Source organism: Dryobates pubescens, chromosome 21 (genome assembly GCF_014839835.1).
Source record: "Dryobates pubescens isolate bDryPub1 chromosome 21, bDryPub1.pri, whole genome shotgun sequence".
In the NCBI taxonomy this organism is placed as follows: Eukaryota; Metazoa; Chordata; class Aves; order Piciformes; family Picidae; genus Dryobates; species Dryobates pubescens.
Genome location: NC_071632.1, coordinates 831,617 through 1,113,880, shown reverse-complemented (window position 1 = coordinate 1,113,880; position 282,264 = coordinate 831,617). Strand labels below are relative to the sequence as shown.

At 53.7% G+C, this 282,264-nt stretch overlaps 4 protein-coding genes across 4 annotated transcripts in view; 1 reads left to right on the top strand and 3 right to left on the bottom strand.

Annotated features, from left to right (window-relative positions):
* Positions 1-61,415: 61,415 nt before the first annotated feature.
* Positions 61,416-73,445, top strand: PTER (phosphotriesterase related). The gene is made up of 4 exons (XM_009906259.2): positions 61,416-61,875; positions 64,304-64,569; positions 69,358-69,498; positions 72,746-73,445. The coding sequence occupies exons 1-4, from the start codon at positions 61,444-61,446 to the stop codon at positions 72,954-72,956; spliced, it is 1,050 nt and encodes a 349-aa protein (XP_009904561.2). The 5' UTR covers positions 61,416-61,443; the 3' UTR covers positions 72,957-73,445.
* A 151-nt stretch (positions 73,446-73,596) lies between these two features.
* C1QL3 (complement C1q like 3) lies at positions 73,597-81,208 on the bottom strand. Its single transcript, XM_054171371.1, has 2 exons — positions 80,619-81,208; positions 73,597-76,234 (listed from the first exon to the last, which is right to left on the bottom strand). The coding sequence occupies exons 1-2, from the start codon at positions 81,204-81,206 to the stop codon at positions 76,055-76,057; spliced, it is 768 nt and encodes a 255-aa protein (XP_054027346.1). The 5' UTR covers positions 81,207-81,208; the 3' UTR covers positions 73,597-76,054.
* A 29,760-nt stretch (positions 81,209-110,968) lies between these two features.
* On the bottom strand, positions 110,969-255,163 carry RSU1 (Ras suppressor protein 1). The gene is made up of 9 exons (XM_054171273.1): positions 255,118-255,163; positions 254,788-254,899; positions 245,965-246,015; positions 223,819-223,939; positions 218,729-218,847; positions 216,287-216,369; positions 215,903-216,017; positions 194,903-195,035; positions 110,969-111,276 (listed from the first exon to the last, which is right to left on the bottom strand). Exons 2-9 carry the CDS (start codon positions 254,894-254,896, stop codon positions 111,174-111,176), a joined length of 834 nt encoding a protein of 277 aa, XP_054027248.1. The 5' UTR covers positions 254,897-254,899; positions 255,118-255,163; the 3' UTR covers positions 110,969-111,173.
* A 7,961-nt stretch (positions 255,164-263,124) lies between these two features.
* CUBN (cubilin) overlaps positions 263,125-282,264 on the bottom strand; it is a 173,561-nt gene continuing 154,421 nt past the window's right edge. Inside the window, exons 60-67 of the mRNA XM_054171388.1 lie at positions 272,283-272,488; positions 271,356-271,518; positions 269,812-270,020; positions 269,035-269,182; positions 268,744-268,925; positions 267,602-267,767; positions 264,087-264,322; positions 263,125-263,232 (exon numbers count right to left, since the gene is read on the bottom strand). Of these exons, the coding sequence (XP_054027363.1) occupies positions 263,125-263,232; positions 264,087-264,322; positions 267,602-267,767; positions 268,744-268,925; positions 269,035-269,182; positions 269,812-270,020; positions 271,356-271,518; positions 272,283-272,488 (1,418 nt within the window). The remainder of the gene's footprint in view (positions 263,233-264,086; positions 264,323-267,601; positions 267,768-268,743; positions 268,926-269,034; positions 269,183-269,811; positions 270,021-271,355; positions 271,519-272,282; positions 272,489-282,264) is intronic.

The following is a 282,264-nucleotide window of genomic DNA, read 5'->3' as shown; positions in this document are numbered from 1 at the left end:
TGGAATGTTGTGCCCAGGGCAGTGCTGGAGTCCCCATCCCTGGAGGTGTTGAAGCAGTGTGTGGAGCTGGTGCTTAGGGCCATGGTTTGGTGCTGAGCTTGCAGTGCTGGGTGGGGGTTGGACTGGCTGAGCCTGGAGGTCTCTTCCAACCAGATGTGTTCTGTGAGGCTGTGATTGCCTTAAAAGTCTATAATTATTAACAGAGTTAGTGACATGCAGGACAAGAGGGAAGCCTTGCAGTACATGGAGGTTGAGGGAACCTTCTCTAGGATTAGGCACAAGAGGGTCCAAAGGGCAAGGGAGGATTTTGCCTCCTTCATCCTTTCTCCATCTGCCAGAGTGAGGCTGTAATTTTGGTTTCTTATTTTTGAACTGCTAAGATGGTTTTGGAAGGCCTCCTTCTTCCCTCTGCTACAGTTGTCTGCAAGGATGAACGACTGAATACAGTTGCTAATTATTGTTGCCTGTAACCACCACTTCAGAGACTAACTGCTCCTATTCCTCCACAATTAAATTTAGCCTCAAAAGCAAGAGGCTGATGATACATGAGCAGCACTTAAACACCAATTTTAAGCCCCTCTGTCTGGAGTTTTTTCCAGCTCTACTTGTGGGCAATCTCAAGCAGCATCAACACACACCCTGCTGATTCCTTGAGAATGGAATGGAATGGAATGGAATGGAATGGAATGGAATGGAATGGAACGGAATGGAATGGAATGGAATGGAATGGAATGGAATAGAATGGAATGGAATAGAATGGAATGGAATAGAATAGACCAGGTTGGAAGAGACCTTCAAGATCATCAAGTCCAACCTATCATCCAACACCACCTAATCAACTCAACCATGCAACCAAGCACCTCTTCAAGTCTCCTCCTGAACACCTCCAGTGATGGTGACCCCACCACCTCCCCGGGCAGTCCATCCCAAAGGGCAATCACTCTCTCTGTGTACAACTTCTTCCTAACATCCAGCCTAAGCCTCCCCTGGTGCAGCCTGAGGCTGTGTCCTCTTGTTCTGGTGCTGGTTGCCTGGGAGAAGAGACCAACCTCTGCCTGTCTACAACCTCTCTTCAGGTAGCTGTAGAGAGCAATAAGGTCACCCCTGAGTCTCCTCTTCTCCAGGCTAAGCAACCCCAGCTCCCTCAGTCACTATGCTGTCAGCACTAAGGTGTCATGGCTTAGGTCCAAGCTGCAGCTGAGTCTCATGCAGCTGCTCACACAGCTGCCACCTCACACCCTATCCCCTTGTTAGGATGAGAAGGAGAAATTGGGAGCAAAGTGCAAAACCCTGCAGGCTGAGATAAAGAGGATTTAGTAGGACAATGCAAAGAGCAAAGAAACAAGGGATAATAATAACAATTATAACAACAACTATTATCATTATTAAGCAATATGAATATGAAATGAACAACAATAATCATTTGTGTGTCATCATACATTATATATTTTTTAAATTATTATTATTACCACTAAATCAACTATAAATGGAGTGCTACAAAAAGCAAACATTGCTGCTGCTGCTGCTGCCACTTCCCCCTGCCAAAGCAAACCACCATGCCAGAAACCCTTGCCTGCCTGTGCCAGCCCTCCCCTTATCTAGCAGGCATGAGGCACCTGATATGCAATACTGCACTGGCTGGCCCAGGTGAGCATCCTGGCTGTGGTCTCTCCCAGCTTCTTATGATGAAGATTAACCCTGTCCTAGCTGACCCCAGGAGAAGGTCACAAGGAGAAGGCAAAAGTGCAGTCTGAGCTGTGCTCTCATTTGTAAGATTGGTAGAGTGGCTTGGCCCATCTGCCCCAGGGCAGTGACACCTGCTGGGCTGAAAACAAACACGGGGCCAGGTAAAACTGACCAGATGATAAACTGGCTGCGGAAGAAGGCTGCCTTGGGAAGGCTGCGAAAGCCCTTTCTCGGCCAAAGGGCACACAAAGCACAACAACCCAGGGCAGCAGCTAAAGGAAAGAGCCTGGCCCCACATCCCTGGGTTCTGTGGGAGTGTTGCAAGGAGACTGTCAGAATGGAAGAGAGAATCCGGAGCTACCACTTCTCTGCAGGAACAGAAATACTCACTCGTGAGCCAGAGCCATTTCTCTGTCAAGTAACACACAAAGCACAACAACCCAGGGCAGCAGCTGAAGGAAAGAGCCTGGCCCCACATCCCTGGGTTCTGTGGGAGTGTTGCAAGGAGACTGTCAGAATGGAAGAGAGAATCCGGAGCTACCACTTCTCTGCAGGAACAGAAATACTCACTCGTGAGCCAGAGCCTTTTCTCTGTCAAGTAACACACAAAGCACAACAACCCAGGGCAGCAGCTGAAGGAAAGAGCCTGGCCCCACATCCCTGGGTTCTGTGGGTGAGCTGCAAGGAGACTGTCAGAATGGAACAGAGAATTCAAGAGTACCACTCTTGCTGCAGGAGCTGGAGCAAGGCATATGCACTTTTGAACATATGTTGCACCGAATATATCCATCCAGAAGAAACAGAGGAATTAGGCACTGAAGTGAAAGTGATATTTATTTTTATCCTGCTGATAAGCACAGATTTTAACAGATACCAAATACTGGCAACAGCCAAAGCAGTTGGCTTGACTCTTGAGAAGAGGCCATGCTCTGCTCTTCTGCCTAGTGGGGAATGCTGGGCAGAGCCTGCAGGCCAGTGCTGCACGGGGGAGTGCCATGAAATACCACATGCTAAAAATCACAGCCCCGAAGATGAGTGCAGAATCTTCATCCCATGGCTGCAGTGCTGTGTATGCAGTGCTCTCTCACACCAAAATTAGCAGTGCAGTTGTGTGTGCCTTTTGTATCTTACTCCTAAAGGCAGCTCAGCCTAGCCTGAGGCTAAGCTTTTCTGAAGAGTATAATCACTTCCCATTAAAGAGATGCATCCTCATCTGTGATTAAGTGGGAGAGCAACAAGCAAACGAGAATCTGAAGTAAATACAAACATACTGATTGCAAAATACTCCAAAAGGATCTTAAGAACTTATTTGGGGGATGGGGGGGATGGGGGGGATGGGGGGGGGTGGGGTGGTTTCATTCTCTGAGTACCTCAGGTGCTCAAGTTTCAGGGAAATTGTACCCAGCTGCTGAATTTTCTGTAAGTGAAGCGCAGGGGAGAGAGATGCAGGCTGCAAAAGCAGGGCACCAGCAGCACTTGGAAAGGTTTCTTAGATGTTACTCAGGGTGTGCTCAACACCTGCTGTCACACCCCAGGAGCGTCACCTGCCCTGTGAGGGTGAAGCGAGTGTCAGGGCACTGCACATGAAGGACAGAACCGGTCTCTGCCTGCAGCCACAGCCCTGCTGCCTGCTGCTCTCAGCCCTGTCCTCTTCCTGGTGGCCAGGAACAGTATCACAGTATCACAGAATCACCAAGGCTGGAAGAGACCTCAAAGATCATCGAGTCCAAGCTGTCACCACAGACCTCATGACTAAACCACGGCACCAAGTGCCACATCCAATCCCCTCTTGAACACCTCCAGGGATGGGGACTCCACCACCTCCCTGGGCAGCACATCCCAATGACGAACGACTCGCTCGGTGAAGAACTTTCTCCTCACCTCCAGCCTGAACTTCCCCTGGCACAGCTTGAGACTGTGTCCTCTTGTTCTGGTGCTGGTTGCTTGAGAGAAGAGACAAACTCCCTCCTGGCTACAAACACCCTTTAGGTAGTTGTAGAGAGCAATGAGGTTTCCCCTGAGCCTCCTCCTCTCCAGGAACCTCAAGCACTTAAACCTGGACATTCAGCCTCTCAGCTGCTCCCCTCCAGCCTGAAGCCTCTTCTGCTCATCACACAGGGAGGCCTCAAGACATCCAGGCCAACATCAGAGGTCACTGCAGGGCCTGGTCCTGCAATGCTTTCCTTTGGGACTCCCCTTGGAATTTTCTTTATCCTAGAGGCTAAACCTCCGCCCTTTGCCTCAGACCAAACACCAAAAGCAGAGCCTAGCACAAACCACCCATTTCATTCTTCAGCAGGTGCAGAAAATGGCACAGATTTCTCAGACAAAGCTGGAGAAAAGCTTTGAGATGTTAAAATAATTAAAATGGTCTGGCATGCAAATGTCAGAATGGAAGAAATGTAGCAGCAAATGGAGGAGAAATGGCCATATCTTCCTATTATCACTTGCTGTACATCTCAAAAGACAGCTGATTCCCAGCTCTGTATGTGTTCCAGCATTCAGTGATTTATTGGCTAATCCAGCATTTGCCAGTATGTCTTCTGCTAATTAAATGCATCGCACTCTATTCAGAAATGTCACAATTGATTTGTCTTCTGCAGGCACTGACTTTATTTCAATCTTGGAAAAAAAGATTTTATGAGCCCCTGATAACTTTTCCTGGCACATTCATCTCCCAGGGCAGCTTCTGCATCCCAGGGCAGGATGGGGAGAAACCAACAGTGAGCATCCGGTACACACATCCTCCTTTGGGCAGCTTATTTACCTGCTCTGTGCTGTCTGTCCCAGAGCAGGCAACCTGTATGGGGAGCCTACAGCCTGCTCCATTCATGGACAAACCCCCTCCAACCTGACAGAAGTTAATATACAATCTTGGCAGATTTTATTGGTTGCCAGACTGAGCCAGAGCCCCACAGACTGGGAATGCTGGAATCTGTACCAAGGTATTTATTTACAAGGGCTTTTGTGGCTGAATTCAGCTATTAACTGACTTCCATCGTGATGAGATGAGTATAAAATAGCTCACTCTAAAGACAAGATGCCAAAGCATGCTCAGTCTAACATCCAGAGTCTGAGAAGTCAGCGCTGCCCTCCCTCCCATGCTATGCATCACAGAATGCCGAGGGTGAGCTGCAGCATTTTGCTACTCAGTGATGGAGACTACAGCCCCAGTGTACAGTAGACAACTGATTTGTTCTGAGGAAGTGCAATCCCTGACACAAAACTGTGGCTGAAGCTTAATTAGAACAGCAAATCTGTGATGCAGGATGTGCAAGAGTGCTTTTCATGTGACAGGGGAAGAAAGCAACTGACTGCTGTAAGCAGGGAGTGGTTGTTCAGAGAGGCAGCAGCAGGGTCCACACCACAAATGCTTTTAGCATCCTGCTATCAACCAGAAAATTTCTGTTACTTCTGTCCCAGACCCTTTGCAGCTCAGACAACTCTGCCACAGGAATTGTTGCAGGAAGGCAGCTTGGTGTCTCGATGAGCAACTTTGCTCTCAGCTTGGATCAGCTGAGCAGAGCTTGGATTTGTCATTTGCCAGATTAGCAGCTGAGTGTTGCATTCAGAGCAGTTTGGTGTGGAGAGCAGGGGGAGGACCCTGTGCCTATTTTTGCTGCACAGGCTGCTGCTGCTGGGCCCCAACCAAGGCTCCCTCCTCTAAGTGGCTGTGTGAGATGCTGCAGCGACGGTGACATTTCACTGGAAGACAGTGACTCACACACTTTACTCGCTGGTGTCAGACAGTGACTCCTTGTAGGCTGGCTGAAGGGATACCAGTGTGCTGCCCATGAACGTGGGCACCTGCCCATGGCCTTCCAGCTTGCCAAAACACAGGGGAGTGCTGGGAAATGGACTTCTGGTCTCAGGTTCCCGTCCATTCGTATTGGTTGTCTCCTCTCCAATGGCTGGGATGGCAAAGTGAGGAAGCAGAGTATAGGAACTGGAACAAGAAGGAAAGTCGTGGGTCCTGTGCTCTGCAGCTCCAGCCATGCTATCTCATCTCACATAAGGCTGTTCCAGGATCTCACCGACTATTAGAAGTGTTTTCCTGCCAATTTCCATCTCAAAATACACATTTATCTGTTCTGTGATTCTTCCACTTAAACAGCTCTTCTGGAGTCTGTCTGCATTTGTCCTTCGGGCATGTATAGAGCACAATCCCACCCAGCCAGCCTGCTCAGCCCTAACAACCACAGCTCTACCATCTCTATTCTTCTGGTCACCCTCACTCTGGTTCCAACCCTAATTCATCTTCCCAGCACACAGACAGCCAGAGCCATTTCCAATAATCTATACTGGACAACGACTCAATGACCTTAGAGGTCTCTTCCAACCCAAACAGCTCCATGATCCTCTGATTCTCTGACTTTTCTACTTCCCTCTTTCTTTCTGAAGATGCTTTGTGAGCTTCCTGAGGAACAAACTGGAGTTTCTCACCAATGCATGCTGAGGATTGCTTACAACCCCTCTGTCACTGACTACCAGCCCAGATTTGGCCTTTCCCATTTCAAACCAGAGAACCCCCAGGTCACCTGCAGAGATGGTGTTACCCTCCCTTAGGTGCACTGATTTCTTTTACTGTCTGTGGTTTAAGGAGTGAGACAGATGCTCTTCAGCCCTTCCCAAAGGAGTCAAGAAAATGCTCCACACAGGACTGGGAAGAATGGACGTTTCAGTGGAAGCACTGCCCATGACCACATGCAGCAGTACAAGAGCAGATAAAATACACAAATCCATAGTCCACCTAGGCCACAGCTCTCCAAGAAAAGCTCCTTAGGCCAAAGCTTCACACAACCTCCAAACCAGGACAAAACCCCAGGCCTCAAATGCTCCCCTCCATGCCTCTATACCCATGGACACCTGTCTCCTGTTGGAGGGACGTCATGTTGCTGCAGGGAAGGACTCTAAGGAGTTTTTCTTCCTGAGGAGGAAAGATCAACAGAGACAACATGGAACAGTCTGGGACTGACCACAGCCCCCACTCCCTGTCTGCCTCCTGCCTGGTGAGGTAGCTGGGCCCAGGAGGAAGGCAGAGGTGGGGGGAAGGTGTTTTTGAGATCCAGTTGTATTTATCGCTGTCCTGCTCTGATTCAGCTGGTAAATTGGCGGTGGTTTGGTTCGAATTAAATTGATTTTGCTTCCCCAAGTTGAGTTTGTCTTTGGCCTGTGACCATGGCTGGTGTCTGTGCCCTCCCTGCCTTGGTCTTGAGCCCCCAGACTCTTGTTGTATTTCCTCCTCCAAGTCCCAGCAGAGGAGGGCAGGAGCCAGGGAGCATCTGTGTGGGGTTCAGTGCCAGCTGGGTGGGTTTAAACCATGACACTGATCTGTTTTCAGCCCTTTGATTGCCTCCTCCTTCATGACACTCTGATTTGTTGCTGTACACTATTTGCTGGTGCAACAATGAGCTCACTCTTTAGGATGGTGTCCTGCATAAGGTGAAAAGCTACAACCTGGGATATTGCCTACTTACTAACATGAAGCCACTTGTTAGCAGGTGGGGCCAAAGGATGTCTTTCCCTGTATTTCATATGAAACCCACAAATAGGTCACTTATATACAAGGGGGAAGTTACAAACCAGAAAATACCTTTGCTGCAACCATATTTTAGTCTTGCTTTATTTTTCCCCAGTGCTGGTAGAGAAGGGTCTCATGGGAGGAGCTGACCATTTACTGCTAAGGGAGCATTTGCTTCTGCAATTAAGGGTAAACAAAAATGAGCCATGAAAATCATCAGGGGCTGGAGCAGCTCTGCTATGAGCACAGGCTGAGGGAGCTGGGGGTGTGCAGCCTGGAGAAGAGGAGGCTCCAGGGACACCTTAGAGCAGCCTGCCAGTACCTGAAGATAGCCTACAGGAAGGATGGAGAGAAACTGTTAGCAAAAGCCTGCAGGGACAGGACCAGGGGCAATGGCTTCAAACTAGAGCAGAGCAGATTGAGATTGGATGTGAGGAACAAGTTCTGCACCAGGAGGGTGGTGGAACACTGGCACAGGTTGCCCAGGGAGGGAGTCGGGGCTCCATGCCTGGAGCTATTCCAGGTGAGGCTGGACAGGGCTCTGGGCAACCTGATCTGGTGGAGGATGTCCCTGCTGAGTGCAGAGGGGTTGGACTGGGGGAGCTCTGGAGGTCCCTTCCAGCCCAGAGCATTCTGTGATTCTATGATTTGTATCCAGAAGCATTTTGGGACATGATCACTGCAAAAGGCTGAAAACTGCTCACAGAAAGGCAAGATTTTCCAAGCCATTGTTTTTCCTAACTGGCTGTTGGAAAGTAAGAGTTAGCAGTTTGGCAGAGCCTTAAGAGCTGGTATTTTAGAGAACTGAGAAGAAGGAACAAATCTGGGTAATGAAGAGAGTCACATCACAGATGGAAACTTAGATGATTAGCAGAGTCCTGGAATGTGCTTTGATGTGCTCAGGAGAGCTGTCTGTCAGTTACAGGTTATGTTGATGTAGAGAGCTCAAACCTAACACAGCGCCTGCTGTTCTGGTAAGTTTTGCTTTCAGCTGCAACTGCCAAGCCACTCTTTTAAGTGACTAGCTTTAGGCCACACAGGGAATCAGCCCTCCAGGCTAACCTCAGGAGCAGTAGCTGCTCTTTTGCCACCCTGAGAAGCCCTGGACTATTTCCACTGGCACAACTGTATCTTTCAACACAAAGTTTTACCACCAGGGATGACGTTTGCAGAAGGGGCCTCCAAATTAGCAACCTGAGTCTAGTGTCCTACCTGTGGTGTTTGGTAAGTCTTCCAATTTCCCCTTTAAAGTGGGTCATGGCAAACACATGGTTGAGTGAGATGGCTGAGGGTTGATGCCACTCCCCTAGCTGTATGTGCAGCAGTGAAGGCCACATTAGAACGTGATCTCCCTGTCTGTCTTGATGGAAACACTGACAAATGTCACTTCTGGGTCTGCTGATGGCACAATGGTTAGAGAGTCTTAAGCTTCTTAATGGGGCAGGATGTGTGAATTCCAGTGCCATGGGTTCAGGCAATATGGCTAACCATAGAGCAGGCTCCCCCAGGGAAGGTTAGAGAGTCCCAGGGCTGGACCCAGGATATGACTAATTTTTGTTTATAGCATCCCACAATTCTGTTGTCTGACTCTATTCAAGCTGGCAGCAAGGCCAGCTCTGGCTCCTTCTTCCCTCTCTCCTCAGGGGAAAGCACCTCTCTTATCACAGAATCACAGGTTGGGAAAGGCCCTCAGTCCAACCACCGATCCTACTCTACAAGTTCACCCCTAAGCCATAGCCCCAAGCACCACATCCAAACCACCTTTAAACACCTCCAGGCCTGGGGACTCCATCACCTCCCTGGGCAGCCTCTGCCAATCTCTGACCACTCTTGCTGGGAACAAATGTTTCCTACTGTCCAGTCTAACCCTGCCCTGCTGCAGCTTGAGGCCATTCCCTCTTGTGCTGTCACTAATTACCTGGGAGAAGAGACCAGCACCAAGCTCTCCACAACCTCCTTTCAGGGAGCTGTAGACAGCCAGCAGGTCTCCCCTCAGCCAAACTAACCATCCCCAGCTCCTTCAGTCTCTCCTCACAAGATTTATTCTCCAGGCCCTTCCCAGCTTCCTTGCCCTCCTCTGCCCTGGCTCCAGCACCTCCAGACCTCTCTTGCATTGAGGTGCCCCAAACTGGACACTTGCAGCAGTGGGACTGCTGGCATCTCAATCAGCCTCCTAAGGAAGAACCTGCTCACACACCCTGCCTTAGGAGACCTCATTTATTTTGAACTTCTTGCTTGAGGCTATGACATTGCATACAGGGTGGGTGGAAGGGGGAAATGAGGCTTAGTCCAATTAAATGTGCTAATCAGAAGCTGCAGGAGAATTCTACAGTTAATGCCTGGAATATAGAGGCAATGAATCTCCATTTCCCTGACACTTTCTAATGGGACACTTGCTAATGCAGCTGCTTGTTCTTCTGTGAATGTAAAACTGATGCAGCTCTTTACAAACATTTCCCATTCTCTTCCCTGCCAGCTCCTCCCTCTTGGTGTCATTGGCACACCTCACACAGGCAGCATGACCACTCCTGCACCTGAGGGTTTGCCTTTCTTTTCAGGGGATATTTGACTAAGTGTCCTTGTACCTGCACATTTGTTCTGCTTACTTGCAGGGCTTCCCTTCGTGGCACTGTCACAAGTGGGGGTGGTCATTTCACAGAGGTGAGCAAAACCTTGCCTCTGAGTCTTTCCAGGTGGTAAGCCCAGAGGAGGAGATAGCTAGACAGGTGATGGTGTGTGCACCAACTGGTGTGTAGATTAAAACTGTGCAGAAAGATCTTGATAGGGAGGAAACCCTGGCTGCTGACTTGCAAAGCCTCTTCTCAGACCCCTAGGATGGAGGTGCACCTCAGAGAAGGTGTCTATTAGAGCACTCCAGAGGCTCCAGCAGTGCTGGCACAAGTCCTGGCAGAAGTCAGTCCTTCCTTCCTGGCTATGGCATTGCTCCCCTCTGGCTTCCTCTGGCTATCAGGGGTCATAAGATGCTGTTATGAGCAGTGCAGGCATGTATGTTTCTCTTCTCTGCCTTCCCACATTGCTGACCCTTCTCAGCCAGGAAACAAATGGAGCATCCTCTCTGCACTTCTGCATGTTTGCTTTGTGTTCCCTCTGCCTTTGCCATGTCCTAGAAGCTCCAGTCCTGAGTGCAAGAACAAGAATCATGGATTATAGGGGTTGGAAGGGACCTCTGGAGATCACCTAGTCCAACCTCCCTGCCAGAGCAGGTTCACCAAGAGCAGGCTGCAGTGTGGTATTCTGAGCAGGCTTCTTTCCAAGAGTGTGACTTTTCACTGGGTGAGAGACAAACTTTGAAGGCAGAGAAGGGCTGTGTGTAATGCAGGACTGTTCTGCCCTCATTTTCACTTGGACCTCTGTCAAAGCAAAGCAGGCACTTGCTGTCTGAGCTGGATCCTCTCACTATGGCAACAAAGGCAGAGTTTCGAGAGCTGGGCACCTGGAAAGGAAAAATGGGCGATGAGGACATCATGGATTCAGGACAGAGACCCTGAGCCCACACTGAGAGCACTGCTTGAGGCCCCCAGCTCAGAGGAGCTGCTGCAGGACCCCACGCAGCTCTCCCCAGCCTCCTCTCCATGCACCCACGCAGCCGCAGTGCCCAGCCAGGCAGCCTCCCACGCTGGCTGAGTCAGGGCCCACCGCCCCACAGCAGCCCCTCTGCCACAGCCACCCAGCTCCTCCCTGCTGCTGATCGGCCCCAGGGCTTCTGAGGAGAAAGGCGAAGGAGCCCTCTCCCCTCAGCCATCCGTGGCGGGCAGGCATGTGTCCCAGGGCAGCATGAAGACTGTGTTTCTTCCATTTGCAACAAAGACACAGCTCTCGAGCACCACAATGTAATGGAGCAGTTAAATAGGCAATAGATCATCAAAAGCATTGCCTGTTTCTTGAGAGAAAGCTGCTAAACACTGCCTGGGCTGCTCTCGCTCCCCAGTCTGTCAGAATCCAGGCGGCCTCTGGGTGCAGGGTTCAGATGAAAAATGCACACAGCAAACCACTTCCTGCCAGCAGAGAGACAGGATTCGTGCAGGAGAGACTCTAGAATAGATATTACTCAGGAGCTGCAGCTGCTGGAAGTCTAGATCAGCCCCTGGAACCTGCCACCTCACCTTCAAGCCACAAGCTGAACCTACAGGTTTCATAAGGACCACAACTTCCTATCTGCTGTGAGGGTAAAGGTGACCACAGGTGCTCAGGGCAGCTGAGACAGTAGTTTGCAGCTGTGACACAGGAGAAATCTTAGCCCCACTGCCAGGAAAAGAGAATGGTTTGCACTGCTGGTGCATGGTTTGCAGTGCTGGTGCATGGACACCAGCAACAGAATGGTTTGCAGTGCCAGTGCAGGATGACCTTCTTCCCTGAGGTTGTTTAGACTGGCTGTGCCCTGCACTGGGCCCCATCTGGCTTCCTGATCCATTTGCAGCCTGAGGAGTGACACACAAAAGCTGCAAGCAGAGAGCATGTCCTGGGCAGGGGCAAGCTGTGAAAGTAGACACAAAGGCACTGAGGAAATTTGGTGCTTCCCTGATGCCAACCTGTGTTTCCCCACCCAGTTCTCCCTCTCTCTGCCATTCCTTTGCTGGTGGAAATGCTCCATATTGAATTTCTGCATCTGTTGGTCTCATGCACAAGAAATTCCTTCCTGCGGTGTGAACGAGACTGTTCATGGCCCTGGGAGTCTGCAGAGTCTCAACCCACTGCAAGTGATGGATGAGGTGATTACCACCAGAAGCACCACCACAAGGATGGGGGAAAAGTAGCTGAGTGCTGATGCCACGCTGCAGTCAGGTGGCAGCCCAGTCACAGCCTATCAGTCTTACCTGCTAATTGCTGTGATTTGGCTCTGAGACAGCCAGAGGTGGCAGGAAAGCAATTTGCTTTGTCTGGTGGAAAGCCAAAGAGTTTCTGGAGTGGAATCCAGAAAATTCTTTTGAGTACCCACCTGGGCAAGGGCAGGCAATGCATTGCTTCATTTGGAAAAGAGCTTTAATGAAGGAGGCTGTGGGGAGTCTGAAGAAATCCCTCTTTAGGACTACCTGAGACTGAAGTTTGGATTTGAATTAATCCTTCCAGTCTGGACAGCAGACAGTGGAGAATGCCCTGGCCAGAGGGAGATTTGTTTCTCTCTGTCTTCCTGTGTGGACTCTGGCAGGAAGGCTGGCAACAAGCAGAAAGCACAGAGAAGATGACCAGAAATTGCACAGAAACAAAGCCAAAATGCAAGAAGCAGAGAGAAATGAGTCAAACAGAGGAAGATTCAGAAAACAGATCACACACAAACAACAACAACAACAAAAATCAAAGCTGCTGATGCTTAAAAAGGAAGAGGGAGAAAACCAACAGGGAGGAAAAGGACCTGAAAATTTCCTGTGGCCCAAGAGAAGAAATGGCTGCTGTTAGAAACTGATCACTCAGACTGTCCATAGGTAAAGGCAGCTGCAGCACAGGGCTCTTGCTGCATCCTCAGGAGATCAGTATGTGTCAAGTGAAGTGGCCCCAGTGGACTTTCTGGCCCAAAGATCTCTGATGGTGTGATCAGCTGGCTGTCAATAGCAGGAGTGTAACTCAAGGGAGGTCCTTTCCAGAAGGGAGCTGAGAGAGTGTCATCAAAAGCAAATCACAATGAAAACCAAGGAGTGAAGCAGTCACCCACATTGACTCAGTGACTTCTGTGGGGTCCATCCCACACCTGGAGTCCTCTCTTTCAAATTGGGAATAAAAACATTTACACCCATGGAAGGAGCTGCCCAAAGAGCTTTATCTGTCTCATCACTGTCGTCAGCAATCGGGACCCCACACCCCAAAACCTGGACTGATGCTCAGGCTAACCTCTTAGCATGTGTTTGCAGGGGCCTGCTCCATGGTAAGCTCCTGATGAAGTTACTGAGCCTGCACAGTGGAATGTGGTCTCCATGGCCATGCAGCTGCAGGTCCCGAGGGAAGAGGCTACCTGGTACCGAGAGTCCGTTAATGTCACAGTATCACAGAATCACAGTCTCACAGTCTCACCAAGGCTGGAAGAGACCTCAAAGATCATCGAGTCCAACCTGTCACCACAGACCTCATGACTAGACCATGGCACCAAGTGCCACATCCAATCTCCTCTTGAACCCCTCCAGGGATGGGGACTCCACCACCTCCCTGGGCAGCACATTCCAATGGTGAATGACTCTCTCACTGAAGAACTTTCTCCTCACCTCCAGCCTAAACCTCCCCTGGAGCAGCTTGAGACTGTGTCCCCTTGTTCTGGTGCTGGTTGTCTGGGAGAAGAGACCAACCCCCACCTGGCTACAACCTCCCTTCAGGGAGTTGGAGAGAGCAATGAGGTCTCCCCTGAGCCTCCTCCTCTCCATGCTAAACAGCCCCAGCTCCCTCAGCCTCTCCTCACAGGGCTGTGCTGAAGGCCCCTCACCACCTTGTCAGGCAAGATGGATGGTTCCACTGTCCCCTTTGGAACAAAGAACCATAACTGCTGCCCAAAGGCAGTGGGGCCCTGGTGCTGCTAAGGGAACCGTGAGCCCTGGGTGAGCTTTGCTCCTTCTCATGTTGTTATAACACACAACCACAGCTCCTGGGGAGAGCTGCCCACCTCCAAGGCAGACCACACCTTGGGCACACCTCCTTGGGCCCAGACCACCCCTTGGACACTGCTCCTTGGGCATGCATGGAAGCCTTTCTCATGGAGGGCACGAGGGGCAGAGAGAGGCAGAGTTTGGACACAGGCAGGTGTGAGGTTCATTACAAAAGAGTCCTCTCTAGCAACAAGACCCTGACAAGCTTTCCCCACCGGGATCAAGGAAGGAGCAGAAGGCCCAGCAGGACAGAACCCAGGACCAGACAGACATCTTTGGACCCTGGCATTGGTGGCAGCCATCAACTTCTTTCTCTTTCCTCTTTTCACTTTACTTATTTTACCTTTCCCCTTTCTCCTCTTCCTCTTGCTCCCCATTGCACACCACCTTATGGGCAAACAATAAACTTCTGTGTTGATTGGAGCAAAGCCTCTGGCATGGTCACTCTGAGTTTTTGCACCTTGAGATCACAGTAATGAACCCTCACAGCCCACTGCATGGACCCTGGCAACCCAGAACCTGGGAGGCCTCACAGCCTTGGGTGTGAGCGACGTCTGCATGAAGCTGGGCCAGCTGATCACACCCCACATGAATGGGGAGGCTGCAGTGGCAGAGTCACATCAGCAAAGTCCCTCTTTAGTGGTACAGACTGCTATCACTGAGCATGAGGAAATGCCTTTCAGCAGTTACACTGCAGCTTGGCGTCTGAAATGGAAGAAGGGAATGAAGATGGCACATGGGAGGTGGGGCAGTACATCCAGCAAAGGAAATCTGCTCGTCTTGGAGAGCAAATCGCTAAACAGAACAAGAAGGCAAAGAGCTGGAGCAGGGAAAGTGAAGGCTGACCAAACACACTGACTGGGGACTCTCAGAAACAACCCTGGCTACCATAGCAAGCTCCCATAAAGAGTCAGCCAGAGTTAGGTCATTAAATGGGAAGAACGGGCACTAAGTACCTGTCCCCAGGCAATTTCGTGCCTTTGTCTTTCCCCACTCAAGCCTCCGCTGATGGAGGTGGGGGAAGGGGGTTTGGAGCACAGCCTAACAACTGCAAAGTGTAATTTCTGTTCGTTCACTCCCATCAAGCTTGCATCTAGCCTTTATAAGGGAGCAGCACAAGCTGCCTCTGCCCCTTTTCCCTCCCTCTCTCTCCTTCCTGCTGCTGCTCCCTTCTCCTTGCAATGTGGGGGAGGGAGGCCAAGAGCAGCCTTGACAGGGACCTGGAGCCACCGAGTCAAATTTTAGCTGCATCACATGGCTCTGGTAATGGGGGGATGGGGTAGGGGTGGGAATCTGAGGCCTGGAGGTTTGGCCTAATTGGGGGAGGTCTTGAAAGGGTTTTTTTGGCTTAAAGAGGTTATCACAGTCTCACAGTATCACCAAGGTTGGAAGAGACCTCAAAGATCATCAAGTACAACCTGTCACCACAGACCTCATGACTAGACCATGGCACCAAGTGCCACATCCAATCCCCTCTTGAACACTTTTAGGGGTGGTGACTCCACCACCTCCCTGGGCAGCACATCCCAATGGCCAACAACTCTCTCTGGGAAGAACTTTCTCCTCACCTCCAGTCTAAACCTCCCCTGGCACAGCTTGAGACTGTGTCCTCTTGTTCTGCTGCTGGGTGCCTGGGAGAAGAGACCAACCCCCACCTGGCTACAACCTCCCTTCAGGGAGTTGTAGAATGCAATAAGCTCATCCCTGAGCCTCCTCTTCTCCAGGCTAAGCAACCCCAGCTCCCTCATCCTCTCCTCACAGGGCTGTGCTCAAGGCCTCTCCCCAGCCTTGTTGCCCTTCTCTGGACACCTTCAAGTCTCTCAATGTCCTTCCTAAACTGAGGGGCCCAGAACTGGACACAGGACTCAAGGTGCAGCCTAACCAGTGCTGAGCACAGGGCACAATGACTTCCCTGCTCCTGCTGGCCACACTATTCCTAATGCAGGCCAGGATGCCATTGGCCTTCTTGGCCCCCTGGGCACACTGCTGGCTCATGTTTAGGCAGGTGTCAATCAGCACCCCCAGGTCCCTCTCTGGCAGCTCTCAGCCACTCTGACCCCAGCCTGTAGCTCTTCCTGGGGTTGCTGTGGCCAAAGTGCAGCCCCTGGCACTTGGCCTTGTTGAATGCCATCCTGTTGGCCTCTGCCCAGCTGTCCAGTGGGTCGAGGTCCCTCTGCAGAGGCCTTCTGCTCTCTAACTGACCAACATCTGCCCCCAGCTTGGTGTCATCTGCAAACTTGCTGATGACTGCTCAACCCCCTCATCCAGATCATCAATGAAGATGTTAAAGAGGATGGGGCCCAGCACTGATCCCTGGGGCACACCACTGGTGCCTGGCTGCCAGCTGGCTGTGGCACCATTCACCACCACTCTCTGGGCTCAGCCTCCAGCCAGTTCCTAACCCAGCTCAGAGAGCTGCTGTCCAAGCCACGAGCTGACAGCTTAGAAAACAGTTTACAGTGTCAAAGGCCTTGCTGCAGTCCAGGCAGACCACATCCACAGCCTGCCCCACATCCACCAGACGGGTCACCTGATCATAGAAGGAGATCAGGTTGGAGAGGCAGGACCTGCCCTTCCTAAATCCATGCTGGCTGGACCTGAGCCCTTGGCCATCCTTCAGGTGCAGTTATTGCCCCCAGGATAATCTGCTCCATCACTTTCCCTGGCACTGAGGTCAGGCTGCCAGGCCTGGAGTTTCCAGGTTCCTCCATCCAACCCTTCTTGTGGATGGGGACCACACTGGCCAGTTTCAGTCATCTGGGACCTCTCCAGTGAGCCAGGACTGGAGGACAATGATGGAGAGCGGCTTGGCAGCTCATCTGCCAGCTCTCTTAGCACCCTAGGATGGATCCCATCCGGTCCCATGGACTTGTGAGTGTCCAAGGGGCTCAGCAGGTCCCCAACTAATTCCTCATGGATTTCCAGGGCATCACACTGCTCCCTGACCCTATTGCCCAGCTCAGGAGGCCACTGGTGCTGAGCTCCTGCCTTGATGTTGAACATTGAGGCAAAGAAGGTGTTCAGGCCTCAGCCTTTGCCTTGTCTTCAGTCAGTGTTCCCCTCCAGGTCCAGTAAGGAGTGCAGGTTCCTCTTGCCCTTCTTTTTAGTGTTAATGTATTTGTAACAATGCTTTTTGTTGTCTTTCACAGAGGTGTTCAGCTTCAGTTGTTGCAAGCCCAGGTCAAGGGCTGAGGCTGAATGTGTAATTCCTGTGTGTCGCTGTGACCAGCACGTCCATCCTAACCCCAGCTCTCTCCAGTCCTGTGTGAGAGAATCTTTGCTTCACTTCCTTTGGGGGGTAAAATGTTATTTCTGTCCACTCCTAAAACAAAGACACCACTCCTTCAAACTCTCTTGCTTTAGAGTATTTTCAGTAGTTTCAGACCAGATGGAGTCATCCATTGACAGGAAATACTGCATAACAAGTGCCCAATAATTGATAATTAACTTGGCATTTCATAATTTGTTATAAAAATCATCATGGACTAATTTACTGCACTTGGGAATCCAACAGGCAATTCCAGCTGCCTGCTATAGCTTGGCTTCAGTTCATATTCTTAATGTACTTAAGGAACAGCATTTGCTTCTCAAAAGAGAACTCAGGCAAAACTTTACACCCAAAACACACCCAAAAACCACATCAGTTCTCCTCCCCTCACTCAGATGTATCACACCCCCAGGTCTCCTCCCCACACTCAGATGCATCACACCCCCAGGTCTCCTCCCCTCACTCAGATGTATCACACCCCCAGGTCTCCTCCCCACATTCAGATGTATCACACCCCCAGGTCTCCTCCCCACACTCAGATGTATCACACCCCCAGGTCTCCTCCCCACACTCAGATGTGCTACAGCTTTGCTGTGTCAGCAAAGACAGCAGGAGTCTGGTGAAAAGCAGCTGAAGTTTCCTGCCTTTCTGATGGACACTTTGCCTCTGCTAGGGCCAGGAAAACATCTCTGTGCAGCAGCAGTAGGCTCATGTTCAGCTATCTTCAAGATAAACCAGGAGTGCAGCATGGTACCACTTCATAGGCTATCTTGCAATCAAAACATGAGCCCACCAGGCTCACGACCCCTCTTGAGACTAGAAGTAGGACTAGAGCATGATTACAAAGGTAGTAAGGACATTTCTGCAGGCAAAGTGTCCAGGGCCTCCTTCCCTTAGAATCACAGAGCCATATAATGGGCTGGGCTGGAAGGGAGCTCCATAGTGCATCCAGTCCAACCCCTCTGCACTCAGCAGGGACATCCTCCACTGGATCAGGTTGCCCACAGCCCTGTCCAGCCTCACCTGGAATATCTCCAGCCATGGAGCCTCAACCACCTCCCTGGGCAACCTGTGCCAGTGTTCCACCACCTTCCTGGTGCAGAACTTGTTCCTCACATCCAGTCTCAATCTGCTCTGCTCTAGTTTGAAGCCATTGCCCCTGGTCCTGTCACAGGGGCATAACCAAGGGAGTCTCTGAGAGTTCCAAATGCCCCTGACCACAGCTCCCACACAAGGACACAACACACTAGTGCTGGGTTTAATCCCTGGTGTGATCCTATCGAAGTGGTTTTGCATCAGGCTAATTCAGAGCATGGGACAAGTACCCAGAGACAAAGACCTTATTCACCTACATATGCTTGTGGTTGTCACTAGCCTGGGGTAACTTCAGTTAGGCTTATGATCTAACAGTATCTACCAGTACAGCAAAGTGACTGAGACATTTTGAGGCATGAAGGAAAGCAAGAGCTAAAATTATGCTTACAGTTTTCCCCAACAGATTTTTGCATGTTTCAGATATGTCTGTGTGCACTAATTGGATATAGCTAACTATGCAGCTAATGAAGACCCTGCTGATGCAGGGTCTAATTGCACAAGTCTCCAGAATAGCTCTGACAGCACAGGGCAGATTTGATTTAGGGCATCAGGACTAGGGCCTTCCCCTTTCTAGATGGATTCTGCCATATCTCCAGTGCAGGCTTCCCTGCAGCACAAAGAGTGAAGACCCACAGAATACATCCAGTTGGAAGAGACCTGGGGACTCCAGCACTGCCCTGGGCAGAACATTCCAATGCCTGAGAACCCTTCCAGGCAAGAAGCTGTTCCTAACATCCAGCCTGAACCTCCATGAATGAGTGTCCACACCACATCTAATAGAGTTTTGCTGCTGAGGCCTTTGCAGTGTGTGATGGTTTAGCTCCATCTCCTTCAGTTCAATAGTTTCATCCAGAACACACTGATGTTGGATACGATGATCTTTGAGGGTCATCAGACTGGGGGATTGAGCACATCTCTCTTTCTCTGCAACATCTCTAACCTTAAGGGGAGATGCTGAGAAACCCCTGTGAACAGGATCCAGGTGCTGACAAAGTCTGAGAACCTAAACCTCAAGCTATATGACTTCTCTCAAAACCCAACCCAGGAAGGGAGGACTCCACTCCCAAGACAGTGGAGGAACCCTTCCCATTCCAAGGGGAGTGGATAGCCCTGGGACTGCACAGCAAAGCTCCACACTGCAGAGCAAATCTTTCACTTACTCAGGCACTGTGGGCAGGAGCAGCCATCCCAGCAGCTCCCTGGCTGCTCCCACTCCTGCTTTGATGCTTTTAGTAGAAGGAGCTCCCTGAGACAGAAATGTCTCAGGTTTTGTGTGTGGTGTTTGTAGCTGTGGAAAAGCCTTTTTGAATCAGCCCCCTTTCAGTGTATTCTGCCAGTTCAGACAAGCTCTGCAGACTTTGGATTCCAGCTTTTTCTTAGCCTACAGGCAAATTAGAAATACAGGCACATTTTAGAAGCCTGGAAATCTCAGAGGGACAACTAAAGGGAGCTGAAATGCATTCACAGCTAAGTCACACCAAGGGATGCTACCTTTATTCAAATAACCTTTACACAAGTGATCATTTGTACAGCTTGTGAGATGCCAAGCCATCCAGGCAATCATCCAAATGTCAGTCCTGCTGCTTTACTGTGCTCCAGGCCCCAGGAGAATACTCAGCCCCTCTGGGGACAGAGGCATCATGCTGCAGGAGTCAGAAGTGAAGGTGGCTAGCAATGGCCCTAGAAAGGCATCTACAGTGAGCTCCAGGCTACTCCCTTGCATATTTCTCTCAGGGGGATTAGATGTAGAACAGGCTCCCTGAAGACCACTTACAGGCAGTCTGTGACTTGAAGCACTTCAGGGCTTCCTGCTCAGGTTGTCACCAAAGACTAACAACCAACAGTTGCCCTTTTGCTTCAGGTTGCTTTGTGTCTGCTAACCAAACTGGCATCTCAATCACGGCAGATTAATGTCACTTTGCTATACCCTGAGGAAAAGGAGGGAGGAAAAGTGTTTAAATTCGCTCACAAAGGCCACCAGACAAGCAGTGACCACCATGGAGCTGCTCTACCTGCCTGTCCCTCTGCTCTGTCAGTCAGGGGCTGTGTTTCCTTCCCCTTTAGCAAGGGACACTGTGTCCTGTGCCGTGAAAGGCACGGGGTAACAAAGCTGTAAGCACCAGCAAGGCCAGCAGAGAGGCAGCAAGTGATCAGTAATTCACTTTTATCACAACTACCCAGTCTCATCACAAGCTCAACAGCTGCATGGCCTTCTAGCCACAGTCCTGCCAGAGATGGCAGTGAATCCTTTCAGAAGGCTGCTGGTTGGATATACTGACCTGCTGCACAGGCATTGACTCACAGAATAGTGTGGCCAGCAGGAGCAGGGAGGTCATTCTGCCCCTGTACTCTGCATTGGTTAGGCCACACCTTGAGTACTGTGTCCAGGTCTGGGCCCCTCAGGTTAGGAAGGACATTGAGACACTTGAAGGTGTCCAGAGAAGGGCTGGGGAGAGGCCTTGAGCACAGCCCTGTGAGGAGAGGATGAGGGAGCTGGGGTTCTTTAGCCTGGAGAAGAGGAGGCTCAGAGAGACCTCATTGCTCTCTACAACTACCTGAAGGGAGGCTGTAGCCAGGAAGGGGTTGGTCTCTTCTCCCAGGCAACCAGCACCAGAACAAGAGGACACAGTCTGAAGCTGTGCCAGGGGAAGTTTAGGCTGGAGGTGAGGAAAAAGTTCTTCACTGAGCGAGTCGTTCGTCATTGGAATGTGCTGCCCAGGGAGGTGGTGGAGTCACCGTCCCTGGAGGTGTTCAAGAGGGGATTGGATGTGGCACTTGGTGCCATGGTCTGGTCATGAGGTCTGTGGTGACAGGTTGGACTCAACGATCTTTGAGGTCTCTTCCAACCTTGGTGATACTGTGAGACTGTGATCACAGGGTCAGAGAATCACAGAACCCATCCTGCTGGAGGAGACCTCAAAGGTCACCCAGCCCAACCCTTGACCCAGCTTTGAAGGGTCACTACTCTCTGCCTTCCATCCTGAAAGGTGACGAGGCTATTATGGAGAGGCTTGAAAACACAAAATGGAAACCACTTCAGTTTGAGTTTTGGAGAAGATTTTGTCATAAATCAACGACAAAGTGTCCATGGAGGCTGTTTTTATCCTCACCTTATTTCCAACCCCACTGCAGGGCTTAGTATCCTTTGTGTGATCAGAGACACAAGGAGCTGCTCTGGCTGTCTCCCATGTCCCTGCTGGTGGCTGCGTGGCCACAAAGGGCAGCGGCTAAGGGAGGGGGAGGGTGCCTGCCATCGGCCCTGCAGCGTGGTTCAGAGGTGACAGCCAAACGGCTGCCTGTGACAAACCCAACAGAAAACAACTGCTGAGCACCTCAGACCTGCCAAAGACCCAGGGCAAGCAGATGGTGCACCCAAACTTCCCCCTGGGCCAAAGACCCAGGGCAAGCAGATGGTGCACCCAAACTTCCCCCTGGGCCAAAGACCCAGGGCAAGCAGATGGTGCACCCAAACTTCCCCCTGGGCCAAAGACCCAGGGCAAGCAGATGGTGCACCCAAACTTCCCCCTGGGCCAAAGACCCAGGGCAAGCAGATGGTGCACCCAAACTTCCCCCTGGGCTTTTGTGACCCAACACACCGGCAGCAGCGCGGGAACCTCTCCCATGCCTTCTTTTCTTCCAAAAGCTGGAGAGGACTCTTTTTTTGCATGTTGATTCTCAACTTGGTTCCAGGAAAGAAACAGCTTGAGGAAGCACATGCCTCCCATGAAATACCCACAGCTCCCAACCACTTCTTGCTGTCTGTTCTGTTCCTGGCCTTCTGATCTATGCTAATTACTAAACTTTGAGTACGCACTTGAAATTTTCTGTGGGCAATGTGACTCTCTTCAAATAAAAATAGGTGCCAGAAATTCTTTTCTAACTCAGATACAGAGAATGACATTTAATGTAAGTGTTTAATCATTATTAATTGCTTTGGTATTCATTGAAGCCCTGATGGGTTCATGGGAATGTGCAGCACCGTTCCTGAGAACGCTCTGTAGCAAGGAGATGAACCAGATCAGAGTCAAACAGCCGAGTGAAGCCTTCTAGGAATGGCATTTCATCCACTGAGGTGCACGTTGGAGCTCAGTCAGAATTCCATTGCTCACCTTTAAAAAAACAACTCCATCACCCTGCAAATAGTTCTGCTGAAACTCTGAAGCCTAAAATCTTTCCAAAGAATTCCATTTCTCCTAAGATGCCTTTAATAAACGACTCCAACAGCCTACAGACACTGCTGCTGAAAAGCTGAAGCCTGCAAAGCTTTCAAAGAAAAATTAGCAAAACCATTTATGTTTTTAAATCCACTTTTTAGTTTTTAAACAAACTGTTCCTAACAGCCTGTGTGATCCAGCCATGCCTGGTGTTGTACTGATTCACTGATTGCATTGGGCTGGAAGGGACAGAATCATAGAAGGGTCTGGCCGGAAGGGACCTCCAAAGCTCACCCAGTCCAACCTCTCTGCACTCAGCAGGGACATCCCCAGCTAGATCAGGTTGCCCAGAGCCCTGTCCAGCCTCACCTGGACTATCTCCAGGGATGGAGCCTCAACCACCTCCCTGGGCAACCTGTGCCAGTGTTCCACCACCCTCCTGGTGCAGAACTTGTTCCTCACATCCAATCTCAATCTGCTCTGCTCTAGTCTGAAGCCATTGCCCCTGGTCCTGTCCCTGCAGGCCTTTGCAAACAGTCTCTCTGCAGCCTTCTTGTAGCCCCTTCAGGTCCTGGCAGGCTGCTCTGTGGTCTCCCTGGAGCCTTCTCTTCTCCAGGCTGCACACCCCCAGCTCCCTCAGTTTGTCCTCCTAGCAGAGCTGCTCCAACCCCCTGAGCATTTCTGTGGCCTCCTCTGGACCCTCTCCATCAGGTCCAGGTCCTTCCTGCATTGAGTGCCCGAGAGCTGGACACAGCCCTGCAGGTGAGGTCTCCCCAGAGCAGAGCAGAGGGTCAGGATCCTCTGTCTCCATCTCTGGCCACACTGCTTTGGATGCAGCCCAGGCTGCCCTTGGCCTCCTGTGCTGCAGTCTCACACTGCCTGCTGCTGTGCAGCTTCTCAAGTCCTTTTCCTCAGGGCTGCTATCACCCCATCTGCAAACCTGCTGATGGTGACCTCGATCCCACGGTCTGATGACCCTCAAAGGTCATCTTATCCAACTCCCCTGAGGGCAGCAGGGACACCTGGAGAAAAAAAAGGCAAGCACCCAGCTCTAGCCCAGGCAGACAGACACCAGCTTGTAGATTAGAAATGACCTGTGAGGGAATAGGATGTCCCACAGCCTTGCCACAAAGGTCACTACAGGAACTCAAACCCCTGAGTCCAGTCTGACCACCAGGGTGCCATCGGGGGTTGGGTTCCACCTTGGTTTGTATCTCTTAGTATCTATTTCTGTTTCTTGTTATCATTTTCGTTACATTTTCCTGATTTTCCTTCCCACCCCATCAGCCTCTCTCCCTTGTTCCCTTTCTGTCCCCTTTGGGAAGGCAGAGGGGTCCACACAGAGCCTCTGGCTCTCAGTTAGTGGCCAGCCCAGCCCTGACCCTTGAGGCTATGGTACTTAATCCCATATAAAGATTATTTTGAAGTGGGCAGAAGGATTCAAATAGCAAAGTTGATATGTTCTGTTACAAAATACAGGGCTGTTTTGCTCTGCTGGCTCGGAGCAGCTGAAGGAACAAGCATAATGACATTTTGAAGCAGAAAGAAATCTGGCTTATTTGTAGAAGCAAGGCAAAAGGCAATGGGGGATGTGAATTCTCCTCCTCAAATTAGAGAAACATTTGAAAATATCTGCCCTAAACTCTCTGCTTCTGCATTTGCTGATGGAATTCCTGAGAGGACTGGACTCCTGCTCATCCCTTCCACAAGCTCAGGACTGGAGCTGGTAGGGGTTTTGCTGGTGAAACAGCTTTCTGTCACAAATATGCCAACTGCTCCCAACCAAAGGTCTATGCAAACTCAAGAAAAGCAAACAGATGTGCTTCACTAGAGATGGCTCTGCTATGGGGGGAGACAAACCAAACCCACACCAAAACCCACAGCCCCCAAGCCCCCAGCCATTCAGAGCTGGTATTTCACAGTCTCACAGTATAACTAAGGTTGGAAGAGACCTCGAGGATCATCAAGTCCAACCTGTCACCACAGACCTCACGACTAGACCATGGCACCAAGTGCCACATCCAATCCCCTCTTGAACACCTCCAGGGATGGGGACTCCACCACCTCCCTGGGCAGCACATTCCAATGACTAATGACTCTCTCTGTGAAGAACTTTTCCTCACCTCCAGCCTAAACTTCCCCTGGCACAGCTTCAGACTCTGTCCTCTTGTTCTGGTGCTGGTTGCCTGGGAGAAGAGACCAACCCCCACCTGGCTACAACCTCCCTTCAGGTAGTTGTAGAGGGCAATGAGGTCTCCCCTGAGCCTCCTCCTCTCCAGGCTAAGCAACCCCAGCTCCCTCAGCCTCTCCTCACAGGGCTGTGCTCAAGGCCTCTCCCCAGCCTTGTTGCCCTTCTCTGGACACCTTCAAGTGTCTCGATGTCCTTCCTAACCTGAGGGGCCCAGAACTGGACACAGGACTCAAGGTGCAGCCTAACCAATGCAGAGTACAGGGTCCTTTCCCCCTCGGAGCAGTGGCCAAGATACTGAGTTTCCAGGCTTCCTGAGGTGAGCAAAACCAGAACCAGAACTCCAAGGGAAGGACAGGCTGTGCCCCCCTGCTGCTGTGTGCTGTGACAGGGGAACATGCTTGGCTTCATCCCTAGGTGGAACAGTGTGGTGGTTTAGGCTGGGTGCTGGCCCAGATGCCACTGTGCAGGCCACACCTGGGAGGTCCCAAGGGGTGTGCCCAGCCCAGGGGGTGGTCACAGGGACCAGGTATTCCATTCCCATAATGCCCTGCTCCCCTGTAAAAAGTCCATGCAGGGTCTTCACTTCCTCTTTCGTCCCCTGCTGCTGCCTAGGTACAATGGCTGAGCTGCCTCCCTTGGGCCTGCCCAGGCACAAGGCTGGGTTGGGGGGAGGAGGAAAGAGCCCTGGGGGGGGTTTGGGTGTACCCCCAGGTGGGGATGGGATGTTCTTGGGTATGTTCTGGGATCTCTCTCTTTGTCATGGTGCTTGTGGGTCTCTGTAAAACTTTCATTGTTGTTTGTTATTGTTTTTCCTATTTAAACTTTCCATCACTTTTGCAATCCGTTTGCCTGAGTCGTTATTTCTGCCTGTGGTGGGGAGGGGATCTGCCCCAACCCATTACAAACAGGCAACCAAGAAAACTTTTCCAGGGAGGCTGAAAAACATTTCCTGTTTGGACTTGCTGGAGAGCAGCTCCACGAAGGAGGATCTTGGAGTCCTGGTTAATAATAAGTTCTCCATGGGACAACAATGTGCCCTAGTAGCCAAGAAGGTTATTGGTAACCAGGGGTGCATTAAGAAGAATGTGGCCAGCAGGTTGAGGGAGGTTCTCTTTCCCCTCTAACTTGCCCTGCTGAGACCACTTTTAGAATATTGTGTCCAGTTCTGGGTTCCCCAGACCAAGAGGGACAGGGAATGACTGGAGGAGAAAGTTCTTCCCAGAGAGAGTTGTTAGCCATTGGGATGTGCTGCCCAGGGAGGTGGTGGAGTCACCATCCCTGGAGGTGTTCAAGAGGGGATTGGATGTGGCACTTGGTGCCATGGTCTAGTCATGAGGTCTGTGGTGACAGCTTGGACTCGATGATCCTGGAGGTCTCTTCCAACCTTGGTGATACTGTGTGATTCTGTGAGAGAGTCCAACAGAAGCTAGGAGGGTGATGAGGGGACTGAAACATCCATGTGATGAGGAAAGACTGAGAGCCCTGGGCATGTTTAGCCTGGAGAAGAGAAGGCTGAGAGGGGATCTGATCAATGTCTATCAATAAATATCTGAGGGGTGGATGTCAGAAGGATGGAGCCAGGCTCTGCTTAGTGATACCCAGTAACTGAACTCAATCACAGGAAGTTCCACCTCAACATGAGGAAGAACTTCACTGAGAGGGTGACAGAGCCCTGGGGCAGTCTTCCCAGGGAGGTTGTGGAATCTCCTTCTCTGAAGATCTTCAAAACCTGCCTGGATGTGTTCCTGTGTGACCTGCCCTGGGTGACCCTGCTCTGGCAGGGAGTTGATCTGGATGATCTCTGGGGGGCTCTTCCAACCCCTACCATTCTATGATTCTCTGATTCTCTGACTTATGAAATATTTCTGGTGGCTGAAGAGCATTTTCAGAGTCTCCAAAAGGTGTTTTTAAATAATGTCCTTTCCCAGCTCAGTGAGGAAAAGCTGGACAACAGACAGCTACCTCTGCAAGTAAAACCACCAGCAAAACCCCAGCTACAAGTGTTTCCAATGCAGTTCTCTCAGATGTTAAACTGCAAGCTCGAGAAATCCTTTTGCAATAGGCAATGGCTTGCTAGCTGCACACCTCCTGGCACACCGACACAGACAGAGTGAAAACAAAGCACTTTGAAGGATTTTGTGCTGGGTTTTGAAAGTCCCCAATGAAACAGTAGCCATATGGTCTTCACAGACATCACCAACGTGAGCAGCTACCAGTGAGAGAATTGCTCAAAGTGCAATAGTAAACCAACAGACATCTTGGAGGCCTTTTAATGCAGCTACATGTGACACTGGGAAGCAGATTTCAAGGTGTTCAAGATGGAGATACAAGTTGGATGCTGGGACAGCAATGTGCCTTTGGGGCCAAGAAGGTCAATGGCTTCCTGGGGTGCATTCAGAAGAATGTGGCCAGCAGGGCTGGGGAGGTTCTCCTCCCCCTCTGCCCTGCCCTGCTGAGACCACAGCCGCAATCCTGTGTCCAGTTCTGGGCTCCCCAGTTCAAGAGAGACAGAGACCTGCTGGAGAGCTACAAGGGTGATGAAGGGCCTGGAATATCTCTGCTGTGAAGAAAGGCTGAGAGCCCTGGGACTGTTTAGTCTGGAGAAGAGAAGGCTGAGAGGGATCTGACCAATGTCTATCAGTAGCTGAGGGCTGGGCGTCAAGATGAAGGGGCCAGGCTCTGCTCAGTGGTTCCCTGTGATGGAACAGGGAACAACAGGGATAAGCTGAAACTCAGGGGGTTACACCTCAGCATGAGGAGAAACTTCTTTGGTGTGAGGGTGCTGGAGGCCTGGAGCAGGCTGCCCAGAGAGGTTGTGGAGTCTCCTGCTCTGGAGACTTTCAAAACCCACCTGGATGTGTTCCTGTGTGCCCTGCCTTGGGTGATGCTGCTCTGGAAGGGGGCTGGACTCAGTGATCTCTGGACGTCTCTTCCAACCCCTAATACTCTGTGATTTAGCACAGAAATTAAGGGACAGGAAAATGTGGCTCTGTTTGAATGTCAGTGTTTCTTACAGAGAAGAAGGAGATGTGATGAGAGCCATCACATTAAACACAGAGGAGGTAGAACATCCTCAGCAAGATTCCTCATTTTACAATTAGCCTTTAACATAGGCTTGAGCTATATTATTTTTAAAGCAAATATGCCCTGTTCAGCAGGACTAAGAGGATCTGTAATTGTTCATCAGGCTGCTGTCAGAGGCTCTGGGCTTTCAAAGAGAAGCAATAGAGACAGAAACTGGGGAGGTATTGAAGAGGACAGGATAAAAAGAAGCAAGCAGGGGGCTGTGTGTACAGAACTGCAGATGAATGCAAAGCACAAACCTGCTGAAACTCGGGATTGAGGTAAGAAAATGTGTACAGGCTTGGACTGAGGGAAGATATGCAGAAATGTAAACACTTTGGGTTTGATGGTCAGAAACATGACCATCTGCAGGCTTTTTTTGATGTCTAAATATGAAACTCTGCTATTAGAGAAACAAACAAAAGTTTGTAAATTTTTGCAATGGTTTTGATTGTTTCCTGTATCCCAGGAGGTTACAGCAGGGGTTGGAAGGGACCTCTGGAGAGCTTCCAGTCCAACCCCCTGCATAGAATCCAGCACAGGGCACACAGGAACACATCCAGACAGGGCTGCAAAGGCTCCAGAGAAGGAGGCTCCACAGCCTCTCTGGGCAGCCTGCTCCAGGGCTCTGGGACCCTCACAGTCAAGAAGTTCTTCCTCATGCTGAGGTGGAACCTCCTGTGCCGCAGTTTCCATCCATTGCTCCTTGTCTTTCCCCAGGGCACAGTGAGAAGAGGCTGTCCCTGTCCCCTCCTTCCTGACCCCCAGCCCTCAGATACTGATAGACATTGATAAGATCCCCTCTCAGTCTTCTCCCCAGACCAAACAGCCCCAGGGCTCTCAGCCTCATAAGCACATACTCTAGTCATCAAAGCTGAGGCTCCAACTGAGGGGGGTGAAAGGTGATGGGAGCAGAAGAGAAGGTACAAAAAGCTCTAACAGCTTAGCTCACTACACACAGACTGTGGGTTTCCAGAGCTCTGCTCTAGTATCCAGCACTGGATGCACTGCCACCAAACAGAGATCCACTGCCTCTCTGATGTATTGAAGAGCTGTTAGCAGAAAGCACCAGACAAGTGCAGTGTTGGCACTCACTGCAGCAGAGCAAGGGAATGCAATTAGCAGACTCCAGGAGCAGGAGCCTTATGGAGCACAGAATTTTGTCTCAACATTTCAACATCACCAGTTTGGGTTGAAGGCCTGTGAATCATGTATAAATGCAGCCTTTGACTTCAAACCATGATGAGGATATTTTGCTCTCTCCTTTAATAAATTGTTCCAGTCATTAATGACTCTTGCTTGATGAAGGTTAGAGTATTATCTCTAAGCTGAGTTTGTCTGTGTCAGGTTAAGTGCTTTTACCTTTTCAGATGAAGAGCTGTACACAACCAGCTACCAAGAGGTGAATGGGTAAGCATCCTGCTTTTTGATCATCTGACCAAGAGCAAGGTCCTGCAGCTGGCTCAGGGCAATCCCAAGCACTGATACAGCCTGGGCAGGGACTGGCTGGAGAGCAGCCCTGAAGAAAAGGCCTTGGGGGTGCTGGGGGAGGAGAAGCTCAACAGGAGCCAGCAGTGAGCACTTGCAGCCCAGAGAGCCAAGCAGAGCCTGGGCTGCAGCAAGAGAAGTGTGGCCAGCAGGGCCAGGGAGGGGATTCTGCCCCTCTGTTCCACTCTGCTGAGACCACAGCTGGAGCTCTGGGGCCAGCTCTGGAGCCTCTGTGCCAGGAAGGCTCTGGAGGGGCTGGAAGGTGTCCAGAGCAGGGCCACGAGGAGGAGCAGAGGGCTGGAGCTGCTCTGCTCTGGAGACAGCCTGAGAGAGTTGGGGCTGTGCAGGCTGGGGAGAAGAAGGCTCCCAGGAGACCTTCTGGTGGCCTTCTGAAGGGGGCTCCAAGAAAGCTGGGGAGGGACTTTTGGAAGTGTCAGGGAGGGATAGGACTGGGGGGGGTGGAGCAAAGCTAGAAGTGGGGAGATTCAGGTTGGATGTTATGAAGAAGTTCTTCCCCATATGTCATTTACCCCACTGGGATTTTTCTCTCTCTACATTTTAACAGTGATTCAAAAATAATTAGCCAGAGGAGTGAACAGCAACAAGTGAAGAGCAGAGATCTTGTTCCTGTAGTAGCCAGAATCTAGGTAACACAGGCACCGTGGAGCTCACCTTCTGCAGGTTGCTATGCGGGTTTGTTGTCAGCTGTAAATGCGGGCATTCTTATGTCATTTGTGAAAAGGAAAGAATGCTTTCACAATAAATCAATAAATACATGAATACCTAAATAGGTGGATGTAGGAAAAAACCAATATCCCCCAAAACTCCTGCAGCTCTCCAAGCCATTTGCTGGATTCAAGGCCACTCCCTTTTGAAAACAAATGTAATTGCAGAATAGTTGCCTTCTTTTCTACATGTTCAGCTTATTCAAGGACTACAGCTACTGAGCAAAAGCTCAGTGTCTAAACTAACAAAGTCTGCGTGTCTGTGGCCTAAACAGCCTCATGTTAATGTGTACATAGCATTATTTCAGCATGCAATTACCACTAATTATTTCATATGCCCTCATTACCAGATGCACTTGGAAGCATGATGACTAAGTGTGCTGGGTTACACCCATCCTCCGTGGAGGGCTGCAAGAGCCCTGTGTCCCCTAGGGGACAACAGAAACCTGATCCAGGTGAACAGAGAGGGACTTAGTTTCCCTTTCCCAGCAGGAGGGGTCCCCTGGGTCAAAGGGGGTCTGTTCCCCTCCCCCTTCCTGTCCAGCAAGCCTATAAACAGGAGAACACTGCTGCCATTTGCCCTCTTTCTTCTGCCCCTCCTGCTCGAGAGGACAGCAGCTGCAGCCAGGCTCCTGGCTCTGCCTCGTGGCCAGGCCTGGCCTCTCCCTGCTGCATCCACACTTCTCTAAGGGACTGAGATCCACACATCCAGGTTGGTGCAAGGCCATCCAGGCTTGGGGTTGTGTATTTTCCAATTCATCCTTATCCCTTACCCTTGTAACCCCTCTTTGCTGCTATATATATATTGTGTTTAAAAAATTACTTCTCCTACTTCCAAACCACCTCCAGGTTATTTTGGGTAGATTTACCTCCTTCTCTTTTTTTCCCCCTACCCTTTTCTTTTCTCTCTTTCTCTCCCTTTTTCCTATGGGGGTAAAGGAAGGGAGGGCAGGGGAGGAATTCTTGATTTGCTACCATCTGAGCTCTTACACTCCACTTGGGGCTCAAACCACTACAATATTTTGGCGCCCAACATGGGACTTCAAAAAATTAATCTTTTGTTTGAAAAGTAATACTTTGTTTGGTAAGAAAGGACTGGAAGCAGAGATGGTAATTTTGAAGACTCTCATGTTCCAAGCTTTTGCATGGGTTTCTGGCTGGATCTTTTGGACCCACATCTATAACTAATAACTTCTCATGTGATTTGGTTAATGATAGAGATGCTGATGGAGTGGCTAAAAACTTGCCCAATGCAGGTGGGCATGTCCCTCTTGAATCCCATGAATTTCACTGGCAGTGATAACTTCTCTGACATAGTGAATTTTTCTGAAGCAGGCTATGAAACTAACCATGTAGATAAAAATGTCTTTGAGGGGAAATTGCATTATATAACAATATGTTCTATATGTTAAAATGTAATCCTTATAGTTGCATTTCCCTGGCCATATGGGAAGGGAAAGGTGCGTTAGCATTAAGAACTCTCTGCAGAGGGACAATGGGCACGATGCAGTCCTTTGTGAGTTCTGATGGCCAAGGGCTGGGGTGCTGTGAACACTGTAAGCACTGTGTAAACAGGGACACAAAGAGGGAGGGGTCCCAGGCAACCAGCACCAGAACAAGGGGACACAGTCTCAAGCTGTGCCAGGGGAAGTCTAGGCTGGAGGTGAGGAGAAAGTTCTTCACTGAGAGAGTCATTCGCCATTGGGATGTGCTGCCCAGGGAGGTGGTGGAGTCCCCATCCCTGGAGGTGTTCAAGAGGGGATTGGATGTGGCACTTGGTGCCATGGTCTAGTCATGAGGTCTGTGGTGACAGGTTGGACTTGGTGATCTTTGAGGTCTCTTCCAACCTTAGTGATACTGTGATACTGTGTTGGGTTGTAGTAAGTGCTGCCCATTGAAAAGGGCTGCCTGCTCTCAGCCTCAGCCCCAGACACAAGGATTTGTCCCCCCATCAGCAGTTCCCTGCTTAACCCCTGATGCTCCTGTCCATGCAGTTGCTCTAGCACCTGTCAGCATGCACCGGAAAAGGATGCAAAAATCATCTCTAAGCATGGATGGTGAGGAAAGCAGGACCCAGCACATCACAGAACCCACTGGTGGATGAGGATGACTCAGATCAGAAAATAATAACTATTACATCTCTACCTAGAAAGAAATTAAGACAAACTCGTCTGGATTACACATGGAAAGAGGGTGCTGACTTGGGAATGCCACCAGAGCAGACAGTGACCCGTGCTGAGGAGGCTCCCCCATACAGTGATCTCCCTGACAATGAGAAGGGCTATGCTCTATTTATAGATGGGTCCTGCTGGCTTGTAGGAAGCAAGTGGAGATGGAAGACAGCTGTCTGGAGCCCGACAAGGCAAGTGGCAGAAGCAAGGGATGGAGAAGGCAAATCCAGTCAGTACGCAGAGGGAAAAGCTGTCCAGCTGGCCCTGGATATAGCAGAACGAGAGAACTGGCCAGTGCTGTACCTCTACACTGACTCCTGGATGGCAGCTAATGCCTTGTGGGGGTGGCTGAAGGAATGGAGGAGGAATGGGTGGCAGAGAAAAGGGAAGCCTCTTTGGGCCACTGACCTGTGGCAAGACATCGCTGCCCGCCTGGACAGGCTGCCAACCAGGGTACGGCACATGGATGCACACACCCCCAAGAGCAGAGCCACAGAGGAGCACAAGCACAGCCACCAAGCAGATCTGGCTGCTAAGATCTCCCAAACACACTAGGGCTGGGAACACAAGGGTGAGCTGTTCTTAGCTTGCTGGGCCCAGGACACTTCTGGCCACCAAGGGAGAGATGCCACATACCGGTGGGCTCGGGACAGATCCATGGACATCTCTCTGGAGGCCATCTCACAGGTCACCCATGAGTGTGACATCTGTGCTGCCAGCAAGCAGGCCAAGCGTATGAAGCCTCTGTGGGATGGGGGGAGATGGTCGACATATCAGTACGGAGAGGCCTGGCAGATCGACTCCATCACCCTGCCTCGGTCTCACAGCGGCAAGCAGTAGAATAGAATAGAATAGAATAGAATAGAATAGAATAGAATAGAATAGAATAGAATAGAATAGAATAGAATAGAATAGAATAGAATAGAATAGAATTAACCAGGTTGGAAGAGACCTTCGAGATCATCATGTCCAACCTATCATCCAACACTACCCAATCAACTAAACCATACAACCAAGCATCCTGTCAAGCCTCGCCCTGAACACCCCCAGCGACGGCGACCCCACCACCTGCTCAGGCAGCCCATTCCAATGGGCAATCACTCTCTCTGTGTAAACTTCCTCCTAACCTCCAGCCTAAACCTCCCCTGATGCAGCCTGAGACTGTGTCCTCTTGTTCTGGTACTGGTTGCCTGGGAGAAGAGACCAACCTCCACCTCACTACAACCCCCCTTCAGGTAGTTGTAGAGAGCAATAAGGTCACCCCTGAGTCTCCTCTTCTCCAGACTAAGCAATGTACTGACCATGGTGGAAGCAAGTACAGGGTGGCTGGAAACGTACCCAGTGCCTCATGCCACTGCTTGCAACACCATCCTGGGCCTAGAGAGACATGTCCTGTGGAGACACGGCACCCCCAGGAGGATTGAATCAGACAAGGGAACCCACTTCAAGAACCATCTCCTAAGGGACTGGGCAAAGGAACATGGCATTGAGTGGATTTACCACACCCCATACCCTGCAACAGCTGTGGGGAAGGTCGAGCTCTACAATGGCTTGCTAAAGACCACCCTAAAAGCCATGGGGAGTGGGACCTTCAGGAACTGGGAAAGACACCCAGCTCAAGCCACTTGGGTAGTGACCAGCAGAGGATCTGTGAACCGAGCAGGTCCTGCCCAGTCCGACCTGCTGCCAACAGGGGATGGAGATGGAGTTCCTGTGATTGCTGAGAAGAACCTGCTGGGGAAGTCGGTGTGGGTTTTCCCTGCTGCTGGTGGGGGCAAACCAACCCCAGGGGTGGTCTCTGCTGAGGGAGCTGGTCACACATACTGGGTCATGTTAGAAACTGGGGACATTCAGTTCATCCCACAGCAGAACGTGACTCTGGCTGAGAGGGGATGGACTCGGAGGGGTAGTGCAGATCAGTGTAATCTAGTCAGTGTGTAATAGTTCTAAGTTGTTCTAAGTTTTCCCCTCCTAGTTTAATAACAACCTGGCCTCCAGGATTCAACATGAACACACCGCACACAAGCACCAAGCCAGAGGACTTCCGCATCATCCCACCTGCACCTGCTCCTGATGCCCCACAGCAAAGGCTTCAGAAAGAGAAACCAATCCTGTACACTGCATGCTACATATAAGATGAATTTCTGAAGCTTTCTTGTGTCATGTGATAAAAGATCTGGCTTGTTCTGTGGGGATTTTTCCTGCTTAAACACCTTTAAAGGGGAGAATATGTGAAGGAAAAAATTGTACCCAAGGATAGGAGAGTTAGAAAAGGTAAACACTGTGCTGTCCATTATGAGGGTGAGAACTAAATCTTCAGTCTAAGGTATGTAGGAAATCCTCTTTGTCAGCATCCACTGATGCTCAGCCATCTGAAATGCAGACATCCTAATACCAAGAGACTGTTCTGAGGGGATGAGGAAACAGACTTGTCAGGAAAAACCACAATACAATGAGCTGGATCAAACCCAAAATGCCAATTTGTCTGGGGGAGAGGAAGTTTCCTGAAGTATTTCATATTTTAGCTGCTGTTAGTCAACTGTGTTTACATTTTTGTACTACCAAAGAGACCATTTGCTTGTGTTTGCTCCCTCAGCTAACAGGAACCATCCCTGGTTTAACAGTCTGCCATAGAAAGACACAAGGGGAACAGGTTTAACCCAAATGAGACACCTTTCCTACCCCGAGCTGCCAAGGTGATTTACTTGCTCTTGCTTCACGTGCCTCATGGTGCAGTGCAGACAGCTCTCACTTGAAATCCAAGAGCTGTGTAACAGAGCACATGGAGGGTACACCACACTCCAAGCCATCAGTTTAGAATGTTTCACCCACATCCAGTACCAGGAATCTTTGGGCAGCATTTTGACATGTTTTATAGCATATGCTTACACCCTCAGAACTGTGGGACTATTAGCAGCCCAGATCCAAAACCTTGTCTTTAAGTTAGCCTCACCAAAGCTAGCTCCCATCAACATATTCAACTGCACCAATTACTTTATGCTGCTTTAATGCACATCTGACAGGTTTTGTGAGTTTCATAGAGTCAGAGAATGGTTAAGGCTGGAAGGGACCTTAAATATCATCCAGTTCTAACCCCCTGCCATGGTCAGGGACACCTCCCACCAGCCCAGGTTGCTCAAGGCCTCATTCAACCTGGCCTTCAACACCTCCAGGGAGGAAGGAGCCACAGCCTCCCTGGGCAACCACTACCAGCAACTCACCACCCTCAGTAGAAAGAAATTCCTTCTAATCTCCAGTCTAAATCTGCCTTCCTCAAGCTTCAATCTATTCCCTCTTATCCTATCACTACAAGTTCAAAAGTCCTCCTCAGCTTTCTTGCATCAGTCCCATTTCCTAGTGAGGGCAGGCACCATCCGTGGTGCTTCAGTACACCAAGACTCAATGCTAACAGACTGACAGCCTGAGAAAAGCGATGCCACGCTTACGTACTGAAAGGTTCAACAGCAGAGCTCTGAGCTGTGCTGTCCTGTTCTTGACCCGTGTGTTCAGTGGCAGAGGAGTCAGCAGTGCCTGCACTGCCACTTCTGAGGCAAAATCTCTGTAAGTCTCATCTGGCTCTTATTAGTATGGAGGCAAATCATATCACTGGGCTGAGAATCTAACTCTCAAATCCTGAGAAAAACCCTTTGTGAGTCTACTGCTAATGTCAGGATGTCACTGCTCCTTCTGGAGCATCCCACCAAAGCCACAGCTTCTTAAAAATGCTTCTGCTGATGTTTTAAACAAAAGCCAGAAGACTCATCCTGCTGCCCCTCTTCCAGCCCCTACTGCATATATTAATAACTCCAACACCCAAAGCCCTGAAGTTTTAATTAAGAAACAAAATTTGAGGGCTTTCAGTTGTACTGCAAACTAGTTTCCCTTCTGTCCCTGCAAAATCAAACACAGGGGCATGTGGGAGTATTTGTACTGCTGATTGCTTGACAGGCATCTTCAAAGAAATTGCTCATGGCCCAGGGACTCAGGTGTAAAGTTTATACAACTGGATCCATAGTGCAGCCTGACAGCTGCTCTAGCGTGGGTTTACAAGCACATCTCCTCAAACCCGAAGCCCTGTCTGCACCTTTGCTTGTCAGTCAGGATGCCAGCTCCTAAGTCACACATGAAAATATGTACAGGATCACAGGCCCACAGGATGTTAGGGGTTGGAATGGACCTCTGGACATCATCCAGTCCAACCCCCTGCCAGAGCAGGAGCATAGAATCTAGCACAGGTCACACAGGAACACATCCAGACAGGGCTGCAAAGGCTCCAGAGCAGGAGACTCCACAACCTCTCTGGGTGGCCTGCTCCAGGCCTCTGGGACCTTCATGGTAAAGAAGTTCCTCCTCATCTTGAGGTGGAACCTCCTGTGCTGTAGGTGCTCTTTGTCCTATCCCAGGGCACAAGTGAGCAGAGGCTGTCCCTGTTCCTTTCTTCCCAATCCCCAGCCCTCAGCTATTGATAGACATTGATCAGATCCCTCTCAGCCTTCTCCTCTCCAGACTGAACAGCCCCAGGGCTCTCAGCCTCTCTTCACCAGGCAGTGCTCCAGTCAGTTCAGCATCCTTGTAGCTTTCCATTGGACTCTCTCCAGCAGATTTCTGTCCCTCCTGAACTGGGCAGCCCAGAACTGGATGCAATATTCCAGGTGAGGTCTCACTAGGGCAGAGTAGAGGGGGAGGAGAACCTCCCTGGATCTGCTGGACACACTCTTCCTAATGCACCCCAGGATCCCATTGGCCTTCTTGGCCACAAGGGCACATTGCATCATTGTACCTTCAGAGGTCTGTATGTGCATAAACCAGAAGCTGTGTTCTGGGCATCAGCACCCAACATCTGTCAATGTTAACCAGAAGTGATTATCAGCAGAGACCTTTTGGTAAAATAAGTACAACAGCTCTTAAGAATTTGAGATCAACAGAGTATCTGAGCAATGCTTAAGTTAGATGGGTAGCCCATTGCCTTCTGCAGGACCCTGCTGACTGCTTTTTGAACTCGTAACTACACAGCCATCAGTGAATAGCACTTTTAACCAGACCCTGCAAAACATTTTCCCATAGCAAGCAACAGACCTGGCAAGACTGTCAGGCAAAGGCAGTGACGTGTTCTGAAGGAAGATGTGTGTGGTGGTTTAGGCTGGGTGCTGGCCTGGATGCCACTGCACAGACCACACCTGGGAGGTCCCAAAAGGGTCCAGCCCGCTGGGTGGTCACAGCAAACCAGGTATTTCACCTACAATTCTCTGCTCCTCTATAAAACATCCACGAGGGGTCTTCAGTTCCTCTTTCGCCCCCCGCTGCTGCCTAGGTACAATGGCTGAGCTGCCTCCCCTGGGCCTGCCCAGGCCCAAGACTGGGCTGGGGGGGCAGAAAGAGCCCTGGGGGGCATGGGGGGTGTACCCCCAGTGGGGGATGGGACGTTCTTGGGTATGTTCTGGGATCTCTCTCTCTTTTGTCACGGTGCCTGTGGCTCTCTGTAAAACTTTCATTGGTGGTGTTTACTGTTTTGCCATTTTAACTTTCCACCATTCTTTGCAATCCGTTTGTCTGAGTCGTTATTTTTGCCCCTGGTGGGAGAATTGGTCTCCCAAACCACGACAATGTGGCAGACAAGAGGTGTCATTTTGGCTCTGAGTGCCACACAGCACTCGCATACCTCCCTTTGAGGCAGTGTGAGCAGGACAGGCAGAGAGACAGCCTGCAGGAGTCTGCACTGCCTATGGTTGAGGTTGTGAACTCAACGTTGCATTGCTGGGGCAGTGTAGATGGTTCCAAGCTGCCCCAGGGGAGGTTCAGGCTGGATGCTAGGAAATCTTTCTTGCCTGGAAGGGTTCTGAGGCCTTGGAATGTTGTGCCCAGGGCAGTACTGGAGTCCCCATCCCTGGAGGTGTTGAAGCAGTGTGTGGAGCTGGTGCTTAGGGCCATGGTTTGGTGCTGAACCTGCAGTGCTGGGTGGGGGTTGGACTGGCTGAGCCTGGAGGTCTCTTCCAGCCAGATGTGTTCTGTGAGGCTGTGAATTCTCATAGCTGATATTTGAAAGGAATATCTCTAGGGCTGTTGATTTGGCACCTCTCATGAACACTACATTGACAAAAGAAAAAACAAAGAGGGGCAAGCTCCCCAGTTTAGAAGGTCACAAGCTGTTTTGAGTTGAGCAAGCCACTGACAAGGTGCAGTGACTATTCTCAAAGCAGCTGCAGTGGTACTCCTCGAATGCAGCACCAAGCCCAGCTAATCCATTCTGTAGAGCCTTCAGGCTGCCAAATGCACTTTGGGAAGATCCCCATTTCAAATGCATCCCCATGGCAGAGGGTACCAGTGTTATCCAACTGGACAACAGAGCAGGCTGCTGGCTCCCCTTTGAGCAAGAGCACTGCAAGAAAAGAGCATCTGTGTTTCAGCACAGGAGCAAAGCTGTAGGTGACAACTGCATTTTCCTACCAGTTTCAGCCCTAATAGGTCAGCACAACCACTATCACACTAAACTTCAGCTTGCTGTATCAAAAAGATTAGAACAGACAGGCAGCACTTCGAGGCCATGGGTACAATTTACTTTGACTTAATAGGGCTGTACTGTGGGAGGATGGCTAAGAGTACAAACAGCCCTACAGACCTAGGACTGTTTAGCCTGGAAAAGACTGAGAGGGTGTTTATTAAATGTTTATAAATATCTGAGGTCTGAGTGTCAAGAGGGAGGGGACAGGCTCTGCCCAGTTGCACCTGGGATAGGGCAAGGGGCAATGGATATAAACTCCAGCACAGGAGGTTCCACCTCAGTATGAGGAGGAACTTCTTCACTCAGGGTTGCAGAGCACTGGAACAGGCTGCCCAGAGAGGTTGTGGAGTCTCCTGCTCTGGAGCCTTTGCAGCCCTGTCTGGATGTGTTCCTGTGTGACCTGTGCTGGATTCTATGGTCCTGCTCTGGCAGGGGGGTTGGATTGCAGGATCTCTGGGGTTGCCTTACAACCCCTAACACCCTGTGAGCTGTGATCCTTTTACACCTTGCCTCGGTGCTTCAGAATATTGGCTGCTTTCATGATGGTTATCACAGAGATAGGGAGCATCCTCACAGCAGTTGCTTAGTCTTTTTTGACTGCAACCCCCAGACTTCACTCTATTCAATATTAGCAGGTTTTTTTAAACATCTACCAGCTTCAGCTACAAGCAAAGAAAAGGTTTTGCCCAGGGTTTTCACAGCTGTTTGTTCTCCATTCTATTGCATGTGCAGACAGGTTTTGGAGCTGACCTGCCTGTGCACTTTCCTCTGCACTCTCAACTGCCAGGAGACAGAGCTCTCCTGGCCATACAGAAGTACCTCCACAATACCTCCTTCTCCAGGCAGAGTAGCTATTTAAGGCAGCTTAGACAAAATAGCAGCAAAAGCTCTGTCCCTTTATAAAACATCAGCATCTTCCAGAAATGTAATGGGCATTACAATATCAGTGTAAAGGTGTCCTTGCTAAAAGCAGGCATGCACTTCTCAGGGCCCCTGGGGTAGGTGATCCCTTGCAGGGAGGTGACTTGAGAGCAGCCCTGAAGAAAAGGCCTTGGGGGTGCTGGGGAGGAGAAGCTCAACAGGAGCCAGCAGTGAGACCTTGCAGCCCAGAGAGCCAAGCAGAGCCTGGGCTGCAGCAAGAGAAGTGTGGCCAGCAGGGCCAGGGAGGGGATTCTGCCCCTCTGCTCCACTCTGCTGAGACCACAGCTGGAGCTCTGGGGCCAGTTCTGGAGCCTCTGTGCCAGGAAGACTCTGGAGGTGCTGGAAGGTGTTCAGAGAAGGGCCACGAGGATGAGCAGAGGGCTGGAGCACCTCTCCTGTGAGGACAGACTGAAGGAGTTGGGGCTGTTCGGTCTGGAGAAGAGAAGGCTCCCAGGTGACCTCATTGTGGCCTTCCAGGATCTGAAGGGGGCTCTAAGAAAGCTGGGGAGGGACTTTTGAGGGTGTCAGGGAGTGATAGGACTGGGAGGGATGGAGCAAAACTAGAAGTGGGGAGATTCAGCTTGGCTGTGAGGACGAAGTTGTTGCCCATGACGGTGGTGAGACACTGGCACAAATTGCCCCGGGGGGGTGGAGGAAGCCTCCTCCTTGGAGGGTTTGAAGGCCAGGCTGGAGGTGGCTGTGAGCAACCTGCTGTGGTGTGAGGTGTCCCTGCCTGTGGCAGGGGGTTTGGAACTGGATGATCTTTGAGGTCCTTTCTGACCCTGATCCTCATCCTCCAGACACTGTTCTGAGAGCCACTGCTTGGAAAATTGTTATACTGAGCACTGAGTCTGGCTGAGTCCAAAGCTCTGGCATGTAAGATCATTCCCTAATTTAATAGAGGAAGCCACCATTTGACAGAACACAAGTAGCTGGCTCTGGCTCTACATATTTCCAGCAAACTGTCCCCAGTGTTACAGACAATTATATTAAATATTCATACCCTGTTAATGTTTCTGAATTGATAGCTTTTCAAACAAAAATATACCCCCAATTGGTAAAATGTGCCTATTCTCTCTCATTAATTGTCCCATCTGTTTGGCTCAGAAAATGATCTCTCTGCAAAGATGGGCTTCCATGTCTGACTGTTGTCTCTGGTAGACACAAGAGGAGGAATTTCAGTGAAGTGGAATTGTCACAGCCCTTTGCTCAGGACTCACTGAGTATGCAGTCTGTGTGACAATACAGTGCTGTGGGTTAAGGAAGAGCTCTCTAACCAGAGAGAGGTCCCCCTGGGGCACTGGACCGTCCCCCAGGGGATGGCACTGGAAATTATGTTATTCTATCCCATAATACTAGAATAACAGAATTGTCAGGGTTGGAAGGGAACTCAAGGACCAGCCAGTTCCAACCCCCTGCCACAGGCAGGGACACCTTACACTAGATCAGGCTGCTCACAGCCACATCCAGCCTGGCTGCAAAAATCTCTTTCTTGTAGCCCCCTGCAGATCCTGGAAGGCCACAAGAAGGTCTCCTGGGAGCCTTCTCCTCTCCAGCCTGCACAACCCCAACTCTCTCAGTCTGTCCTCAGAGCAGAGCAGCTCCAGCCCTCTGCTCCTCCTCATGGCCCTTCTCTGGACACCTTCCAGCACCTCCAGATCCTTCCTGGAACAGAGGCTCCAGAACAGGCCCCAGAGCTCCAGGTGCATCCTTTTCTTCTATATAAACAAGATGCAGAATCAGTTTCTTCCCTTTTCCACCCCTCTCTCTCTCTCTTCTCCCAGCACGCTGAGCAGGTATTTCTGAGGGAGTCGAGGCTTTCAGCCTGCAGCAGCCTAGCTCAGCCTGGAGCTGGCAACTGAATTTTCACCTGTGTCCTTTGGGCTCGGTATGGAGGGGTAGAGAGACATGAGGTTGGGGGGGAGGTATCTGGGGCCTGGTTTGGCCTGGCTGGGGGGCAGGTTTGGTAAGCCCAGACTGGGCTGAGGTTGACTATGAGTTTGTGTATTTTATCTGCTTTTGCACTGTTGTATATAGGTTGTGAATAGTACTTCCATTTAAACCTCCAATTCTTTCCAATCCTGTGTGGAGCATTTGTCTTTTACTCCTTAGGGGAGGGGTGAAAGCCCTTCTGTCCACTCTGAAAAACCAAGGCATACAGGAACTCAGATTTACAGCTCCTGCCAGGCAATTAACCAGGCAGCTACAGTGTCCTAAATGCAGGCTCTGCAATAATTAATAGAATCTTCAGAATAGCAAACTAGCTTTGTCTCCTGAAATTAAAACTCCTCTGATTTATCTATCACTGAGAGAGAAGAAAGCAACCAAACCACTCCTGTTCATAACAGGAATATTGTGACATGACACTGGGTGTATGTTGTCCAACAGAAGCAAGGCAATAAATCAAAGAACACAGCAGCCAAGTTTTGGAGGAAAGAACATTTTCAGCTGAAAGAGAGCTGTCCTTGACTTTCTTCATCTGGATGTAAAAAGTAAGATTCAGCTGCAAATATGAATAGACACCAACATTTACATATAAAGTAACTGCAGCTCTGTCCTCAGAAATCAAAACATGGGGAAAATGAGAACTCTCTCCCTGTGAGATGCTGTAATTGATGAATGTTGTTCCAAGATACAGGGGGCTATTGCCAGCTCATAATTCAGACACCACAGAAATTAAGCAGAAGGGTTTCTTTGGATGCCTGCTCCTGTCTTCATGCATGTGCATGTGCATGAGGCTGGATGTGCAGCTTCTAGTGCTTTACTACACTTTATCTTCTCTGTTGGTTTTATTTTTGCCTCGAAGATCAACACAGCCGAGGGAAGAGTGACTAATGCACCTCATGCTGAAAGACTCTCTCCAGGGGGAAATGCCTTTGCCCACACAGCACACTATTAAAACTGGTGTGGCTCCACATGGGAGCACAGGGCTTCCCACATCCAGCAGTCTGCAGGATCAGGGGAATTAACAATGCAAAATGCTGTCCAAAGCAGGCAGTTGATGGAAGAGGAAAAAAACACAGATCTGAAAACTCAGGGAGCTCCTTGTAACAGCAAAATGGAAATCTTTTTCTCTCTGTCCTGCCCTTCCCTCACAAACATTCAACATGAGGAAATCTTTTCTATTCCTTTGCCATATCTCCAGTTGGTTATTCCTGAAGAGCTGTCAGTTTTCCCCTTTCCCCACAGCTACGTCAATCCCTGCGTGGTGTGCACAATGCAGAAAGGAAACATTCTTACTTTCAGAGCTGGATTCTTGTCCCTGTTAAAAGCTTTGCAACAGTGGAACTACACAGGAAAGCAGGTAAATCCAGGTCACCCTCACTCCAGCAGCCCCTGAGAGTGACAGCAGTCAGCCTGGAAGCTCCTAGGGCTGTGTAACATGGCTGGGAGCAGGGTCAGCTGGTAGGTATCACACGAGTTAATACAGTGTCAAACGTGCTCCTTTGCTGCTCACCCCAGCAGCTCGCTCTTTCCCTTTCAGAAGAGTAGCTGTGCTGATCAATAACTAGAAAAGCTGTTGGAACCAGAGAAAATTGTTTGCCTTATGAAAACTGGTTCTGCCCTGTAAACATTTGCTTTCAAACAGCATGGGCTGCAGCTGCATCCTAGATGGAGCAAGGCAGAAGAAATTGCTCACCCCAGAGTGACTTGCAAGGGGCAGTCATTTCTGTTTCTATCAATCAGTCTCTAAGTTGACCTCTCTCCCACCCAGCTTATGGTCAGTGCCAAGGGACTGCAGGATCAGGATCATTAAACAGTGCTGAATGGACAAGTCCTAAAGCGAAGCAGAGGGACAGTCAATTGTGGGCGGAATGCAGCAGATTTATATCCACTAGGTGAAAGAAAAATGACCCCTAAATGGGCTGGAGCAGCTGTGAAACTAGCCTGCCACAAGAAAGGATGAAGCATGGGAACCACAGAGAACTGAGTCTCTTTGCTATCCAGCTCTAAAGGCAACTACCATCGAGAGAAACACGTTCCTGGCAGGGCAGGCAAACCGACAGGGCTCAATCCTTGATTAGCAATCTGATCCCTGAGGAGCTTCCTGGTCACTTACAGACCTCCCTTCACAGCAGCCTTGACCGAGAGTAGGAGAGACTGCCCCTCCAAATACATTGATGTTGTCCACAAAGGGAGGAATTACAGAGAATTCCACATGGCAATGGCTGTTCTCAACACAGGTGGTAGGGGAGAGCAACAAGAAGGAGCTTCAGCTTTATCAATGGGAAGCAAAACTCTCAGGCATTTACACTTTCAATGGAGTGCTCTCTTCCCAGGCTGAGTCTGATGAAGATGAGTGGTTGGTAATCAATTTCACAGATCAGAACAATTGTTGCATAATCTCCCAAACACAGTTCTCTAAGGCCTGCAGATGAATTAGGTTTTGGCTGCCAACACAGAGTATTTTATTCTTTTTTACTGAAAGAGGAAATAATGCACTACACTGTGTGAGGAGGAATCTGTTTGGCCTGGCCTTGGCTTCTATCAAAATGAAAAAACAAATCAGAGAAAAGATTGAGGCTAAAGTGAGGAGTTAGAAGAAGGCTGGAGGAAAATGCAATCTCTTTCATTTCTCTAGAAGAAAGTTTTGCACTGGATGTCTGCTGAGCCGTGACAGAGAGCAAAACCTGAGAAGATAGAGCAGAGCAAGAAGCTGGACACTGAAGCATGGAAAGATGTATGCCCAGTATTACTTAGAGAGACAGGTGAAAACTATGGGTAGAGAACTGGAGATGAAGAAGCTGTGGTTAAAGCTGTAAGTAGCAGATGGCCATGCTGCAAGGAGGGGAAAAACACAGACTTGGGAAAAAACACAGAGCAGGAATAGAAGTCCTGAAAAAAAGGAGCCATCACAAATAAAACTTTCAGGATGGAGATTGTCCTTCACTTTGGCCACAACAACCCCAGGCAGTGCTACAGACTGGGGATGAGAGGCTAGAGAGCAGCCAGGCAGAGAGGAACCTGGCAGTGCTGGGTGACAGCAGGTGAACATGAGCAAGCAGTGTGCCCAGGGGCACAGAAGGCCAAGGGCATCCTGGCTTGTGTCAGGAACAGTGTGGCAGCAGCACCAGGGATGGAATTCTGCCCTGTGCTGGGCACTGGTGAAGCCTCACCTGGAGCTCTGTGTGCAGCTCTGGGCCCTCACTGCAAGAAAGATCTTGAGGTGCTGCAGCAGGTCCAGAGGAGAGCAACCAGCCTGGGGAAGGGACTGGAGGGAAAGGCTGAGGAGGAGAGGCTGAAGGAGCTGGGGGTGTGCAGCCTGGAGGAGAGGAGGCTCAAGAGGGACCTTACCACACTCTACAACTACCTGAAGGGAAGCTGCAGTCAGGTGGGGGTCAGGCTCTGCTCCCAGGCACCTGGTGACAAGAGCAGAGGGCATGGCCTGGAGCTGTGCCAGGGGAGGGTTAGGTTGGATGCTAGGAAGCACTTCCTCAGGGACAGGGAATCAGACACTGGCATGGGCTGCCCAGGGAGGTAGTGGAGTTACTGTCCCTGGAGGTGTTTAAGGAGAGGTTGGATGTGGCACTCAGTGCCATGGGCTGGTTGGTGGGGTAGTGTTAGGTCAGAAGCTGGGCTGGATGATCTCAGATTCTGTGATTCTGTGGATGGCTGGCACAAGACAAAACTATCAAGGTTTTTCTCACCAGGGAAATGGTTAAAGACCTTGTGGGATAACTCCTTTGCTGTCTGCACAGCTCTTTGGATCAGGCTAGCTCAGTGCAAAGTACAGAGAAGCTGAGGCATGCTTGGGTGTGTCGTGATCACTAGGGGTAACCTAGATAGCATTAATAAGTACAAATACTTGAGCTTCCCTTGATCTAGCATTAACCAGTTTCAGGTCCATCTGTTCCATTTTGGATAGCAGCCTGGATGCTTCATCTTAGCTTCATATGTTCTTGAATTGCCATCAGTTGTATTCTCCATTAAACAATGTTCATAATGCAACAATTGTCTGGACAGAACAAGGGCTGTGCTCTCCTGATTAAATTCAGATACACTGCTTAGAGGATGGGGCACAGAAGATCTGATCTCATGATCCTAAATTCACTCCTAGATTCGAAGAACACTGCATAGAACATCTTTCTGTGCCCAAATTAGGAGAGAAATGCATTTGGAGAAAATGGAAATTGCTTTAAGCAAACAAGCAAAAGGTTTGCAAGCCAAATTATAGATTTTCTTAAATGGATACTTAAATATAATTTATAAGCAATTTAAATTGCTTATCCAATTTCATGACCTCCAAAGGCCTTTTCCTAAGCAATGGAGATCACAGAATCACAGAATACATCAGGTTGGAAGAGACCTCCAGGCTCACCCAGTCCAACCTCCACCCAGCACTGCAGGCTCAACACCAAACCATGGCCCTAAGCACCAGCTCCACACACTGCTTCAACACCTCCAGGGATGGGGACTCCAGCACTGCCCTGGGCACAACATTCCAAGGCCTCAGAACCCTTCCAGGCAAGAAAGATTTCCTAGCATCCAGCCTGAACCTCCCCTGGGGCAGCTTGCAACCATTGCCTCTGCTCCTGGTCCCTTGCCACCAAGGAGAAGAGGCTGTCCCCTCCTCACTGCAACCTCCCCCCAGGGAGCTGTAGAGAGCAAGGAGGTTTCCCCTCAGCCTCCTTTTCTCCAGCCTGGACACCCCAGCTATAAAGAACAAATCTTGTTTACAATAAAGAAATGGGAGGTATGAAACTGATTTAAGGACATAGGATTTGATCCAGTGAGTGAGTGCAAAAATAAAAGTCTAGCCTCCCTTTACGTGTCAGCTGGAGCCTGTAGAGCCATCTCCATTTCAATTCCCCTCATTAAGGAATTTTCTCATTCTCAGTTTCTCTCATTAAAGACATGAAGTTGAAAAGGTGGAAGAAACTGTGTTTGTACAGTGAATTGAAGTCTAGCAGCCTCAAGTTTTGCCCTCAATTACATCCACAGAAACATATTGATAGCCTTGGTACTAATTACAAGTACAGATAGCATCAAAGTAATCCAGCTGCAGCTCTGGGGAGTTATCCACAAATGAAGGTAAAGTGGCAGGCTGAAGGGACCACTCTTGGTTTATTCATGTTACGTTATCACTGATCCCTGGCAGAAGTAAGGCTGGAATTTTGTGCTGCTGAATGAAGTCATCCTAGCACTGAGCTAGACACAAAGCAGCACAATTGCCCCACACAGCACAAATGATGCTGAAGTCAGTAACAGTGCATAGTAAAAGCAATGCTCCTATCTTTTTCTTGTATCTGTAAATAAATAAAGAAAAATTGTTATTTCTTGAAAAGAGAAGGTAAATGTTTATCTGGAACCTTTTGCTCTCACCCAGTAGCCCAGCAGCCCATCTTCCACTCTGGCTGTGCAACCAGAGGCTTCATTGCTCGCTTTCTTCTGCTGCGCAGTCGTCAGCAGCGAGGCACCTGCAGCTCAGGGTGGTGTGGGACTGCTAAACTGGGCACTGTCTGAAAAGAATAGCTCCATCCAAACTTCTCAGCTTGGTGGAGCACATTTACAGGGGTGTCTTTGTGAAAGCTCCTTCACTCAGCAAGTACACTTGCTGAAAACACCTCCCAGTCTTACAGACTCCCAGGAATACCTGTCTGCACATTCCTTTCTGGGGAGGGAAAAAACCTAAACACCACCACCACCACAACAACAGAAAAATAACAAAAGGAAAGAAAAGATGCTTTCCACATCAAACAACAGCTTGAAAATGCTTATCCTCCTAAAATATTCATCAACAAGGTAACTGAGAGTTACCACCATGCAACTCACTTAGAGTTTCCAGCCTAGTCATACAAAGGAAAAACAGATGAAGGTGCAGAGGGAATTAGAGAGTTGTGCTCAATGTTAGAGAGTTATGTTCAAGCCCTGGCTTATTCCAGAGTTGCTTGGTGCTCCAACCTCTCTCACTCATAACAAATAACTCATTATTTCCATGTATTTAGAGCAGGCATTCAGTCTAAATATATGGAGAGAATACCATTAGAGCTGAATGCAGCAAACTTTCCTAACAGTCAGCCTGCCTTGGCTGTTTCTAAATACTCTCTCCTAACTCACATAATAACAGGCAGTGTAAGATTAAGTAAGTCTAGTCAAAGTCAACGTTGTTCTGCCTCTTGCCTCCAGAAAACTCTACCTTAATACTCTTCAGAGACATATTTACTTTTGCTGTTAATGAATAGCTTAGTTTTATTTCCAGTTCACTATTAAGTATTGCCTGCCTCTTCCAATTTTTATTTGCTCCTTGGAGCACCTCCAGGTTCCCACTCAGGCTGCTACCTACATCTGCTGCACATCAGAATTGTTCAAGAACAGCCATTGTCACCTTTGAATAACACTGCTAACCAAAAGAAGCCAGCAACACTTCCTAACCAAAAAAGACACACCTGAAGCCGCTTCCCAAGAGCCATGGATGAATTTAAACCCCTGTTTACCATATAGTTAATCTCCTGCATGAGCTGGAGGACTCACAGAACAACAGAATGGTCTGGGGTGGAAGGGACCTCCAAAGGTCATCCAGTCCAATCCCCTCTGCAGTCAGCAGGGACATCTCCAGCTCTGATCATCCTCATGGCCCTTGTCTGGACGTGTTCCAGCATGTCCAGATCCTGCTTGTAATAGGGGTTATAGAATTGGACATGGTACTCCAGGTGGGGTCTCAGCAGAGCAGAATAGAGGGGCTTGCCCAGAGCCCTGTCCAGCCTCACCTTGAGTATCTCCAGGGATGGGACCCCAACCACCTCCCTGGGCAGCCTGTTCTGGTGTTTCACCACCCTCGAGGTAAAGAACTCCTGTCTGTTGTTCTGCCATTTAAAAGCAACAGGCAGACAGATACCAGACTGAGAAGAAAACTGTTCTTTCTAACCCTCTAAATTTATAGAATCACTCTGGAGAGGTTGGGGGGGAGAGGGAAGCCTTTTTATCATGATCAATAAAAGGGTTTCCCTGAAGGTGTACATTTTGCATAGTATACCCTTGTTGGATGAACCTGAGGTGGCTGCCCCTGCTTTAGCAGAGGGGTTGGACTGAATGATCTCCAGAAGTCCCTTCCAACCCCTGCCACACTGCGATTCCACGATTCTCTATGGCAACATAGCCCAGGGGGCTTGGGAGGGGGTTACTTCCCCCAGTTTCATGAGCCATTTAGCGTGGTAAGAGACTCAATATTTCTAGGAAGCCCACAGCCTGGTTTTCAGACTCGGGATCCAAATGCCAGCTGCATTACATAAGGCTGTACATCATCTAAATTGTGAGTACAGTGTCATATGTATAGACTCTGCCAGCTGCTGGCTTGTTTTCACTGTTCACTACACATTTGGTCTGAACGAGACAGTCTCATTACTTGGTGTTTACAAGCCTCTGGTTTGCAGCAGGCTGAAGTCAAGGACATGAAAAAATAAGAATACAGCACCTTGCTTTGATTTGGACATCCTGAAGACTGCTTTAAAGAGCAGCTCATTTGGTGTGTGCAAAAATGCAGATTGAACAGGGTTTTACATTGTACCTACCCGAGTTTTAATGCTGCTTTTGTATTTTAAAGCACAAAAGAGATGCAGAAGTGCAGGCCTAATGCAAAATTCATCACAAATTTTCCAACCAGGTTTGATATGGCCAGTGACAAATGATGTCCCAGAAAGCACTGCATGACTACTTTTTAAAAAGCTCTCATACATAATTTCTCCTGCATTGATTGCCCAGAAATATGAAGACATTGAAATACAAAGCATTATAAATGACAGGCTTTCATATTTCCACTTAATCTTTGCAGGACCCACACTCCACATGAGAAGCAAACAAAAAAACAACTGGAGCTGGGAACTGGAGCTCTCCCAGCAGCTTACTTCCAGCCACCCACCTGTATTAAGCACTGCTGCATATCCGTGGTGGCTGGCTGCTACTTCCAAAGATCCCAAGCATTTCACTTGCTTCACCTTCATCCTTACTTGGCTGAGATCCTAAAGGTCCAGCACTCCCCCCACCAATATCACCAGTGGACTCTCTCAGGTGTGGTAGTCTCACCATGCTATCTTTCTTTTCTTTCTTTCTTTTTTTTTTTTTTTTAAGAACAAAAATTCCATTTCTCCATCACTTTTACAAAAGCACAACTTTCTCTCACCTCCTACCTCTCTGAGGTTGTTTACTTCTGCACTCTCCTCATTTTTCATCCACTACCTCCACTTTTTGTCCTTCGCGGTAAGATACATGATGAAAGGCCCAGGCACCAGCACGCCTTAGCTTTCACTCCCCGATTAGCCCACTCACTTTCCACACCACAGGATTGTCTGGGATCTAAACAAAGGAGGATGCAGCTGCCCAGGCAGCGAGAAGCCGTGCCCAGGCAGACACACAACATCCACCCGCAGGCACTGCACCGCAGCACCCAGGGCACAGCGCGGGGTAGGACCGCTCCTGGCCTTAACACGGTACCAAGGGGGTCAGGTAAAGAGTACAAGCAGAATGTACGGCAGTGAGCACCGCGGGTACTTCTCCCGGAGAAGTTTGCGGCGTTTCCTCTTCCCGGTTCAGGTGCGGGCTCTGCACAGCGCCCAGGCTGCCTCTGCCGCAGGGCTGCCTGCCTGCGAGGGCTGCAGAAGTTCCGCGCCCTTGGTGCCTTTGCCATTCGTGTGCCAGAAGCTGTTTACCCTTCCACAGAATTGAATGGCACCGCACGGGATGCCGTGAGCCTCGGGAAATAAGCCGCTCCGGGGGGAGCAAGTGTAAGATTTTGGCGTCAGCTTGCTCGCGTTTCATACTTGGCCACCTGCGCTCTTGCCCAGAGTCACCGTCATTCCCATCTCGTGTGTGGGTACTGGGAAGCGCCTCTTCAACCTTCCCAGTTATTTGCATTACAAGGGCATTAAAGGGCAGATCCGATCAGCGCGATCTTCCCAGCCCCTAAATGACTCAGTGGCTGCGAGCTGCCTCCCTGCTGTGCAAGCGGGGGCAGGAGCAAAGGCAGGCAGGACGCTGGCATCCAGCAGCGCCCGCTGTGCTCGGAGCTGGCACAGGGCCTGCTGCGCCTCACGCCGAGAAGCAGTGGCGGGTGCGGGGCAGTCCCGGGGTGGCGGGCAGCGGCCCGAGCGCGGACACCGAGCCGCGGGTCCGGCCCGGAGCCGCGGGGCAGCGCCCTCTCCACAGCAGCCTGCCCGCCCCGCCGGGGCTGCCCCAGCCCCCCGCTCTCGCGCCGGAGCCGAGCGGTTTCCCCGCCCGGGGCCGGGCAGTGGCCGGGAAGTCCCGCCCCGAGCGGGGCGGGAGGGGGAGGGGGAGAGCTGCCAGTTGTAGGCCCGGGTACGGCCGAAAGGCTTCCAGCGCTGCCGCGGAGGGGCTGCCCACCGGGTGAGCGAGCGGGCCGGGCCCGGGCGCGTCTCCTCAGCCCGCCGAGCCGCGTCGCGGCCTCCCGCGGCCCAGGCCCGCCCCGGGCTGGCCCGCAGTCCCACAAGCGTCTGGGCCGGTAAACTTCGCCGGAGCTGAGCGGACAGCGCTGCTTCCCCGGTTCCGCGGCCGGCCCGGGGTGGCTGACGGCTGCCTGCGGCGGGGCAGCTCTGGGTGGTTGGCAGCGCAGGGCTGGGTGCCGGGGCTCCGGAGGCCGCCGCTCCAGCGGACGGGGCGCTGAGGCGAAGCGCGGCCCAGCCGAGGGCAGTCCCGGCGGAGGATACCGCTGGCGTGAGGCGGGGAGCAGCGGCGGAACGAGGCCGCGCCCCGAGGGCGGCGCTAGGGAAGGAAGGCGCCCGCGGGGAGAGCCGCGGCGGGTCCGGAGCTTGGGCAGGTGAACACCTCGGCCTGCCTGGAACAGCCTTTGGTGGTTGCCAGCAGAGTAACCTCCGAGCTCAGGCAGCCTCGCTGTGAGTGCCGCTGGGCTGCTATTATTAGTGCTGGTATTTAGTATTTGCACAGTCACAAGTTAAATATTGGAGCTGTGTGCTCTCTGCTATTCCTCTCCCGTCAGGCCCTGAGGGTGGCTCCATGAAGGAACAAATGCCTCAATCCAAAACTGAGACGTTCCAAGACTGCCTTCAGCTGCCTCTCCATCTGGAAGCATCCGCAGCCTTCTTCAAGATGCTTCCAGAATTGCTTAAGCTTGACAAGGCTGAGCAGCAAAGCTTCAGGCTGGCCTGTGAGCGCCGCTGGGATCCATTCCCCAGCAGTGCCTCTCTGGCCTGAGTTGTGCTGCCCTTCACAACACCGAGTCGAGGCAGCTGCTCTGCTGCCTCCTCTCCTGGCGCCAGCCCGGGCAGCTGCCGGGCGCAGCGCTGGTTCTGGGCGAGGGTCTCCCTGCCAGGTGCGCTTCAGCGCTGTTGCCGTCAGTACCCAACAGCGTCTTGGGGCATTTGCAGCCCCTCTCCAGCCCGTCTGGTCTTGTGGTGAACTTGGTCCCAAGTTGAAGCATACAAGGCACGTTGCTGAGGAGCTCAGGCAAGCACCTTTTGGCTTAGCGAGTATTTGAACACCTGTATGACCTCTAAGAAACTTGTAGGTACAATAATTCTCTTTTTTGTTAGGTGTTTCTTGTGTTAAGGATGGTGTCTTCCGTATGCCAGAGGCTCACGACAGTCGAACAGATTTTCAGCTGGAGGTCGCTTGCTTCCAGAAAATGGTGTTTTGCTTGTCAGGAATTCCCCTGTGCTCTATCCTGGATGTGTTACTGAGTCCTCTGTCATAATCTGTCGTGTAGTGCTCAAAGGTTGTTGCCTTCTTTCTGCCGGGGGCTGTGTTTCAGCGATGGGTGAAGCCGTGCTTCTAATAGGTGGTTTTGCATCATGTTGTCAGGTGCTTGGGGATGCTGCATGGAAGGCTTTGTAAGTGTCATTTATTATTATGAATGCCTCTCATGTTTCACAATTTAACAGACAGAATATTTGCGTCATGCCACCCTCGTCACATTCATCGTTGTAGTTATAATCAAAGCTGGCAACAGTGGCATTCAGATGCTTAATTACATTTCATATAGGTGACCAGTGCTAACTTATTAAATTAATGCCTGGTGGAGCTGGAACAAGAGTCACTGCTTCCCTCTCTGGAGCCATCAGCATGCTCCTCACATAGGAAAATCAGTATATAATGAAATATATGGCACCAACAAGCTCTGTTTATTAGAAGAGTATTTCTCTGAGCGTCCTGTGGATTTTCCTCTGTTATTTTACTTAATCTAAAATATTTTTCCATCCTTTAAAATTTGAAATCCTGAACAAGGTTCTTTTTTTTCTCCTTCTTCTTCAGTAAGCTGAAGCTGTAATTATCACATGAGGTTTCATGAAAACAGAAGAACGAGACTCCTACTTGTATCAGACTGGCCACCTGTCTGGTACGGAGAGGATCAGACATACATCTAGGCTGTGGAAAGCCGAGGTTTAAGTCCTTGGTTAGATTCAGAGCAGTTTTGAATTTAAGCCTAATGTGTTTCTGGAGAATCTGCAAGTCATTGCATTGTCAGCTGTGCTGGAAGGGAAAGGGAGTGTCTCATCCCCCAAGTTCTACAAAGAAATGTAACCTTTTTCTCAAACCTGCTAGGGTAAGTTTTCTGTTCAACATCATTTTCTGGTCACAGAATCTGCCTCAGAATTTTCTAAGCAGTGGCCATGCCTTTGGTCTGACAGTAATGGGTGTGTGGGTAATAATCCAAGAAAAGTGTTTTATCCTAGGAGGAAAGGCTGGGATATGTTTCAGAACAATTAACTACTTGGATAAGAAAAAATACCATCACCATTATCTCCTATTTGATACTTCTAAGTAAATCACAATTTTTCAGCTGAATCTCAGGAGCAAAGATACTCTGAAACCTTAGTTTTGCATGAAGCCAAACCCTCAGGGTTCTTCTCCTGGAGGACCAAAAAAAGAATGGTGTGTTACCTGCTGAGGTATTCTCTCTGCTCTTGCAGGATCTTGCCTCTTACCTGACAGTGTAAAAGGAGAATTGTTTTATCCCACAGTTACCTTTGTCTTGTCCTAGTGAGGACCAGTTGCCACATTAAAAGAATTTAACTCTTTCTTGCCTGTCATTTGCTTCTGACAGATGAGTTATTTTCAGGTGGTTCTGGGAATATTCTGGTCTTACTGCTTGAGCTTCTGTGGGTTGCAAACATTGTTGCAGGACTTGGTTCTTTGTTACTGCTTTTAGACTGTGTAAAGAGGATTTAAAGCAAAGAAACAAACCAAAAAAACCCAACCCAAATAATCAGTAATTTCCAGGAGCAAATACTACGGTTGTGTTTCCTTTGATACCACATTCTGTGATGCAAAAAGAGCAGTGGCAGAGTTCTGTGTCTGCTTCTCGTGATGACTGAAGGTTCAGTCATCACAAGAAGAAAGCAGAAGGATAGGCAGGAGCCCCAGCAGTCCTGTCAGCTTGTGTGTGTTGGTTGGGGTGGCCCTTCCACTTCTGTGTCCGGCTGAGGTAAGAACTTAAAGCATCAGGAGCTGTGCAGACCATTGACTCTGAGCACTGACAAAGCGTGCAGGCTCCACAAAGGCAGTCTCTAAGTTAAAAGATACTCTGTAAGCTGCACTCAGCAGCTCACACTTTTCTTCTGTGGGCTTCTTTCCTGTTAGAGCAGAAGTGAACCTTGAGGAGGGCATACAGCTTCCATTTCCCAGCACAGCTATCGAGAACAGCCACAGTGGAAACCATGAAGGCTTTTCTCAAGGTATTTTTTTTCCAGTGTGCCTTCAGATTGGTTTTATGCTTTGGGATACAGTTGTTTGCAGTAGTGGGAAACTGCTTGTGTGTCAGGGTCATAGCTCTCTTCAGTAAAGCAAGTGGTTTTCTGACAGTCCCAGCTTATGCCAGTTGCTGCACTCTGCTGTCCTGAACGAGGCACCGAGCATGCTCATCTCCATGCACGCTGCATGGCTTCACAGGTCTCACTGTGTCCGTGACTGGTACCCTCTGCCACGGACCTGGCTTGGGCTTCATTCAACTGGGTTTTTCTGGCTGGGAATGTCCACTGTTGCTCAAGAAGTTGTAATGAACATCCCTCTCCCATTGCTTAGATCTGTGTGGTGAGAAGGATGATGCCTGTTCTTTGGTGTCTTTGCCCTCCATCCCTTTTGTCCAAAGATTGTGGTTCTTGGTGCTGCCGAGCAAGACAGAATGCTCCATCCAATGTGCTTAATGATATGTTTAAGTTGTGTGCAAATGTGACCTTAAGTAGAGAGAAACCAAGTAAAGTCAATGAGAATAACAGTTAGGGTAGAGTTAGATGTAGGCTTGTTTCAGATTTGAAATTGAGAGGGAATGCAGGCTGGACAAGCACTCATGAGAAGCACAGACTTTTCCCTTTATCTTGTTGTCCTAGCAAGAGAGAGAGTATGTGCTTGTGGCCTGGCACCCATGAGAGCACAATTTAGTTGCTAGGTTCAAGAATGCAAATCTATGCATCAACATGCAGGGCTCAGCCTGTATCTGCATATAGCATAACAAGGCTTCGGTTTTCATCTTTTGGCCTAAAAACTGTGGATGTGCATGTAAAATGTCATTAATGTAATGTGGGACCCTAGAGGAGAATTTTTATCTGACCTTTTATCAGGAGTAATTTTGGAAGCTGCCCAGAATGAAAAATCCCCTGAAGTTCTTCCTAAAGGAGATGCTGATGAAAAACCTCTTCTGGGGAGGTTGGTCTCACTTTTCTCTGAGGAAAAGAAACTTCACTGTGGCTTTGCTTGGAGAAGCCTGGATTTTGAGACTGTTATCTTTACAGAAATAAGGTAAAATAAAAGTCTTACTGTTCTGTCCACTGCAGCTGACCTTTAACCAAATTCCCAAAGTGTGCAAACCCTCAAGGCAGGGGGCTTGGAACTTGGCGATCCTTGGGGTCCCTTCCGACCCTGACAATTCTATGATTCTGTGTGACCTACTGAGTGGCTTAGGCTCTGCCTCTGCAGCATGATCCTGTGTGTGCATGGTCATGTGTGGATCACATCTGCCTGCTTCAATCCCAAAGGTATGGCCATACAGTGACATCAGTATACAAGGCTGCACTTTGTTCTGGTGTCGCTGCTCAGCTGCAAGAAAGGAATCTGTTTTCTGTGTGTCTGGCTCAAAGCCTAGTGAGAGCAAGAATGTGAGCCTCAAACCATGTGAAGCTGGTCTTTCTGCCACGAGCTGAACAGCAGAGGGAATCCACAGTGAGAGTTCACACTTACTCTTTCAGGGGAACTTTTACAAGCTTTGCTTCTTATTTACCCAACTCCTCACCCTCAGAGGTTCTTTGGGCAGAGAATCACAGAAGCATTCAGGCTGGAAAAGACCCTCATCATCACCAAGTCCAACGCAGAACCCTGTTCTACAAAGTTCACCCCTAAACCATATCCCCAAGCACCACATCCAAACAACCTTTAAACACATCCAGGATTGGGGACTCCATCACCTCCCTGGGCAGCCTGTGCCAATGTCTGACCCCTCTTGTGGGGAAAAAGTGCTGCTTAATATCCAGTCTAAATTTACCCAGTTGTAGCTTGAGGCCATTCCCTCTTGTTCTGTCACTAATTACTTGTGAGAATAGACCAGCACCAACCCCTTTGCAAGGTCCTTTCAGGTAGTTGTAGGCAGCAATGAGGTCACCACAAGAAAGACACTGAGATGCTGGAGTGAGTCCAGAGAAGGACAACAAAGCTGGTGAATGCTCTGGAGAAGAGGACTTGTGAGGAGTGGTTGAGGGACTGGGGTTATTTAGTTTTAAATAAAGCAGGCTCAGGGGAGGCTTCATTGCTCGCTGCAGCTCCATGAAAGGAGCTTGGAGCCAGGTTGGGGCTGGTCTCTTCTCTGTAGTAACAAATGATGGAGAATATGAGGAAAGAGCCTCGAGTTGCATCAGGAGATGTTTAGGTTGGATTTTAGAAGAAACTTCTTCCCTGAAAGGGTTCTCAACCTCTGGAATAGGCTTCTTATGGAGACTGCTAAATCCCTATCCCTGGAGGTGTTTCAGAGAGGCAGAGATGTGGTGCTGAGGCACGTGGTTTAGCAGCAGATTTGGTAGTTAGATAGTGGTTGGGTGTGATGTTCTTTAAGGTCTTTTCCAACTGAAATGATTCTCCAATTCCATGTTGCATTTCCTGGCCTGCATGGCTATGAAGGGGAGACCCAATTCCAGTGCTCTTGGGCAGCCAGGGCAGCCCTTGTTCCTAAACGCAGTTGTGTTTCTCTGAGTATCATCAGCCCCTCCTGAGACATTGTTTTGGTGAATGGTGTGTCACAGCAGCCTGGATCTATGGTGGCTGTACTCTCCCATTGCAACATAATGGCAGTAAAGCCATACCCGTACAAGTCCAGAGAGAATGAGTGCTAATTCCATTACAGTCTGCTTACCCAGGCAAAACAAATGCGGCGTTAGCATATGGAAACTGTGTTTATGAGATTAGACTGCTTCAGCAATATGAGATTACTGCAGAAGCAGCTAATCCAAACCTAGGGGGACCTCCCAGTGCAAGGCTGTTAAAATGGCACGAGGTCTGAAGTGCAGCTCTGGTACGGGAAACGTGGAAAGGCAAATCCTGCCATCGGTATTCAGGCAAAACGCCGACTGAACTCAGTGGGACTTTTACCAGAGCCAGGAATGCAGGACCATGACCTTTTCAACAGCAAGTAACTTTTCTCTTAACAATACCTCTAGGAAAAATATTTAATAGTTGGCTAATGGTGAGAGTTGTATTTCATGCACCATACAATTGGTGCTCGTAAAGATTTGTTCAGAGCTTCGTACAGCAGTGCTGGGTTCTTGTTCCAAGGCTGCTATGAAATAATGCAAGCTTTGGATATATCTTAAAGCAGTTCTCATTTTCTTTATTTCTTAACATGCAAATTCCAGGAAGTACCCTTTCCTTCTCTGTTTGTGCAGCACCTGGAGCAGAGAAGCCTTGGTCTATACAGGGCCACCTCAGTGATACTGTCACATAAATTAGCTTCCAAACCCAAAACACTTGTTACTGCCAGAGCAGAGCCTACCTGTTGATCTTCCACCATAGGAATTAGCACCTCTCCTCCTCAGACACTGGGATAAGATTCAGGAAATGTAATTCACACATCTTGCATAGAACCATCTAAAATGTACTTGTCTTGTTCGGGATTGTTTCTTGGCTCCCTCCTTAGTCCATGGATACTACAGAAAGTGACTTGTTCTGTCCTGTTGCAAACGTCCAGAACAGGCTGGGTGGGTTGCCTATGGATGTGTCTTTCCATCTCCACTAGGACAATGATCTAGGGGATTGTTCTGTAGAAGACATACACCATTCTAGATGGCTAAATGAGGTGATGGGAATTCAGTCCTTGTTGCCTGAAAGAAGAAACTTTCTTGGAAGAAAGATGTGTGTCAGCTGTGGTGTGCAAGTCATTAGGAAAGCACAAGAGCATCGGTTTCTGTAGTAACATACATACACTGGAACTAAGCAGCACTCCTTAATGCATTTAAAAGCTTTTTGCACCTAAAACCAGTTTTAAAGACATTAATTAAATTCTAGTTCCATCAGCTGAATCTATTAGGAATAATGTATCATTGTAGCATAACCAGGCCAGGCTGTCTGCCAATGACAGTAGGGAAGAGTCCAGGACAGTGGGTTTAAAAATAATTCCAGTCACAGGTTTTGGGCTGTCTAACTTTACTTAATGTCTTTACTAAAAGTGGTGGGCTTCTAGAACTGTGCTGGTAAGAAGGCACAGACATTAATCTTAATCCTCTCTTTCATGCAGAGAAGACACAGCATACCTTAAATGCTGTTCGTGTCAGGCCCCACTTCTGTGGCGCTGCCTCGGCCTTAGGCAAAGGTTCAGCAGTAACCACTGGCTCTGCAAACTCTGTATCTGTAATGTGAAATTTGGAGGCTAAAAGTCAACAGATTGGTGTCTGCTAGAAGAGAGTCCTGGAACTGGCAATTTTAGATACTTCCTGCTGTTCTAAATCAGAAGACAGCAGCCTGAGGCTAGAAGAAGAGCTCACAGGCCACCACAGGCCTACGCACAGGCCAGGTTAATTGAGGGTAATTAAATTAACTGTGTGGGAGAGGAATTAGTAGGAACAAATTCTAGAAGTCAGCTTTTGAGCAAAGTAATGATCTGGAAGGGAACAAAAATTCACATCCAGTTGGAGTGGCCTTCTTGGGTGACCACTCAAATAACTAAGAAAGTGAAGTGGAAACTTGTTAAGGAAGTGGACGGTGATCCATTTCCATCACGTTTTAGCAATGCTTGTATATTCCAGCAAAATATGTATGTAGGCTTGTTTTCATAATAAATGGATTTGAAACTTGCCAGTGAAATGGGGGGAGAAAAATACATCTCCAGTGGAGAGTAGTTACCAGTCTTGATGATTGTTACAGTTTAAGGCTATGCTTAGTTTGTAAATAAGGCTTTCCTTTAGAGGCTGGACACAGAAGAATGCAAGATCAGTTCATCTCATCCCACTGAACTGCTGGGTAGCTTGTATTTTGCAGCACTGGCTTGTTTCTCTCTCTTGGCTGCCTCCTGCTTTCCTTCTGGCCGCTCTGTCTCTGCCTTCTGACCTTGCATGTTGGCTAACTTGTCTTCTGTTTTGGCTTGTGAGGTACAGGGGCTGGGGGTAGTGACAGCAGGCTGGCTGTAAACACCCTCTGGGTCCTTTGTCCAGAGGGGTGGCTTCGTGCTGCGGGAGGAACAACAGCAGGCACCAGGACAGGTTAGGGGTTACCCTGCTGGAAAGCAGCTCCATGGAGAAAGACCTTGGAGTGCTAGTGAGCAGCAAGTTCTGCATGGGACAGCAATGTGCCCTGGGGGCCAAGAGAGCCAATGGCATCCTGGGCTGCAGCAGGAAAAGTGTGGCCAGCAGGGCTGGGGAGGTTCTGCTGCCCCTCTGCTCTGCCCTGCTGAGACCACAGCTGCAATCCTGTGTCCAGCTCTGGGCTCCCCAGTTCCAGAGAGACAGAGACCTGCTGGAGAGAGTCCAAGGGAGAGCCAGGAGGATGCTTAGGGGACTTGAGCATCTCCCCTGTGAAGAGATACTGAGAGCCCTGGGGCTGTTTAGGCTGGAGAGGAGAAGACTGAGAGGGATCTGATCAATGTCTATCAATAGCTGAGGGCTGGGGCAGCAAGTGGAGGGGGCCAAGCTCTATGGGTGGTGCACAGCAATAAGCCAAGGAACAATGGGGACAAACTGGAACAGAGAAGGTTTCACCTCAACATGAGGAGAAACTTCTTTACAGTGAGGGTGCTGGAGGCCTGGAGCAGGCTGCCCAGAGAGGTTGTGGAGTCTTCTGCTCTGGAGCCTTTCCAACCCCACCTGGCTGCATTCCTGTGCAGACTGCCCTGGGTGATGCTGCTCTGGCAGGGAGCTTGGACTGGATGATGTCTGGAAGTCCCTTGCAACCTGTAATACACTGTGATATTTTGTCCATGTTTAGTATCTTTTATATGTTTATATTTAGTCTACTTTTGTAATCATCATTTTCTTTTACTTCCACATTCTTAGTAAATGTGGAAAATTTACTCGGGGGGGAGGGGTAGATTTCCAGTTTGTCGGTTGGCAAACCCAAAGCACACTAATGTTGTCAAGGGTTTACTGAATGCCAGAATGGAGACACTTAATGTAAAAAAAAATAATAAATAAAATAACCCAGGAAAAGTAATGCAATTATTTAGAAAATTCTCTTAGCATTCTCTTGGTCTCTTTGCTGTGCATATCAAAATCACTCAGATCATTGAGCTTTCTCCCCAGTAGTGGGTGGCTCTGTGGCTTCCTTCACAGGGATGGAATTAATGGCTGGGTTGGACAACATAATTGAATTGCAACTAGCAGCAGGTTCTGACTGAGACAGGTATTTTGCTTGTAATTATTTGCTCAAGAATAATACTTTCTGAAATCATGCACTTCTTAATTTATTTAGGAAACAAAAATAAATCATTCTATTAATCAGCCAGCAGGCTGTTCTATGGGAGTAATCATTCTCTGCCTTCTCAGACAAGGCAGCACACTAGTCTAGAAATGAAATTGGTAAAGGAACAGCTCTTCCTCAGCCTGCCCTTACAGAGGCAGGCAGGCAGCCAGGCAGGCAGCCTTTCCTGGGTGCAGGTGAGGTGTCAGTGCTGCAGGAGCAGCCACACCGCAGGCTGGGCCAGGCAGCTGCTGCTGCCCTGTGCAGGGGACATCGGCACTCAGGCAGTGACTGCTTCTCCTCACATGAAAGTATGCCCACAGAGACCTCATTGCTCTTGTGCCCTTTGGTATGTAGAGTTCAGTGCCCTTCAGATTTCAGGGGTTTTGTCATCCTGGTAGATTAACTTGAGCAGTTAAAAGGAAAATGTCCTCTGGGGGCTTCGCCGATATCAAACCCATGTTTATGATATTATTCACTAAAAGGGAGGCAGGAATGGGAAAGACCTCTCTGTTTAATCAATAATGCATGCTCTAGTTAGTCCTGTCCTCTGGACATGATTAAACATGTATTTTGTTTCGTGACTGATGATTTTGGTCGAGTAGGGATTAAAACTCTATATCCTCAAGCCTTCGCAGCTGGCAGGGGGAAGATCGAACATGAGCTGGCCAGTCAGCTGTGTTTAATGTTAGTGTGGCACAGAAACCAGAATGACTGCTCTCCCCCAAAGGGAAACACAGCCCCAGTCCCAGTGGGGAGGGCTGCAGCTGATCCCACCCTGCAGGGAGTCAGGCCACATCTGCACAGGGCAGGTACCATCACCATGAGCCAGCTGCATGCTTGTGTCTGTTAGCATTCCTTTGGAATCTGAGAAATCACAGAGTTTTGCTCAGCCTAAGAGGAAGGAAAAGGACTCTGGGGGGCTGGGCCATGTACACTGTTAGGTTAAGGTCTGATCTTAACTAGTACTTGGCCAATGGACCAATCCATGGCAGTGGTTAGGGACCAGGCTGTACCCTTAGTGCCGGTTGCCAGCAGCACAGGTGGCTGGGGAGCAGAAGTGCTTTGGGGTTCATCTTGACTCCTCTGCTGGCACCAGCATTGGAAAAGATTCTAACACACACACCAGGTGTGAGAAAAAGGGTGTCAGAGTCTGTGTGAAAAAGGTTTGCTCTTTCTGATATGTTTTTATTTCCTTTTTTTTTAGACTCTGAATATTTTTTCCCCTTGTGAGGCAGAAGGATGACTTCTTTGAGGGGAAAAGCACAGACAGTCTTGGGCCCCGTGGAGCCAGATTGCCTTGGCTATACATTGACCCATGAACACTTGACTATGAACTACAGCAGCTGCTTTTGTCCACCTTCTCCAGGCCAAGAGGCTCTGTCTGATGGGCCCTTTGAGATGAAGAACTTGTATTGGATTAAGCAAAACCCCTACAGCCATAAAGAAAACCTTCTTTTGTGTGAGGAAACAGATGCTGTGAAGGAGGAGCTGTTGCATTTCAAAGCAGCAGGCGGTGGGACGATCGTGGAGAACACCACCACAGGAATCGCTCGGGACGTGAAGACTTTGAAGAAACTTGCTGAAGAAACTGGAGTCCACATTATTGCTGGGGCTGGGTTTTATGTGGATTCCACTCACTCTCCTCAAACACAGGCCATGACAGTGGAGCAGGTAAGCCTTAACCAGTGCTTCAGTAACTCTCTCCTGTGAATTATCCTCGGATGAGTCAAAATTGGAGAGGTGTTCCATCAAAATAGATGAAACTCAAAAGCTCTCACTGTGAGAAGCCTGGGCACAGCATTACTGCTTGTGTGGTATATTTGGAGCAGCATTACTTGCATGTGCTGGGGTTATCAGTCAGCATTTCCAATGCTTAAGCTCCATTTTCTCTCAGGGATTTGTTATAATGCAACAGTAAAAGGAAAATAAAGTACCTCATGCGTGGGCATCTGTTACAACACCAATTACCTTGCTCTTTTTACAGTTCTTGAGGAAGGAGTACGTCCCTCCTTCCTGCTTTTTCTGGCTAATTGCTTCCCAACAAGCTCAGCCATTGTTCTTACACAAAGCATAAATGATTGCAGTGTTTGCAGGAGAGATGTAAATCCTTGCTCGGCCCAGGCCGTGTGTTAGAGCTCTCTCCTCTGCCGTTTGTCCAGCTCTTCCAGGGTAGAGTCCACATCAGGTTGTTTGTATAGTGCCTGAGACAGTCATGACTGAGCTCCCCAGATACTCCAGTAATAATAAATATTCAATCATCTTTTCTTAAGAAAATGTGATGATGGGGAGAAGAGGAAAGGGACCTCTCCAAGGCAGGAGGCTGTGAATGCTGATGAACAGAGCTGAGAAAATGGTTTTCAATTGGCCAGAGCTTACAAATGAGTCAAATTCATTTTAAAAACCAATGACCCAAGTTTGAGCAGTGCTGCCAGCTGCCCTGAACCTGATTTGGCCCAAGCTGTATGGAACAGTGCTGCCCACTAAATACTGACATGACTTGAAATTTGTTCCAAAGAGGCAAAGGTTTCCCTTCTCTGTTTGCTGGAGACCCACAGATATCCTGTGCTCAGCAGGTAATCAATACTTGGTCCAGTACAGAAGAAAGGGCTATCCAGTGGTTGATGGTGATAACCAGTGGATCCTCAGTTGCTACTGAATTTCATAGATTCATAGACTCAGAGAATGGTCTAAGTTGGAAAGGACCTTGAAGACCACGTAGCTTCAGCCCCACTGCTGCGGGCAGGCACAACTCCCACCAGCCCAGGGTGCTCAAGGCCTTACTTATCCAACCTGGCCTTGAGCACCTCCAGGGAGGAGGCATCCATGACCTCCCTGGGCAACCTGTTCCAGTGTCTCACCACCCTCACTAGAAAGAATTTCTTCCTAATCTCCAGTCTCAATCTCCCTTCCTCAAGCTTCAAGTCCATTCCCTCTCATCCTGTCACTCCCACCCTTTGTCCAAGGTCCCTCCCCAGCTCTCCTGTGGCCCTTTCAGGTACTGGAAGGCTGCTCTGGGGTCTGGCTGGGGTTTGACATGCTGATGTGTTTTCTGAGTAGACAAAGGCAATTCAAATATTTTGAGAGATGTTCTTCAGAAGAGGAGTTAAACCTGCATCTGGCTGTCTGCAGCAGCAGACTGGTTACATGTGAAGCAGAAGGGCTGTGATCATAGCATGAAGTGTTGGGCAGAAGCCTGCCCTAAGCTGTGACAGCTTCGGCTGACTTCTGTCTGTAGCTTGAGGATTTACCAAGGTGTTGAGGACACAAGGTGTGGAGTAGAGATACTTTACAGATTTATTAGCACATTGGTTTGGGGGTTTCTGTTTCCTGGATTTGCTTCAAAACCTTCCTTCTTCCCTTTGCTCCACTGACTCTTCCTTAAAACCATCTAGGGCCAAAGAATTAGAAGGTCATCATCAGTGCTGGTTTGTGCTCTCACTTCTGCGTGGGCTGTAAGACACATTGGCCTCTTCTGGAAAAGGGAAACTAAAGCTTTTGTAGCAAACTGCTTTTATGAGGGAATTCTGATGTCTGTTTTGCCAATAAGTATTTTAAAAGCAAGCTAATGTTGACCCTGTACCTTTGTCAGCTGAGCTTTGCTCCTGTAGTCTTGAAGTCAGGAGATCTCCCGTGGGTTTATGGTGGCATTCTCATGAGCAGGCTTTGCCCCTTCTCTACCTGAATTACATGAATTCTTTATTCTCCAGCCCCTTGTTTTGCAGGAAATTATACTGCACTGCTTCTAGAGCCAGCTCAGGAGGATGAGGGGCAGGCTCCACAGTAAACAATAAATAGTCTCGGTGTAAATCGGTGTTCAAATGATCTGCAGAGCAGCTTCCCTGGCAAACCTGGGCAGCTGTGTGAGCAGACACTGTTACACTGATTGGCTTCTGTGTTTATTTTGGTCGTTGGTGGATGGCCAGCATAACATTATTTGACAGAAACCAGATTTGAGCTGCAGTGTTTTCACACGCCCAACTGTTAATTAAGCGCAGGAAGCCCTCGGGAGCCTACCTGGCACAGAGTCCGTAAGCCCAATCTGATGCTGCCCAACACCAGCGGTATCCGTGACCCCAAGTGTCCTTTTGCTGTGCTGCAGCTGACAGGCATCATCGTGGACGAGATCCTCAGCGGAGCAGACGGGACGGACATCAGGTGCGGCGTGGTGGGGGAAATAGGCTGCTCCTGGCCCCTGACGGCGAGCGAGCGCAGGGTGCTGCAGGCCGCGGCGCAGGCGCAGGCGCAGCTGGGCTGCCCGGTCATCGTCCACCCCGGCAGGAGCAGCCAGGCCCCCGGCCGCATCGTCCGCCTGCTGCAGGAGGCTGGGGCCAAGGCTGCAAAGACAGTCATGTCTCACCTTGACAGGTAAGCAGGCTGCTCTGCTGGCCCTCCGGGGGCGCTGCCGCGGCGCTCCGGGCTTTGGGGAGCTGCTCTGCACGCAGCCAGGGCTCTCTTGGGCACTGGGATCACGGTGTGAGAATTCTCTGCTAGGTTACTGACTTCAGAGTAACTGCTTAAGCAGAGGCAGGAGCAGCTCTGGGATCCACCTTCACAGAGAAATGCTGGCAGTTGAAATGCTGTCTTTGAAGGGCTGGCAGCAGGACTACAAATAACCACAGCTGTAATTTCTTAGAAAATGGGAATGCCATTAGTCCTCTCCCTGCAGAAACCCCTGGGCTCACAAAGCACTGCCCATTGAGCAGCTTTCACCAGACTGGGTGGGAAGCTGCTAGGCTTCCAGCCTTTTGGAATACTGGGCCACTGCTCTTAAGGGGCTTAACAAACCTCACCAAAGCTAATGGAGAACTCATTGATTTGTCTGGATTCTGGATCTGAGCAGAAGGCAGAACTTTCATGTTCACAGAACCATAGACTGGTTTGAGTTGGAAGGGACCTTAAGGATCATCCAGTTCCAGCCCTCTGCCATTGCCAGGGATACCTCCTACCAGCCCAGGCTGCTCAAGGTCTCACTTATCCAACCTGGCCTCGAGCACCTCCAGGGAGGAGGCATCCACAGCCTCCCTGGGCAACCTGTTCCAGTGTCTCACCACCAGCACTCTAAAGAATTTCTTCCTAATCTCCAGTCTCAATCTCCTCTTCTCAAGTTTCAATCCATTCCCTCTCATCCTGTCACTCCCACCCCTTGTCCAAGGTCCCTCCCCAGCTCTCCCCTTCAGGTACTGGAAGGCTGCTCTGGGGTCTGGCTGGGGTTTGACATGCTGATGTGTTTTCTGAGTAGACAAAGGCAATTCAAATATTTTGAGAGATGTTCTTCAGAAGAGGAGTTAAACCTGCATCTGGCTGTCTGCAGCAGCAGACTGGTTACATGTGAAGCAGAAGGGCTGTGATCATAGCATGAAGTGTTGGGCAGAAACCTGCCCTAAACTGTGACAGCTTTGGCTGACTTCTGTCTGTAGCTTGAGGATTTACCAATACAGCTCTCCTGGAGGGGACTGGAAGGCTGCTCTCAGGTCTCCCCAGAGCCTTCGCTTCTCCAGGCTGAACAAGCCCAACTCTCTCAGCCTGTCCCCATAGGGGAACTTCTCCAGTCCTCTGATCATCTCCATGGCCTTCTCTGGACCCTCTCCCTTCACCCTGACCCCCACCCCTCAGCTACTGATAGACATTGATCAGATCCCCTCTCAGCCTTCTCTTCTCCAGACTAAGCAGCCCCAGGGCTCTCAGTCTCTCTTCACAGCAGAGATGTTCCTGTCCCTTCATTATCCTCATGGCTCTCCCTTGGACTCTCTCCAGCAGGTCTCTTTATCTTGAACTGGGGAGCCCCAAACTGGACACAGGATTGCAGCTGTGGTCTCAGCAGGGAAGAGGCAGGGGACAACCTCCCTAGCCCTGCTGGCCACACTTCTCAATGCACCCCAGGAGGTTGTTTCCCTTCTTGGGCACTGGTGCCCTGCTGTTGGCCTGGGACCAGATATAAGAAATATTGCTTAAAAAGAAAATTAATTGGATTTTTAAATTATTTAGGGTTTGGTTAGTTCTCATCAAAGACCAGAGAGCTACCTTTTAGTTTCCTTGAGATCAAACATCAGAAGCCCCACATCAGACCTGGAGAGGAATTGGGGTGCTTCCCTCTCTCCAGTGTAGAAACAGCCTCTCTTCCAAGCCAGTTTTGTGTGACTTTGTGTTGCTGATGGTGAGCTGGAAAATGTCCAAGCATTGATGAGTTGAGCCTGTGTGTGGTCAGATGATTCTCAGCAGCTGCACTGCTTGCCCTCAGTGTGAGTGTAATGCAGGCAGGAGCCCTGTGCTCCAGATCTCTAACCCCACAGGCTCCAGGAGCTGGCTCCTGCAGCTCCAGGTGCTGTGCAGTCACACACAGCTCAGTGTGATACCTGGGGATGTTAGGAGCACAGAATTGAGAGCCATGACATTTCATTTGTGTTGGATTGGATGTCAATGCCAGGGCCTTCCCTTCTCTGGCTGCCTGCAGTGTGTCCTGTCTCCAGCTATGTTTTTATCTCCTTTTTAAAGAAAAATGCATTACTTAAATCTTTTTATGGAAGAGCACTGAGCAAGCTGCAGGTGTCAGTACTTACACAGGCATTTTGACACAGCATAAACACCCAGTTCTGGGGGGGTTGCCTTTACACACTGTTGTAAATTGTTGGCTTCAGTGAGTTATTGGTGGAAGATAAGCACTATGAGTAAGAAAACAAGCAAGGCAGAGGTGCAGTTTCACTAGCAGCTGCTGGATGCACAATGTGACATTTCCTTGTGCTCCTGCTATCATTACTTTCACACATTCAGTTGGCACTTGCTGTAGCATAGATTCTAAACTACTGTGAAGTTTGGCTTTGCAATGTGCACTTAACATTTTCAGTCTCCTCCGGTGAGAAGAATCCACGTGGGAGCATCCCAGCCCTTTAAATGTGAGAGGAATTTGTACATAGCTCCATATTTCATGTCTGCTGTTGACACAGACAGAATCCAGGTGGATTTGCAAGGAGATAAAAGTGAAAAGCTGGCTTCCAGGTTGGGCAGCGTGGCACCCCAGAAGAGAGGGCTGCAAGTGTCCACAGCAAAGCTGAAGTGTAGGTGAGGGCTGGGAAGCTTTGACCATTTATTAGGGGTTAAGAGTATAAAGGCATCTTGGTGGAGATCAGCACTCATCCCCTGGAGTGGCTTTGGCTAGCAGGCTCATAGCAACCATGAGTAGTGCCTGGTTGGTGCTGGCTTGGTGGCTGTCCCTGCCCTGGTTTATGGATGAGGTCCAAACAACAGGAAGCTCCTGTGTGCCATCTCCTTTCCCTTGGGTGCAGGGCTGCTCAGGAACACACCCAAGCAGTACTGAGCTGGGCAGTGTGAGCCAGGTGCTGCTGCAGCACTCCTGTGTTTTACAGAGGGACCCAGTGCTGGTGAAACTGGGCTCTCCTGCTCTTCACTGGGGTGGAGCTCCCAAAGACACAACACTGACACTGCTCTTGAGAAGAGGTTGTTCTGGGGTCTGGAAATAGATCCTCCTGCACAGGATCCAGGACTCCTGGCTCCTGCCTGCCCACGAACTGAGCAGGGCTGGGGCTCAAGGAACCCCTTCTCTTGCTCTGCACCTTGAAAACTCACTTGGGGAGAAATGTTCAATCTCTGTAAACTGTAACATTTATTTTAAAATACCATTTTGTATTAATTACAGTTGGCAAGTCTCAGGCTCCTGCTGATGGCAGGCTGCTATGAGCAAGGGGGTTCTCTCTCTCAACCCATCTGTTCCTCCTATCTTGTCCCCTTGTTAAGTCATAACATTGAAATGGTGCCATCAGTGATTCCCATGGCAACAGACTGTGATGTCATTCTGTGGGGTAAAATTACTCTCTGACATCAGTATCTGCAATTAACAAAGAGTGAAACTGCTGCCCTTTTGGTTAACTCTGCTGTGCTGGTGGAAACTTGGGTTTTCCTCAGATAAAAATGTGCTGTGGTTATAAAGATGAGAGCCTGAGAGTGTTTTTCTTGTCCTGTGGCCAGCCCAGACTCTGCAAAAACATTTCAAAGGGAAAAAAGACTCCAGAGGGCTGATGTTTCAGCTGCCATTCTTTTCCAGATCAGTGAGGGGATTGAGCAGCTTTGCTCCTTCCTTTGCAGCATGCCTGCTGCAAAGCCTGTGACCCAGGGCCTCCCTTGGCACACCTGCAGAGCCTGTGACCCAGGGCCTCCCTTGGCACACCTGCAGAGCCTGTGACCCAGGGCCTCCCTTGGCACACCTGCAGAGCCTGTGACCCAGGGCCTCCCTTGGCACACCTGCAGAGCCTGTGACCCAGGGCCTCCCTTGGCACACCTGCAGAGCCTGTGACCCAGGGCCTCCCTTGGCACACCTGCAGAGCCTGTGACCCAGGGCCTCCCTTGGCACACCTGCAGAGCCTGTGACCCAGGGCCTCCCTTGGCACACCTGCAGAGCCTGTGACCCAGGGCCTCCCTTGGCACACCTGCAGAGCCTTGACCCAGGGCCTCCCTTGGCACACCTGCAGAGCCTGTGACCCAGGGCCTCCCTTGGCACACCTGCAGAGCCTGTGACCCAGGTTCTCCCAGTGCCATTGTGGCTGTTGGTTGGTGCTCTGGCCAGGTTCCAGCACCAGCAATGATCTGTTGCCCTTCCAATGCCAATCCAGCAAGATCCCTGTAGAGAATGGAGACGAAAGCCCAAGCTGTGTCTTGCTGCTGTGTGATGGATGAAACAAGCCCTGGCTGTAGCTGTCTCCTGTAACTCTTTTGCAAGAGTAAATCTGTCTTGTGTGAGTAATCCATTGTATTGCTTTTGAATGTCACTATGAATTAACCTCCTCCTCAAATGTCCTTCTTTGTTAGGCTCTCTGTGGCGAGGCTTAGTGGTACCTCAGGTAAGGAACTTTCCTCTTTCGAGATGATCATTTCTGTTTTCTTTCATTCTTTCACGGGGGCAGAGTTAGGTTGGGGTTTTTCAGTGCATGAAGTCCCAGATGGATGTCACAAAGACAATGCTGGGTATCAGCTCAGGCTGCATGTGTCAGCCAGGAGTCTTGTGTCAAAGAAGGGTGAGTTAACCCGTAGATGACTGGGTCTGCTCCTTGCAAGCAGGAACTTGAACAGCAGCTGTCCTCGTACCACCAAGTGGTTTTGTCCTTCCTGTTACCGTGCTGACGTTGTATTCCCTGTGTTCTGCAGGACTATCTTTGACACAGAGGAGCTTCTGGAATTTGCTGAGCTTGGCTGCTATCTAGAGTACGACCTGTTTGGTACCGAGTTCCTTCACTACCAGTTCCAGCCGGAGGTCGACATGCCGAGCGACAGCCAGCGGATCGCCAGGTGCCTGCCTGCCCGCGGCTGCCAGGCGCCGCTCGGGCGTAGTGGGGCCTCTTGGAATGCATCACACAGCTTGCTCTGCAAAGTTGGCTTTCCCCTGCTAAGTTAATGACTTTTTCTTTAGAGCAGCATCTGTAACCTTCTGTCTGCAAAGGAAGCTGTGGAATCAGTTTTGTAGAGGGTAACTTGAGCAGCAGATCAAGGCCTCTGTGTTCTCCATCCTCATTCCAGGCTTATCTGGCTGAAGTTGATGGTTTACTGCATTTATGTAGGCTGTAAGAAGGAAAAGGGTGGGGATGCTGGGTTTGTGTTTGTAGTGCTAGAAGCCTAAGCATTGTGTGAGCCGCCTCACAAATGTGCTGACTCAGCAAAACTCAGTGGTTGTCTTGGATCGATTAGATCCTCTACCTCTGTCCTCTTTTTTCCTTCCAAGCACTTTATCACCTCTCCTTTCTGTCTTCTTCTGCCCTTTCTCTCTTTGAGAGAATGAGATTCCTGTCTCCTCAGAGCTCCTCACCCTCACAGTGTGAAAATCCTGGCCCTGCTTCTCCTCAGCCTGGGCTCAGTGCTGGTGGTGCCCTGTGCTGTGCTGCCAAGAGGTATTGCCCTCCTCACAGAAACTGGGGCAGGTAGGAGCAGCTGGGGATGGACATCTCACTCCTTCCACCCTGCCACACTGTGTGTGTGTTTTATGCACTGTGCAGTTTATCCACAGTGCTCAGGTGCAGTGAAGTGGCAGGTTCCTGAGGGGGTCCTGCCTGTGTCTTTTGCCCTCCCAGAATTACAAACAGTTCTTCTGTTCCTCTTGATCAGAAGGATTTTGTGATTCCTGATTACTAATGAAGTAACTTTCTAGCTTTCTCTTTCCCCCTCACTGTCAGGTTAAACTCAAAACACCTCTCCTCTTTTCAGCCTGTTCTCTCCTACAGAAGGTGCTGTGGTTCCTACTCCACTCCCTGCCCAGCCTTTGCTGCTGCTTTTCACACCAGAAATCATCTCAACAGGGCACTCAGCATTTTGAACTGTTGCAATGAATCCATAGTTTTCACATTTAGAAAGGGTAGAGTTGCTGCCCTCCCCTCTGCTGTGTCTCAGAAGGGCCAGGAGGCATAAACATGTGCAGGGCCAGAGGCCATGCCTTGGCTAGCCAGTGCTTGCTCACCCATAGCCAAGTGCTCATTCCATCCATGAGCTCTGCTCAGCCACCAGTGTCCCTCCTTAGCCTCTGTGCATCTTGAGAGACTATTCCTTGCAGCTGGCTGTTTTTAGGAAGAAATTACAGAAAGTTTGTCTCCCCACTGCATGGTAGGAATTCACCTTTGAGTCAGAGGTGCCATTGACTGGATTGTGTTGGGGTTTTGATGGATCCACACTGGGCACAGGATGGCAGCAGCAATCTCTTTAGGCTTGTTTCTGTTGTGGGGTGGCACCAGAGAGGTGAGAACCAAACTGAGCTTTAAATATGGTGAGGAAAAAACTAAATGGAAAATACATTACATGGTCTGTCCACCATGCAAACTTGCCCTGGCTGCACAAACACAGCTTAGCCCCAGGTGTGTGCTTAGCCATTTCTGCAGCAATCTTCTGCCAGTGCAAGTGAAAAAATGAACTTTTTTCAGGGGCAGTTTGAGTCAGAAGCAGGAACCTAGCTTACAGAAGTGAGCAAATGCAGCAAATGAGCATGGACTGTAAATGCCTTCTCACCCATAGAATTAGTGGAAACAGGAAAAGGGATGAGTCTCAAATGTCTGCTCAGCAGAGAACTCAGCCCCTCCAGTGTCCTTGCCCTCACTCTCTCCTTAGCTTGTGGTCTCCCTGTGTTTCAGGATGGCAAAGCTACTTGTGGTGCAAGGCTGCAGGGTACAGAGTGCTGGGCTCTGTGTGGCACTGGCTGTGGTGAGGGCTTTGAAAGAAGCTAATATTTTACCAAGTGCTGTCTTGCTTGCCTCCTTCCTGCTGCCCCTATGGATTCAATCCTGCTGGGTGTATCTCCTTCCAGTGAGGGGTTTCAGATCTCTGAGGGTGTGGTTACTGATACAAGTAGTATCTGCTTTCCTGCTGATCAATGCACAGTCAAGAGGGTAAGAATTAGACTTGCACAGTGCTGGCAGATGATGGAATTAGGTGGCTTCTTGAGCACTTTCCAGGGCTGGTCTATCTGTCACTGCCACTGTAATGCTGCAGTCTCCTGCCAAACTGAACTGGAGCTTAGTGGGAGACTTAGCAGTCACTAGTGCAGCAGGTTGGACACTCACCAGATAAACTCTGAACAGTGAGCTAAGCAAGGGATTAAGGTGAGCAGAGGAAAGTGTGGAACAGCAGGACTTGTAGAAGCAGACTTGCTGCAAGGGAACAGAAGCATTGCTGCTTTTTCCAAGCTGACTTCTTGTTTGCCAGGGCTGTTAGCTGCCCCGTTCACTCCTCTGGTTTCCTGGCATGTGCTAGCACTCTGCATTGCCTGTCCTGCCTAGCTTCTTTCACTAACATCTTTGAAATGGGGTTGGATGAGAACTGCCTATATGGAGTATGATGATGACAGCTTCCAATTTTTATTGACCTGGTTTGCTTACTGAGAATTAACTGAAGATGTGGGAGGACTGCAACAGGTTGCCCAGGGAGGTGGTTGGGGCCCCATCCCTGGAGATATTCAAGGTGAGGTTGGACAGGGCTCTGGGCAACCTGATCTAGTGGAGGATGTCCCTGCTGACTGCAGAAGGGTTGGACTGGATGAGCTTTGGAGGTCCCTTCCAAGCCAGACCATTCTGTGGTTAAGTACTTACATAAGTGAGCCAGGCCTCTTCAAGGCCATGTCTCACACACAGCCTGGCGCTGAGCACGTGTCACAGGACCAGGGACCAGCTTGGTGTCTGCAGCAGCAAGCAGGCTGCTGACACAGGGCTCATGTAGGGAGCTGTGACTTACTCATGCAGATACAACCTGTGAGGGATGCTTGGTGACACTGACACTCTTGAATCCCCCTGAGGATTTAATGGGACTGGGAATGCAGTTTTCCTGCTGCGCTCTGAAGTGTGTGAGGGTGTGTTTGAGAGGAGGATTCTTTTCATGCGGTAACAGACATGGTTTAGTTGCAGTTAAGTACAAGGAATGCCTTGTGAGTAACTGCAAATAAGTCTCCTCAGCTGTGGTGCAGCCCTGCAGTACAGCAGTGTGTAAAATGCCAATCCTGCTCCATTTCTGTGCTGTTGCAGAGAGGACCTTTCCCTGACAGGTTTGCTTTTGGCCTCTGCAGGATTCGTTTGCTGATCGATGAAGGCTATGAGGACAGAATTCTGATGGCTCACGACGTGCACACCAAGAACAGGCTGCTGAAATATGGAGGCCATGGCTATTCACATATCCTTAAAAATATAGTTCCTAAAATGCTCATCAGGGGCATATCCCAAGATAAAATTGACAAAATCCTCATAGCAAATCCTAAGAGGTGGCTGACTTTTGAGTAGGAATAAGGAATAGGGAAGCTTGGTAAAATCCAGCTCTGCCTCAGGAGAGCAACCATCCCAAACCCTGCTGCTTTCCAGGGAAAATGGAAGTTGCTCATTAGATGTGGAGAAACTGATTATGACTTCTCTTTTTAATTAGAACAATGAAATTAGGTATTCTAGCTGCATTTTCTCCCTTCTAAATGTCTTCTCGTGGATGACTTACTGGATCTGAGCCTGCCTGCAAGATCTTCTCAACTGAGATTTAAAAATAATTGTTTCTAGAGAGAAATCTGAATACTGTGAGCCAAAAGCATTTCTGAAGATGCTTCACCTGGACTTGGAAGGAAATGAGGGTTTGAAGTTGCATTCCCACTCTCCAGGGGATGAATTTAGCCTTTGCAGTGTTGCCAATCTTCATAATCTTTAAGTAACCCTTGGTAAAAGGTCTGGGGCTTTCACATAGCTTCCACAGACAACTCAAGGCAAAAGGAATCTCAAATCACTGCAAAAGGATATTTTTCCTAGTTTAGCAATTTGTTTGTAACTGAAAGTGTACAAATTTGGAATAAAGCAATGTGCTGAGCTCCTCAGCTGTGCCCAGGATCGTTCCAGGTGTCGTTTTTAAACCCCACCCATCTCTTATGCCGAGAAGCCCCACGCAGACCAGCCTCAATTGCAAGGATGCACCACCAAAAGTCAACATGTATTACATAATACAGTTTTAATGAGTTGTAGTAGTTATAACAAAGGCTGTGAGAGAAGTCTTTACAAATCAGTATATCAAGATATGATGAAAAAAGAAGAAATGTTTGCCTCAGATGTGTTTTCAACATGAAGTGTGTGCTCAGCTCTTGTCTAACTTCAGCTAGGGCAGGCAATCTCTCCAAAAGATGGTCTTACCCAGTTTCAGTGGTACCCTGATTTCAAAAGCTTTTTCAAGTTTGACCATATACCTCTGGCAGCATTGAGCTTTTCCAGTGAAGACCTCTGTGGCTGTGCACTGGTAGCTGTAAATGAGCTCTCGCTGCTTGATACTCCACAGAGAGGCTCTAGAGCTACGCTGCCGCCGTGAGTGCCGTCGCCAGTCAAAGCAGCAGTGAACAGACACCAAGGCAGTGACACATCTGTTATTGACATACAGACCTAGTAGAAAAAAAAACACAAACAAACCCTAAACAGTAGTGCTCACTGAAATGTCAGATATGGGCTGGCACTTTGTCAGCAAGTAAAAGCAGCAATGGGAAGAGGAAGGTGCTCTGTTCAAGAAAAGCTTCACTCACTCAAACACAGGATTGCTGGAGAGATTGGCAAAACCTTCATCAGGCTGCACTGAGCAGCCAGCACTGGAGAGCTTTTTGTCACAGTGGCAGACACTTCTGATGTGTTAGTGCAGACAACTCTCAGCTCTCAGTGCATTAGACAAGGTTGCTTGTGGCAAAGTGCACGAAACAGAAATGCCAGGGGCAGCCTCTCGCTCCTCAGCAAGGTACAGACATTGCCTTGGCTTGGCGAAGATGCTGACAATAAAGAACATAACCAACTCTGCTAAGGAGCTAATTATCCTGCTGAAATGTTGTCTTGGAATGAAATCTGCAAGTTTTAACCTGAGAGAAACAGCCAGCCCCCCAAAACAAAACAAACAACAAACCCACCTGCTGAAGGAAAATATTCTGTGGACCTTACGGGGATGAGTGATTTTAAAGCATTTGTATAGCTATGTGCCTTATAGTACCTGTGCCTAGTTTAATTCTCTGAGCCATTCATCCTCTATCTGGATTAAACTTCTTAGAGCCTTTATATATCTCTATCTCTATATGAATGAGAAAAATAGGTTTCATACACACTTTTTTTTGTGCAGGTAAACATCTGCTTCTTCCTTTGCATATGTGTTCTCTTTTTTGGTAATATGCTTGTCTGTGTCCATCTCAGAGGCAGCCTTCCTGCAGCCTGGGAATTGGCTGCCATGGAGAAGGTCCCTGTGACATCTTCTGCCGTGTCAGACCTCCCACTCTTGCTCCATGGGAACGATCCCACTGACTCCAGTGAGGCAAGAAACCTAAGACAGATAAGGGTTCGACCCATTCTATTCCTGTGAAATTCCAGCTGAACTTGTGCAGTATGTTAGGTCATAACTAGTTCATTAAAAAGAGTACCCAAGTACAGACTAAGTGCTAATGAAGACTAATTGCTGCAAAGAAAACACTACCTTAGTCTGAGGAAGCCAGGCTTGCTAAATATTTACAGGGCTAACCCTCAGGCCTGGGCCTGGAATCATGGCCTAAAATAGATATTTACATCTTTACAAACTAAAAGCCAAATCCTTTTCCCACTAAGCTCAGTGGGAGTTCTGCCATGGGCTCTGGTGGAATGGGGGATTTGGTCCAATAGGAGAGTTTGTCAACACAGATTTTTTTTCAGGGGTGAAATGAAAGTGCTTCTGCCGTCCTCCCTTTTCATTTAGAGCACAGCTGAGGGGGAGACAATGTCAACAACTCCACTGGATTGATTTTCACGTCAAAAGCCTAATGTAAACCTACAAAGCAGGAATATTGAGTTAAGGCTTGAAACTGATTAGTTTCTAGTTTTAAGTAGAAGGGTAAGGAAAGTACAAGGCAAACAATTCCTCTGGAGAGAGAAAGTATATTTTGATTACCTCTTCCTTTTATTGTAAAATCATTCCTCACCACACTATGAGTGGACTCCAAGCATCATTGTTAGCAAGTAAGTCACAAGAACCAAAGCTGAAGTATGGATAAAGCAGCAAGATCATAACACAGCAAAGTCTCAAATACACTGAAGAGAGAAGGCAGGTCCTGGGGCGGAGTGCTCCGGTCAGCACTCACTCACGTGGGACTTCATTCACATGGACACAGGATGAGGAGTTTGCTTTGGCGGTAGTGGATCACACATCTGTGTAACTTGGGCTGCTGTAAGGTTTCTCTGTGCTGTACAGATGTGAACCAGGTAGCATTTGACTTTATTCTCCCCCCTGCTGAGGTGCTGGGTGGTGGCGCTCTGCTGGGGTGCTTTTCTCACTGACTTTTGCCACGCAAATCCATTGCTTAAAGAAGAAGCTTCATTTTTGGCCTGGTTTGGTGGGTCTTTCACATTGGCTATCAGTCAGCATAAATAATAAATCCAGAAAAGGTGCTGTATTTGTTGTTGTTTCCTCCGTGGGCTTTGCCTCCATCTAGTTTAATGTAGACTTCATCCCCGGGCTCCAGGTGAAGCACCACGCTGTTGCTGGCGTAGTCGTAGTTCTGATCGGCGTCCTGAGCGATGGCACTAGCTCGGACCTGCACCAAACACAGGCAGTGGTTAAGAGACCTGGGCTCATTTGCCCTGCCTGGTGAATTTAAACAACTTGCAGCCTGCCACTCTGTTCAGCACAGAGCAGTTCCCACTTGTCTAGCAACACCCAGCGCTGTTTTTCCCCGTGGTTATTGCTTACTTTCTCTCACAACACCTGACCCAGCAGCACTGAGCTGCTTCTTCCCCCACCGCCTGCTGAACACTCTGGGGGTGCTCAGAGCCTTCTTAAAGGGGTGGGCAATAAGAACTGGAGATCAGAGACCTGAATCAGCTCCTGTGCCACATTTACAAAGGTGTAGCTTTTCCTCCAGCAGGACAAGTGAGTGACATGGGTGAGGATCCACAGTGAGCCCCCAGTGATACCAGGATGGACCTTCCCGGAGGTGATTTATTGTCACACTGCTAATGGGATCACGCTGCAAAAAGAATAGAGGAAGTGCCCACCCGTGGCCACCCTCCCACTGCCGTGCACACAGGCAGGAAAGGAGCCTGACTGGGGTTTGGGAACCTTGGTACTGCCACACCAGTAAGCAAACATTTAATTTCTGTCTGTGGCAAGAGATACACAGTTGAAAAATCACAGAGGAGTTGCTGTTTGCTCTCCGAGATTTTGGAATTCACAAGTTATTGAGGACTTCTCATTTACAGCTTAAACACAGGATCCACCTCCTTCATCCCCCATTTGTTCCTTGCTGTTCCATTACTGATTAAATTTGCCACTGCTAGCAAGCAGAGAGGACTCTGTTAATTTCAAGGTGTATGTTGTTGGTTTCCAGCAATGAACAGCAGCCTGTGCTGCTGTAAGTCTCCAAATCGTTTCTCCATCACATATATCTGACCCTGTTTGGTGAAATATTTAAACCTGGTTGTGATTTATTTCCCTGGACCACATCCTCTCCTTGCTTGTCTTTGTTCTAGCACAGTTACAGAGCGGTAACTGATTTAGTGGTGCTGCAAACCTGAGCAAAGTAATAATGCATGACTTGGCACGCTGCATCTGGGGTTTGAGCTGCTCTGAATTGAAAAAATAGGCTTGGAGTCACAAATTTCCCTTCCTATCAACTTTCCAAATCAAAATTTCATGTGATACAATCCCACCTTAATACCCAAATGTTAAGAAGGGGGCGGGGGGGGGAGGTCTTTACCATGTAGCTTAAAAATGCCAGCGGGTGGAAATTCTTTATACAGCCTGTAGGAAGAGAAAGGCTGTAGGGTGGTGTGGCACATGGCATGGTGATAAACCACAGCTGTTTTGGGACCAAACTGGGATTTGCTGAGCTGCCTGGTGGTGTTGGCAGAGGTGATCTGTTTTGCTGGTGTTGGAGCAGAGGGGCTTTCCTCTGGCAGGTGAAGTTGAAGGCTCTGGGCCATTCAACCTGGAAATAGCCTCCAAAGGAAATAACAGGCTGGGACTGCTGCTGGCAGTGCAAATGGGAAGGAATAAAAAGGGTTATAGATTAAAAAAACGTTATAGATGAGGTTAGAAAAACTTTCACAGAGAAGTAGTTTCCTGCATACTGGAAAGGGAAAAAAGGTGTAAATTATATGCTACTGAAACCCCACTTTTTGGGTTCTTCTAAAATGTGTTTTTCTGGAGAACAGGAAAGGAAGATTTGAATTTTATTAGTGACAATCCAAAAGCAGTCAGCATCTGGACACTGACTGCCACAGCAACGCTGTGGCATTTTTAAAGGTTCTAGACAGGGCACACTGGCTGAAAGAAAAAAGATGCTGGGGGTTGAAAGTCTGGAAACCAAAGTGTATTCAGTATCACCAAGGTTGGAAGAGACCTCAAAGATCATCGAGTCCAACCTGTCACCACAGACCCCATGACTAGAGTAGGGAGGACAATAGTGCCCACTGCAGGCTTGAACTCACAAGCTTCCCATTAAGGGTCTTATGTGCTACCAACTGAGCCACACCACAGGCCAGGTGTAGACCTGACTGCCCCATGCACAAAGGTCCTGTAAACCCCTGCGTGCCAGCCACCCCCTGTTCACTCAGCAAGGGCAATTTCTCTGCACCGGCTGGGAGCACACTCTCCCATGGTTTGTCAGTGTACTGCTGCAGGAGGGTAAATGTGTCTCTAAATGAAACCATTTCTGGACTACACACTTCCCAGCTGCACAGCTGCTCACCTCACCCTTCGTGGCTCTGCTCTCAGGCTGGACTCCCACACACGAAGTGATCTCAGCACAGCTCAAGCTTTGTAACCATTTAAGAAACCTAAGTGTTAAGAGTGGAAAACCTTGAGGTTCCTCCTGTGCATGGCTGGGGAATGAGTGTTTCTGTAAGGCATGCAGTGTCCAGTGCTTCAAGGGTTATCTTAACACTGAATTTATCAGGTTATCTTTGCAGGATTCATTTAACAACTTACAAAAATCGCTGAGCTTTCCTGCAAATAATGCACAAAGTTAACTGCCATCACATCAGCCTTCCATGCTCAAAGTATCAATCATAATCAGGAGGAGACACTATTGCATTAAAACTGTCGATTTTCAACAGTCTGTATGCAGGTAATTTGCACAGATAGATACAAATACAGGCCAGGTTCTTTCGGTTCAATCACTGCCTCATGTCTGTTACTGGCAGCAGTTCTATTTGGGAGCTGTTGAGACTCCACGCTCAATTTGCTATCTATAATTGCTTACTTTTTTTTAACGTACCAGCACGTGTTTATTTTCCATGGTTAGGGAAAATAAACACGGCAGAACATTATAAATGAGGGTCAACAATAGAGGAACGTTTTCATTGCAAGTGAAGCGGCGTTCTCACGGGGGACGGCACTGTGTGAGGGGCTCCAAGCGCACAGACGACGATGTGCTTTGTTTTACTACCCCTGGTTTATCTGCTGGGCGACCGTTTATAGGGGACATTGCCCAATTTAATTAACTGCTGCGGCTGCCCTCGTTATTCCGTTGTCACCGCATTCCTAAGGAGCCATGAACCAAAGGTTAAGTGGCACATCAGATTACCGAGAGCCCGCCGCGGAGCTGCTCCGGACCCCGAGCCCGCGATGCTGCCCCGGCCGCGGGGTCGCGCAAACGAACGAGCCCCTCCGCGGCCTTCGAGGCGCAGCTGGGACACCGATTCCGATTTCCAGTGCTCACGGACACCTCGCAGCGCCGATCAGCTCGCCCGGGGCACCCCGCCGCCGGTACACGGCCCGGCAGAGCAGCAGTGCTGGTGCGGCTGCGGCTCGACCTGCAGCCCCCAGCGCGCCGGGACAGCCCAGGCTGGTCCCTCGCCCTTCTGCCGCACCGGAGACCGGCGGGAGCAGGGCGCTGCGCCGAAGGCACGGAGATCCTGGGCACACCGCGCTGCCTCAGAGCAGCAGCAATGCGGGCTGCGTGGCGGTGCCGCCGCCGTACCCCGAGACCGCCGGTCCCTGCCCCTTTCACTGCCTACGGAGCAGGTCCCCGGGGGCAATGTTCCAAGCACAGCCTCTGCAAGAGCGGCGGCAACGTTTATCCTAATCGAAACGAGCGAGACCTCCGTCTTTCAGACGGTAGCATCGCAAGATCTGTCATTGTTCGGAGCGCTTCGCGCCCGCCGCGGGGGTGCCGGCAGAGCCCGGGCCGTGCGGTGTTCGCCGGCCGCCCCCTGTGCCCCCGCGGCACGGCCTTGCCGGCCAGAGGTAACCGCGCTTCTGCCGCCGGCTAAGCCTTCGAAACCGGCGCCACGCGGGAGCCCCGTTCCGCTGCTGCTGTGCACCCGCACGCCTCAGCCACTCTCCACACAGCAACCCTCCGCTAAGCTCACCTGCCGCCCCGCTACCCTTCTTTCCCGGGGAGCTTCACCGCCCGGGGGGAAGCCCCGGCCCCGGCCCGGCGTGACCCTCGGGGAAAGGAGCGGTGGAGCCCGCGTTCAGCCGGCCCCCGAGGCGCGCCGCGCTCTGCGCGTAATCCTCGCCCCGTCCCGAGTCCTCGGGCCCCGAGGCGGAGCAGGGCGGCGCCCCGAATCCCGCCCCGGCGCTGCCTGCACGGTTCCCCCAGCTTCCCTAAGCTTCCTCCGGGTCGCCCAGCCCGCCCGGACCCAGACCCCAACGACACCCGCCCGGCACCCGCACCGCCTCCAGCGCCCGCCCGGTTCCCCCTCGCCGCCCACTTCCCGCCCTTCCCGCGCCGTTCCGCTCCGCCCGCTCCCCCCGGCGAGCCGGGCCCCGCCCGGCCACCCGTTGTCCTCACGGCACCTGCTCCTCTGGCCCGCGTTTCACCCCGACCATCGACTCCCTTCAAGGCGCCGGCTCCCCTCAGGACACCGGCTCCCCTCGGGCGCCCGCTGCCCGCACAGTCCTCGCTCCCCTGGAGCCGCCCGGCTGCCCCGAGCGCCGCCGCCCTCTCGGCCCCGGCTGCCCCCGGCACCCACCTGGTTGTTCTTGCAGAGGTCGGCCCACATGCTGGTGCCGTCGCCGCCCCGCATGAGCACATGGTAGGTGAAGAAGTAGATGCCGGGGATGGAGCAGGTGAACTTGCCGGTGGTGGGATCGTAGTGGTTGCCCAAGTTGGTGACCACGTCGTCGAACTTGAGCACCTCGTAGCCCTCGTGCTGCCGCTTCAGACCGGCGTAGAAGGCGATTTTGGGGACGGTGCTGTAGGTGGCGGCGCTGATGGCCCCCGCCGCGTTTAGCCCCGGCGCCCCGGGGGGTCCCGGTAGGCCCTGCCGCCCCGGTTCGCCCTTCTCACCCGGCGGCCCCACCGGGCCGGGCGGCCCCGGCTCCCCCGGGGGGCCGCGGGGCCCCGCTTTGCCCGGCCGGCCGGCCTCCCCCTTTGGCCCCTGGATGAAGGTGGGCAGGGACTGCATGAGGCCGCGGTCGGGCGTGGCCGCCGTGCTGGGCGCCTTGGTGCCGCCGTAGGGGTCGCAGACCATGCGGCAGGTGCCCAGCATCTCGTAGTGCGCCGAGGTGCCGGCCGAGCTGACCAGCACCGGGATCAGGATGACCAGCAGCAGCACCATCACCACCCCCAGCGCGCCGGCGGCGATCAGCCGCCGCCTGCTGCCCACCAGCCGGCTCAGCGCAGGGCGATCCTCTTGCCTGCTTTTGGACAAAATCTTGCTGGTTGGCCGGGGACCTCCTCAGAGCCGAAAATCCGCCGAGCCCGGGGGAGCTCGGCTGCACCGGGACTTGGCCGCCGGGCAGCGGGGGGCTGCGGCGGGTCGCGCCGCTCCGCTGCGGCCGCGGCAGCCGGCGGGCGGGCGGCAGAGGGGAGCGGAGCAGAGGGAGCAGCGGAGAGCAGAGGGAGAGCTGCCGCCGCGCCCCGGCCGCCCGCACTTTTATGCTCCCGCTGGCGATCGACTTTTTTTTTTTGCAGGCTGTGCCAGTCCGAGTCAACTTTCCCTGGAACTTGCCTTTCCTCTCGCGATCCCCGCTCGCCTCGGCGCTCTCCCGCTCTGGTTTTTTTTTTTCGCAGAGACGGCAGTCAGCGCTCAGCGGGGACGCGCCCCGGTGCCCGTCGCCGAGAGCCCGCACCGAAGCCGGAGCCGGAGCCGAGGGAGAGCAGGATCCTGCCCGGGTGCCACCTGCCAGGGAAGGAGGAGGCTGACGAGCGCGCTGGAGCAATTTATAGGCACCCAAAAGCGCAGGGGAAAGGGGAGCTGCTTTGGCATCTCATTCCAGCATCTGCTCTGCGCTTCCCACTCACAGAGAGTTTGGCATTACTCTGGCAGTGTGGGAAATACATTTTTTTCCCTCTCCCTCCCCCACCCCTCCCGCAAACGGATGAACAGTGAAATCGTGAGCCTCACTCACTAGCTGCATCTTGCGATGACAGCTCTTTCTGGAGCAGACCGCAGGCAGGAGATGTGCTTAGCAGCCTCTGGGTACCCTTTAGGTCACCGCTCAAGAATTAAAAGGTCAATCCAGCTCCTGCTTAACGCTTCCCCGAGGCTGCCCTGCCGTGTTGGTGCTTTCTGGGAAAGGCTGCTGTAAATGCAGGGATGCTTTACAGTTACCAGTTGTCCAAGTGGAAGTGATTTGAAAACAGATCTCCCTCCCCACACAGCGATAGAGATCAGCATCTCTCACCCTTTCGGGTCTCCCTCTTCCCCTCTCCCAGACTACAGCCATACAGACAGAGGAGACAATTCTTCCCGTGCATTCCATCTGCCGTGCTCATCCCTGGCTGCAGTGTGTGCTGCTGGGTGCAGCCAGCCACTGCCTTGCTAGCAAGCTGGCGCTGAGGGAGAGTTCCCTTTTGTTTGGAAGCCACAGGAAGGTGTGGGGCATAACAGATCAACAGATGGCCTGAGGAGGTCTCTCTGGCTTAACTCGGGGGTAGCAAAATGTTTTCTTAAGTCTTTGGGTTTTCTCCCAATCTTTAATTTTGGGGGGGGGGGGGGGGACAGGGGGGTGTTTAAGGTTTCTCTTCCCCCACAGGCTGGTGGGCACCTCTGTGGCTGAGTGGGAAGGTGAATGTGCAATATTAGTGGCATTTCTCCCGAGAGAACGTTGAAGGAAGTTGTCCTGCTCACAGATATACAAGCTACACAAAGAGCTGTTTAAATAGACAAACATAATTGATTCCTAAATCATAGTTCTGTATTCAGGAGCAATGGATGTCAGTCAAACGTGGGTGACATTTGCCTGTCAATACTGGGATGAAGGGTGGAAAGACTGTGACTTATTACAGCAAGGCAAGAATCAGGAATGAGCAGCAGTGGCAAGCAGGACAACAACCCCGTAACAGCATCTCCAGCCATGATCAGAGGGCTGTGATCTTCACTGGGATTTTATTAGCATGAATCCCCTCTCCCCTCACCCCTTCTCTTCTCTTCCTTTTCTGTTCCACAACACAATAAGGTCAAACAAGCAGGCAGTGGGAAACAAAGATTAATTGATTCTTCCTTTTAAGCAGAAATGTCAGCAGCTCCTTTTGCTCTTTCCTGAGAGACTCAAAGGCAGCAAGTGGGCCCACGGTGTGTAGAGATGGCCCAGCCCAGCTCCTTATCTCCCCAGAAAGCTCCCCAGAAAGCTTCCATTTACCACTCTTGTAAATAGCCCTCCCTCTCCTTTTTTCTTTTTTCTGTATTAAAAAATTCCTTATCTGGCAGCACCACCAGCCAGCCAGCTCCCTCAGCTGAGGCTTTCCCTGCAGACCCAGGGAGGCAGCTGAACACACTTGGAGGTTTGTGCTCCTATCTCATCGCTCTCCTCACACCGCGGGAAAGGGCTTTCAGCTCTGCTCTTTAGTCTGGGCAGGAAGAAAAGAAAAGTTGTGCCCAGAGTGGCAGGAGGGTCTCAGCCTGTAGCCAGGCCTCAGAGGCACTGCAGTGGGTCACGGCTGCCTCAGGGGGCTGCTGTGACGTGGGGACGCGCACAGAGCCCCCTTGCAGTGGCTGTGTCACGCGCTGGGGAAGCAGCAAATCTGCTGCCTTCGGTGGACCCGACCCTGGTGTGGTGCTGGGTGAGTTGCTGGTGTCTGGCATACTCACAGCTCCTCAGCCCAGCTGTGGTAAGCCTGACTGTGACCATGCCAACCTCATTTCCCTTCTTAATGGACGGTTCTATCCCCACCTGTGCTGCTCACTCTCTCTAAACTCTTGCAGACCTTCTCCCAAAGAAAATGACCCCAAAATGAGTGCCTCAGTAAACAGAAGAGAGAGACCAGGGCTGGTGCTGCTGCTGGGCTGCCAGTGGAGCTTCTTTATTGGCCAGGAACATCACCTGGGGCCTTGAATGCCAGACCTGTGTTTTAGTTGCCAAATTATCCTCGGCTCCCAAGGAGAAAACTTTTTCCAAGGAAACTAAGAATGGGAAAACCATTCTCAGACAGGATGCGCTGGAGGTCTCCATAGTCTAGAGCAAAGCTAAAAGAAACATAGAAACCTCTTTTTGCCACGGGACTTTCGTTTCCCCGCAGTGCTCTGTCCAAGCATTGACTCAGCCTCACTGTAATTAAGGCTTGAGTAGCATTTCTGTTCTAGTAGTCTCTGCTCCATGCCCGAGGCTAACAGCTGAGACTGATAGCACATTCCTAGCACAACCTCTGCACCCATGGGAGCTGCTGCCAGTCTGAACGTCTTCAAGGACTCTGTATTTTCAAAGCTGTCCCCCAGCTTGCTCCAGCCTTGCAGCCTCTTTGCTGTGCCCCTGCTCTCTTTGGGCCTCTACACATGGAGCCCCACAGCTGGTGCTGGAGCTCCGTCCCCTGCAGCTTCTGCTGGTTCATGCAGCCTGTCCCCAGCTCTGTTGCAGAGCCTCAGGGACGTGCAGCATAACACAGGTGCCTGTTTCACCTGGGTGCTGTTGCCTCGGCTAGGATGAGGCAACGCCAAATAAGGAGGTGTCCACTGGCACCCAGGGACAGGCACAGAAAGGCCTCTCTCTCCTGCAGTGCTGAAGCTGAAGGGTTAGCCCAGCAAGAACACCGTGGAGGAAGGGCAACCCTTTCCCAGCCGCAGCAAGCAGGAGTAACGTGGGGAAAGGCATCTGCTGAGCACAGGCATGTTCCTATGCCGTGCCAAGTCCCAGGCTGCCTCTGCTCATTCCTACCTGCATCTGTTTTGCCTTTGCTTGTGTCTTAGCTCTTTTTTTAAGTTATTATTTCAGAGAAGTGTTTTGAATTGCACTCAGAAATGAAGGCTCTGCTGCCCTGCACCGTTACAAGCAGTGGTTTAGCTGCTCGTTGGAGTATGTATTAGTTTTTGTTCAGCCCTTTAACAGGGGCCTCTTTGACTTGTTTTCTTCAGCTGTATCCATATGGATGTGTGTGGGGATCGTTCACCTTTTCTTACAGTTCTATTTCAGACTGGAGATGAGGAAGAAATTCTTTCCAGTGAGGGTGGGGAGACACTGGTACAGGTTGCCCAGGGAGGCTGTGGATGCCCCCTCCCTGGAGGTGTTCAAGGCCAGGTTGGATGAGGCCTTGAGCAACCTGGGCTGGTGGGAGGTGTCCCTGGCAAGGGCACAGTGGTTGGAACTGGATGATCTTCAAGGTCCCTTCCAACCCAAGCCATTCCATGATTCTGTGTAAGGACTAACATCTCACCTGGGTCCCCATGGTAATGCCAGGTACCAACATGCACTCACTGCAAGAGGAAAGTGAGTTCCATGCTACAAAATAAAACATAATGTTGGGGGGAAAATGTTAATATCAGTATAGATGACTCAAGGGGACCGTGGTTGCACGGTGCTGACACCTTTGCTGCTGTCCTAAACCATTCCTGGTATCCTATCAAAGTTCTGTTTGCCCAGTTTGCTGAAATCTCAGGGCTGGCATGTGTCATGCAGTAGGTCCTGGAGAGGACCACAACCTGCCCCAGTTCTGGCAGCAGCTCCTACACCCTTGTGTTAACTAAGCTCTCCCAGAAACTTGTTTTGGTCAGCAGGACTGAAGCCCATCTGTGTTTACAGGGATGTAATTGCCCACTGGGGTCTGTCATAAAGCAGAGGTTTGCATGCCCATGGCAGAGAAAAAAGCTTTGGTGTACAAGAGGGAAAACAAATCCTTTTAGTGATGGTTTGCAAAGTTCTACCTGCCCTCTGGAAGGCAGCAAGTCCTGCTGCAGGTTTTCTCTGCTCCTCAGGGCTTGGGGCCACCTTTGTGTGCGTGCCACTGGAAATGTTCTAGCTGGAGCTTTAGCACAATTAATAATGGCCTTTGGAGATCAGCCTCTGAATGTGCAGGCAAACAGGATCCCAACAAAATGTGGGCAGCCCTGAAAGGGTTACTGCCACTTTTCCTTCCCAAAGGAGCAGGGAGTGCAGGGAGGGCTCTCACTAAGGTGGCAGGGCTCAACAAGGAGAATTTGCAGATAAATTCCACCTATCTCTTGCTTTTTCAGTTTTTAATCTGGGAAGATCAGTCAGACTGGTTACTGGGTGGGAGGGGAATTGAAATGGAAAGCTCTGTGCCCAAGAGCTGTATAATCATGTTTTGACTGGTGAATTGCCACAGATACGAAAATGTAACTGTGTGTGTGTGAAGCAGTCTGAGACAGGAGGGAGCTGGAGATACAACTGACCACGTTTGAGGCTGTAACAGGATGGTAGCTGACACTTTGTAATCGCCAGCATGAACACAGTGACCTACAGAGGATACTCACCATTGCAAAGGGCCTTGTTTGTTCCAATGACTCAACCACCAGTTGCCACCATAGGAGATTGTTCATGCAGGTTTCTCCTCTCCTTTCCCATGTGCCTGCAAGCCTGCTGCTATCTTTGTCTCCTCTCCCTCCCCTCCCCACGTTCTAAGGTGGCAAGCACAGAACTGTTCAGGCAGCCTCCGGAGTGTTTCCTGCTGGTGCTGCTGACACTTTGCCATCCCCACTGGTGCCTGCCTGGCTGATTGCTCTTGCACTGGTGATGCTCTGGAGCTGCAACAGCTGTACCTGGTGCCAGCTTCGTGGTCCCTGTGTAAAGCTGCAGTTGCTGAGACCCTTTTTCTGACCAGTGCTTTCCTTGGCAGGGGAGCTGTGACCTGGGCAGTTCCCGGCAAGGCCGTGAAGGGCACTGTGGAGGTGCTGTTTAGCAAGGCTTGCTCCAGCTGGTGGATGCTTCCTCCTCAAATGGCCTCAGTTTGCTAATAAGTGAACTGCTGGGCCTCAGACAATGACATTTTGTGCCCAGCACTTCCTCCAGCTTTCTCCACAGCCTTTGGGACATGCAGTGCCCCTGAAGCCCGTGACAGCGCTTGCTTGCAGTCTGGGTTAGCTATGCTTTCTGAAAACACCCCTTTTCTCTGCACACCCTACCCCTGCCTGCCTGTAGGATGGACATTTTAACTCACCACCCCCTTTTGATGCAGAAGTCTTCGCTTCTTCAGCTCCCTATGTAACCACTGGCTGGGATGGTTTTGGTGTTGGCTTTCTGCTTGGCACCCCCTCCTCTCCCCCACCCCCTGCCTTCTGATCCAAATCCACAGCAGATCACTTGTGGTAAGCAAGCAGAAGAGCTTGCAGTGCTCATCAATACCCCCCCGATGCAGAGACGTTCATAAGTGCTATTAAAGCCAGGAGCACTGCTAATGGCGGTGGCCACAGCGGCGGCATTCCTATGAAGCTGTAAATAGTAAATACAAAGGGCTGGAAGATAAATGCCTCTAACAGGGGAGTAAGATTAAACAACCACCTTGTCCCTGCTTAAAACTACACCAATAAGCAAAGGCATAAATCACCTTGTACTTCTATTAAAAATGATGTCAGTTGTTAGAGCCAGTCAGGAGATTTCCAGGTGATTTGCCCAGGAGTTGGATTTTGGTTACCAGTAGGATTTTGGTTACCTTTGGAATGGTTATTAAGTTGCTGTTAAAAAGAGATGTTAGGAGGGAAAGCCAGAGCAGAGACAAGCTTTGCTGAACTGTCATCTGCAGTTTACCCTACCTACTCCAGGCCTGAAAGATTCCCTTCCCATTGTACTACCAGCCCAGCAATCTTCCACTGTCTCATACCAGAGTCCTTTATATTCATCAGGAGGGTGATGGATGGGCAGTAAGAATGGATAGCTGGGAGTGGAAAACTCAAAATTAAAATCCCCAGAGTGGCAAGCTGCCAAGGAGATTTATTTTTTCTTCTGTCACCCCCCCCCCAACTGATTTTCTTTTTGTACCTGATTATTGATTTCTGGAGTTGCTAATGGTGTAATTTACTTTGCAAATTGCAATTATTTCTGATCATTCATTTTTCTTCCTATCTGCTTCATTAGTTAAAGCAGGGCAGCCTTTGATGCCAAACAATCTTCTTTACAAGTAAATGGCACGCAGTGGACTTCGGTGTGATCCTGCAAGACGTGTGTGCCTTTGCTTATTATGGTAGGCAGCTGTGAAATCTGGCCTTGTGCTGCTGCAGTATTGATCTGTGGGCCTGATCTGTCACAAATTAGGAATAGCTCCACTGACCTAAGTTGTGAACTGTTAACTAATGCATGTCCTTACACTCAGAGAGCTGCAAGCTACAGGGAGATACAGTGAGTGCTCTTGGCCCCAGAAGGGACTGATTATGCCTGCCAAATGAGGAAGGGACCAGGAGGTTTCCTCATGGCCTGGTAGACACAAGCCATGCAGAAGAGCCGCTGTGTCTGTTTGGCAGCACCATGCCCTGCCAGCACCGCTCCTGCCGGGCTGCCCTGCGCTGCCGCGGAGCGCGACTTGGCTGCTGGGAATTTGACTTCCACTTGTGCATTCAGCAGTAGCAGCAACAGCAGCACACAGTTAGGATGGAACAACTGAAGGATTCACCACTTTCTGAGCTGTGCCTCTGGTCTTATGCAACACAAACATTTTCAGCTGGTCCTGGTACTCCTCCTGCACAGCTACAAAGCTCAGGTCCAGAAGCACCAGGTGAAAAGGGGGATGCTGCTGGCTAGGGAGCGTGTCTGCCGGCTGGGGACCGCGATTTTCTGCTCTCCAGAAAGGTAAAACCTCAGATGGAATTCTCCTTTCATGCAGTGAGACTCTCTAGGAGTGTTTGTGATACGCAGGCACACCACCCCCCCCACCCCCCCCACCCCCATGGCCTCGGGTGCACACCAGTGTAAGGCAGCAATGGAACCAGAGCACTAGAACCTGTGGGAATCAGCCTTCAGCACCTCGTTGTTTTGTGTTCCCCTGTTCAGCTGTGATCCGGCAGAGCAGGATGATACAGACAAGCCTCCATGCTCCCAGGAGCCGGCTCTGCTGAGCCGACAGAGGGCCGAGCGCCGCTCGCCTGCCCGCAGCACAGCAGCGGCTCCGGCGGCCTCCGGTGCAGCTCTGCGGGGAGCTCTCTGGGCTGACACCAGAGCTCCACCGCGAGAGCGGAACTCAGCCTGGCACCTCCTGTTCGCTTCACTTGAAATCACGAGCATCGAGCACCTTAACGAGGCGAGAACCTTTTGCTGAGTTTGATGCTTGGGAAGAATCTGCGCTGAGTGTCCCAGCCAAGGCCACCTCTGCAGCACTGGGGGCAAGCAGAACAGGACGGCCGAGCATAGGGCAGTGCCTCTGAGCAGTGTAAAGAGACTCCTGTGGACCTGGGTTACAAAGCAACACTTCCAGCCATGATGTTGTGGCAGAACTCTGCTGAGCTGAAGGTACTGAGGTGTTACTCCAAACATTCAGTGTGAAGCAGGCACAACTTGGGGCAGAGCCTGCTTGCAGCATGGGGCAGCTCTCCAGAGCAGCTGTACAGCAGCAGCAGCTTCAAATCAGCTTTGACCAAATTCTTCCTCCATACAGCTTGTCTGGGAACTGCTCCTCCAACATTTGTCTCCCACCAGGCAGAGATTCTAATGGCTTCAAATGCAAACTAATTTGCTGCCAGATTTTTCACTCAGGTTGCTTTCTTCAGGAAGCATGGCAAGCAGAGAGCAGTGTGCCGCTGCGCTGCCAAGCAGGGATGCTGCAGGATCCAGCCAGCAGGCAGCCCAAGTCTAAAGGCTCAGAGTCAGGGTTCCCACTCTCTGTATTTAATCACCTCTTTAGGGATTCTCTATCAGATATTCAGTATTTTGCAATGTGGCATTTAATACACAGCCTTTAATATGTTCCTGTTCTTGATTGTGTCCTTATCACACCTCCTCACTCAATCTATGACACCTTTCACCCTTTCAGTGCCAGTAAGTAGCTGGTCTGAAGCTAGGAAGCAGGTATCTGGGTACAGCACCACATCTGGGCTTCCCTTCCTCCTCCTGTGCTCAGCAGATAGGTAAAAGTGCAGCTGGAGCCTTTGTGCTTCCCAGTGCAAACAAATGGGCTCAGCTCTGCCACCTCAGGCTGCGTCTCTGCATCTGCCCAGCTGCCTTCACCCATGGAGGTTCAGAGGAGTGGTGCAAGGCATAGACAGAGCTGGCCCCTTGGCAGGGTTCCCCCTGTGCACAGAGGAGGGATCTCAGTGCAGAAGGCTCTGCTGCCACAGGACTGCAAGGGATGGAAATGCCAAACCGTCCCACACGGCAGTCCCCTGGAGGACAGGCAGTGACAGCTGTCCTGCTCCCACTGGCACAGGTGCCTCTGCCAGGTGCCAGCCTCCTCACCAGAGCACTCTGAACATCTGTGAGCCCACAGACACTGTCCTGCAGCCCTTTGTTCCCTACACATTTGTTCTCCTTGTGCTGGGTTGTCTTCAGACAGATCAGAATGCAGATGGGCTGAGTTCCTAGAACCATAGAATGCACTGGGTTGGAAGGGACCTTTGAAAGTCATCCAGTCCAAGGCCCCTGCAGGGACATCCCCCACTAGATCAGGTTGCTCAGAGCCCCACCAAGCCTGACCTGCAATGTTCCCAGGCATGGGCTCTCCCACCACCTCCTTGGGCAGCCTGTTCCAGTGTTCCACTACTCTCACAGTAAAGAGCTTCCTAATGTCTGAAATAAGTCTGTCCCAGTCTAGCTTAAAGCCTTCTCCTAAACCCCCATGCCCTTCTAAGCACTCCCTCCCCAGCTTTCTCATCCCTGCCCCCTCTCCAGCAGGTCCACATCTCTCCTGTGTTGAGTACCCCAGAGCTGGCCCCAGCCCTGCAGGTGAGGTCTCAGCAGAACAGAGGGGCAGGATCCTCTCTCTCCAGCTCTGGCCAAGCTGCTTTGGATGCAGCCCAGGCTGCCCTTGGCCTCCTGTGCTGCCAGTGCCCACTGCTGGCTCCTGTCCAGCTGCTCCCCCACCAGCACCCCCAAGGCCTTCTCTGCAGGGCTGCTCTCAATCTCATCACCCCCAGCCTGCACTGATAAGGAGGATTGTCCCCACCCAGGGGCAGGACCTTGCACTTGGCCTTGTTGTACCTCATGAATTTCACCTCAGCTCACCTCCAGCCTGTCCAGGTCCCTCTGGGTGACATCTCCTGCCTCTGGCATATCAGCTGCACCACTCAGCTTGGTGCCATCTGCAGACCTGCTGAGGCTGTCCTGGTCCCAGTGTCTGCAGCACTGATGAGGATGCTGAACAGCCCTGGTCCCAGTGCAGACCCCTGAGGGACACCACTTGTCACCATCTGCACATGGAGCCATGGGGCACTGCCCTCTGGGTGAGACCATCCAGGCAGGCCCTTACCCACCAAGCATCCACACATCACATCCACAGCTCTGCAGCCTCGAAGGGTGCTGGGGACTGTGTCAAAGGCCTTGCAGAAGTCCAGCCAGGTGACACCCATGGCCCTTCCCTTGCCCCCTGATGCAGTCACTCCCTTGTAGGAAGCCACCAGGTTCTCAGGCAGGACTTGCCCTTGGTGAAGCCCTGCTGGCTGTCTCCAGTCACCTCCCTGTCCTCCATGGCCTGAGCAGAGCTCCTAGGAGGATCTGTTCCACGCTCTGCCCAGGCACGGAGCTGATGCTGGCAGGTTGGCAGTTCCCAGGGTTCTCCTCTCCACCTTTCTCACCATGGGTGGATCTTTCCCTTCTCCCAGTGCCCAGGGACTGCACCTGGCTGCCAGGACTGTTCCAGTGTCATGGGGAGAGGCTTGGCAACTCCATCAGCCAATTCCCTGGGGACTCTGGGGTGCATCTCATCAGCTCCCACAGACTCGTGTCTGCTCAGGCTCCTCAGGAGCTCATAAACTTTGTCTTCACTTACAGCAGGAGGGACTTTGTCCCCCTGGTGCCCCTCTTGTGGTCCTTCCCCTGGGAGGTTGTGAGGAGAGAGGCTGCTTTGTGAAGACCAAGGCAAAACCCTTGTGGAGAACCTCAGCCTTCTCCCCTTCTGCTGCTGCCAGCTCTCCATTCCTGCTCACCAGGGAGGCTTTGTGCAACCTTCCTCTGGTGGTTGATGGACCTGTAGCACCCTTCTTGTTATTCTTCATGTCGCTTGCCAGGTTCAGCTGCAGCCATGCCCTGGTCTTCCTGACCTCATCCCTACACAACCAGGCAGCATCCCTGTGTTCTTCCCAAGATCCCTGTCCCTGCTTCCACTGCCTGTGCAGTTTCCCCCTGCTCTTTACTCCCACCAGCAGGTCCCACCTCAGCCATGTCAGCCTCTTCCCTTCCGTGCCTGATTGCTTCCACCTGGGCATGGAGAGCTCTGGCACTCTATGGAAAGTGTCCTTAAAGATCTGCCAGCTGTCTTCTGCTCCCCTGTTCCTGAGGACCATTTCCCAGAGGTCCTACTCCTTGAAGATCTGCAAGTTTGCTTCAGGGTCCTGGCTCTGCTCCTCATCTGACTCACATCCCTTAGGCCTGAGAGCTCCAGCAGTGCCTGACTGCTGCAACCCAGGCTGCTCCAGTCCTGACATCCCTGATGGGCTCACCTGCAGTGGTGAGCACCAGGTCCAGCATCACATCCCCTGGGCAGGGCTCAAGAAGTTATCATGGAGGCTCTTCAGGAGTCTCCTTAATGGCTTACAGCTCCTTCAGAGACCTTTCCATCAGCTGTCAGGGTGGCTGAAAGCCCCCAGCAGGACAGGATCCTGTGAGCATGATGCCTCCTGTAGCCACCTTGATGTCTGCCTGTAGCAGACACCAAACAAAGGTCCCCTTGTCACCTCAGGCTCTAATTCCTCCCCACTTGGCTGTCCTTCAGGGACATCTCCTCACACTCTGTGCATTTCTTAATCTGCAGGGCAACACCTTCCCCCCTCCCCCCACTCTTCTGGGCCCCAGGGAGAGAGCAGACTTGCTGAGGAGGGTCTGCCTGGCACATTGGACCCTCTGTTCCCCTCAGCAGGGAGTCTCCTACAACTATCATCCTTCTCTTCTTCCTTGTGGGTCAGAGTTGGGCAGTGGCCTTCCTGCCTGTGAGGATGTAGTGGTTTGAGCCTTGACTGGGAGTTAAGAGCTCAGATGGGGGCAAGGCTGAGAATCTCTCCCCCGCTCCCCCCTCCTCCCTCCCAACAGAGAGGGAAAACAAAGGGAAGGAGCAAATCCACCATGCAATAATTTGGAGTTGGCCTGGAAGCAGAGAGGTAAAGAGTTGTCTTTAACCAATATATATATAACAACAACAGGTAAGGCTCACAAGGGCAAGGAACAAGGATGGATGGGGTGGAGGGGGGGAAAGGAATACAAACCCAGTCTCTCTCTGAAGAGGCACAGAGGCAGCAGGGAGAAGGATCAGGCCTGGCCACATGGCAGAGGAGCAGGAAGGCAGACACAGCAGCTCTCATCCAGGAAGGCAGGAGCCAAAGGGAGCTAATGGCTGCAGTGTCCTCCCTTTTATACCCTAGCTGGGCAGGGAGCGGGGAGTGGAACAGACTCAGTTTCCCAGGGGGCAAATGCCCTGCAGGGAGGGCAGAGCACTCACAAGCCCTCCCCTCCCTGTTTTCAGGATGGGCATTAACCCACCACAGAGGTGTAGATTGTCTCCAACCCACCCTCCTGTGCCTGTCTTTCAACCACAGCCTCATACCTGTTGGTCAGAGGTACCTGGAGGGGCAGGGTGGGCCAGGGGGCAGTTTGCCTGCTGCCCTGACCATGAACCAGCCTCACTCTTTTCATTGAGGCTTCTGCCTTTGGCCTGGCAGGGGCAAGGTACAGGAACCCTTGATCCTGGGCACTTTCTGACAGGTGGGAGCCTGTCTGGAGGAGGGCAGAGCCTGGCTCCACCAGCCTGCAGCTCCGTCTCCCTGATGCTCCTTAGCCTTCCCACCTCCTCTGCCAGCTGTGCCCCCAGACTGAGCAGCCCTTTCCCCTGGTCTCACCACACAGGTGCTGTCCCTGCTGCCCTCTGGTATCAGTGCCAGGCTCAGGCCAGACAGGCTGCAGGGCAGTGAAGACCACAGGGACAAAGTGACCTTCATCACCTTGCAGGTGAGGCTGTTGGTGTCCCCATGGCCTCTCCCACCAGACACCTGCTCAGGGCGGTGCACTCGCACCAGATGCTCTGCAGGGGCACCTGCGGTGCCAGCAGTGCCAGGGGAAGAAGGAAAAGGACAGGGAGAGGACACTTGCCACCAGGTGATGGCAATTGTCAGGTGAGAGATGCTGCAGCTGAGGCCCTTGACTCTGCGAGAGGCCATGTGTTTGCCCAGCTCCACATGAGAGCTGTGGGAAATGGAAGAGAGAGCAAAAGTCTGTGGCTGATCTCGCTGAATGGGACAGATGGCAGCCCTGGCCCAAAATAGCTTTGCTAGAAGTAGAACACAGGGGAAATTGCATTAATTTTAATAATTGCTTTCTATGCTTTGATAAAAACTGGCAGAGACCTCAAGGATCCTCTACCCAAGGTAATTAGCACAGCTCTCCTTGGCTGCTCCTCTTTAAAGAGATTGCTGCTCCCAGGCTCCCGCGGCTCACGGAGCTGAGCAGGGGGCTGCCCGCTTGCGCCGGGAAGCAGAGCGCGGGCGGGGGTGGGAGCCGCAGAGCCGGCGGCCCGGCTGCCCCTGCGGCCGGGAGGCAGCAGTTCGCTCTGCGAGGGACACGCTTGCCTGCAGCCTGGCAGCGCCGGCGGCTGCCTGCCCAGGGGATCTTGCAGAGCCGCGCTCCGCGGGCGGGCAGAGCTGAAGGCTTAAAAAAGCCCTCAGCCGGAGCCCTTCTCCAAAAGGAAAGGCATATTTTAAGCTTTTCCCCCAGCAGATACACAATTTCCTAGATGCTGCTAAGGAAAGGCAGCAGGCAGCTCCTCTGCCCACTGCAAAGGGGCTTTCTGCTTACCACGGTGCCAGTGCCACCTGTCTCCTTGCCATGTGCAAAGGGCTAGGGGAGGGTATGCCCAAGCTCGGCACCGTGGCTGGGAACACCTTGCTGTGCCCTCACTGCTGCTTCTTACAGCCACCTCTGCCCACAGCAAGGGTGCCTGAGCTGGAGAGCAGTCATCATGCCCCCAGCAACGGTGCCAGGCAGCACCAGCACCTCGTGTGCAGCAGGCATCATCTCACTGCCCAAGTGAGCCGTTTTAGCCTTCTGCCCAGCTAAATCCAAGCATAGCACTGGGGCTGCTGGCAGGGCTGTGCCAGGGGCACAGGACAGGTTTCTAACTGGCTGTTAATTCAAGACAGGTCCAAAGTGCTGTTTAGCTGTGGGGGGCTCTGGGGGAGCTGGCAGTGCCTGCACTGCTCTCCAGTTCTGGGCAGTGTACGAGAGGCTCCTGCTCACGGCACTGCATGGCTTGGGTGTGAGGGACATATATCCCATGGCACAGCTAGCAGTGTGCCTGTCAGCCCAGATCAGAGTCACCCTGGACACAGCCACAGACCTGTCAGAGCCAGGTGGGCAAAAGGCTGCTGGCCAGGGAGGGGTTTTTATCCCTGGCAGGTCAGGGAGACTCAGTGGGACTGCAGGGTTGCACCCAAGCGAGTGCTGTCTGACTGCAGCTGAGCAGGGCTGACTCTCACCTTCCTGCCAGGCAAGCAGGCAGGATTTGTGCCACCTATCAGCTTCCTGGGCATCTCTGAGTGTGTGACAGAAAGGTAGAAATACAGAAATACAGCCTGGAAAAGGCCACCTGAGCCAAACCCTGCTGATCGTTTTGCAGGTGTGGCTTGGGTGCACTAAATGCTGATTGTTCAAAGTGCCTGGGCAGGGAGCTGGAAACAAATCCTGCTAGTTCAGGTCTTTTCCAGCCATAGGGATTACAGAAGTGAGCAAACTTCCCTGTATGCAGGGCCTGCTCCTCTCCAGTGTGGTGCAGTTTGGTTTTCCCTCCCCAAGCCAGAACTGAAGCACACAGGCAGGAGCTCAGCAGGGCCAGGGGGATGCCTTTGCCCAGGGAGGGGGCAGTCAGTGCTGTGGTGTCAGAGCAGGGCTGGCACTACCAGCCTGAGTTTCTGTGCCCCAAAGTTCCTCCCCCCTGGCCCTGCCCTCACCTGGCACCCCAAGGATCTGGTCCTTGTGTGGATGTGTGGCTTCTGCTGCTGCTGCTATTGGCATTCAGCAGCTTTTCAAAGCTCAGTGGTGTAGACTGACAAATGTATTCTGATTCCCTACTATGTTTTCCTCACATCTTTGTTGTGTTTTCCAGTAAGAATTATTCTGTTCAGCAGCTCAGAAGAAAACAGTCAACAGCTGGAAGGTACATCCCACTCCAGCCCAGAATCACAATGCCTGTTCTTTGGGGGTTTTCTCCCCTGAAACATGTACCTGGGTCTGTGTTTCCCCCCCCCAGGCACTGTCCTGTGGCTCTGTGTTGAATGTGATATTCCTGCACCCTCCGTGGCTCTGTTGCTGTCTTTCCAGGAGGTGCTCCGGGTCAGCCTGCCACGCTGGCGCTTGTGCTCCCACCTCTTCCCTACAGCTGTGCTCTTGTTTAACAGCCTCTCCACAGAGCACCTCAAAGGCTCTTGATGTTTGTACTGCTGCAAGTGCCAGTAAAGCCCTCTTTAAACACAGCCCTTGGCCGAGGAGCACCACAAGAGGAGAGAAGAGCTAGGGAGGAGTGGACATACTTGAGCAAACACCGCAAGAGGCATGAGATACCCTGGAGCTTCTGGGGAGAAGCATTTGACTGCATCACAGGCAGCAGAGCTCCAGGGTAGAAACATTTGACTGCATCACAGGCAGCAGATGAGGACCAATGTTTGACTTCTCTGCAAATCTGTGGGTTTTAACTGTAGCTGCAGATGAATGTCTGTGTCAGGAGATGAGAATCCTAGGAACACCAAAAGGATACCAGAAACACTGCAAGGAAAGGGAGCTGGTTCTCTCTCTTGCCTTGCTGAATAATGAGAGTTGCTTTTGCTGGCTGTGCCACTTTGCTCCTGGAAATTAGAACTTGTGCTTGAACTGCTGTGAGGATGCCAAAACTCTGCAGGCAGTGGGATGGCAAACAGCGTTTTGGGAGCGGCTGAGGGTGCTGAGACTGCTCTGGTGAGCAGCCAGCCTGTGCTCATCGGCCTCATCACTGCAGAAACCCAGCTAGGCTGTGGTGGGGGTTCTGCAAAGCAGGAGGGTGGAACTGCAGCCACACTGGTTGTGATGAGCAGCTGTGTGTGGTGGCAGTCAAGTCACTGTGCAGAGGGTAGTTGAAAGGATTAGACACTGGTATAGAAAGGGACTGTATGAGGAGGAAGCTTTGCTCTCTGGGAGCTATTTTCAGCAGGGTGGATACAAAGTTGTTTGAGCATGCTAGGCAGAAAATTTCCTCTTTAATCCATCACTGGCAAGTTTTTGTCTTAATACAAGGAAGAGGTTAGATTATTTCTGGAGATGGTGTCTGCTGGAATCCCAGAAAAGGAAGCTTTAAATAAAAGCTGAGATAAATACCTGTCTGGGATAATTTAACTGCATTTGACCTGGCATCTTAGGACCAAAACAACCCCAAGCACTTGGGTCACCACAACCCCAAGCAATGCTATAGGCTTGGGGCAGTGTGGCTGAAAGCTGTCTGGCAGCAAGGGACCTGGGGGTGCTGATGGACAAGCAGCTGTATAGGAGCCAGCAGTGTGCCCAGGTGGGCAAGAGAGCCAAAGGCATCCTGGCTGGGATCAGCAATGCTGTGTCCAGCAGGAGCAGGGAGGGGATTGTCCCCTGGGACTCAGCTCTGGGGAGGCCACACCCGGAGTATTGTGGCCAGTGTTGGGCACCTCAATACAAGAGCGAGGTGGAGGTGCTGGAGCCAGGGCACAGGAGGGCAAGGAAGCTGGGAAGGGCAGGAGTGGTCAGGCATTGGTACAAGCTGCTCAGGGAGGTGGTGGAGTCACCAGCTCTGGAGTTGTTTAAAGGTGGTTTGGATGTGGTGCTTGGGGCTATGGTTTAGGGGTGACCCTTGTAGAGTAGGGTGCTGGGTTGGACTTGGTGATCCTGAGGGTCTGTTCCAGCCTGAATGTTTCTGTGACTCTGTGATGCTGTGATGCTGTGTGAGTAGAGCCACCTTAAAGATTTCTAAGAGAGGGGCTAATGTCTTGCTCCAAGAGCATCAAGAAATGAAGTTCAACCTTCTTCAGACTAGCCCCTTCCCCAGTAAACCTGTCTTGAGGAGAACTAATTAATGCACTGCAAAGGGAATGAACAAACAGTGTAATGGGACAGGCAGCACTTCAATGACCAACTGTGCCTAAGAGAAGAGAAGCAGGAGGAGCTGCTGGACTCTGCAGGGGGGGCAGATTTCTCCTGCAAGCTCAGGGTGGATGTTGGCTTCCTGTTGAGGAGAGGAGATCCTGAAATGGAGCACTGCTTCAGCCTGACCCCTGCCTGAAGGCTCACGTCCTGTGATCTGAGTCTTGTGGTCAGCTGCAGGGGTGAGGAAGGGGAAGAACAGGCACCGAGATGTGCCCTGCAGAAAGCTCTCTGCTCAGCACGGGGCTTGGCTGCCGAAGGGAAGCTCACTCAGTGCTCAGTGGCCATGAGAGCACAGGATGCTCTCTGTGCAGTAAGTCACAAAGCATTTGTCCATTCCCCCTCCCATTTTATAGAACAATCAGGCTGTAGAGAATGAAACAAACCCAGATCCTCGACTCAAGCACTCTTAGCTGCTCTGCTCTGCCCTGCCCTTGGCTTCTGTGCTGATCTCTGTGCCAGATCTGCTCTGCAGAACTGTTGGTGCTCTTCCCGAGCTGCACCCAGCCCATTGCCTGTCTGCACCTGAACAGCAGCCCTGAAAAGTAAGGGCAGGTCCTGTCTGTGGTTGCTTACAGCAGCTCTGCAGCTGCTGTAGCCCCCTGTGCATGCAGAGAGGGACATGGAATGGCAACAGGAGCAGAGGAGGCGTGCCAGGGCACTCGGTGCCAGAGGAAAGCACTTCACAGTGCTCAGGAGCAGGGCAGCAGGCTTTGCTCAGGAGGGAAGTTCACAGAACCCCCCAGCACTCTGCTGAACCTCTCTTATCTGGCATCTGAGGAGCAGGTGCTGTGAGATAGGGGCAGAGGATGCCCAGTGTGGTGCCACTAGCCCACCCCAGATGCCCGTGGAAGAGGCCTGGCTTTCACAACGGTGGGATGCTGCCTTTTGATGGGGTTCTTCAGGGTCACATCCACTCAAGCAAGCTGAAGTACAGCAAAACCTTGGAGACAGGAGCTGTGAGCCCTGTGGAAGTGTTCATAATTTGGGCCAAACAGCCTTTGCCTGCCTGGTAGGAAATGTCTGCCCTGGCACCTGCCACCAGGAGGGCGGGCCTGAGCGACAGAGGCCATTCACTGTCTTCTTTGAAAGAGTGAATAAAAGGAGAAAGACATTAAGTAAAGACAAGGTGGGGAAAGGGCTGCTTGGAGGAGCACAATAGATGTGCTCTCTTCTTAATAATCCCTCAGGAACTGATTATCTCAGTTTACAACTGGCTGAGGGCAATCCTCGGCAGTGACAGGGCAGCAGTCAAAGCATCACTTAGGAGAGGATTATTCATAGGATCTGATAGGGAGCAGTGAATTGCTAAAAAGCCTTCTTCAAGTCTGCCTTGCTGCAATTATTCCCAATTACTGTCACTCACCCCCGGAGGGGCTCTGGTGCCGCTCTTTGCTCTGGCAGCCTGTCTCTGCAGGGCCACGGCCGGTGCCCGGGCGGCGCTGCCAGCCCCAGCGCGCCGCTCCCTGGGCTGCCTGCGCCGGGGCAGGGCCTCGGCAGGCTGCTGGGCAGGCTGTGCACAGAGGGGCTGCTCCTGGCGCCCCTCATGGCTGCCACTTGCCCCTTCGTCTGCCCTGCCCCCGATGCCAGCTGTGTCCTTCTGCAGGGCAGGGCCAAGCGCAGGGAGCAGCCCTCCGGCTGCGCCTCCGTGCGGGGTGCCCTTGCTTCATCTTGGCCAGACGCGGGCTGGCTGCCCCGGGCAAGCCTCTGGGTTCCTCAGGAGGTGCCAGCTCTGTAGCAGCTCCCTTGGCCTGGGCTGGGCTCCCCGCTCCCCCAGTCTGCTCATGGCCTCTTCTGGTCTGTTCCCTCCCCTGCCCCCGCTGCTGCTGTTAACCCAGCTGACTTCAGGAGCATCTAAACTCTCGACACTCACCCTGCTACTCACCCTGCTACTCACCCTGCTGGGTCTCTTCCAGCCCAGGAGAGGGGAAAGCAGCTGCTGGAGGACCCAGGCCAGCTTTCTTCTGTGATCCTTCCAACTCCCCTCCCTGAAGCCCGGAGCTCACAGGGGCCTGAAGCCTTTTCTGTCTTGCAGCATGCCTTGAATGGCTCCTGCTGCTGTGTCCTGCCCACTGAGCCCAGCCCAGCCAGCCCTGCCCTGGTGACGGCAGCAGCCTGGGCTGCCCACCAGCCTCTGCTGTTCTCGGGCTGCAGCAGAGGCTCTCCTGCTCCCCAAGAGTTGCATTCAACAGCTCAGTGTCCAGATGCAGAGCAGTGACTCTGAAGGGATCCTTCTGAAGGGACCCTGACAGGCTGGAGAGCTGAGCCCAAGCCATCCAAGCCAGGTGAAAGGTCCTGCACCTGGCCAGGGCAATCCCAAGCAGAAATCCAGCCTAGGTGAGGAGTGGATTGAAAGCAGCCCTGTAGAGAAGGGCCTGGTGGTGCTGGTTGATGAGGTGCTTGACATGAGCCAGGAATGTGTGCTAGCTGAGAGGATCCCTTCCAGCTCCAGCCATTCTGTGACCCCATCCCTGTTCCCATCTGTACCCTATGGCAAAGTGGCTCTTGTTGGAAAAGCTCTCTAAGGCCAGAGTCCAGTCAGTGCCCAGCACCACCATGGGCACTAAGCCCTGTCCCCAGGTGCCAGGTCCCCAGGTTCTAGAACACCTCCAGGGATGGGGACTCCACCACCCCCCTGGGCAGCCTGTGCCAGTCCCTGACCACTGTGGCAGTGAAGAAATTTTTCCTAGTCTCCAGCCTAACCCTCCCCTGGTGCAGGATCTGCTGCATCATGACTGCAAACACATCCAGGCTTTTGGGAAGGAAACAACATTCACTCTGCTCTTTATTTTTGGTCTTTTTCTGTGAAACCCCAGGTCCCCATTCCCTGGATATCCTCCTTTGGTTTTGGAAAGAGCTGGGCACTGATGGGCCAGAAGCAGCCTGGCTCAGCTCTCCTTCCCAAATGCAGACTTTTAACAACCATAGAACAGCCTGGGCTGGAACCAACCCTAGAGCTCATCTGCTGCCAAGGGCAGGGACACCTCTCAACCAGCTCAGGTTACTCAAGGCCCCATCCAGCCTGGCCTTGAACACCCTCAACCTCTTTGGACAACCCATTCCAGAGTCTTGCCACCCTTGTAGTGAAGAGCTCCTTGCTAAGACCCAATCTAAAGCTATTCTCCTTCAATTTCAATCCGTTTCCCCTTGTCCCATGGGTGGGCACCCTTGTAAAAAGTCCCTCTGCAGCCTTCCTGCAGGATCCCTTCAGGTACTGGCAGGCAGCTCTAAGGTCCCCCTGGAGCCTTCTCCTCTCCAGGCTGAACAGCCCCAGCTCCCTCAGCCTGTGCTCCCAGCATGGCCTCCTCTGGACTCGTTCCAACAAGACTCTCCTGCTAACAGTAAGCCACCAAACCCCAAGCACTGCCCATTATGGGGGATTTGGTGGCACTTCCTATGGTGGCTGCTGTGGTGAGGGTTGCTGCTATGAAATCTGTGGTACTGAGGTGTCTTACCCAGATGTTCCTGCTGCTGGGGACAGAGTTTTGTACACTCAGATGCTGGAGCCCATTTTTGTGGTTTGTCCAGGGACAGAGAGCAGGAGGAAGCCCTCTGGTTCAGTGAGTTTTGGTCTGCAGCTTACACAGCAAGTGCAGCTCACTGTGCTGCCACCAGACTTGGCCAGTCTTCTCTGAGGCAATGCCAGAGATGGCTGCTTGGCCACACGGGGTCGAGTTAGAGTCAGAGTCTGCCACAGAGCCAAGTTTGACTGCCTGTGGGCAGCCACTGACCTGTCCTCAGGGCCTGGGAGTGGTACCTGCTGCTGGTACATTGATAATTCCATGCTGAGATGCTATCCCCTGCCAGTGAAACCCCTGCTCAGGCCAGGTGGGCTCATGCTGACCTCACAAACGTCAGCTCAAGGAGTATGAAATCCTATTGGATCCTGGATGAAGCCTGGATGATCCTTGAACTGGAATCAAATCTGCTGTGACCCCTGGTGGGGAGCTGAGCCTGGCCAGCCCCCAGGGCCTGTGTGCATGGCATCCAGCCCTCCTGCCCCCGGGGCTGAGCATCAGCTCTCAGCAGCACCACTCACTGGGTCTCCTTACCTGTGTCTTGTGCTAGTCCCCTCTGGTTTGCACCACTGAAGTCCCAGAGGAAGCACCAAGGCTCAGCTCAGCTTCTGGTTTGGGCCTGTCTGGCTCGATGCAGGGGGTGGCTGGGGGGCAATGCAGCATGGTCCCCTCCCCCCCAGGCCCCTGGTGCACACATAGCCAACGGTCACATGTGGCACACCAGAGCTCTCCCTGTGGAGTGCTCACCTCCTGGGGCACGTTTGTGCAGGATTTGTGGTTTACCTCTCATTTCCCTTGTGAGCTTCAGAGCACCCAGTGAGCCTGGGGGCATTGCTCTCCCTCCAGCCCCTACTCAAAACGAAATCTTTCTCCCTCTACCCCGAGAAGCTTTTCCCTACCTCTATCACCTACGCTTGCAGTGCCATCACCCCTTCTTTTCCTCAGGGTCTCTTGGCCACCTGTCTGCCTTGCAAGCTCTCAGGCTGTCCTGTGAAGACGGGAGAGGCAGGCTGGGGCTTTTGGAGGTCCTTCTGCGACCCCTCCTTGCTGGTGAGCTTTGCCTGGGGCCATCTGCATAAGGGACTGCCCGTCAGAGCCGGGAGACAAACGGCGACAGCTCGGCTGTGGCAGCACAGCCTCTGAGCAGCTGAGAGGCCTGAATTCATGAACCACTTTTAACAAGAGGCACTTAAATATTAGCTGCTGCTTGTAAATAATACTGGGCCCTTAAACACACACACACACATTGCCAGTTTTATAAACCCAGCCACCCCTGCCTTCAGATGGAAATCACAAAGCAGAGATCAATGAGCTGATATCCAGCCTCTGTTACAGTCCTTGAAGAGCCAACTGACTCCATGCAAATGACTGTTTTCTAATGAAGATATCATTAATTGGATTGAGTTGGCAAAGTTTGTGTGCCCTGGAATATTTTGATTGCTAGGCAGTGCTAGAGGTTATGGATTTTATAGACTGGCCTGTAGATAAATGCAATGATTAATTTCATCTGGTTCAGAAAAGCAGAGAACTTCTGTGCAGAGATGGATGCTCTCTCTTGTTTTGCACAAGCTCACAGGAGGGTAGGTCTGGCTGGGAAGCTCTGCCAGGAGGCCTGGCCTTCTCTGCTTTGATTTGCTTGAAAGAAATTCCCTTTTCCTCCCAAAGAGGATCACAGAATTGTCAGGGCTGGAAGGGACCGCAAGGCTCAGCCAGTCCCAACCCCCTGCCATGGGCAGGGACACCTCACACCACAGCAGGTTGCTCACAGCCACCTCCAGCCTGGCTGCAAACACCTCCAGGCAGGAGGCTTCCACCACCTCCCTGGGCAACCTGTGCCAGGCTCTCACCACCCTCCTGGGGAACAACTTCTTCCTCACATCCAATCTCAATCTCCCCACTTCTAGTTTTGCTCCATCCCCCCCAGTCCTATCACTCCCTGACACCCTCAAAAGTCCCTCCCCAGCTTTCTTGGAGCCCCCTTCAGATCCTGGAAGGCCACAATTAGGTCTCCTGGGAGCCTTCTCCTCCCCAGCCTGCACAACCCCAACTCTCTCAAGCTGTCCTCATAGCAGAGCAGCTCCAGCCCTCTGCTCATTCTTGTGGCCCTTCTCTGAACACCTTCCAGCACCTCCAGACCTTTCTTGTAATGGTGGCATGGGTGACCCATGGGTGTCCATCCCTGTTCCTCTTATTTGAAGGGTTTTGGAGAGATTTTCAGTCTTTTTCTCTTGTGCAGAGTGGGGTGGGGGTTTCTCTGTTCTTGCTGCAAAAAGGAATGGTTGTTAGGTTTCATTCCATTACTCTCTATGTAAGAAGATGTCAGCTGCAGGCTTGATACCCAGGCCCAGCCTATGGATGTACTTCTAGGTCAATGCTTGCTTCAGGGATGGAGAATGCGGCTCCAGTCCCCCAGTGCAGAGCCCTGTGTGTCCTGGGGACCCTGTGCCCCTCCCTGCTCTGCCTCAACATCCCCAGCCCTGAGGCAGCTGGGGGGCAATCCCCAAGGGGGATGCAGAGGGACATTGCTGCCAGGGCTTGCCCGCACTGCCAGAGCCTGCCCACACTGCCATGGTCAGGTCCTGCCCACACTGCCATGCTGAGGGCCCACCCTGGTTGCCAGGTCTTGCCCTCACCTTCCCCAGGTGTCCAGATGCAGCCCTGGGGGTCTGGCCAGGCTGGTTGCTGAGGATCTGGGTGCCCTGAAATGGGGCTGAGGTTCTCCTCACACCCTCTCCAATGTGGCTCTGCTCGGTGCCGAGCCCAGGAGCTGCTTTTCCCGAGACTTTGGTGCTATTTTTAGCCCTCGCCACAGCACTTGGTGCTGCATGGCTGCCCCTGAATTAGTTGGTTTCTTAATTGGAGGAGTTGATGTAAAAGCGAAGTGAGGGGACAAGAAATACCAGCAGCCTCCCTGGGGACAACCCTGCCAAGCCTGGGAGCTCGCTGTGCTCGCTGTGAACTGCCCTGGCATGTTTTCATCCCAGCCAGAGGAGGAATTAAAAGGATTCCAGGCGCTAAGGCTGGCTGCGCCCGGGGGTTTCCTTGCCTCGCTGCTCTCACTGTGTTACTGCGCCCACTGCTGGCAGCGCCCACGCACTGCACTGCCGGCGGCGGCCGGACGCAGCGCAGGCAGCCAAGCCGCGCGGCCGGCTCCGCACCAAACCCCGCGGCCGGCTCCGCACCAAACCCCGCGGCCAGCTCCGCTCCTAGCCCCGCGGCCGGTCCCGCTCCTAGCCCCGCGGCCGGCCCCGCTCCATGCCCCGCAGCGGCCGGCCCCGCTCCTAGCCCCGCGGCCGGCCCCGCTCCTAGCCCCGCGGCCAGCCCCGCTCCTAGCCCCGCGGCCGGCTCCGCACCAAACCCCGCGGCCAGCCCCGCTCCTAGCCCCGCGGCCGGCTCCCCTCCCAGCCCCGCGGCCGGCCCCGCTCCTAGCCCTGCGGCCGGCTCCGCACCAAACCCCGCGGCCAGCTCCGCTCCTAGCCCCGCGGCCAGCCCCGCTCCTAGCCCCGCGGCCAGCCCCGCTCCTAGCCCCGCGGCCGGCCCCGCTCCTAGCCCTGCGGCCGGCTCCGCACCAAACCCCGCGGCCAGCTCCGCTCCTAGCCCCGCGGCCAGCTCCGCTCCTAGCCCCGCGGCCGGCCCCGCTCCTAGCCCTGCGGCCGGCTCCGCACCAAACCCCGCGGCCAGCTCCGCTCCTAGCCCCGCGGCCAGCTCCGCTCCTAGCCCCGCGGCCGGCTCCGCTCCTAGCCCCGCGGCCAGCCCCGCTCCTAGCCCCGCGGCCAGCTCCGCTCCTAGCCCCGCGGCCAGCCCCGCGGCCGGCCCCGCTCTTAGCCCCGCGGCCGGCCCCGCTCCTAGCCCCGCGGCCGGCCCCGCTCCTAGCCCCGCAGCGGCCGGCTCCGCTCCTAGCCCCGCGGCCGGCCCCGCTCCTAGCCCCGCAGCGGCCGGCTCCGCTCCTAGCCCTGCGGCCGGCCCCGCTCCTAGCCCCGCAGCGGCCGGCCCCGCTCCTAGCCCCGCGGCCGGCCCCGCTCCTAGCCCCGCAGCGGCCGGCTCCGCTCCTAGCCCCGCGGCCGGCTCCGCTCCTAGCCCTGCACATTCCCTGAACTACAATCAAAGTTTTGATCTTCCGGCTTGCCCTCAGAACGCATCGGTCTTGAATGCCTGATCTCCAAGGTGTCCCTGCGTATCCCCGGCAGGGCAGAACTCTCGGAGGAGCCCACCTCTGAGGGGGCAGCGGGGGGCAGTGACGGATCACCAGCTCTGCACAGCAACGCTGTTGGGTCACATCCTGAGCCACAGGGGTGAAGGGAAACACCCAGTAGTAAGCTCAAATCCACTCTCCCGCCGAGAGCCTGAGCCACACACACCCCAGTTCATCTCTTGTTCTTCACAGTATCACAGTGCATCAGAAGTAGGAAGGGTGATCATCCAGAGACCATCCAGTCCAACCCCCCTGCCAGAGCAGGGTCACCCAGGGCAGGTCACACAGGAACACATCCAGGTGGGTTTGGAATGTGTCCAGAGAAGGAGACTCCACAGCCTCTCTGGGCAGCCTTCGTGGCACTGCCCTTGCTGCGGTGAGCCCTTTGGCTCTGCTCCCCCTGGCTGCTCCGGGGCAAGACGAGCCCATATCCCTTCCTCAGTAGCGGGGACGTCAGGCAAGCTGTGCCGTGGTGCTCGGCCTGGGGCTCAGCACCGCTCGGCTGGGCACCAGCTGCGTGCCCGGGGCTGCTGGCAGCGCTGGAGCAGGCAGAGCGGGCAGAGAAGCTCTCGCCAGCAGCAAGAGAGCTGAGGTGAGGAGCCAAGGCTGGCAAAGCCCCTCCCGGTGCTTTGCCCTTGCCGGCATCCTGTCACTAAAGCTGCCTTTGAACACGTCTATCAAGTGCTTACTGTGCTTACTGTGCTCCTCGATCTAAAAATACGGCTCAAATGTTGCTATTGAGCTACATTGCAAGAATGCCAATTTTAAGGGCTTTTTCCCCAATAAGGAAACTGTTCCTGGCAAGCCCTGGTTCAGTTCCTGCTCCAGGAGAGACGAGGGGCAGTAGTGCTTGTGCGCAGCACTCACAGGTGAGCTGGAAGGGGAGGCAGAGCTCAGCTGTGCCGAAGGCAGCAGCTTTGCTGGCAGTGCTGGAAGGAAACCAACCACAGATATTTATAATTCACTGCTTTACAGGCAGATTACTTCAGATCAGGGGAAACAAAGCACCCAGGAGGGGAAGAAGATCTAACTCTTGGGAGGTGATCATGGTTTCATCCCAAAACATCTGCCAGCCCCTGTGTCAGCACCAGGCAACGACCACAGGGCAGGGATCTGGGAGTATGGGAGATGTGTCACTGCAGAAAAGGGGTAGGAGGCAAAGAAAGCAAGCTGACAGCTCACATCCTGTGCCATAATCCTAGAAATTGTTAATATTTACAAAATTAACAACTAATATAACCGATGACAACCTCACTCCTCCCGCTTGTCAGGAGGATATTAACAGCTACCACCCGCTCCAAACTGGCACCAGTGCCTGTCTGCGGCGCTCCTGCTGCTCAGCTCTCACCCTCCCAGCACCCAGCCATCAGCCAGCATGGAGCACCCAAGCTCCCAGGAGGGAGCAGGGAGTCTGGCAGAGCAGGAGGAAAGCTTCTGCTTCTTCCTGTGCCCTCCAGGAGCCCAGCACCCAACTCTGTGCACTGGAGCGTGGCAGGGAGAGCTCAGACAAGGAGGATGGGGAGGATACAGAGTGCTGGAGGAAGGAGAGGTGAGGGCCATGCTAGCTCAGACTGTACCTCCAAAGGAGCTGCCGTTTCAGGAGACATGCCCATGCTGCTGGTGTGATTTGCCAGCTATGAGGCTGGCAGCTGATGGATGAGCAGATGCCACAGTGCTGTTTCTTTAACGGGAAAGACCTGGCTGAAACCAAACTGAAGATGCCTGAACACCAGGGACTCCGTGGGAAACCTATTGCTAGAGTAACCCTCAGGAAAAGGTGCCGCTTCAGAATCAGTGTTGTGGCCCACATCTTCCCAAAACAAAGGATTAACAACAGCCCCCAGCTTCTCAGAGCTGAGCTTTGGTTGGTTGTGTTGGTTGGGTTTTGAAGCGTTACCAGGAGGGCTGCAGGAGGCAACACAGGGTTAACAGACACTGTAAGCACAAGCAAGCTGTGGATGATGCCTGCACACGTGGGATTTCTGGCTTCATTTTGCCCTATCTTTAGCAAGGAGCATCAATTCCCCAGGCCACTCTGCACAGGCACAGCACAGCAGCCTCACAGTCATTTTAAAGTTCTGCCAGGGTGCACTGTATGCAGAAAAATTCCCAAACTTCTTCCAGTTCACCATATGCAAAACCCAAACAATTACCTGCACTGCAAAGAGCTCCCAGGTGCTGTGGAGCTGTAACAGGCTAATTCCCTTCTCACAGGAATCATTTTTCCCCTTGAAGTGGCATGTTGCTGGCTGCGTCAGAGGCTGCCCCGGAGAGGCAACGTGAACCAAGGGATGGCTGAAAAAGTCCTGCCCTAGGACAGGGATCCATTGCCAGCCAGACCAGTGAAACACCGACTGGGGGAGCTGCCTCGCTCCAGGTGGCACAGCACGGTTGCTCACCTTGGGGCAGCACCCAAGGGCTCACTGGGAGGGGCCTGAGTTTGATGGATGCTCTGGAGAAGCGACCGCAGGGAGCATCAGAGGGACCACCACAAGCTCCTGCTGGTCGTCACTCACCAGCTCGCTGACTGGGTCCCCGCAGGGGGACACAAGGGGTCCTCTCCCTGAAGCACAGTGGGGTCACACAAGTGTGAGCCACCAAAATGGACCAGGCTGGGTTTAAATATTAAAAAAGCAGTGACTCTAGAGAGCTGACACCTAAAATCATCCAACATGAAAGGTGCTGTGCAGTACCTCTTTAAAAACACTACACCATTGGCTCCTTGCCTCCCCTTGGTTTGCTTTCTTCCTGCTGCCTTTCATCCTGCCCTGAGCCCCTCAAGAGCACTCCTTCCCCCCCCGCCCCAGTTCCTTTTCTGTTTGTAAAGCTTTAGACATTGGAGTTTTTCATCTTCTCAGATGACTATCTTGGGTTTTTTCATCTTTCTTTTCAAGACACTTCCTTTCCCCCATCTTCAGTATCATACTTCTACCTCTAGGATTTCTTTTATCCTTCTCATCTTCATGCCTTTCACTCAGTCTTCCCCAGACCCCTCACTCTTGCTCTTGCTTGTCAAAACCATGCTTTGTCCTCCTTCATGGGGGAAGAGGTGGGCAGGTGGGGTGGATGTTTTTGCTGTGAGCACCCAGGAATGCTCCAATCGGTAGCCTGAGAGGCTGCAGAGGACAGCTTGCATGAGTCTCCCAGCACTCTCAGAATATGCAACAGCAGTTAATGGGAGTCTGACTAATGCCTGAAAATCAGCAGCTTATTTTAAAGCGGTGCTGTAGCTTCCCACCAATAACATCACTGGGCCTGCCTCAAGCAGCTTTCATCTGCACAGGAGAGACTGCTCCATGCTGTGAGCCCCTTGTAGTCCTGGAGCAACTGCTCCCTTCCTAAACTCCAAGACACAGAGCAGGTGACAGATACAGTCACGGACGCCGGATGGATGCCCGTAGCTCTGGCTGCATTTCTGTTCAAGGCTACCTTGCTCCCAGAAGACCATGCCCAGCCCTACCCAGGGAGGCTTCAGAAGAGTGGCAAAGCCAAGGCAGCTTAGCTGGAAGTGAACATTCCTAGAACAGGAGGGGCTGCAGACACCTGCCAGGAGAGCAGCAGCTCAGCCCTGCGGGCGCTGCCGCCCCCGAGGGCTGGGATAGCGTTCAGTGGCAGGGAAGGATACCAGGGCAAGGATCTGGAGCCCCTTCACTCCTTCCTGGTAGCTGTGCCCTTGCTATTTATCTTGCTCCAAAAGGAATTTGCAGTAGTAGTTTGGGGATCTCCTGACATTTCAGTGACATTTCTTCTGGGCTGGCTGTCAGCAGGAGGGTTGCTGTCTCTGGGTACCTTCACGTGGTAGTGCCAACACCTCGGGGGCCAGTTCCTGCTGTGAAGCACACACCCAACCTAGAGCCTGCACGGGCCACTTTCAGTTGGACCTCTTCCCCTTAGACTTCAGAGGCCTGGAAAGTCCTCTGCAGAGCTTGCAGCAGACAGAATTAACTGTTCCTGACAAGTCTACCATTTTTACTGTTTTCCATCTGCCTGCCACAACTGCCTCATTCCACTGAAGCACCCAGGACCACTGAGAATGTGTCTGAAGCTTGATGCCAGCTTCCTCACCCTGTGCTTGCCAATTCCCAAATCTGTTGCAAAATACAATGTCAATACATTTATTCCCAGACTATGGCAACCAAGCAGTGCCTGAATGCTGGGATGACGCTGCCTGCAGTCGAGAGGCTGCCGCTGATAACGGAGTCTCCAGACACAAAATGGCTTTGGTAGAAAATATTGTTTCTAGTGTGAGATACTGAATCCTCTTTCTTTCCTCACTGAGAGGAGAACAGAGCTGCTCTGGCAGGCTGGGCTGGCTTCCTGGCTGGGTGGTAGCTGAACCTCAGGAATGGTGTGAAATGCTGAGGTATGGAACTCGTGGCATCAGAAATCCTTGGGTTTCCTGGTGAGCCTTTGCTCTGCTAAGACTAAAAGCTGTTTGGCAATCACTGTCTGTAGATGTTAGCTTTTGCTTCCCCACTGCTAAGACCTGAAGCTGTTGGAGCTGTTAAACTATCTGCACTTTGTGAGCTCGGTTGCAGTGCTGGCTTTCTACAGATAAATATAGAACCTGTGGCATTTTCAAAAGCCATTTGCAAGCACTTTCAGCAGAGATTAAATAGATTATTTGGGGTTTCTGCCTAGAACAACCCCACAAACAGCCACTTACCAAATTGGCAGGAATGTAGTTTTCTTCAAACAAGGAAGTTCTCTTTCCCTGAATTGAGGTAGGCAATTGGCAGCTCTTTACAAAGCTTTTTTTCCCCTTTCCTCCCTCTCTCCCCTCCCCTACTCCTGCATTTCAAAATAACATCGGAGGCAAGAAAGCAGCACCTAAGGATGTAAACATGAAATAGAAACTGGGCTTGCTTTTTCACTCCCTGACTGGAATGCTTTGCACTTTGCCTGACTTGTACCAGCTGAACCGCTGCCACATCCCTGCACCAGGAATGAACACACTGCAGGCAGGTGGTCACAAACATCCCTCCAGCCACTTGCCCTTCAGCAGGCCTGCTGAGGAAAGGGAAACACCACACTAAGAAAGGGTTTTTATTAAAAGCACTTGGAATATTGTATAACAAAGGTCCAAAGTCCCTGACGTCAGCAGGACACTGACAGCCCCAGAGGTGAGGAGAGGAGGTTAATGCACACATAAGCAGACAGGAGACAGCGTGTGGCGGGGATGTGTTCCGTGGCCATTACAGGGCCCACAAGCAGGGCAGCGTGCGGTGAGGCACTCCGTGAGCAGGCTCCTTGGAAGCAGCACACACAGTCAGCTGCTTTAGCCCTGCTGTCTGCTTTCTCATGAGCAACAGGAGGTGCACAGGAACGTTACGGGCACGTGCGAGAGCAATGCAAAAGGTAGGAAAGCAGAGGCAGGAGCCAGGCACTCATTTGTTCTTGGCTGCCAGCGGCTTGCGGCTGATCTTCTTGGACTTGTCGTTGTTCTTCTTCGGCGGCTCGGGGTTGGCCTGCATGTGTCTGCCGTAGAGACTGCAAGGGAAGGAGAGGGTCTGTCAGACAAGCCCTGAGCATGGCTGCTGCCCTGCAGCCCCCTGAGCAATGCACAGACAGGAAGGTCACTGTGTCTAGTTTGTCTCCACACCGATTCTTCCATCGGATCCCAGGCTGCGGTCCCTAGCAGCAGCTCTGCCGTGGCTCCCCAGGACAGCGGCGCTGGGCAGAGCAGCGCTTGGGGAAGCACAGGAGCAATCGGCTCTGCCTTCAGAAACTGGCAACCTTTACTCTGCACTGATGGCATTAAGGCTTGGGAGGCTGCAGGCATGTGTATTGCAGCTGACAGTGACAAAAATTGGGCTGAACTGCAGAGATAGAGTGCCCACTTAGAGCAACGTGAGCCGCGGCTGGAGGCAGAAAACCCAAGGGCTTGGTAATGTGACAGAGAGCAATGGTGTCACAGCCACCTCTGCTGCTCACACCTGATTGATGGTCCTGGGACAGCTACCAACACATCAATGCCACATTAGTAAGTACCACTGATTAAATGTTGACAAAGTACCCTACAATTAAGATGGGTAGTGTTCACAGCACAGCTAAACAGACTACATGGCTGAGAGGATCTTGCTAAATATCACACAGTAATTAATAGATAATTTATGAGTAATCCTGATTGAACTAAATTAAAAACCTACCAAAAATAAACAGAGCTCAAACTCAAATTCCCTTACTGACAGCAAATGCTGCTGGAGATGTACTCTGCGGGGGTGGCACTCTACCTAGAAGGGAACAGCTCATTCAGCTCTATAAACACTGTCAGTGTTGACACCAACACTGAAATCCCCCTGAAGGCTCTGGCCCTGCTAAGGCTTCAGCACAGTGCTGCCCAGTGTCCACCCTGATCCCATACCAGGCTGTTGCCATCAAGCTGGATACTAACTTCCACCACTTGATAGGAATTCTGCTGCTGAAGAAGGCAATGGCACCAGCTCCCACAGCAGCCTCCACATCTTGGTGGGCTTTGTCCCCAGCAGGGCTCAGGGTTGAGAATCTCTGAGTATTCCTGAGCTGCCTTTTGATGTGTCAGAATCTGGATGGGTAGCTGCCAGCACTGCTGCCAGAGAAGCCAAGTTCCACATTCCTGTGTCTGGGTCCTCACCCCCCTCACAGAGACTCTGCCCCACATGTGGCCTGCATGTCTGTCCTGCCCAGCTGCAAACAAGGAGCAGGCAGAGCTGTGGAGCAGGCTGCTCAAGTGGTGGAGTCATCATCTCTGGAGGTGTTCAAGAGACATGTGGACATGGAACTTTGGGACATGGTTTAATGGCCATGGTGGTGCTGGGTTGATGAACTCAATGATCTTAGAGGGCTTCTCCTACCTTGCTGATTCTATGATGCCTTAGTCATGTTGGGGCAGACTTAGTTACTGATGGAATGTTGTGCTTATCAGGAAGCATGTCCTGAGACAGTTCCAGAAAGCATGGCCTGGGACACAGTTCTGCAGTGGATAGCACCCTCAGCAGGTACTGTGGAGATGAGGTGACTCTTTAGTCACCCTTCTCTTTGCAGGCTGAAGCTCATTTCAGCTGGGGATGGGTCCTCCTTCCTCTGCAGGGGCTGCTGGACTGTGCAGTTAACTGCAGGCAAGAGACAGAGCAAGGATCCAAACACAGCTCCTCTTGAGTCACTGTGAGGCAAGGCATGGCCATGAGGGTGATTGGTGTCACATCATCCTCTACAGCTTCCAGAGCAGGAGGGGAGAGGGAGGTGCTGATCGCTTTTCCATGGGATCCAGGGGTAGGACACCTGGACATAGTTCACAGCTGTGCCAGGAGAAGTTTAGAGTGGACACCAGGAAGCATTTCTTTACCAAGACAATGGCCAAAGGCCAGAACAGGCTTCCTGGAGGGGCAGAAGATGCCCCAAGCCTGTCAGTGTTTCAGAGGCATTTGGACAATGCCCTTAACAACACGCTTCACCTTGCTCAGCTCTGCACTGGCCGGGCAGTGGGACCGGATGAAAGCTGCAGGTCCCTGCCAGCTGGAACCATTCCATTCTACTGTCAGGAGGCAAAAATTACCACCCACTCCAAGCTTGGCTTTGCTGTCTCTAGAAAATACTTTGAGGCTGAGGGTCCTGGATTTCAGGGTGGGATCAGAGGTTCTAGCAGGGTGGGGTGGAGCAGCAGCACCTCTGCAGCAGCTGTGGGTTTACATCATGCTGCTAAGCAGGCTGCTGCCAAGGTGCAGGGTACCTGCCTGGCCTTGCTCAAGGAAACACAACTGTAGACTAGGACACTGCTTCCCCTTGCTGCAATTTGATGTGGCCATCAAGAGGGGATGGGAAGCCCTTTGCTACTGCACACAGACAGCCCTGACCCTCCACAAGGACTGCATGGTTACGAGGGGATACAGCACACAGGGACCTCTCTTTATCAGAGATGCAGCCCAGCAGCACAGGCTGTGTCTTAGCCTGGGACCAATGCAGCATCCACCCTGAGCACCTGGCCTCTTCTGGAAGGTGTTCACAGAACCACAGAATCAACCAGGTGGGAAGAGACCTCCAAGGTCATCAAGTTCAACTGATCACCCAACCCTAACTAATCAACCAGACCATGGCACTGAGTGCCTCACCCAATCTCTTCTTAAAAACCTTCAGGGATGTTGACCCCACCACCCCCCTGGGCCACTCCAATGGCCAATCTCTCTGTCTGTGAAGAACTTCTTTCCAAGGTCAAGCCTCAACTCCCCCCTGCACAGCTTGAGACTGTGTCCTCTCTTTCTGGTGCTGGGTGCCTGGGAGAAGAGACCAACCCCTTCCTGGCTACAACCTCCCTGCAGGGAGTTGGAGAGAGCAAGAAGGTCTCCCCTGAGCCTCCTCTTCTCCAGGCTAAGCAACCCCAGCTCCCTCAGCCTCTCCTCACAGGGCTGTGCTCCAGACCCCTCCCCAGCTTTGTTGCCCTTCTCTGGACACCTTCCAGCAGCTCAACATCTTTCCTAACCTGAGGAGCCCAGAACTGGACACAGGACTCCAGGTGTGGCCTCAGCAGTGCTGAGCACAGGGCACAATGACTTCCCTGCTCCTGCTGGCCACACTGTTCCTGATGCAGGCCAGGATGCCCTTGGCCTTCTTGGCCCCCTGGGCACACTACTGGCTCATGTTCAGCTGCTCACCACCACTGCCCCCAGTCTGGGGAGTCCAAGGAGGGAGGATATGGAAGGAGGCCTTTTGGTGCCAGGGCACACAGGAGCACAGGAGTGTCACTGCAGGAGGCTGTCCCATCAGAAACCAATCCAGAGCAGAAACAGGCAGGAAAGCAGCAGCACCTTGCTCTCAGCAGCATGCAGCAGAGCAGCTGACCCCTGGCAGCCATCATTTTGCAACCAAGAGAAGTTTGCCAACAGAGCAGTGGAAATGCTGCTGGGCTCTGGGCACCGGCAGCCAGACACTGAATTGCTGCTCGAGCTGGGCTATGGCTGTAGAAAGAGTATTACATCCACAGCAGGATGTGAGGGGGTTCTCACACAGTAAGAAAGTTCCCACCTGGGACTTTAAGCACTGAATTAACAGAGAATCCTCTAAGTCACACTGTCTGAGCACAGAACTGCTTGGCAGATGGGAACAGAAGTCCCCTGCCACTGTCCTGTCTACCCCTGCTGCTACCCCACAGCTCCCTTGCCCTGTTAGTGCCAACCCAGAGCGGACTGCAAGAGCTTTAGTGGTTTTCAGGTGCTACATTCCCTGTTTTGCTCAGGCTGTCCAGGCTCCACTTTTCTGCTTTGGAAACTCCAGATGCATTTCCTTCTCAGGTGACCCTTCTGGCATTCATTCTGCCTCTCATTTCCTGCTTTCTCAGTGCCACTGCTCAAGATTGTGGACTGGAAGGACTCAAATGTGTGAATTTATTCTCAATAAGGGTCTCCAATGGAAATTCTGACTGGATGCTTCTGAAGCACAGAAACCAGATACTGACCATTTTGAATGAACCTCAGAGTTGTGGTTACTTGGGCAAAGACTTTTGTCTGCAGGATGAGGTCCAGCTGCCATGGCATTGTCAGGCAGTAAAAGTCCCAACTGCCCTGTACACACCCACAGAACCACAGACTGCTCTGGCTTGGAAGGGACCTCCACAGCTCATCCAGTCCAACCCCCCAGCACTCAGCAGGGACATCCTCAGCTAGATCAGGTTGCCCAGAGCCCTGTCCAGCCTCACCTGGAATATCTCCAGCCATGGAGCCTCAGCCACCTCCCTGGGCAACCTGTGCCAGTGTTCCAGCACCCTCCTGGTGCAGAACTTGTTCCTCACATCCAATCTCAATCTGCTCTGCTCTAGTCTGAAGCCATTGCCCCTGGTCCTGTCCCTGCAGGCCTTTGCAAAGTCTCTCTGCAGCCTTCTTGTAGCCCCTTCAGGTACTGGAAGGTTGCTATTAGGTCTCCCTGGAGCCTTCTCTTCTCCAGGCTGAACACCCCCAGCTCCCTCAGCCTGTCCTCATAGCTGAGCTGCTCCAACCCCCTGAGCATTTTCTGGACCAGCTCCATCAGGTCCAGGTCCTTCCTGTGTGGAGGGCTCCAGAGCTGGCCCCAGCACTGCAGGTGAGGTCTCCCCAGAGCAGAGCAGAGCAGAGGGGCAGGATCCTCTCTCTCCATCTCTGACCACACTGCTTTGGATGCAGCCCAGGCTGCCCTTGGCCTCATCTTTAGCAGCATTCTTTGGCATTTGCTCCTCACCATACCCAGTGCTAGTGGCACTCCAGCAGCTCCCTCCACCCCACACAAATACCGGCAGCAGCAGCAGAGGTGCCTGAGCTGCAGACACCTGCAGCACTTCCATGTCCCTTTCACTTGTTCCCATGCCCACCCACTCCTGTGTGCACTGGAGCTTCACCCGGGGAAGGGGGGGCTGGGTTTGCAGCAGGCAAATCAAAGACACCTACTTAGGTTTCTCTGGCAACATTTCAAGGAAGTTTCAGCTGCACACTGCTATCTGAGCTGCAGAGGAATGCTTCACAAGCTATCACAGGAGCCTGCCACACAAAGAGCAGGGATCAGACATATTTAGATTGCAGAAGCCTTCACAGGCAGGGACTCTCTCTTGTGTTTGCACACATCAAATATGAGGAGACATATGGTGTCACAACAACATTTAAATACAATAATGACTGTGATAATGCCTCTGGGACAGGATTTGCCTGCTGTTACACTCGGGAGAAGAGAATTCCCCATTTCCAGTGAACTTGGGGCACAAAGCCAGGCACCACTTTACAGCTCTCATGGGAAACAAAAAGACCCAAAGGGGAAAAAAGCAACCAAGCAACCAACAAACCCCCAAAGCAAGCAGGCAAGCCATGCCTGGTGGAGCCGACTCCCACCCAGCAGAAACTACGAGTGACAGCAGCACCTGTGTAAGCCCTGGGCTGCAGCGTGGCTGGAGGTGACAGGGGCAGTCCTTCAGGGTTTGGCTAGCTCCTGGCAGGATGCAGCCCCTGGCAGGATGCAGCCCCTGGCAGGATGCAGCCCCTGGCAGCCATCTGCCAGCTGAGCCGCGGCGAGCGGCTGTGGGCACGCTCTGCAAGCCCCACACGGCCGGCGGGCACACAGAGCCCCACGCCGGCCTCAGCAGCAGAGCTCAGCTCAGGACAGGCACCAGGCACTTCCTGGGGCTGAGCTGAGGAGATGCCACCTTGACACAGCTCCTTGCATCAGCAGCCCCTTCGTGAAGGCAGGTGGTCTCCACAGACAGACAGAGCGGCCCTCAGGCAGGTCCTGGCTGCTGTCTCAAGGCAGGTTTGTGAGGTGAATGCCCAGAAGGGATTCGTGGCAGCACCTTCTCACTTGGGGTCTTGCAATGCCACATGCTCATGGGGCTGGTACAGCTCTGAGCAGCACACTACACACAGCTCACAGGCCAAACCTCAGCTCAGACAGAAAGCCTGGAGTGCAGACATTTCACAGGCCCACAGGGTGTTAGGGGTGGGAAGGGACCTCTGGGGATCTTCCAGTCCAACCCCCTGCCAGAGCAGGAGCATAGAATCCAGCACAGGTCACACAGGGACACATCCAGACAGGGCTGCAAAGGCTCCAGAGAAGGAGACTCCACAACCTCTCTGGGCAGCCTGCTCCAGGCCTCTGGGACCCTCACAGTCAAGAAGTTCTTCCTCATGTTGAGGTGGAACCTCCTGTGCTGGAGTTTATATCCACTGCCCCTTGTCCTATCCCAGGGCACAGTGAGCAGAGGCTGTCCCTGTGCCTTCCTTCCTGACCCCCAGCCCTCAGCTATTGATAGACATTGATCAGATCCCTCTCAGCCTTCTCCTCTCCAGACTGAACAGCCCCAGGGCTCTCAGCCTCTCCTCCCCAGGCAGTGCTGCAGTCCCTGCAGCATCCTTGCAGCCCTCCCTTGGACTCTCTCCAGCAGATCCCTGTCCCTCCTGAGCTGGGGAGCCCAGAGCTGGATGCAATATTGCAGGTGAGGCCTCTCTGAGGCAGAGCAGAGGGGGAGGAGATGTCTGTGGTGTGCAGCAAGTCAGAACCACAGCTCACAGACTGCTGAGGCTTTGCAGACAGCAGCTGCAGTATGACTGGAGGCCTCCTCATCATGGTAAAGTGAAAGGTTAAATGCAAGAGTGAAGAGGCAGAATGCCCTCTGACAGAGATTTCCTTTTGCAGGTTCTTTACAGCAAGCAGCTCTCAGGAACAGAAATGCTTCTTTGTGTGCAGACATCAGCACAAACAAACCCTGCCTGCAGCCCCTGCCTGCCCCCCTGCAAGTAACAAATGAGAGCACCACAGCTGCTGCAGCAAAACTAACAGCATCAAGTGAGAAGGATGCTCATTAAACTTCATCATTGTCTCCTTTAATGAAGCTTTTACTTAATAAAGATCCCCTGAGAAAATTGCCAGGATATTAGGCAAGGCCTTTGGTTATGTATCAGGGGCCTAAGCTGTCACGAGCAGGCATGCAGTGCAGGAGCAGCATTCCCAAGGGGAGAGTGAATCCAGCTCTCTTGTAATAAATTCAGAGGGAATCAATAACTGCAGCCTGCCACATTAGTTAAGCACTTAGGAAAGTAGGTGATCCTTCTAAATTAAACTACAAATTGCTAAATGTTGCAGGTTACAGCCTAAGATCAGGCATGGAGCCCTGAGAGCACACAGCCCTGCTACCAACATCTCTGCATTAAACCAAACCCAAACCAACAAACCCCCATGGTGAAAATCCATCAGCTTCAAAGGACCATGAGCCAGCAGTGTGCTCTGGTGGCCACCATGGCCAGTGGGACCCTGGGGTGCATTAGAAGGGCTGTGGTCAGGAGGGCAAGACAGGTTCTCCTGCCCCTCTACTCTGCCCTGCTGAGGCCACATCTGCAGAGCTGTGTCCAGTTCTGGGCCCCTCAGCTCAAGAGGGACAGGATGCTACTAGAGAGAGTCCAGCACTGAGCCACAAAAATGATGAAGGCAGTGGAACATCCTCCTCAGGAGGAGAGCCTGAGGGAGCTGAGGAGCTTGGAGAGGAGGAGCCTGAGGGTGACCTCCTTGCTATTGATAAGGATGTGCAGGGGGAGTGCCCAGAGGCTGGAGCCAGGCTCTGCTGGGTGCTGCCCAATGCCAGCACAAGGGGCAGTGGTGGAAGCTGAGGCAGAGGAAGTGCCAAGGAAACAGGAGGAAGAATTCTGTCACTGTGAGGGTGACAGAGCCCTGGAACAAGCTGCCCAGGGGGGTTGTGGAGTCTCCTTCTCTGGAGCCTTTGCAGCCCTATCTGGATGTGTTCCTGTGTGAGCTGCCCTGGGTGCTCCAGCTCTGGCAGGGGGTTGGGCTGGAAGAGCTTTTGAGGTCCCTTCCAGCCCCTAGCACTGTGTCTGTGATTCTGTGAAAGAGCCACTTCCAAAGGCCACCTTCAGCACAACTGCCTGGAGCGTTCCTCTCTTGCACAACAGCACAGCTGAAGCTGCACAGCCTCTGATGCACACAGCAGCTCCAGTTCTGCAGCTCAAGTGCTCAGAAAGAGCTTTCAGCTGGTGCCTGCAATAGACCTCCAGGGTGAGTGCAGACAGAAAAGGATGGGCACATGTCACTGTGATCCTGGTGAGCTGCCACCCCCCGGTGTGCTCTGCAACCTGAGAGACAAAGGGGAAGCATTCCAGTGCTGCTCACTGTGCCCAAGCCCAGGTGGTATCAGTGCCCAGCTGCAGCTTCAAAGGGAGGTGTTCAGAGGCACCTCAATGGGATGGTCTCCAGCCCCAGCTGCTAAAGCAGGACAGGGGAAAAGCTGCTGGAGACCCAGAGCTGAAAGAGGTGCTTGCAAGACTGACAGACAGTAGCTAGCCTGGGTGACAGTTCCCAAGCACTTACTGCAAGCTGCCTTTGCCCTGGCAGTCTCTGCAGAGGTTATTGCTGCTCCTGGCGTCCTCTGAGCCTGGGCCTGGCCTGTTTCCCTCTGGGAGCTGCTAATGTGGCACCTGCTCGAAGCACAGCTCCCCCCAGGAAGGGCACAGGTACAGGGGTTTATCTTGTGAGCAGTGTGCTGTGGTGGAAAACACTGGGGGTTAGAATTACTGTGCAAGAATCATCTCATTGGGGAGTTTGCCAATGACTTGAACCTCAGCAAGAGCAAGCTGGACAGCAGCAGGCAGTGTGAGACTGCAGCACAGGAGGCCAAGGGCAGCCTGGGCTGCATTCAAAGCAGTGTGGCCAGAGATGGAGAGAGAGGATCCTGCCCCTCAGCTCTGCTCTGGGGAGACCTCAGCTGCAGTGCTGGGGTCAGCTCTGGAGCCCTCAGCTCAGGAAGGACCTGGACCTGATGGAGAGGGTCCAGAGGAGGCCACAAGAATGCTCAGGGGCTTGAAGCAGCTCTGGTATGAGGACAGGCTGAGGGAGCTGGGGTTGTGCAGCCTGGAGGAGAGAAGGCTCCAGGGAGACCATAGAGCAGCCTGCCAGTACCTGAAGGGGCTACAAGAAGGCTGCAGAGAGACTGTTTGCAAAGGCTTGCAGGGGCAGGACCAGGGGCAATGGCTTCAAACTAGAGCAGAGCAGACTGAGATTGGATGTGAGAAACAAGTTCTGCACCAGGAGGCTGCTGGAACACTGGCACAGGTTGCCCAGGGAGGTGGCTGAGGCTCCATGCCTGGAGATATTCCAGGTGAGGCTGGACAGGGCTGTGGGCAGCCTGATCTAGCTGAGGATGTCCCTGCTGAGTGCAGAGGGGTTGGACTTTCATAGGTCTCCTCTAACCCAAAGCCTTCTATGACTCTATGAATTCATCCTTCTTGCCTGTGGCCTAAGTCAGATGGTTCACATTAAGAGGGATGTGGCATGGGTAAAATGCAGACCTGGTTCCATGCACACCCAGGTGGCAAGCTGGAGCTCCAGGATTGTTAATAAAGAGAACCAGGCAAGAGTGACTCGTGTTATTCAGCTATTTTTTTGCCCCTTGTTTGCAAGTGCTCTGAGAGCAGATGGCAGCAGTGTCAGAGATGTTCATCACCTGAAGCATTCTGCAAGTTCCTTCCAGCCCTGGGCTCTCACCTGTGTGCAGCAGCTCTGTGCTCATGCTGTGGGCCAGGGCAGCCCTGGCTGGTGAGAGGCACTGCAGAGCCTCTGGGCTGCTCAGCCTGCTCCAGTGTTTCCAGGTCTGGGACACTTTGCCCTCCTTTCTTGCCCCTCACACTCTGCTGTGCCTGACTGCCTGCAGCCCCCACAGCCCAGAGCCCAGCCCCAGTGTAAAGTCTGGGCTGTGTTGCCATGCCAGTCCCCTGCCCAGTCATCTTCATAACCCGGAGCTCCTGCAGCCACCCTCCCTAATCCAGCCAAGTCCTGTCTTCACCTTTCAAAGAGAGTTGCTGCATCACCTGAAATCCCTAAACCCCTCAAGTGCCTTCTGGGGTCTTAGCCCCCACAGGTGAGCTGATGACCACCCCTCCCCACTTGGTTTAGCTCATTTTGTATCTAGTTCCATGGTCTGGCATTAGATGCAGCATGGGTAGAGAGCTGTGTATCCAGTGTGGCCACAGTGGAAACCTGCCTGAGGAAGCCAGCTCTGCAGAGAGCTTTCTGGGTGTCTGCTGGGAGCTGCTCAGCTCAGCTAAGAGTGGGCAGCTGGTGCCATGCAGGCACTCACAGGGAGGCATCTTAAAATGCCAGATGAAAGCATCCACAGCAGCCAGTGCCACTCCATGCCCTCCCTGCACACCGACAGGCTGCCTCACATCACAGACTGCTGAGTCACACAGCCCAGTGCTGACTCACTGCAACTCCCTGCCTAAGGCCACTCCACATCCCAGCAAGCAAAGCACTCTGCCGATCCATCCTGGAGCTCCTGTGCACCCCACCCAAGCCCACCCAGCCCACGCGTCTCCCACAGGGCTCCCTTGTGCTGCATCCCTCAGCCCCAGGCTCTGCTGCACACGGAGAAAGCCTCAACCCCTCCGTGCCACGTTTCACACTCTCACCCCACAGGCTGCTGTCCCAGATGGACTCTGGCCTGCACTCAGGAGCTCCCTGAGCTCCTCCTCTCGGGAGCATCACCAGCCCTGCTGTGCCGACTGCGGAGCCCCGGGGCAGCGGCCGTAAGGGGACTGTCCATGGGGAGGTGCCAGGAGCGCCTGCGGGGCGCCGAGCCGAGGCAGCTGCGGTTCACAAGCACTGCCCTCCTGCAGGGCCGGCAGCTGCTGGGGCCGACACATGCCGACCCTGGGCAAGCCGAGCCCTGCTCCCCGGCACGCTGGGGAGCAGCACCGCTTGCAGTCCAGGCAGAATCCCACGCACTTGCTCGGCGGGTCGTAACTCAGGTGCAAGCCCTCTCCTCAGGCTGCCCGAGGCCAGCAGCCTCTGGAGGCAAGGGCTTTCAAAGGCAGGCAGGGCTGAGCACAGCTGGGGGCTCACAGAAGCCTGGCCAAAAGACAACCCACCCCAAAAAGGTCTTTTCTACGGGAAAATGGCCGGGGCAGGGTTTGCAGACCTGGCCAATGGCTCTGCATACCCAGCCTGACAGGTGACAAAAGCCATGGCTCTGCATACCCAGCCTGACAGGTGACAAAAGCCATGGCTCTGCATACCCAGCATGACAGGTGACAAAAGCCATGGCTCTGCATACCCAGCCTGAGAGAGGTGACAAAAGCCATGGCTCTGCATACCCAGCCTGAGAGAGGTGACAAAAGCCATGGCTCTGCATACCCAGCCTGAGAGAGGTGACAAAAGCCATGGCTCTGGGCAGAGGAGGTGTGGAGGCACAGGGAACACCAGCACCTGCTGTCTGAAAGCCAGACCAACACCCAGCACAGCTCTGAAGTCTCAGTCATGGCACAAAGAGGGCTCTCCATGCACCTGTCACCGAGATGGAAAGGGCAGGCCATGCTCAGCTGATTCCCTTAACAGCAGACAAACATGAACTGGACTTCACCTCTGAAGCCACCCTGCAGCTAAAAGCAGCCCCAGTTAGCCCAGTCCAACGGCACAGCAGCCTGAGAGCGTCTGGAAGAGAACAGGTCCTGTCAGGCCATGGCAGTGGTGAGGAACTCCTCACCTGGGACTGCACCTTCCAGCACACCTGGCAGGTTGGCTTGGCCTGGAGAAACTTCCCAGGTCAGAACATGAGGTCGCCAGGGCTGAGAACTGCCACAGCCTTCCACAGAGGACTCGAGTGCTTCCCTTCCCACAGGACAAACTGCTTCCCCACTCATGTACAGGCAGTGCCAGGCACAAGCAGCAGCTGAGGCAGCCAGCAGAACAAGAGACACCCTCCAGCCAACCCATCAGAAGGAATGAGGAGCCACAGAAGCTGCACAAGCAGGCTCTGTTCCTTGGGCACAAGCCTGCACAGGTGGGTGCAGGGGAAAATGCACCAGCAGGAAGCACACAGAGCACTGAAGTGAGCAGGAACCATGCTCTGCTTCCTGAGCTCCTCTGCATCCCCACAACCCTTGGCCGTACGTACCGGTGGCTCCACAAGCATGCAGGAGATGTGTCAGCACTTTGCTCCACTTCTCCACACCATGCTGCTGGGACCTCTCTCAGGGCCCTCTGCCTGCTCTCAGACTAACCCTGGCCAGGGAGTCAACACAGGGAACAAACCACACTGCTGTGCTGCAGCCACCCCCCAACAGCCACTCTCCTGCAGCCAGCCTCCTGCAGCCTCTCTCCTGCAGCCAGCCTCCTGCAGCCAGGCCCAGCCAGCCTCCTGCAGCCAGCCTCCTGCAGCCAGCCCCAGCCAGCCTCCTGCAGCCAGCCTCCTGCAGCCAGCCTCCTGCAGCCAGCCTCCTGCAGCCACCCTCCTGGAGCCCCCCTCCTGCAGCCAGCCTCCTGCAGCCAGCCTCCTGCAGCCACCCTCCTGCAGCCACTCTCCTGCAGCCAGCCCCAGCCACTCTCCTGCAGCCACTCTCCTGCAGCCAGCCCCAGCCACTCTCCTGCAGCCACTCTCCTGCAGCCACTCTCTTGCAGCCAGCCCCAGCCACTCTCCTGCAGCCACTCTCCTGCAGCCAGCCCCAGCCACTCTCCTGCAGCCACTCTCCTGCAGCCAGCCCCAGCCACTCTCCTGCAGCCACTCTCCTGCAGCCACTCTCTTGCAGCCAGCCCCAGCCACTCTCCTGCAGCCACTCTCCTGCAGCCAGCCCCAGCCACTCTCCTGCAGCCACTCTCCTGCAGCCACTCTCCTGCAGCCACCCTCCTGCAGCCACTCTCCTGCAGCCAGCCCCAGCCACTCTCCTGCAGCCACTCTCCTGCAGCCACTCTCCTGCAGCCAGCCTCCTGCAGCCAGCCCCAGCCAGCCTTCTCCACCCTGATGTTATTTCCGTGCTGCTGGCCACAGGCAGCCCTTTGGGCCTAAGCAAGCCAGGGCTCATTCCCTTCTGGAATGCTCGAGGAGGAGGCTGCTGCTCAGATGAATCCCTTACATAATCTTTATTATTGATTTACTACATGCAGCTTGCTGTGAACCTAATTAACATTAAAAAGAGAGGCAAGCAGAGGGTAAAAATAGCAAAGTGCAAGGCAAGGAACTTTCCCTGAGTGGCTGTGTGCCTGGCTGGGACATTTCTTTTCCAGTAATTAGACAAAAGTGTACCAATAAAAGGTGCAGAGGGGGTCTGGGGGGATGCTGCTGTGAAGAGCTCTGCTTTGCTCTTTGTTTTGCTTTTCCTAAGCAAAGCTGAAGTGTCAGAGCCCTTCCGAGCCTGCCCTGCACACCGAGCACGGCCAGCCCCGGCAGCAGGGGCAGGCTGGGGGCTCCCCAGGGGCAGGGTGTATCAGTCTCACAGTCTCACAGTCTCACAGTATCACCAAGGCTGGAAGAGACCTCAAAGATCATCAAGTCCAACCTGTCACCACAGACCTCATGACTAGACCATGGCACCAAGTGCCACATCCAATCCCCTCTTGAACACCTCCAGGGATGGGGACTCCACCACCTCCCTGGGCAGCACATTCCAATGGCCAACAACTCTCTCTGGGAAGAACTTTCTCCTCACCTCCAGCCTAAACCTCCCCTGGCACAGCTGGAGACTGTGTCCTCTTGTTCTGGTGCTGGGTGCCTGGGAGAAGAGACCAACCCCCTCCTGTCTACAACCTCCCTTCAGGCAGTTGGAGAGAGCAAGAAGGTCTCCCCTGAGCCTCCTCCAGGCTAAGCAACCTCAGCTCCCTCAGCCTCTCCTCACAGGGCTGTGCTCCAGACCCCTCCCCAGCCTTGTTGCCCTTCTCTGGACACCTTCAAGTCTCTCAATGTCCTTCTGAAACTGAGGAGCCCAGAACTGGACACAGGACTCAAGGTGTGGCCTAACCAATGCAGAGCACAGGGCACAATGAGCTCCCTGCTCCTGCTGGCCACACTCTTCCTGATGCAGGCCAGGATGCCATTGGCCTTCTTGGCCACCTGGGCACACTGCTGGCTCATGTTTAGGTGGCTGTCAATCAGCACCCCCAGGTCCCTCTCTGTTTGGCAGCTCTCAGCCACTCTGACCCCAGCCTGTAGCTCTGCCTGGGGTTGCTGTGGCCAAAGTGCAGCCCCTGGCACTTGGACTTGTTGAATGCCATCCTGCTGGTCTCTGCCCAGCTGTCCAGTGGGTCAAGGTCCCTCTGCAGAGCCCTTCTGCCCTCTAACTGACCAACATCTGCTCCCAGCTTGGTGTCATCTGCACATTTACTGCTGATGGACTCAATCCCCTCATCCAGATCATCAATGAAGATGTTAAAGAGGATGGGGCCCAGCACTGATCCCTGGGGCACAGCACTGGTGCCTGGCTGCCAGCTGGCTGTGGCACCATTCACCACCACTCTCTGGGCTCAGCCTCCAGCCAGTTCCTAACCCAGCAGGGAGTGTTGCTGTCCAAGCCAGGAGCTGACAGCTTGGCCAGGAGTTTGCTGTGGGGAACAGTGTCTCCAGCCATGCTCTCTGCCGGGCTGCCTCCCATGCCTGCCCCTGGCTGGCTACTTCTGCCCCCCCTGCTGCCTGGGGCTCCCCACAGGGACACAAGGACCAAACAGCCATGAGGAAAGCGGTGAGGCAGCAGGGAGCTCCACACCTGCCCCCTGCACGGCCACTCCTGAGCCCCTCACACGTCCCACGTGTGGGACTCAACAGAGACCTGCTTCTGGAGGGCTGGGCAAGCTCTGGGGCCCAGCAGTGTCTGTGGGGATGCCTGGGGGAAGCCTTGGGATTGAGCAGAAGGACTTCAGGAACAGAGAGGATTCCTGTGACATTCAGGGGAAGGGCAGGGAGGGGGGAAGGGAGGGATCGAGGTGGACAGCAGAGAACAAGTGCAGGGAGGTGGAGAGGCTCAGCTGAGGAAGAGAGGAGGCCAAGGGTGCAGGCAGGAGGCTGGGCAGCACACTCCCTAAGCTCTTACCAGCTCCTCTCTGTTTTGCCCTGCCCAGCCCCTGGGCCTGCCTGCCCCCTCTGTGTGCTCCCTGCCTGACACATGCATGAGCCACCAGCAAAGCCCAAGGTGCCTGCAATGGCCTGAGCCCCTGACACCAGAGAAACCAAGGGGCTGGGACCAGCTCCCAGGGAGGCTGAGAGGCAGTAAGCCTGGGTCTGGGGGCTGATACTTGAAACATCAAGCCAGGTACCAAAGGGAATCCTGACAAAGGGCTTTTCCCTGAGCATTGCTCCCCAGAAACGCAGCCAGGCTGGTTGTCCTCTCTGTGTTCCTGTGGCCCTCTGGCCCCCTCCTGCTGCCCTGCTGCCGGCTGTCCATCTGCACACACGTGTTCTGGGGAGCCTTGCTCCTGGCAGGAAGGAAAGAGGGACCTGGAGCCAGCGGTGGAGGAACCCCCAGTGGCTCCAAAGCACTACCAGGAGAAAGGGGAAGTGCTCCACACCCCAGAGACTGCTCTGTCACCCAGCCAAGGGAGCTCTGCCTGACCCGTGCTGGGCAGACGTCCCAGAGAGGCTGCTCCGGGGGAAGCTCCTTGGACTGCACTGCTGAAGGTGCAGAACAGGTCAATGCAGGCACTGAAGTGTGCCATCTCCTCAGGACAGCCCTTTCCAGGGCTGCACTTAGGAACTAAAGACAGATTATGCCCTGGCCAGCGCTGGCACACGCATGCCAACGACTCCGGTCTTACAAGCGCTCGGAGTCGTGCCCAAGGAGGGCCACATCCATGCAGAGGAGCAAGGGGATCCAAAGCCAGTCTCAAAGTCATGGCCACCACTCATGTCAAATGATGGAAGGCCGAATCACTTGATCCTGGAAGCAAACATCATCGGTGCAAGGGTTCTGCAGCTACATACAGCTGCTGTGGAAGCCTTAAGGTGGTCACTCAGGCGCCACGGCACGAAGTGGCACCGACCCTGCATCCCACCTGCCAGGCAGCTCTGGCCAAAGCCTGCCTGCAGCAGCCCCTGGCAGACAATCACTGCCTGTGAAGCCAACCCTGGGCACTCCTCCATGGCTTTTACTGCTCCAACAGAGCAGCTCCAGCAGCTTTTCAGGAGGGAGCTCTCTGGGGTGGCAGCCAGTAGTCTTTATGGTAACAGCGCAATGAAAGTGTCGCTTACCGTAATGAGCACAGACCGTAAGGTAGGCCCCCAGCTACCTTTCTGTTATTGTTCATGATGGTCTTTCTGGGTTTGTTATGCTTCAGGAGTACTCAGGGAATTTCAGGGAGCCAGGCTCACTAGTCAGCTCTTCATTACTCAGACCACACTGAAAGTGAGCAATCAGCAAGCTGCGGCAGCTCCTGAGGTACCACCGGGCACTTGCTGGAGCGTTCACCAGCTCTTTTTCAGCTTTGTGCTCTTTCCTCCAGCCCTGCTCTCTGAGGCAAACTTGCCTGCTGCTGGAGGTGGTTCTGGCAGGACAACCACCTAACATTTTTTCATGCCACTTACACCTGGAGCAAAGGGTTGGGCTCCCTTCTGCCTACCCCAAACTAACAGCCATTTACTGGAGCTTTCCTGACAGCAGCCTTTTCCCTGGCTGTGTTTGGATAGTGCTGGCTGAGATGAGCACTCTCAGTGGCTGTGTGAATCCTTGTCCCTGCTCCACAGTGGATTTTCACCCTGGCTTCCTCCCCTCCTGCACAGCAATAGGCTGACCATCCTTTGGAAAAGAGCAGTCACGCTGACATCAGGAGGTTCTGATGGCTTCTGCCCCACATGGCTTCCCAAGCTGCTTTCAGTGTCTTTCAAGGCCCACACTGCAGAGCACACAGAGCCTTCTGAGAGGCTCTCTTCTGCCCTGAGGATGACATGGAAACACAGCATCACCCTGGCTTGGATCTCAACAACATCAACACAAGCACTGCTTTGGATTTCAGTGGAGGCAAGGTTTGGCCATGGAGTCTGTTCCTGCTGCTGACATCCACTAGTGCAGTGTGCAGCATGGGCCAGCCTGTGAGCCAGCTCTCCCCATTCTTCTTTGAGACCACCTCCTCCCCTTGGCTTAGCTCCCTCCTGAGCAGAGCAGCTTGGGAAGTGCAAAGACCTCCACCTCACTGAAGAACTGCAACAGAGGGCTCATGGCAATCGGTGTCGTCATCGGGGTTAGCAGGTCCATGCCAAACACAGCTTCACAATGCCAACCAATGGCATCTTTTTGGTCACTGACATCACCTGCACAAGGCCACCCTCATCCAGGCAAGCAAGCAGCTGCAGTGCAGCTGCAGTGCAGCTGGCAAGGCCCAAGCTGCACAGCACCATGTGAACAGCTCCTGGCTGGCACGGGCACTGGAGGGGAGGCTGCACCTTCTTGGCAAGTGCTGGTAATAGCTAGGGCCAGTGAGTCACTCTGTGCACTTCTAATGCATGCAGCAACCAAAATAGTTCCTCTCCCAAGCTGGGAGGGACCGTGCATGCTGACAGGATCTGCCTGTGCTCAACATCCCTCTGTAGGTAGGCAGCACTCACCCTCAGCCGCTCCAGCTGAGAGCAGCAGGCAGGCAACTGCTGCTGACAAGGACAAGAACTGCTTTACTCAGGCTTCAGACATTTGCAGGAGGCTCCCACAGGAGCCCTCAAGAGTGATGCAAAAAACCCCAACAACCCAACAACCCAGCACTTCCACCTGCTTCTGGGCAAGAGGAAAAGGAACATGAAACCACTTGCACTGCATGGCCCCAGGGCAAGGGCAGCAATGAAGGCAGCAGGAGTGCACCAACAGGGTGCCAAGCCCTGAGCTGCAGTCTTGGTAGATCAGCTGCAGATATCTACTCTGAGGGAGCTGGGGGTGTTGAGGCTGGAGAAGAGGAGGCTGAGGGAGACCTCCTTGCTCTCTGCAGCTCCCTGCAGGGAGGTTGCAGTGAGGAGGGGACAGCCTCTGCTCCTTGGTGTCAGGGGCCAGGAGCAGAGGCAATGGTTGCAAGCTGCCCCAGGGGAGGTTCAGGCTGGATGTTAGGAGTCAGAGCCAGCAGTGTGCCCAGGGGGCCAAGAAGGCCAATGGCATCCTGGCCTGCATCAGGAAGAGTGTGGCCAGCAGGAGCAGGGAAGTCATTGTGCCCTGTGCTCAGCACTGCTTAGGCCACACCTTGAGTCCTGTGTCCAGTTCTGGGCTCCTCAGTTTCAGAAGGACATTGAGAGACTTGAAGGTGTCCAGAGAAGGGCAACAAGGCTGGGGAGGGGTCTGGAGCACAGCCCTGTGAGGAGAGGCTGAGGGAGCTGGGGTTGCTTAGCCTGGAGAAGAGGAGGCTCAGGGGAGACCTCATTGCTCTCTGCAACTCCCTGAAGGGAGGTTGTAGCCAGGTGGGGGTTGGTCTCTTCTCCCAGGCACCCAGCAGCAGAACAAGAGGATACAGTCTCCAGCTGTGCCAGGGGAGGTTTAGGCTGGAGGTGAGGAGGAAGTTCTTCACAGAGAGAGTTGTTGGCCACTGGAATGTGCTGCCAGGGAGGTGGTGGAGTCACTGAGGTCTTGGGTGAGAGGTTGGACTTGACCTTTGAGGCCTTTTCCAACATTATTGATTCTGTGATTCTATGGTTTGGTGCTGAGCCTGCAGTGCTGGGTGGAGGTTGGACTGGGTGAGCCTGCAGTCTCTTCCAACCAGATGTGTTCTGTGATCCTGTGACTCTTAGAACATGGTGGAGAACACACTGCAGGGAGGACAAGGAACCACATGGACTCAGTCTGTGGACTACTGTCCTGGTTTTCTGTTTCCTCACACAGAGGCTACTCCAGGAGGGCTTCTGTGAGAAACGCAGGAGTGGGAAAAGCAAAGTGGCAAAAGATTTGTCAACAGCTCTGTGTGACAGAGGAAGCACTTCACCAGCCTGTCAATTGCACAGTATCCAGGAGATACATGTATTGACAACTCCCTGCCAATTGATCCCACGTCTATATAAAGCTCTTCTTATGCAATGAGCTTGCTGACTCACATGATCATGAGATCTATAGTGCACTAATAGCTGCACCAAGCCCCAAACTGCTCTAATTTCTAAATGAAATGAAACCACAAGGGATCAAATTCTACCATCAGCTGAGCAGCTAGCCCACATTCACTGCTTGCAGCACAAGATTCTACAGGGAGATCCATCTTCATGCACTGCATGGGGGGCAGAAACTCAGGAGGCATGGGAAACAGGAAACTGCCTTTTCCACTTCCATGGCCATTTGTGCTCATGTGATTGGAATGGAATGGAATGGGATGGAATGGAATGGAATGGAATGGAATAAACCAGGTTGGAAAGGACCTTTGAGATCATCAAGTCCAACCTATCACCCAGCACCATCAAATCAACTCAACCATGGCACCAAGTGCCTCAGCCAGGCTCTTCCTGAACACCTCCAGATATGGTGACTCCACCACCTCCCTGGGCAGCACATCCCAATGGCCAATCTCTCTTGCTGGGAAGAACTTTCTCCTCACCTCCAGCCTAAACCTCCCCTGGCACAGCTAGAGACTGTGTCCTCTTGTTCTGGTGCTGGGTGCCTGGGAGAAGAGACCAGCCCCCATCTGGCTACAACCTCCCTTCAGGGAGTTGTAGACAGCAGTAAGGTCTCCCCTGAGCCTCCTCTTCTCCAGGCTAAGCAACCCCAGCTCCCTCAGCCTCTCCTCACAGGGCTGTGCTCCAGATCCCTCCCCAGCCTTGTTGCCCCTCTCTGGACACCTTCCAGTGACACACAGGAGCCTGCAAGTTCTGTGTCCTCAGTTCAGCCTGGAAGCACCCAGTGATGTTCAGCTCTGCACACCAATGAGCTGCTCCTGCAGGCAGCCCCCCAGGCCTCTCATCAAGCAAGGATGCTGCTGCCAATGGGCAATTGATCCTGCAGGGCCTGAACAGCCACTGCACACAGCTCCTGCGGTGCATGGCTCCTGACCCTCGCTTGCTTTGCTCTGTGCTCCCTGCTTTATCACTTCATCAGAAGCTAGCATCAAAGACAGCAGCAGCAACCTCTGCTGGCACCTCCATCTGGCACTATATATCAGACCTGTGCTGCCCTGGTGGATTAGTTTCAGATCCCTGTTGGCAGATCAAAAGCAGCAATAATAACCACAAATCAATCCCCCTTTGAGGCCTAAAACATCTCCCTCACATAGGATGCCTCATTTATTCACCACCCCAGAGCCCTGGTAAACACCAGCTTTGCCTAGACTCAACAGTTGCATGCAGACACTCAGGCCCTGGAGAGTTTGGAGCTGTGTTTTCAGCTGCTTTCTCCTGTTTGCTGCCAAACAGAATGAGCAGCATCAGTGGAGGGGCTCACAGAGACTAAGCATTTGAGCCCCTGAAAGCCAGGGAGCTGCTTGGTGCCAAAGTGAGGGCATACCAAGCTGGCTTGCTTCCCTCAGCTCATCTCAGCTTATCTGCTTGCCAGCACCCATGGCTGAGGCAGAGCTGCATGTCCACAGAAGCACCCAGCTGCCACCAGTGCTCCACGCTGACCCAGGCAGCTCTTCAGCGCACCTCCTGAGCTATGGATAGAAGCATCCCTGGCTGAGCAACTGCACTGTGGGTAGGCTGCTTTCCAACAACATTTCCAGACACCTTCCCCAACTTGATTAGTAACAGCCTAGAAAACAGGACTCAGAAAGGGGATTCACAAGGTTCAAGACCCATGCAGCTCCTCCAGCACAGGGGGAACAGCTGGTCCCTTCTGCCACCACCCTGCTTGCACTCCCAAAAGCCCTGCTTCTCACCTGCCAGCTCTTGGCTAAAGGCAATGGGAGCTAACTCAGAGGCTGGGTATCAGCTCCCTGCCTTGCTGTGCTTCACTGTCAAAATGAGACTGGTACTGCAGCTGGGAGCTTTTGTTTGCTCCCTCTCTGCAACACCTTCACAGTGACAAAACTGCATTTACCATGGTGTGCCTAAGCACTGCTCTAGGACTCAACTTACCCAGAGAGGCTGCTGCAAAACAGAAATAGATCTGTGCCTTGGATCTTACTGGAGAGCAGCTATTATTGTGTAAGAAATACACCTGCACAGGCAGGGAAGACATAAACTCTTCCTCCTGCCTTCAGGCCTCGCAGTCCTGTAAGCTGCAGTTTGAACTATGCCTCCAAAGAGACTGCAACATCAGCTACAATAACAACAGCTCAACATTCCTGCATTCTTCTCAGGATGAAACCCACAGACAGTGAAAATGATAGCTGCTAAAAGAGCTTCTGAGATCCTTCAGAACATAAATGCAGCTATTAAACCAGCCACAGGTCCTCTGGTGCCAATACTGCACACCAGTACTGTCTGCCCGTGCCAGCAGGACCTGCTGTTTCTGGGCAAGCACATAAGGGTCCAAAGAGTATGTTGTGTTGAAGTCCTTGTCAATGCAAAGATCCTGATTTTCATTCCTTCAGTATTCACAGCCTCACAGAACACATCTTTAGTTGGAAGAGACCTGCAGGCTCAGCCAGTCCAACCCCCACCCAGCACTGCAGGCTCAGCACCAAACCATGGCCCTAAGCACCAGCTCCACACACTGCTTCAACACCTCCAGGGATGGGGACTCCAGCACTGCCCTGGGCACAACATTCCAAGGCCTCAGAACCCTTCCAGGCAAGAAAGATTTCCTAGCAGCCAGCCTGAACCTCCCCTGGGGCAGCTTGCAACCATTGCCTCTGCTCCTGGCCCCTGCCACCAAGGAGCAGAGGCTGTCCCCTCCTCACTGCAACCTCCCTGCAGGGAGCTGCAGAGAGCAAGGAGGTCTCCCTCAGCCTCCTCTTCTCCAGCCTCAACACCCCCAGCTCCCTCAGCCCCTCCTCTAGCCCAGGGGCTCCAGGCCCTTCTCCAGCCTGCCTGCCCTGCTCTGCACAGGCTCCAGCCCCTCAGTGTCCTTCCTGCAGGGAGGGCCCAGAGCTGAACACAGCCCTCCAGGGGTGGCCTCCCCAGTGCTGAGCACAGGGGGATGATCCCCTCCCTGGCCCTGCTGCCCACCCTGCTTCTGACCCAGGCCAGGATGCCTTTGGCTTTCTTGGCCCCCTGGGCACTGCTGCCTCATGCTCAGTGACTGCCACCCAACACCCCCAGGTCCCTCTCCCAGCTGCAGCTTTCCAGCCACACATCCCCAGGTCTGGAGCTCCCCATGGGGTTGCTGTGAGCCAGGTGCAGGACCTGGCCCTTGGCCTTCAGTACAGTTCCACTGACTGAGTGTTTACCACTGATCATTTTTTACTACACACATAAAGCAAGGACATTAGCTACCATATGGCAAGTGTGGCTGGTACATGTTGCTCATAGCTGCACATCACTTGCAGCAGAGCTGTAAGTGTACTATTTCTAGGCAGTTTTTAAGCTATGACAAAGATGCCTGCTATTGAAGAAAAATGGCAAGTCTATAAAAACCTCCCTGGGTTTGAGTCAATCAGGTATAAAGAGTAGCTTTTATTTTTTATAGCATGACTCTTTTACATGCCAGTGTGAGCAGCAAGTCAGGAAGATTAACCAAAGAGCAGAGAAAAAAGACCATCCTCTGCCATCTTCCTCCCCACTCCCATTACTGAGCTGACAAAAATATCCTAAAAAGCAAATGAAAATGACACTGGCAGGCAGCTTCTGAGGAAGTTTAATAAACCCTGGGGAAGGCCTCAGCGTGGAGCTGGCCTGCCTGGCAGCAGCTAAAGCACTGCCACTAAAGCAATACAATAAAGTTTATGAACTTGTCTCTGCTGCTGCCTGATTTATGCTTGAGGGATGGTGCTGTGGTGAACAGCTGCTGCCTGGGAAGGTCTTTGGGGCTTTGGTGGGCTGCAGTTTTTATCACAGCAAGCAAACTGGATCAAGATTGAACTCCAAACTGAAATATATAGACCATATTTTTGCATTCATGAGAAAGACTTAATTCAAAAGTTAAACACCACTATCACCAGGCCTCCTCCCATCCCCTACATCAGCTTCCCAATGAAGTGCTGCACAGTCACAGCATCACAGTACCAGAGCACATTAGAGGCTGGAAGGGACCTCCAGAGATCATCCAGTCCAACCCCCCTGCCAGAGCAGCATCACCCAGGGCAGGGCACACAGAACACAGCCAGGTGGGGTTGGAAAGGCTCCAGAGCAGGAGACTCCACAACCTCTCTGGGCAGCCTGCTCCAGGCTCCAGCAGCCTCACACCAAAGAAGTTTCTCCTCATCTTGAGGTGGAACCTTCTCTGTTCCAGTTTGTATCCATTGTTCCTTGGCTTATTACTGCACACCACCCCAAAGAGCTTGGCCCCCTCCACTTGACCTCCCAGCCCTCAGCTATTGATAGGCATTGATCAGAGCCCTCTCAGCCTTCTCCTCTCCAGACTGAACAGCCCCAGGGCTCTCAGCCTCTCAAAAGAAACAAACTCCAGAACCACTCACATTTCTTCCTGGTCAAGAAACTTTCTCTTTTTGTTTTGGTTTTGTTTCCTGCCCAGGGAGGAACAAATCTTTTCCCTCATGAAACCTAACAACCAAACCTGACAACACCAGACTGCAAATTCAAGATAAACTTAACCAAAGGCCCACTGGCTTCACTTCTCCTGTTCTAGTGCTCCTGGTAGAGCTTGCTCAGCACTGTGTTTACACTGCTCCAGAACAGGTTGGTTTTGGGGGTGTACACCTTCCATCAGGTCAGCAAGTTAACAAACTCCTTAGCTGCTTGGCTGCCAGATTGAATGTGATGGAAAGCAGCCAGAGGAAGAAGGTGAAGGTAAGAACACAGATGAGTCCAGCTGGTTGTGACTCAGACCTCACCAGCCCATGCACAGCTGACACAAGAGTGCTGAGGAAGCAGCATGCACAGAAGGAGGGGCAGCCAGGACCTCCTGCCAAGGCTGGGTTAGGTCAGCCTGCAGAGCAGCTCTGGAAGTAAGCTGGCACACTGACACCACAGCCTGGAAGAAACAACTGCATGGGTGGGGTGAGCACCTAAGTGTGCCCTGGGGGAGCTTTTGCCCCAGCTGTCAGGGATGGCAGCCCAGCAGCAATCTCCCTGTGTTTGCCTGCAGCCAGGTCATTTCAGGGTGCTGGGCTCTCTGCTGAGTCCCAAGCTGCAGGGCAGGCTCTAGGTAATGGGCAATGCCATATGGGTTTTGGTGAGAGCAAGAAAAGCTAAGGGGAGAGCAGTACACAGCACAGAGGGCTTGAGGCCCCTTGCAGCTGGGTAGCAGCTGCAGCTGTTCCAGCAATGGCCTAATGTGGACAACTGCTCTCTTTGCCAGCATTAAGGATCTCCCCTTCCCTCTCCTGTCCTTGCTCCCAGTACAGTTTAGAAATGCTGACAACCAGAACCTGTTTGCCTTAGGGGCAGGAAGAAAGTGAGAGCTAGGGAAAGGATGGAAGAGAGGCAGGAAGAGCTCTGAGGACAGAGGCACACAAAGCTTCATTTATGGAAAGGCAGCTGACCCTGGCATGGGAAGAAGGGATGAGAGCAGTACATTGCAGGAAACACACAGGCAGCTTGCCCTGTGGTGAAGAAGGGAGCATGGAGGTGAGTGCTCAAAGCATGTGAATTCAGGGAGCCCTCAGAGTACAGACCAGAAGCACATGGGGGGCCCCCAAACGCTCTGCAAGGTCTCCTGAGTCTGCTTTCCAGAACCATGAGCTGCAGGCTGAGCACACTGAGCACAGGCACAGACTGCAGCAGGCCCTTCCCCACTGCAACAGGCATGGTGCCTGTCACTCCTGCACATCCATCTCTGGCTCACATTAGCTCTCTTAATGAAAAAATAAATGTTGCAGAAGGGAAGGATAAAGATAGCCAATACCAAGGCCATAAATTTTAAACATGCTATTTACTTGATACCAGAGTGGTCATATATCTTGATCCTGAGTAGTCCTCAGCCTTGTTCAGACTCTGATTCCATGTCATGGAGGCAAACTCTCTCCTGACTCTCCTTCCTGCCTGTGATTCATTTGCTCCACATCCTCAGTACTGTGCCCACTTGATGGGCTTCAAATATTTAGTGAAAGACAGTAACTCTCATTTAAGCAAGAGAGTTTGGAATGCAAACCCTGAGCAGTGACTTACTGTGAAGTACAGACAGAACACAGCTCAAACTCTCTGCCTCAGGAGTTGGTCTCATGCTGCAGCTCCAGGAAGAGTGCCTGGGTCCCCAGCCTTGAGGGATAAGCAGCAGGTTCAGTGAGCTGCCCACAAGCCTCACTCAGCACCTGGCTGAGTGTTATGCCCCTTTGGGGCAGAGGCAGGACCCTAGAAGAGACTCATGGAGGTAACTCACCTTCCTGATCTGCTCCCCTAACACAGCCACAGATGCCAACTGCATTGTCCTTCAATCAAGAGAACAATACTCCAGCAAAAGCTAACCTCCTGCTGAAGCACAAGGGGAAGGTCAGCCCCTGGCTACACTTCAGAGGCTTTTTGATGTGCCAAGAGAACCAGGAGGCCAGTGCAGAGAGCCTGGCCTCTGGGACTGGTGGTGTGCTCAAGGCAGAGAGGACCTGGAATCGCCTCCAGAGTGGTGACTGCTGAACAGGAGAGCAGTTACCCTGCATGTGCCAGCATCAGACAGCTTGGGAATAGGCTGCACAGGCAAACAGGAGAGCTGACTCCCACCCCCTCCCCCTCCCCCCCAGCCAGGCCTTTGGTCACTGCTGGGCACCCTTGGTGCTCTCTGCCCACCTGCCCAGCAGGGCCCTGCCAGGCATACACACTGCTGGTGGCACTGCTGCAGCCTCAGCTGATGTGCCCTTCACAGCTGCCCTGTTGCCCCTTTCTTGGTCACTGTGCCAAAGCCCAGCACCCTGCAAACAGCTCTGCACCCACTGAAGCTGCTCTGCCAGATGCCTCCTCTCCCTCTGCATCATTTATGAGCCCCACATTTTACTCCATGCTGAGGTCCCCACAACTCACACAGTTCCATACCTTGTGTGCAAACCTGGGGCTGCCCCAAAGGAGGTCCCCTCTGGACTAGGCTCCTTCACAGGAGCTTAAATGAAACCACAGATCCCATGGTGTGAGTGTCTGTAAGAAGACTGGAGGCAGAGCAGGGACCTTCTCTGAAAGGTTATCCTGCTGGGGTTTAAAACCAAAGCAGGGGGAGGGCTTGGAGTACTTTGCCCTCCCTGCAGGGTGTTTGCCCCTGGGAAGCTGAGTCTGTTCCACTCCCCACTCCCTGCCCAGCTAGGCTATAAAAAGCAGGGCATTGTAGCTGTTGGGTCTCCTTTTGGCTCCTGCCTCTCCTGGATGAGAGCTGCTGCAGCTGCCCTCCTGCTCCTCAGCCATGTGGCCGGACCTGATCCTTCTCCCTGCTGCCTCTGCACCTCCTCAGAGAGAGACTGGTTTTGTATTATTCTTTCTTGTCCCCCTCCCATCCATCCTTGTTCCTTGCCCTTGTGAACCTTTCCTGTTATTGTTATATATACATGTTATTTAAAGAAGATTCTTCACCTCTCTACTTCCAAGCTGACTCCTGATTGTTTAGTCGATTTGCTGCTTACCCTTTTTTCCCCTCTCTGTTTGGGGGGAGGAGGGAGGAGTGGGGGAGAGATTCTCAGCCTTTCCCCCATCTGGGCTTTTAACTCCCAGTTAAGGCTCAAACCACTACACCTGCACACCAGCCAAACACACAACATGAACACTCAAGCTCCTTATTGGCTTTCCAGTATCTTCCCTCTCTTGCCCTTTTACACCTGAGGATTGCTGGAGCTCCCAGCATGGCCCATGCCTGGGAGCTTGGGACAGCAGCAAACACTGGCTGAGGGTTTCCAACCTTCCCACTACCAGGCCCCCAGGTCTCACCAGAATGAAAAAGGGAGGGGAATGGATTGAAGCTTGAGGAGGGCAGATAGAGACTGGGGATGAGGAAGAAATTCTTTCCAGTGAGGCTGCCCAGGGAGGCTGTAGATACCTCCTGCCTGGAGGTGTTGAGGGCCAGGCTGGATGAGGCCTTGAGCAGCCTGTGCTGGTGGGAGGTGTCCCTGCCCAGGGCAGGGGGTTGGGAGTGGATGATCTCTCAGGTGCCTTCCAACCCAACCCATTCTGTGAGTCTATAAAAATCCTGGCTCCTGGCAGCAAGGCTCCCTTTTAAAAGCTGCAGACAGCCAAAACAAAGAGAGTGAGGCAAGGACACCCCAGCAGGGCTTTCCTTGGCTCTGCTTTTCGTTCCAGCTCACATCTTCCTTCCTTGCTGCTTAGTGTAATTGGGCTGGGGCTGTGTTATTATTCTTCACCTTCCATCCACGCTGTGGGGACATTAATCCTGGCCTGGGAGAAACAACAATATTTCACTGAACTTGAGGCTTTTCTTGCTGATTTTTGCCCCCCCATACTCTGGAAATATTATTTCAGTGCTGGCACCTTGAGAGCAGATACTCTCCCAGCTGCTCTGACTGGGGGGTTGTGTTTAATTTGGCAGCTATTTTTAGCCAGGAGGGGAATACACTGGGGGTGTGTTTTTAATTCTGCCAGAACAATGAAGAACAGGCTGGTGGGTCACAGCTTCCAGAGACAATAATCAGCACATATAAATAATAAGCAGTCTGAAGGAGGAAAGAGACTTTTTGGAAGGAGTTTTCCATCGTTTTCCCCTGGCACTGCTGTTCAGGTGCATGGGACAAAACCTGCACAGGCTACCAGGGGAGACCTGCAGCTCCTTTCAATACAGGGGAGCAAACAACCTGTTCTTTCAGAAGGGAAAAAGTCACTTTGGTAGAGGCAGTATATAATTTTCCACACACAAATGTGTTCATCCAAACCCAGCCTACAGATCTCTGTACCTTATGCTCACATTTTCTCTCACTGCATTCAATACATTAAGTGCTGCCTAACTCCTACCTTCTGAGTTCAGAAAAAAATAATAATGAAAAAAGGCCTCCAGAACTCATCTTCCCCTTCCAGCCCGCCCTGCAAACAGAAAGGGTTGCTATTGTTACAGCAGACAAGTCAAAGGCTGAAAGCAGCCATTAGTTAGCAACCTGCCCATTACCATGTGCAGTGTTAACCACACACTGACCACTGCAGAAAGGAAATTGCCCAGAGAAAAGGGCAGGGAACACTCCCTGCTCCCTCCTCTGGAGAACAGAACCGTGCACAAAGCCTTGCTCTTTCATCCTCTCATGCTGGCCAGCCCTTGCCAGCCAGCAAATAGATGGCCACAGCATGCCCAAGGGCCAGAACTTGTTTGAACCTGCACAGACTCATGCATGTAGGGCAGCACCTAGAGCCTGGAAGCTCTGTTCCTCTTCTGGACTCCCCTCTCCAGCCTGTGAAGAGGAGATGCTTGAGGTGACACAGCAGCATACTTGGCATGCCGAGTGCTGCACACCCCTCCCATGGCTGAGTTATCAAGGTCTGCTGGTAACTGTACTAGAAACTGAGACTTGCACTTTTCTGGAGCACAGAAGAGACAACCCCAACCTGCTCAGCACCAGTTCAGAGTCTGTTAGCTCAAGCTCTGATCCCGAAATAGTCTGACTGAAATAACTCACAGCAGTCACTGCTCAGCAGCAGCAAGGGAAGCCTGGCCTGCACGAAGTCAGCATGGGGAACCAAAAGCACACAGAGGAGACCCCGAGCTCAGATGTGCACAAGCAAGCAAACACAAGTTGGCTGTGCCCTTGGCATTTGTCTGTCATCCCTACCTCCCACCTATTAACAGGAGGAACTGGCAGCCAATATCCTTCCCTGTCCTACCCCTTGATTATTTGGTGTCCTTGATTTCTGCTTTCACTAAAATCTCAATTTTCCTGCTCCTGCTGCACTTCCTTCCCATCTCCTCCCTTTGCCTCATCAGCTGATTCTCCTCATTTATCTTCCCTGTCCAGAAGCTTGGCTCTTCCCCTTTCCCTTCCCTTCCAGCTCAGCAGCCTTTTCCTTCTACTGGTCTTCCCCCTGCACCACTTCAATGCTTTCTTCCTTCCTTTCCCTGTTTCTCACTTCATCACTTCTCTCCTTTTTGTGTGTGTAGGATACTCATCCCTCCATCTGTGCTCTCTTTTTGCCTCTCAGGTGGTGGGATCCAAATGGGACTGACTGCTTTGAGACATTCAAGTAGGAAGCTGAATGCCCCTGAGTATTTGCCTCAGAGATGGCCACGGAGGAGATCTGCTAGGATGTGTTTTAACACACTACCTGGATCCCATATCATCATCACCATCACTCCCAAAATGTTTTACAGGTACTTAGGAAGGATTCCATATGAAACAGTTCATATAAATCTCGATGGGAATTGCAGTCAGTTCCTTTTCCCCCCCCCTAAAAAGCAGGCATGAAATAAAAGTTATTACTGACATCTGTCATATTTTAAATTCCTTTATGAAATTTAGTAGTGGCAGCAACAGATGTGGCATAAAACCCTGTGAAATGAGAGCCTTAATAGAGCATTCTTTAAGGAAAGCAGCTTCATCACTGACAGTCGTTTAGGAGCACAGAAGGCAGCTTCCCAGAAGATATTTGCTGCTGTTCTATTAGAGGTAATTAAACTATGAGATGATTTATTTCCTTGCAGCCATGTAACTGAACTTTCTAAAGCCATTAATGATGCCTTATGAAAGCATCAGCAGATCCAGAACATTATTATCCCCAGTAAAACCCTGTTTACAACACAGAGCCATGAAAAAAAAAGGCTACAAAATGCCATTTGTGGGCAAAACACCAAGAAATTAAGCCACAAAGGAGAGAGCAGCGAGGGCAGGGATGCTGTCACCAAACATACAGCTCTCCCTTTCCTCTGACTGACAGTGATTCTCTGAGAGCAGACATCTCCGGGCGACAAAAGCTGTGTACATTAGAATCAGTTTTGTGTTAGTCCTATTGCAGCATTATTGATTACTAAAGGAAGCTTAAGGCAATCAAAAATAGGTATTTGGGGGGGGGGGGGGGGGGGGGGGGGAAGTGTATTTAAGCATGGCAAAAGTTCCCTGTGCACAGGAATTCCAAGGGGGTCAATGCCTCACACATTTCCCACCCCCACATGAATGTGCCCAGCACAGAAGATCCTTGGAGTGTCATTTGCTGATGGATGAACACCGAGAGCTGGGACCCGAGCACAGGATTTTATTGCTGAAGACATTTTCATCTGCAGCCAAATCACCAGGGAAACACTTTGTCAAACAACTTCGCTCTGCAGGGAGGCTTTGTGACAATATTGGCAACCTGAGGCTTTGTTGTGGTTTTTCCAATGCCATCTACCTGTCCGCGCTGGGGAACGTGCCCGGCGGCAGCGCAACGCCTGCGGACCTGCAGCCCCAGGCGCCAGGGGGGCACATTTCATGGCCACAACAGGTGAACAACTGATGCTCACAAGCTCTGTTGGGTTTTAATATCTCTCTTTTTATCTCTACAGAAAATTCAATGTATTTTGGCAGGGTTTCATAGCAAACCCCTCTACTTCCATCGTGACAGCTGATCTCACATGAAGCAGCTGCAGGGCTGCAAACTGTGACACGTTTTCAGGAGCTCAGGCACCTCTTCTACCCTTACCTTTTGGGCTGTAACTGGAGGGACTGATTCTAACAACATGTTGCTTGCTTTCATACCCTCAGGTTAGGCAAGATGTGCAGTAGGACACCAAGGCTTAACATATTCACACTCTTATCCTCTTGCTGCTCCTGAAATTGCTGACGACTCCGAGTCCTGCTGACTGCCTTGAAGCTTCTAATTATTGTCTGTGTTGAATGGAATTCCCAGGCTTCACAATTCTGTACTGTGATGGCAGCAAAAGTGACCTACTCTGAAATGTTCTCAGCTGAGCAGCAGCCACTCAGTGTTCTCACTGTACTCCATGGGTGAAAGCCAATAACCCCAGGCAGGACGTGGGTACAGAACTGCAGCTGCAGTGCACAGGAGAGGGTGAGGGCTGCCCGGCACCATGCAGCAAGGGGAGCAGAGCAAGGCTGCTTCTCTGCAGAAAGAGGGTGAGAGCTTCTCCTTGGCATTCTGGGGCTAAGTCCTGTAAGCCTCATTGGTAACTCTGTGTCTGTAAGGGAGGTTAAGCTGAGCAATGGTAACTGTGCCCTAGGCACGGGGGTGCCGCTGCGCCCGGGCCGTCTGCCGGCGGCAATGTTCCCCTGGCTACGTTAAAGGCTCAGGGATCAAGTGTTTAACACCAGCTTCCAGTCGGCTTGCAATGCAAAGGGCTTTCACCCAGCACTGAGCATCCATTTCCACCACTGCTGTCACCACAGGATCCACTCAAGCTGCTGCTGCTGCTTGCCTTCCCCATGCTGCCCTTTGGAATCCTGCTTTAAACCCCGCTCCCTGCCACGGCCACATGCAGGCAGGTGCTCTGGGCAGGTTACCAGCCGCTGCATTACCTTTGCAGATGCAAACACATTTTGCAACCTGTTTCTCTGTTTCACCTACTCTCACATGAAATCCTCAGAGGTCCAGCCCCTACCTCAGGCAAATCACAGCCTCTGTTTCTAGATGAATTCTAGCAGGGGTGGAGGCTGAAGGCTCTGGGGTGAGCTGTGCAAGCTGCAGCTCCCCAGAGCTGCTGTGTCATTTGCTCTTTTTCCACAAAAGCTGAATAAAAAATACCCCCAAGCCATCCTTTCCTACACTGTGCAGAGCTTTGTGCAAACCAGTGGGTGGGTTTTGACTGGCTGGATTACACTGTGAGTACAGCCACCTGCCCAGCTCAGCTGAGAACATCTACACCTCTCTGGATGACAGCTGTGCTCTCCTTACAAGGGACAAGGCCCCAGCATGGAGCCACTGTGCAGTGCCTGCTGAGGGGAGTGTCCAGAGCCCTGTCCCCTTGCCCTGGGTGGGAAAGGTGGAAATGACTCCTCTGGCAGGTGCCCTTGGTCTGGCACTGCTGAATTTCCCTAGCACATCACTTGTAAACATTTTTTCTTGCCTGGCTCTCTGCTTTGTGATCTTTGGCTGGTTGCTACGGCTTGAAAGTTCAAATGCCATGAAAATAAACATAATTCAGATGGCAGTGTAGCTCTCACACTCCATCAAACCCAGCTTGAGGGCAGGCTCACCACAGAGCTTGTGTAGCTGAAGGGGAAGTGCTTCTCCCTTTCCTCCAGAGCAGATGAACACAGCCTGCTCCAGGCGCTGCTGGGACAAGTCCGCAGTGCCTTGGCTTGCTCAGCAGCAATGGCATCTCAGCCTGCCCAGCGGACCCACACAGGGCTGTCCTCAGGACCCACTGGCTGGAACACTGATCAGGAGGGACTGTGACACTGCAAAACAGCATCCAGCCCAGCCAGCTCCCCCAGGAATGCTGTGGTGGCAGACATGAGGCTCTCTGCAGAGTCCTTTGGTTCAGTGGCTGGAAGGATGCAGCCTGACCCTTCAAAGACCACACTGCAGCAGCCTTTCCTTGTGTTCCCTACAGTCAGGGAGCATTCTGACAGCAGACAAAGGCCTATGCACAGGGAGTTAGTTTCTTATCTCTTGGCAAGAAGCCCAGAAGCAGATCCAGCCGAGAGGGACAGCGAAGGAAGGAAGACTGAGAAAGTTCCAGCCGCGCTGGGACTAACCTCACCTCCCACCTCAACTTGGCCAATGAAATTCGTTTAGAATACCAAAATATTTTATAACCATTTAGCCAGTGTGCCCCTTCCTTAAAGGCACAGCCTCAAACGGTCACATCCAGTGATCCGAGTTTGCTGCCAGTCCTTTCCCACCACTGGGTGGTAATCTTTGGCAGATGTCTCACCCCATCTGCTCTTTGCCACTGGCAAACAGGAGACAGTGGGAGGCAGCTAAGGCATTGTCCTGACCACGCTCTGGCGCATGCACACGGCAGGAAAGCCTGAGTCTCTCCTTACCAGCCAAGCTGCTCTCTCTCCTGAACAGAAGCACAGCTACACGTGGCTGGATGAAGAGGACACGCTATGAACCCAGGAATGAACCAAAGCACTCACGAAATGACAGCTACTGCTGTTGGGTGACAAAGAGTTTCTTAGAGAGCCTGGGGAGCAAAGGTTTTATGTGAGAGTAAGAAGTGTTCTGTTGGACACAAAGGGGTTGAGCTCTCTTTTTGTTGTTTTTAAACCACTTCAGCCTGTCAGTCTAAGCTGGTGAAACTAAATTGCAGTAATAATAGCCAGGGCTTTTTTCTTTCCTATTTGAGCCACTCAGGTTCAATCCTCTTACTCAAGAGTAATAGCAGTGAATTAGTCCAAAGGGATTTCTTCGTAGCTCATTAACAGCTACCTGAACCACAGGTGCAGGCTATATAAATAAACAAAAAACCCCCAACCCAAACCATTTCTTATTTGGAAATTATTATTTTCTGGACAGTGGAAAGTTTATCCTACAGCTTGGGAGTTGTTCTTCAAGGAACTTTCACAGCTCAGCACCACTCACCTGCAAACACCTTCTCCCTGCCAAATCACAGCACTCTGACACTGCACACCTGAGTCCCCAGTGCGGCTGCACCAAAGTGGCAAACCTGCCTTCTCTAAGAGGGAAGGCATTGCCACCTTCCCAAACCCTGCTCAGGAAGCTGAACCTCAGCATCTCAAAGAGATGTCAGAAGACTGCTGCTGACAGGTAACAAGTCTGCTGGTTTCACCTCAGCTGCATCAGATGAGTCATCAGACAGGGCAGTGCTACAGTGCCTCCACAGGAACCAACGGCACCGTTCACACAGCCTCTTCAGACCCTTTGTCCTACTGATCCCTTCTAAAAGAAAGCAAAAGCCACAGAGTGCCACGATGGAAGGAGCAGCCAGCATCAGGAGGAAATGAAGAGAGGCAGCGTGGTCTCCCTGCCCAGCTCCCATCGCTGGGGCAGCTCCACAGCTGAGGCCATAGCTGAGCAACTGCAATCGGTGTGTTCCCCTTCCTTCAGAAGCGCTACTGAATGCCTAACACACTGCTGTCTCCCTCTGAACACCAGCACCAGGACATTAGGACTTGGCACTTACTCGTGAGAGCAAACCTTCTGCTCAGCACTAGGGGCTTGACTCTCCTTGGCTCACACACAGGAGTGGTCCTGCTGAGGTCAGTGCCAGTGCAGGAAGGGGACAGTCGCTCCCTAACTGCAGGTTTGTCCTGGCAGGGCAGGGGTGACTCCCAGCCAAGGCAGCACAGCCAACAGCAAGCAGTGAGGAAGCAGAGCTGTGAGTTCAGCTGCACAAGACCTCTGGGCCTTATGTTGTACCTTTACTCTTGTTCTTACCCATCAAAGGCAGCTCAGATAGGCTCTGGCATGCTGAGGAGCAGACTCTGCTCTGAAGAGCAGGCAAAGGCAAAGTGTGAAGTGTGCTCTGCCGACACGCATGGGGCTCAGCCTTGCTAGGTTCCAGCTGGAGCAGCACCATGGAGCTTTGACCTGTGTGTGTAACTTGAGAGACAGGCAATGTACAGCAGGTGTGCCTCTACACTTTGATCTTTTCTGACACTCCAGGGCCTTTGCCACAGCTGCCAAGACTACTCTCAGGAGCTCATGGGTGGCCTGGCTGCAGCGATAACCCAGCCCAGAGGTGATCTGGAAACATTGCCCACAGAATCACATCATGTTGGCAGCACACACGCTGCACAGCCACCACAGAGCAGATCACAACCCTCTGAAATGACTGCAAGGAGGCTTACATTTAATGAACAGGATACCAGAGTGAGAGAGACAGACATGAATTCATCCAGAGCAGACAAAATGAAACAAACCCCTGAAGGCTGCTTCTTGCCACCACAGGGAAGAGCTGAGAAACCCCAAAGCCATGGATGTGCCACAGGTAGCAGCATCATAATGGCTTCTGTGCTCCTCCCGTCCTGACAGTGACAACTTCTTTGACAGACAAGAATGTTCCTTAACTCCATAAGGTACCCACTTGAGCTGTCTCCATGGAAGGCTCAAACACCAGTGAGTGCCACAGAGCCCAGGGAGTGCCTTGAGCACAAGCCCTATGAGGAGAGGCTGAGGGAGCTGGGATTGTTTAGCCTGGAGAAGAGAAGGATCAGAGGCGACCTCATTGCCCTCTACAACTACCTGAAGGGTGGTTGTAGCCAGGTGGGGGTTGGTCTCTTCTCCCAGGCAACCAGCACCAGAACAAGGGGACACAGTCTCAAGTTGTGTCAGGGGAGGTTTAGACTTGAGGTGAGGAAAAAGTTCTTCACTGAGCGAGTCATTCGTCATTGGAATGGGCTGCCCAGGGAGGTGGTGGAGTCGCCGTCCCTGGAGGTGTTCAAGGGGAGATTGGACGTGGCACTTGGTGCTATGATCTAGTTGTGAGGTCTGTTGGGACAGGTTGGACTTGATGATCCTTGGGGTCTCTTCCAACCTTAGTTACTGTGATACTGTGATACTGTGATACTGTGAAACCTGAAACCTCCCCTGTCAAAACCTTGGCAGCGAGCACCGGAGCCTCACAGCCCCTGGCACTCACCCAGGCAGACAGCTGAAGGAATCACTGTGTTGGCAGGAAATGGTACCCAGGAGGACAAAGACAGCCTGCTGGGACAAGGAATCCTGCCAGCCCAGCACCTCAGGTGAGCAGAGTGCCAGGGCAGGCAGGGCACGCTGAGCAGCACAGCAAACGCCTAAGGGCCAGCACCACCGCTGGGGAGCCACAGGTGAAACAAGCCATAGGCATCACCTCCTGCTCATGCCTGCTCTCACTCTCCTGCAATGGCTCATTTTTGACCTGATGAGGTGTGAGCAAATGCCACCAGAGCAGAAGGAGTTTTGCAGAGCTCAAAGGCCGTTCCAGCTCCAAGGAAGGGAAGGCATGAGGAGGCCTGGCTGACACCATGGACAATAAGGGAGAACTCAGATTTTCCAGCCTCTTCTTAGGAGGATCAGCAGTGCCTCTGTCCTATGGCCAAACAGGTTCTGACCCTGGAGGACATGGCTGCCCTTGAGTGTTAGATCTGTCACTAAGACAAGGTGATGCAGCTAGGCAAGTCCTTGGAATCAGCCCTGGAACACACTCACCTACCACAGGCTGGACAAAAGTAGCATATAGAAGGCCACATGGGGCCAGAGCATTCACCACTGGTAAAACAACCCCTTGGGACCAGGTCTAGGCAGTAGGAAGTATGCTGGAGCACAACACATCTGCTGGATTGAGGTGGCCTGAGATTGCTGGGGAGCATGAAGGGAGGTTGTCCTCCACGTCTGAACTGCTGGGGCTTCAAAACAACATCCCCCCTCTGCCTGCTTGGCCAGCCCACCCCCCTGCACTCCACTGGAGCACCTTTCCCCTTCCCTGGGTGCCCAGAATGTGCTCTTGGAATTGACTTGGGGACCTTATGTCCAGGGCTTCCCATCACTCCTTAAGTTCTCACCTGCTCTGATCCTGCAAGCCTACAGCAGTATGTGAAAGGCCTTCAGAGGCTAAAAATGCAGCATCTGGATCACAGCTTTGCTGCTTGAAAATCAGCCTCTTTTCTTCCTTAAGAAGGACTTCTAACCTTTGCTTGGCTGCTACCAGCATGTAATAACCATCAGAGAGCTGCTGGGGAAACCAGCAACTGCCCCTCAGTCACTGCTCTTCGTGCAGAGCTGGCTCCTGAGGCTGCTTCTGGCACACTCTTCCCCAGCAGGCAATGCAGGAACTTTCCTACATCAGGATCTCATCTGTTCCTCTGACATTCCCCAATCAGTACTTAAGAATGAGGGAATCTTTTAATCAAAAGCCTATTCTGTGAGCTGTCTGCCCTCAGGTCCATCTCATTCATCTCTCTGGACGTGGGTTTCAGTTTTCTCCTCCAAAGAGGTTAACAGATTGCTATAATTGGATGGCTCCAAGAAAAGTGCTTCGAGTAGCAGGGCAGCCAGAAACAGAGCCCAGCCCACGCCCTGAGCAATTAAAGACTTCCCCTCATTAAATGTTGCTAACAATGTATTTGAAGCACTTCAGGGAAAAGCATGATCCAGAGAATTCATTCACTCCTGTCTTGCTGGGAGGGGGTCTTCCCTGGCACTCAGGCTACAATTGTCCACCAACTAAACCAAACCAAAGCAGTGATGAGTGAATCCGCCTTGGAACCACCTGCAGAGTGTTATGATCCTGGGGAGAATCACACAGACTGCTCTGGGCTGGAAGGGACCTCCACAGCTCATTCAGTCCAACCCCTCTGCACTCTCCAGGCATGGAGCCTCAACCACCTCCCTGGGCAACCTGTGCCAGTGTTCCACCACCCTCCTGGTGCAGAACTTGTTCCTCACATCCAATCTCAATCTGCTCTGCTCTAGTTTGAAGCCATTGCCCCTGGTCCTGTCCCTGCAGGCCTTTGGGAACAGTCTCTCTGCAGCCTCCTTGTAACCCCTTCAGGTACTGGCAGGCTGCCGTTAGGTCTCCCTGGAGCCTTCTCTTCTCCAGGCTGCACAACCCCGGCTCCCTCTGCCTGGCCTCACAGCAGAGCTGCTCCAACCCCCTGAGCATTTTTGTGTCCCTCCTCTGGACCCTCTCCATCAGGTCCAGGTCCTTCCTGTGCTGAGGGCTCCAGAGCTGGACACAGCCCTGCAGGTGAGGTCTCCCCAGGGCAGAGCAGAGGGGCAGGATCCTCTCTCTCCATCTCTGGCCACACTGCTTTGGATGCAGCCCAGGCTGCCCTTGGCCTCCTGTGCTGCAGTCTCACACTGCCTGCTCCTGCCCAGCTTCTCCCCCACCAGCACCCCCAAGGCCTTCTCCTCAGGGCTGCTTTCTAGCACTCCTCCCCCAGTCTGCACTGACAGTGAGGATTGTTCCAGCCCAGGTGCAGAGCCCTGCCCTTGCTCTCGTTGAACCTCATGAGGTTCACTTCTCCAAGCCTGTCCAGGTCCCTCTGGCATATCAAGAGTGTCTTCATTCTGTGCCTAATTCCTCCCCTTACAGCATGACCAGCACCAGCTGCCCCAGCAGCACAGCTCCTCCTGTGTGCTTTATTTCCCAGCCCAGCTCCTCGCTTAGTTTCTAACCTGACCTGAGCCAAACACAAGCAGGAAGAGATGTCTGACCCCTGCCCTCCTGAACCCTCTGCTGTATTTCTCATCATAGGAGAGCACACCTGGGGCTACACTCTGTGTTTGGCTTGGGGCATTGTCAGGGGGTTTGTAACAAGATCACAAAGTATCTGACTGTCACTGGGAGAAGCAGAAAGCAGAACAACCTCCAGCTAACCCTTCTTGGCGGGTTAAAAGGGAGCTGTCGGAAGGACTGATTCAGTCTTTAATAGTCTGGAGCTCCTCTGAGATCTGAAGTGCTAAGTGCATCCATTTCACATTTGCCAGGAGCCTTGGGGGCTGTCACTTTTGACCTGTTCTGATCTCTTCTGGTTTTGTAAACTGATGCTCTGCTCAGCTGCACCCTGGGATAGGACAAGGAGCAATGGATGGAAACTGCAGCACAGGAGGTTCCACCTCAACATGAGGAGGAACTTCTTGACTGTGAGGGTCCCAGAGGCCTGGAGCAGGCTGCCCAGAGAGGTTGTGGAGTCTCCTGCTCTGGAGCCTTTGCAGCCCTGTCTGGATGTGTTCCTGTGTGACCTGTGCTGGATTCTCTGCTCCTGCTCTGGCAGGGGGTTGGACTGGAAGCTCTCCAGAGGTCCCTTCCAACCCCTGACATCCTGTGAGCTGTGAAAGCTTTGACTCTCTCCAACTTTTGCAGAAAGGGAACCTAATGTCCACAACATTTTGTGCTTTCTGTTCAGTTCATGGGGAAATGGCTAACATGCTCTCTATAGCTCCCTGAAAGGAGGCTGCAGGGAGGTGGGGGGCAGCCTCTTCTCCCTAGAGAAGAGACAAAACAAGAGGAAATGGCCTGAAATGGTGCCAGGGGAGGGTTAGGTTGGAGAGGAGGTACAATTTCTTTGCTGCCAGAGTGGTCAGGGATTGGCAGAGGCTGCCCAGGGAGGTGGTGGAGTCCCCATGCCTGGAGGTGCTCAAGGCCATGGCACTTGGGAACATGGTTTGGTGGCCATGGTGGGGCTGGGCTGAAGCTTGGACTGGATGTTTCTGCAAGTGGAAAGCTCCTCTGGTGTTAAATGCTCTGTCACAATCAAGCCTTCCTGAAGTTTCAATCTGACTATGCCTTATGCTTTTTAGGTCTCAAAAGGGCTTAAATATCCCACACTGGCGGGAGGTTCTTGAGAGCACAGCACTCCCCAACCAAGCCTGGAGCAGGCTGCAGAGCCTCCCTCTCTGGAGATACTCAAAACCCACCTGGATGTGTTCCTGTGTGACCTGCCCTGGGTGACCCTGCCCTGGTGGGGGGTTGGACTGGATGGTCTCTGGAGGTCCCCTCCAGTCCCTGGCATTCTGTGACTATGAAGGGTGCAGTGCTCAGTGATGCTGTGAGAGGAGCTGTGTGAAACCCCCTCCCTACCAAACCAGATCACACTTTGCAGCATTGTAAGCTAAACTGAAGCCTTCTCCCCGTTAACAAAACTGAAGATACAAACTCTGCCCTGACAAAGCCTCCCTTGTTATCTGCTGATGCCAGTGGCAGACAAGCAGGGTCCCAGGGCTGGCAGGGCAAGGGGAGGATACATCTGGACAATGCCAGAGCAGCCCACAGACAGGCTGGTCAGTGGGGAGAGAGAGAGATAGCATCTCTCATTGCATTGGGATGTGCAGTGATGGATACCCTAGGGAATGATGGATAGGCTTCAGTCAGAGGGAGAATTTCTGCCAGACACCAGGGTATCAGAGGGAGATCTGCAAAAGTACTTACAGCCTTCAGCTGGAACACAAATATCATACCAAAGGCATTTGCTGCACCACTTGAGCCAGGCAGGTATACACCCACTTCTGAGGTGCCAGCTTTCAGAAGTGTGCCTTCCAGAAGAATCCAGCGACCCAAAAGAGCCTCCTGCTCTCTCCTGATTCTAGAATTCTGAGGCAGTACATCAGGTAAAATTGTTTCAGAGAAGCAGAGGCTTCTTTCTCCTCTGTGTTTGGAGGGGAGGGCCAGAGCAGTGAGGTTAGGATGTTAGGAACAAGTTCTTTGGATGTTGAGAAGAGGTTCTGCACCAGGAGGGTGGTGGAACACTGAACAGGCTGCCCAGGGAGGTGGCTGAGGCTCCATCCCTGGAGATACTCAAGGTGAGGCTGGGCAGGGCTCTGGGCAACCTGATCTAGTGGAGGATGTCCCTGCTGAGTGCAGGGGGTTGGACTGGATGAGCTTTGGAGCTCCCTTCCAGCCCAACCCAGTCTGTGATGCTGTGTGAGGTCAAAAGACAAGAGGCTCACCCATGAACTCATCCACACACATCCTCTTACATGTGGACTGCCAGGAAACTAAACACCCAGAGTGAATAAAAGCTGTGATGATATTGAGAGCTCCTGCTTTAAAGGCACCAGAATTACCTGTCACACCACAGCACTGTCCTGCAGGTCTGAAGGACAATTGGAAAGGCATTTGTCACTGAAGCAGAGCTTCTGACTCAGCTCACAGAGGAGGCTCATTTAACCTGGCAGTGCTGACCACCCAGCTGGACTGGAAGGAGGCAGTCTGTGCTCCACCTTTGAAGTGTATACAACATGGGGACAGAAGATGGCAAAAAAGCCTTCTGAAAAATATGAGAGCAATCAGCTAGCAGTGCTAGATCAAGCCCAAGGAGAGCTCTCTGGGAGCAGGAGCACCAGTAAAGCATCCCCCCAGCCCTGCTCCCAGTGACACTGCTGGGTGCTGTTATTCTTGCAGTGTGCCCAGCTGAGGCTGCTGGTGGGGAGGAGAGGCTTCATGACAAATGTTGCTTCAGACAGAACACATCCTCCTTACAAGCACCCTCTTTAAATCCAGCTACAGAGCTGATGTATTTACAAGGAGCTGCACTTGAAACCCTGTGATTCCCCAAAGCCTTGCCTGATGATTGCTCCTCTTCTCACACAACCTTTCCCAGTGTGCTTGAAAGTGGCCTGGTGGCTTCCCACAGAAAGACTGCACATCTCCCAGCATGTTACAACATCCAGCCTATGGGTAACATCACCTGCTCTGGCACTGACCAACACTCCTGGAGGAGCTACAGCTCTGGGAAGCCCAAGTAAGAGCTGGGGCCAGGAGGTTTGTTAGAAGGAAACTATCCCCCAGCACTGCAGAGCTGCTCTGAAGCTGCTCTAGGTGGGACTGGCACAAGGAAAGCACTGCTCCAGCTCTAGGTGTCTCAAAGCTTCCCTCAAAAGCCAGGGGTGAAAATGCCAGGGATGATGCCCCCTAGGTTACCTAAGGTGCAGGCCACAGCTGCAGCAGCTGTGCAGTTTGGGGAAGCAGCCACTGCTGGCATGCTGGGCTGGGGATTCACAGCTGCCAAACTGCTCCTGCAGCAGCTGCCTGCATACATCCTGCAGCCACACAGCCCCTGCCAGGTGAGCTCCACCAGGGGGGCAAAGCACCTTTGCCTCAGGAGCAGCTGGTGCACTGCAGGGTGCTGTGACCATCCTCCTCACTCTTGCTCTGAGCATCTGCACTTTGAAAAGGGCAGGGAAGGACACTTCTAGCAGCTGAGGTCTTAAAAATAGCTTCCAGTCCAAAAAGCTGGCCTGGTCCTGAATGACTCACAGCCTCTCAGGCAATGCAGAAGTTAGAGACACTCTGTGTAGACCATGGGTCAGCAGCCTTGCACATCTGGCTTGTCAGCTTCATCCCAAAGCAGCAGAAACCCAGCAAGCCCCACAAGATGCTCAGAAGGAAACAGGGCTCTGCTCCTGCCCTCTGCAGAGGAACCAGCTCCTCAGAGATGGAACTTGGTGGGAAGCAAGTGCCAGAGATGCTGCTCTGGGACACATCTCAGCACATCACAGCCACTAGCTCCTCTAAATGCCACTTGAGGCACGTGGCCCTGGCTGCAGTATGCTCTTACAGAGACCATGGCAAAGAGACAGCCAACACAAGATGAACTGCAGGGCCAGAGGAGAGAGACCCACACGAGGGGCATGCTCAGCCCCAAGTCTCGACGCAGCTCCTCTCTGGTCCAGGTCACCCCTTGTCCTGTCACCTCTGGGTGACTTCTGCACAGCCTTCCTAGTCACATCTTCTGTCCACCACCGAGTAACAACAGTTTCCTGCCCACACAGCTTTAGGGGGCTCTGTCTCCAGCCACCAGACCATGCTGAGCTCTGGCTGCGCACGAGGAGTGTCCAGGAGACCGGAATGCAGCTGCACTCCAAAGGCAAAGACTGCACCTGGGGGGTAACAGCACAGCCAGGTGAAGCAGCTGGATCTGGAGATGGCACAGTATGGACCCTGCTCCCACAGCCACGGCAGCTCTGCAGACAGCAGCTCTGCAGGCAGCAGCTCTGCAGGCAGCAGCACTGCAGACAGCAGCTCTGCAGGCAGCAGCTCTGCAGGCAGCAGCTCTGCAGGCAGCAGCACTGCAGGCAGCAGCTCTGCAGGCAGCAGCTCTGCAGGCAGCAGCACCGCAGGCAGCAGCTCTGCAGGCAGCAGCTCTGCAGATAGCAGCTCTGCAGGCAGCAGCTCTGCAGATAGCAGCACTGCAGGCAGCAGCTCTGCAGACAGCAGCTCTGCAGGCAGCAGCTCTGCAGATAGCAGCTCTGCAGGCAGCAGCACTGCAGGCAGCAGCTCTGCAGATAGCAGCACTGCAGGCAGCAGCTCTGCAGACAGCAGCACTGCAGGCAGCAGCTCTGCAGACAGCAGCTCTGCAGATAGCAGCACTGCAGGCAGCAGCTCTGCAGGCAGCAGCTCTGCAGACAGCAGCTCTGCAGGCAGCAGCTCTGCAGATAGCAGCACTGCAGGCAGCAGCTCTGCAGATAGCAGCACTGCAGGCAGCAGCTCTGCAGATAGCAGCTCTGCAGGCAGCAGATCTGCAGATAGCAGCACTGCAGATAGCAGCTCTGCAGGCAGCAGCTCTGCAGACAGCAGCTCTGCAGGCAGCAGCTCTGCAGATAGCAGCACTGCAGGCAGCAGCTCTGCAGATAGCAGCACTGCAGGCAGCAGCTCTGCAGGCAGCAGCTCTGCAGGCAGCAGATCTGCAGATAGCAGCACTGCAGGCAGCAGCTCTGCAGATAGCAGCTCTGCAGGCAGCAGCTCTGCAGGCAGCAGCTCTGCAGGCAGCAGATCTGCAGATAGCAGCACTGCAGGCAGCAGCTCTGCAGATAGCAGCACTGCAGGCAGCAGCTCTGCAGGCAGCAGCACTGCAGGCAGCAGGGGCACATCCCATCAGCATCAATCTGCCTGCTCCTCCCACTGCCTTTTCTGTGGGAAGAATGATGAAGGGGATGTGAGGCAGGGGCCTTGCCTTGAGACAGCAGCTGTGCAAGGCTGTGCTGCACATCTGGGAGGGCACTGGGAGGCTCAGGTGTAACACTCAGGGCTACTCTCCAGCCAGGTGGATCCCAGTCTGAGCTGCACCCCTGGGCCATGCATTCCCAGGTACAAGGCTCTGCAGTTGAGCCTGCTGAAAGAAGCAGCAGTGTGGATTCTTCACAAGCCAAGTGTCTGAGCAGCTGCAGCCTAAGCATTCACCCTTCACAGGCCTGTTCCCTGAAGACCCCAGGAGCAAGAAGACTTTGCACAAACATCTCTCTGTAGGCATCCTTTGTCCTGCCATTGCAGCAGCTGTGTGCTATGGATGCAGGGCTGGGTGGGCCTTTGCTGACCCAGCACCAGCTCCTGTGGCACAACATCTTCTCCTCCAGCAATCAGTTCTGGCCAGCTCCTGAACTGGGGCCACACTGACTGTGCCTTAGTTACCTTTCTCACGATGCTTTTGGGACACCTTCATGCTGCCTGTCTCTGCAAGTGATAAAGACCAACCCCCCTGGGACTGACACAGCTGGTTTGGTTGGAAGAGCTCTGTCCTGCTGCAGGTCCAACCATTAGCCCAACAGGGCCTGGTCACCACCAGACCATGAGCCTCAGCACCACACCTGCACATCTTCCCAATGCCCCAGGGAGGGAACTCAGCCACTTCCCTGGGGAGCCTGCTGCAGGGCCTGGCAGCCCTTTCTGTGAAGAAATTGTTCCTTATGTCCAGCTTAACCCCCCTGGTGCCACCTGAGGCCCTGTCCTCTGGTTCTATCACCTGGGACTAGGGAGAAGAGACCAATCCCCACCTCATTCCAACCTCCTCTCAGGGAGGTGTAGGGAGCCAGGTGGTCACCCCTCAGCCTCCTTTACTTGAGACTAAACCACCTCAGGTCCCTCAGCTGCTCCTCAGCAGACCCCTTCTCCAGCCCCTCAGTGTCCTTCCTGTAGTGAGAGGCCCCAAGGCAGCAGCCAGTACTCAAGCTGTTGCCTCCAGCCTGGCCAGGTCCCCCTGCAGAGCCTCAAGATCAGCACACCCACCTGACATCATCTGCAAACTCACTGAGGGAGCCTTGATCCCCTCATCCAGATCACCAATACAGACACTAAACACAAGTGGCCCCAGCTCTGAGCCCTGGGGAGCACCACTTGTGCCTGGCCACTGCCTGGAGGTAACTCCATTCCCTACCACTCTTTGGGCACAGCCAGCAGCCAGTTTGGTACCCAGGGAAGCCTCCACCCACCCAGGCCATGAGCAGCCAGGTTCTGCAGGAGGATGCAGTGGGGGGCAGTGTCCAAGGGTTTACTGAAGTCCAGACAAACACCCCCACAGCCTGTCCCTCACCCAGCAGGCACCTGGTCACAGGAGGAGATCAGGCTGGTCAGACATGACCCTGACTGCCCTCCTCCTCCTTTCTCTTTGTTTTACATCTCTCCCAGCTTACCTCTCAGAGTTTTGGATTATGAGAAATACTAAGCAAAGTTCCTTCTTCATCTGCATCATGCCAGGATTTGTTCCCCAGCTCTCCAACACCCCCTGCTCGATCATTTCCTTTCCAGGATGGAGTTCAGGTCTGCTTCTGCACATTTCTGCTTCCCTTCCACTCCTCCACTGAACACACAGCATTCCAATGATTTCATTAATATCCAGTTCTCTTCACTAATTAAAATGCCTTCCCCTCCTAACACTGAAAGCCTTTCAGATCCCACCAGGCAACCCTTCAACTGTTCCTGCTATAAATCCAAGCCAGGGCAGTGAATGCTGGGGGCTGATTTTCCCCTGCTGTTTGGGATATGGCTGCAGGCTGCAGAGATCCTGTTGCAGTCTTACAGATGAGCAGCACACAAATCACTTTCACATCCAGGTTCTGTAATCTTCACCTAATAAACATCTTGGAAGTTATGGGATACAAGGAATTGTTTGATGGGCTTCAATTGGGCCAATGCCAAACCCACTATTTGCACTCTGCCTACCCGAGGAAACACAAAGCAGAGAGGATGAGAAATGCATTTTGCTCTCTTTTACTAAATTAAACAAATCTTTGGGTGCCATCCTCTGGCTGCTGGGCCCCTGCAGGCTCTGCTGCCCTTTCACTCAGGACCAGGCTCAAGCCCTTGCTGAGAAATAAACAGAAAGTATTTCCCAGAGGAGTAATTGTCTCCCTCCCCAAGGAAGCCTCCTGCCCATTCCATTCCCACGTTACTCCTGGAGGGCACTGAGAGCAGGCTCAGCTCTGTGTTTTGGCACACAAAACCCACACCTGGAGTGGACAGGAATTCAGTCTGGAAGCACAAGCTCTGGATGAGCCAGGGAATTACAGGCCTGTCAGCCTGACCTCAGTGCCAGGAAAGATTATGGAGCAGGTCATCCTGAGTGCAATCACACAACACTTAGAGGATGGCCAAGGGATCAGGCCCAGCCAGCATGGGTTTAGGAAGGGCAGGTCCTGCCTGACCAACCTGATCTCCTTCTATGATCAGGTGACCCGCCTGGTGGATGTGGGGAGGCCTGTGGATGTAGTCTACCTGGACCTCAGCAAGGCCTTTGACACCGTTCCCCATAGCAAACTCCTGGCCAAGCTGTCAGCCCATGGCTTGGATGGGAGCACACTGCGATGGGTTAGGAACTGGCTGGAGGCTGAGCCCAGAGAGTGGTGGTGAATGGTGCCACATCCAGCTGGCAGCCAGGCACCAGTGGTGTGCCCCAGGGATCAGTGCTGGGCCCCATGCTCTTTAACATCTTTATTGATGATCTGGACGAGGGCATTGAGTCCATCAGCAGTAAATTTGCTGACGACACCAAGCTGGGGGCAGGAGTTGATCTGCTGGAGGGCAGAGAGGCTCTGCAGAGGGACCTCGACAGGCTGGGCAGATGGGCAGAGGCCAACGGCATGAGATTTAACACATCCAAGTGCCAGGTTCTGCACATTGGCCACAGCAACCCCAGGCAGAGCTACAGGCTGGGGTCAGAGTGGCTGAGAGCAGTCAGGCTGAGAGGGACCTGGGGGTGCTGGTCGACGATAGACTGAACATGAGCCTGCAGTGTGCCCAGGCAGCTAAGAGGGCCAATGGCATCCTGGCCTGCATCAGGAACAGTGTGGCCAGCAGGAGCAGGGAGGTCATTCTGCCCCTGTACACTGCACTGGTTAGGCCGCACCTCGAGTCCTGTGTCCAGTTCTGGGCCCCTCAGTTTAGGAAGGAGGTTGACTTGCTGGAACGAGTCCAGAGAAGGGCAACAAAGTTGGTGAGGGGTTTGGAACACAGCCCTGTGAGGAGAGGCTGAGGGAGCTGGGGTTGCTTAGCCTGGAGAAGAGGAGACTCAGGGGTGACCTTATTACTCTCTACAACTACCTGAAGGGAGGTTGTAGACAGACGGATGTTGGTCTCTTCTCCCAGGCAAGCAGTACCAGAACAAGAGGACACAGTCTCAGGCTGCGCCAGGGGAGGTTCAGGCTGGATGTTAGGAAAAAGTTCTATACAGAAAGAGTGATTGCACATTGGAATGGGCTGCCTGGGGAGGTGGTGGAGTCGCCATCACTGGAGGTGTTCAGGAGAAGACTTGCTGGGGTGCTTGGTGCCGTGGGTTAGTTGTTTGGGTGGTGTTGGATTGGTTGATGGGTTGGACGCGATGATCTTGAAGGTATCTTCCAACCTGGTTTATTCCATGTATTCTGTGTATTCTAAAGTTTTGTAGCCCCCCTCCTGCAATGGAAAGAGCTTCTCTCTTCCTACTTGGTTTGACCCTTGTGCAAAATGAGCCCCACAGTTTCCAAGCAGGGCTGTGAAGGAGTTGGCTCCTCAGAGAGGGAAATGATAGCTGCCAGAAGAAAGGAGGAACAGCATTAGCCCTCCCCTACTGGACAGAAGGGCTGCAGGAGACAGGCAGGGCAGGAAGATCTACTGCTTAAACCTGAACAACTCACCCTGATGGCAGTGTTACAAACAGGGAGAGAAAAGCCTGCAAAGGAAACTGCATTAGGTGAAAATCGGTGGGGCTGCCTGGAAGAGCTGCACCAGGGCCATGGCAAGGGAAACACTTCACAGAACCAGAGAGCACATCTGCCTGCAAGAGACCTGCAGGCTCAGCCAGGCCAGCCTCCACCCAGCACTGCAGGCTCAGCACCAAACCATGGCCCTAAGCACCAGCTCCACACACTGCTTCAACACCTCCAGGGATGGGGACTCCAGCACTGCCCTGGGCACAACATTCCAAGGCCTCAGAACCCTTCCAGGCAAGAAAGATTTCCTAGCAGCCAGCCTGAACCTCCCCTGGGGCAGCTTGCAACCATTGCCTCTGCTCCTGGCCCTTGCCACCAAGGAGCAGAGGCTGTCCCCTCCTCACTGCAACCTCCCTGCAGGGAGCTGCAGAGAGCAAGGAGGTCTCCCTCAGCCTCCTCTGCTCCAGCCTCAACACCCCCAGCTCCCTCAGCCCCTCCTCTAGCCCAGGGGCTCCAGGCCCTTCTCCAGCCTGCCTGCCCTGCTCTGCACAGGCTCCAGCCCCTCAGTGTCCTTCCTGCAGGGAGGGCCCAGAGCTGAACACAGCCCTCCAGGGGTGGCCTCCCCAGTGCTGAGCACAGGGGGATGATCCCCTCCCTGGCCCTGCTGCCCACCCTGCTTCTGACCCCAGCCAGGATGCCATTGTCTCTTTCAGTAAGGGACAAGTGGAAATCCTGCCAGGGGTGTCCCAAAATATTCCTCTTCTGTAACAAGAGACCTACCACAATATAAAACATTTGTACTTCAGGGTTTGTACTGTTGCTCTGAACACAGAATCACAGTGTGGGTTGGAAGGGACCTCCAGAGATCATCCAGTCCAACCCCTCTGCCAGAGCAGGGTCACCCAGGGCAGTCTGCACAGGAATGTAAGCAGAGGAGTCTTTAAAGTCTTTAAGGAAGGAGACTCCACAACCTCTCTGGGCAGCCTGCTCCAGGCCTCCAGCAGCCTCACACCAAAGAACTTTCTCTTCATGCTGAGATGAAACCTTCTCTGTTCCAGTTTGTCTCCACTGTTCCTTGGCTTATTGCTGTGCACCACCCATAGAGCTTGGCCCCCTCTCCTTGCCCCCCACCCCTCAGCTATTGATAGACATTGATCAGATCCCTCTCAGCCTTCTCCTCTCCAGACTAAACAGCCCCAGGGCTCTCAGTCTCTCTTCCCAGGGGAGATGCTCAAGTCCCCTAAGCATCCTCCTGGCTCTTCCTTGGACTCTCTCCAGCAGGTCTCTGTCTCTCTGGAACTGGGGAGCCCAGAGCTGGACACAGGATTGCAGCTGTGGTCTCAGCAGGGCAGAGCAGAGGGGCAGCAGAACCTCCCCAGCCCTGCTGGCCACACTTTTCCTGCTGCAGCCCAGGATGCCCTTGGCTCTCTTGGCCCCCAGGGCACATTGCTGTCCCATGCAGACACACAGACCCTGTCATTTATCCCCCTGGTGATGCTTACAGTTTATCCCCAGCAAATGCAGGATCTGTGTAAGGGAAGCCACAATGACTTCTTGCTGCCTGTATTTCTCACCTTTGTGAGCACAGGCAGATAAATGTTCAGTGTCACTGCTGCAGAGATTTCCTGATAGTTTTATTTGCTCCTGCAGAATATTCAAAGCTGACAAATGCTGCAGAACAGACAGTTATTAAAAGCTCAGCTTCAATTTACAGCAACTAGTGACAGTTTGCTTTTGCTGCTCATAAACCAGAGCTCTGAGGAGTATGGAGAGGGAAGGTGGCAACAAAACTCTTAGAGATCTTGAAAGACATTTACAAGTAACAGTGCCAGAGAGCAACACTTCCTTGCCCCGTGCACAGGGTTATGGACCTTGAAACAGCCCTTTGGTATTTGCCCTGTACAAACCCCCTCAGGGGCCACAGCCTGGGTGAGAAGGAGCAGCAAGATAAAGGATGAAGGGGGCAGTATCCTTAAGCACGGCTCTCTGAACTGCTGGGCTCTGCCCCTCTGCTCTCAGGGGGTGCCTATGTTTGATGAAGTGGTCTCTCACCTCTCTGCCTGCAGAAAGGTTTGTTTCTCCTTCCTCACTTCCCTCTCCTCCTCCACCACAGGATTTGGGTGGCAGTTACTACTGAAGTTTGCAGCCTCCAGAAGCTGATGTTCATCTCTCAACAGCCACCTCAAACACTGCATTTCGGCTCAAAGACCCTCGAATGAGGACAATCTTAAGGCCTTTTGTGCAGCAGTGAGGTAGGTGTGTGAGGTGAAGGGGATCCTTGCCTCAGCTTAGATGGCTGCTCAGATACACACAGCACTCCTGCTGGGAAAGGCTGAGCTTCTGGCTGGGTTCCCTGTAAGGCAGAGCATGGGGGGTAAGGAAGGAAAGCACACTGCCACTGTATGGGAACGACTGGCAGGACTCAACTCTGTACTCTGGGCTGCTTCAGCCTGGAGAAGCCTCTGGGGCACCCTAGAGAAGCCTTCCCATACCTGAAGGGATCCTGCAGGAAGGCTGCAGGGGGACTTTTGCTGAGGGTGTCTGCAGACAGCACTGGGGGAATGGTTTGAAGCTGAGGCAGAGCAGTTCTCCAGTACCAGGGTGGTGAGACTGGCACAGGCTGCCCAGGAAGGCTGTGGATGACTCCTCCCTGGAGGTGTTCAAGGCCAGGCTGGATGAGGCCTTGAGCAGCTGAGTCTAGCTGAGAGGTGTCCCTGCCATGGAGCAGATGATCTCTGAGGCTCCTTCCATCTATGCTGATAGTGTTCTGACATTGCACTTGGCCCATGCACACACTCTGCCCCACCTCTGCACCTCACCTCTCACCTCAGAAAGCAGTGGCAGCAGGTGTGGGGATGAGCAGCATTTCCTCTGTGGCAGAGCTCAAGGAGTCTGATTTCCCTGCCAGCAAAGAGCCCTGGCACAAGAGAAGGTGATTTACTGAGTGGCAGAAGTGAAATAGGGTAGAATAAATCATCTCACCAAGCTGGGTGGAATGCAGGCACAGGAGGGCACTCAGTGACATTTGGACAGGCTGAGAGCTGGGCAGGGAGAAATGGAATGAAATAGTAAGGGCAAGGGGAGAGTCTTGCACCTGGGAAAGAGCAACCCCATGGAGCAGGATAGGATGGGGACTGAGCTGCTGGAGAGCAGGGAAGGGGGAAAGGACCTGGGGGTCCTGGTGGATGGAAGGTTGACCATGAGCCAGCAATGTGCTCTGGTGGCCAAGGAGGCCAAGGGCACCCTGGGGGGCATTAGAAGGGCTGTGGTCAGTAGGTCAGAGAGGTTCTCCTCCCCCTCTGCTCTGCCCTGCTGAGGCCACAGCTGGAATATTGTGTCCAGTTCTGGGCCCCTCAGCTCAAGAAGGACCTCAGGGAACTGCTTGAGAGAGTCCAGCACAGAGGCACAGAGCTGCTGCAGGCAGTGGAAGATCTTCTTCATGAGGAGAGCCTGAGGGAGCTGAGGGCTCTGTGGCTTGGAGAGGAGGAGCCTGAGGGTGAGCTCCTTGCTGTTGCTCAAGATGTGCAGGGGGAGTGCCCAGAGGCTGGAGCCAGGCTCTGCCAGCACCAGGGGCAGTGGTGGAAGCTGAGGCAGAGGAAGTGCCAAGGAAACAGGAGGAAGAATTCTGTCACTGTGAGGGTGACAGAGGCCTGGAGCAGGCTGCCCAGGGGGGTTGTGGAGTCTCCCTCTCTGGAGGTGTTCACAACTTGCCTGGATGTGTTCCTGTGTAAGCTGCCCTGGGTGCTCCTGCTCTGGCAGGGGGTTGGGCTGGGTGAGCTTTTGAAGTCCCCTCCAGCCCTTAACACTCTGTGAGTCTGTGATCTTACCTGTGTAGAGGTGGTAAATGAACACATCAGTTAACTGCAGTGTCCTACACCCCTGGGCTCCCCTGCACCCTCAAACAAGTGCAGTTAACTTTCTGAGATCTCCCCTTATTTCCTCTCCCTAGCACCTTCCTCACTGAGCAGTATTTTCCCCACACACTCATCTGCAGCTCCTCGAAGGCCTCCCTGTGTTAGTGAGGCTGCAATCTGCACAATGGGTACTTGGGCATCACTTTCCCTTCCACTGCACTGTGAGCACCCCAGCAGCACAGCACACACTGCTTTGCTCCCCAGAGAGTGAAAAATCCCCAGAGATTCATTTGCAGTGCAGCAGCCTTGCAGGGAAGTACTTTTTTGCTGTAGCTCTAGGATGTGCAGGCACTGCCCTGGAAACCAAGCCCCAAGGTGACTCCAAGGCACCACAGCAGCCGGAGATGTGCTTGGGGAAGCCCAGGTGTGGGCTGTGACCACTGCAAGCTGCAGCACACCGTGAGATCAGCAACAAGGAGTACCTAACACCCCCCTCAGTAACAACAAAGAGTTACAGCTTGGGTGCCTCACTGCCATTTGCATTTCTTACCTTCTCCCAGTTACCTTCTCAGCCTAAAAGCCCCAGCAGCCCAGCCCCAAAGCTCTGTTAGTAACAGAACAGTGACAAGCTACTCACTGCATCTTTTCAAAGGGGAACTTTGAAAGCTAACCTACAGAGGACAATCCTCCAGGCCTCACTGCTGCCTTCAAGCAATCCCCAAAGCTTTTGAAAGCCACACTTGAGGAGCAGGAAACAACCTCTGCAGGCAGCCAGCATGCTGGGGCACATTTCTCTCCCTCACATACTGATTTGTGCTCACTAAGAGACTGCAGAGGTTGCTGCCCGTGCTCTCCCCTCACTGAGCTGTATTCTCAGCTACAGGAGGATATTGCAAAAGCTTTTCACCCCTCTCTCCTATCTTCAGGAGTCTTCAGGTATGGGACAGCAAACAACTCTGGGGAAAACTCCAAGCCCTGCAAATCTTCTGTGCTGCTCACAAGGACCTCTGTGGAACACAGGCTGCAAAGCACCATGGCAGGGCTGCAGCCCCGGGAGAGGACTTGCAGCAAACGCTGGGAGCAAAGCAAACCTGCATCCCACATTCCAGTGTGGCCTTCAGCAAGAGCTGCTGCCCCAGGGCACACTGCCCCCAGGGCACACTGCCCTGCTGAACCCCCCCAGCCTGCCTGCTCAGCTCGCTTCTCCCCTTGGGGATCTGATGTCACTGCTGTAATGCTTGTGCCTGCTCACACAGAGCTGAGGCAAGCACCATGGGCAGACCTGCAGATGAGCCACTCCTCATGGCAGCAAAGAGGAGGCTCCAATCAGTTACCACTTCAGCAGCTCTTGAGAGAAGGAAGGCACCAGGTACTCTCTTCTCTTCTTTTGGAGAGGGAGGGAGAAGGGGAGGGGAAGAGTAAAGAGAGGCTAGACTTGGAGAACAAGGTCAGACATATAGGAAGGAGGCTGCCAGGACAGTGAGAACTCATCTGCTTCCATCTTCTGCTTTGGAATTCACTCTCCTGTGTCCTGAGCTCTTCTCAACAGACTCCAGTGCTGACAGAAGCCCACCAGAGCCCAGTACATTTGTGTTATTCTCACCTGAGACCACACCTTTCCCCTTCCTCTTTTTAAAGGTTTGTAAAAGACTGCAATGCTCAGGGCAAACCTCTGACTTTGCTCTTCTTGCCTTGCAGGTGAACTTTCCCAGCCCTTCAGCCTGCCTGCTCCTCTGCTCTGCACTTCTGACTGGCTCCTGCTTCGGGCAGCCGGGATGCACACCCTGGCCAGGGCTGACAGCACTGAGCAGGGCAGGCACAGGACTGCTGCCTCCTCACCCAGGACACCTTCCTGGTGATGATGGCATCTGCTGGGCCTCTGGCTCCAGAGCTCATTCTGCAGATCCAGTGGCTCAGCAGCAATTCCCAACTGTGCAGTCCTGCAGCCAAGACTTCACACTTAGCTCTGCTATAGCAGGGCTGGGGAGGTTCTGCTGCCCCTCTGCTCTGCCCTGCTGAGACCACAGCTGCAATCCTGTGTCCAGCTCTGGGCTCCCCAGTTCCAGAGAGACAGAGACCTGCTGGAGAGAGTCCAAGGGAGAGCCAGGAGGATAATATAAAAAACCAGGTTGGAAGAGACCTTCAAGATAGAATAGAATAGAATAGAATAGAATAGAATAGAATAGAATAGAATAGAATAAACCAGGTTGGAAGAGACCTTCAAGATCATCAAGTCCAACCTATCATCCAACACCACCTAATCAACTAAACCATGCAACCAAGCATCCTGTCAAGTCTCCCCCAGGTCCCTCTCTGCCTGGCTGCTCTCAGCCACTCTGACCCCAGCCTGTAGCACTGCCTGGGGTTGCTGTGGCCAATGTGCAGAACCTGGCACTTGGATGTGTTCAATCTCCTGCCCTTGGCCTCTGCCCATCTGTCCAGCCTGGCCAGGTCCCTCTGCAGAGCCTCTCTGCCCTCCAGCAGATCAACTCCTGCCCCCAGCTTAGTGTCATCTGCAATTTACTGCTGATGGACTCAATGCCCTCATCCAGATCATCAATGAAGATGTTAAAGAGCATGGGGCCCAGCCCAGATCACTGCGTCCAACCCCTCAACCAATCCAACACCACCTAATCAACTAACCCATGGCATCAAGTCTCCTCCTGAACACCTCCAGTGATGGTGACTCCACCGCCTCCCTGGGCAGCACATCCCAATGGGCAATCACTCTCTCTGTGTAGAACTTCTTCCTAACATCCAACCTAAACCTTCCCTGGCTCAGCCTGAGACTGTGTCCTCTTGAGCATCTCCCCTGTGAAGAGAGACTGAGAGCCCTGGGGCTGTTCAGTCTGGAGAAGAGAAGGCTGAGAGGGATCTGATCAATGTCTATCAATAGCTGAGGGCTGGGGGGCAAGGGAAGGGGGCCAAGCTCTATGGGTGGTGCACAGCAGTAAGACAAGGAACAGTGGAGACAAACTGGAACAGAGAAGGTTTCATCTCAGCATGAGGAGAAAGTTCTTTGGTGTGAGGGTGCTGAAGGCCTGGAGCAGGCTGCCCAGAGAGGTTGTGGAGTCTCCTGCTCTGGACATATTCAAAACCTGCCTGGATGTGTTCCTGTGCAGACTACCTTAGGTGATGCTGCTTTGGCAGTGGGGGTTGGGCTGGATGATCTCTGGAGGTCCCTTCCAGCCACCCTCTTCTGTGATGCTGTGATACTGCCCCCTCATAATTCAACACTTTGTTATCAGAACCAGTCATGAGATTATAAAGCACCTGGGCATCGTTTCTGCCCTTTGCCATAGTTTTGTCTTTCAGACTCCTCAGCTCTCAAAACCTGGCACTGCCTGGTTGTGTTTGAGTATGGTCCAGGATCTCCTGGTAGCATCCAAGACCTAACAGTCATGGCAGCAAAACCCAACCCACAGCAGTAACACCTTTCAGATGCTGCCCTTACAGATCTCCTGTTCTAAAGGCCAATTAAAGGAAAAATGAATGTTGCCAGTAACTGCTCTCAGAGCTGGTTGGTTCCAGGCCTTTGATGGTGGTGGCTGTACCTCCACGCTGCGGGTGAGCAGGCAGGGGGAAAGCTGGCAGGAACGATTTGCAGGGCCCAGCAGCACAGGCTGCTCTGCATGGTTTGCAAGCCTGCCCCACCATGGCTTCTGCAGCAGATGTGCCAGCAGCACAGCAGCCTCTCCTGCAGCTCAGCATGGGAGGAGGGCCCTGGGAGGGAACTCCTGGGACAGCCTTGTCCTCCTAGCTGTGGCAGGGCTGTGCTGCCTTCCAGCGCCGGCATCAGCGGCAGTCTGGAGCCAGAGGCACGGCCTGGCCACTGCAGCAGCAGAGTTCAGAGGCCTGGAGCAAACAGCAGCACATGAATACATGATGCTGGAAGGCTAGCAGCAGGCTCCCCCAGCAGTGTGACAGCATGGAGATGGCCCTGTGCCTGGCTCCTCAGGCTGGCTCTACTGCCCCTCAGAGACTCCTCTGTCAGCATAACAAGCTCAAAACAAACCCTGAATGACAAGAGCTGATACTTAGCTGATTGAGGACAGAGTCCAACAGCCACCACATTCAGCTGGGCTCTCCCACAGCCTCTGTGAACCACAGGCAGAAGTATTGATTCTGCTCTGCTCTGCTGCAGCACAGATTGATAAGGGCCATTCAAAACCTGGGCATCAGTGCTTGCCTCCACACTGGCAACCTGCAGTGCTTCCCCTGGCTCAATTCCCCTGACACCCACCACCTCACCCTGGAAACCACTAACCCTGCAGGAATCCTCTGCTACTGCTATGCATCCTGCAGCACCTCACTTGTGGCCTCCCACCTTACCTGTGCCTAAAGAACTCAGAGAACTGTGAATGTTGTTGGTGACTTAATTCCTTCATCAGAGCCAATGGCATCCTGGGCTGCAGCAGGAAAAGTGTGGCCAGCAGGGCTGGGGAGGTTCTGCTGCCCCTCTGCTCTGCCCTGCTGAGACCACAGCTGCAATCCTGTGTCCAGCTCTGGGCTCCCCAGTTCCAGAGAGACAGAGACCTGCTGGAAAGAGTCCAAGGGAGAGCCAGGAGGATGCTTAGGGGACTTGAGCATCTCCCCTGGGAAGAGAGACTGAGAGCCCTGGGGCTGATTAGTCTGGAGAAGAGAAGGCTGAGAGCCTGATCTGATCAATGCCTATCAATAGCTGAGGGCTGGGGGGCAAGGGGAGGGGGCCAAGCTCTATGGGTGGTGCACAGCAATAAGCCAAGGAACAGTGGAGACAAACTGGAACAGAGAAGGTTTCATCTCAGCATGAGGAGAAACTTCTTTGGTGTGAGAGTGCTGGAGGCCTGGAGCAGGCTGCCCAGAGAGGTTGTGGAGTCTCCTGCTCTGGAGCCTTTCCAACCCTACCTGGATGTGTTCCTGTGTGCCCTGCCCTGTGTGCCCCTGCTCTGGCAGGGAATTGGCCTGGATGATCTCTGGAGGTCCCTTCCAGCCTATAATGTTCTGTGATCCTGTGCAGCAAACTTCTCCAGAGCAGCCCTGTCACGCTGACCTGCCTGGCCGTGGCAGTGCAGTGACACTGTCACACTGTGTGCTGCCAGTGCCACACCACCCCCACTGCCCCTGCCAGGCACCTGCTGCCAGTGCCACACCACCCCCACTGCCCCTGCCAGGCACCTGCTGGCAGGCTACAACAGCATAAACTCCTCCTCAGTAATTTATCTGCCTGGCAGAAAAGGAGCTGGGGGTGCTGGCTGGCAGATGTATGAACATGAGCCAGCAGTGTGGCCAAGTGGCCAAGAAGGCCACCGGCGTCCTGGCATGGATAAGCAACAGTGTGACCAGCAGGACCAGGGAAGAGACTCTCCCCTGGTTCTCAGCACTGCTGAGGCCACACCTTGAGTGCTGGGTTCACTTTTGGGGCTCTCACTATGGAAAGGACCTGGAGCATGCCCAGAGAAGGGCAACAAAGGGTCTGGAGAACAGGGCTGGTGAGGAGTGGCTGAGGGATCATTTAGTGTGGAGAAGAGAAGGCTGAGGGGAGACCTTCTGGCTCTCTGTGGCTCCCTGGAAGGAGGCTGCAGTGAAGTGGGGGTTGGTCTCTTCTCCCTGGGGTCAGGTGATAGGAGAGGAAATAGCCTGAAGCTGTGCCAGGGGAGGGTTAGGTCAGAGATGAGGAAAATTGTCTGTGCTGCCAGAGTGGTCAGGGACTGGCAGAGGCTGCCCAGGGAGGCGGTGGAGTCCCCAACCCTGGAGGTGCTCCAGAACCCTGTGGCCATGGCAGCTGGGGACAGGGCTTGGTGGCCATGGTGGGGCTGGGTTGCTGGTTGGACTGGGTGACCTTAGAGGGCTTTGCCAACCCAAACAATGCAATGGTTCTATCATTCCCCTGGCAGCTCACCAGAGCAAGGCTGCTGCAGCTGCTGTTCAGCACTCACAGCACTAAGAGGCAGTGGATTACTTGGCTCACCCTAGCTCACTCTGCTATCACACTGTGGCTCCCAGCTCCCAGGGCTGTTTGTTTCCTCACCTGGCTGGCCCAGACACAGTGGTGGCTCTTTGTCACCATCCCCAGCTCTGTCTTTGCAGAAAAATTCCATCTGAGGTGTAATAAATCCTGCTCCCACACTTGCCCCTGGATGAATGGAGAACACCAGTCCAAGCAGACAGAAAGGCTCACCAGTTAGCCAGCTCCCAGACCCTGCTGGCAGACAGCCTCAGGAGCTTCAAAAAGGCATGAGAGCAACAGGCTGTAAACAGGTGCTAAAAGGCAGGCTCAGGGATGCAGTTTGCAGCACCCCAGTACGGGGAGGCTGGATGCTGGGCAAGGACAAGGGCACTGCAGGCAGCAGCCAGGCCTGCAGGCAGCAGCCAGCCCTGCGTGCTCCCCCTGGCCTCCAGGGTCATGGGGCCAGCACAGAAAGTCTTTTCTCATGTCCTTAGGATGTCCACCCAGGAGCTGAAGCAGCCAAGCCACAGGCAGGGCTAGGCACAAATGAAGGATGCTGTAAAGGTTTTGTTCAGAAACCAGCCCAGTGTGTTTGCCTGCAAAGGTCAAGAATCACTGCTTTCTGCCTGGCCAGGAGACACTCTCCAGCTGCTAAATGAAAACTGAAACACCTCATTTAGAAGTTCTGCTGTGAAAGGTTAGAGAAGCAGTTGCCTAAACTCCAATTAGTGCTGGATCCCCTGATTTTCACACAGTGCCTCACAAAGGCCCACTTCAATTAAAGGCAAAGCGCCGGGTCGCTGCTGTTGGCATCCTTAGGTGGGAGAAAAGCCACCCCACACCTCTCAGCCAACAACAGCACAGCCCCCAGCAGGCAGCAGCAGCTGTCTGCCACTCTGAGAAGCCATAAATAACCATCCCATTCAATCAGACAGCTGGAACTGGGCCCAGAGTCTGAGCTGGGCTTACTCTTGCCTGCCTTGAGAAGTTTCTGAGGCTGCAATGGCACTGGGCACTCTGCCTCTGAGGGGCAGGCTCCTAGGAAAGCAAAGGGCACACTGGAATGGATGACAGGCTCTGAGTGCTGCTGGGAGAGGAGGGCTGAGCCAGGCTGCTCACTGCCCCAGACTGTCTGAAATGTTGGTCACAAAAAAAGGGCTAAACCACTTCCAGCCTCCCCTGCCAAAATTGATGGCCTGTTGTTCTGAGAGGGAAAAGGGCTCTCTGCCCTCTGAAGGAGAAAAGAAAGGTTAAGCCTTCTGAGTGGTGCATCTTTCATCCCCAAAACAATTGTGCTGACAGTAAAGCCTGAGCCTGCCTGCCCTGCACCCCAGGGGCAGGACAAGTGTCACTGCTAGCAGAGACTCAGCCAAGAGATTAATCCCTGGGCCTCCCAGCCCTGGCCTGGCCTCCAGCACCTTCCAGCCACTCTGTCCCTTCCAGTGCTGAAACGCCTTCGAACCACACAGCTCCCAGAAAGGCCACTAAATATCCTCCCTATGCACTGCCTCTGCTGGCAGCCCAGGAGAGCCAGGAGCTGGGGCAACTGCTGCCCCCAGTGCCCCCCAGCTGCAGGGCTCACACTGGGCACTGCTCACACACAGAACAGCCCTGTGCTGAGCACTGCAAGCAAGCAGACCCTGCCTGCACTGCCCCAAGTGCCACCCTGGGGTGGCAGGGGCCACTCTGGGCACTGCACAGAGGGAACAGCTCTCTGCTGAGCAGTGCAGGCAGGGGCTCCCAAGGGGCCTCAGGCCCTGCCATGTGCTGCTCCGGCGCCCGGCTCGGTCACCCCTCTCAGCACAGTTCAAAACTTGCAGCTCCCAGGCTGCAAGGGTTCTGGGTGCAGTGCCCTCAGCTCTTTGTCCTGTCCACTTGCTATAGCCCAAGCTCCTAGCACCCACCACCTGGGAACTGACTTCAGCCATCACATCACTTCAGAGCACAGGCAACACAGCCCCCTTCGGCTGGGGAGAGGCGCAGGCACAGCTTGTGAGAGGAGCTCTGGTTCTGCCCCAGGCATGCTCAAGTTGAACAGCACACATTCACCAGGAAGCTACACTGGCTTGAGCTACAGCATCACACCTGCTGCAGAGGAGGAAAAAAGACTTTTCACACATTATCCTGCTGATCAGTTACAAGAGAAGCAGCCCCCAAGAGCTGGTGCCACAGTCAGCAACAGCTGAGCACAGCACTGGAATCAACAAATATCACCAGGGGAAAGGTCTTTTACTCAGTCCATGTAAGGTGAACTCAGAGAGAGGCTGGATCAAGAGACTGGCTAAAAGAAAACCTCTTTAGGCTTTGGCTGGATCCTTAGACTTGGGCAGCAATTCCAGCTAGAGCCCTCCCCAGCAGAGGTGAAACACAAGCAGTTGCATTTTCTTTCCTCTACCTTTCCTTATTGCTCCTTCCTCCCCCCCATTTTCTCTGCATCACTGTGCCTACATGGAAGACTTTAATCTTGCACCAGGATTTCCTACACCACTCAGAGTCAAAACAGTTCTGATGCTCTGCATAATCCTTGGATAAACAGAGAGCTGCTGCCCTGCCTTGGGGGCAGGGAAGGAGGGCTCTGCATGCACAGCAGCTGCTGTGCCTCAGGGATTCTAGAGGCAAACTATGGCCAAGGCAGCAGCACAAAGCACTCTGCCGTGCAGCCTTCTCAGGGTTAGTTTCTGAGCCAATGTGATTTGCTCTTCAACTGCTTCCTGTTTAAGCACAAAAGCAAGACAGGAAATCAGAATGTGTAGGAAGGGATTCCTCTGCTCTCCACTCAGAGGCAGTTAACCAGCTGGAGAGTGTGCATTGGATGGTTTGTACATCCGAAGGCTTTTGCCAGCCAGTGGAAGCCAGGCTGCATGCCCCTGCCCACAGCACAGCTACCACTTCCAAGGTGCTCACCAGAAAGCAAATCATTCCAGCTACACTATCAGACCCCTTGGGCATACACAACGAGCCCCAAGCAGCTCACAACTGTTCTAACCTCCTCATGGGGAAATGTTTCAAGTTCAAGTTTCCTTTCTGCAAACCAAGCTGCTTCTTCCTGAGCTTTCCCAAAGCACTTACACCCCCCAGCAGGGCTGGCCCAGGAAGATGCACAGGATGTGTGCCCTTGGCTGAGACTGGTAGAGGCAGGCCCTGCTGGTTAATTCCACTGAAATGGAGATGCCTCTCCTGTGCACACCCACCTCCCCATGGGCTGTAGAACAGCCACCAGAGGTAACTGGGACTGCCTCAGAGTCCCTCTAACTGCCTAGCAGGTTCACAGAATCACAGAAACACCAGGTTGGGAAAGACCCTCAGGACCATCAAATCCAAACACTGACCCTGCTCTGCAAGGCTCACCCCTAAACCAGAGCCCCAAGCACCACATCCAAACCACCTTTAAACATCCAGGCTTGGGGACTCCACCACCTCCCTGGGCAGCCTCTGCCAATCTCTGACCACTCTGGCTGGGAACAAATGTTTCCTACTGTCCAGTCTAACCCTGCCCTGCTGCAGCTTGAGGCCATTCCCTCTTGTTGTGTCACTAATCACCTGGGAGAAGAGACCAGCACCAAGCTCTCCACAACCTCCTTTCAGGGAGCTGTAGACAGCCAGGAGCCCTCCCCTCAGCCAAGCTAACCATCCCCAGCTCCTTCAGCCTCTCCTCACAAGATTTATTCTCCAGGCCCTTCCCAGCTTCCTTGCCCTCCTCTGCCCTGGCTCCAGCACCTCCAGACCTCTCTGCTGCTGAGGTGCCCAGAACTGGACACAACACTGCAGGTGTGGCCTCCCCAGAGCAGAGTACAAGGGGACAATCCCCTCCCTATGGCTGGTTAGATGGAAAGCCTTCTGGCCCTCTTGTTGTGGGGCTTTGGTCCCCAGCAGGTGAGTCCATTCTTGTTGCCCTGACAAACCCACAGAAACACACAACTACAGAAACACAGAATCATGAAACCACAGGATGCTGAGGATGGAAGCCCTCAGAGATCACCTACTCCACCCCCCCTGCCATGGGCAGGGACACCTCTCTACTACACCAGATTGCCCAAGGCCTCATCCAGCCTGGCCTTGAACACCCCCAGGGAGGAGGCAGCCACAGCCTCCCTGGGCAGCCTGTGCCAGAGTCTCACCACCCTCACACTGAGGAACTTCTTCCTCAGCTCCAGTCCAACCCTGCTCTGCCTCAGCTCCAAACCATTCTCCCTTGCCCTGACTCTGGACACCCTCAGGAAAAGTCCCTCTGCAGCCTTCCTTCCTGTAGGATCCCTTCAGGTACTATCCACATCCAGCTGATTAATTGGAGCAAGGCAAACCAGACATGTTGAATGCAAGCAACATTCACAGAGCACCCCTGAACCACTGGAGGGGACAACATCTGAAAGCCATGGAGAGGCAGCACACCTGATCCTGGGCTGCAGCAAGAGAAGTGTGGCCAGCAGGGCAAGGGAGGGGATTCTCCCCCTCTGCTCAGCTCTGGGGAGACCCCACCTGCAGTACTGCCTCCAGCTCTGGAGCCCCTATTCCAAGAGGGACCTGGAGGTGCTGGAAGGTGTCCAGAGCAGGGCCAGGAGGATGAGCAGAGGGCTGGAGCTGCTCTCCTATGAGCACAGACTGAAGGAGTTGGGGCTGTGTAGTCTGGAGAAGAGAAGGCTCTGAGGTGACCTCATTGTGGCCTTCCAGGATCTGCAGGGGGCTCCAAGCAGGCTGGGGAGGGACTGCTCAGGATCTCAGGCAGTGATAGGACTGGGGGGAATGGAGTGAAGCTGGAGGTGGGGAGATTCAGGCTGGAGATGAGGAGGAAGTTCTTCCCCATGAGAGTGGTGAAGCCCTGGGATGGGTTGTCCAGGGAGGTGGTTGGGGCCCTGTCCCTGGAGGTGTTTAAGCCCAGGCTGGATGAGGCTGTGGCCAGGCTGATCTAGTGTGAGGTGTCCCTGCCCATGGCAGGGGGGTCGCAACTGGATGATCCTTGTGGTCCCTTCCAACCCTGACTGATACTATGATACCTCCAGCAGCAACAGAGCTGCTTTTCAGGACTATGCTGGGACAGCTGTGGGGATGGTTATAAAACCACACCACAAACACATTTCACCATCCTGTGAGATCTTCAGAGGCAGTTGGTAGTTGTAAACAGAACAGCTAAGCACATCCAGTTTCATTAAGTGCACACTAAGTTTTTCAGTGCATTCCCTTTTTAGCTGAACCAACCCTGGGCTTGTTATTCATTTATTGAAAAGGCAGCTACCAATTCATAGCAGAAGACTCATCTTGCACCCACGCCCTGGGAAAGGACTCTGCAAGGCAAACTGCAAGTACTGCAGTAAGAGGTGGTGATGGGGGTGGGAAAATGCTCCCAGGGATCATTCTAAAACTTAAGACACATTTCCATTCTAATTTCATGCTAAAATAACTGCACACCTGAAGGATGGCCAAGGGCTCAGGTCCAGCCAGCATGGATTTAGGCAGGGCAGGTCCTGCCTCACCAACCTGATCTCCTTCCATGCTCAGGTGACTGCCTGGTGGATGTGGGGCAGGCTGTGGATGTGGTCTGCCTGGACTGCAGCAAGGCCTTTGACACCATCCCCCACAGTAAACTGCTGGCCAAGCTGTCAGCTCTTGGCTTGGACAGCAGCTCTCTGAGCTGGGTTAGGAACTGGCTGGAGGCTGAGCCCAGAGAGTGGTGGTGAATGGTGCCACAGCCAGCTGGCAGCCAGGCACCAGTGCTGTGCCCCAGGGATCAGTGCTGGGCCCTGTGCTCTTTAACATCTTCATTGATGATCTGGATGAGGGCATTGAGTCCATCAGCAAGTTTGCAGCTGACACCAAGCTGGGAGCAGATGTTGGTCAGTGAGAGAGCAGAAAGGCTCTGCAGAGGGACCTCGACCCACTGGACAGATGGGCAGAGGCCAACAGGATGGCATTCAACAAGTCCCAGTGCCAGGGGCTGCACTTTGGCCACAGCAACCCCAGGCAGAGCTACAGGCTGGGGTCAGAGTGGCTGAGAGCTGCCAGAGAGGGACCTGGAGGTGCTGATTGACACCTGCCTAAACATGAGCCAGCAGTGTGCCCAGGGGGCCAAGAAGGCCAATGGCATCCTGGCCTGCATCAGGAAGAGTGTGGCCAGCAGGAGCAGGGAGGTCATTGTGCCCTGTGCTCAGCACTGGTTAGGCCACACCTTGAGTCCTGTGTCCAGTTCTGGGCCCCTCAGTTTAGGAAGGACATTGAGAGACTTGAAGGTGTCCAGAGAAGGGCAACAAGGCTGGGGAGAGGCCTTGAGCACAGCCCTGTGAGGAGAGGCTGAGGGAGCTGGGGTTGCTTAGCCTGGAGAAGAGAAGGATCAGGGGAGACCTTCTTGCTCTCTCCAACTCCCTGAAGGGAGGTTGTAGCCAGGTGGGGGTTGGTCTCTTCTCCCAGGCAGCCAGCACCAGAACAAGAGGACACAGTCTCAAGCTGTGCCAGGGGAGGTTTAGGCTGGAGGTGAGGAGAAAGTTCTTCACAGAAAGAGTTGTTGGCCATTGGAATGTGCTGCCCAGGGAGGTGGTGGAGTCCCCATCCCTGGAGGTGTTCAAGAGGGGATTGGATGTGGCACTTGGTGCCATGGTCTAGTCATGAGGTCTGTGGTGACAGCTTGGACTTGATGATCCTCGAGGTCTCTTCCAACCTTGGTGATTCTGTGAGAGTGTAAAAGGGTTCAGACAGTGTATGGAAGCAAGGCCCAAGGAGAGAGCAGCTCATCCAGACAGCACCCAGTCATGAATATGTGTAATCAATATGCAAAGGCTGCACACTGCCACACAGACCAGGCAGTCCCTCAGAGTCCTGCAGTGCACTCACAGGCTGCAGCCTGTGTACAGCCAGAGTGAAAAGATCAGCTGGGAGCTCCAGGAAGATCAGCATTTGGACTCTGCATCCTGCAGCAGTCCCTCCCCTGATTCTTGTGGACCACCTCAGGATTTTACTTATCAATTACATCTTTTTGCAAGCTTTTGTTGGTTCTTTTCCTTTCACACCATTGATGTTTTATTGCTCAGCCAAGAGATTTCCACAGCCACAGAAGTCCACACTGCTTTCTAAATCTATCCTTCCTCCTAGGAAAGAGTGAAACGGAACTGAGTTCATGTCTGCACCTCCTGAACAACAGATCATTCCAGCACTCATCTCTGTGCAGCAGTGTGGGAGGGGGTTTCAGGGCAGATGTGTGTGCAGAGGTACACTCAGCACCAACACAGCAGCTCACAGCTGGCTGCAAGGGCTCCTCTCTCCTTCCAGCTGGAGCCCAGCAGGTGTGTCATCTTGGCTTAATCTAGACCCCCCCTTCCCCTACTCACACACTCATTAGTGCTCATTAGTGCTGATGCATGCACTCTCATGCCAGTACAGGAGGAGATGAGTGAAAGTGGCCTTCCTGATCCCCAGCTCCACTGCCTGTGAAATTTGGCTGTGGAAAGGAAGGTTTCCTGTGCAATACATCCTAGCATTAGCTAACATCATAACTCAGTGCTCTGCAGGGAAGAAGTGACTGAGCCTCAGCCTTGCTACAGGGCTCTCCCTTTCTGACACAGACATGAATACCTTTCTCAGGGAGGAAGGAAGGGAAGGAGCTCACACTGCTCACTTTGTGAAGGGGAGCAAGCCTGGCTCTAGCAAGCCAGGCTTCAGAGGATTAAAACTAAGCATTAAACATAATCACAAAATCACAGAATGGATAAGGTGGGAAAAGACCTAGAAAATCATCAAGTCCAACCACAACCCAACTACCATCACCACATATCCTGCAGCTTCTTGAACACCTCCAGGGATGGGGACTCCACCACCTCCCTGGGCAGCCTGTGCCAATTTCTTTCAGGAATGAAATGTTTCCTAATCTCCAACCTAACCCTCTCCTGGCACAGCTTCAGCACATCTCCTCCCAACCTATTGCTGGTTACTTGGGAAGGAAGACCAACCCCAGCCTCGCTCCAGCCCCCTTTCTGGGAGCTGTAGAGAGCAAGGAGGTCTCCCCACAGCCTCCTCATGAATAATGCTGGAGACAGTGGATGCATGAATTGCCAAGTAGAGGCAATATGAAGTTGTAATTAGCATTCACAACACAACAACCACAGAGTACCAGCATCTATCTGTCCATAGGCAAACATCACCCAAAAAAACCATCAGCAAGCAGTGCATGAGTGAGACAACAGAATCTCCAGGAACAGGAGCAAGCATCAGCACTGCCAGAATCCAAAGGGAATCCAAACACCACCAGCATGTGAAAGAAAAGAGAAGTGTGAAGCATTTGTGGGTGCTGGGGTCACTGCCATGAGTCTAACCACACATAATGGGCTGGGTTGGAAGGGACCTCCAGAGCAGAGCTGCCAGTGACCAGAGCTGCTAGTGACCAGAGCAAACAGGAGCTGTGTGACCAGAGCTGCCAGTGACCAGAGCAAACAGGAGCTGTGTGACCAGAGCTGCCAGTGACCAGAGCAAACAGGAGCTGTGTGACCAGAGCTGCCAGTGACCAGAGCAAACAGGAGCTGTGTGACCACAGCTGCCAGTGACCAGAGCAAACAGGAGCTGTGTGACCACAGCTGCCAGTGACCAGAGCAAACAGGAGCTGTGTGACCACAGCTGCCAGTGACCAGAGCAAACAGGAGCTGTGTGACCACAGCTGCCAGTGACCAGAGCAAACAGGAGCTGTGTGACCACAGCTGCCAGTGACCAGAGCAAACAGGAGCTGTGTGACCACAGCTGCCAGTGACCAGAGCAAACAGGAGCTGTGTGACCACAGCTGCCAGTGACCAGAGCAAACAGGAGCTGTGTGACCACAGCTGCCAGTGACCAGAGCAAACAGGAGCTGTGTGACCACAGCTGCCAGTGACCAGAGCTAACAGGAGCTGTGTGACCAGAGCAAACAGGAGCTGTGTGACCAGAGCTGCCAGTGACCAGAGCTGCTAATGACCAGAGCAAACAGGAGCTGTGTGACCACAGCTGCCAGTGACCAGAGCAAACAGGAGCTGTGTGACCAGAGCAAACAGGAGCTGTGTGACCAGAGCTGCCAGTGACCAGAGCAAACAGGAGCTGTGTGACCAGAGCTGCCAGTGACCAGAGCAAACAGGAGCTGTGTGACCAGAGCAAACAGGAGCTGTGTGACCAGAGCAAACAGGAGCTGTGTGACCAGAGCTACCAGTGACCAGAGCAAACAGGAGCTGTGTGATCAGAGCTGCCAGTGACCAGAGCAAACAGGAGCTGTGTGATCAGAGCTGCCAGTGACCAGAGCTGCCAGTGACCAGAGCAAACAGGAGCTGTGTGACCAGAGCAAACAGAAGCTGTGTGATCAGAGCTGCCAGTGACCAGAGCAAACAGGAGCTGTGTGACCAGAGCAAACAGAAGCTGTGTGATCAGAGCTGCCAGTGACCAGAGCAAACAGGAGCTGTGTGACCAGAGCAAACAGAAGCTGTGTGATCAGAGCTGCCAGTGACCAGAGCAAACAGGAGCTGTGTGACCAGAGCAAACAGAAGCTGTGTGATCAGAGCTGCCAGTGACCAGAGCAAACAGGAGCTGTGTGACCAGAGCAAACAGGAGCTGTGTGACCAGAGCTGCCAGTGACCAGAGCAAACAGAAGCTGTGTGATCAGAGCTGCCAGTGACCAGAGCTGCCAGTGACCAGAGCAAACAGGAGCTGTGTGTGCTCCAGTACCAGCTTGCCACTGCCTGGCTGATCTCTCACCAGCCACCTGAAGTGGCTTCCCACAGTGAAAAGGACAGAGGCTGTTGGGTTTGTGCATGCATTCAGTAGCCTGCTGCATTCCTCACCGCTCCTTGGGCACCACCATCAGCCAGTTTTTTATCCAGTGCAGAGGGCCCTGAGCCAGGCCTTGTGCCAGGAGGTGCTGAATGTTGGGGTGACAGTGTCACACACAGAGAGCAAACAAGGAACACAATCTTTTCAGGAAGCAGAAAGATTAGTGTATTAAACGTGAGAAGAGAGGCTTCACTGAGCCGGTATCAGGGTGAGGATCAGTTGCAGCAGGGACAGGCTGGGAGAGTTGGGGCTTGTGAGAGACTAAAGCTTGTCCCTCCTTGTGTGACTCAACAAAGATGAAATCACTTGCTGCTTGCCCAGACCGTATGTGTTGGGCAGAGCCACTGGAAGGAAGGTGCAAAGATCATGTAGGAATCCTGTCCACCAATCCTGGATGCAACTCACCTTGCGATTGCATCGTGGTAACACTGACTGCAGCTGGCCTACAACAATGGCCCAAGGACCCAGCCGCCCCTGGAAAGGGTGAGACCTTAAGGATGATTTCCTGGCCCCTGAATTCCTGAGGGACAGTGCTTGGACACATACTTAAGGACTAAAAACTGTACAAAAAGACTTGAGCCACTACTGGCTTAGAGGAAGCAAAAGGCAGAAGCAAAACGGCGAGGAAGGCAAACACAGGAGAAGGAGCATGCCGCTGGGGAGGAAATGCCTGGGACAAGGCTGCCCCGGGGAAAGGAGGCTGTGGAGCCTGGAAGGAGCAGACTGAACCCTCTCTCCTTGTCCTAAGTTCTGCCTGCTGCAACTCCTGGAGCTGAAGAGGCTGCCCAGAGGACCACATCTCTTCTCCAGCCAAAGCCTCAGCACCCTTTCTCTACAGACCCAACATCTCCTGCAGCACCTTTCCTCCACAGACTCAAACTGGCTTGAGGGGGTGAGGGGTGTGGTAATAGAATTCTTTTCCTCTTCCTCTCTTCTCTCTCTCCCTCTCCCCTTCTTATTTCCACTTTATTTGTGTAATCAATAGCCTAGCTGTTGATATTTTGGCCTGGTCTGTGCCTCTCATTTCACAACAGGGGAATATTCAATACAGCTGAGGCTCTTGCCCTCTCCACACCGAGACAGGGCTGCTCAGAGCAAAGGCAGCTTCAGGAAGACCTTAGAGCAGCCTACCAGTACCTGAAGGGGCTACAGGAGAGCTGGGGGGTGGAGGAGGGCATTTGACTAGGGCTGGGAGTGATGGGATGAGGGGAATGGCTTTGAGCTGGGAGAGGGGAGATTGAGACTGGAGATGAGGAAGAAATTCTTTGCAGTGAGGGTAGGGAGACACTGAACAGGCTGCCCAGGGAGGCTGTGGCTGCCCTCTCCCTGGAGCTGTTCAAGGCCAGCTTGGATGAGGCCTTGAGCAACCTGGGCTGGTGGAAGCTGTCCCTAGCCACAGCAGTGAGGCTGGAAGGCCCCTTCCACACCAAACCATTCTGTGAATCTATGAATCAGCTCCTTCCACGAGGGGACCGGAGACTGAGGCACATCTGGGGCATGTCAGCGGTACCACCAACGTGCTTCCACCCCATCCTGCTCCTGAACTGCACAGCATCTACTGCAGCCAACCACAAAGGTCTCAGGTCTACAGGAAAGCTGTGGAGGTCATTCTGCACAGAGCTGCTCTGCTTTCCCAGCATGGTGCTGAGGGGAGCTGTGGCCTGGAAGGGAAGAGCGCAGCGCAGAAGGCAGCAGCTGTGCTCCAGGGAGGGCTGCTGGGACACAGGGACAAACACCACCTCTGACCCTAAACACAGAAGTGTCCTGACTGCTCCTTTGCATGCCACTTTCCTCACCCCATTAAGATGCTAGTTGTTGCCTTGATTTATCTGATCATAAATTTTTGATGACTAGTGAGTCTCATAAAAATTGCCCTGCTGCTGCCTCCATTGATTAATAAGCTCAAGGAATCGAAACTGTCAGAAAGTCCTGTGCAGGAGTAAATTACTGCCACACACACATTAGGCATTCCATGAAACAGAGAATAAAAAAGGCTGATTGCATCATTCTGCCTGGCATCAATTTGCTGGATGTAATTGAGATGCAGGAGCATCGCCGTCACTCCCTGCATACCTTCCCTTCCTGAAAGGCAGCATCACAGCAAGTTTAAATTTGGGACACCCAAGAAATGAATAGAACCCCAGGGGCACAGAACCCCAGAATTCACCAGGTTGGAGAAGACCATAGAGATCAAGCCCAACCTATCATCCAACATCATCCAATCAACTAACCCATGGCACCCAGACTGTTTTTAACCACCTCCAGGGCCGGGGACTCCACCACCTCCCTGGGCAGCACATCCCAATGGCCAATCTCTCTCTCTATGAAGAACTTCTTCCTCACCTCCAGCCTAAACCTCCCCTGGCACAGCTTGAGACTGTGTCCTCTTGTTCTGGTGCTGGGTGCCTGGGAGAAAAGACCAACCCCCACCTGGCTACAACCTCCCCTCAGGTAGTTGTCGACAGCAATGAGGTCTCCCCTGAGCCTCCTCTTCTCCAGGCTGAACACCCCCAGCTCCCTCAGCCTCTCCACATAGGGTTTGTCCCCCACACCCCTCCCCAGCCTTGTGCTCCAGACCCCTCCCCAGCTTTGTTGCCCTTCCCTGGACATCTTCCAGCAGCTCAACATCTTCCCTAAACTGAGGGTCCCAGAACTGGACACAGGACTCAAGGTGTGGCCTGAGCAGTGCTGAGCACAGGGCACAATGACCTCCCTGCTCCTGCTGGCCACACTGTTCCTGCTGCAGGCCAGGATGCTGCTGGCAGAACATCAAATGCAATAAGCAAAGCAATGTCAAGAATGTAGCTTGGAAATTCTATTGAGCTGAAAGGTGACTGAAGATTGTCTGCTCAGAGCTGCAGCTCTTGTAAGCAAAATTCACCTCTACTTGAGAGTCACAGCTGGCACACTTCTATCCATGCCTAAACCCCATGCTTCCAAACCTCTGCTGTCTAAGGCCTTTGCATGCAGCAGGTTCTTGGACTCTGTGGTGCCACTCTCTTTCCTTGGTGCAACCCCCAAAGCATGCACAGGCCCAGGCCACAGGCAGGGACCTGAAGATCCCTCCAGAGAGGGAGGAGAGGTCTCTTATCCCTGTCCAGGGGAACCATCCACACATGGCTGGGGTTAGGATTTGCTCCATTGCATCCTGCATGTATTGAGCACTAGGCCACAGCACTTGGTAGCCAGATCAGGACTGCAGAAGTGAAAATCTATCTTCTTATAAATTTCTAAGTGGGTTTTATTGATGGGAAAAGGGATCCAGGGAATCACTGTTCCCCAGGCAGTGAAATAAATGCTGCTGCTTGCTTCCAGCACTGGAGCCAGCTTCTGCAAACATCTGGCAAACCTCTGAAGAGCACTAATACTCTGGCATTTGTTCTCAGCATTCTGGTGGAGCTGGAGCAGTGGTCAGTGTCCCAAGTAACTCTGCTTACTGCTTATGCTCCTGCAGACTTCAGACTGTAACTTTAATGGCAGGAGATTGAACACATCCAAGTGCCAGGGGCTGCACTTTGGCCACAGCAACCCCAGGCAGTGCTACAGGCTGGGGGCAGAGTGGCTGAGAGGGACCTGGGGGTGCTGGTTGATGGGAGGCTGAACATGAGCCTGCAGTGTGCCCAGGTGGCCAAGAGGCCAATGGCATCCTGGCCTGCATCAGGAACAGTGTGGCCAGCAGGAGCAGGGAGGTCATTCTGCCCCTGGACACTGCACTGGTTAGGCCACACCTTGAGTCCTGTGTCCAGTTCTGGGCTCCTCAGTTTAGGAAGGAGGTTGACTTGCTGGAAGGTGTCCAGAGAAGGGCAACAAAGTTGGTGAGGGGCTTGGAGCACAGCCCTGTGAGGAGAGGCTGAGGGAGCTGGGGTTGCTTAGCCTGGAGAAGAGGAGGCTCAGGGGAGACCTTCTTGCTCTCTCCAACTCCCTGAAGGGAGGTTGGAGCCAGGTGGGGGTTGGGCTCTTCTCCCAGGCAGCCAGTACCAGAACAAGAGCACACAGTCTCAGGCTGTGCCAGGGGAGGTTTAGGCTGGAGGTGAGGAAGAAGTTCTACACAGAGAGAGTGATTGCCCATTGGAATGGGCTGCCTGGGGAGGTGGTGGAGTCACCATCACTGGAGGTGTTCAGGAGGAGACTTGCTGGGGTGCTTGGTGCCATGGGTTAGTTGTTTAGGTGGTGTTGGATTGGTTGAGGGGTTGGACTCGATGATCTTGAAGGTCTCTTCCAACCTGGTTTATTCTAAAACTCTTTATCCCCAAATTTCCTAGCCAAGTGGAATAAGGGATATTCAATAATAGCTCTCAGTGTATCAGATCTCTAGAGTTAAATTATTAATGAGGACAAGTAGAGAACAGAAAAAAGCTGTTGCAAAGCAGTAGCCAAAGTGCCCTGCCTGTCCAGGACCTAAATCTGACTGTCCTCAGCTTTAACAGGAGGCCATTTCTTGTTTGGACAGGGGAAAGTGTTGAAAGGTGGGAGTGGGAAATCCTCTGTTCATACACAGAACCACACACTGGGCTGGGTTGGAAGGGAGCTCCAAAGCTCATCCAGCCCAACCCCCCTGCACTCAGCAGGGACATCCCCAGCTAGATCAGGTTGCCCAGAGCCCTGTCCAGCCTCACCTGGAATATCTCCAGGCATGGAGCCTCAGCCACCTCCCTGGGCAACCTGTTGCACTCTCCTAGTGCAGAACTTGTTCCTCACATCCAATCTCAATCTGCTCTGCTCTACTTTGAAGCCATTGCCCCTGGTCCTGTCCCTGCAGGCCTTTGCAAACAGTCTCTCTACAGGTACTGACAGGCTGCTATTAGGTCTCCCTGGAGCCTTCTCCTCTCCAGCTCCCTCAGCCTGATCATTTTCAGGGCCCTCCCCTGGACCTGCTCCCTCAGGTCCCTGTCCCTGCTGTGCTGAGGTCTCCTGATTTTCCAGTTATGCTTTTCAAGAAAAAGTTAGTTTCACTAAAATAAAGAAATCTGATCTCAGGCATTTTGAGCAGCACCCCCTGGGCCTGAGGGGCTGTGAAGGGCAGTGACACTTGCTCAGACACAGGCATGATCATTTAGAAGCTTGTCAGTTTGCACTACAAGTGTCCCCAGCAATTTACAGCAGAATCCTTCCCACCCCAGCCTTCCATGGATAAGCAGTTGATACAAGCAACCACAAAACCAGGGAGACACCACTGCCTAACTGTCAGACCTCACCAGTCAGGGGGAAAAATTGCTGAAGATCACACAGAACCTTCAGCTAATGTGAGAGTGAAGAGAGCAAGCAGGGCTGACCCCAGGCCAGCATGCAATAAAGCAGCAAGGGCTGCCCAGAGAAGGAAGTGCAGCAGGCTCTGCTTGATCACAAAAGCACCAATCTTTAACTTATCTCTCAAATAAAAGCAGCAATTGTGAGCAGCAACTCCTCCTGTCTGCCTGGAAAGAACCAATCTGAAGAAAAGCAAAAGGAAAGCAACCCCACTGAATTGTGAAGATCACAGAGGGTTAGTTGGCTTCCCACTGCTCACTGCTGGCTTCCCACTGCTCACTGCTGGCTTCCCAGGGTGACCACAAAACCCTTCCTGCTACCAACAGCATCACAGAAATGTTCAGGCTGGAAAGGACCCCTGGGATCACCAAGTCCAACCACTGACCCTGCTCTGCAAGGCTCACCCCTAAACCACAGCCCCAAGCACCACATCCAAACCACCTTTAAACACCTCCAGGCTTGGGGACTCCACCACCTCCCTGGGCAGCCTCTGCCAATCCCTGACCACTCTGGCTGGGAACAAATGTTTCCTACTGCCCAGCCTAACCCTGCCCTGCTGCAGCTTGAGGCCATTCCCTCTTGTTGTGTCACTAATCACCTGGGAGAAGAGACCAGCACCAAGCTCTCCACAACCTCCTTTCAGGGAGCTGTAGACAGCCAGGAGCCCTCCCCCCAGCCAAACTAACCATCCCCAGCTCCTTCAGTCTCTTCTCACAAGATTTATTCTCCAGGCCCTTCACAGCTTCCTTGCCCTCCTCTGTCCTGGCTCCAGCACCTCCAGACCTGTCTGGTACTGAGGTGCCAGAACTGGACACAACACTGCAGGTGTGGCCTCCCCAATGTCAAGTACAGGACAATCCCCTCCCTGCTGCTGCTGGGCACAGCATCCAGCCAGGATGCCTTTGGCTTTCTTGGCCACCTGGGCACTGCCGGCTCCTGTTCAGCTGCTTGTCCATTAGATGCCCCAGGTATCATGTTCAACCAGGACTGCTCTGCCTCTCAGTTCCTCTTCATTCTTCTCCCTCTTGCAGTCATGCGGATTTTCTTCAAGAGCATTCCTGGTGAAGTGCAAAAGCAGGCAAGGGACCAGCTCTGTACACCAGGTGAGTTGTGAAAAGCCACCAGGGCTCACACTGTAACTCTCACACCAGGATGCTGGTCTGAAACAGATTTTCCCAGAAGATATCCTGAAGCCATCAGAGGACAGCAAGAGCAAAGGAGTCTGCTGCTTCCCCTGGCAGCTTGCCCTGCTCAGCATTCTGTAATGAGGCTGCACCTTGCTGTCTGCTCTTAATCTGCCTGACTTCTACCCTCCAGTAACTGGGAGGTGTCTGTATCTGAGTGTGACTGTTAACATCCCTTTGGAACAGCTGACACCAGAACTGAATTTAGCCTCAGCTGCTGCTGGAAGGAGGAAGTCCCTGTTGCTGTACTCACTACCCCAAGGCTTCTTCCAGGCCTTTCAGATGTGCACTGAAGGGTGAGCCCACAGCTGTGCTCTGCAGAGCAGCATTCACCCCTCTGACCTCCCCCTGCAGCCTGTGCTATGCCCTGCACCCCTTCCTCACACACACAACTCTGCTGTGAAGTGCCCAGCACACAGGCATGAAGGGCTCCAGGACAGCTGTATTTTCACTGTGGTCTGGCAGTAACTGCCAGGTCACCTGAAGTCTGTAGTCAGAAGTGACTGTGGAACTGCTCCCCAATACCTGAGGGGACACTGAATGCTTGCATCTGGGAAAGAACAACATGGAGCAGAAGAGGTTGGGGGCTGACCAGCTGGACACCAGCACAGAAAAGAGAGACCTGGGAGTCCTGGTGGACAGAAGGATGCCCATGAGCCAGCAATGTGCTCTTGTGGCCAAGAAGGACATCCAAGGTGGATCCTGGGCTGTGGTGAGACATTGAGAGAGGTTCTCCTGCCCCTCCACTCTGCCCTGCTCTGGTGAGGCCTCATCTGGAATCTTGTGTCCAGTTCTGGGCCCCTCAGCTCAAGAAGGACCTCAGGGAACTGCTTGAGAGAGTCCATCCCAGAGGCACAGAGCTGCTGCAGGCAGTGGAACATCTCCCTGTGAGCACTGGCTGAGGGAGCCTGGGGCTTGGAGCAGAGGGCTGCCCTCCTTGCTGGGGATAAAGATGTGCAAGGCTGGAGCCAGGCTCTGCTCAGGGATGGCCAAGGACAGCACAAGGGGCACTGGGGGCAAGCTGGAGCAGAGGAGGTGCCATGGGAACAGGCAGGAACACTTTGCCCCTGTGAGGGTGCTGGAGCCTGGAGCAGGCTGCCCAGAGAGGTTGTGGAGTCTCCTGCTCTGGAGCCTTTCCATCCCCACCTGGCTGTGTTCTGTGTGCCCTGCCCTGGGTGCTGCTGCTCTGGCAGGGGGCTGGGCTGGGCGATCTCTGGAGGTCCCTCCCAACCCCTGACCTTCTGTGATTCTGTTATTCATGAGGAATGTCCCTGATGGCTCTCCCAAGAGCTACCAGACAGTGAACTCTCCCTAGTGCTTTCCTGGAGGTGCAGAGTGCTCCCCTGCTAGGAGAATGCTGTGCAGCTGCACAAGCTGAAATCCTTCACAGCACTCCTGCAGCTCAGCACCTGCCCTGACCAACCACATTCACCAAGTTTCTGTGGAAGCAGTGTTCAAATGCATATTCCTGCTTGTATTTCACCAATCATATTCACACTACAGGAACCTTTTTAATACTAACAGAATCCTTGCATCTTCACTATTTAGCCCCAGATCGCTGTCCAAAGTAACCTAGGTCATGGTTACCCCATCTGCTCTGTTTGGCAGCCTCAGTGTTGGGAGGAGCTCTTCAGCCCCTTTTTAGCATTTTCCTGACAGCACAGTGCAGTTAAAACTGAACTTTGGTGTGAGCAGACTCTGCCAGTCAAGTCTCCTAAAGCTGCCAAGTGCATGTCCACAGGCCTGGAGCTTTAAAACCATTTCTCACACATGAAGTGTTGGTCAGGCTTAGTGAACTGAGACACAACTCAAGGTCCCTAGAGGATCATCCTGCTTGCACTGAGCACAGAAGCACAACAGAATGTGGCTTTCCCTCCTTCATCCTCATGAGCACCCTCTCTTCCCTGGTGCAGAAAGGCCCCATTTCATTCCTAGGTTTTGTCAGAATCACACAGCCACAGCCAGTCCCTCTGCTGACCAGGAGCCACACAAGACAGGCCCCCCTGTGGACTGGCTCTGTCCCACTGCACACACTTTACTCCATGCTCCCTAGCTCTTTCCCTGCTCAGGGTGCCACCTGCCCACAGCTGCACTTCTCAAACTTGCCTTCCTTGCTTACAGCCCAAACTGTCCTCTAGGCCAAGTCCTCCATTCTGTGTCTTATCAGCTGCTTTGATACTTCACTACCTGTTGCTGGTTTGGGGTTTTATTATCATGGCCAATGATATTTAACTAAAGTTAATGCCTTGCCCTATGTTTAGATACAGTTTGGTATCCTAACCTGTATCCTAGTGTCACTGTTTCTCTACCTTTGGTTTTACCAAGTCCTCAGCTACTGTACTTTCCTCTACCTGAAGGGAGGTTGTAGCCAGCTGGGGGTTGGTCTCTTCTCCCAGACACCCAGCACCAGAACAAGAGGACACATCCTCAAGCTGTGCCAGGGGAGGTTCAGGCTGGATGTCAGGAAGAAGTTCTTCCCAGCAAGAGAGATTGGCCATTGGGATGTGCTGCCCAGGGAGGTGGTGGAGTCACCATCACTGGAGGTGTTTAGGAAGAGCCTAAGTGAGGCACTTGGTGCCATGGTTTAGTTGATCAGATGGTGTTGGGTGATAGGTTGGCCTTGATGACCTGAAAGGTCTTTTCCAACCTGGCTAATTCTATTCTGTTCTATTCTCTTCATTCCAGTCCTGCTCCTAACACAGTCCTAGACGTCTGCCCCAGTGACTTAAGCCCTAGGCTATCATCCCTGACTTGGGAAATGGGTTACTGCATAACATTCTGAGCTTTGCATGGAAGCTGACATCAAAGGGAACGGCAATACCAGCAGCCAGACAAGTATTTATGTGTGTGGTATCTCTATCTGTCAGACAGATCAGTGATGGCTCAGTTTTTATTGCATATCCATCTCAGTAAAATCTGAACCCAGATATCCAGAGATACTGTTTTTCTTGTTGATCCTTCAACATGGCTTCCACTTCGCTCTTCTTCAGGGGGAGAGTCACAGATTTGCATGCAAATGCTGTCTTGAAGATGTCAGGACTCTGAGCCATCTATTTTCTCTCTTGGAAATCATGTACTAATATATTTATCAATGTTTAAAATACAGCCAATAAATACAACATTTGGTTGGAATACCAAGCAGTGTTTGCATATAAATACACAGGCCCCTGCCTCCCATACAGCACAACCAAATGCCAGTGGCTGATCAGAGAATTCTGCTGGTGAATTACAGTTTGTTACAGCTACGTGGTTGAAATGTGTGAATCAGGATTGTCAACACTTGCTTATTTCTAAGCTATCTTGCTTCTCTCCAAGCTCTGAGCCAGGGGCTGCCCAGCTCCAAAGGCCAGGGAAGATCTTTCAGCCCTGCCCAAGGAGTAGAGAAAAATGCTCCACACTGGTGGGAAGCTGGGATGGAAATTCTGTTCACAAAGACACACAGAAGGCATTCAGGTAGAAGGAACACACCTGAGCCTGCCAGGCCAGAGCCTGCCAGGAGCCTCCACCCCCCTCAGCCAAACTGCTGCCCCCAGCCCCAGGCTTCCCCAGGCCCTGGGCTGGAAATTCACTGCCAGCCAAGGCCAGGAGAAAGCCTCTGCCCCACACACCATAAGATAACAGCACAGGGCCTGAGAGGAGAGAAGAGAGAGAGCTTTGGCTGTGCACTGCCTGCAACAGAGAGAGAGAGGGAAACAGAGCAGAAGGACAGATTGCAATGTCCTGGGACAAGCTGCCTGTGCCCCTGGGGCTCTCCAGCCTCTGGAGGCCTTTTCCTTGTGGCTGCACCAATGAACTCTTGATTGCCCCTAACCTGCAACAGCTTCCTAGCATCCTCTGAGGGAAATTTAATTAGAAGTGAGTTCACCCTCAAAGGAGATGTGGCATCTCAGAGAATCTCACCTAAGGTCCATCACAGAGGCCATCTCCTTGCCATTATCTTTCCTCAGACTTTGAAACCACCCTACAATACAAGAGGTCACACACCTGCACAGAAGGGGCACCCATGAAAGGGGCCAAAAGCTGGAGTCACTGAAATACAGGAGTGAGCTCCAGCAATGGACTGTGGGACACATGACACCACCTAAGTCCAAGGTGAGGACAAACACACCATGCAAATAAGAGGGGGAAAGAAGCACTCACTACAGGCTCATCCTGAGAGCGCTTGCTCAAGAGCAATCCCTCCAGGAACCAAGAGAATACCTGGTCTAGAAGGATCTGTGGAGCTCAGCCTAGGAGAAAAGTAATGCATGAAGCCTTCCATTCCACAAGCCACCAAAGAATGCTAGTGACAAAAGAGAAACAAAGAAGGAAAACAACATCTATCACAGCCTACTTCATAGCATTTATCACAGCAAGGCAGCACAGACTCCCAGCATCCAAATCCTCTCCATCTTCCCTGACTCCTGTGCGTCATGCAAACAGCTGAGGCATCTGACCACGCTCCTCTGAATCAAATCCACATTTGATGCTTAAAGCAATTGATTTGTCTTCCTCCCTGTGGTCTTTATTTGGTCCTGAGAGCCCAGAACACTGACCACTAGAAACTGCTGCTGAGATCATACTGTGCTCAGTGGAGCTCTTTCTGGTGTTGTTACAAAGTCAGATAAGGGCTGGATAATACAGAAGTATTTATCTGTACACAGAAGCAGCCAAAGAGAAGCATTCTCTCCATCTATTTCTTCAGTCTAAGTGGAATACTATGAAGGTTTCTCTAAGTCCAAATGAGGGAGCTGGGGGTGTTCAGCCTGGAGAAGAGAAGGCTCCAGGGACACCATAGAGCAGCCTGCCAGGACCTGAAGGGGCTAACAAGAAGGCTGCAGAGAGACTGTTTGCAAAGGCCTGCAGGGACAGGACCAGGGGCAATGGCTTCAAACTAGAGCAGAGCAGATTGAGATTGGATGTGAGGAACAAGTTCTGCACCAGGAGGGTGCTGGAACACTGGCACAGGTTGCCCGGGGAGGTGGCTGAGGCTCCATGGCTGGAGATACTCAAGGTGAGGCTGGACAGGGCTCTGGGCAACCTGATCCAGTGGAGGATGTCCCTGCTGAGTGCAGAGGGGTTGGACTGGGTGAGCTTTGGAGGTCCCTTCCAAGCCAGACACCCTATGATTCTCTGATAACACATCATGTATACAATAACAAGCAATGATGTCACTGAGAATATAACACTCAAATAAATCTTTTAGTTGGGTTAGTCAGGAGGTGCTGGGTGACAGGTTGGACTTGGTGATCTTTGAGGTCTTTTCCAAACTTATTGATTCTATGATTCTGCTCTAGCTGAGATTCCACAATCAGGAGATGATGACTGCAACAGACTCTGCCTCCCTTTCTCTTAGAACAAGGAGGTAAGAGCAGGTTTCACGTGAGCAGTGAGCAAGGGCATGTGATTAATGCCAGAAATGTACCCAAAGGGCAAGGTTCTGGCTTGACTTTGCTGTAAATCACAGAATGTCAGGGCTTGGAAGGGACCTCCAGAGATCATCCAGGCCACCTAGAGCAGCTCACAGGAACACATCCAGGTGGGGTTGGAAAGGCTCCAGAGAAGGAGACTCCACAACCTCTCTGGGCAGCCTGCCCCAGGCTCCAGCACCCTCACAGGGACAAAGTTTTCCCTCCTGTTCCCCTGGCACCTCCTCTGCTCCAGCTTGCCCCCAGTGCCCCTTGTGCTGTCCTTGGCCATCCCTGAGCAGAGCCTGGCTCCAGCCCTGCACATCTTTATCCCCAGCCATGAGGGCAGCCCTCAGGCTCCTCTGCTCCAAGCTCCAAGCCCCAGCTCCCTCAGCCTGGCCTCACAGGGAGATGTTCCATTGCCTGCAGCAGCTCTGTGGCCCTGTGCTGGACTCTCGCAAGCAGTTCCCTGAGGTCCTTCTTGAGCCTTCTTGAGGGGCCCAGAACTGGACACAATATTCCAGATGTGGCCTCAGCAGGGCAGAGTAGAGGGGGAGGAGAACCTCTCTGACCTACTAACCACAGCCCTTACAATCCACCCCAGGATGCCCTTGGCCTTCTTGGCCACAAGGGAACATTGCTGGCTCATGGTCAACCTTCCATTCACCAGGACCCCCAGATCCTTTTCCCCTTCACTGCTCTCCAGCATCTCAGTTCTCAACCTCTCCTGCTCCATGTTGTTCTTTCCTAGATGCTAGACTCTACTCTTGCCCTTGGATTCCATTCCATTTCTCCCTGCCCAGCTCTCAGCCTGTCCAGGCCTGGCTGAATGCCAGCAGCCATACCCACTCACTGCTACCAACTGCACATCTCAGCTGTAGCTCATCACAATCAAGTCAGTAACTACCTTACCCTGACCCTGAGTAGCTGTCCAGGATTCCCATTCTTCACAGGAGCTTAACACACAGTTTTCTTTCAAACATCCATGTCTCTCTGCACTTGTCTGAGTACCCTGTAAACACTAAACCATCCAATCCGTCATCCCTTTGGCAGCACCCTAGGCAGAGAAGATCCTCTGAGAAAACACTTACAAGAGAGAGGTCACTTTGAAAGTTGTCTAAAGGCATGAATAAAAATATAAAGCAGTTAGTTAGGAGCCCTTTGAGGAGAGGAGGCTGCCATTACCCCTCAGTGCTTGAGCAAGCTCTCCAGCTGCTTTCCAACACTACTGCAACACCACATGGAGAGTTTAAGGGCACCTTCTGAGCACCACAGCCAAAATGCAGCTTACTAACTCACCTTCCATAAGTCAGTAGGGCAGGCAGAGATTAAGGATCCTTCTGTCCTTGGCAAACTGACCCATTTCCAAAGGCTGCTGTCACAGGCTGATATGTGCAGCTGGTGTATTTCAGCCAACAACAGCCAGCAGAGTGCCAAGAGCTGCTGAATTTCCTGTTGAGAATTAAGAGCCCCTCCACACACATTTGCTGCCACAATATATGGCCCATCTTTTTGTCAGCACAAAGGCTTGGCTGAAAAATGAGGGCTGGAAAAAAATCACCTGGCATCATTTCTGATGAAAGGTGAGGAAATGAAAGGATAGGGAAGAGCCTCCAAAGAGAGAGGAGCCGCTCGGAAGGTGGGAACGTGGCTTCTGAAGGGAAGAGCGATGCCAGTCTGCTGCTTGGTGCTCACACATGTCAAACAGGAGAGTGAGAATGTAAAAGTAGGGGAGACAAATGGCATTTTATCTTTAGACATCATCATCCCTCAGGGGTGTCATCCCTCCTCGCCAGTTAATCACCAGAGCACGAATAGCCTAAGACAAGGCTAAAAATGGGGTGTGATTTTTCACTAACTATGCTGGAAGCAGCCAGTTCATTGCAGAAAGGAAAGAAGAGGTTCTGATCCCTTTGGCACTTGCTTCCCAAGTGCAGCCTCCCAGCATCTGAAATCTCCACTGCTGACTGCAGCAGACAGCCCTGGCTTGTGCCACCACCAGCAGAAACACCAAGGCTTAGTAACCTGACTGCAGGGGTGCGCACTGCCGTGCCTTAGTGGAGCCATTTCTGGCTGAGACAACAGCAGCTAAGCACACAGGGTGCCCTGGTCACTGCAGACACCAAGTCCCCTGTGTTGGCATAAAGCAGCCTAGGGAAAGCTAGCTTGCTATGCCCCTGAGCCTTGGCACTTGCCACTGCCTGAGCACAGCCCTCTGCCTTAGCTGGCAGACACACTGTCAGGCTTGCAAAGAAAGTCAAACCAGTATTTCAAGCCAACGATCAAAAGCAGTCAGCAAAGGGAGATAAATACCACCTCTGGAGCTCAAACCCCACCCACCACAGAGGTGCAGAGCTCTTGCTTTAGAGAAGTGCCTCAACGCAAACTCACTCTTGACTGCTAACGTACAAGAGCTTCTCTCTCCTCAGTGCTGCAAGCGAGGTCATCTAACCAGCAGCCTACCCATCCCTCCACCCAGCTGCACTGCTGTGTCTCAGAGTTCTGCTGGCTGGGTTATTGCATGTTGCAAGTCAATTTTCATGTTACTGTGGGCTGAATAATCAGCAGAAAGCAAGCCCCAGGGAGCTGCATTGTGCTTGGCTGGTATCTACAGTCCCACCTCAGCATTGTGATGAGAGACACAGTACCTGACACAGGCTCTGAAGGAAAGGGAAGCTGGAGGTGGTGTACAGTTGTTAAGGGAAGAGATCACAATCTCATTACAAAAAGGAATCTTTATTTCTGCTGTGCACAACAGAGCTGCCAGACCTGTCACCTAGACTGTGCTGAGGAGTTTAAACACCTAAAGCCAAATGCAAACAAAGCATGGCTGCAGCAGGTGGCATTCAAGGAACTTTCAGATCTCAGCATGGCAGGAGTTGGAAGAGACCTCTGGAGATCACCTAGCTCAATCCCTCTGCTAACACAGGGGTACCTTGATCAGGTCACACAGGAACACAACCAGCTGAGTTGGGCATGTCTTCAGAGAAGGAGACTCCATGACCTCTCAGGGCAGCCTGCTCCAGGGCTGCAGCCCCCTCACACCAAGGAAGTTTCTCTTTAAGTTCAAGTGAAACCTCCTGTGTTGCAGTTTGTGCCTGCTGCCTCTTGCCCTGTCATGGGGTACCCATCCTCCTGTCCTGGGTACCTGTCACCCATCCTCATGACCTGCAACCTTTAAGATATCTACAAGCACTGAGATCCACCTCCCAGGCTGCTCTTACTAAAACCTCTCAGTCTCTGTTATTGAGACAGATGCTGTCCTCCTGAGGCCCAGAGCTGCCCCTGTGGGACCTGCACAAGGGGCCCTAACCTGCATTGCTCAACCAGAAATAAACCATTGGCAGTAAAAAACACTGGCAAAACAGCCTCAAGAAACCTGGCTGGGGCTGCACCACAGAGCGTGGGGAAGGGATGGCGTGAGCAGGCAGGTGGCTGGAAGAAGGCTGTTGCAGTCCAACCTATGGAGAGACCATCCTGGGAACACAGCTACAGCAGGAGGACACTTCTGAGCCATGCAGGTTTTGCAGCCACTCTCCCACCCAGGATCCTTTTCACCTAGATTCTCTCAGTGCAAACAGTCCACAAAGGCCACTGCTGGATCAGAAATGCACATTCCAAACCCTTCCCTTGTGAGTGCTCTCCTTCAGTAGCAGAGATCAGGCAGCTAGCATACAAACAAATCATCACAAGTGCTTCTAAATGATGACAATCTATTATTGAAGGGAAGAGCAAAAGCACAGGCTGATTTTGCAGCCTCGAGGCAGTGCCACATCACCTACTGCTCCCAGGAGGACAGGCTGCTCTCAGACATGCAACAGTAACCTCCCACCTGAGAGTTTGCTGTGCTCTGGTAACATGGGAAGCCTTACCAAAACCCAGTATTTCAAGTCAGGGGATGATTAAAGACACTGCTGCCTACAAACACTGGGCATCTGGGGCCAGGATCTGGAGCTGAAACAGAGGAGTGCCAGCAGGAGGTTCCCTTTCCTGCAGCTATGCTGTTGAAGACGCCACTGGCAGCTGGATTTGAGTGACCAGGATTGCAGGGTCTTGTAAACCACTCCAGACTAAAGCAGGTGAATTCCAGACACCTCTTTGAAAGCAAGACAGTCTGCACTCAAACCAAGCATTGCTCAGTCTGTACACAAAATGGCCTGTAATACTTCTCTTCACATCTCCTGTACCTTAGTAGCTCTGAGGAATGAACAGCAAAAGCAGGACAGTAGAGTTGTGCTCCATGGCACAGAGTCTAGCTGGAGGCCTGTGTCCAGTGGGGTCCCTCAGGGGTCAGTACTGGGACCAAGACTATTCAATATACTGATCAATGACCTGGCTGAGGGCACAGAGGCACTGCCAGCAAGTTTGCTGATGACACCAAACTGCTCAGAGCAGAGCTGACTCCTCTCAGGCTGTGCTGCCATCCAGCCAGACCTGAAGAGGCTGAGAGGTGGGCAGAGAGAAATGGAATGGAATCCAACAAGGGCACAGGAGAGAGTCTGGCATCTGGGGAAGAACAACAGCATGCAGCAAGAGAGATTGGGGCCTGACCTGATGGACACCAGCATAGAGAAGAGACACCTGGGAGTCCTGGTGGACAGAAGGATGCCCATGAGCCAGCAGTGTGCTCTGGTGGCCAAGAAGGCCAAGAGCATTCTGGGGTGCATTAGAAGGGCTATGGTGAGTAGGTTGAGAGAGGCTCTCCTGCCCCTCTGCTCTGCCCTGCTGAGGCCACATCTGCAATACTGTGTCCAGTTCTGGACATCTCAAGTCAAGAAGGACCTCAGGGAACTGCTTGAGAGAGTCCATCCCAGAGGCACAAAGATGCTGCAGGCAGTGGAACAGCTTCCTCATGAGGAGAGCCTGAGAGAGCTGAGGGCTCTGTAGCTTGGAAAGGAGGAGCCTGAGGGCTGCCCTCATGGCTGGGGATAAAGATGTGCAGGGCTGGAGCCAGGCTCTGCTCAGGGATGGCCAAGGACAGCACAAGGGGCACTGGGGGCAAGCTGAAGCAGACGAGGTGCCAGGGGAACAGGAGAGAAAACTTTGTCCCTGTGAGGGTGCTGGAGCCTGGAGCAGGCTGCCCAGAGAGGTTGTGGAGTCTCCTGCTCTGGAGCCTTTCCAACCCCACCTGGATGTGTTCTGTGTGCCCTGCCCTGGGTGCTGCTGCTCTGGCAGGGGGTTGGGACTGGATGATCTCTGGAGAGCCCTTCCAACCCCTGACCTTCTGTGACTCTGTGACAGTGTCAAGCAGCCTTTGTGCTTGTCTAACATGACTAAACCATGTTCATTTACCTTCTTGTCAGCAAAACTCCTGAATGCTAGCTAGTGTGTGGAGTGTGGCAGAAGGGTGGCTGCTACCAGCTGGCCAAGCACAGCCCAGGAGCACCAAGCAAGCCCCACAGCTGCAGGCAGGGACGTGGAATACTCACTACTTGTACGTCTCTGAACGAATGTACTCAAAAACATGAGAGACTCCCAGCTGGAACTGATCAGCAATAGGGGTGACCCAGGGGTTGTTCTCTGCTTTGAAGACTTGCTTCTGACCAGTCAAATCCAAGTTACCTGAAAGAGATCAACACAAAACAGCATATGAAAACACAAGACATGTGAAAACTCTGGCAGAGGTCATGGAATCACTGAACTGCTTTGGTGGGAAAAGGCCTCCCAGACTCAGTCCAACCCATGGCCATTAAACAATGTCTCAATGTGCCATGCCCACAGCTTTGGAACACCTCTCCAAGGATGGTGACTCCACCACCTCCCTGGACAGCCTGTTCCAATGCCTGACCACTCCTGCAGCAAGAAATGTTCTTAATATCTAAACAGAAGCTCTCCTGTTGCATCTTCAGGCTATTTCCACTCATTCACTGTGGCCAGCAGGGGATCATCCCCCTGTGCTCAGCACTGGGGAGGCCACCCCTGGAGGGCTGTGTTCAGCTCTGGGCCCTCCCTGCAGCCCTGAGGGGCTGGAGCCTGTGCAGAGCAGGGCAGGCAGGCTGGAGAAGGGCCTGGAGCCCCTGGGCTAGAGGAGGGGCTGAGGGAGCTGGGGGGGTTGAGGCTGGAGAAGAGGAGGCTGAGGGAGACCTCCTTGCTCTCTGCAGCTCCCTGCAGGGAGGTTGCAGTGAGGAGGGGACAGCCTCTGCTCCTTGGTGGCAAGGGCCAGGAGCAGAGGCAATGGTTGCAAGCTGCCCCAGGGGAGGTTCAGGCTGGCTGCTAGGAAATCTTTCTTGCCTGGAAGGGTTCTGAGGCCTTGGAATGTTGTGCCCAGGGCAGTGCTGGAGTCCCAACCCTGGAGGTGTTGAAGCAGTGTGTGGAGCTGGTGCTTAGGGCCATGGTTTGGTGCTGAGCCTGCAGTGCTGGGTGGAGGTTGGACTGGCTGAGCCTGCAGGTCTCTTGCAGGCAGATGTATTCTGTGAGGCTGTGAATCTAACACTTTTCATTCATTCAGTGTGCCCATAACAAAGGCAAATATTTCAGTCTCAGCTGAGAGGTGAAGGAGGACATCATAGCTCTCCTCTATTCTTTCACCTATTGCACAGCAGGGTTGAACTCATTTAACTGCATATAATCTTTAAGCAGTTTAAAGCAGGCATTAGTAGTGCATAAGTGTTGGGCCCTCTCTACCATGACTTGCAGGAATGAAAGGAGAATGATGCTGTGGTAGGAGGAGTTTGCTCTGCTGAAGCTTGGTCACTGCTCTTGATCACTGCTTTGCCTTCCTGGTGCCCAGCATGGTGCTGGTGCCAAGCTCCTACCACTGACCTCTGGAGACAGCTCTCAAAAATCCCCAAAAGCAGCACTCCTGCCACGTGCCAGTTTCACCCCTCGGGTTGGCAGGAAGACTCAAGAGGCTCTTAGGAGCCTGCTTGGGGCTGTTCCCTTCGTTCATTTTGTGAAGGTTGACCACCCAAAAGCGGACCAGAACAAGCTCAGCTGGCACTCCTCATGGGTACACCAGGCTGAACTCCAGGACAGTCCAGCCACTGAGACATTCTCATGATCCTGGCACTGAGATGAGAAACCTTTGCTGCATTTCAGGGTGAGGGCAGGCTGAGCTCAGGCAGGACAGCAAGAAAAACGGGAGGCAAAAAAGCCAAGAATACAGAATTAGGAGCACCTGCAGACTGCACCCTGCACCGTGGAGCACCTGCAGACTGTGAGCCAAGCTGCCCCGAGCCCCGAGGTGAAGCTGATGTGCAGCTGTTCAGCGCTGCGGGCCGCTGCAGGGGTGAGCTGCACGAGCACACAGGCCGGGGCTGCTGCCAGCTCGGTGACCGTGCTGCACCCTCCCCACCGCCGTCACCCTCGGCGCCTTTCCCTCTGGAGAGGCTTAACACAATTAGAGGGAGACCTCATGCCCCACGAAGAGCTGTCATGCGTCTCACCCCAGCGACAAACAAGCTGCCGGAGGGACAAGGGGAGAGCCCTCCCTCCTCACGCCTGGCTGCGCCCCCCGCCCGCGGGAAGGGGCTCGGCAGCGCGGCGCTGACACGGACCGGGAGCAGCCCCGAGCACCGTGACGAGGAGAAGCTAACCCGGCAGGAAGCGGCAGGTCTGGCTCCCTGCTGGCTAGCGCAGGCTGCTCGGTCCCCGGGCACGGGCGGGGGGCAGCGGCGGCGCCGCCTCCAGCGCAGCCCTCTGAGCGCCGCCGCTGCCAGGAGCGGAGCACCCAGGGCTCGCCGTGCAGCAGCGCATGGCAGCTTCCATTCCATCACCTGCAAACAGCTTGGTTGCTCTCCAAAACTATCGAGGCTGTAGGCCCTCGCTGATAATTACAGCTCTGCAAGTACTGCATCCAGGTAAAAGGATCGATCCGTGTAAAACTATAGCAGCAGCTGCATTTGGGGCTTGCCGTGGGTCAAACCCAGTGCTGCTCACAGAAACAACTCACACATCCCCAAAGCCCAACAGCCAAGGCCCCGGCTGAGTCCTGCTGTCCTGAGCTGGGATATAGCAAAGCAGTGCCCAGGGAATGCTGCCCTATGCTGCAATGCAGGTGTGCCCACTGCCACCCCAAACACCACCTGGCCACTTCAATGTAATTAATGCTAATAAATATTGTGCTGCTAAAGGCAAAGAAAGCCCACAGCAAGGGGAGGACTGCTCAAGCAGCAAAATGCCCTGCAGATCCCTATGGCAAAGCAATCACTTCATTTTCCTCCACCTCCAGTTTCTTGCCAGCCAGCTGCCCCCCCTGGCAGGCACAGGAAGCAGCCAGCTGCCCCCCATGGCAGGCACAGGAAGCAGCCAGCTGCCCCCCATGGCAGGCACAGGAAGCAGCCAGCTGCCCCCCTTGGCAGGCACAGGAAGCAGCCAGCTGCCCCCCATGGCAGGCAGAGGAAGCAGCCAGCTGCCCCCCATGGCAGGCACAGGAAGCAGCCAGCTGCCCCCCATGGAAGGCACAGGAAGCAGCCAGCTGCCCCCCATGGAAGGCACAGGAAGCAGCCAGCTGCCCCCCTTGGCAGGCACAGGAAGCAGCCAGCTGCCCCCCCCGGCAGGCAGAGGAAGCAGCCAGCTGCCCCCCATGGCAGGCAGAGGAAGCAGCCAGCTGCCCCCCATGGCAGGCAGAGGAAGCAGCCAGCTGCCCCCCATGGCAGGCACAGGAAGCAGCCAGCTGCCCCCCATGGCAGGCAGAGGAAGCAGCCAGCTGCCCCCCATGGCAGGCAGAGGAAGCAGCCAGCTGCCCCCCATGGCAGGCACAGGAAGCAGCCAGCTGCCCCCCATGGAAGGCACAGGAAGCAGCCAGCTGCCCCCCATGGCAGGCACAGGAAGCAGCCAGCTGCCCCCCTTGGCAGGCACAGGAAGCAGCCAGCTGCCCCCCTTGGCAGGCACAGGAAGCAGCCAGCTGCCCCCCTTGGCAGGCACAGGAAGCAGCCAGCTGCCCCCCTTGGCAGGCACAGGAAGCAGCCAGCTGCCCCCCGGCAGGAACAGGAAGCAGCCAGCTGCCCCCCATGGCAGGCAGAGGAAGCAGCCAGCTGCCCCCCATGGCAGGCAGAGGAAGCAGCCAGCTGCCCCCCGGCAGGCACAGGAAGCAGCCAGCTGCCCCCCATGGCAGGCACAGGAAGCAGCCAGCTGCCCCCCATGGCAGGCACAGGAAGCAGCCAGCTGCCCCCCTTGGCAGGCACAGGAAGCAGCCAGCTGCCCCCCATGGCAGGCACAGGAAGCAGCCAGCTGCCCCCCATGGCAGGCACAGGAAGCAGCCAGCTGCCCCCCGGCAGGCAGAGGAAGCAGCCAGCTGCCCCCCATGGCAGGCACAGGAAGCAGCCAGCTGCCCCCCTTGGCAGGCACAGGAAGCAGCCAGCTGCCCCCCTTGGCAGGCACAGGAAGCAGCCAGCTGCCCCCCGGCAGGCACAGGAAGCAGCCAGCTGCCCCCCATGGCAGGCAGAGGAAGCAGCCAGCTGCCCCCCATGGCAGGCAGAGGAAGCAGCCAGCTGCCCCCCGGCAGGCACAGGAAGCAGCCAGCTGCCCCCCATGGCAGGCACAGGAAGCAGCCAGCTGCCCCCCATGGCAGGCACAGGAAGCAGCCAGCTGCCCCCCTTGGCAGGCACAGGAAGCAGCCAGCTGCCCCCCGGCAGGCACAGGAAGCAGCCAGCTGCCCCCCATGGCAGGCAGAGGAAGCAGCCAGCTGCCCCCCATGGCAGGCAGAGGAAGCAGCCAGCTGCCCCCCATGGCAGGCAGAGGAAGCAGCCAGCTGCCCCCCATGGCAGGCACAGGAAGCAGCCAGCTGCCCCCCCCGGCAGGCACAGGAAGCAGCCAGCTGCCCCCCATGGCAGGCACAGGAAGCAGCCAGCTGCCCCCCATGGCAGGCACAGGAAGCAGCCAGCTGCCCCCCATGGCAGGCACAGGAAGCAGCCAGCTGCCCCCCATGGCAGGCACAGGAAGCAGCCAGCTGCCCCCCCGGCAGGCACAGGAAGCAGCCAGCTGCCCCCCATGGCAGGCAGAGGAAGCAGCCAGCTGCCCCCCGGCAGGCACAGGAAGGAGCCAGCTGCCCCCCGGCAGGCAGAGGAAGCAGCCAGCTGCCCCCCATGGCAGGCACAGGAAGCAGCCAGCTGCCCCCCGGCAGGCACAGGAAGCAGCCAGCTGCCCCCCATGGCAGGCACAGGAAGCAGCCAGCTGCCCCCCATGGCAGGCACAGGAAGCAGCCAGCTGCCCCCCTTGGCAGGCACAGGAAGCAGCCAGCTGCCCCCCATGGCAGGCAGAGGAAGCAGCCAGCTGCCCCCCATGGCAGGCACAGGAAGCAGCCAGCTGCCCCCCATGGCAGGCACAGGAAGCAGCCAGCTGCCCCCCATGGCAGGCACAGGAAGCAGCCAGCTGCCCCCCATGGCAGGCAGAGGAAGCAGCCAGCTGCCCCCCGGCAGGCAGAGGAAGCAGCCAGCTGCCCCCCATGGCAGGCAGAGGAAGCAGCCAGCTGCCCCCCGGCAGGCACAGGAAGCAGCCAGCTGCCCCCTGGCCAGCTGCAGGCAGGGCAGGAGCTCCTCTGCAGGCGGTGGCTGTCGCAGCGGGCAGGAGGGACCCCAGGTCTCCAGCTCCTGCCCACTCAGCAATGAGGTTTCCATTGGAAATGGGCAGGCATGAAGCAGGATACCCAGGGGCCTGCCTGCCCCACCTGCTCAGCACCAGGGGGCACACAAAGCCCAGGAGCCACGCCACAGGGAGCAGAGCAGCTGTGTGAGCTGCCCCCCAGCCTGCCACGGCTGCACGGCCAGGCGGGAGCACAGCCGGCTGCCTGTTCCCTGCTCACCATTCAAGCGGTCAGTCACAGGCTTGACTGATCCTGCTCTAGCCACAGGACATCCAGGAGCCCCACACACAGCTCCCAGGCCGCAGTCACACCTCAGAACAGCACAGGCTGGGCAACCCAACCCACCAGAGCCCTGCAGGAACGGCCCTGCCCCGAGCAGCAGCCGGGAGGCGGCAGCAGCACCACCCCAAGCAACAGCTCTGTTACCCTGCTGGCTGCAGGAGTGCTGTGCAACTGCACAGCTTCAGGTGTCTCCCATTCCCCTCACCAACAGCCTCCTTGCCTAGAAGGCTTTTGGCAGCAGCTGCTGCTACTCCCTCCCTGCAGCGCTGGAGCCGCAGCAGATGCTCCTTTATGCATGCTGCCCAACAGCAGCATCAGCAGAACACCGTCCCCAGGCCTGTAGGAAATGTGTGTACTGCTCTGCTCACAGCAAGTCCCTCAGCTATTTTAGTAACCAAAACACAGAATTGCCTCTAGTAAAGATCCAGTACTGAAGGGTCAGTCACAAAATGAGTTAGGGTTGGAGGCTGCATTGGTCACTGCTGGTTTGATCTTTCCATGTACATCAACCTACTAAAAACCCTTGCTTATGTCCCTGGAATCTGACATAACTAGGGGACTAAAACTGTATTTCTTTATTGCAGACTTCAGGTTCTTGCTGTTTTGCCTACTGAAAGAGAGCAGCTCCACTGAAATGCATTGCAGGCACCTGCCTTTGGTAAGCGAAGGCTGTCCTCAAGGCCAGCCAGCAGTCTCCATTTCCTGGAGCACAGAAATGGTTTTCAAGTTACTTTTGAACATTCCAATATACCCCAGAGCCCAGGTCTGACCTGCTTGAAGACCCTTCTCCTTTGCAAGCCTGAAGGATGCTTTTTCTGAGCTCTCTGGCTTGAGCAGACATCCATGTCCAGGTAGAAGAATGCAAAGTGGGTCCATGGCTGCTACCAGGGAGGGGACACTGGGCAGAGAAGGTTGTGGAAAGCAGAAGAGCAAAGACAGAGGTCTAACAGCTGACTGCTGTGGAGAATCTGCTCAACAAACAAAAGCCTTCTAGAAGCTTACAAATACCTGACCTTGGCTCCCCCCTATCAGCACTCATCACAGACTCACAGAAACATTCAGGATGGAAAAGACCCTCAGGATCCCAAGTCCAACCACTGACCCTGCTCTAGAAACCATAGCCCCAAGCACCACAGCCAAACCACCTTTAAACACCTCCAGGGCTGGGGACTCCACCACCTCCCTGGGCAGCCTGTGCCAATCTCTGACCACTCTGGCTGGGAACAAATGTTTCCTACTGCCCAGTCTAACCCTGCCCTGCTCAGCCTGAGGCCATTCCCTCTTGCTCTGTCACTGATTACCTGTGAGACCAGTATCTAAAGATGGTCTGAACCATGAGGTTTGACTGGAGCAGTGTGAGTGAACTTCTGTGTTTAACCACACCAAACCCAACCTGGGCCTATGCTCAGCTAGTAAGCTGTGCAGATCTGGAAACTGTCTGCTGCACAAATCTTACGAGCTGCCACCTGGGAGCTACAGGTAAGCCTCTGGGTGCACCCCCTTCTGAGTGACACTGGAGGGGAAAGGCAGCTGCAGTTTCCCTGGAGCTCCCTCAAGAAATCTGCCCTGCATCTCACCTAAGCATTCAGTTAGTGTTTCTTGCTCTTTCCCCTGGCTGCTGTTGAAATAAAATGTGGCTTGTGTGAACATCCATACTGTCCTCAACTACCTGCAAAGGTCAGAGAAGAGCTCATAAGAGCCCATGAAATGCTGCCTCACAGTGATGCTCACAGGCAGTGCTAGAGCCGGTGACAATGCTACCTGCTGCTGTCACTAAGCCTGTCTCAGACTTCCCAGGCTCCTTCTGGCCATAAAACCTGGCCTGCAAGCACTTCTGCTGTGCAGCTCTGTGTGTCAGGGTGATCAGAATCACAGAAACATTCAGGTTGGAAAGGACCCCTGGGATCACCAACTCCAACCATTCACCCTGCTCTGCAAGGTTCACCCCTAAGCCATAGCCCCAAGCACCACATGTGAATGACCTTTAAACACCTCCAGGCTGGGTGACTCCAGCACCTCCCTGGGCAGCCTGTGCCAATGTCTGACCACTCTTGCTGGGAACAAACGTTTCCTACTGCCCAGACTAAATGATGAAGGACTTCTGACATACAGAGTGTACAGCATTTACCCCATGGATGTGCAGTGAAGGAACTGTAAAGCCTGAGTAGGCTGAGAGAGTTGGGGCTGTTCAGCCTGGAGAGAAGTCTCTAGGGAGACCTTAGAGCAGCCTTCCAGTACCTGAAAGGAGGTACAGGAAATCTGGGAAGAGACTTTTCACAAGAGCTTGCAGTGACAGGACAAGAGGGAATGGACTGAAATTGAGGAGGGGAGATTGAGACTGGAGATTAGAAAGGAATTCTTTCCAGTGAGTCTGGGGAGACACTGGCACAGGTTGCCCAGGGAGGTTGTGGCTGCCCCCTCCCTGGAGGTGTTCCAGTCCAGGCTGGGTGAGGCCTTGAGCAAGATGGGCTGGTGGGAGGTGTCCCTGCCCATGGCAGGGGCTTGGAGCTGGCTGATCCTTGAGGTCCCTTCCAACCCAACCCATTCTGTGAGTGTGCTTCCAGGATAGATGGGCATTGATGTGCATTGATTTGATGGAAACAAAAGAGAGCAGGATGAACACCAACCTGAGTTGTCCTTTCCACCCCAACACTCCTTGGCAACACTTGAAATACTTCCAAGAACGGAAAGGTGAAATAGAGTCCTTAAGCAAGTCTGGCATTTGAGATGGGAGTGCTGGCACTCAGCAAGAGACACCATCCCAGCTGAGCCATGACAGAGCAGTGCTCCTTTGCAGCTCTCCAAATGCAGCCCTGCTGGAGCTCCATCACACTCAGTGGCAATGATGCCAGGCTGGGCACTGCTGAGCTCCACATCTATGCCCTGCTGGCACCCGGCCTCAGCTGCCAGCCGCAGCACTGCGCTGCCCTCCCCCCAGCCCCCCGCCCCCCATGCAGCCCTTGCAGCAGCTCCTCGGGCTGCACTTCAGTGCTCTTCCCTTCTACAGCACAAAGGTCTCCCCCTGCCACTCTTGTATGTAAGGACAGAAGGAATGAAATGACTTTCATATCCTTATTTAGATATAAATGCTCTTGAATCCTGTTTTATGAAAGACTAAGTCAGGGTTCAGTGCCCCACACTACACTGAAATGCAGCTGGTATGTAAAAAGCTGTCTGGCCTGGCTCGCTCCAGATTTGCTTTACACTGCAGGGCTTACACTTTTTATTACTTTTGTGGTGTGTGCTTTGTCTCCACAGGCAGAGAGATCCTAGAGCACGAGGGTGGAAGAACCACCATGAGTACAGCATCACAGAAATGACCCCAGGGTAACTGATTGTGAATGATGGCCTGAAATCTATGTACAGCACAAAACTACACACAGCCACAGAAGGGCAGGGCTTGGAGACGACCTCCAGACATCATCCAGTCCAAGCCCCCTGCCAGAGCAGGACCACTTAGGGCAGGTCTCACAGGAACATGTCCAGGAGGGTTTTGAAGACCTCTAAAGGAGACTCCACCACTTCTCTGGGCAGCCTGCTCCAGGCCTCCAGCGGCCTCACACCAAAGAAGTTTTTTCTCATTCTGAGATGGAATTGTGACTGAGTTTACATCCATTGCTCCTCATCCTATCACTGGCTAGCACTCACAAGAGCCTGGCTCCATCCTCCTGACAGCCACCCTTCAGATATTGATAGACATTGATCAGGTCTCCTCTCAGCCTTCTCCTCTCCAGACTAAACAGCCTCAGGGCTCTCAGTCTTTCCTCAGACAGATCCTCCACAGTCCCTTCAGCATGCTCACAGCCTCTGTTGAGCTCTCTCCAGTAGTTCCCCAGCCCTCCTGAACTGGGGAGTCTAGAACTGCCCACAATATTCCAGATGTGGTCTAACTAGGGCTGAGTAGAGGGGGAGAAGCTCCCCAGACCTGCTGGCCACACTCTTCTTAAGGAGCCCAAGTACACCACTGGCCTTCCTGGCCTCCAGGGCACATTGCTGTCCCGTGCAGAACTCACCAACAAGCACTCCAAGGTCCTTCTCCATGGAGACACTCTCCAGGAGGTCAGCCCCTAACCTGTACTGGTCCATGGTGCTGTTCCTCCCCAGATGCAGGACTCTACACTTGCCCTTGTGGAACTTCATGAGGCTCCCTCTGCCCAGCTCTCCAGCCTGGCCAGGTCGCACTGGATGGCAGCACAGCCTCTGGGTGTCAGCCACTCCTCCCACACTGGTATCATCAGCAAACTGGCTGGGGGTACACTCTGTGCCTTCATCTGATTTCTACACCACCAAGTGTTATCAGAAGCTAATTTCTATACCAACTTTGCACAGTGCATCAGCAAGGGAGCTGGGGCTGTTCAGCCTGGAGAAGGCTCCAGGGACACCTAATAGCAACCTTCCAGTGCCTGAAGGGGGCTACAGCAAGGATGGAGAGAGACTGTTCCCAAAGGCCTGCAGGACAAGGGACAATGGTTTGAAATTAGAGCAGAAGAGATTAAGATTGGATGTGAGGAACAAGTTCTTCTTTTCTATGGGGGAGGTGGAACACTGGCACAGGTTGCTCAGAGAGGTGGTTGGGGCTCCTTCCCTGGAGATACTCAAGGTGAGGCTGGACAGGGCTCTGGGCAGCCTGATCCAGTGGAGGATGTCCCTGATGCCCTTTAGTGGTGCCTTCTAACCCAAACCATTCTATGAGTCTATGAAGTCTAAACCAAAGTGAAACCATCTCTTCCTTTTTAAGGACTAGCAACAGAAGAGAGTTAAACATTAGTTAAAAGCAAGCAGTAAGACAACAGAGAAGAAAGGCATAAATAAGTGAAGTGCAACTCAGTCTTGGAACGGGCAGAAATAGTCAGAGAAACATTCAGTATGACAAACAAACCTACAGTTGCACAGCATATGTCCAACAGATACATTTGCTTATTGATGAGTTTGATTAATCACTACAACAAAACAACTAGCAAGTCTAAACCCAGACTGAAGTGCCTCCACCAGATCAGCCCCAGCAACACCCTTGCCCCCTGGCCCCTGCACTGCATCAGCTCTAACAGGATCACTGGAGAACCCTGAAACAGCATTTGTGGTGGTGTCACCTGAGAGGGGAGAAGGTTCAGGTCTCAAATACCAAGGAGTCAGATTCAGTACACAGAAATTAAGCAGACATACTCCAGGGCACCATCAGACAGCAGCAGGCTGGAAGGCTTCCTCCTGACCACAGACAAGGATGTCTGCAGCCCCACCTGTGAGCCTTAGATGGGAGCCCCAGGGTGGGTGAAGGCTGAAGGAGCAATCTGAGAGCCAAAGACTGAAGCCTAAGCCCATCCTTGATTGCAGGGACAGAAGAGAGAGTGCAGACATTGTAACACCACTCATTGCTCTAAAAGCTCCTTAGGTGTCAGTGAGAGTTTCCAATAGTGAGTTCTAGTGGAGGATGTCCCTGCTGACTGCAGAGCAGGGGGGACCAGATGACCCCAACTTGAATGCTCCCTTGAATACATCCAACAGCTGATCTCTGAGTCAGTTCAGTAACTGAGGAGTTTAACAAAGACATTGCAAGGAAAACATCAGAGATGCATCAGGCTGCAGAGGGACTCTTCATGAGGGTGTCTGGAGACAGGACAAGGGGGAATGGTTTGAAGCTGAGGCAGAACAGGGCTAGACTGGAGCTGAGGAAGAAGTTCTTCAGTACCAGGGTGGTGAGACTCTGGCACAGGTTGCCCAGGGAAGTTGTGGATGGCTCCTCCCTAGCGGTGTTCCATAAGGCCTTGAGCAACCAAATCTAGTTGAAAGGAGTCTCTGCCCATGGTGGTGAAGTTGGAGCAGATGATCTCTGAGGTCCCTTCCAGCCTGAGCCATTCTGAGAGTGTGTGATTTATTTCAATGGGCTGAGCTGCCTTATTCTCCATCACTGCAGCTTCTCTCCACCTGCAGATGAGAACCATGGCCTGTGCCTCGGGGTCACAGACAGCAGCAGCTCAGCCCTCTCTCACTCCTCCCCTTGACAGGTAAGTCTGGCAAGGGCAGGTAAGTCTGTGTGATCACAGAACAGCTCCTGCATTTGCTCTAACTCTCAGCAAAAGCAGCACAGCTGCAATTCAAGGAAAGCAGATAACTAAATCTTGAATTCTTTACCCTTGTCTCAGAGTGAAGTGACAGAGGGCAGACTGGCATTGCCTTAGCTACCACTGAGGCAACTCTGATAGAAGAGGGTTTTACTCTCCAGCACTCTCCTCCTCTCATCCTGTCACAAAAGAGAGCTTAAAACAAAGGGAAGTTCATCCTAAGACACTTGTAGCAACCATAGCACAGGTCAGCAAGTGTCACCGTGCCAAAGCTTAACAGGGAGCCTGGCACCGGGAGACCTCTGCTCCATAATGTGTCAGGACTGAAGATGGAGCCTGGGAAAGGATGAACTCCTCCCTTAAACCACATCTGAGGTACTGAGCACAGGCAGAGTACAGGCATGGGCTGGCTGGGCCAAGTGCCATTTCCATGGCCAGGTGACAGCAGCAGGGGTTCACCCTCTGGGAGCAAGGGCAGAGCCCTGGGAATTTCAACCCCACACCACCCTCCAAACCTGGCTCGGCAGTGCAGCTGGGAGGAGGCTAAATGCCAGCATTGCCAGGTGAAAGCCACCAAGCAGGAGCTCACCCAGGGCAGCACAGGAGGCACTGCAAGCCAAACAATGCCCTCCAAGGCCTTGTCCTTCCACAGGGCAGATCACACCCTTCCAACAGCCAAACCCCACCACACACAGCCTGCAGCTACCCAGGCAACCAGGCTGGCTGATGCCATGGTGTGGGCAGCGAAGGGGGGTGGCAGAAGAAACAGCATTTTGACAAAAAGCCAAGAAATTGCTGCAAAATGTTTCCTATTTTCTTTCTAAAATTATTTCCAATTACCTCTGACTTGATTCAATTCCTTATTCCCCACACAGGGCAGGGATCCTCTTCCAGAAGCACTGCTAAGTTCCATGGATGTCTTTCTGTGAAAGGGGAGACCTTGGGCTGGAAACCTCAATTCCACCCCTGCTGTGGAACAAAGGTCTGGCACTTGCCAGGCTCTCAGGGAGCAAACAACAGTCCCAGCTAAGTGCTCCCAGCCAGGAGACCCAGGGAACACAGCAGGCAGAGAAGGGGAACAGGAGGAATTAGCACAGTGCCAAAGCAGTTCCACATTGGACACACTTTAAGGGCACAGGAAGTTTTACAGGCTTAGAGGATCAGCATCCCAGTTTATTCTGAGATGCACTGGGGATTCTACCCCACCTCAGAAACTCCTCTGGCATGGGAACTCAACACAGTACTCTCTCTTGAAAGGGTCCCTACCAGACCCTAACCTAGTTCATTTACAAACACTAATTCAGAAGGATTTATGGCATTGCTTTTGTCCCTCAGCTCTGAAACACCCATTCCAATACAGGCTGCCAAGTACCCAGAAGAGTGAGACCATTCTTAAGTACTTCAAACTTGACATCTCACACCTAGACCTTACACTTCAGGTCTAGGGAGGTTCTCCTCCCCCTCTACTCAGCCCTAGTTAGGAATACTGTGCCATTTTGGGCTCCCCAGGTCAAGACAGACAGGGATCTACTGGAGAGAGGCCAAAGGAGGCTACCAGGATGACGAAGGGAATGGAACATCTCTGCTATGAAGAAAGGCTGAGAGCCCTGGGGCTGTTTAGTCTGGAGAGGAGAAGGCTGAAAGGGGATCTGATCAATGTCTATCAATAGCTGAGGGCTGGGGGTCAGGATGAAGGTGCCAGGCACTGGGGTGGTGCCCAGTGACAGGACAAGGACCAACAGGTACAAGCTGAAACTCGGGGTTCCACCTCAAGGTGAGGAGAAACTTCTTTGGTGTGAGGGTGCTGGAGCCTGGAGCAGGCTGCCCAGAGAGGTTGTGGAGTCTCCTGCTCTGGAGGCTTTCCAATCCACCTGGATGTGTTCCTGTGAGACCTGCCCTGGGTGCTCCTGCTCTGGCAGGGCCTTGGACTGGATGGTCTCACTTCCAGCCCCTACCATTCTGTGATTCTACAATTCTGTGAAACAACTGAAATGAACCAAATGACCACCAAGCCAACGTTAATGAGAGCACTCCTGCCTAGCAGAGCTCCACCAGAGGAGATGAAATGTTTGTGACAGAAGCAGGCTGATGCTGTTGATGGCACTCATCACCAGGGCACAGCCAGCACCAGCAAGGGCTCCACACACCCTGTGCTCCTCTGAGAGCAGGAGGATTTGCTCATTCCCAGATCAGCAGGATGTGGGGAAGTTTGGCAAGAGCTGCAGAAAGGGATGCCTGGGGTGCAAGCCTGAATGGGGGGGCACAGAAAACATCCCTGTGCATACAGTGGGATGCAGGGTGGTCATCTCTGCAGGCACCTGAACCCCCTGCAAGAACTCTGGAGAATCAGCATGGGTTCTAAGTGCATCACAAGTGCTGGGGGTTGGGGGTGGAGGGTTTTTTTAATTTTTAAACTTAAAATAAGCCTAAAGTGACAAACAGAACTGGAACAGTCCCCACTTGTCAGAGAGATTTCTCTTCCAGCAATAACCTGCCCATGACCTATTCTGCTATCTACATGTTCTGTTACTCCTTAACCCACAGCATATCAGCAGTCCTAGACAGCAAATTGTTTTGTTTATGCACTGGCAAATTCATAGACTCATCATCACAGGATGGGTCAGGCTGGAAGGGACCTCAGAGAGAATCTCCTCCAAACTCCCTGCCAGGTGTCAGGGACACCTCTCAACCAGACTCAGCTGCTCAAGGCCTCATCCAGCCTGGCCCTGAACACCCCCGGGGAGGAGGCAGCCACAGCCTCCCTGGGCAGCCTGTGCCAGAGTCTCACCACCCTCCCCTACTGAAGAACTCCTTCCTCAGCTCCAGCCTAACCCTGCTCTGCCTCAGCTCCAAACCATTCCCCCTTGACCTGGCTCTAGATACTCTCAGCAAAAGTCTCTCTGCAGCCTTCCTGCAGGATCCCTAGAAGGCAGCTCTAAGGTGCCCCTGAACTCTTCTCCAGCCTCAACCCCCCCAGCTCCCTCAGCCCCTCCTCTAGCCCAGGGGCTCCAGGCCCTTCTCCAGCCTGCCTGCCCTGCTCTGCACAGGCTCCAGCCCCTCAGTGCCCTTCCTGCAGGGAGGGCCCAGAGCTGAACACAGCCCTCCAGGGGTGGCCTCCCCAGTGCTGAGCACAGGGGGATGATCCCCTCCCTGGCCCTGCTGCCCACCCTGCTTCTGACCCAGGCCAGGATGCCTTTGGCTTTCTTGGCCCCCTGGGCACTGCTGCCTCATGGCCAGTGACTGCCACCCAAATAAGGCAAGCTGGGCACTGCCCTCCAGTGCACTCAGCAGAGAGCTATCTGTGTGCAGTAAGTGATTCCTGTGTTTGCACTCCATAATTGCCTAAGGACACTGCTATTTCAATTAATATTAACTTGAGCAAATAACTGCAGCAGCTACTTTCTGTAATGTGGTATTTGGGAGTCACTTCCAAAGCTTCCATTTTCAAATGCCTTCCTGTGATGGCAATACTGAAACTTCTGGCAGCATTCCTTGAACTTTCTATTTAAAGCCAGTCCACAGAATGTAATTTAGCTGCTCACAACTCAAAAAGCATGGAAGATTTACTTAGCCATTCTGGCAGGCAGATTTAAGGTACAAAACATTTCACCCTCCTTCAGAAGGGACAGGGCTGCTTGCACCATCAAAGGGCTTCTCTCTCTTTTTCAGAGAGAGTTCCACTTTTCAAATACCACAGAATTAACCACGTTGGAAGAGACCTTTGAGATCATCGAGTCCAACCTAGATGCCTCTCCCTTCACAGCTTTGCTGATTTCCTCAGGTAAAAGCAGATGCTCTTTGATAAACTGAGAAGCCACTGATGGCAGCATTCAAGTTTGGAAAGGGGGCAGTACTGAGAGCCCAGAGCTGCTGCCCCGCTCATGCCAGGAGCCGCCTGCCCTGCGTGCACACAGGGTTGTTGGGGCCAGGGGAATGAGCACCATCAACACTACAGCCTGGGGTTCAAAATGCATAGATTGAGCTGGGTTGGAAGGGACCTTAAAGATCACCCAGTTCCAACCCCCTGCCATGGGCAGGGACACCTCCCACCAGCCCAGCTTGCTCAAGGCCTCATCCAGCCTGGCCCTGGACACCTCCAGGCAGAAAGCAGCCACAGCCTCCCTGGGCAGCCTGTGCCACCCCCACTGGAACAAATTTCTTCCTAATCTCCAGTCTCAATCTCCTCTTCTCAAACTTCAATCCATTGCCCCTTGTCCGGGCATTACCAGCTCTTGTCAAAAGTCTTTCTTGTAGCCCCCTTCAGGTACTGGAAGGCTGCTCTAAGGTCTGCCTGGAGCCTCCTCCAAGCCAAACAGCCCCAACTCTCTGCCTGTCCCACCGTGGTTTTTCACATGAGCCTCTCAAGGCCACAGCTAAGCTGGAGCACTCTCTGGGTGCCTATCACAGGCAGCTACAGCTCTGGCAATACTCTGCACCAGACACTGCCCTTACACTCCTGACCGCCTAGGAGAATCTTTTCCGTGGCACATATGGGCCCACCCCGATGCCCACACTTCAAACACCATCGTTGATCTTACTAATTGCATCTGCCACTTTACAGAGCTCTTCTCTCCACTCAGCTTTCCTTTCCCAACCCCATTCCAATTGTTAAATGGTTGGAATACACAAAGTGACAGATTTAGTGCTTCCTTGGCAATTTATGTAACTGCCTGCAACTCTGTTGTTGCAGTGAATCATGATTTATTTGTCTCGCAATGCAGCACATAACCTTTTCAATGCTAAGGAAAAAAATGCCAGTGCCTCTTTAAAGTTTATCCCTGGCTGCCCACCACCATTCCTCAGCAGTGGATTTTGCAGACAGATGATCACAACAAGCTGCAGTGCTGCCCACCCGCCGCCGGCCGCTTCCCGCGCTCCTCGCCCGCAGGCACCGGGTCCGCGCACGGCCACCCAGCACCAGAGCCCTCCTCCAGCCCCCTCTTGGCCTCCCGGGCAAGAAAATGCTCTCTTGACTTAGCAAAGGGCACTTGCTGCTGAGCACAGAGGAGGACGATGCTGATCTCCCCCAGCCCTCTTACCGGGGCGTGCCACGCTCCATCCCATCAGGGGACACCAAGAGCAGGCTGCAGGCTTTATTTGCTGCTCTCTCTCTCCTGCTTGTGGCCCTTCCTTTCCTCGTGGCATGCTCTCCAGGCCTTCTTCTGCACTTATCTCCATGGCCCTTAAAACCCAGTTTAAGTTACTCTTCCCCTTGCAGCTGAAGGAACCGGGACTGATTAGCGTGAGGAAGAGGAGGCTGAAAGGACAATGGAGAGAGGTTGATGATGGTCTCTTCTCACACAAGATTTGTGCTAGAACAAGTGGGAACAGCCTCAAGCTGCAGCAGGGGAGCTTTGGGCTGGACACTTTTCACTGAAAGAGTGCTCAGACAGGCTGCTCAGGGAGGTGGAGTCTCCGTCCCTGCAGGTGTTTAGAGGTCAGTTAGTCGTGGCACTCAGTGATAGTCTAGCGGTGAACTTGGCAGAGTATGGTTACTGGTGAGACCTGAAGATCTCAGGGGTCCTTTCCAACCTGAATGAGTCTATGACTCTCCTCACCCAGACACAGTTTGATTGTAGCACTGGTACCGTGCCCATCCCCCTGCTAAAGGAGCAACCCATGGGCAGGGAGAAACTTAATGAAGGTCAACAAGGGCAAGGGGAGAGTCTTGCACCTGGGAAAGAACAACCCCATGGAGCAGGGACTGACCTGCTGGAGAGTAGGGAAGGGGAAAAGGACCTGGGGGTCCTGGTGGATGGAAGGTTCACCATGAGCCAGCAATGTGCTCTGGTGGCCAAGAAGGCCAAGGGCATCCTGGGGGGCATTACAAGCGCTGTGGGGAGTAGGTCAGAGAGGTTCTCCTCCTCCTCTGCTCTGCCCTGCTGAGGCCACAGCTGGAATCTTGTGTCCAGTTCTGGGCCCCTCAGCTCAAGAAGGACCTCAGGGAACTGCTTGTGAGAGTCCAACACAGGGCCACAGAGCTGCTGCAGGCAGTGGAAGATCTTCCTCAGGAGGAGAGCCTGAGAGAGCTGAGGGCTCTGTGGCTTGGAGAGGAGGAGCCTGAGGGTGAGCTCCTTGCTGTTGCTCAAGATGTGCAGGGGGAGTGCCCAGAGGCTGGAGCCAGGCTCTGCTGGGTGCTGCCCAATGCCAGCACAAGGGGCAGTGGTGGAAGCTGAGGCAGAGGAAGCTCCATGGAAACAGGAGGAGAAAGTTTTTTCCTGTGAGGGTGACAGAGGCCTGGAGCAGGCTGCCCAGGGGGGTTGTGGAGTCTCCCTCTCTGGAGATACTCCAAAACCTGCCTGGATGTGTTCCTGTGTGAGCTGCCCTGGGTGCTCCTGCTCTGGCAGGGGGTTGGGCTGGGTGAGCTTTTGAAGTCCCTTCCAGCCCCTAACACTCTGTGGTTCTGTGACTCAAAGCTGTTCAGTAGTGCCCAAACTGAGCCTGTCTTCAGCACCTTTAATTATGAAAGCAATAATGAGAGAGGAAAGGTTGATTACTTGAAATGGAACAGCAGTACCTCCAATTAATGCCAACAGGCCTTGCTCCTTGAAAGCTATTTATCCAGCATGCACAGCACCAAGGATCTGGAGAGTGCTCCTCACACTCTAATTCAATTTTAAAACTGTAGGAGGGAGAGCTCAGGAAGCTGATGAAAGTTTTCCCCTCAGATGGCAGCTATGGAATTAGCAGACCTTTCATTAGGCTGCAGCTCTCACACACCACCATTCACTGGCAGAAACTCTCTGCAAAGCCTCCTTCCTCGAATTTGCCCTGGTTTGCAGGAGGCAAAAGAGGGCTGCAGAGATCAAGTGGCTGCTTCTAACAGTTCAGCAGACTCACACTTGACTGTGAGCTGCTCCTCCCTGATCTCAGGCAAGCCCTCCAAAGCCCAGCCTGGTGCTCCACTTACTAAAGCCCATTCCATGTATCTTTACTTATGTGTTTGATCACCAAGTCAGAGCAGTGCAGAGTGAATGTGCTTGCACATGCACAAGTGCAGCTCCAGACTTGCAGTGCACTGCTCTCTACAAACACATATCCCAACACCTGGGCTGGGCTCAGCAGCTGAGATAGTGCTGGGTCTACACATGGCATGGGCTGCAACACAGAGTGCCAGCTGGTCATAACTGAGCATTGGGATAAGACCATAACAGGAAACACTGGTAAATCCATGATGAAAAGGGGATGTGGTGGGGGAGAAGCTGGGCAGGAGCAGGCAGTGTGAGACTGCAGCACAGGAGGCCAAGGGCAGCCTGGGCTGCATCCAAAGCAGTGTGGCCAGAGATGGAGACAGAGGATCCTGACCCTCTGCTCTGCTCTGGGGAGACCTCACCTGCAGGGCTGTGTCCAGCTCTGGAGCCTTCAATGCAGGAAGGACCTGGACCTGATGGAGAGGGTCCAGAGGAGGCCACAGAAATGCTCAGGGGGTTGGAGCACCTCTGCTACAAAGTCAGGCTGAGGGAGCTAGGGGTGTTCAGCCTGGAGAAGAGAAGGCTCCAGGGAGACCTAACAGCAGCCTGCCACTACCTGAGGGGGCTACAAGAAGGCTGCAGAGGGACTGTTTGCAAAGGCCTGCAGGGACAGGACCAGGGGCAATGGCTTCAGACTAGAGCAGAGCAGATTGAGATTGGATGTGAGGAACAAGTTCTGCACCAGGAGGGTGGTGAAACACTGGCACAGGTTGCCCAGGGAGGTGGTTGAGGCTCCAGGGCTGGAGATATTGAAGGTGAGGCTGGACAGGTCTCTGGGCAGCCTGATCTAGCTGGGGATGTCCCTGCTGAGTGCAGGGGGTTGGACTGGATGAGCTCTGGAGATCTCTTCCAACCCAGACCCTTCTATGATTCTACAGATGTACAGAATAGCAAAAGAATGGAGGTGCCAGGGACTTAAACTGTGTCAAGGCACTCATCCTGATCAGGTGGGGCAAAAGCAGAAGTGCTTCTTCTGCCAGACTGTGATCTCCTTCCAGAATGCTGACAAATGTTAACAAAAAGGAGAAATGCTTCCCTTGGCCATTGCCAAACTGAAGTCAGTGCAAAATAAACATCAGGAATTGTGTTTTAAATGTTTCCATTTGGTCTGGACAGTGATGGCAAAACCCTCTACAGTGACTCTGCTGTTGTGCTTTAAGGCAGCAGTATGTTTAGAACATTTAATTAGCCACAGAAGGTGGTTAGACTCAGTGCAGCATTTATCTTCCACTTTCTGGAGAGAAGCAAAGCTGTAATTTAGGAAGCTACATAAAAGTACATTTACAGTATCTGCAGGCTTCTGAAATGTTATTGTTGTCCAAAGACACTTATAAATTACTCTGGCTTTGACAGAAAGCTAAAGAAAGAGTACCTGTGTCAAGGAGCAAGCATCTGAAATCAAGGAAATAAGAGCAACCTTCATCTACTGGTAATGAGAAAACAACACACACCCCATTACTCAGCATCAAATAGTCCCCTGGACTGATAAAGCCAAAGAGACCAGGCTGGGTAAACAAAGCAGAGTCCAAACAAGCATCTTCCCTCCTCCCACTCCAAAAAAGCAGACACAAAAGTACAGCAAAAAGCATGAGCTGCAGGCTGTCACATTCCTGCACACAGCTGCCACATGCTTCCAGAGGCTGACAACAAATAATGTGGCTTCATGCTAACCTCAGCCACCCTTCTCTGAGGTTCAGCAACTGCTAGTCAGGAGGTGCCAGCAGAAACAAAGAAGCTCCTCTGTGTCCCAGGCCAAGCAGGAAGGAATAAACCCTGTGCAAGAGGTGTTCCAGCAGCAGGCTGCTGCAGCCACCTCATCCCCACACAGGTATTTTATGACAAGCTTGGAGGAAAGATCTGAAATGCAGTCCTGGCTCTGGGCAAGGAGGCACAGCTCCTGCTGCAGCCACTGCCCCTGCTGCAGCCACTGCCCCTGCTGCAGCCACTGCCCCACACACAATGGCACCACTGGGACAGCACTGCAGCAAGACCAATGCTGCAGTTTCAGAGGAAAACTCCACCTTAGAGGTTGGGAAAAAAGCCACTTGGAACCATATTTGAATGGCAAACATCACAAATTCCAGGTACAGCAACCTGCTGCACTGCTTGAAGAAAGCAAGCTGTCAGGTCACTAAGAAATACAGGCTCCTGGAACACAGAAGCACAACACTGCTGTCACTGAACTCCCTGGCACTCCCTGGTGACCCAGCCTGTGCTGTATGGGAACAGACACACAAAAGCCACTTCACTGCTCTCATCTTTGCCTACTCTAACTTTGGCTGACCCAAACAGCGATCTCAACACCCAGCAGGCACGGGCCCAGCTTTGCAGACCCCAGGCTCATGATCTGCTGTCTAAAGCAGGACTGGCCCTCAGGTGCACCAACACACAAGGAGAACATAACAATCAAACCAACCAGACGTCACCTCCTGGGCCCTTTGAGCGAAAGAAGGGCGTGTTTCTCAGGGGAAAGTCAGTGTAGTGGCAATGACAAGTTAAGCACAAGCATTTGCTGGAGTTCAGGAGGCAGTTCTGTCCCAGGGGAAGCACAGTGCACCGACAGCCAGGCAGTGAAATGCTCATCCATAGCCTTACCCAGCTCTGGGGGCAGCACGGTGAGACGGTTTCCCTGGATGTGAAGCTCCTTGAGCTGGGTGAGCTCACCGATCTCTTTGGGCAGTGATATCAGGTCATTGTCTCTGAGACTCAGCTAAGAGAACACAAAGCAGTCAGAACACTTCTTGCTGGCCACAGAGCAGCCTCACCCAGAACTCTGCCCCCCTGCCCCCAGCTTTCTGCTCAGCGCCCAACCCTCCCAATTTATTTCCCAGCGTCCGGCGGTCAGCGCGGGCCAGCTCCAGGTGCAGCGGTCTAGCCCTGCACACACAGCCTGCTCAGCCCCTCCAGTGGAGTGGATTGCACTCCCAGCAGCGCTGCAGAAGCCAATTGATTGCCCCAGAATGTAGATAAATGACTTACTATCTGCAGCTTGGTGAGCTTCCCCAGGTCTGGCGGCAGGACCTCAAAGTCGTTGTCACTTAGATAGAGTGCACGCAGGGTGGCTGCAAATCAAACAGCACTGGATAAACAGGGGGGCACACACACCCCCTCTGAGACCTAATCAATGACAGGGAGTCAGCTCTGATTAATAATCCCAGCTGGGGGAGAAGCCTTTGACATGCCCAGGGCTCACAACAATAACAGGCAGGTCAAACTTGGATTTAGTGGCAGATTGTACTGCTGGGGAGGGCAGGAAAGCATCTATAGTCAAAGGGACTGCCACAATCAACAGCCTCCAGGGCAGCAGCCTCTGAGCCTCTCACAGTACAGTCATTACTCTTCATTATCCCCAATTCTTCATTATTAAATCAATTTGCATCCTAAGCAAGGATTAAAAACCATTTTTTGGACATCTCTGTTAAGCTCTACAGGAAGCACAGCACAGTGCTGGGAAGAGCCCTTCAAAGAGAGCAATGCGGAAGACTCAGATTGTGCAGTTTGTCATTTCCACACTCAGTCTCTGAAACTGACAGCAGAGAGGTGAGGCAGCAGAGCCATGGAGCTTGCTGCTACTGAAGGAGCACTCAGGGCAGCTCAGAAACAACCATGGAGCTTGCTGCTACTGAAGGAGCACTCAGGGCAGCTCAGGAACAACCATGGAGCTTGCTGCTACTGAAGGAGCACTCAGGGCAGCTCAGAAACAACCATGGAGCTTGCTGCTACTGAAGGAGCACTCAGGGCAGCTCAGAAACAACCATGGAGCTTGCTGCTACTGAAGGAGCACTCTGGGCAGCTCAGGAACAACCATGGAGCTTGCTGCTACTGAAGGAGCACTCAGGGCAGCTCAGAAACAACCATGGAGCTTGCTGCTACTGAAGGAGCACTCAGGGCAGCTCAGGAACAGCCATGGAGCTTGCTGCTACTGAAGGAGCACTCAGGGCAGCTCAGGAACAACCATGGAGCTTGCTGCTATTGAAGGAGCACTCAGGGCAGCTCAGGAACAACCATGGAGCTTGCTGCTATTGAAGGAGCACTCAGGGCAGCTCAGGAACAGCCATGGAGCCTCACAAAGCACTGCTAGCCCCACAAAGCACAGCAGGAGGGAAGGTGCTCAGGGCAGCCAAGCCTCTCCTCCCCACCAGAGGAGATTCCATGTGTGTCATGCCATTTATACCTCCTCCTCCTCCTTCTGTTTCATTCCATGTGACCATTTTAATAACTTCCCTATGTTTAAAACTTCTCCCTGCCAGGCTGCAGTCACCAAACCTCTCCAGGAGCAATGCTGCTTCCCTGCCCCTCACCTTAACTGCTCACTGAAGCTCCTTCAGCACACTGCCAAGCCCAGAGAGGTGACAGAATCACTGAAATCCACAAAGTGCCACAGTTCAAGCTGCTTAGGTCAGCACAATGCAGCCCTTTGACATGTATCCACTGCAATACTGTGGCTTCCAGGACCTTAAAGGGGCTACAAGAAAGCTGGGGAGGGACTTAGGTTGTGAGGGAGTGATAGGACTGGGGGGGATGGAGCAAAACTGGAAGTGGGGAGATTCACTTTGGACGTTAGGAGAAGTTGTTCCCCATGAGGGTGGTGAGAGCCTGGCACAGGCTGCCCAGGGAGGTGGTGGAAGCCTCCTGCCTGGAGGTGTTTGCAGCCAGGCTGGATGTGGTGGGGTCACCATCACTGGAGGTGTTCAGGAGGAGACTTGATAGGGTGCTTGGTGCCATGGGTTAGTTGATTAGGTGGTGTTGGATGATAGGTTGGACTTGATGATCTTGAAGGTCTCTTCCAACCTGGTCTATTCTATTCTATGTGGCTGTGAGCAACCTGCTGTAGTGTGAGGTGTCCCTGGCCATGGCAGTGGGGTTGGAACTGGCTGAGCCTTGAGGTCCTTTCCAACTCTGCCAGTTCTGTGGCTCTATGAATACCTTTATTTTAACTCTCTGAAGGGGTATTTTGAACATGTGCACAGGTCAGCTCAGCTCCACCGTGTCTGTGCCAGGCTTTGGCAGCCCAGGCTGGACACTGCAACACCTTTGTGCTGGTTAGACTGCTGCAGCCACGACCCCTCAGGAGCACAGCTGCTACTACTGAGTTAACACACAGCAGCTCCCTTGCAAAGCAGTTCCATGCCCCTGGGTATGGGAGCCGCCAGGAAGTTTCTTTAACTGAGTATGGGAAATAGTACCCAGAGGAAAATTACTATGCCATTAGTAAGCCAGTCTTCTCACATCCAGTGGTGGCAGGTGGCTGTGTGCCAGTGATAAATATTGCTGAGCTAGCTACAAAAATTCAAGAGAAGCTCCAAGAACAAAACCAAAACAGCAGAACAACTCTGCTGGTCTCTGTCAAACCCATTTCAATGGCAGGGAGCAAAGCAGGGCATCAGGAGGCTCTGCAGAGCCTTTAGAAAAGTTCCTTACTCAGATAGAAGAAGTTTCCTGGTAGAGAATTTTCACTCAAGTTGTTGTAAGTCAAGTCAAGAACCTCCAGAGCTGGTAAGGAGCCAAATCCCCTTGGCAAGGTGTTCAACCTGTTCATGCTGTAGGTAAAGATCAAAACACAGAACATGACTTCAGCATTGACTTCATCCAGTAGGAACAACACAGGCAGCAAGCACTTCAGTCCTAACACATGAGAGCTGCATCCAGCTCTCCTCCTTTCCTTCTGCAGAGAGGCTACCAGGGACTGAGCAGAGCTTTGTTACCTCCCTGCCATGAACATGCCCAAAGCCTCACACCCATGAGGGATCCCATCTGTGACAGCCATCAACAGCCACCCCTGGAACACGAAGCATGATGAAGAGAGCTGCCACACTGCTATGCCCAGCCTGAACACTGTGCCACAGAGAAAGCTGGCCCTTGGCAGGTGCCCCATCTCCTGTCTAAACCCCAGAGAACCCTTTGTGCCTCACCTTCATCAGCTGCTGCTCCACCTGGCTCTGCACCATGCTACCCAGTACAGAACACCTCAGCTGCACTGCATTGATGCTCATTGATCACTGATGCTCACAGCCCTCCTTAGGAGCAGCAAATCTGTGTCACTAGATAACTATTGATGCACATGGAGCATGAGCTAACTAAAATGTCACTCCTCTGATTGATGAGGCTCAGGCTAACTGCAGCTCATCCAGCCAGGCTCAGGGGGCTCAGGAGGGCAGCTCCCACCAGCAACAGCCAGAGGAACAGGGGGAAAGCTGACTGAAGGAAAAGGCTTCTCTGATAAGCTGGGGCAGACAGGCTACAGAAAACTGACCCCTCTGACTCCCAGGGGCTTGAACAAGGTGCCCCAGGAAATCCCAGGGTTGTTTCCATGCTAAAGGAATGTAAGGAGCTGGAGACTATACTGATGGAAGCTTGCTGTTTGTGTAGGAGCTGGAGCTCTGCCTCTTTATCACATGAAAACTGCCAGCTCATTGTTCATGCTGCCCTGCTGCACATGCACCAAGCATCCATAGCTTGTGTCTATGGATCTTGCCTCAGTTGTCACCTGGGTCCTAAAGTGGAAGAGGGAGGAGAGGCATCTTCAGGAAGAGCTGACAGGGGCAGCTGCTCTGGAGAGCTGGAGGCACTCTTCTGGGATGGCTGGAGTCAGCCATGGCCTCTCCCATGTTACCTCTGCAGATATGCTGAATTTGACTCTCCTTCTGATGCAGAAGTGATAAACACCAATAACCAGAGCTGGAGTCAAGAGGAGATGCAATGTGAATGTATGAAACATGATGCAGCACTTGACCTGAACTCAAGTGGAAGTATTGACAACGTGGGGGACCCAAAAATAACAGAGACTGGCTGTGACCTCCAGGGCCTCCCCTCCCCCATGCAGCCTGCCACACACTCTGCTATCCTAGGTGACAAACACCATGACATCCACCTGCAGGACAGCTCACAAGCCCATCTCCCAAGAGTGCTTGGCACACAGGAGCAGCTGCACCTCCAGCTCTCCCTCAGGGCTCAGTACTTGGACCAGACCATTCAGTCTATTCATCAACGACCTGCATGAGGGCACAAAGGGCACTGTCAGCAGCTGGGTGATGACACCAAGCTGGGTGGACTGGCTGACACAGGAGGGTTCTGCTGCCATTCAGCCAGACCTGGACAGGCTGAAAGGTGGGCAAGGAGAAATGGAATGAAATCCAACAAGGGAAAGGATAGAGTCTGACAGCTAGGAAAGAACAATCCCATGGAGCAGGGACTGAGCTTTTGGAGAGCAGGGAAGGGGAAAGGGACCTGGGGGTCCAAGTGGGTGGAAGGATACCCATGAGCCAGCAATGTGTTTTGAGGCCAAGTAGGCCAAGGGCATCCTGGGGAGCATCAGAAGGGCTGTGGGAAGTAGGTCAGAGAGGTTCTCCTCCCCCTTTGCTCTGCCCTGCTGAGGCCACAGCTGGAATATTGTGTCCAGTTCTGGGCCCTTCAGCTCAAGAAGGACCTCAGGGAACTGCTTGAGAGAGTCCAACACAGGGCCACAGAGCTGCTGCAGGCAGTGGAAGATCTTCCTCATGAGGAGAGCCTGAGGGAGCTGAGGGCTCTGTGGCTTGGAGAGAAGCAGCCTGAGGGTGAGCTCCTTGCTGTTGCTCAAGATGTGCAGGGGGAGTGCCCAGAGGCTGGAGCCAGGCTCTGCTGGGTGCTGCCCAATGCCAGCACAAGGGGCAGTGGTGGAAGCTGAGGCAGAGGAAGCTCCATGGAAACAGGAGGAAGAATTCTGTCACTGTGAGGGTGACAGAGGCTTGGAGCAGGCTGCCCAGGGGGGTTGTGGAGTCTTCCTCTCTGGAGATACTCCAAAACCTGCCTGGATGTGTTCCTGTGTGAGCTGCCCTGGGTGCTCCTGCTCTGGCAGGGGGTTGGGCTGGGTGAGCTTTTGAGGTCCCTTCCAGCCCCTAACACTCTGTGGTTCTGTGACTAACCTTGATGACTACACATGCATGTGAGCAAAGGCAGGGCAAGCACTACCAACTCTCAGACACTGATCCCACCTTTCCTCTCCCACATGAGCCACCCCACCAGAACAAGAAACTGTGGAGATGAGAGCTCTGTAACTGAAGTCTAGATGAACTCCTCCTCCCCAGGCAGCCCAGCCAGGGGCATGCACACAGCCTTACTGCTGCAGGAGCAGCTCTTCAAATAAAGGCATTCTCCACTGTGTCACTGGTTTAGAACTGCTCTTTATGTCAAGCAGGATTAAAGAGAGCAGCTCCTTTTTCACTAGTCAAGAGTGAGAGTGGCCCTGACAGCCTTCCCTAGAGTAAGCAAGGAACAGGGAAGAACCTTCTCCCCTTTGAGCAGGCAGCATGGCACAGAAAAAGAACCCCCTGAGAGCTCCTGCCTAGTGCTGCTCAGCCCTGCAGAGGTTCAAACATGAATCCTGTGCCACAAATGCCTTTCCAAACCCTGCAGTGCAGCAGTACACCTTCCTTCTTCCCATCCCACCACTTCAGTCTTCCACACCAAAACCCTCCCAGACATGACCTATGCTCCTCCTGAAGCTTCCCCTCCTCCCCAGAGGGCTCTTCTGATGTCCTGTGTGTACTGCACAAGCCACGAGGGTTCCTGGGCTGCCTCGTGGCAGGCTGGGGCAGAACAGTGTCCTCTTCACTGACTCCAAGGTCCTGTGAAGCAAAACTCATTGCTCAAGAGCTAGAGCTGGGCATTCAGTGCCTGGAAGACTGAGGGTAAAGAGGGGATTCTGTGAGAGAGAACAGCACTATGTGTTAGGGGCTAGCCTGCTGGAGAGCAGCTCCATGGAGAAAGACCTTGGAGTGCTGCTGGGCAGTAAGTTCTGCATGGGACAGCAATGTGCCCTGGGGGCCAAGCGAGCCAATGGCATCCTGGGCTGCAGCAAGAAAAGTGTGGCCAGCAGGGCTGGGGAGGTTCTGCTGCCCCTCTGCTCTGCCCTGCTGAGACCGCAGCTGCAATCCTGTGTCCAGCTCTGGGCTCCCCAGTTCCAGAGAGACAGAGAGCTGCTGGGGAGAGTCCAAGGGAGAGCCAGGAGGATGCTTAGGGGACTTGAGCATCTCCCCTGGGAAGAGAGACTGAGAGCCCTGGGGCTGTTTAGGCTGGAGAGGAGAAGGCTGAGAGGGGTCTGATCAATGCCTATCAATAGCTGAGGGCTGGGGGTCAAGGGGAGGGGGCCAAGCTCTATGGGTGGTGCACAGCAATAAGCCAAGGAACAGTGGAGACAAACTGGAACAGAGAAGGTTTCAGCTCAACATGAGGAGAAACTTCTTTGGTGTGAGAGTGCTGGAGGCCTGGAGCAGGCTGCCCTGAGAGGTTGTGGAGTCTCCTGCTCTGGAGACTTTCCAACCCCACCTGGATGTGTTCCTGTGAGACCTGCCCTGGGTGCCCCTGCTCTGGCAGAGGGTTGGACTGGGTGATGTCTGGAGGTCCCTTCCAACCTCTAATGTTCTGTGATTCTGCAAGAAGCCTGCAAAACTGAAGCTTGCCTACTCCTGCCAGGGCTTCCCCGAGCAGTTACACTTTCACAAGCCCAGGCAGCTTTCAGAAGTTCAGTGCTTCACAACTGTTTCCATCATGACTCAACAAAGCCTTCTGCAACTGTTTGCTACAGACCACCTCCACCGGAACACAGCACCTGAACCGGTCACAGGGATGCCTCTGCCTCAGATTCAGTCACCATTAGCTCTGTGAATTCAGTGCCCACCCCTCTGAATGATCTGCTGCTTCTCTGACAGCTTTCACAGAAACTGAGGCTTCTTTAGTCCTAAATTTGAAGCTTTGGTATTGCAGTGCTGAACTGACACAGACAAATTAGCATTTGGGTTTGGTTTTCCAGGTTTGTTTGGGGGGGAGGGGCAGGAATTTACTTAGTTATTTACAAAGCAGAACAGAAAATAGAGCCTGGCTCTTACACAGCAACCAGTTGCTAGGGAAAGGAAATTCACTAACTGTTAAGCCCAGGATTAGATGAATGTGAGCTGCTGCCGCCCTTAAACGGTTATTAGCACACCCAGAGTCAGTGCTTCATCACCTACATACCCAATTACCCTCGACACTAGCTAAACACTCTGAAGCCCCAGCTGCCAAGTGATCATAGAATCACACAGCTGGCAGAGTTGGGAGGGACCTCGAGGACCATCCAGTTCCAACCCCCCTGCCATGGCCAGGGACACCTCACACCACAGCAGGTTGCTCACAGCCACCTCCAGCCTGGCTGCAAACACCTCCAGGCAGGAGGCTTCCACCACCTCCCTGGGCAGACTGTGCCAGGCTCTCACCACCCTGCTGGGGAACAACTTCTTCCTCACAGCCAATCTCAATCTCCCCACTTCTAGTTTTGCTCCAACCCCGCAGTCCTATCCCTCCCTGACACCCTCCAAAGTCCCTCCCCAGCCTTCTTGTAGCCCCCTGCAGATCCTGGAGGGCCACAAGAAGGTCTCCTCAGAGCCACCTTCTCTCTGCAAACACTTTCAGGAGGAAAATTCAGCAAGAGAGGAAGAAGCAGCAGGGCGAGTGGCGCCATGGAGAGAGCCTGCGGCGGCGGGCAGGCAGGTACGCACCCGAGGTTGAGGTGTTTGAGCTTCTGCAGGCTGCTGAGCTGTGTGGGCAGCTCCTCGAGCTGGTTGTTGAAGAAGTTGAGCACTTCTATGTTCCTCAGGTCTGCGATGTTCGCTGGCACAGCTGTGGGCAAGTTGGCACAGTGAGAGAGCGCACCCAGGGCGAGCTGCGGCCAGAGCTGCTCTGCGGCGCCTGCCCTCTGCTCTGCCGGCGCAGCGGCTCCTGGCGAAGCGGCCCCCGGGAGCTGCTGCAGGGGAAGCCAGGGCTGCAGCCAAACGGCCTCCTGGCTGGCACCTGCTCTCAGCTCACTTGCTACTCTTCAGAAAGCTGCTGCCAGCACTGTAAGATGTTCTGACTACCATAAAGACCACTGCAGAGACAGAGAAGGACAGCTAACGCTCCCATGACTGCCAAAGAGGAGCAGCTGTCCTCTGAGCTCCTGTGGCACACGCACAGGTCTCAAAAGAGCAGAGCTGGGAGACCTGGATGATTGCAGCCACAGAGCTGAGGAAATGAATGCTCCAAGTAGGTCCCCCAAGACAGCAGACCTCATTTTCTGTGATGGCCTGCTCTGCTTACTGCCTAAATAACCAGAGTACCCAGGTTCTTGTCCACTGAAGGTACCCCAAACGTCGCAAAGGACTAAGTCCAGCCAAGCCCATTTCCAGTAACTGATCAACACCCCCCAAGGCTACACCAGATCACCAACACCTCACTGCCTGGTTATGGTCTGACAACATGAGAAAGCAAGCAGAAGCCCAATCTGAATGTGCCAGTGCAGCTGAGCCTGACCAGCTCTTCAGATCTGCATCTTTTGTCCCCCAAGCTCCAGGAGACTGACAAAGGAGGAGGCTGCCAGGTCAGCCGCACCGCACACTGCCCCTGCGTGCAGCATTCCCCTGCCTGCAGCAGGAGCCCACAGAGTGCACAGCCAAACAAGGAGAAGCTTTTATGAGGCCATGACTTTCTTTTATCTCTTGGCATGAGGCAACCTCAATCTTCAAAGGGAGTCAGTGGTGCTCAGAGAGCTGAACACTGCAGCACCTCACAAGCAGTCGATTCCACGCCTGGGCTCACGGTGCACAACAGCAGCAGCCCTCACAAACACTCCAATTGCACTCCATAAATGCTGCTGCTGAGGGCCATGCTCATTACAGGGGGTTTCAGCAGGCTTTTTTATGCAGTCATTAAGGCAAACCTGGACATTCCCAAGCCTTCCCTGTGTAGCATCTCCCAGGCAGCCCAAGTGTGGCTGGCAGTAATGGCAGGAGATCCACAGCTTAGGGAAGACAAGGAGAAGGTGCTGCTGCTGCTGCTCTTTGCAGTTGGTGCCTACCACAAGTTAACAGAGGAGTTAATGAACATAATGCAGCTGTTTCCAGCCTCAGTGTTTCACCAGGACAGTGATCACAAGTATCAAAGTGTTCTCCTCTCAGCAGTCAGACTCTGGGGAGGTGTGATGGACTGGCTAACCATGCTCCTGCCCTCCTCAGAGGCTGTTTGTTCACAGAGTCACAGAATGGGCTGGATTGGAAAGGGCCTTTAAGATCACCCAGTTCTAACCCCCTGCCATGGGCAGGGACACCTCCTAGCACCCAGCTTGCCCAAGGCCTCATCCAACCTGGCCTTGAACACCTCCAGGGAGGGGACATCCACAACCTCCTTGGGCAACCTGTGCGAGGGTCTCTCTACCCTCACTCTAAAGAATTTCTTCCTCATCTCCAGTCTCAATCTCCCCCCCCCCCCTTAAGCTTCAACCCATTGCCCCTTGTCCTATCTGTACAAGCCCTTGTCAGAACTCCCTCCCCCACTCTCCTGGAGCCCCTTCAGGTACCGGAAGGCTGCTCTAAGGTCTCCCTGGAGCCTTCTCTTCTCCAGGCTGAACAGCCCCAACTCTCCCAGCCTGGCGCCATGGGGGAGGTTCTCCAGCCTCTGATCATCTTATGCAAGACTGGGAATCAGAAGAGCTGGCAAACACAGCTCACAGTCTGAACAATGCTGAGACCCAGGGCTGTTGCCTTGAGGTTACACTGTTGAATGAATGGGAGCTTGGTCTGCAAGCTTTGGCCTTCCCCTTCCTACCAAAACCAGCACACCTGAGCCTGGCAGGTGATGTTCAACATGAGGCAGAGCCCAGCTGTAGGGATGCTGAGGCTGCTGCCCAGTGTCAGCTTGGCTGCCTACCAGCCAGCTCTCTCTTTCAATTGCTCAGGCTGGAAGCCATCACAGGATGGTCAAGCAATTAAGAAGCTATTATCCAAGACACTGCCAGTTCTCAAGGCCAACTAAGAAACTACAACACTATCAGGGCAAAGGCAGGAAGCCCCAAACTGTTTTGATCTTGCTGTGAGGCTGCACTGCAGGAACTGGCAGCTTCCAGAGACCATTTGTTAGTGCTTCCCTCACGTGAGGAGCCTGCAATGCCTTTGGCTTTACAGCTGAATCGGTGCTGCTTAACAGGCACCTGTAGCCAGTCCTGGTCACAGCAAGACTTAGCTACCCAATGACCACTGGCATCATGGAGCAGCAGCAAAGCTGTTCTGCATCTGTGAGCAGACCACAAGCTGAGCACAAGGAGCCCTCAAGCAGAGAAGGCAGGCTCCGAGCAGCCAGAGCCCAAACAACAGCCACCACTAAAGCACACAAGAAGTGGGACAGTCCCTGCGCTGCCTGGAGCCAGCAGCACCGAGGCAGTGGATGTGGCCTTCCCCAGGCCTGCCCAAATCTGCTTCTTTCCCCTCTCAAAACCAAATGAATTTTTCAGCTTCTGTCTCACTTCTGACTTCAGCGAGGGGACTGTGGGGAGAGCAGGCATCATTTCAAGGAAGAAGGTGAAGAATCATCTGAGTTAAAACAAAAAACCCACTGCAAGCAAACGACACTAAAAACCCCAACACAAACCCAACAACAAAGCAGCCCAACAACCAGAAATAACAACACAAAAGCCCCAAAGCTCCCCAGACACAAATGACACCCCGGTGTCAAGGCAGGAAGCAAACTGCTTCCAGAGATCTCTTGCTAAGATCACACTGGCACTGGAGGTCAGCTCCTCAAAGACCATCCTGGTGACCTCAAGAGGCTCAGCTCCTCCCTGCAAACAAGGGGCAAAGGCTCAGCTCCACTGGCTGGTTTCTCTGAGGGCTTTGGTATGTGTCTCTTGCCAGGGTGCAGGCACCAGTCAGCATCCCCAGGGACCAAGAGGAGCTGCCGCTGCACACTGCTCCAGCTGTGCCATCCCCACAGGCTCTGCTCCCTGCTGTGGATCACACACAGTGCACTTCGGACAATGACTTCTTTCAAGCCAAAGCCTGCATGGCTTAGGAGGCTGAGATGAGAAAGGAACTGAAGATAGAGCACAGGCTCTGGGTGTCACCCTGGTAAATCAAAATGAGAAGCCCCAGCCATATCTTTGGGTTAGATGGAGGGGCTGGAGCCACCTCATGAGATGGAAAAAAGGAAGAGAAGGTCAAGGCCTGGCCCATGTTCAGGGTCTCCTGCTTCAACAGCTCAGACTCATTTGTAATCTGGATGCTCTGCTGCATTGAAGGAAGAAGAGAAGACCAAAACTCCCTCCTGCACTGCCCTTGGAGCTAAACTGCTCACATTCAGCAGCCCCAGGCCCAAGGACCAGCACTGGTCAAACAAGGCTGAACCCAGCCCCATTAACCAGGACCCATCTACCACTCCCCTCTTCTTTTGCAGGCTTCTTCCTAGATACACAGCAGGCTGCCAGATCCCAAGGAATCCATGTTCTGGCAGTCCTGCATTCCACCAGAGTCACCTTCTGATGAGGAGCTGCGGAGGGAGCTGTCAGCATGCTGCTTCCATTCACCCACATGTTTACAGAACCAGCCACAGTGTCTTAACAACTCTTCTAAGACCATCTGCTGCCCAGTGCCATTAACAACTAAACTCCCCCTCAGCAAATGCTAGTAGAAGTTGGCAGCCCAAAGCCTTTGCATTCTGCTGTGAGGCTGCAGTCACATCCTGAGGCCCCATTCATACCAAGCTGCACTTCAGCAGACCAGCAGCAGCCTCCTTCCCCACGTTCCGCGCCGGGAACTGCCCACAGCCGTTCGCTGTGGCAGCTGCAGCCTGCGCCTCCCTTGCCAGAGCCACAGCCTGCACGCCAAGAGGCCTGCGCCTGCTCCCCGGGCAATAAGGACTGGCAGCCGAGGACACCTCACAGCACTTCAGAACAAACCTGCTCTGCCTTTGTGCCCGAGCCACAGGCAAATCCTGCGGCACTACGGCGTTCCCCCCGCGCAGGCTTTGCCCTCAGGGCAGCGCAGCGCCGCGCCCCTGCACCGGCACGGCTCAGCGCCGCGCCCCTGCACCGGCACCGCTCAGCGCCGCGCCCCTGCACCGGCACCGCTCAGCGCCGCGCCCCTGCACCGGCACCGCTCAGCGCCGCGCCCCTGCCCCGGCACCGCCCAGCGCCGCGCCCCTGCCCCGGCACCCCCCAGCGCCGCGCCCCTGCACCGGCACCGCCCAGCGCCGCGCCCCTGCACCGGCACGGCTCAGCGCCGCGCCCCTGCACCGGCACGGCCCAGCGCCGCACCCCTGCCCCGGCACTGCTCAGCACCGCTCAGCGCCACACCACGCCCCCACCCCAGCACCGCCCCAGCACCGCTCAGCGCTGCGCCCCTGCCCTGTCACCACCCCAGCCCCACCCAGCGCAGCGCCCCTGCCCCAGCCCCGCCCCAGCCCCGCCCAGCGCCACACCCCTGCCCCAGCGCCACGCCCCAGCCCCACCCAGCGCCACGCCCCAGCCCCACCCAGCGCCACGCCCCAGCCCCAGCACTGTGCCCGCCCCAGCCCCACCCAGTGCTACCCATCACCCCTGCCCCAGCACCGCGCCCCTGCCCCAGCACTGCCCAGCGCCGCGCCCCTGCCCCAGCGCCGCCCAGCGCCGCGCCCCTGCCCCAGCGCCGCGCCCCTGCCCCAGCACCGCCCAGCGCCGCGCCCCTGCCCCAGCACCGCGCCCCTGCCCCAGCACTGCCCAGCACCGCGCCCCTGCCCCAGCGCCGCCCAGCGCCGCGCCCCTGCCCCAGCGCCGCGCCCCTGCCCCAGCGCCGCCCAGCGCCGCGCCCCTGCCCCAGCACCGTGCCCCTGCCCCAGCGCCGCCCAGCGCCGCGCCCCTGCCCCAGTGCCGCTCAGCTCTGCTCATAGGGCTGCCAGACCACACAAAAGAAGGATTACAGGCAATGCTCCACACCAGCACCCTGGATCTGGACCTTAGCTGTCTCTCCACACAAGCAGCAGAGGCTGGCCACTGTCTTCACTGGAGGTCTGATGTTGCCCTCTGTTGGAGAGCAGATACTGGGTGGGATGGATCTGAGGCAGCTGCCACGCAGAGCCACATGCTGAGAGCACTGACACCAGCCAAGGCAGCCTGCAGGGTATGTGGCAGATGTTCACCTTCCCCATAAAGCAGGAAGCCAAGAGGTTCTCATGCCCTACAAGGCAGTGACAGCTACATCCAGCTCCTTCTGTACCTCACCCCTGGTAGAGAGGAGGAGCACAGAAAATGCTGGAGCAGAAGAGGTGCTGCATTACTGCCCCTCCTTTCGAGCCATTTGTCTGGATATTGGCACAATTCTTCTTGTGGTGAAAGGGCTGAAAAAGCACAGCTTCAGAAAGCCTCTGCTTCTGCACATCCTCTCCAGGAAGCTCTCTTGAAGCTTCTATGAAGCACTGGAAATCAACAAGAACCTGCAGCACTTTCAAAGTAAGCAAACTGAGGGGTTGGAAAGATGAAGCCTCCACTCTTTATCTGAAAGATGAAATCTGGTCTGGTTGCCTTTCTATTTAGAATCATATCACAGAATTGCCAGGGCTGGAAGGGACCTCAAGGCTCAGCCAGCCCCAACCCCCTGCCATGGCCAGGGACACCTCACACCACAGCAGGTTGCTCACAGCCACCTCCAGCCCGGCTGCAAACACCTCCAGGCAGGAGGCTTCCACCACCTCCCTGGGCAGCCTGTGCCAGGCTCTCACCACCCTCATGGGGAACAACTTCTTCCTCACAGCCAACCTCAATCTCCCCACTTCTAGTTTTGCTCCATCCCCCCCAGTCCTATCACTCCCTGACACCCTCAAAAGTCCCTCCCCAGCTTTCTTGGAGCCCCCTGCAGATCCTGGAAGGCCACAATGAGGTCTCCTGGGAGCCTTCTCCTCTCCAGACTGCACAACCCCAACTCTCTCTCTCTGCTGTCTCCAGAGCAGAGCAGCTCCAGCCCTCTGTTCCTCCTCCTGGCCCTGCTCTGGACACCTTCCAGCACCTCCAGATCCTTCCTGGCACAGAGGCTCCAGAACTGGCCCCAGAGCTCCAGCTGTGGTCTCAGCAGAGTGGAGCAGAGGGGCAGAATCCCCTCCCTGGCCCTGCTGGCCACACTTCTCTTGCTGCAGCCCAGGCTCTGCTTGGCTCTCTGGGCTGCAAGTGCTCCCTGCTGGCTCCTGTTGAGCTTCTCCTCCCCCAGCACCCCCAAGGCCTTTTCTCCAGGGCTATGTAACAGAGACCTACATTAAATGCAACATTTCTGAAGGCACTCCTAAGGAAACAAGACTCCTAGCAAAGTGCCCTTTACAGCATCACACTAAACTGTGAAGTGTTTTAGAGAAGGAAGCTCAGATTAAAGCCAAATCCAGAGTCAATCAGCTGCACAATTAGCTTCAGGCAAAAGGTTAACTTGCCAGGGGAGGGACACATGGCATGGAAACTAAGCTAAGCATTTCCCTTCATTTACACTTTAACACTGAAGGTTCAAAAGCAGCAGGCCTCTGCTGAGACCTCACCTGCAGGGCTGTGTCCAGCTCTGGGGCCCCCAACACAAGAGGGACATGGACCTGATGGAGGAGGTCCAGAGGGGGCCACCAAGAAGATCAGAGGCTGGAGAACCTCTGCTGTGGGGACAGGCTGGGAGAGGTGGGGCTGTTCAGCCTGGAGAAGAGAAAGCTGTGGGGAGACCTCAGAGCAGCCTTCCAGGACCTTAAGGGGCTCCAGGAGAGCTGGAAGGGACTGTTCAGAGGGGCCTGAGGGGATAGGCTGAGAGGCAATGGTTTGAAAGTGGAGCAGGGTAGAGTTAAGTTGGACACCAGGGGGAAGCTCTGCACAGGGAGGGTGGTGAGAGTGGCACAGGCTGCCCAGGGGCTGAGGCCCCATCCCTGGAGACATTCAAGCTCAGATTTGGTGTGGCCCTGGGCAGCCTGCCCTAGCTGGAGGTGTCCCTGCTGAGTTCAGGGTGATGGCCAAGATGACCTCTGAGGGTCCCTGCCCCCCATGCAAGCTGGCACTGTGGGAAGCTGAGAAATGAGGGTTTGATGTATTAACCCCCAGGATCAGCAGCTTTGGCATGCACACACAAGCTCCAGAATGCTGTCTCTGTGCCTGAAGAAGCCATCTGCCAGCAGGCAGGAGCATGCCACCCAGCAGCACTGCAAACCTCTGCAGCTTCTGGGGGGATTTGCCCAGCAGAGCACCACTGCTCACAGGCCAGACTGATGAGTGATGGCAGTTTCTCACACCATCAGCCCACTAAGGGCTGGTCAGGAGTCATGCACAGTGCAAGAGAACTCCATGCAGAGCTCTGGGAGTGGTACCAGCCCATGGCAGATGTCAGCTGAGGTTTTCCTGCCAAGAGCAAGAGCCTAAGGTAAGAGCTGTGGGGCAGACACTGCAGTGAAGGCAGCTCTGCAGGCTCCCTCTAACGTGGTGAGCAGCAACAGAACTTCCCATGAGTAAGGATCCCTCAGAGTAAAGGTCATGAAGACATGGAATGTTACTCACATCCCATGGGGGAGGCAGAACTCAGCACACTAGCTCTGTCATGCATTCTGTGCAGCCAACATAAGAGCACTTGTGGAGCTGGAGTCATGCTCAGACTCATCTGACAAGGGCTCTGCTATGCTGGGAGGGAGGCAATCAGCTGCAGCAGAACGAAGGAGGAATTAGCAGCACACAACAGTTTCCATCTTGCATATTCATAGGCATGCTGATGTCATCCTTGGCAGCTGCCTGCAGAGAATCCTGGGCCCAAGTGAAGCATGCAGGACTTCATTTGCACATTCTGTAGCTCAAGGTTGCCCTTTGGCCCTCCCTCCACCCCCTGCAAGGACGGCCACCACCCCTCCTCACGCTGGGGATGCGCCACACAAACTTCTCTCCTGATCCTCAGCTCCTTCCAGGACCCAGCAGAGCAGCTCTGCAATCATCCACAGCAGCACTGCAGAGAGGAACACGTCCTGAGGAACCTGTTTCAGTCACCCACTGCCTGCTGCTGCTGTGCTCACCAAGCCATTTATCCACAGGCAGCTCTCATTTGGGAGCCAGGGAAGCGCTGTGAGCACCAGGAAGGCTCAGAAGAGCCAGGGGAAGGTGTGACACCTGGGGAAGGCAAAGGAGCAGCCTCCGCTGCTCGGAGAAGGAAGCTCAGCAGGCACTGCAGAGCCTGGAGAGAAACACCACAAAGCAGGGGCTGAGGGCAGGAAGGGATTCCTGGGCTGGAAATAAAGGAGCAAGGCACTGAAAGCACAGCAGAGCTGCTCACACACTCTGGGGTCTGCTGGCAGGGCAGCAAGGAGCAGCACGGAGCTGCACGGAGCCGCGCTGCTCAGCCAGCACGGGGACACCACCACGGACAGAGAGGCCTTCACTGCTGCCCAGGGCTGGAGAAACCACAGCACCAGCCAGGCCCTGGGGGCCATGGCACTGCCAGGGGGCAGCACCAGCCAGGCCCTGGGGGCCACGGCAGTGCCAGGGGGCAGCACCAGCCAGGCCCTGGGGGCCACGGCAGTGCCAGGGGGCAGCACCAGCCAGGCCCTGGGGGCCATGGCACTGCCAGGGGGCAGCACCAGCCAGGCCCTGGGGGCCACGGCAGTGCCAGGGGGCAGCACCAGCCCCTGGCTTGGGGTGCCATGCCAGTGCCAGGGGGCAGCACCAGCCAGGCCCTGGGGGCCATGGCAGTGCCAGGGGGCAGCACCAGCCCCTGGGTTGGGGTGCCATGGCAGTGCCAGGGGGCAGCACCAGCCCCTGGTCTGGGCCCCTTCAGCCAGCACTCAGAGCCATTTCTTCAAGCCTGTGCCACAGTCAGAGAATCACAGAGCGGCTCAGGCTGGGAGCTCCCAGATCACATTTTCTAAGCCCCTGCCAAGGGCAGGGACCCCTCTCTGCAGCTAGCTCTGTGATAGCTGAGCCCAGGCTTCAGCCCACTCTGCACTTCCAGCTGCAGCAGATACTGCTCCTAGCCAAGACAAACCCTGCCACAAGCTGCCCAGCCTCAGGCAAGCAGGAGCAACTCTCTCACCCCCAGGGTTACTGTGCTCTGCAGTGGTTTTGGCACAGGGCTCCAATGCAGAGTGAGTGGTGGCAGGGAAATGCTGTGCCTTTGGCCCCTGCAAACCAACCCTCCTGGTTCCCAGAGCAAGCAGACCTCATGGTCAAAAACTAAGCTCAAAACTAAGCCATCTGCCCCAGCCCAGCCCAGCCCAGCCTCCTCATCTCTGCTCTTCACCAGCTGCAACAGAACAATGTCACTTGGCTTGTCAGAGAACAGGCTCTGCAGTCAAGTGAGGTCACCTGGGCAGCATTCAGGAGCTTGGGAAATGCCACCTTGCAAAGACTCTGTACCTGGCAGGAGGACTTCCAGCAATTTACAACCTGCAGATACACATGGAGAAAGATCCTTCACATCTGGCTGGAAGAGACCTCCAGGCTCAGCCAGTCCAACCCCCACCCAGCACTGCAGGCTCAGCACCAAACCATGGCCCTAAGCACCAGCTCCACACACTGCTTCAACACCTCCAGGGATGGGGACTGAGAACCCTTCCAGGCAAGAAAGATTTCCTAGCATCCAGCCTGAACCTCCCCTGGGGCAGCTTGCAACCATTGCCTCTGCTCCTGTCCCCTGACACCAAGGAGCAGAGGCTGTCCCCTCCTCACTGCAACCTCCCTGCAGGGAGCTGCAGAGAGCAAGGAGGTCTCCCTCAGCCTCCTCTTCTCCAGCCATGGCACCAAGTGCCTCATCCAGGCTCTTCCTAAACACCTTCAGTGATGGTGACTCCACCACCACCCTGGGCAGCACATCCCAATGGCCAATCTCTCTGTCTGGAAAGAACTTCTTCCTAACCTCCAGCCTGAACCTCCCCTGGCACAGCTTGAGACTATGTCCTCTTGTTCTGCTGCTGGGTGCCTGGGAGAAGAGACCAACCTCCACCTGGTTGTGGGAGCTGCAGAGAGCAAGGAGGTCTCCCTCAGCCTCCTCTTCTCCAGCCTCAACCCCCCCAGCTCCCTCAGCCCCTCCTCTAGCCCAGGGGCTCCAGGCCCTTCTCCAGCCTGCCTGCCCTGCTCTGCACAGGCTCCAGCTCCTCAGTGTCCTTCCTGCAGGGAGGGCCCAGAGCTGAACTAGCTCTCCCTCACCCTCCCATTCTCCAGGCTTCCACACAAAACAAGTCCATCAGCTGCTGCAGGGCTCCAGAGATAAGTGAGGACACCAGAAATGTGTGCTAACCCAGGTCAGAAACCACTGAGCCTCAGAGAAAAGGAGCCCATGGGTGTGCAGCTGCCTTGCAACAGGAACAGCTCCTGCAGAGCCATGCAGCAAGCTGTGTGCAGCACTGCATCACATGCCTGTGTTCTCTTGTGATGCAGAACTGCCAGCAGCACAATCCGAGTGCACTGGGTCCGAAGAGACTCAGAGAGGGCCTCTTGTCCACCCCCCTGCGGCCAGCAGGGACAGCTCCAGCCAGAGCCTGCTGCTCACTGCTGCCATGCAGACAGGGGTTGGTGCCTCAGGCAGGGCAGCTCCAGCCTGCACTCCTCATGCCCTTGCAAAACAAAGCTCTGCTTCAAGAAAATGACTCTGCTTCCCCCTCCCAAGCTTCTCCAACCCAACACGAATTTAATGACAGCCAAAACGCTCTGCCATCTGCACTGCAGCAGGCAGTGCCTTCCAGGGAGAAGAGGCAGAAAAGCTGTCAAGGGGCTTTCATCCAGACAGTGGCTTTGAGGCTGGTGTGTAGGGATCTCCCTCTCCCTCCTGTGTCCTGTGCAGTGTCTTCACACAGCTGATTTCCTTCAGAGACCCCTGCACCAGGAATACATTTTCATTTGGCTTTGCTTCCTATGTGAACTGGAAGCACAGCTGAGGCCACTGTCAGCAGAAGCCCTGTGCTCAGACACCACCCCAGATCACAGAGTCATAGAATCAGTAAGGTTGGAAAAGACCTCAAAGGTCATCGAGTCCAACCTGTCTCCACAGACCTCATGACTAAACCATGGCACCAAGTGCCACATCCAATCCCCTCTTGAACACCTCCAGGGATGGGGACTCCACCACCTCCCTGGGCAGCACATCCCAATGGCCAATCTCTCCTGCTGGGAAGAACTTCTTCCTCACCTCCAGCCTAAACCTCCCCTGGCACAGCTTGAGACTGTGTCCTCTTGTTCTGCTGCTGGGTGCCTGGGAAAAGAGACCAACCCCCACCTGGATCCAACCTCCCTTCAGGGAGTTGGAGAGAGCAAGAAGGTCTTCCCTGAGCCTCCTCTTCTCCAGGCTAAGCAACCCCAGCTCCCTCAGCCTCTCCTCACAGGGCTGTGCTCAAGGCCTCTCCCCAGGCTTGTTGCCCTTCTCTGGACACCTTCAAGTCTCTCAATGTCCTTCTTAAACTGAGGGGCCCAGAACTGGACACAGGACTCAAGGTGTGGCCTGAGCAGTGCTGAGCACAGGGCACAATGACCTCCCTGCTCCTGCTGGCCACACTGTTCCTGATGCAGGCCAGTTCCACCACACAGAACCTGCCAGAACGTTTCACAAAGTTACAGAACGTTAGGGGTTGGAAGGGACCTCCAGAGATCACCCAGCCCAGCCCCCTGCCAGAGCAGGGCACCCAGGGCAGGGCACACAGAACACATCCAGGTGGGGATGGAAAGGCTCCAGAGCAGGAGACTCCACAACCTCTCTGGGCAGCCTGCTCCAGGCCTCCAGCACTCTCACACCAAAGAAGTTTCTCCTCATGTTGAGCTGAAACCTTCTCTGTTCCAGTTTGTCTCCACTGTTCCTTGGCTTATTGCTGTGCACCACCCATAGAGCTTGGCCCCCTCCCCTTGCCCCCCACCCCTCAGCTATTGATAGGCATTGATCAGACCCCTCTCAGCCTTCTCTTCTCCAGACTAAACAGCCCCAGGGCTCTCAGTCTCTCTTCCCAGGGGAGATGCTCAAGTCCCCTAAGCATCCTCCTGGCTCTCCCTTGGACTCTCTCCAGCAGGTCTCTGTCTCTCTGGAACTGGGGAGCCCAGAGCTGGACACAGGATTGCAGCTGTGGTCTCAGCAGGGCAGAGCAGAGGGGCAGCAGAACCTCCCCAGCCCTGCTGGCCACACTTTTCCTGCTGCAGCCCAGGATGCCCTTGGCTCTCTTGGCCCCCAGGGCACATTGCTGTCCCATGCAGAACTTACTGCCCAGCAGCACTCCAAGGTCTCTCTCCCTGGAGCTGCTCTCCAGCAGGGCAGCCTCTAACCTCTCCTGGTGCCTGCTGTTGTTCCTGCCCAGCTGCAGGACTCTGCTCTTGTCCTTACTGACCTTCCTGAGGTTTCCTGCAGCCAGCTCTCAGCCTGTCCAGCTCTGCCTGGATGGCAGCACAGCCTGAGTTTGGTATCATCACTGAACTTGCTGGGGCCACTCCACTCAATTTTTGGGGGGTATCATCTCAGTACAGCACTGTGCAATGGCTGAAAGAGGAAGCAGAGGAGAAGAGATAAGCAGCCAGAGAGCATGTGGGCCTCTGTCCCTTCAGAAGTCACAAGTGAGCTACATAACCATGCCAAGGAAGTGTCAGACAGCACCAGAGGGACACAGAACACACTGCAGCAGGCTGGAGCAGGCAGAGCGGCTGGGCTGGGCAGGGCAGGAGCTCAGCACAGAGCCACTTCTGACTGAGGCAGTCCTTAGGCTGCCTCCAACACATCCAGGTCTACACTACAGCCAGAAAGGGGACTTGCAAAGAGGACATTCAGAGGGAGGATGTGCACGAGCTGGACAAGTGGCCCAGGTGGAATTCCCTGCTCCTGCTGGCCACACTGTTCCTGATGCAGGCCAGGATGCCATTGGCCTTCTTGGCCCCCTGGGCACACTGCTGGCTCATGACTGACAGCTGCCTAACAGTGTGGCCAGCATCAGGAACAGTGTGGCCAGCAGGAGCAGGGAGGTCATTGTGCCCTGTGCTCTGCACTGGTTAGGCCACACCTTGAGTCCTGTGTCCAGTTCTGGGCCCCTCAGTTTACGAAGGACATTGAGAGACTTGAAGGTGTCCAGAGAAGGGCAACAAAGCTGGGGAGGGGTCTGGAGCACAGCCCTGGGAGGAGAGGCTGAGGGAGCTGGGGTTGCTTAGCCTGGAGAGGAGGAGGCTCAGGGGACACCTCATTGCTCTCTACAATTACCTGAAGGGAGGTTGTAGCCAGGTGGGGGTTGGTCTCTCTAGCACCCAGCAGCAGAACAAGAGGACACAGTCTCAAGCTGTGCCAGGGGAGGTTCAGGCTGGAGGTGAGGAGAAAGTTCTTCACCCAGCGAGTCGTTCGCCATTGGGATGTGCTGCCCAGGGAGGTGGTGGAGTCCCCATCCCTGGGGGTGTTCAAGAGGGGATTGGATGTGGCACTTGGTGCCATGGTCTAGTGATGAGGTCTGTAGAGACAGGTTGGACTTGATGATCTTTGAGGTCTCTTCCAACCTTGGTGATACTGTGATGAGGTACAACAAGGCCAAGTGCAAGGTCCTGCCCCTGGGTGGGGACAATCCTCCTTATCAGTGCAGGCTGGGGGTGATGAGATTGAGAGCAGCCCTGCAGAGAAGGCCTTGGGGGTGCTGGTGGGGGAGAAGCTGGACAGGAGCCAGCAGTGGGCACTGGCAGCACAGGAGGCCAAGGGCAGCCTGGGCTGCATCCAAAGCAGCTTGGCCAGAGCTGGAGAGAGGATCCTGCCCCTCTGCTCTGGGAAGACCTCACCTGCTGGGCTGTGGGATTCTCAACATAGCAGGGACATGGACCTGCTGGAGAGAGTCCCCAGGATGGAGTGCCACAAAGATGATCAGAGGGCTGAAGCAGCTCTCCTACAAAGGCTGAGTATTGGGAATGCTCAGTTTGGAGACGAGAAGGCTCCAGGGAGACCACAGAGCAGCCCTGCAGTACCTGAAGGGAGCTACAAGAAGGCTGGGACTGTTCATAAGGGCTTCTGGCAATAGGATGAGGGGAGAGCAGAGGTAGTAGAGCAGGGCAGATTTAAACTGGACATCAGGAAGAAGTTCTTTACTCTGAGGGTGGTGGAACTATGGAACAGTCTGCCCAGGGAGGTGGTGGAGACCCTAGGGACATACGAGTTCAGGCTTGCTGGGGCTCTGAGCAACGTGATCACGGTGGGGATGTCCCTGCTGACTGCAGGGGTGGTGGGACTGATGACCTCTGGAGGTCCCTTCCCACCCAGTGCTTTCTGTGGTTCTGTGGGTTTAGCAGCATAGTAAATAAGATCCAGGAGCCTCTGCAAGAGGTTCAGATCAATAAAGAGAGAAGGTTCTGTGCTGGTTGTGCAGAGAGAGCGAGAGAATTTAGAAGGAGACAGCAGAGCAAATCAGCGTTTGGCTGTGTGAGCAGGGGACAAAAGAGAAAGGTTTTGAAGAGTGCTGCTGGAAGGAGGCAGAATGTGGAAGGGTGGCAAAGGGGGGCAGCCAAAGCAAGGCGGTCAGTGAGACAGCATCAGAAAGTGAACTTACAACACAATTCAGGGGTGGACCTGGGAACCACTGCACAATCCAAATGCATCACCTCACAAAATCCAGAGGGCAGAGGATGACTAAAGCATTACACTGGAGAGCCAAGGAAGCAGCAGTGCAAAGAGCAGAGGAGAATAAAACCGCAGCTCAGAGGAAAGGCAACGCAGAGAAGGCTGGAGAGATAAAAAGTTTGATAACATTGAGCAAGGAACCAGAGCAGCAGAGCCGAAGGACAGGAACGAGCCAGCAGCGGCAGAGACCTTCGGAGAGTGCGGAAGGGCAGCACGGAACAAAGCCAAGCTGCGAGCGCGGAGCACCTCAGGCTAAGAGCGCTGAAGAGGAGAGCCAAAGCCGCGCGGCTGTCCACCAGCTCCTCCCAGGCAGGCCGAACCGCGGCGGCGGCGGCAGCCCCTTCCCCACCCCGCAGCGGCGGTGGCAGCCCCTTCCCCACCCCCCGCAGCGGCGGCAGCCCCTTCCCCACCCCCCGCAGCGGCGGCGGCAGCCCCTTCCCCACCCCCCGCAGCGGCGGCGGCAGCCCCTTCCCCACCCCCCGCAGCGGCGGCGGCAGCCCCTTTCCCACCCCGCAGCGGCGGTGGCAGCCCCTTCCCCACCCCCCCCCCCGCAGCGGCAGCCCCTTCCCCACCCCCCCCCCCGCAGCGGCGGTGGCAGCCCCTTCCCCCCTCCCGCGGCAGCTGAAGACACTTCAACAGTGACCTCTAATGGGCGAGCGCCACAGCTCCGGCGCCTGCCCCCCAGAGAGCCAGCGCCAGGCGCGGAGCCACGGCCACCGCGGGCGGCACGCCCCACAGCTGCCCCACAGCGGCCCCAGGAGCCACACAGCTGCCCCACAGCGGCCCCAGGAGCCACACAGCTGCCCCACAGCAAGTGACACTGACACAGCAGCACAGTGACCCCCAGCACTCCTACCTGCTGCCACTGCTGAGCTCAGCTCCAGCACCCCAGCCTGCTCCCCAGCTCAGGGCTTCCCCTCACTGCACTCCTCACTTACCTCAGCCCCCCTGAGCTGAAGCTCTTCAAGCAGCCTTCCTGCTCATGGCATAGTGCAGGGATTTTAACTGCAGAGTTCACCAGGACCCCAGGTACAGATGTTGAGTGTGAGCAGGATGTGACACTCTGCACACTTCCCTGCAGCTGGCCTGGCCAGCTAGAGGCCAGACCTTTCACGACCACTTCACCACTGATGGCCAAGGGGCTCCCAAAAGCTGCTTTGCAATGGAACAATGAGCCAGGTGTGAGCCACATCCGTGGCCAAACAGTGCTGGTCAGCAGGCAGCAACTTCTCTGCTGCCCACTGTACTCCAGCTCACCGACAAACCCAGGGCACAACAGGACTACAAGGCAGCCCCTGATGTCCTCTGCTGCCTGCAGCCCAGCCAGGTGCCAAGACACCCTCCTGTCCAAAGCTGGTCTGCATTTGATGACAGCATCCAGTGTGACACAGAGCTGCAGCCCCTCCTCTGGACTCACTCACCTATGCCAGAGCATGGGCTGAGTGCCAGAGCAGAACAGCAGGGCAGCAGCCCCTTCCTCTTCCTCACCTTGGCTCTTCAGTTCCCTACCTGTCCCCCAGAACCATCCATCATGACACCACCAACTGTAGCTGAAGAGGTATGAACAGAGTAGGACAAAGTTTAATTCAAGAGCTTCTATGACAAACTCCTCAACATGAAACTTCAGCAACCTCCTGACATTCCAACCTGCTGGAAACCAAGCCCAGCACAACCCATGGCTGGCATGGCCACCCCAGCACTGCCCATGGAGCAGTAACAGAGGAGGCAGCCTGCTGGCCCTGCAGGACATGCAGCTCCCAGCAGCACCCTTGGCACACTCCTGTCCTGCACAGGGCTGTCAGAAGGATCACAGGATGAGAGGATGTCAGGGGTTGGAAAGGACCTCTGGGGATCTTCCAGTCCAACCCCCTGCCAGAGCAGGAGCAGAGAATCCAGCACAGGGCACACAGGAACACATCCAGACAGGGCTGCAAAGGCTCCAGAGAAGGAGACTCCACAACCTCTCTGGGCAGCCTGCTCCAGGCCTCTGGGACCCTCACAGTCAAGAAGTTCTTCCTCATGGTGAGGTGGAACCTCCTCTGCTGCAGTTTCCACCCATTGCCCCTTGTCCTATCCCAGGGCACAGTGAGCAGAGGCTGTCCCTGTGCCTTCCTTCCTGACCCCCAGCCCTCAGCTATTGATAGACATTGATCAGATCCCTCTCAGCCTTCTCCTCTCCAGACTGAACAGCCCCAGGGCTCTCAGCCTCTCCTCCCCAGGCAGTGCTGCAGTCCCTGCAGCATCCTTGGAGCCCTCCCTTGGACTCTCTCCAGCAGATCCCTGTCCCTCCTGAGCTGGGGAGCCAGTGGCCCAGCTGGCAGTGGATTTCAGAAGGTAGGTTCCACTGGAGCTTGGGTGAAGCAACCTTAAGCAGCTGTGCAGAGAACAGGAGGAAGGAGCCATGAAGATGGCTCTGTGGCACAGGTGCAGAAGCCTCAGCAGTGCCTGAGCACACTGGTGGGGCAGGGTTTCTGCACAAGTATGTCCTGTGGCTCCAGCTCCTTCCTGGCCCTCTGGCACAGCTGCCCTCATTCCCACCACTGTCCATGTGAGAGTGATCCCCAGAGCAGGAGGGGAACAGCACCTGGGGGCTGCCAGCAAGTGACACAGAACAAAGACAGCTTGGTCACAGCTGCCAGCCAGATGCAGCAGGCTGCAGGTCTATCAGCCAGCCACTCCTTCCCACACGCTTCAGGAACACCTCTCAGGACTTATTTGGGTGTTAGCCACTGCCTTCAAAAGACAGCTGGGCCAGGGTCAGGCAGTCCCTGAAGGCTAACAGCACAGACAGGCCTGCCTCCCATCTTGCCTACTGACAGGGCTTCAAACATGCTGGGAGGTGCTCAGACCATCAACAGGAGCCCCTGGCCCACCTCTGCATTTAGTTCAGGAAACAAATACTCACCACTGCTCTGATTCAAACTTGCCACAGGAGAGCCCACAGCAGAATCATGCCAGGGCTGCACCTAGGCTGCTCCAGAGGGACTGCAGGGTAACAGCTGTGCAGCTGTCCCCAGAGCTCTGCTGCTGAGTGTGAAGCTCAGGAAGCTCTCCCCCAGCTGCAGAGCACCAACTCAGCTTGTTCAGAAGTTAACCCACAGCAGAAGCAGTTTGTTCAAGACTCCTCCAGTGTCATAGCACCAGCCAGCTGAAAACAACCCAGCCTTACATCCCCCAGAAAAACCAGTGTGGCTCTGAGCACTGCTGATGATGAAGAGGAGGCTGAGGGAGACCTCCTTGCTCTCTGCAGCTCCCTGCAGGGAGGTTGCAGTCAGGAGGGGACAGCCTCTGCTCCTTGGTGGCAAGGGCCAGGAGCAGAGGCAATGGTTGCAAGCTGCCCCAGGGGAGGTTCAGGCTGGCTGCTAGGAAATCTTTCTTGCCTGGAAGGGTTCTGAGGCCTTGGAATGTTGTGCCCAGGGCAGTGCTGGAGTCCCCATCCCTGGAGGTGTTGAAGCAGTGTGTGGAGCTGGTGCTTAGGGCCATGGTTTGGTGCTGAGCCTGCAGTGCTGGGTGGAGGTTGGACTGGCTGAGCCTGGGGGTTTCTTCCAGCCTGATGTGTTCTGTGATCCATACAGGTAAATGCATGAGCACCAGCACTTCAAACACTGCCTCCAGTTCTGGTGTCCCCAGCATGAGGACATGGAACTGTTGGAGTGAGTCTAGGAAGCCACAAGGATGCTCCAAGGGCTGGAGCAGCTCTGCTGTGAGCACAGGCTGAGGGAGCTGGAGCTGTGCAGCCTGCACAAGACTCTGGGGGAACCTCAGAGCTGTCTTACAGTACCTGAAGGGATCCTGCAGGAAGGCTGCAGAGGGACTCTTCATGAGGGTGTCTAGAGACAGGACAAGGGAGAATGGTTTGGAGCTGAGGCAGAGCAGGGTTAGACTGGAGCTGGGGAAGTTCTTCAGTAGCAGGGTGGTAAGACTCTGGCACAGGCTGCCCAGAAAGACTGTGGCTGCCTCCTCCCTGGGGGTGCTCAAGGCCAGGCTGCATGAGGCCCTGAGCAGCTGAGTCTAGGTGAGAGGAGTCCCTGCCCATGGCAGGGGGTTGGAGCAGCTGAGCTCTGAGAGCCATGCCAGGACTCTGTAAAAGGCAGACTAGAGAGATTACCAAAGCCCATGCCCCAGAGAGCCCCCAGGCATGAGCTGGCTTGGCAGAGCAGTGCTCCTCCCTGCTGCCAAAGCTTGCTTTCCTTTTAACAGTCAGCTGGCAAAAGGCTGCAGTGTGCCTGCACACAAACATGCACCTCCAGCCCTGCCAGGCAGCACTGCTCCAGACAGACATATTTACTCCTAACAGGAGGGACAGGAGGCAAGCTGAACACTCATCTGAAGGGCAGAACAGGAGCAGAAGATGCTAATATGACCTTAGTGCAGCATGTCAAGTGTCACTGCCACCAGCCTCCCAGTCATTTTAAGAACCATCTGCTAAGACAATTTATTACATAGCTCAGAAGATTAGGTCAAGAGTGTCAAAAATGGAATATGGCCTTGAAAATTAGCCTTTAAAAATCCTGTGCTGTCTGTTCAGGTGTCCACAGCCATCTGTGAAGCAGCAGTGAGTTCCAGACTTGCTGAGTTACTGCTCAGGAGCAGCAGTGGCTTTACCTCCCCACAGAATCAACCCAGAGGTAGCAATTACAAGGCTGACAGAGTGCCCTGGCTGACAGGAGGTGCACCTGCAGCCTGATCTGAGGGCTGCTGCAGCAGAAAGCAGCAGTCAGGAGCTGATGTTTAACAGCACACTTTGGGGCAATCCTTACCCTGGTGCTGCTCTGAACACTGAACTGTCAGCACTGCTCTCTGGGCTTCTCCTGGATAGAGTCAACCTCAACATATCCTCCTTGGACACTTCTTATCACCACATCTTCCTCCTCTCTACAGCTAAACTCAAGGCTCAGACACAGGTTATTTACTCAGCTGTTCATTCTGGAGCTCCTGTTGCAGCAGGCTCAGTTCTCAGCCAGCCATGCTGAGCACACCTGAAGGCTCCTTGCAGGACTTCCAGCCTGGCTTCTCTTCCTCAGAGCAGCAACCTGCTACCTGCCCAGCTGGCTGGGATTCAGCCAAACCCACCCCTGGGCTACATTTAGGATTCACAGTGGTGTCAAATACTATCATGGAATGGTAGAGGTTGGAAGGGACCTCCAGAGATCAAGTCAAACTCCCCTGCCAGAGCAGCATCACCCAGGGCAGGTCACACAGGAATGATCCAGGTGGGGCTTGAAAGTCTCCAGAGAAGGAGACACCTCCCACCAGCACAGGCTGCTCAAGGCCTCACCCAGCCTGGCCTTGAACACCTCCAGGGAGGGGACAGCCACAGCCTCCCTGGGCAGCCTGTGCCAGAGTCTCCCCAGCCTCACTGGAAAGAATTTCTTCCTCATCTCCAGCCTCCATCTGCCCTCCTCAGGCTTCAATCCATTGCCTCTCATCCTGTCACTACAGCTCTTGTCACAGTTCCTCCTCAGCTCTCCTGGAGCCTCTTCAGGAGGGCTGCTCTAAAGTCTCCCTGGAGCCTTCTCTTCTCCAGGCTGAGCAGCCCCAAAAACTCTCCCAGCCTGTCCCCACAGGGGAGATTCTCCAGCCTCTGCTCATCTTCCTGGCCCTGCTCCAATGGCTCCAAGTCCCTCTTATCCTGGGGGCAGCAGAACTGGACACAGAGCTGCAGGTGGGGTCTCAGCAGACCTCTCTGACCACAGGAGAGGTCTGAAGGTGCCAGCAGCCCTCCCAAAGCTGCAGAGAAAGCTGAGGTGGCTGGACACAGCTTTTGAGCAGGCCAGGTCCAGAGACAGGCAGCTCCTTGCAGTGACCCAAGGCAACAGAAAAGCCACCAGCTGAGTGGCCTTGGGACCCAGCTGCTCAGGGGCTGGCAGCAGATGCTGGGTGCCACTATGCCCAAGGCAGGTTGCCCTCCTCTCAGCTTCCAGCTATTCCTAAAGCCACAGCCTTCTACAGCAAGGCAGAGCCATCTATGTCACAGGGAACCTTCCCATGTTCCCTGGCTGACTCTGCCCCTGAACTCACTCTCTGCCATCAGCTGTGTGTGAGGTGGCTGCCAAGGGCACAAACCAACCAAGATTTCTGTGAAAAGCACAGGAGGGACGAAAGCAAACAGCAGGATGCCAGTGCAGAGGACACTGCAGCATCAGCAGCATGGCCTGCAATAGCCAGCTCCTGCTCCTCACACACACACAGCAACCACAGGGTTATCCATTTACTGCTAGGAAGCCCTGAAGCTACACTTTAACAGCCAACAAGCACCCAGAGGCTCGGTGCTTGTGTGCCAGGATCATTCTTTCCTCTGCAGCTGTGCTCAGGGCCCAAAGGGAGCTTTTCACACCAATGCAGAAGGTGTTTTAAATAACAGCATCCTACAGCTCCTGCAGCAAGGACTGCAGAGCTCAGCAGGCTGGGCTCTTGGGTTGCTGGGCTGTTTTCAGACACCTACACAGCCATGTCCTCAGCACACAGCCCCTTGACTGCTCCCATTCCCCCTCCCCACTGCATGCACTCTTAAAGAGCCCAGCTCCAGAAAGGGGAAGGCTGGAGGACACAGAAACCAGCTGGCACACAGAGGGAGCAGAACATCACCAGCACTCCTCTCTAGAAGATGCACAGCAACAGGGAGCAGACAAAACTCACTGCTTGCACTGCAGCACCCAAGGGCAGGAGATTTGCACAAGACACAGGTGGGGAAGCCTGAAGCACTCTCCTGCAGCACTCAGCCTGGGCTCTGCCCCCACTGAGCTGAGCCTCAGGCTGATGTTGCTCTCATTCACCAGCACCTTCCCTGAGGGCTTCTCCACCCTGGCAAGCAGGATCCACAAGGCAGTACCTGCAGGTGATGTGTGCACTAAAGCAAGAGACAACTTACACTCCAAAGATCTACCTGGCAGCAGCAGGCTGCCTGAGCTCCATGCCTCAGGCTGACACTCAGTGGGGCCTGGCTCACATTCTGGTTAGAGATAATCTGGATTTAGTTTCACTTGCTTCAGTCTAATCCCTCACCCACCCACCAGACCAGGAACTGCAGCACCTCTGAGGCACTTCAAACAACACTAACAGAGCCCCCAGAGCCCTCACCCAGACACAAGGACTTGAGAGCCGTGGTGGGGATGGATTTCTGCCTGAGCTGCTGGCAGCGATGGCTCTGCCAAGCACACTGCCCTCGGCTGCCAGGTCACACCCTCCCTGCTACTGCTTGCTAACCAAGTGCTCCCCCAGGAAGCCCTCCTAACAGCCACATCCACACCCCCAGCCCAGCAGGCCAGCCCTGGGCTCCTGCTCAGCTGCCTGCAGCGAGTGCCAGCCCAGCAGCACACTTACTTGTCAGCTTGTTGTGACTCAGGACCAGCTGCGTGATGTGAGACAAGGTAACTGCAAAGGAAGAGAGAGAGGGAGGTTAGCTCAGCAGCATGGCAGCCTCAGCCCTGAGAGAGAGGGCACTCTGCTCCAGCACCTCCAGGAGCTACCTCCAGGAGCTACCTCCAGGAGCTACCTCCAGGAGCTACCTCCAGGAGCTACCTCCAGGAGCTACCTCGTGCCCCACACCTCCCACCCCCCAGAGCCCTCCTCCATCAACAAACACCACAGAGGTTAGCTCAGAGGCAGTCCACAAGGGTCTGCTGCCTTAGGGACTGAAGCAGCCTGGTGGGCATGGGAGGGAGCTGGGCAGGGGGGAGCTGGGCAGGGGGGGAAGCCAGGCAGGGGGGGAGCTGGCTGTCTCCAGTCACCTCCCTGTCCTCCATGGCCTGAGCAGAGCTCCTAGGAGGATCTGTTCCACGCTCTGCCCAGGCACAGAGCTGATGCTGGCAGGTTGGCAGTTCCCAGGGTTCTCCTCTCCACCTTTCTCACCGTGGGTGGATCTTTCCCTTCTCCCAGTGCCCAGGGACTGCACCTGGCTGCCAGGACTGTTCCAGTGTCATGGGGAGAGGCTTGGCAACTCCATCAGCCAATTCCCTGGGGACTCTGGGGTGCATCTCATCATCTCCCACAGACTTGTGTCTGCTCAGGCTCCTCAGGAGGTCACAAAGCTTTCTCTGCCCCCAGCCTGGAGCACTCCTGGGGTTGTTGTGGCCCAGGTGCAGCACCCAGCACTTGGCCTTATTGAATCTCATTCAGCTGACCCCAGGCATGGATCCAGCCTGGCCAGGTCCTTCTGCAGAGCCTTCCTGCCCTCCAGCAGGTCAGCACTGCCACCGAGCCCGGTGTCATCTGCCAGCTTACTGAGGGTGCCTCAGGGTCCTGCCCCAGGTCACTGAGAATGACCTGAAAGAGAACTGGCCCAGCACTGAGCCCTGGGGAACTTACCCTGTGACCTCAGTCAGTCCTGATGGGTGACAAAGGATCCCACTGCACCTTTGACCCACAAAGCAGGAGCAACCTCCTGGAGTTCCCCAAGAGCCAGTGCAGGGCACTGCACCTGAGCAGGAATAACCCCGAGGGGCAGGACAGGCTGGGGGCACAGCTGCTGGAAAGCAGCTCTGTGGAGAAAGACCTGGGAGCCCTGGTGGCCAACAGGATGCCCAGGAGCCAGCAGCGTGCCCTTGGGGCCAAGAAGCCCAAGGGCATCCTGAGGCACATCAAGAACACAGCCAGCAGGTCAAGGGAGGCTCTCCTCCCCCTCTGCTCTGCCCTGGGGAGGTCTCATCTGGAGTCATGGGTTTGGTTCTGGGCTCCCCAGCTCAAGGACAGGGAACTGCTGGAGAGGGGACAGCAAAGGGCTGCAGAGATGCTGAGGGTCCTGGAGCATCCCTTATGAAGGAAGGCTGAGGGGCTTGGAGCTTCTTAGCCTGGAGAAGCCTGAGGAGGGACTCTCATCAGTGATGATCAACACTGCAAGGGTGGGGGTCAGGAGAATGGGGCCAGGCTTTTCTCAGTGGCACCCAGAGACATTCCAGCATCACCCTGCCAGGAGCAAGGCCTTAGGCAGCTGCACTCTGGGCCTACTTACAGCAGCAGGATTCTCAGTCTTGAAAGGAGCAAAGCTGCCAGCAGCCCAGAGACAGGCCTGCAAGCAGCTGGAGAAAGCAGCCCAGACACAGAGAGCCATTTGGCCACCCCCCAGGAATGGGAACCTGCTCCCTGAAAGTGACCTGTGTGCGAGTGCCAGGCTGCAGCTGCCTGCCACAGCCCACATGCACTGCTAACAGCTGACTCTGGCAGCCTGTGCTGGGCAGGGGCAGCCCTGAGAGCAGGGCACCAGTAGCTCTGCACACATGGCAGGCAGCAAGCACAGCCCTGAGGAGCACCTGAGGGCTGCAGGGGGCCTGGGGCTGCTCTGCCCTGGCTGCACAGAGCTATCACCAGCAGGGCTCACTGCTGGGGCTGCTCTGGCTGCACAGAGCTGAGACCAGCAGGGCTCACTGCTGGGGCTGCTCTGCTCTGGCTGCACACAGCTATCACCAGCAGGGCTCACTGCTGGGGCTGCTCTGCCCTGGCTGCACAGAGCTATCACCAGCAGGGCTCACTGCTGGGGCTGCTCTGCCCTGGCTGCACACAGCTATCACCAGCAGGGCTCACTGCTGGGGCTGCTCTGCTCTGGCTGCACACAGCTATCACCAGCAGGGCTCACTGCTGGGGCTGCTCTGCCCTGGCTGCACAGAGCTATCACCAGCAGGGCTCACTGCTGGGGCTGCTCTGCCCTGGCTGCACACAGCTATCACCAGCAGGGCTCACTGCTGGGGCTGCTCTGCCCTGGCTGCACACAGCTATCACCAGCAGGGCTCACTGCTGGGACTGCTCTGCCCTGGCTGCACACAGCTATCACCAGCAGGGCTCACTGCTGGGGCTGCTCTGGCTGCACACAGCTATCACCAGCAGGGCTCACTGCTGGGGCTGCTCTGCCCTGGCTGCACACAGCTATCACCAGCAGGGCTCACTGCTGGGGCTGCTCTGCCCTGGCTGCACACAGCTATCACCAGCAGGGCTCACTGCTGGGGCTGCTCTGCCCTGGCTGCACACAGCTATCACCAGCAGGGCTCACTGCTGGGGCTGCCCTGGCTGCACACAGCTATCACCAGCAGGGCTCACTGCTGGGGCTGCTCTGCTCTGGCTGCACACAGCTATCACCAGCAGGGCTCACTGCTGGGGCTGCTCTGGCTGCACACAGCTATCACCAGCAGGGCTCACTGCTGGGGCTGCTCTGCTCTGGCTGCACACAGCTATCACCAGCAGGGCTCACTGCTGGGGCTGCCCTGGCTGCACACAGCTGAGACCAGCAGGGCTCACTGCTGGGGCTGCTCTGCTCTGGCTGCACACAGCTATCACCAGCAGGGCTCACTGCTGGGGCTGCTCTGGCTGCACACAGCTATCACCAGCAGGGCTCACTGCTGGGGCTGCTCTGCTCTGGCTGCACACAGCTATCACCAGCAGGGCTCACTGCTGGGGCTGCTCTGCCCTGGCTGCACACAGCTATCACCAGCAGGGCTCACTGCTGGGGCTGCTCTGGCTGCACACAGCTATCACCAGCAGGGCTCACTGCTGGGGCTGCTCTGGCTGCACACAGCTATCACCAGCAGGGCTCACTGCTGGGGCTGCTCTGGCTGCACACAGCTATCACCAGCAGGGCTCACTGCTGGGGCTGCTCTGGCTGCACACAGCTATCATCAGCAGGGCTCACTGCTGGGGCTGCTCTGGCTGCACACAGCTATCACCAGCAGGGCTCACTGCTGGGGCTGCTCTGCTCTGGCTGCACACAGCTATCACCAGCAGGGCTCACTGCTGGGGCTGCTCTGCCCTGGCTGCACACAGCTATCACCAGCAGGGCTCACTGCTGGGGCTGCTCTGCCCTGGCTGCACACAGCTATCACCAGCAGGGCTCACTGCTGGGGCTGCTCTGGCTGCACACAGCTATCACCAGCAGGGCTCACTGCTGGGGCTGCTCTGGCTGCACACAGCTATCACCAGCAGGGCTCACTGCTGGGGCTGCTCTGGCTGCACACAGCTATCACCAGCAGGGCTCACTGCTGGGGCTGCTCTGGCTGCACACAGCTATCATCAGCAGGGCTCACTGCTGGGGCTGCTCTGGCTGCACACAGCTATCACCAGCAGGGCTCACTGCTGGGGCTGCTCTGCTCTGGCTGCACACAGCTATCACCAGCAGGGCTCACTGCTGGGGCTGCTCTGCCCTGGCTGCACACAGCTATCACCAGCAGGGCTCACTGCTGGGGCTGCTCTGCCCTGGCTGCACACAGCTATCACCAGCAGGGCTCACTGCTGGGGCTGCTCTGCTCTGGCTGCACACAGCTATCACCAGCAGGGCTCACTGCTGGGGCTGCCCTGGCTGCACACAGCTATCACCAGCAGGGCTCACTGCTGGGGCTGCCCTGGCTGCACACAGCTATCACCAGCAGGGCTCACTGCTGGGGCTGCTCTGCTCTGGCTGCACACAGCTATCACCAGCAGGGCTCACTGCTGGGGCTGCTCTGGCTGCACACAGCTCAGCTGTCAGCAGCAGGGCTCAGTGGGGATCACCCAGCAGGTCAGCTCACCCCATGCAGATGTAGCTCCCTAGTAACCTCTCTGTGATGCCACCAGGAGAGCTCCCAGATAGCAAGACACAGCTCCTTGGGGCCAGCAGAGCTCAGGTGCCTCATTAACATCACAGCCATTAGCATACAGGAGGTGTTAAGTCCATTTGCAGAAGGCACCAAACACCCTCCCAGAATCAGGGGCTCAGGATCCTGTCAGCTGCCAGAGCTCTCTGTGGCCCCAGCCCCACCAGTGCTTCACAGCAAATGAAGAGCACCCAACCAAGCTCTTTCCCCCTGGCCCCAGCACCAAGGCTTTCCCTCTGCTGCTGCCACACACTGCACTCAGCTTTATGTGACCAAAGCTGGTAAAAGGGAAGAAAAGCCCTCCCCAGGAGGAAGGCTGCAGAGCCCTTGCTGAACCAAGATAAGACACTGCCTGTCCCATCAGGGCAGCTGAGCACTGCAGCACCGCTCAGCACGGCCCCCAGCAGCCTGCCCTCCATCTGCCCTGCTTGGGCTGCCCCTGGAGAGGGCAAATCCATCACCAACACCTGATCAGCCATCCAGGCATGGCAACTCCTGAAGAGAGGATGCACCTCACCTACAGCCAGAGCAGCTCAGGGATGGAGCCACCAGAGCCAAGGAGCAGGTGGAGCTCACAGGACTTCATCCAGCATCCCCTCCCTGACAACAGCAGCAGCAGAGGGGTAAAACAACTCCTTAGCTCACAGCTTCCCCACTCTGATCACTTAAAGATACAGCAACTGCAGCTCAGGGGCTGGTCTCTGCTCCAGAACTGCTGATGACTGTTTGAAGTCCTACCAATAAAGGTCCCAAGCAGCAGGCACTGCGTGCTGGACTGCTCAGCCTGCAGCACATCACCAGGGCCACTGCCAGCCCAGCCCAGGTGCTTTGCAAGCAAACTTCTTCTAGTCCCTTCTCAGCATGGAATCAGAACCCTTCCACAGGGCAAGGACCTGCAAGCAGCTGTGCCTGGATGCCCAGGCAGAGCAGAGCTGGCTCAGAGAGGCTGTGACACTGCTCCCATTGCAGGCCAGCACCGGCACAGAAACCTTGCCCACCTCAGGCTGCTTCCCGGGGCCTGTGCAGCACCCTGGGGAGCTGAGGCACACAGCAGCTGCAACAAGGGATGTTTGTAGCCTCAAGCTAAATCTCTTCTCTGTAGAGCATCTTGGAAGAGTTTCCACATCTTGCATGTATGAAAGCCTCTAGAAGTCCTATCTGAAGGTCTGCAGTACATTCCCCTTGGTACTTTAGGGCAGCAGGAACAGAAGTGCCTGAAAATCCCAGCAGCTGCCCTGTGCTCGAGCAAGTCCCCCCCCAGACTGCAGAGAGAAGCCAGAGGAGGATCCTGCCTCAGCCCAGCCACACAGCCCCCTTCCCTTCTCTCCTCTGTCCCCATGTAACAGAGCTTTCTGTGGCCCATTCCAGCTGGCTTTGGTTCTTCGAGCACACAGGACAAGAACAGGCCTGCACCTGGAGGAGGAGGCTGAGCAGAGGCTGCCTTAGCTGCAGCAGGAGGCACTCAGGCTGGCAGTGGGGCAGGGGCTGGTCCTGGGAAAGCAAGGCCAGAGGGAGCAGCTCCCTGTCACTTATGGTCACTGGGGGAGGGGCACTCACAGCCATGAAATGAGGGAGACAAAACTGTCAGGGGCTACTGAACACACAGGAGTCTCCTCCAAGCTAGCAAATCCTTAAATGGCCAGAAACAGGGAAAACAGCACCAAAATGTTCTCTCAATAAGCTGAGCTTAGCCTTCTCCCTGAACACCTGCTGAACCACTGCTGAAGCCAAGATGCTGGGAAAGAACAGCCACTGGGCAGGAATTAGGACCACTGTTTTTAAGCAGGATCTTCCTTTCATGGCAAAACCAGAGCCTCTGCAAGGGCCAACCTTAGCATGGTGCTGAGGGATGCTCAGCACACCAAGGAGGGCAGGCACCAGAGAAAGCCAAAGGGTCCATTCTGCTCTGGAAAAGATCATGCCTCAGAGTCAGATGGCAGGGCTGGAAAACAAGCAAGTTGGACACCTTGTCAAACCCTGAGGTGCCCCTCAGGCATGGCATCTCTTCACCAAGGACACACTGGAGGGAGGCATTCCTTCTCCAGATGGAAAGTGGCAAATACCTTGGCCATAAAGCCACCAAACCAAAACCCCCAGCTGAAAATGCCTTCTCTGCAGGGTGCAGAGGCACTGTGGAAGACCAAGGAGGTCTACATTAACTGGATAGAAGCAAGTCATCACCTCCCCCTCCCAAGCCCCCACCTGAAAATGGAGAAGGCCCAAATCCCCACCTCAGTCCAAGTCACACAATGGGCACCAAGAGTAGCTGCACCAAGGCTTCTCTGGTGCAGCAATAACAACTCTGCACTTCATGCAGGGAGCTCCCTGACAGATAAGCTTCAGATGCTTAGTTAGAATCATAGAATGGGTTGGAAGGGACCTGTAAGATCACCTGGTTCCAACCTCCCTGCCATGGGCAGGAAGAACACCTCCTGCTAGACCAGGTTGCTCAAGGCCCCAGTCAAGGCTTTCAACACTTGAGAGGCTTGGAGCCTCCACAACTTCTCTGGGAGCCTGTTCCAGTGCTTCACCACCCTCATGGGGAAGACACTGCCCCTCACCCTGCCACTGCAAGCCAGTCACAGCCTGGGCTGCATCAACAGATGCCCTGCAAGCAGATCCAGAGAGGGATTCTGCCACTTTGCTCTGCTCTGCTGTGTCCAGCTCCAGAGCCCTCCACACAGGAAGGACCTGGACCTGATGGAGAGGGTCCAGAGGAGGGACACAAAAATGCTCAGGGGGTTGGAGCAGCTCTGCTATGAGCACAGGCTGAGGGAGCTGGGGGTGTGCAGCCTGGAGAAGAGAAGGCTCCAGAGAGACCATAAAGCAGCCTGCCAGGACCTGAAGGGGCTACAAGGCGGCTGCAGAGAGACTGTTTGCAAAGGCCTGCAGGGACAGGACCAGGGGCAATGGCTTCAAACTAGAGCAGAGCAGATTGAGATTGGATGTGAGGAACAAGTTCTGCACCAGGAGGGTGCTGGAACACTGGCACAGGTTGCCCAGGGAGGTGGTTGAGGCTCCATGGCTGGAGCTATTCCAGGTGAGGCTGGAGAGGGCTCTGGGCAACCTGATCCAGAGGAGGATGTCCCTGCTGAGTGCAGGGGGTTGGTCTGGATGAGTCTTCCAGCCCAGACCATCCTATGATTCCAAGCCCTTGTTAAAAGTCCCTCCCAACTCTCCTGTAGCCCCTGCAGGTACTGGAAGGCTGCTCAGAGGTCTCCCCAGACCCTTCTTGTCTCCAGGCTGAACAACCCAAAGTCCCTCAGCCTGCCTTCATAGGAGAGACAGAGAGCAGCCTGGCATCAGGGTAAGCCTGCAGGCCAAACCCCAAACAGGCTTTGCACAATAAAATGGGTTTCAGCTTTAGCACTGCTGGTGTTAGCTTATCTGCAAGGGATTAGTTCTGAGAACAGGGCTGCAGTTAATGCCAGCTAAGCACTCCTTTGTCTCAAACAACTGCTCCTCCAGCAGAAATACACCAAAACTCTGTGTAGCCTGAGCTGTGGCCACTGCAATTGCCCTGAAACCCACACACAACTCAGAACCAGGCACAGAATGAGTTCAGGATGAAAAGTGAAGCACACAACCTAGTCCTGCAAAACTGGCCTTGGGTCTCATCCCTCACTGCTGTGACTGATGAAGCTTCAGCCTGCTGCCAGCTCTGCAGCCCGTGTTGGTGGTGGACATCAACCTCATCCCCTGAACTCTTTCCATGGGGCAAGAGGAGCTCTCTACACTCACTCCTGGCTGCTCTCCAGTTTTACAAGCACGGCAAAGAGCCGAACAGGACATGGCTCCAGTTTCCACTACGCTGTTTCAGGTTGGGCTTTCCTTTCCTCACATCATGCACCTAGGGCAACCCCAGGCTGTGGCACACTGCAGCCAGGCACAGCTTGGCCTGCACGTCAGCTGTACCCTAACCCCACCTGCACCCTCAGCCACAGCACCAGCAAGGCAAAGTCACCCCCTGGGTGCTGGGTGGCTCTTCACCTACATGTTCTGCAGAGCTGGCTGACTCCTGCAGGTGAGCTACAGCAAAGACAGTGTACCAGTGACAGCCCTGGCACTAGGCTGGCACAAGGATCCCGCGGTACCCAGGGCAGGCTGCTCCTGTACCCATCACAGCACCAGCTCCCTCTGCTTCAGAGACCAGCCCTGGGGCTCCAGGCCACCGTCACCCCGCCCCTTTCAAAAGCCAGCTGGAGAGGCTGCTTGCCTCGGCTGCTGCTTCGGCACCGAGGACAGGCGGCAGAGAACCCTCAGCGCCGGGAGCCAGACGGCAGCGGGGAGGGGCTGGGATCGCTCGGGGCCGCAGACAGTGCCGGGCACGGCCGCGCTCCCCACGCCAGCCCCTTCGGCACACCCCCACGGCTCGACAGGGAGCCGCCCGGAGCCGGGAGCTGAGCATGGCCCCCACGGGACGCGAAGCTTCCCCGGGGCCCCGCTGCCCAGGGCTGCGAGGCGCCGCCGGCTCGGCACAGCCTCGAGTCGCCACCGGCGCCGCGGCAGCAGCGGGAGCGGCCCAGCCCGGCGCCGTCCCAGGACAAATAAGGAAGTTTCCGCGCTCGGGCCGCCCGCCGCCGGTACTTACAGAGGCCGGGCACGTCCAGCATGTTGGAGATGCCGCGGTCGCACATGTCCACCTCGGGCTGGTTCTTCTCCCTGCTTTCCTCCACGATCTTCTTCAGCGACTTGGACATGGTCTGGGCGGGGCAGAAACGGGCACCGTGAGACGGGGACGCAGCCGGCCGGGGACCCACCGGAACAGCGCGGGGACCGCAGGCAGCGAGCCCGGCCCGCTCCGCGCCGCCGCGGCTCCTGCCGCGCCGCGCCCCGACCCCCGGCACCCTCCCAGCCCCTCGGAGCCCTGACGGCGCAGCCGGCGGAGGGCCGGGCCCGGCGCTGCGGGCCGGGGACTCACCGCAGGGTGCCGCGGCGGCGCTCGCTCTGTCCGGCTGTCGCTCCGGCTGTCGCTCCGGTTGTCGGTCCGGCTGTCGGTCGCTCCCCGGCTCGCTCGCTGCCTCAGGCAGGCCCCGGCCCCGCGGGCGGCCCCCGGCGGCTGCACGCCCTCGCCACGCCCCGCCAAGCCACGCCCCCAGCCGGCCCCGCGCGCAAGCGCGCCACTTTTCCCCGGGAAGCGGGGGCGCCGCCGTGCCGGCCGGGGCCGCCGGGCCAATCAGCGCGCCTCCCGGTACGGGCCCGCCGGCCGTTGGCTGGCGGCGCCGGAGGAAGAGTCGCTGGCCAATAAGCGTCGGCGAGAGCGCGTGCCAGGCCCCGCGGCGCTGGCTGCCGCTGGCGCCACCGCGGCCTCGGCGCATGCGCAGAGCAGACGCTTCAGCTGCCCTGGGGCCCCGCCCCGCCCCTCCTCAACCCTCCCCACCGCGCCCTGCCCCGCCCAACCCCGCCTTACTCCGCCCCTCCTAACCCCGCCCCGCCTCCCCCCTCGTCACCCCGCCCCTCCCCGCCTCCCCCCTCGTCACCCCGCCCCTCCTCGCCCCTCCCCGCCTCACCCCTCCTCACTCCTCCTAACCCCGCCCCTCCCCGCCTCACCCCTCCTCACCCCGCCCCTCCCCGCCTCACCCCTCCTCACCCCGCCCCTCCCCGCCCCTCCCCTCCTCACCCCGCCTCGCCCCGCCTCGCCCCGGTTCCCGTTTTCAGGTGCGTGTGGGCTGCGCAGTCCGCCCCGGTCCCCAGCCGTGCCCATGCTCTGAGCACCTGTTGAGCAGGTTGTCCCCATGGTGCCGGGGCCTCAGCCTTTCACCCAGCACACGTCCATGTGTTAGCATCACCAGCAGGAGTCAGAAACTCGCTCTCACTGCCATGCCACAGGTGTGGAAGCAGAGAGCCCTTCGTGAATCATTCAGGGGTTGTCGAGTCCAGCCGCCAGCCCTCCTCTACAAGCTCGGCCCCAGCGCACGGCCCCAGCGCACGGCCCCAGCGCACGGCCCCAGCGCACGGCCCCAGCGCACGGCCCCAGCGCACGGCCCCAGCGCACGGCCCCAGCGCACGGCCCCAGCGCACGGCCCCAGCGCACGGCCCCAGCGCACGGCCCCAGCGCACGGCCCCAGCGCACGGCCCCAGCGCACGGCCCCAGCGCACGGCCCCAGCGCACGGCCCCAGCGCACGGCCCCAGCGCACGGCCCCAGCGCACGGCCCCGTTCGGGTTAGGACACGTGTGAAATGCCTGGAGGCCAGGCCACCTGCTAGCCACCACATCTTGGCGAGGGGCTCCCTGTGCACTGCAGGACACTATCTAGAAGGCTACAAATGATGCCCACAGACGCCCAGGTGCTGGCTGGGGAGGTGCCCGCGCTGCCATATCCACGGTGAGCAAATCATAGCCTGGCCTGCACAGCCATCTGCTGCCTGTGGTGTGGAAGTGTTTCGTTGCTCCCCACTTGACGATCGTGCTGCCTCTGCTCTCTGCTGTGGGCTTTGTTGTGTTCTCACCATCCAGCTGAGTTCCTTACCCTGCTGTTGTGCAAACAGCTCAGCTGCCTAACCCCACACCTTCCATGTGACCTCCTTTGGCTCTGGCCTTAGCAAACCTTTCACCTGAGGAAATGCACTGGGAGTGCCCTGCTCAGGTCTGCACTGGGCTTGACAAACAGGACTTGCTCTCAAGCTTTCCTTTTAAAGCCTCTCAGCTCCTTGAGAAGCACTAAATGCCAGCTGGATGAGGCATGAGGTACTTGTCCCACACTGTCCCAAGGTCAGGTCTTGAAAACTTATTTTTCAGGGTTTTGCATCAGGAGTCATCACCCTCATGGGGACTCCCTCTCTTCTCCTCTGCCACCTCTTCCCAGTGCACCCAGTTCTTCTGTAGCCCCTTTGAACCCAAACAGCCTCAGCTCCCTCTGTACCTGAGCCAGTGCCTGGGAGCTGGCTGGGAGCTTGCCCACGTGTGCAGGAGCTGAGCCACATCTCCAATGCAGGTCCTGCCACGCTATCCGGGTGCTGACTGCTTGCTTAGGGGCCAGCTGTGGAACACCCTGGTATCTGACAGATTGGTTCTGAAGTTGCCACTTGGCCTAATGTGTAGGGATCTGAACTCTGTGGAGAGGCTGGCATGTGCCCTCTGCCCTTAGGACAGTAGGCTGAAGGAGGGGACTGAGCACGGCCAGGGTGCCCTGTGCTGGGGAGGGGTGGGACACATTGCTCCTGCCACTGGCTCCCTCCAGCCTGCTCTGGCCTGGCAGTGAGCGCAGGACATGCCTCCCACTGACCCCTCTTATGCTGCCCTTGATCTGATTGTCCTACAGAGCTCTTCTGACCAAGGAAATGAGGGGTTGCAGTGTTATTCTATTTTGATCCCTTTATTTTCCCTCTCCAAGAAGAGCTCTGAAAGCAGTCAGCATCAATGCAGGGTCAGTGCCTAATCTAAAGGAGGCACCACAGCAAGATGCCCCTGCAGAGACCCTTCTGCACCGCTGAGCACTGCTGCTGCCACGGTCCCATCAGCCTCAGTCCTGTGTCACAGCTGCCACACAGAGGTTGTTTTGATGATCTTTGCCTTACAAAACCAAACCTCTAGAATGTGGCCCCTGGCTCTGTTATCAGCTAACCAGTGTTTTAAACATCCTTGCCAGCAATCCTGCATCGCTGCTGTGCTGTTCTCAACAGCAGCCAGTGCTGTGAATTTTTGCTACGTTTCATTTCGGTCAGCACTGCAGAACAGCTCTGTGGGATTGGTTTGGCAGCTGAGGAAAGTAGTGAAAACAGTCAATAGGTGAATCCTGGTGCCTAGAACACTCGGCTGGAGCTGCTGTGGGAAGCAGACACCTCCTTCCTGGGCAGAGCAGACTCTGGTTTTCAGTCCAAGTTGCTGTGTAAGCATAACTAGAACCAGCTCATTTCTACATGACCAGCACCACCTGACAGCTGTGTACCTTCCCACTCCTTTCCTTCAGGGAACCCCAGTCCCCCAGCCTCCCTGTGGTGTCACCTCTCCCTTGTTCATAGAGAGCAGCCCTGCCCCGTGGGAGTTCTGTCCCCTGCACAGACCTCTCCGTGCTGGCTCCTTGTGCCCTAGGACTGCTCATCTTTCACAGAAGCTGTCCCAGCAAGTGCACCCTTTTATCACAAGAGCTATGCAGCATGCAGAAGCTCCATGCAGAATCACAGAATAGTCAGGCTTGGAAGGGCCCTCAAGGATCATCCAGTTCCACACACCCTGCCATGGGCAGGGTCACCTCACACTACAGCAGGTTGCCCAGAGCCACATCCAGCCTGGCCTTAAATTCCCACCTAAGTCAGAGCCATGCAGGCCTCAGGAGCTGGCCATGGAGCCTCCTTCCCTGTGCTGTGTGGCTGCCTGTGGCCCTGCAGCAGGCACAGCTCTGGCATTTTCTGCCCAGCAGACAGCAGTGGGCACAGGCCAAGCAGAGTGGTGCCAGCAGCCATAACCCACACTGCACACTGCAAGAAGCCACACAGCAGCTTGGCAGAGCAGCTCCTGGATGCTCTGTGTAGCTGTTCCTGGCTGCCCTGGCTGTGCACTCATTTCACATGAAGGTTTTAAAGGGCTCCTTACCTTCCAGGGCAGACACATGGCTCAGCACCAGCTCTCTCCTCTAGGGACCTCCACTTTCATACTTTTGCAGTGGTGTTTCTGTTGTGGTTCCTCATAGAGAGTGTTGGAGGACAGCAGAGGCTTACTTTGTTCCTGTTTTGTTTTGTTTTTCAAGTGGGTTTGATAATTTACCCTAATTTTAGCCCTTGGCTATTTCTGGCAAGTCAGCTGGGCCAGATCAATTGAACCTTGTACCTGCAGCTTCAATCAGCAGGCTCCAGGAGCACGAATCCTCTGTGGCACTTGCCTTTCTAGAGAGCCTCCTGCACCTGGCTCGATTGTAACCACAACTGTGCCCAGGCATGGAGCATCTGTCACGTTTAAAGGTGCCCCAGGCCTCAGTCACTGCTGGAGTCAAAAACCAGAACCTCACACATGTTCCTCTCCCAGTGACACTGCTCTTTGGGGTTTTCTCCTGGAAAAGCTCAACAATTCCATGCAATTAGACTTTGTGACAGAGCAAGGATTTACCGTCTCAGAAACCACCCAAAAAGGTTTTCTCTTCTGTGCAGTGAAACGTGGCCCTGCTCTGAGAGAAACCAACCCTCTCTGCAGGACAGCTGCCAGCAAACCCAGCAGCTCAGCTGCAGCTCCCCTCCAGAGCTGAGAGCCCAAGGCCGTGCTGGCAGTGCACAGCACAGGTCACAGACACACAGACACAGACAGACAGACACCACAGACAGACAGAGCTGCAGGCTGCTCACGCTGCTGTGGGACAGCCTCAGCAGGGCAGGGGCAGCGGTGCCCTAGGGAGCTCAGCTGGGTCCATCACCTGTGGCCTCACAAAGCCACTAAGGACCTTACTGCTCCCAGCCACCTGCAGGATCTGTCTGTCAGTCTGTGCTCTGCCATCCTCCTGGCAAGGCCTGGATTGGACACCAGAAATGCAGTGGCTGCAGTGGCAGATGGTGCCCAAGGGTGAGACCTTCCCTGTCCCTGTGGCTCCAGCTGAGCTGTGCTCCTGGCAGGTGAGATGCAGACAGTGGCAGCATTCCTTCCAAGCTGATTCTCACCCAAAATCTGATGTGTCCATCACCAGCCACCTTGTAGCAAGAGGCAGCAGCCTGATCTGCAGGGGATCTTCAGCCCTGCAGCAGCTGCACCAAATCCAGAGGATTTCAGAAGAAGGGCAATGCCACAGCAGACATTCACAAGGCCACACAAAGCTGTCCACAAAGGAGGAATCATAGAATCAAGTCCTCACCTGGAATATCTCCAGCCATGGAGCCTCAACCACCTCCCTGGGCAACCTGTGCCAGTGCTCCACCACCCTCCTGGTGCAGAACTTGTTCCTCACATCCAATCTCAATCTGCTCTGCTCTAGTTTGAAGCCATTGCCCCTGGTCCTGTCCCTGCAGGCCTTTGCAAACAGTCTCTCTGCAGCCTTCTTGTAGCTCCCTTCAGGTCCTGGCAGGCTGCTCTATGGTCTCCCTGGAGCCTTCTCTCCTCCAGGCTGAACACCCCCAGCTCCCTCAGCCTGTCCTTATAGCAGAGCTGCTCCTGATCATTTTCATGGCCCTTCTCTGAACCTTCTCCATCAGGTTCATGTCCCTCCTGCATTGAAGGCTCCAGAGCTGGACACAGCCCTGCAGGTGAGGTCTCAGCAGAGCAGAGGGTCAGGATCCTCGCTCTCCATCTCTGGCCACACTGCTTTGGACCAGGCTGCCCTTGGCCTTCTACATTTTGTTTTAATCAGGATGGCTTCTCAGCTGCTGTGAAGGTTTCCCTGACTGGAATGATGGCTGTGCCACCTTTGGGGAGCTCCTAGATTTTGCTAGAACTGTCATTAACTCTTCAAAGCATTTCATAATTAGTTATTGCAACAACTGCATTCAGGATCATGGAATTGTTCCAGCTGGAAAAGCCCTTCCACATCATCCAGACCAGTCATCCCCTACCTCTACCAAGGCTGACCTATGGCCCTCAGCACCACATCTCTGCCTCTCTGAAACACTTCCAGGGATGGGGGTTCACCCACCACCCTGGGCAGCCTGTGCCAGTGCTTCAGAACCCTTTCAGGAATAAATTGTTCCTAATATTCAACATAGACCTCCCCTGGTGCAACCTGAGGACGTGTCTTCCCATTCTGTCACTTGTTACTAGGGAGACAAGACCCCAGCTGGCTCCAGCCTGCTGTTGAGAAGTTGTAGAGAGCCATGAGGTCTCCCCTCAGCCTCCTCTTCTCCACACTGAACACCCTGAGGTCCCTCAGCTGCTCCTCCCCAGCCCTGTTCTCCAGACCCTTCACAGCTCTGTTGCCCTTCTCTGGACCTGCTGCAGCAGCTCAATGTCTTTCTTGTAGTGAGGGCCTCAAAACTGAACCCAGCACTCCAGCTGTGGCCTCCCCAGTGCTGAGTCCAGGGGACAGTCACTCCCCTGGTCCTGCTGGTGACACTATCACTGTCACTGTGAGTGGCTCTCTGTGATAGTTCTGAGGTGACTCTGAGGCCCATGCTCCTTCTCTGTGCTGCAAAACCTTCTCACCTGTCCATCCCAGGGGACATCCAGGAAATTCATTGGTCACTGAATCATTTCCTGGTGAGAATGAGTGTCCTTTGAATGCCCTGTCACAAACACTTCCATAGGTGTTAGCCTGGGCAAGGGGAAGCCAGAGGTCATGGATATTTCCATGTCTGCCCTACTCTGAAGTTGCATCTGGTTTACAGATGTCTAACAAGGTGCCTGCAAGTTGCCTGGGAAGGTAAGAGAGGTGCTGAACATCTCACAAGTTTCTTATATAGATTTTGAAGCTTGAAGCTATAACCCAATAAATCCAACCACAGATGCTTGTGTCCACTGAACACAGGGCACTGGTCCTGACTTGGCTCCCTGGTGAGGCTCAGGTGTGGTACCACAGCAGCTGCACTGCGCTCAGCCTCGGTGGACGCTTGAGTTCTTAGGCAGGTACTGACAGCCAGGGCACAGCAGTGCTGGAAGTGCTTCAGCAGTGCTCTACAGTGTGGCTGTAGCACAGGGGCCACTCTTCAGCAATTACTGGTTTTATTTTAGTTAGACTAGAATAGAATTAACCAGGTTGGAAAAGACCTTTCAGATCATCCAGTCCAACCTATCACCCAACACCATCAACTCAACCATGGCACCAAGTGCCTCATCCAGGCTCTTCCTGAACACCTCCAGGGATGGAGACTCCACCACCTCCCCGGGCAGCACATTCCCAGGGCTAATCTCTCTTGCTGGGAAGAACTTCTTCATAACATCCAGCCTAAACCTCCCCTGGCACAGCTTGAGACTGTGTCCTCTTGTTCTGCTGCTGGGTGCCTGGGAGAAGAGACCAACCCCCACCTGGCTACAACCTCCCTTCAGGGAGTTGGAGAGAGCAAGAAGGTCTCTCCTGAGCCTCCTCTTCTCCAGGCTAAGCAACCCCAGCTCCCTCAGCCTCTCCTCCCAGGGCTGTGCTCCAGACCCCTCCCCAGCTTTGTTGCCCTTCTCTGGACACCTTCCAGCAGCTCAACATCTTTCCTAACCTGAGGAGCCCAGAACTGGACACAGGACTCAAGGTGTGGCCTAAGCAGTGCTGAGCACAGGGCACAATGACCTCCCTGCTCCTGCTGGCCACACTGTTCCTGATGCAGGCCAGGATGCCCTTGGCCTTCTTGGCCCCCTGGCACACTGCTGGCTCACGTTCAGGTTAGCTTTAGCTAACCTTTCCAAGGCTGCTGGGACAAAATCATGCAGCTCTAGAGAACTAATTTAAGACAACTTTGTACCTCAAGTCGTCTCTGACTTTCTGAGGAACAGTTTGTATTTAAGTATTATCATGGCTTTGGGCAGCATTCAATGATGATAGATTCACAGAATGGGTTGGGTTAGAAGGGACCTTAAAGGTCCTCTAGTCTCAAGCCCCCTGCCATGGGCAGGGACACCTCCCACCAGCCCAGGTTGCTCCAGGCCTCATCCAGCCTGGCCTTGAACACCTCCAGGGAAGGGACATCCACAACCTCCCTGGGCAACCTGTACCAGGGACTCCCCAACCTCTCTCTGAAGAATTTCCTCCTAATCTCCAGCCTCCATCTCTCCTCTTCCAACTCAAAGCCATTGCCTGTCACTACAAGCACCTGTAAAAGGTCCCTCCCCAGCTCTCCTCCAGCCCCCTTCAGGTACTGGAGAACTCTGTAGAAGAACATAACAATGTGTGCAGAGTCAAGAGCTCCCTGCCCGGGTGGGTGGGAGATGGTTTATTTCAGTCCAGTGGAAGGTGACCATTCTGAACTCTGAGCTGCCAGCAGCCACCCTTGCAGGCACGTTTGCAAAGCTGTACTTCAGCTGTGGCTGTCCCGACCGAACCTCAGACTTGCGTGCATGCTCCTGCAGCCTTCCAGCGCAGCGAGCAGCGCTCTAGCTGTCCCAGCTGAGCCGGAATGCCGAGGGCAGGGTCGCGTACTCGGCGTGGAACTTGAGGTGGAGCTGGTGAGCTGTGGCGGTGAAGGGGGCGATGGCTGTGTCCTGCAAGGCAAGGTGTGAAGCAGAAACATGTGAACAAACCACTAGTGGGTGTGAAAAGGAAAACAAATTATTCTGAACAGCTTCAGTGGGTAAATATCTGGCACAAGAGGAGCGGGGCCAGAACAATTCTTTCCCTTCTCTCTTCTGATCTTGGCTGTTTTGCTTCGCTCGGGAGAGACAACCTGCGTGCTTTGGATGGCCTCGGCTAAGTCTAACCTACTGCTTCTCTCTCTGCTCCTCTCTCTTTTGGGAGGGGGGTGGGGGGCAGTGCAGCAGCTCCCCTGCTCTTTTGGACCAGGAGGTTTTCAGGTTGTTTGCTAACTGTAAACATCTGTACAATATCGTAGCTCCTGGGTACTTGTACCTACTCCTTGCCTTCCGTTGCAGAGTGTAGCTCTTGCTTGTAAATACAGCCTCGTTTGCTTCTGACTGAGTTGGTCTGGCTAAAAGTTAATGCTGGGGGCAAACTTCAACCCACCACAGAAGGCAAGAGAGATACAAAGCTGTACAGCACATCCAGGTCCTTTGGCAAAGCCACACAGCGAGTTAAAGCTGAGGCACAGACTGGGGAAGGTGGAAAGGGACCTCAGGTCTGTACCAGACACTGCTGCCCCGGTGCTCCCGCAGGCACCCCCGGCCCCAGTCAGGCGCTGAGCACTGAGCTCCAGAGCTCGGTGCCCCCCACTAGATGTCACTGTCAGGCCTGCGTTGGAAGCTCCTAAGGCGCCGCAGCCGGCTGCCTGCTCTTCCCCTCGCTCCGTGCTCTCGGCGCCAGGATCGGGAGCAGCCCGGGGTGCGCAGCGGAGCCGAGTGCCCACGGGCACGCCGTGTGGCAGCCGGCAGCCAACACTCACCGTGCCGCAGAAGGGCCCCACGGGCGGGCAGCTGCCGTCGGGCCCATCGTACAGCATCAGGTAGTTGCTGCTGCAGTCCCCCGGGTCGTCGATGCTGATGAAATCGAAGCGGAGTGTCAGGGTCCGGCCCTGGGGCACGGCGATGTCCCACTCGCAGTCGGTGTGGTTGTGGTACGTGGCCGGGTACCTGGGGCTGGTGAACGAGCCGCTGCTGCCATACAGCCTCCCTCCACACTCTGCAAACAGACTCTGCATGAGCTCAGAACCACAGAAACATTCAGGCTGGAAAGGACCCTGGGGTCACCACGTCCAACCATAGACTCGACTCTACAAGGCTCAGCCCAAGCACCACATCCAAACCACCTTTAAACATCCAGGGTTGGGGACTCCACCACCTCCCTGGGCAGCCTGTGCCAATCTCTGACCACTCTGGCTGGGAACAAATGTTTCCTACTGTCTGGTCTACCCCTGCCCTGCTGCAGCTTGAGGCCATTCCCTCTTGCTCTGTCACTGATTACCTGGGAGAAGAGACCAGCACCAAGCTCTCCACAACCTCCTTTCAGGGAGCTGTAGACAGCCAGGAGCCCTCCCCTCAGCCAAACTAACCATCCCCAGCTCCTTCAGCCTCTCCTCACAAGATTTATTCTCCAGGCCCTTCCCAGCTTCCTTGCCCTCCTCTGCCCTGGCTCCAGCACCTCCAGACCTCTCTGGTACTGAGGTGCCAGAACTGAACACAACACTGCAGGTGTGGCCTCCCCAGAGCTGAGTACAGGAGGACAATCCCCTCCCTGCTGCTGCTGGGCACAGCATTTCTAATCCCAGCCAGGATGCCATTGAAGGCTTAGCTTCACCAGATACTACATGGGCTAGGAGCTTAGTACAGTATTAGTAGTAGCACTGAAAAACAGCCAGTGGGAGCTGGAACAATGAGCCTGGATGTCACTGCAGTAAGAGACAAACTGAGGCTTGGGCTTCAGCAGTCTGAGGAGAATACACAGTGGGCACTGGAATATACAGTGGGCATTAGAATGTCATTGGATATTAAAGATCAAACCCCTCAAAACTCCTTGGGTCAGTTCAGTTCCTAACTATTCAACAGGAGACAAATTCTCTCTTTGTCCACTCTTTGGAATCACTCACAGCTCCCAGAGATGGCATCTTTGAATAGAATAGAATTAACCAGGTTGGAAAAGAACTTTGAGATCATCAAGTCCAACCTATCACCCAGCACCATCTGATCAACTCAACCTTGGCACCAAGTGCCTCATCCAGGCTTTTCCTGAACACCTCCAGGGATGGGGACTCCACCACCTCCCTGGGCAGCACATCCCAAGGGCCAATCTCTCTGTCTGGAAAGAACTTCTTCCTAACCTCCAGCCTGAACCTCCCCTGGCACAGCTTGAGACTGTGTCCTCTTGTTCTGGTGCTGGGTGCCTGGGAGAAGAGAACAACCCCCACCTGGCTACGACCTCCCTTCAGGGAGTTGCAGAGAGCAAGAAGGTCTCCCCTGAGCCTCCTCTTCTCCAGGCTAAGCAACCCCAGCTCCCTCAGCCTCTCCTCACAGGGCTGTGCTCCAGACCCCTCCCCAGCTTTGTTGCCCTTCCCTGGACACCTTCCAGCAGCTCAACATCTTTCCTAACCTGAGGAGCCCAGAACTGGAGGCAGGACTCAAGGTGTGGCCTTGAGTTTGTGTTTAATAGCCTCTGTCAGATATCATCCAGGAGCTTGTTCAGGCAGCCCTCAAACACACGTGCCAAGCCCTGGAAGGAGCTCCACAACTGAGCTGCTACTGTGTGAACAACTGCTTTGTCTGGCTTTATGTGACAGCCTCCAGCTCTTCTGTGGGAGAAGCCAAGGCAAGCTGATCATCATTCATCATCCAGTATGCTTCGTTATTTATCCAGTGTGCCCTCAGTGGTTAGAAAGCCTCAGCATGCCTCATCCAGGAGCTGGCTTCTGTGCTGAGCCCTTGGCTACAGGAGGAGGAAATCAGCCCTGTGCACACCATGCAGGCTGTGTGTGAAGAGTGGATCCATACAGTGACTGATGGACTGCTCCTCTCCCAGCAGCTCCCAGCACTCTGCTGGCCTACTTGGCTAAGCACTGAGCTTCTGTTTTCACTAAACTGTGCTGCCTCCAGGATTTGTTTCTGAGCACTACAAAGCCATCTCACAGCCCACTCTTCTGTAAGCCAAGTCTTCTTCTGTCCATGTTCCTCATCAGCACTCTCCTGCACTGAACTTCATCTGCCTTTTCATCACCAGACCACTGTAAGGTTGTTCTGCAGTGCTTTTCAGCTGGCCATGAGCTTTCCTACCTCCAGCAACTCAGTGTCATGAACAAACATTCCCCAGCTACTGCATTTCATAACCAGTTACTGAAGTGACTATTACACAGCCACCACACAGCACTACAGACAAGTTATTTTCCTGGGCAAATTTCAGTCCTCTTCAGGATGAGCAGTGCCTAGAACATAGGGCACATTGCAACCAGACTATGAATGGAGTAGGCTGAGTCAACATCACCACCACTCAGTGACTCCAAGGTAGATATTTCTGATTGACCTCTCAGTAGAGGCAGATCTTCATCCTAAGTGGACTGTAACCTCTGAGGATGCTGAAGTCAATGTTAGAGAGAGAGAATGACCTCCACCACAGAGAGGTTCTCCTCCCCCTCTACTCTGCCCTGCTGAGGCCACAGCTGGAATCTTGTGTCCAGTTCTGGGCCCCTCAGCTCAAGAAGGACCTCAGGGAACTGCTTGAGAGAGTCCAGCACAGGGCCACAGAGCTGCTGCAGGCAGTGGAAGATCTTCCTCATGAGGAGAGCCTGAGGGAGCTGAGGGCTCTGTGGCTTGGAGAGGAGCAGCCTGAGGGTGAGCTCCTTGCTGTTGCTCAAGATGTGCAGGGGGAGTGCCCAGAGGCTGGAGCCAGGCTCTGCTGGGTGCTGCCCAAGGCCAGCACAAGGGGCAGTGGTGGAAGCTGAGGCAGAGGAAGCTCCATGGAAACAGGAGGAGAAAGTTTTTTCCTGTGAGGGTGACAGAGGCCTGGAGCAAGCTGCCCAGGGGGGTTGTGGAGTCTCCCTCTCTGGAGATACTCCAAAACCTGCCTGGATGTGTTCCTGTGTGAGCTGCCCTGGGTGCTGCTGCTCTGGCAGGGGGTTGGGCTGGGTGATCTCTGGAGGTCCCTTCCAGCCCCTAACACTCTGTGGTTCTGTGAAAATGGGCTTCACCCCACTGGTCTTGAGGAAAAAACTACCTCTCCTGAGTGACCAAACAGGGTGTTCAAGAAACCTGTGGGCATGGCACTTCAGGACAAGGTTTAATGGCCATGCTGGTCACAGGTTGCTGTCTGGGCTCAATGATCTCAGAGGGCTTTTCCAATCCAAACAATTCCATGATTCCATGCCTGCAGGTGCTTGGGAAGCTCCTAAGTGTTGATGAGGCAGAGCCCAAAGCAAGCAGGCTGGATTCCAGCTCTCTGTGTGGCAGGGCTGAGCGGCCTTGCTGTGCATCTTACCAGTGGGAGATGAGGTCCAGGTAATGTGGTAGCCACCCCCAGCCCCTGCAGCATCACTCTTGAAACGCAGGTAGAGAGCAGGACTGCTGGGGAAGATGGGGCTGGGCACAGTGCCCCCACAGAACCTGCCCAGCAGCGGGGACTGCGCATCGCTCCCGTTTCTGACCTGCAGGGCAGAAGGACACCGTCAGCATTACACCTCTGTGCCAGCTGGGCAGCAGTGCAGCTGCAGAGACACACTGCAGTCACTGCACACCTCCCATCGCTGTCACTGAACTGCTGGGCTTCCCCCTGCTCTGCATTCTTACCCACAGGGAAAAGGAGACCACTAACCAGCCCGAGCTTGCTAAGTGATGGCACAGAACAAGCAGCCTGAGGAGCAGGGAGCCAGGCTCTGCTGTGGCACAGCTCCTGACTGTAGCTAACATTGCTTTTGTAATTCAAGGCCACGTTCTGCTCTTCATAAGCAGAGGAAAGGAGCAGTCATTCACCTCACAGACCATTCTGTGCCCTGATCACATTAAGGAGAGCATATTACACAGCTCACATTTAATCTGATTTTTTTCTGCTGCTTGAGACAGAAAAGAGGATATGAGAGGAGAAATAAATAATGACTCTGCCCCAGGCATCTGATTTTTGTCTCCTGGGCAGTCAATAGGGAAACTTTCCCCAGCTGGGAAAGGATGGAGTGAGGACTGTGTAGGAGGATACTGACACAAAATGCTTCTGCAAGTGTCCTACACTCCTTACCACTTATCTTTGCCTGTCCTTGTTTGTGTTTGGGCCTTGGTTTGTTTAAGAAAAATGCTTTCATTAGAAAAGAGATGGAATCTGCTGCTGGAGTGGCAGCAGTCAGGTCTGTGGCTTGCTGGTGCTGCACAGATGCTGCTATCAGATGCCAGCTATGCTGGCTTGCTCTGGGTGACGGCAGCAGAGGTACAGATGAGGTAGCTGACAATGACACTGCTCACTCCTTGAGCCTGGACTGACTGTGCTGTGTGCTGTTCAGGCTCTCACTACAACACCTGAGCAGCTTTCACCACAGAACTGTAGCAATGACAGTCCCAGCTGCCAGCTCAGCTCAGAATCCCTCTGGAGAGGTTTTGGCACAAGCCCACGAGGTGTGTCTGCTTGCTTGGTACCTCCAGGAAATCCTGTGAGCACTGGCTGCTGTCCTCCAGGCTGAAAGCATGGAAGAAGAGGGAAATGCTGTGGTTGAGGGGAGCCTGCAGGACGATGGCACAGTCCATGTTATTGGGGTGAGGGCCAGGCCAGCCAGGGCTCTTCAGGTAGCCGAAGGGCTGGTGGTACTCTCTGCTGCAGCCTTGGGACAGAAGGCAGAAGCGTGTCAGCACTGCAGAGCTCTGTGCTGCTCTTTGCTGGCAAGGACAAAGGGGAGGGGAGGTAGATCTGCAGGCACTTTTCAAGCTTACCTGTGGCCTGATAGGTGAACCTGAGCCCATTGTTAAGCAGGTACTCAGCTGATCGGAAAGTCACGACGGCAGTGCGGTCCTGAGAGTAAAACTCAGGCACTGGGAAAGCTTCAGTGCCACAGAACCTGTGGACTGCTCCTTGGCTGTGCTGGAACTCAATACAAGCCACAGGTTATTAATGGTATTGTTTGGTTTTCTGCTTACTGACCTGAGGTGAACAAATCTCTCAACACCTCCTATAGCAGTTCAGCAATCACACTTTGAAGTTTCCATGGAGCTCACTCAGCACTTCCTGTTCAATGAATCTGAGAACCAGAGGGATGTGACAGGGTTACAGCCACCAAAACAAGAGCCAATGAAAGAAGGTTTAGCACAGTGCCACTCAAGGGACACAGACAAGCTCGTTTTCTGATAGCTTGCCATAAGCACTCTTCTTGGCATGGATATTCATTTGTGTTGTGGGTCGTGGGTGGGAGGCAGGACACTGAGGGGACCAAAACCTGCAGTGTTTCCTGGGTGTGAGGTTTGGCAGCTGTGTTGCCTGGTGCAGCTGTGACAGGTTGTGTGAATCTTAGCAGGTGTGAGCCAGTGTGTGTGTGGTGTGCCCTCAGCAGGGCTGTGCACCAGGTAACACCTCTGGAGCATGGTGGGTAATGTGTTGGATCTGCCCCTCTGGCACAATCTCCAGCTAACCTCTTAGCAGCTGGAGGGTTCCTCCTCTCTTCACAAAGGGTGAAGGGAGCTGAATGTGAGTGGTACCAGCAGTAAATTTCTTACTGTTGGTGAATCCTGGAGCTCGAGGTAGTTCTGAGAGCAGTCCTGGCTGGGATGGAGGTGGAAGGCTTCTACCACCACCCTGACCTGCTGCTGTGGAGGGGCATCGATGACCCAGGTGCAGAGCGTAAATGGAGGATACTCGTTGGGGAAGTTGGGAGACGTTGCGGTCAGGGAGGCAGAAGTTGCATTGTGTATTCCTCCACAGGGGCCTGTGGAAAACAGCAACAGAGGCATCAGTGAAACCTTTCCAGCTGGCAAACCATGCCTGAGGCAAAACTCCAGTGGGCAATATCCTTTTGTGTTTCCAGGAGGGCTCTACCAAGAGTTAAGTGAAACACCTGCCAGTGCTGTGTCCCTGCCTGCCATGGAACAGGTAACTGCTCCCTGAGCCATCAGCAGGTTTGTTCACAGCCCCTGAGTGTCCCTGCTCTGTGCTCCGGACTGTCAGCTACCCCCAGCCAGCCAGGGCCACTGCTCTGGGCTCCAGCAGTGCTGCTCCTAAGCTTGCTAGAGGTGCAGTGCTGAGAGCCGTCTGCCCCTGCTCCGCCCTGGGGCAATTGCTGATGCTTTGCTCTTTAAATACACATCTCCACACGGGAGGAGCTGCAGACATGCACTCAGCTGGAGTGCAGAGCAGTGACCAGTGGTGTGCCTCAGTAGTTGGCACTGGCACTGGCCAGGGAGATTGAGGCACCCTAGGCAAGTCTGCCAGCAGCAACAAGCTGTGTGGTGATCTCAGCACACCGGAGGGACGGGATCCATCCAGAGGGACCTGGTGAGGCTGGGCAGGTGGACCTGTGCAAATCTCATGAGGTTAAACAAGGCCAGTGCAAGGTCCTGCACCTGGGCTGGGGCAATCCCAAGCCCAAATTCAGGCTGGGCAGCAGCACAGAGGAGAAGGACTTGGGGCTGCTGCATGAGGAGAAGATCAGTATGAGCTGGCAAAGTGCAAAGAGCCCAGACCCAGCCATGTCCTGGGCTGCATCCCAAACAACGTGGGCAGCAGGTGGAGGGAGTGGATTCTGCCCCTCTGCTCTGGTGAGAAGCCAGCTGAAGCACTGCATTCAGCTCTCGGGCCCCCAGAGTACGACAGACACCGACCTGCATGAGTGGGTCCAGAGGAGGCCACAAAGACCACCAAGGAGTTGGAGAACCACTCCTCTGAGGAGAGGCTGGGAGAGCTGGGATGACAAGAGGAGGCTGCAGGGAGGCCTTGGAGCAGCCTTCCTGTACTTACCATGGCCTCCAGGAGAGCTGGAGTGACAGGAGGAAGGATTAGAGTTTTCAACTGAAAGAGGATAGGTTTGCAGTCGATGTAAGGGAGACATTCTTCCCTCTGAGGATGGTGAGACACTGGAATGGGTTATCCAGAGGGGCTGTGGATGTCCCCTCCCTGAAGGAATTCAAGGCCAGGCTGGATGGGACCTTGGGCAACCTGGGCTGGTGGGAGGTGTCCCTGCCCAAGGCAGGGGGTTGGAACTGGATGGTCTTGAAGGTCCCTTCCAACCCAACCCATTGTGTGATTCTGTGACCTGCATACTCACGAGGCACTGTGCTGTAGGTGGCATTGAAACCCTCCCTTTCCACAGAGCTGTCTGTGCTGAATTTCACAGTCAAGGAGTTATGGGTGGACAGAAATGGAGCTGGCACTGCAGAGCCACAGAACGTGCCAGCTAAGTTGGCATTTTCATCTCCTCCATCATAAAGCTGAGAGAAGAAGAGCATTTAAGTCAGTAAGGGGCACCACAAACACATAGAACTAAACTTCTCTGACCTCACCTCACAACTGCTTTCACTTGAACCCTGTTGCTTTAGCAGGGTGCTCACTGCCACATGAACTAATTATTTGGACACTGTAGATGTCATTGGGGGACATTTTGGTCCCATCTTGACAAATCTATCCACAATCTGTTCTCTTTTCATCTGGCATTGTGATTTCTACTTATGTTAAGCTCAGTGTGCTTTTCAATGGGCAAGACTGATGTTAGCCACCCAAATGCAGGATTCACTCCTAGCTGAGCATCTCTAATGCTCAGCAGGCTCTGTTACACGCCTCAGTGGACCTTGTTTAGCAGCATGCTGCTGCCCTACCCTTTGGCTGCTCATCTCCAAGAAAGGTGAGCACTGGGCAGCCAAGAGTTACTTATTGCATATGTTATAAATGAGAGTCCTTGGAAGCAGCCCTGTGTGCCAATGAGCCTGCATGGCTGCTGGCACAGTGCTGGAGTTTGGGGCTGTTTCTATTCTGGCATGGAGGTTCTCCTGGCAGCAGGTAAAAGCACATCCCCAGAACAGTGTCTGAACTGGGTTTCCCAAGAGGCAGGATGTCACCTGGAGCAGTCACCCAACTCAACAAACACAGGTTCATGGTATCAAGCAATTTGCTTTTTGCATGACTTCAGTCTGAGGCTGAGGGGCAGGCTCAGGACTGCCTGCCTGCATTCTCTGCTCAGCACCTGCAGCTGCCTTACTGTGACACGGTCGAATCGGCAAGCCCCAGCAGATGCTGCCTCCAGCACGAACGAAGTGAAGGTGAGGTTGATCAGCCTGTTCACAGGTGCACTTATGATCCACACACAGTCTACGTTCTTCACATATCTTCTGGTCACATTGGAGACTGGAGAGCCAAAGCTACCAGCTGAATCTGCCAGGTAGCCACCACAGCCATCCTGAGGTCCTGTTGAAGAGCAGAGGTTTGGTGAGAACAGCTCCTGGCATTAACTTCATCTCCGGCTCTTTAATATCAAGCCAGCAGCTTTTCTCTCTGCTGGAGGACAGCTGTGGCTGTCCTGCCTCACAAGGATTAGTGGCTGTCAGCAGTAAGCAGTGTGGGGCAGACACCAATCACAGCTAGCTTGGGGAGAGTGAATTAAGGCTGCCTGGCTGCTGTTGAACAGCAAATCAGCACCCACCTGGGAAATGCAGCAAGAGGCTGTTCAGAAGTGGCTGTAAGAAGACAGGAGACAGAGATGAGGTAGGCCAGCATCCTGCTGCCACCCTCAGCTGCTGGCAGGAGGTTTTGGGCAGCAGAGGGCACTGGGCTGCTGTCTGAAAAATTTCCTACAAATGGAATTGCTGCTTCTGGCCACAGGAGATAGTGCAGGGGGAGAGAATTGGGCAGCCCGGCCCTGGGACCCAATCTGGCTAAAGGGAATTACTTCTGGAAGTGCTCTTATAATCCCTCTGACAAACAGGCTGCTTTGCACCTGGGTCCCACAGGCAGGGCTAGGGCCCTTCCCATGCCTTCTCACTGTGGATTTTGAACCCTGCAGGGTTCAGCCAAAGAAACTGCTTTGGGAGGCAAGTGGTGGTTGAAGATCAGAGCCCTGCTGGATTTACAAGTGAGCACATACCACATGCTGCTGGAAAGGAGATTGTTTTCTTCTTCCTTTGATTTCTAGAGGCTGGACTCAGCTAGCAATTCTGATCAATTCATTTACTTTATGCCTCATTCCCCAGCCTCTTGGGGGGCCTCCTGGCCACTTACTTAGCTGGGGCATTCAGATGAAGCATGGCTCATGCTCTTGCTTTTGAGTCAGAGAGTTTGTAAGCTGCAGAGAGCAAAGTTGTGGCTACAGGCAGCCTGTTGCCTCCCACAGCAAAGCCTTTTAAGGGAGCTGCAGCTGTGGCAGAGCAACATGAGCAGAGGTTCAGAATTTCATCTGCCTGTGCAAGATGTGCCTGTTTGGCTGCCACACAGTGGCTTGACCTTGACACTGATGTGCTTCCAGCCTTAGAAAACTCTGCCCTGCTCGAGCTGCAGGGTTACAACAGATCAGTCTGGTGAAGAACCAGCATCCAAGGAGCAGGATTGCACCCTGACCCCAGGCTGGAGGGAGCTCTGTCTTGCAAGGCTTGCAGTGGTTAACCCAGAGTGACTCAGGCTAAATGTCATCCTGCTCCACTAACCAGGAAACCCCACCCTACAAAGCAGTTTGCTCAAACCACAACCCTAAGGACATGAGAGGTAAGCTTCTCCTACGGCTAAGAATGAGCAAAAGGAAGTTGTGACAAAGTGAGACACTCAGGAACTGCTAGATTCGAGCTGAGTGGTGTGGGCTGCTGTGGTGGGTTGAAATTGCCACACCCCCCCCCCAACCAATTTGGAGAACTGCCCCCCAGAATGAATTTACCAGCCCAGCCCAGCCTGGGATGGGAGCAAATGAAGGGGCATTTACAAGCAAGCTACAATCCAGGAACATGAAATGCAATGGGTGTGTGCAAAAGAAACAAGAGTTACATATATTTGCAATTTATAAACTACACAAGGATCCTCCTGGGCAAAGCCAGGAGGTTACCAAGAGCTTCCCTCTCTCTGCCCCCTTCCCCCTGAGCAAGGGAAAAGAGAAAGGAGAGGAGCAGAGAGTAGCTTGGGAGTTACTTAGCCACAAGAAGAACACAGCCAAGGTCAGCAGCAGCCAAGCCAAAGCCACCAGCTGGTATCAGCTGGAGCAGAGAAAGAGAGAGAATAGTTCATACAACTAACTGTTAGTTATCAGACCAATGGCATGAGTTAGACCTCATCACTAGTCTCCCTTTACATCCAAGGGTAATTCATTTACATTCTGCCACTTTCTGCTCGAGACCTGTGGAAAATTTCCCAGGCAGCAACCTAAACCTGCCACAGCTGTGAGTGAAGTCAGAAGCTTGGAAAGATGTCAGTGCTCACCCCAGGGCCACTGCAGAAGCACAGCACAGAGGTGGGAGTGATGGGAGCTATAAATCACATTCTTACCAATGGTCTAGCAAGGAGGAAGATGTCAGACAGGAGGGTGCCAAGGCCTAAAGTGTGCAGTGTCACTCTGCTTTGCTCGGGGTCTGCCTTCTGCACTATTCATTCAGAGCCATTTCCTGCTCAGCATTTTAGACACCGTCAATTAAACATAACCTTAAGCTTGTAATCCTTGGTCACAGGTCAGGCAATGCCCATCCAGCCCTGCAAAGCTGACTCTGGGGTGACACACAGGTCAGACACTACATTTCCATGGCAGTTTTAGGCTGTGCAGATCTTGAACAGAAAGTGATAGAATGTCAATAAATTACTATTGGATGTGAAAGGGAAACAATGATAGGGTCTAAACCTTCCCATTGGTCTGGTATGTAACATGAGGTTACTTGGGTAAACTAACTTTCTGTCTTTGGGCTTCCTTTGCCCTAGCAGGCACTAACTGTTGCTTCTGCTGGCTTTGCTGACCTTGACTGAGTACTCTGTTGTGGCTAAGTACTCACAGCCTGCTGTCTCCTTTTACTCCTTTCTCCTCTTGTCGCCGGTGCAGGGGAGAGGGAGGGAGAGGAGTAGGAAGCTGTTGGTAACCCCCTGGTTTTGTCCAGGGGGGTTCTTATGTTGTTTATAAACACTTATATAAATGTTGTATCTTTTGTACTTACTCAGGGCACCCCGTACTTCAGATTGTAGTTTTGCTTGTAAATACAGCTTGGTTTGCTTCCCAGCTGAGCTGCCCTGGCAATTCTATGCGTTCCAGGGTGGGGGCTGCAGGGACACCAGGCAGGTCACTGCAGGAGGAGTCGGGGATTTGCCCCAGCAGCACACAGCAGGAAGGCTCTCGCTGCTGTGGCCTTGCCCTTGGTTTGGGTATCAAATGTTTGGGCCTTTGCAATGGTCATTTCCCTGCTAGCTGTGCAGCCACACAGACAGCTCAGCTGACCAAGAACCCCAGAGATGTGTGCAGCACAAAGAGGATGTGTCAGAAACAGGCCAAAGCCTTATCCTCAGGACATCACATCTAGTTAGTACCGCCAGCAACAGAGCTAAGGTGAGCTAACTCGCTCAGGTGTGATTCACAGTTAGATCTGCAGCTCTCACAATGCTCTTCCAGCCGGGGCCGAGTCAGACGCTTACAGCACCGTACAGGACCGCCAGCCTGCAGGCCAAGCAGGTACCAACCAGTCCTGCATCCAGACAGGTGAGAGCAGCCCTTGCTGAAAAATCTCTGCAGCTTGGTGCTACTCAGCACTGAGCAGCGTTACACCTGGGTGCAGCCACTGAAAGGTACAGAGGAGTGAGGCTGTGGAGGGAGCAGCTACGAGGAAATGAAGAGCAGGGTGCCGAGCAACAGGGTGCTGACAGGAGCTGGAGTGCGCTGCATCTTAGCCAGCACACAACTCCCTGCTTTCAAAACTAGCCCCACTTCTGAGCAGGACAGCTCATAGCCATCCACCTGCTGGGGATCACTGATGGAATGATTTTCACCACTGGCAGAAAAACCTGTGGGCAAAACCTGGGGCTGAGAAGTCTGTTAACTTGTAGAGCAGAAAAACTTGATCAGAGCAATGAGACCTGCACCTTACAGAACAGCTGGTGTTGGGGCAGCAGGGCTGGCTCACATGGCTCCAGCCTCTGCTTTCTTATTTAAAGCAAAAATGTAAGGTGATCAGAAAGCAGCCTGCGCCCTTCTCCTCCTCAGCAGCCTGTCAGAGGGCAGAAATCATCACAATGGCTCTGGCACACACTGCCATCGTGAACTGCTTCTGGTGGGAAGTGTTAGTGAGACTAAAAGGCTGAGGCTTCTCCATGGCAGATGAAGATCATCCCAGCAGAGAGCAAGCACGTGTCTCTGCTGAGGTACATCCTCTGGGTGTGCAGCAGACGAAGCTGCCTGCCTCTGAAGCACAGCCAGGGGAAAGGTTCGTTGGCAGAGGTGTGGATGCAGTCAAAGGAGCCTGCTGAGCAGCTTTCAGTCTGTCAGAAGCTACGAAACCAATGGCATTCCAAAACACAGCTGAGTCATTTTGCTGCCTTCCCTTCTTACTGAAGGAGCATCATGGATGTCTACTACAAAGAACTGTTCCAGTTACACCTGAGCAGTAAGGAAGATCTTCTCCCAGAACTCTGCCTCACATTTAGTCTCACCATGCCTGGGAACTGGGCTTTGCTCCGAGCTGGGCTGAAAGTCAGAACAAGCAAGGGCTAACTCTGTCATGATTAGTTCCTTCCCGAGGGCTCTGATTGCCAGCGCAGAGGTGTCCCTGGACTAATTGCAGCTGCAGACATTAGCTGACAACTGGTTTGGGTGGTGGCTCAGAAGCATACACGGCTGGAGAGAGGCATGGTGCTGCCAGGCTCCATCTGAGTCTGGTGCTGAGGGCTGGTTCCTTGCCCCGCGGTGCCGAGCTCTCCCCGCAGATGCGCTGCCTGCGGGTGGCAGCGGCGCCAGCCTGGGACACGGCGCCTGCAGCCTTTCAGGAAGAGGCTTCTGAAGCACAGTCCTCAGCCTAGCCTTTACCCAGGGAGGGCTTCTGCCTGGTAGGCTGGGCTGGCAATGGCTCCAGCAAAGCCCCTGCCTCACGTCTGGGCAGCGTTTCACAACTCCAGGCAGGCAAAGGTCACATTCTGAAGTTGTTAGACTGCTATTGGTCAGTCCCTCAGAGGTCCAGACACACTTGCTGCCAGACCTGCCCAGGTTCAGCACAACTGCACTGTGTGCCATCCTGCCCACCTCCTCCATGCCCTTCAGGGAGACCAGAGGCAGGCATCAGACTGGCACCGTGCTGAACGAGTGTGCTCCTTGGCACCCAGCTGCCCAGAGCTCTGCAGAGCTCTCTGGAGAGAGGTGTAAGAAATGTCTCCTCACCCTTTGTCTGCATGCACTGGAGCACAGATTTCCCAGCCTCTGGCTTTAGAAGCTAAGACAACTGATGCCAGCCAAGTCTGCCCACAGCTGTGTGAGATGCCTTTAGTCTGGAGATCTCATCAGCTTTTAACTCTGCAGGCACCTGCAGAGCTGGGGCTGATCCCTGTGTCTGAAGCTGCTTCCCCCTCATCTTTCCAGATCAGTCAGACTGGTTTTGTTTAGAAGCCTGTGCCTCTCCCTGTCCACCCAGCCTGGCCGTGCAAAGCACTGCTCCTGAGCTGGCCTGGGCAGCAGCCTGGCCGTGCAAAGCACTGCTCCTGAGCTGGCCTGGGCAGCAGCCTGGCCGTGCAAAGCACTGCTCCTGAGCTGGCCTGGGCAGCAGCCTGGCCGTGCAAAGCACTGCTCCTGAGCTGGCCTGGCCAGCAGCCTGGCCGTGCAAAGCACTGCTCCTGAGCTGGCCTGGGCAGCAGAAGTGCCTCAGACATCAAAGAGCTGCCGTTTCTGAGAGGCATCTCCAGCACAGCCTTCAGCTCAGCAGCTGTGCTCTTTGCAGAGATGTTGAAGAGATGCACTGCCGCACTGCCGCACTGCCGCGCTGCCGCGCTGCCACGCTGCCACGCTGCCACACTGCAAAATGCCACACTGCAAAATGCCACACTGCCACACTGTCACACTGCAACACTGCCACGCTGCCACGCTCCCACACTGCCACACTGCCACACTGCAAAATGCCACACTGTCACACTGCAACACTGCCACGCTGCCACGCTCCCACACTGCCACACTGCAAAATGCCACACTGTCACACTGCAACACTGCCACGCTGCCACACTGCCACACTGCCACACTGCCACACTGCCACACTGCAACACTGCCACACTGCCACACTGCCACACTGCCACACTGCCACACTGCAACACTGCCACACTGCAACACTGTCACACTGCCACACTGCCACGCCGCCACGCCGCAACACTGCAATGCTGCCACACTGCCACACTGTCACGCTGCCACACTGCAACACTGCCACACTGCCACACTGTCACACTGCCACACTGCCACGCCGCCACACCGCAACACTGCCACACTGCCACACTGCCACACTGCCACACTGCAACACTGCCACGCTGCCACACTGCCACGCTGCCACACTGCAACACTGCCACACTGCCACACTGTCACACTGCAACACTGCCACGCTGTCACGCTGCCACACTGCCACGCTGCCACACTGCCACACTGCCACACTGCCACACTGCAACACTGCCACACTGCAACACTGTCACACTGCCACACTGCCACGCCGCCACGCCGCAACACTGCAATGCTGCCACACTGCCACGCTGCCACGCTGCCACGCTGCCACACTGCAACACTGCCACACTGCCACGCCGCCACGCTGCAACACTGCAACACTGCAACACTGTCACACTGCCATGCCGCCACAGTCACGCTGCCACACTGCAACACTGCCACACCACAACACTGCTACACTGCAACACTGCCACACTGCCACGCTGCCACATTGCCACACTGCCAGTGCTTTCTAAAGTCACAGACTCACAGACTGTATTGTCTTGGGAGGGACTCTTAAAGGTCATCTTGTCCAACACTCCTGCAGGCAGCAGGGACATCTCCAACCAGAGCAGGCTGCACAGGGCCCTATCCAGTCTGATCTTGAATGTCTCCAGGGATGGGGCCTCAACCACATCTCTGGGTGGCCTATTCCAGTATTTCACCACCCTCATGGTGCAGAACTTCCTCCTGATGTCCAACCTAACCTACCCTGCTCCAGATCCAAACCATTGCCCCTTGTCCTTCTGAACAGTCCCCCCTGTAGGTCCCCTCCAGATACTCAAATGCAGCTCTAAGGTGTCCCTGGAGCCTTCTCTTCTCCAGGCTGAACAGATTCCAAGCTGATTCATATTTTTATGTTTGAGTCCCAAGATGCAGTCCAGGAATTGTAACTTAGGAACATATATTCATGGCTTGCTCTGGATGTTCTTATTTTCATGAGATGAAGAGAAGGTATTTGTAGCCACAAGGTACCTATTATTTAAACAGAGTCAGCAAATGTTAGCTATGCCATGACAATGTCATCAGTCTGAAATGGGTAATACCAACGTGGAATATACTTGGTAAAACCCCTGGCTGAACCAGAAGTCCCAAGAAATGTTGGCAAGAAAACAAGTTTCAAGGAACTGGCTTCTCAGGCAGGGCCTCTGCAGCAGCAGGCCCCGAGTGCAGGCTGGGGCTCTGGTGATGCTTTCCTGGAAACCAGTCCTGATGGGCTCTGAAATCCCTGCCGGGCACTGCTGCTTTCCTCAGCCACAGCAAGATGCAGCAGCATTCACAGGCCACAGCCAGGGACACACTGCTGAGACGTGGGGGCTGTACTGGAGGGAGGAAGCTGAGGCTGAGCTGTGCTGAGTCCTTTCCCACCCCAGAGGCCCTGCCTGCTGCCGTCGGTGCGGCACCAGGCGCCTCCTAGGGCAGGTGCTGCCTTTATCTGCATTAAACCAGCGCAATGAATTACTTCTGCCGGTGAAGGCAATGAATCACAAGCTGGAAAAGGCCCCTGGGATCATCAGTCCAACCACTGACCCTGCTCTACAAAGTTCACCCCTAAACCATATTCCCAGGCACCAGATCTAAACCACCTCTAAACTGCTGACAGAAGAACTCCTAACCCTGCTCTGTGCAACAGAAGAACCAGCTCTGGGTTACACCTGAACTGCCCACTCAGAGCCGGGGGGTCAGCACTTCTGAAGGGAGAAAAGCTCCACAGCAGCCAGGAGGGCTGAACACTGCTGAAGCTCTGCACCTAGAAACTGGATCCACAGGCAGCCAAGCTTCCAGCCACGCAGGGCAGAGCTGCACCTGGAACTTTATTAAGTAAATCTTTCTGTTGATAAAAAGGAGTAGCATAAAAGTGCTGTGAAAATGCTGCTGGGTCTGTTCTTTACAAGCAGGCTTGAATTGTTTTAGGGGAGAGCATAGCAGGAAGCCCATTAGTGATGGAGTCTCCGTGTGCTGCAAGCAGGAAAGAGGCCCTCAACACACAGCTAATAGGATCAGGGCAGACAGATAGCTCCGGGTGATTTATCAGCTAAGCTACAGATCTCTGTGTCAGCAAGTAAAGCACAGAGCTTATCCTCTATTGTGTGCCTACCAGATTAGCTATGCACATTACCTGTTAATGCATCCTCCTGGCAGATCACAGAAGATTCCCTTTTCCACCTATTTTTCTTCTAAAATCGACTTGCTGATGATTTTCCCCCTGTGTAAATCGATTTCTATTCATTCAGCAGGAATGTTGACTTGAATACAAAGGACAGAGGGGCACACTGCACACTGAGGGCAATGCAGAAGGCAGGGTGTGTAAGGGCTGCACATTCCAGCAGCCTGACATCTGCCAGAGGCATTTCTCCTGCCTTACAGCCTCCAACAGTAGTCTCATCTTTGTTGCTACCCTATTCTTCCTGCCTGTCTATATCCTCAGCTTGTGTTTAAATCCAAACCCCTTTGTGCAGCAGCTTGTCCTTTCCCTCTGCCTGTGCCCTGTGCTCAGTGCAGTCTGATTGCAGCCCATAGGCTTGCAGTCCCCAGGCAATGCAAAATAGGGCTGCTGGTGGTATGAAGGCAGCAACCATCCTGCCTTGTCACAAACTACAGATGTGAACTTCTGCATGTTCACAGGAGACAGGATCAGGAAAGGGAGAGGAAAGAGCTGGCTCTGGCTTCAGGCCAAGCAGAGGGAAAGCAGGCAACCTTCCTGCCCTCCTTCATCCCCCTTCCCCAGGGTCCCAACTCCCTCTCACTTTTGCTTGGGTACTGCCTGAAGCCATCGATCTCAGTGCCTGTAGCCTGCAGCTCTGTGTATCTGGGTGGCTTCCTCAGCCAGCCCCCACCAGCAGCCCTGCCTTGCAGAACAGCCCATGGTCCCTCTCAGAGGGCTTTGAATTGGGTATGGTTCTCCTTACTGAGACAAAGGAGCACATGAGCATAGGGAGAGCTGGGGTGCTGTTAGCAAGGTCACAGCTACATCTCCTGGCAGGCAGAGCTGGCTCTTTAAAGGCAAGAAAAAGCCCCAAACCCTTATATGTTTTCTCAGCCTTTGTATCCTAAGCCTCAGAGGCATCACAAATTGAGGTGAGAGGGTCACCCCACTGCTGAAGCTCCATTTATCACCCAAGTACAAAGTGCCTGCTGTCACAGCAGGGATGGCAGAGGTATTTGCAGGCTCTGTCTCTGCCAGCCAGGGCCAGCTGAAAAGCTCAGGTCTCCCCTTGGAGCTGAGAGGCAATCAGGAGATCTTTGGCTGAATCACAAGCTCAAGACACGCAGCCCTCATTCTTTGGGGAGAGATCTTTGCTTTCCTTCCTTCACAGACAGCTCATGAAACCAAAAGCCTGAAGCTGATATTAATTTATCTCTTCTCAGCCTTTTACTGCCTGCCTAGAGAGCACATGCTCACTGTGAGGAGGAGGCACAATTCTCACTTTACAGACGGACAACAAAGGCAGAAGGGGTGCCAGTGGTAGCTAAGGTAAGGCCAGTCTTTCTTCCCACAAACCTAACACTTGGAGCAGGCTGCCAGCCTCCAGGTGGCCCAGGCCACAGCCCCAGCCTGAGAGAAGTGTCCAGTGCTTGCAAACAGGAGGCCAGCCTGTCCAAACCTAGCAGCAGGGGCAGCCCGAAAGGCTGTTTGCTCCCCCTGGCATGCGCCCTGTCCCGGGGGCTCCTGAGAGTGCTGCTGAGGGCAGCGCAGGGAGCAGTGTGTGGGAGAAAGGACACCTGAAAAAGAGGTGAGAGGCTGCTGCACTGTCCCCCCCCCTTCCTGAGCAGTGGGGGCACCCTC

What these genes read in the sequence shown, in the direction of transcription:
- PTER (XM_009906259.2), top strand. Translation starts at nt 61,444, where the DNA reads ATGACTTCTTTGAGGGGAAAAGCACAGACAGTCTTGGGCCCCGTGGAG. An exon ending in AGGCCATGACAGTGGAGCAG is followed by an intron (nt 61,876 to 64,303) that starts GTAAGCCTTAAC and finishes GCTGTGCTGCAG; the next exon opens with CTGACAGGCATCATCGTGGA. An exon ending in GACAGCCAGCGGATCGCCAG is followed by an intron (nt 69,499 to 72,745) that starts GTGCCTGCCTGC and finishes TGGCCTCTGCAG; the next exon opens with GATTCGTTTGCTGATCGATG.
- C1QL3 (XM_054171371.1), bottom strand. Translation starts at nt 81,206, where the DNA reads ATGGTGCTGCTGCTGGTCATCCTGATCCCGGTGCTGGTCAGCTCGGCC. An exon ending in ACCTCTGCAAGAACAACCAG is followed by an intron (nt 76,235 to 80,618) that starts GTGGGTGCCGGG and finishes TGTTTGGTGCAG; the next exon opens with GTCCGAGCTAGTGCCATCGC.
- RSU1 (XM_054171273.1), bottom strand. Translation starts at nt 254,896, where the DNA reads ATGTCCAAGTCGCTGAAGAAGATCGTGGAGGAAAGCAGGGAGAAGAAC. An exon ending in GCTGGACGTGCCCGGCCTCT is followed by an intron (nt 246,016 to 254,787) that starts GTAAGTACCGGC and finishes CTTCCTTTGCAG; the next exon opens with TTACCTTGTCTCACATCACG. An exon ending in CTCAAACACCTCAACCTCGG is followed by an intron (nt 218,848 to 223,818) that starts GTGCGTACCTGC and finishes CTTTACCTACAG; the next exon opens with CATGAACAGGTTGAACACCT.